Source organism: Schistocerca piceifrons, chromosome 4 (assembly GCF_021461385.2).
Source record: "Schistocerca piceifrons isolate TAMUIC-IGC-003096 chromosome 4, iqSchPice1.1, whole genome shotgun sequence".
In the NCBI taxonomy this organism is placed as follows: Eukaryota; Metazoa; Arthropoda; class Insecta; order Orthoptera; family Acrididae; genus Schistocerca; species Schistocerca piceifrons.
In genome coordinates, this window is record NC_060141.1 from 26,090,298 (window position 1) to 26,378,655 (window position 288,358).

Here is a 288,358-nt window from a genome sequence, read left to right on the forward strand (position 1 = left end):
CCACTTGTCTCAACCTTCCCCTCTCCAAACCCTTCAAAAGTGGATCTTCATGCCAATATGACAGCTTCAACATTGGGCCTGGAGATGCATCCACATGTCACACTGTCACACACATTGCTGATGGTGATCCTCCCCACCCCCGTGCTATCGCAAACCCATCCCCTGTTTTCCCCCTTCCTCCCAGTCATTTCTATTAGACTATGTATGTGAGTGGACTGTCATCCCATCTGCTGGCAGTGCTCCATACTACAAGGGGTGTGGGGATGGGGGGGGGGGGGGAAGAGGGGGGGGGGGGAGGGGTGACTGTGGCAATGTAGATCGGTCAGGATTGACTCTGCCTATCATATCAACTGCAGAAACTGTGAACATGTTTTATCTGTAATCAAAAAATCATGATCTTTGTTCATCAGTTCCTACTTGTCTCTTGAGTAGGTAATGCATCTTGTATCTGTTTGGTACATAACACTGGCAATAAAGCATGGAAGTCTTCACCAAGGTGTCTGTAAACCTTTCTACTCAAATATTTATGTTTGGTACATTCATAGAAGGCATAGGAAATGGGGTAGTGTTCCACCATGCATTAAGTACATCCATTATCTTTCTCCAAGAATAATGTTTTGCACTAATGAGGACAAATTTCACTGTTTATATTTTCAAACTCTACAGAATTACTAATCTTCTTCTGGTGCTGGCACAACATCAAAAGAAAATGTATGAAATGGCACGCAGAAAACAGTTGGAAATATTATCATTGACAAGAGCATCACAAACAGAGAACTAAGGACATGTATGAACAAAATCAATAACAAATCACTAATGAACATCAAGAGGAAACCAACCTACACCACTGAATACTGACCATTCTTGACACAAGTATACACATCTCAACAAGTATTTGATTTCAGACATATGTTTACAGGACATTTTCTCTAGTTTGGATCAATACTCTCTCTTTCATGAAGATGGTCACTTTCAGGATGCTGTAGCTCAATCAGTAAAAATGAAACCCTTATAGAATCACTTTGCTGGACATCTGTCTGTCTGCCTGTCTGTCGGTCCATCTGTTAAAAACCAATTTCCTTGCAAACAGGTTGATGAATCAAGTTAAAATTTATAACACATTATAGTGTTTTCAGTCTCTCATCCAAAGAACATTCCCCTTCCCCCAAATTATCTGTATTATCCTTGGGTCTCACTTTCAGCCACAAACCTGCATTTAACAATGCTGCTTTGGTGAAGGACCTACTTTCCTTTACACATAATGTCAAAAGGAAATATCATTTTGCAGCTCAATCCCAAAACCATGCCAATAGCAAACCTGACATTGAACCCTATCTTGAACAGTTCTGACTATGATCCCAACTTGATCCACCACCACTACCTCAGAATCATCCTTTACAAGTCTTCCGAGAATTTCTCACATCCAGCACTGCTTCATAACCTTTCCTCATGTCCATGCATGACACTTACCTGTCCTGTACAGAACTCCAGGCTTTATATTCCCTAAAATCTGATGACTCCATCATTATCCTCCCAGCAGCAAAAGGATCTACTACAGTGGTACTTGTCCAACAGGAGTACATTAGTGAAGGTCTGCATCAGCTGTCTAACACCTCTACATACAGTATCTGCCTTCAAGATCCCATCCCTGTGATTCAAACTGACATGAAATCCCTCCTACGAATCTCAGGCCTCTGATGAGTACTTACACCTCAATCCATAGAACTTCTTACCCCATCCAAACCACACACCCCACCTTTTACCTTCTTTCTAGAATCCACAAACCCAGTCATCTTGGCCATTCTATAGCTGCTGGCTTTAAAGCATCTACCACATGTATATCTGCCTTAGTTGATCAACACCTGCAATCCATAGTACAAAGACCTCCCTCCTATTTTAAAGATACCAACCATTTCCTAGATCATCTGAAATCTGTGCCCGTACCACTCTCACCACACATCTTGGTTGTCACCACTGATGCCATCTCCCTCTATACCAACATCCCCCATGTACATGGTCTGTCTGCTGCTGAACATTTCCTCAGTCAATGCCCACCTGATTCCAAAACTATGACATCCTTCTTGCTCACCTTAATCAACTTCATACTTACCAACAATTACTTCACCTTTGAGGGGCTGGTATACAAACAGAACAGGCCATGGAAACCAGGATGGCTCCTTCCTATGCCAACCTTTTCATGAGTTGCATGGAGGGGTTTTCCATAAGCCTTCAGCCCTGGTTTGGTTTAGATACATTGATGACATCATTTCCATGTGAACTCACAGTGAGGCTGACCTGTTCAAATTCCTGGAATCTCTAAATACCTTTCCCAATTAAATTTCATATGGTCCTATTCCGAATCCCATGCCATTTTTCTTGACATTGATATCCTCACTGAAGGCCAGCTACACACTTCTGTCCACATCAAAGCGACTAACAAACAACAGTACTTAATTCTGGCAGTTGCCATCCTTTCGAAGTCAAACATTCCCTCCCATACAGCCTTGGCATTCAAGGCAAACATATTTGTTCACATGCAGACTCCTTACAGCAATACACCACCACTCTCACTTCAGCCTTCACTGGACATAATTATCCCAACAGCCTAGTTCAAAAGCAGATTTACTGGGCCATCACATCCAATCCTGGTACTGCTAATCACTCCAAAAAACAACTTCAGAGCACACCACATCACCCAGTACTATACTGGTCTTGAATGTATCAATCAGCTACATCGTCAAGGCCATGATTTCTTAAAATCATGCACTGGAATGAGATCCATTCTGTCTGAGATTTTGCCAATCACACCTTGAATGGACATTTGTTGCCCTCCCAATCTCTTCAATATCCTTGTCAGACCCTATGCTTATTCGCCATCCATCTCCCCACCCTTTGGCTCCTACCCCTGTGACTATCACTGCTGCAAGGCTTGCCCTATGCACCCCTCCTACCACCACCTATTACAGCCCTGTAACTGGCAAAATATATACTATCAAAGAGAGAGCCACATGTGAAATGACACATGTCATATACCAGCTGTTATGTAAACACTGCTCGGCATTTTACATCGGCATGACTATCACCCAGTTATCAGTCAGGATGAATGGGCATAGACAGAGGGTGTATACAGGCAATACACAATATTCTGTTGCAGAGCCTGCTGTCCAACATGCCAGTCATGATCTTAGTGCCTTTTTCACAACATGGGCCATCTGTATTCTTCCCGCAGTCACCAGTTTCTCATAACTCCACAGGTGGGAATTAGCACTGCACCATGTCCTTGGTTCTCGCCACCCATCTTACATTAGTTCCTCTGTCTCAGCATTTCTTTACAATAACTACTCCTTTCTACACTCCATTTTAGTTTTCTAAGTCTTTCATTTTCTGGCTTGTCTGTTTTTTACCATCCCCTCCTCCCATCTCTGTTACATGAAATGCGCTTAGCTTTTCACTTTCATCAACTCATTCAAGTTTTTTTTAGTAGCAATCTTTGTTTTGCATATTACCCTGCCTTCCACCTTTAAGCTCTCAGACTTTCAAGTCTCATCCGATGCAGTCCCCAACAATCAGTCTTTCCGTCTCATCCTGTCCAATAAGTCTCCCCTGACCCAGGATTCTGGGTGACTTTTCTGAACTGTACCTCTTTCCCTAAACCTCTTCAGACCTTTTCCTTCACCCCTCTTCTTTCCCTTTCAACACTTATGCCCTAATAAGGAGCCACTGGCTCAAAAGCTTGTAAAATTCAAAACCTTTTGTGTGTGTGTTACCCTGCTGCTGCTTGGTGAGTAGATTTTTTATCTATCCATTTATGTTAAGTCAAAATTTATGTCATATACTGAGATCTATGGTCAATGGTGTGAAAATTTGAAGCATGTAGGTCAATGCAATCAAAAGCCATTTATGTCACATATTTTGATATTTGCAAACTCAGTTGTTGCAGCCTTCCTGTTGACCTAGAATCAAGAAATTAGGCAAGAGGAAATATTTCACAATACAAGAAAAGAAAAAATCTGAAAATTGTTAATTCTTAATTATGTTACATAAAAAATATTTCTTTTGTCATTTCTTATCCAAGTTCAAAATAAAAATTAAGAGTCTTGGAATTCCCAGGACCGATATCTTGCCAGCATGAATGTCAATAACAGACAAAAATCATCGAGATTCTTGATTTTTGCATGGATGAACTGTCTATATACATAATTAAGTTTGTACAGAACCCTCAGTGCATGAGTCCTACTCACATCTGGCCATATTTTAGATACCCTGTACATGATTGGATCATGATCTGTTTGGACAATTTTTATGATTCTGTCATGAAATTACCTGGTTTCCTCTGGACAGTGCTCATCAGGGAAGTAATGTAACTCAATAAAGTGTTCCTGGAATAAAAACAAATATGGAGTAAGCTGCTGAAATGTATTAATATAATAAGTATATTAATATAAGATACTTGATCAAAGCTACAGCTTATATTCCTTTGAAATACATGCAGATTCACATAAGCACCTTATACTGAGATTACCATTATAACAATATAGCAAAGAAGCAGCATATCTACACATACTTTACATACAGTGAAAGCCATTTGATAAATTTTATGGCAGTTTGCTATGAAGGCTGACCACAGAATCAGTCATGAAAGACAGATTAATGAGTTACTTGAACAGACATAAATTTCTGAATGAAGCACAATTTGATTTATGAGGTGGTAGAAGCACAATATCTGCCATACAGATTTTACAAAAGTGGTAATTGAAGCTCTTGGTGGGGATGACTGGGTTACAGACTTATTTATACACCTGCCCAAGATTTTTGACACTGTTTACCTTAAATTATTACTAAACATACTAGAGTCACAGGTATAAGAGGAGCAGCTGATGACTGGCTCCTTTTTTACTTCGAAAAGAGGGTGCAAAAGATAGAGATTTTTAGAGAAACAATTATCAGACCCCAAAAATATTAACACATGTGTTTTTCAGGGTAGTATTCTGGGAAGGGTTTCATTATCCAAATTTCATCTAACCCCTACAAGCCTGCAATAGGAACTGTGAAATGTCCTATATATCAATGACTTTCTAAACAGCAAAATACATGGAGAAACAATTCCTTTTGCTGATGACAGCAATGAAACAGCCACTAATAAAACACCAGAAGTTCTAACTCTGATGAGAAATGAAACCTTCATAGATATATGCAACTTGGTAGTTTGTAATAAATTAACCCTCTAGTGGGCATGCCTGTGTACAAAGTGTAACACTCATAAATAACACTATTTTGTACCATTTCTTTGTTGTTTTACAACTGAAAGCCCATACCTATTCCTTCATTATTGCTTCAGCTAACACAGTAATAAATTTTGTTGTCATACGTCCAATTGCGCAGCAGTAATATAAAATAAACAGCAAACAGGTGAGAAAAATTTACGATCATGCAAGAAAATTACCTAGATTCTGAGCTAGCAGCAAAATCCCACAATGAAGCAGTTAACTACAAGATAATTAGTAATCAAATAAGTGGTCGGCAGGGATCCGACAGAACCGTGCTCTATAATGCTTCAAGATGGTCATTTCTGTGAGGTAATACCTTTGTATGGCAACAGAGTAATGCAATGAAAGGTATATTTTATTATTGTTTAGTTAAACAACAGTGATTTAGCTCATATAATGTTAGTTTATTTTATTATTGTTTAATTAAACTATGAGTGAACCATAATTTTGTTCATACATGTTTATTTTGGTAATGTAAAGACAGCTATTCTTTACATGTGCGGTGTGCAAAGTGTGCCACGTGCCTGCTTATGTTGATGGTTAATACTGAACACAGAGAAAATAAATATCATGACTCATAGATTGAAGAGGGAAAATAACTCTGTCATTTTGTACACAGACTGCATAGCAAAGTTTTTAGGGAGGGATATTCATTGGCAGTTGACAATGAATGAACGCATGAAAATACTGACAAAGGGAGTGGCATCAGGATGTTATGACTTTAAGATCATATCATCATTATCTAAAACACAGTGCCTGGTTGTGCTGTACTATTCCTCTGTTCACTCATTCCTTGCTTACAGGATTCTGTTCTGGGCATAAAATGCACAAAACAAGGACGCAGTTTTTACATTGCAGGAAATGACTTTGTCGGGTACAGCTAAACTGGTGGCTGTCCGACCTTTGCTTAACGTGATTCGGAAGAATGAAGACCTTCAGTTGAGTAACAATAACTTTATTGCGAGCGCTTATCTGGCGACGCCCGGCATGCATGGACAGATTGGAGCTATAAAATTTGCTTCCGGCCTATACATAGTATCCTTAATCCTCAGAAAACTTCCGTAATTAGGAGAGGAAACAGTACTCGTCCACACAAGTCAGGAGGCACGGAACTACTCACTAACTCAAAAAGCAAGGAATAATAACAATAAACAGAACATATATAAAAGATAGAAAACACAGCGCCTCTAGAGGCTGGGCGCGGAACTACACCAACGACGCGTAAAGTAATTGCGACCGCACACCACTGCACTGACACACGCGCACAGCACACACACACACACACACACCGGCGAGCTAGAATTAGCGCGCAGCAGCGTCGCTACATCAACCCCCCAGGCGGAAGCGGAGCGTCGGCGTCGAGATACCGCGCCGGAAAGTGCACCCGACGTCCAGAACAGGTCGTACTCGTCAGAGGAGGAGGAACAACGTCAGGAGGTGGATGTTGTGCTGCGTTGGGCGGCGGATGTTGAAGAGCCGGCGCCGGAGATGTGGCGTCAGTGTCTGGAACAGCGGTAGGTGGATGCCTACGACGAGGTGCCGCTAGTGGGGTGTCAGGAAAAACATACGCAGGTTTAACCTGATTCAACGCGACAGTCGTGGTTTTGCCGTTCACTAGGATATCCATGGTGTGGGCACTGCGCCGTAGCACTTCATATGGACCAGAATAAGGAGCTTGTAGAGGCGGTTTAACGCCCTCAGTGCGGAGCATGACGTGACGACATTGTTCCAGGTCCTGGTGCACGAAAGTGGGCGGCTTGCCATGACGTGTGGCTTTCAGAGAGCGAATCTTTGATACATGGTCCCTCAATCGTCGCAAGAAATCCGGCTGGCCAGTAGCAACTGTCTCTGTGGCATCATCGTCTACAAAGTCACCAGGAAGGCGCAGTGTTTCTCCATAAACCAGTTCTGCCGCTGACGACCCCAGGTCTGGTTTGAAAGTCGTCCGTAAGCCTAACAAGACAACTGGTAGTGCGGTTGTCCAGGTTTCTTCGTGGCACATCAGCGCGGCCTTCAAACAATGGTGCCAGCGTTCGATCATTCCATTGCTTGCTGGGTGATAGCTTGTGGTCTTATGGTGGGTGTAACCACAAAACTTGGCCAGCTGTGAGAACAGGTCTGATTCAAATTGCCGTCCGCGGTCAGTGGTAATATGTAATGGGCATCCAAATCTTGCCAACCAAGTCATTGCAAAAGCGGAAGCTAATGTGTCTGCTGTGATATTATCCACCAGCACTGCCTCCGGCCAACGCGTAAAACGGTCGATCATTGTAAACAGATATCTTTGCCCGTTCGAAGGTGGAAGTGGTCCGACTACATCTAAATGAACGTGGGCAAAGCGGGCGGTGGTATCCGGAAAATCGCCGATCGGTGCGTGTACATGGCGGTTAATCTTGCAGCGTTGGCACTGAAGAGAAGATTGGACCCACTCGCGGCAGTCTTTTTGCATGCCTGGCCACACGAAACGTTGCGATACTAGGCGGAATGTCGGGCGTACACCGGTATGGCACAATTCATGTACTATATCAAAGGCTTGTCTTCTAAAAGCCGGCGTCAGAAAGGGACGAGGTCGGCCGCGAGAAACGTCGCAGTATAGCTGTGTATCTTCCCCCGGAACGTCAACGAGTTTCAGTTGCAATGCGGAAGCCGTGTCTGTAACATAGGCAAGGAGTTCTTCGTCATCTCTCTGTGCCTGTGCCAGTGCAGGAAAGTCTATGGTACTAGAAACACTGCTGATCCGTGAAAGGCAATCCGCAACAATGTTGTCAATCCCAGAAATATGTCTAATGTCTGTAGTAAACTGGGCCACGAACTCAAGGTGATGAAATTGACGGGGAGAGCAGTTGACACTATTCCGACGGAAGGCGAACGTGAGTGGCTTGTGGTCTGTATATATCGTGAAAGTTCGCGCTTCCACTTGGGGGCGAAAATATTTCACTGCCTGGTATACTGCCAGGAGCTCACGGTCATATGTGCTCCATTTTCTCTGTGCAGACGAAAGCTTGTGGGAATAATACGCCAGTGGCTGCCATGCGTTGTCGGACCATTGTTGTAATGCAGCACCGATCGCCGTCTGGCTCGCGTCTACGACAGTTGCTAATGGCGCGTCGAGCCGTGGGTGTGCGAGAAGCGCCGCGTCGGCCATGCTCCTCTTTGTTGCCTCGAGCGCAGAACACATGTCCTCTGTCCACTGTATCAGAGACTTGCTATTTACTTTAGGGCCTGATAATGCCGCCGTCAAAGGTTCCTGCAGCTCTGCAGCGTGAGGAAGGTGTCGTCGATAAAAATTGAGCATCCCCAAAAAACGACGTAATTCTTTGATCGTAGTTGGTCGGGGTAGCTGCAAGATAGCGTCCACCTTCTCGGACAGAGGAAGAGAGCCTTCAGCAGAAATCTTATGGCCAAGAAATGTCACCTCTGACTGCCCAAAAACACACTTGTCCACGTTCAAGACGACACCGTAACGCTCCAATCGCTCGAAAATCTCTCGCAGATGTTGTCGGTGTTGATCATGGTCAGCAGAGAACACTAACACATCGTCCAGGTAGGCGAAACAGAACGGCAGCCCCTGGAGAACCGAGTCTATAAACCTTTGCCAGGTCTGAGCGGCATTGCGTAAACCGAAAGTCATAAATTTGCTTTCAAATAAACCGAAAGGCGTTATTATTGCAGTCTTTGGAATGTCGTCATTGGCCACCGGAATCTGTGTATACGCTTTAGCACAGTCCAGAACTGTGAACACCGTGGCACCATGTAAAGCGTGATTATAATCCCTCAGTAACGGAACGGGATATCCGTCCGGCACTGTTCGCGCGTTAAGCGCACGGTAGTCACCGCATGGGCGCCAAGCTCCACCCTTCTTCGGAACAAGATGTAATGCGGAGGACCACGGGCTCTTAGATGGCTGCATTATGCCCTCGCGAATCATGGCGTCAAATTCTGCCTTCGCTATCTTCAATCGGTCTGGAGCGAGACGCCTAGGTCGGCATGCTACTGGGGGACCATCAGCCATTTGAATGTGATGCACCGTGTCATGTGGTATGAACCTGGGAGCGCCGGGCGGCCTGGTCAAGTTCGAATAGTTAAGCAGTAATTCAGTGTACTCACCCTCCGTAGCATGGACCAACTTGGCACTGTGCGTTGCGGTGTTGCGACGGAAACCCATGACTGCTAAGCCAGTGACGCTGTCTACCAAGCGTGCGTTCGCGACATCCGGCAGCAGGTGGTAGTGCGCGAGGAGATCAGCACCGACGATCACCTCCGTGACGTCAGCCACTGTAAAATTCCACTCGTACACACGACGTAGGCCGAGATTAAGCTCCCTCCTCTGTGTGCCATATGTTGCGATGGAAGAATTGTTGGCAGCCATCAGACGGAAGGCAGTTGGCGGCCGGCAACGATGTATGGCTGTTCGTGGTATGATACTCAGGTCCGACCCAGTGTCAATTAAAAACTTAACGCCGGAACTCCTATCGGTAATGAACAGGCGCTTGGAGGATAACTGGCAGTCGGTTGCGCCTATTGTCGACCGCCGGTGGCGTTTGGGTGCGAGCATGGCAATGTGCACTTCCTTGCCTGATCGCCGAATCGTCGGTGGTACCAGCACAACGGTACCTCGCCTTGCGGAGTGGTAGTACCGCCGGAAGATCTGCTTCTCGAACGCCGCCATCTGTATCGGCTTCTTCTATTATTGTCATCGTCACGTGCCAGCAGCGCACTGACCTGGGCGCACGAAAGCTCAACCTTGGCAGCGAGAGAATCATGGTCGGCTCGTGCTACAGACGCGGTACTGTTTGCACTGTTGTCCAATGCCGCGACTGCGCTGACCGGAGCCGGTGTGATCGCGTCCTGAATCCGGTCTGCTAGCTGCGCCACGTCATCCAGCGGCATGTCGTTTGTGAGGCGATTATGGCTTTTATTTGCGGCGGCAACCTACTGCTCCACAGCGTTCTGAGCAGACTGTCTGGCACAGCAACGGTGTTAACTTTACTGCGTAGATGTCGCAGGTATTGAGAAGGCTTCCCGCCGCCAATTTCTTCCTGTGTCAGAACCTGACGTATCCGGTCCTCTTGCGACGCGGCCACCCGTCGAATCAACTCTGATTTTAGCCTGGCATAAGCTCCAGCCTCGGGCGGTGCTGTGATTATGTCCTGCACCTCGGCTACATAACGTTGGTTGAGTTGGCTCACAATCAGCGCAAATTTAGTTGCTTCGACCGTTATTCCAGCGCAGCTAAAACTTGCCTTTGCCTGCGCGAACCAGAGTACCGGGTTGTCGGGCCAGAACGGCGGCAAACGGACTGCAATCCTGGAGATGGCCTGCTGTTCGGTCATTATGTGCTCGTTACTTACGTAGCTCACGGCTGCTTCTTCTTAATCACGTCGGTCTCTGCTTGGATCACGTCGGGGTCACCACTTGTCGGGTGCAGCTAAACTGGTGGCTGTCCGACCTTTGCTTAACGTGATTCGGAAGAATGAAGACCTTCAGTTGAGCAACAGTAACTTTATTGCAAGCGCGTATCTGGCGACGCCCGGCATGCATGGACAGATCGGAGCTATAAAATTTGCTTCCGGCCTATACAGAGTATCCTTAATCCTCGGAAAACTTCCGTAATTAGGAGAGGAAACAGTACTCGTCCACACAAGTCAGGAGGCACGGAACTACTCACTAACTCAAAAAGCAAGGAATAATAACAATAAACAGAACATATATAAAAGATAGAAAACACAGCGCCTCTAGAGGCTGGGCGCGGAACTACACCAACGTCGCGTAAAGTAATTGCGACCGCACACCACTGCACTGACACACGCGCACAGCACACACACACACCGGAGAGCTTGAATTAGCGCGCAGCAGCGTCGCTACAACTTCAAGGACAAGAATTACATCATTTTAATTGAATCAGCTATGTGTTCTTGGTGAAACATTGTAAATTAACTAAACAAACACTGTTTTTTGCCTTTTTTGTGAAACAAGGCAGAAACAGTGTTTGCCTTGTTTCACAAAAAGAAGCAAAAAAAGTGTTTGTTTAGTTAATAACAGTTAAAAGTAATAATCAGTTCTTTGTATGGAAATATTTTAAAAATTGTTTATCCTTTTTCATACATGGTGCAGTCATCTATAATGAAGTACTATTTGAAAAATTTGCAAAAATATCCATTTAGATACAGATAACATTTTATTGTGTTGCAAAATGATGTCCACTTTCTTTAAAGTTCAGAAATTTAAAACTGTACACTTCATAAAACACAAAAACATAGGGCACTGTGGTTACAATATCAATGATTAACATGAAAGGTGTCCACATTCCATGGCAGTATCTACTGAACCTGACAGTCCCATATTTTCAGTCATGTGTGTGTGAGTTTCGTTTGCCTGTGTGTGTGTGTGTGTGTGTGTGTGTGTGTGTTTTGTCTATTTTTTGACTGATATACTTTCCTTTTTGTCTTACAGGATACCTTTATTCCTTGAGTAGTTAATGGCTTTTTATAGACTTTGGTCTAATCTGGGTTTGTTTTGGAGGAAAACGGTTTGAAAATAAATTAAAGGAATTATTAATAAAAGTGTTGAACTTCTCATTCATGCTAGGAGCCTTGTACATGTCACTCCAGTTCATATCTTTGAGGAGTTTTCTAAAACAAACAATTTTTTACTTACTGACTACCTTCTTGAGCTCCGGTTTAGTAGATTTTATACCCTGATCATTACTAATATTTAGCAAAAGGAACTGCATGTCATGTTCTGAGAAAGTACTTATTATTGATTTTATAATATAATTTTCTTCATTAGACATTTCTATACAAATATTATCAATGGCCATCTTTGAGCCCTTAGCTATTCTAGTTGGAAAGTTAACAGTATGAATTAAGTTGAATGGCAATGCTACTGATGCAATAAGTTCTTAATGGAAGAGTTTTCATGAAAATCTACATTAAAATCATCAGCAACAACTAATTCTTTCTTTTTTGTTGTTAAATAGGGCAACAGAGTTTCAAAGTGGTTTATCAACAGATTAAAATTACCTGCTGGTAGTCACTATATATTTACTATTAGGAATGATTTATTATGAAATTCTATTTCTGTTGCAAATGCTTCCATATGCAGTTCTAGGCAAAACTTCTGAATGTCTATGTTATTAAATTATAATGAGCACATACAGCTGCTTTCTATCCATCTGTTCTGCAATGCAAGGTAATGTGTTTCTTTATTTTACAATGTACTGAGCTATATTGGAACACTAAGACTGCTTAGGCAATGTTGTCAAATGAGTAGGATTGAAAGGTGTGAAACTGTGGTTCAAATGGCTATGAGCACTATGGGACTTAACATCTGAGGTCATCAGTCCCCTAGAACTGAGAACTACTTGAACCTAACTAATCTAAGGACATCACACACATCCATTCCCGAGGCAGGATTCGAACCTGCGACCGTAGCAATCACGCAGTTCTGGACTGAAGCATCTAGAACCACTCTGCCACACGGGCCGGCTGTGAAACTGTGGTTACAATCAATGTGGTGCAGTTCTTGTTCTGTTTACGTGTTGTTTCTGATTTGTCATAGGTTTAGCAAGCAGTATCTCATTCACCAAAATATTTTGCATTTTTTAAATCCACTTTATGAAGCAGGTCACTGAATTATTGTGCTGAGAGTACAACGTAAATCATGTAACTTTAATCTTATTCTGATTGTTCTGTGTAAAATCCTTGTGCTTTAGGTGATGAACTAACAACACTGAAGTTAAAAAGAAAACTTCATGTCTTTATTGCTATTTCATTCCCTTCATCAGTTTAAATAAAAATCATTAAACTACTTTTGCAAGACAGTAGCACTGATGCCTTATGCACAAGTAATTACAGACCTATTATCATGTTTTAATTTGATAAGTAATTTGATCACAACCACTTCTGTTCAAGGCAATTTACTGAAATATTAAGCATTTCATAGCATTAGTAAATTATTTTCAGATCCCAGATGGTAAGTTTGTACTAAAGAGTTACAGGGCAACATGTGTTTTGACATCTCAGTATTACGATCTGTGACAAGGCTACATTAATAGTCACCATAATCAATAGTAGATCATTTCAGGTGACAAAAGAATTTCAATTCTGCTATGTATGTAGGCCTGAGATGAATTATGCCTGAGGATTGCCAGATTGCATAATAACTTTGTTTCCTTTGGCTTTATTCACTTCTAAAGAGGGCATCTTTCATAAGGACAAATTCATGTCTAACTTTAATGTCCACACGTATTATTGATGTCTCATCACTTTAACAGACACTATACACCTGTTGACTTTCCTGCCAGGATTAAAATAAAGGAGGTCTATGATTTTCTATAAACTATATCTAAAAACAAAGATGATGTGACTTACCAAACGAAAGTGCTGGCACGTCGATAGACACACAAACAAACACAAATATACACACAATTCTAGCTTTCACAACCAACAGTTGCTTCGTCAGGAAAGAGGGAAGGAGAGGGAAAGACGAAAGGATGTGGGTTTTAAAGGAGAGGGTAAGGAGTCATTCCAATCCCGGGAGCGGAAAGACTTACCTTAGGGGGAAAAAAGGACGGGTATACACTCGCACACACACACATATCCATCCGCACATATACAGACACAAGCAGACATATTAAAAGGCAAAGAGTTTCTATAAACTGTTTGATTAAAAGAACAGGATTTTTAGGTTTTCTGTAGACTCCTTAAATAAAAGAGCAGAGGTTTTGTTTTCTGTGAATTGCTTAATACAAATCCAGGATGGAGTGTAACAATATTATGAGAAGGAAAGTGGCTACTCACCATATAGCAGAGATGCTGAGTCACAGATAGGCACAACAAAAAGATTTTCACACTTAAAGGTTTTGGCCAATGTCCTTTGTCAACAATAAACACACATATGCTAATGCAAATGCAACTCACACGACTGCAGTCTCAGGCAACAGAAACTACACTACCAGTGTCCACAGTTCAGATAAATAGTCTGGGAAATGTTATCACAATATGAAAAACATTTACATTCCACCATATCATCCACTGTCCAGTCCCTCTGAATGTGTGTTAAAAGAGCTTGAAAAATTGTTCAGACTCCACTGTTGAACATGCCGTAAGTTACAGGCTTCCTATATTCAACAATTTGAGGAACTCTTTAATGAATCACCTAATGACTTGACATCCTTACCACCAGTTGAGGTTCTGAAGATTGTTTCCATGGGATAAGACAGAGTGATTTGCAGCTAGCTTTAAGGAATATCAGAAGGGTTGCTGAGGTACACCAGAGGAGTGATAAGCACAGGAGAGCTTTGTCAATAGTTGTGGAATAAAAATTCTTGATAAAACCACATAAATTACCCAGCAAATGATATTCATTAATACACATGTTTTTCCCACTATATTTAGGACCACACAGAGTGAGACATTTTATACATCAAAGTACAACAAAGGTGAAGATTGTCAGGAGCAGGAGAAGCTGGAGAGTTCATCATGTCTGCAATGTGAAAATATTTAATCAGTAGGGAGTGGAGAGCAGTTTCAAGTCCTGTTGAATTGTGATGAAGTATTTATGTCTGTTTGTCTAATATGTTATATATTTTAAGAGGGTTGAGATTTCATAAGTAATTGTTACAGATTTTGTTCCATGTGATCCAGCCAAGATTAAAGCCACATTGGACTTACTGTGAACAGTTAAAGAGGCATTGGTGGGGCATGGAGTGTATCCATCACAGGAATAATTGGACATCTGTCTAGAGATTAAGAATATTAAGTTATTGCAACTAGGACTATGCCTGTCTGAACATCATATGGTCACAGGTATGGAAATGGTAAATGTTGGCAGATATAAACTTTCAGCACATGTAAGTAGAGACACTATGGAGAGAGAAGTTGCCATGTATGTTAAAATCTGTCATAGTGTGAAAATTTGGAAACTAAAAAATTTTGCACAGAGCAACAAATAGAAGTATGTGCATGTGAGATTACACTAAATAATTTCACTTTTATAATTGTAGCCGTGTATAGGTCCCCATTGGGAAATTTTCAACTATTTTTGAAAAACTTGGATTCTGTGTTGTGCCATCTGTCAGACAGAGGAAAGCAAAGGAAACTATTGTTTGTAGGGATTCCAATGTAGATTTTCTGAAAGAGTCAGATAGAAGGCTTGACCCTGAAGTATTGGTTCTTTCAATTTGATGTCAGTTATTGATTTTCCTACTCGGGTGCTACATGGAAGCAGCACACTGATAAATAATGTTTTCATAGACCAAGATAAATTTAATCAAATAATAACTTTTCCTGTTAAGAATGGTCTGTCTGATCATGATGCATAGCTAGTTACAGTATATGATATAGCTCCATACAGTAATGCAAAACAGCCCTCCAAAATAGTGCATTCAGTTAACGATTTAACAATTCAAAATTTTAGGGAAAGCATACAACAATTCGACTGGGATGAGGTGTACAGGCAATGTGATGCTAATTTAAAATTTAACCTATTTCATGATACCTTTGTGAGTATATTTGAAAAAAGGTTCCCTAAGAAAACCGTGAAATATAATTGTAAGAAACAATGTAAAAAGCCATAGCTTACTATGTTGTTGTTGTTGTTGTGGTCTTCAGTCCTGAGACTGGTTTGATGCAGCTCTCCATGCTAATCTATCCTGTGCAAGCTCCTTCATCTCCCAGTACCTACTGCAACCTACATCCTTCTGAATCTGCTTAGTGTATTCATCTCTTGGTCTCCCTCTACGATTTTTAGCCTCCATACTGCCCTCCAATGCTAAATTTGTGATCCCTTGATGCCTCAGGACATGTCCTACCAACCAATCCCTTCTTCTAGTCAAATTGTGCCACAAACTTCTCTTCTCCCCAATCCTATTCAATACCTCCTCATTAGTTATGTGATCTACCCACCTAATCTTCATACTAAAGGGATAAAAATATCTTGTAAACAGAAGAGGAAAATGTATCTTATAGCTAGGAGGAGTAATGACCCTGAAACAGAGAAACATTAAGAAAACTACTGCACTGTATTAAGAAATGTTATTCACTTAGGATATTTGTCATTAATAACCCATCCCAATTCAAAAATAACAGTGAAGTGCATAGCTACAACACCAGAAGAAAGGATGATCTTCACTATTATGGATTAAATCTGGATTGTGAGTCCACCATTTCATTTTGCCATGATGGTGGACAAAGGACGGTTGACCATTGCACAAAAGATGAAGACTGTGTTACTGTTTGCGGCAACGAACAGCATTACATTGACACAGGGAAGGTTTTGTGCTCATTTCAGCACACAGTGGGCTCCCAGCCCGCAGACAATATGCAGATTACATCAGAAATTAGAAGGTACTGGATCTGTTTTGGAGTGTCAGCAGCCACATGCACATACCATACGTTTGCTGCAAAACATTGAAGCAGTTTGAGTCACTGTGACTCATAGTCCGAGTAAATCAACAAGAAGTGCCAGTGCCAAGTTAGGAATTTCACACTGATCTGTACAAACAGTTATTCAATCCACACTTCACTTGTATCCATATAAGATGTCTGTGGTGCATAAGCTTACTGTGAGAATAAGGAGTGGAGATTGCAGTCCGTGAGGAGGGCAATTGAGCAAGACCAAGAGGCAGTACTATACAACTCATGGTTTTCTAATGAAGCTTGTTTTTATGTGAATGGTGTTGTGAACAAACACAACATTTAATTCTGGGCACGTAAACCTCCACGTATAACCCACATGAAAGACACCTACTGGGGGAAAGTTAACATGTGGGTCATGATGTCAAGCTATGGAATCATCGATCCGTTCTTCTTCGATGCTGCAAAATCAGTTCTTTCCTCAACTCATGACCTCATATCTTCCATTGCAGACGCAATGGTTCATGCAGGATGGTGCATACCCCCATACTGCCAATGTTGTGCTTGATTTCCTACACGAAAGACTTGGCCTTAGGGCATTGTCAAACAGATTTCCAGAACGTTATGCAGGACGAGGAATGTGGCCACCCCACAGCCCAGACGTTAACCCATGTGACTTTTTCCTTTGGGGGTTCCTTAAAGGGATGATGTACCACAGAAAACCTAAAAATACAGTGCAACTTAGGGCCATCATTGTGGAGTTATGCTGTGCCATTCGAGAAGATTTGTGTCAGTCATCACAAATGCACGTGTGTGACTTGAAGAAGTTGTAAACCAAAATGGCAGTAATATTGAACATGTGACTCATTAGGTTGTATTTCCAAGCTGTATTCTTTACTTCTGCATCAATAAATTACAAATCTCGTCAACAACAAATGTGTTATTCATGAAACATATCAGGTGACATCGTGCGCCACCCTGTATATTGGAGCAGCATGGTTGCTTAGACAATGTTGTCAAATGAGTAGCAGACTGAAAGTCACAGTTATGATTAATGTGATGGAGATCCTGTTCTGTTTATGTGTTGTTTCTGGTTCATGATTGGATTTAGCAAGCCAATATCTTACTCCCCAAAACTTTTTACATTTTATGTCTTTTCTTTACTCCAAATCCAAATTATGGAGCACGTCTTTGTACGACTGTGCTGAGAGCACAGCATAAATCAAGTAAAATTAATCTGATTGTTCTGTGTGGAGTTGTGTACTTTTTGGAATCAAGTAACCACCATAAAGTTGAAAAGAAATTTCTTGTCTTTATTCCTACTTCACTCCTTTCATCAATCTAATTAAAATAATTAAACTACTTTTTCAAGAGGATATCACTGATATCTTTTGCAGAGGTAATTATAGAACTATTATTGTGTTCTAATATTGTCCATGTTAATGACTGGAGGTAGTAGTTGTTAAGATAACTGTCAGTATACAACCACAAATATTAAGATGGTAATCCTCAGCAACATGTTTTGGGAGTCAAACTCCCATTAACTGGCTGTCTAAGTTAATCCTACATAAACATGCACTTCAAAAGTACACAAGTTCAAAATTTAAAAATAAATAAAGTCCTCATGTTATTTTAAGAATAGCAACAGCAGATTCTCTGCTTGATTTACTAATGTAACTGCCCATCAACGAAATCCACAGATGTTAGAAAGAACGTGAACAGACACCATACTAATTGTTATCTATGCAAAATCATTCACATTTAATCATACTATCACTTACCTCAAAAAGATCCAAAAAACCATTGAAGAAGGCATTTCCATTCTTGCCAGTTTGTACATTAAGATTTAGCCTGGTGGTTTGCTATTTCAAGTTCCTCAAGCAGGTCAAGTTTCTTTCCTTTCTTATGTACTTGTATCACCTCTGAGTCCCCTTCTACACTGGAGGCGAAGTATGAGAAAAGGCGAACCTAATCCATCTGCAATAACAGCCCCCCCCCCCCCCCCCCCCCCTGAAATGAAATTCTAGGAACTGGTTGAAGCTTTCTTCCAATACTCCCTGCTCCTCCATCTAATTATGCTGAAGAAAAAGTTAAAAGATCATATCTAAACATGTACTGCCCACAGAATTCTATGAAAAATTCCAGGTGATTATATTGGACATGTTATACTGTTTTATATATCAAACATTTAAAATAATGCTTATACTCAGTGTATGTTTCTGATTAATTTATCACTTTATGTTGCAAGCGTACATAATTTCAGTAAACAAAAACTGCATTTAACATAAAGACAGGTAGAACCAAATTGGTGTTCATCTGAGCAATCAGTTGCTCAACAGTTCCACACCTATTCACCTGTACACAACTCCGTGGTCCTCATTCCCCCCCTGTCATGTATGGCCCGTGGTGCACCGTAGTTGCCTTGGTGCTAGTTTTGGATAAGACCATTACAAAATTAACCATTTTGGAAATGCTTCCACCCTTGGCCTAGAAGCTGGTGATTATACCCTATTGGCTGTCAAGACATATCGCTTTGTTTCCACATTACAACAATGAATGTACTGTTTTCTGTATCCCTGTATGCTTTGTATACTCTCCACTGCTAGTACTGCCAAATAATGTCTGTGGACGGTTATTGCACATTGATGCCGAACACAGATGACAGTCATATTAATGTGACTGGACCATGTATTTCCAAATATGATCCTCAGTCCAATACATCCGAAAGAGTAATGAAAGAGACGAAAGGCTTTGTCATACACACTGTTCAAATAAATATATCACTTGATCTCAGATGATACCAGAATTTCAAATTATATTAAATGGACTATCCCATTTATATGCTGCACATTCTGCAATGTATGTATTAAGGGAAGTTTACAGGTGCAGAAAAAATGACATTTTACAAAACAAGTCCTTCAATATTCTTCACTCTTTCCTCCACAAAATGGTGAATAACTTGAAACTTCCTGGCAGATTAAAATGATGTGCCGGACTGAGACTCGAACTCAGGACCTTTGCCTTTCGCGGGCAAGTGCTCTACCACCTGAGCTACCCAAGCATGACTCACGCTCTGTCCTCACAGCTTTACTTCTGCCAGTACCTCGTCTCCTTCCTTCCAAACTTAACAGAAGCTCTCCTGCAAACCCTGCAGAACTAGCACTCCTGAAAGAAAGGATATTGCGGAGACATGGCTTAGCCACAGCCTTGGTATAGTACTTGCCCGCGAAAGGCAAAGGTCCCGAGTTCGAGTCTCGGTCCGGCACACCGTTTTAACCTGTCAGGAAGTTTCATATTAGTGCTCACTCCACTGCAGAGTGAAAATCTCATTCTGGTGAATAACTTATCTCTGTATGACATTTAGAAATATTTTATTTTTAATTTTACTATACTGCCTCTTTATATGCAATTATAAAGGCTAAAAGTGTGTAGTTGAATCAAGTCCATGCAAAATATGGAGCTGAAGAAACTAGAATGCATTGGACATGCACAATAGAGGATGGGCACACACCTCAGAAAATTAAATAAAACTATTCATACCACTACACTTGGTTCAAGAATCATGAAAGAAGGTTGCATACATGGAAGAAGCCTGGAGATACTGGAAGGTTTCAGATAGATTATATAATGGTAAGACAGAGATTTAGGAACCAGGTTTTAAATTGTAAGACATTTCCAGGGGCAGACATGGACTCTGATCACAATCTATTGGTTATGAACTGTGGATTAAAACCGAAGAAACTGCAAAAAGGTGGGAATTTGAGGAGATGGGATCTGGTTAAACTGACAGAACCAGAGGTTGTAGAGAGTTTCAGGGAGAGCAATAGGGAATGATTGACAAGAATGGGGGGAAAGAAATACGGTAGAAGAAGAATAGACAGCTTTGAGAGATGAAATACTCAAGGCAGCAGAGGATCAAGTAGGTAAAAAGATCAGAGCTAATAAGAATCCTTGGGTAACAGAAGAGATGAATTTAATTGATGACAGGAGAAAATACAAAAATGCAGTAAATGAAGCAGGCAAAAAGGAATACAAACGTCTCAAAAATTAGATTTACAAGAAGTGCAAAATGGCTAAGCAGGGATGGCTAGAGGACAAATGTAAGGATGTAGAGGCATATATCACTAGGGGTAAGATAGATACTGCCTACAGGAAAATTAAAGAGACTTTTGGAGAAAAGAGAACCACTTGTATGAATATCAAGAGCTCAGATGGAAACCCAGTTCTAAGCAAAGAAGGGAAAGCAGAAAGGTGGAAGGAGTATATAGTGGGTCTATACAAGGGCAATGTTCTTGAGGACAATATTATAGAAATGGAAGAGAACGTAGATGAAGATGAAATAGGAGATATGATACTGCATGAAGAGTTTGACAGAGCGCTGAAAGACCTAAGTCGAAACAAGGCCCCGGGAGTAAACAACATCCCATTAGAACTACTGACAGCCTCGGAAAGGCCAGGCCTAACAAAACTCTACCACCTAGTGAGCAAGATGAACGAGATAGGTGAAATACCCTCAGTTTCAAGAAGAATACAATAATTCCAATCCCAAAGAAAGCAGGTGTTGACAGATGTGAAAAATACTGAACTATCAGCTTAATCACCATGACAGCAAAATACTAACACAAAGGAAAGGCAAACATACATTTCTAGCATTTGTGGACTTAGAGAAAGCTTTTGACACCATTGACTAGAATATTCTCTTTCAAATTCTGAAGGTGGCAGGGGTAAAATACAGGGAGTGAAAGGCTATTTACAATTTGTACAGAAACCAGATGGCAGTTATAAGAGTCAAGGGGCATGAAAGGGGAGGAGTGCTTGAGAAGGGAGTGAAACAGGGTTGTAGCCTCTCCCCGATGCTATTCAATCTGTATATTGAGCAAGCAGTAAAGGAAACAAATGAAAAGTTCGGAGTAGGTATTAAAATCCAAGGAGAAGAAATAAAAACTTTGAGGTTTGCTGATGACTTGTAATTCTGTCAGAGACAGCAAAGGACTTGGAAGAGCAGTTGAACGGAATGGACAGTGTCTTGAAAGGAGGGTATAAGATGAACATTAACAAAAGCAAAACAAGGATAATGGAATGTAGTCGAATTAAGTCGGGTGATGCTGAGGGAATTAGATTAGGAAATGAGACACTTAAAGTTGTAAATGAGTTTTGCTATTTGGGGACCAAAATAACTGATGATGGTCGAAATAGAGAGGATATAAAATGTAAACTGGCAATGGCAAGGAAAGCGTTTCTGAAGAAGAGAAATTTGTTAACATCGAGTATAGATTTAAGTGTCAGGAAGTCATCTGAAAGTATTTGTATGGAGTGTAGCTTTGTATGGAAGTGAAACGTGGACGATAAATAGTTTGGACAAGAAGAGAATAGAAGCTTTCAAAATGTGGTGCTACAGAAAAATGCTGAAGATTAGATGGGTAGATCACGTAACTAATGAGGAGGTATTGAATAGAATTGGGGAGAAGAGAAATTTGTGGCACAACTTGACTAGAAGAAGGGATCAGTTGGTAGGACATATTCTGAGGCATCAAGGAATTACCAATTTAGTATTGGAGGGCAGCGTGGTGGGTAAAAATCATAGAGGGAGACCACGAGATGAAGAGACTAAACAGAGTCAGAAGGATGTAGATTGCAGTAGGTACTGGGAGATGAAGAAGCTTGCACAGGATAGAGTATCATGGAGAGCTGCATCAAACCAGTCTCTGGACTGAAGACCACAACAACAACACCACTGCACTGTCAGATGGTAAACCACTGAGGGGTCGACTGACTGATAAAACCATAGATCAGTCTCAGAGGTATTATGGAATGAACATCAGGTATAGCAGACATGATTTTGAAAGTATGAAGAAAGCAGTATTGGCTTCAAACTTCCAAAAATCTCTCAAATGACAGAAAACCAATACATTCACATTGCCCATCTAGACCTGAACCATGGCATAAACTTCAGAAGGCTGTAGTTTCAGGAGTGTGTTTCGTAAACAAGAACTCTATTCCTGAAGCTTTTGTGGAAGCCATCAAGGGACATTATAGGAACCTAGCTCACACACACCTCTCCCAAAAGTGTCTACATGGGTGGACTCAGAATCCCAATGAGTCTGAGTAGGAAGTTCGGGTCAGTTTCGCCAACCAACACTCCCATTTTATAGTAGTTCATTTATTCACCTCTCTACACAAGCAAGGCTTACACAGAACTAACATGGCGGCACTGCCCAAAGATAATGTTTAGCTTAGTTCAAAGATGATACTCACATCTCAGATTGATTCTGGTGTCGACATCATCGGCACCACATAGCCCCCCCCCCCCCCCCCTAAAATTTAATATTTTATTCTGACTATTCCTGGTTAGTATCTTTTGTTATAGGGTGAAATCAGTAATTGTTTTGTAACTTAAATTCTGTTTATTTTGACTATTCCTAGTTAGTATCTTTTGCTATAGGCTGAAATCAGTAATTGTTTTGTAACTTGAATTCTATTGTTGATGTGTAAACAAATATAAATTCTGTACTAATTATACACATTTGGAGGAACAACAAATAGTATTCTTAAAGGATCTATTTGGCTCTATTGGAACACATGTTAGCAAAGCCAGCCCCTAATTAATTTCCAAGTAATTTTCAATTTTGTCAGAAGTATTGTTTGCGTAACTATATGTGCTAATTTCATTATATAAACAAATAATTTGGCATAACTCTTGTAGATAGTTTTTATCAACCATGAAACTTAATATATGTTAACCCTAAGTGCTCTGTCAAGCCTCCATCTTTACTTTACTTTAGTCAGTTCAGCTATGACATATATGGGAATTAAGTTTTCTATACCCCAATTACTGATCCTGTTTCTATGGATGGCTCAATCCACTTAAGGGCCACACATGCCTCCACCATGCTGTTGACTGCCCAGCCCGCTTACTCCCAGGCAGGCCGCTGTCTCATTCGGCCATGGTGGCTGACTGACTACGAAGTGGATGTGCCTCTTGCTGCTCCACCTGCACAACTCATCTTGTTCGAGATGGAAGTACCTGTGGTACGCCTGCCTACGCACACGATTTCCACTGACGTTGATGCCTGCATCACCCTTGGACATCTGTAGTACTTCATACTGCAGGGAGAGGGCCAGGGGGGGGGGGGGGGGGAAGGCTGTATGGCGTAGATAGTTCATATCAACCACAAGACTTAATATCTGTGAACTCTTAAGTGCTCTGTCGAGCCTCCAGCTTAACATTACTTTAGTCAGTTCTTTATTATATTTCATTCTGTATGGACACAGTGTCAAGAGTAAATACATACGAGCTATGAAATATATGGGAATTAAGTTTTCTATATCCCGATTACCAATCCCATTCCCATACTGTTAAAAAGAACCAATTTTTCAATGCATTCAATTAATCGAATGACTTAAGTTTTAATTGTAAATTTAACTTTGAACAATGTGTAATTTCAGTACCTATTATTGTGAGGTTATAAAGGGCCCGATTTTTGGTTCTGAGACAGTCAGTCCACGGCCGAGTTTCAGACAAGAAACCTTTATTGGTTAGAACAACAACAATGCATCCCTGAAATAAGTGTAACACAATTAGGCCATATGTTAAAACAATGACAGTGTCTGTTCAATATGTACCGCAATATTCTGCAAGACTTGTGAACTGTGTGGTTAGGTTTTTACTGCTAGTAGATGTTCAACAGTAAACTACTGTAGCAGTATGTGAATCTTTGCCTGCAACCTATTAATGAGGCTTACTGAAAGTTAAACAGTAGTGCACTGACCATATTAAATGTGTATATGGTGGGGGGGTTGTGAACAGTGAAAGTAAACAATTGTGGAACACAACTGTGCACCTGTTGGCTACATCATTTAAAGTAGTCAGTTTGTACTTGTACACCACATATTTCAGCCAGTATCACATCGCAGCACATTGACACCAAGGACAACAAATGAAGAAGCAAAGCAGGCAAACCATCACATTTTTTGCCCCGGTGTGAGGACTATTGTATGTGTGTACAATGAATTAGGTTGCATGAAATTTGACAGTGAAGTGTGAACTAAAGTGGTTTGCAGTACAGTTTTAAATGGAGGAGATGCAACAGCCAATTGGTGCTGGGGTTTCATAGCTACAGTAGGACAGCAGCCAATCAGTGAGTGGGTTCTATGGTAGTAGCCATTGAGTACAGGAGCAGCTGAGCAGCATGCAGGTGGCCACAGCTGACTCAGATAAACATGATGCCTTGCCGAGAGAATTACAACTCACTGCAGATGAAAAAATCGAGATGACACCTACAGCAGCAGCAGCAGCAGTAAGCAGCAGACAAGTGATTAAAAAACAAGGTAATTTCATAGCAAAAGTTGTTTCATACTAAGTGATATCTAACGAGTGGTCTTAATGAACAAGACAGTGTGATCGGAGACAAGGCACAACAGGGGCCTGGTTCAGCAGAAGATAGTGCTTATAAATCAGACATGAATGTAATTTCGAATGATGGGGATGAAAGTCCTCCTGTAGATGAAATGATAAAACCATCATCTACAGTGTATGGTGAGGTTAGCGAAATGGATGAAAACGGTACTGAAGTGCATGAAATCATTAAGGTTCAGGAGGAGGAACCTACTAGCAAAAATCAGCAAGGGCAGAAATTTATGGTAAATGGAAAAGTGGAAGTGATGTTAATGCAAATTATGTGTAGTTTGAGTAATATATGTGTGAAAGAAGACATTAGTAGTATGGAAGAAGACATTAGTAGTATGAAAAAAGACATTAATAGGGTGGAAAAGAAAACTGATAGCTTTAGAACTGGCATGGTTAACTTAAAGGATGAACTGAAGATAGAAATTAAAAAAGAGATTAAGGCAGTCAGCTCTAATCTTTTAGAATTAAATAAAAAGGTTGCAGTGGTAGCTAAAGATTGTGATGAAAAGATAAAGACAGTAGTACATAACACCAATGGGAAATTAACATTGATGAGTAGTAAATGTGTAGAAGAGAGAAAGAAGCTTTATGATGACTATGGTAGGAGGGTGGAGGCTTCTGAAAAACAGTGTAAAGATGAAATCAAAGCTGCCATGATATTTTGTGATGAAAACAGGTTTAAACTTGAGAACCAAATCAATCAGATTAAAAATGGTTTAGAAACAGAAGTAGAAACCAAGTGTGCAGTAGTGGTAGATGAAAAACTGGTAAATGTAAATGAAAATGTAGATTCCAAATTGACTGAAATGGAGAAAAATATGGAAGAGGTACAAAATCAAAAGCATAGAGTATGTAGTGACCCAAACAGTCCTTCACTTGTTAGTTGTAAGAAATTTAATGATTTTGAGCCGTATGGGGAAGTGCATCCACTGGATTTCATTAGAGAACTTATTGATCTGCCTGAAACATGGAATGACAAAGAGATGGGCAATTCAGATAGCTGATTCTTGATGGCAAAGCTTTCTCAAAAGCATTTGTAGATCAATATTTGTCCAAAGAGAAGCAGCAGAGAATTTTAAGTGAATTTTGGGGAGGAGAGAGATCTGACCCTAGGAAGGGTAGTGTGAGAGGTTTCTGTCAGCTTTGGTTAAACAAATTGAAATATTTGGACAAAGAGCTATGTTGTGAATCAATAATAATCGGTTTAGAAACTAAGTTGCCTCAAGAAGTTAGAGAAATGCTTCTACCTGCCCCTATGGGTAATATTAGTGATTTCTTGAATTATGTTGGTAAAGTGAAGAGGGTGAAGCACTAAGTGGAAGATTTAAGGAGGATTTTTGATGACAATACTCCGTCAGGAAGAGAATTTCAGGTAAATAGGATGAACAGGACTAATTACTTGAAGAAATGGTTGGGTGGAGGATAGCCAGAAAGAGCTCAGAAATGGAAAGAGAAATTCAAGTGACAGAAATGCAGAAGATGATTTTAATTATGTATCAAACCATTTAAACTAGATTGGCTCACACTAGGGCAGGTAGTGATGAAGAGCCACTTGTATATACATGTGCTGTAATCACAGGTAAGGGTAATGTAAATGATAGGAGAAAGATGAGTGTAATTTCTAATTCTAGTGAGATGTTGAATGATGGAGGGGGTAGGTAGCAATGTTTATCCTGTAAAAAGAGAGGAGGAACTTACTATAATGTGCATTTAACCAGAAGTAAGACCTACAAGCAAGCAGGGGGTTCGACAATCTATGTTGGATTCATTATGTGGTGATAACGCTTACCCCAGCTGTCTGCCTCATTTTTCATGTTTCCTGAGGCAGTCAAACTCTTCTACTATCCTATCTGTAGTTTATAAGTGAATTACAAACAGTCTATCTTTGACTTTCATGTGATTTTGTACAGAAGGATACTTTAGTATAGTATATTTTATGTGGTGTTAGTTATAAGAAATGGAATCACAAGAGAATGGAATAAAGTAAATTGGTACCATTGTCAAACAAAGAGGTAAAGTAAACTGAAAATAAAGGTGTCAGCATATGTGGAGGAAAAAGTGCAGATTATCTCAAAAATATAATTAACATCTGAACTAATCAGCTCATTGGTGCAGCAGCAGAGGTAATATGCAGCAAAAATCATCTCAGATACCAGGTGTTAACATTAATTGTGGTATAATAGAAGCATCTGTGTGCAGTGTAGTCAGTATATTGAGATAACTATCTACCTATAGAAGTGTGTTATGATGCAGTCTTAACTAACATTAAGAAATTACAACTTTAGATATAGTTGCCTGGAGTAATGTGTGGAAAGAATAAGCAAGATTTGTATGTTATCACCATTCAGCCTAGAATCTTAAGCAATTTTATGGAATACATGGAACAATAGTTTTTCTAAGTGATAATATTGTCTGATCAGTAATGAGATTTAAGTTTGACTTAGCATAACGATCTGTTACTGTGGAGTGTTTTGCAGTAGAATCAGTTGTGCATTAGATAAGCAGTGTGGGTGTTTATTTATTAGTTAATGAAGCAATAATAAAATAATGAATAATATTAGGGTATTAATGGTTAGGGAACCTGTCTCTGGAATAGGGATATTTTTTGGGAATGCAATAGACTGGTTGACTAAGTGAGAAGGGTAAGTAAAATAATGGAGCTGACAGACATGCTTGAGCAATGAAAAATATAACTGTATGCAAACAAATGTAGTGTAACTGTATTGATGATCTAATTGTGAACTAGACAATATTGGGTACTGTGTATATTGTGCAATTCATGACACTGGCACTGAGAATGAGAGATTAACAGGAACAGCAATATTTTAGTGAGATACAAGTCATGTACCGGTACTGGTAATGCTCCATCATTGAATCTATAGGTTATCTGAAAACTTATATTTGTGTTCTGAGGAATTATGAGCTTAAAGTTGTAATACTGGAATGAAGAACAGTAATTTTTTCTGATTCACTGATAACTGTCATGCTAAACTGGTGTGAATATACTGACAGGTCAACTATTTGGTAACATTTTGTGATTTTATGAGGATTTAATTTTCTGATTGAATGAGATTAGTGCTCAGAGTGGAATAGAGAAGTGGGACAATGATTTGGCACAACTTCCATCCCCTTAATTTTGATTTCAATAGTAATTAAGCTATGTAATGGTGATTCTATTCGTTTTTTGTAACATAATGATTAGTAAATTTATGCTACTGCACATCTTGAGTTTTTACTATTTTGCAAATGGAAAAGAAACCCAAATCTTTCAAGTTTAGCCAGTTTCAGACGGTTATGACTTGGAGTATGTTTTGCAGTGTAATGAGCACTTGATTTAAAAGTTTTCTAGTACCTTTTGTACTACAGTCAAATTTAGTGTTAATTATTGTAATGTTATAAGAACTAAGTAATGTATCTATTTATGATGTAATGACTATCATCTGCCATTAGTGAAAAACATTTTTTTTTTTGCATAGACTTAGTTAGAAGTAAAAGTAAGTGTACTAAAGTAGGGTATTTAGTTTGATTTTGTCATGTACTATGGTGGAGGAGAACCACATCTGAGGGAACTGATAGCAGTGCATTTCCTTGCTAACTGACACTTGGATCTGTTGAAGGCATGGACAGCTTGGTGAGAAAGTGTGTTAAAAATCATTAAAAGTGTGAAAGTGCTTGTGAAAATATTAAACATTGACCAAGTGAAATTTTCTGTGCAATATTTGAAGCAAGACAGAACTTGTACCAAGTGATATGTATCTCAGAATGTAACCTTTGTTTACCCAAAAAGGACATCACTTATGATGCAGATGACTAAATTTTATTAAAAGTATAGCTTGTAGATATTTTGTGCAATTTTACAACACACTGTATGTAAATATTTTGTTTGGGGATTTTCATATGGCCAGTTCATATAAATAGGAATTTGAAAAACATATGTACTATAGTTTTGATAAGATTTCTTATGTAATATTTTTTTATGTGCAGATTTTTAGTCCACTGTCTGGAGTCATTTGTGGTCACTGAATTGCCCAGTTAGCTATTTGCAATATCTATCTGGTCAATCCAATGAGGGGGTGATGTGATGAAGCAAGCTGGGATAGTTTTACTTACCCTCTTGTTTTGCCATCTACCTCCTTAGAATTCAAGTTTAATTTTTGAATAAATTACCGTTAACATACATGAGTATAATCTGCATCTTCATAAAAGAAAAAGGTTCATCCTCAGTTTTAAAGAATATAACACCAGATCTAGTTTTGTGCTTAGTTTTATGTATGTAATTGATTTTTTAATTTATTCTGACTATTCCTAGTTAGTATCTTTTGTTATAGGGTGAAATCAGTAATTTTTTAGTAACTTAAATTCTATTTATTCTGACTATTCCTAGTTGGTATCTTTTGTTATAGGGTGAAATCAGTAATTGTTTTGTACCTTAAATTCTATTGTTGACATAATAACAAATGTAATTTCTGTACTAATTATACAAGTTTGGAGAAACAACTAGTAGTATTCTTAAAGGATCTATTTGGCTCTATTCAAAAACATGTTAGCAAAGCCAGCTCTTAATTAATTCCCAAGTAATTTTCAGTTTTGTCAAAGTATTCTTTGCATAACTGTATTTGTTAATTTCAGGATTTAAACAAATAATTCATCCTAACTCTTGTAGTAGAAGAAACTGTTAAAAATAACCAATTTTTTTAATGTATTCAGATAATCGAATGAGTTAAACTTTTTTTGTAAATTCTGTAAATTTAACTTTGAACACTGTATACTTTCGGTACCTATTATTGTGAGGATATATAAGGGCCCAATTTTTGGTCCTGAGACAGTCAGTCCACAGCTGAGTTTCGGACAAGAAACCTGTATCTGTTAGAACAACAACAATGTATCTGTGAAACAAGTGTAACACAATTAGGCCATGTGTAAAAACAATGACAGTGCCTGTTCAATATGTGCCTCAATATTCTGCAAGACTTGTGAACTGTTTGGTTAGGTTTTTACTGCTCGCAGATGTTCAGCAGTAAACTATTGTAGCAGTATGTGTACATTCACCTGCAACCTATTACTGAGGCTTATCGAAAGTTAAACAATAGTGCACTGGCCATATTAAATGTGTATATGGGGGGTTGTGAACAGTGAAAGTAAGCAATTGTGAAACACAGCTGTGCAACTGTCACCTACATCATTTAAAGTAGTCAGTGTTCTACTTCCACATCCCTTTTTTCAGCCAGTATCATAATGCAGTACGTCAACACCAAGGACAACAAATGAAGAAATAAAGCGAGTGAACCATCACACACTCTTGCTTTTAATTTAATTGAAGATGGTTTTGAGTTTTTTGTATGCTGAGTCAGTCCTTCCAACAGTCATTTCTTTTTCGATTTCTCACATTTTTCATGCAGCCGTTTCATATTAGCTTTCCTTCACTTCTTATTTATTTCATTCCTCAGTTACTTGTATTTCTGTATTCCTGAAATTCCTGTACCGATGGTTTTCATTTGAACTTCTGTGACTGCAATTTTTAGACATGTCCATTCCTTTTCAACTGTACTGCCTTCTGAGCCATTCCATATTCCGATATCTCTTCATTCCTTAGTACTTCCATATGGCACTTCTTTGCATATTCATCCTTGTTGTATAATCTCTTAAACTTCAGCCTACTCTTCATCACTACTACATTGAAATCTGAGTCTATATTGGCTCCTGGGTATGCATTACAAGCACTCATACAATTATAGTTGGTGGTGACTTCAATCTGCCCTCGATATGCTGGAAAAATTATATACAGGGTGATTCAAAAAGAGTACCACAACTTTAAAAATGTGTATTTAATAAAAGAAACATAATATAACCTTCTGTTATACATCATTACAAAGAGTATTTAAAAAGGTTTTTTTTCACTCAAAAACAAGTTCAGAGATGTTCAATATGGCCCCCTCCAGACACTCGAGCAATATCAACCCGATACTCCAACTCGTTCCACACTCTCTGTAGCATATCAGGCGTAACAGTTTGGATAGCTGCTGTTATTTCTCATTTCAAATCGTCAATGGTGGCTGGGAGAGGTGGCCGAAACACCATATCCTTAACATACCCCCATAAGAAAAAATCGCAGGGGGTAAGATCAGAGCTTCTTGGAGGCCAGTGATAAAGTGCTCTGTCACGGGCTGCCTGGCGGCCGATCCATCGCCTTGGGTAGTTGACGTTCAGGTTTCATAACTAACCTTTTTCATAGGACTCTCCATACAGTTGATTGTGGAATTTGCAGCTCTCTGCTAGCTCTGTGAGTCGATTTTCCTGGGCTGCGAACAAATGCTTGCTGGATGCGTGCTACATTTTCATCACTCGTTCTCGGCCGTCCAGAACTTTTCCCTTTGCACAAACACCCATTCTCTGTAAACTGTTTATACCAACGTTTAATACACCACCTATCAGGAGGTTTAACACCATACTTCGTTCGAAATGCACGCTGAACAACTGTCATCGATTCACTTCTGCCGTACTCAATAACACAAAAAGCTTTCTGTTGAGTGGTCGCCATCTTAGCATCAACTGACGCTGACGCCTAGTCAACAGCGCCTCAAGCGAACAAATGTACAACTAAATGAAACTTTATAGCTCCCTTAATTTGCCGACAGATAGTGCTTAGCTCTGCCTTTTGTCGTTGCAGAGTTTTAAATTCCTAAAGTTGTGGTATTCTTTTTGAATCACCCTGTATTTAAAGCCGATGGAAGGCATAACACGTCATCCGAAATTGCACTGAATGTTTTCTCAGAAAATTATTTTGAACAATTAGTTCATGAGCCCACTCAATGCATAAATGGATGCAAAAGCATACTTGACCTCTTAGCAACAAATAAACCTGGACAAATAGGGAGTATCATGATGGATACAGGTATTAATGACCACAAGGCAGTTGCTGCTAGGCTGAATACTGTAACATGCACAACCTTCAAAAAGAAACACCAAGTACATCTATTTAAAAAGCTGGTAAAGTTGCTCTTAATGCCTTTTTAAGAGACAGTCTACACTCCTGATCTGGTCATGTAAGTGTAGAAAAGATGTGGAATTATTTCAAACAGATAGTATTGACAGCAATTGAGAAATATATACCAAATAAATTAATAAATGATGGTACTCATCCCCCATGGTACACAAAATGAGTCAGATTGCTGTTGCAGAAGCAATGAAAAAAGCATGCCAAATATAAAAGAATGCAAAATCCCAAAAATTGGCAAAGTTTTGCAGAAGTTTGAAATATAGTGGGTGCTCCAATGCGAGATGCTTTTAATAATTTCCACAATGAAACTCTGTCACAGAATCTGGCAGAAAACCCAAGAAGATTCTGGTCATACATAAAGCACACCAGTGGCAAGATGCAATCAATACCTTCACTGTGTGATAACAACAGTAATGTAACTGGTGACAGTGACACTAAAGCAGAGTTATTAAACACAGGTTTCCGAAACTCCTTCAGCAAAGAAGATGAAGTAAATATTTCTGAATTCCAATGGAGAACAACTGCCAAGATGAGAAACACAGAAGTAGATATGATCAGTGTAGCAAAGAAGCTTAAATCACTTAATAAAGGCCTTTGGTCTAGACTGTATACCAGTCAGGTTCCTTTCAGACTATGCTGATACAATAGCTCCATATTTAGCAATTATATACAACTGCACACTCATAGAATAATCTGTACCTAAAGACTCAAAAATCGCTCAAGTCACTCCAATACCCAAAAAGGGAACTAGGAGTAATCCAAAGAATTACAGGCCCATATCACTAACATCAATTTGCAGCAGTGTTTTGGAACATTATAAATTACCTCAAAGAAAATGTTTTATTGACACATAGTCAGCACAGATTCAAAAAATATCATTCTTGTGAAGTGCAACTAGTTCTTTATACTCATGAAGTAAGTGCTATCGACAAGGTATGTCAAATTGATTACATATTTTTGGATTTCCATAAGGCTTTCGACACCTCTCCTGACAAGTGCCTTCTAATCAAACTGCATGCCTATGGAATATCACATCAGTTGTGTGACTGGATTCATGATTTCCTGTCAGAAAGGTCACTGTTCATAGTAATAGATGGAAAGTCATTGAGTAAAACAGAAGTAATGTCTGGCATTCCCCAAGAAGTGTTATAAGCCATCTATTGTTCCTGACACATATTAATGACATAGTAGACAAATTGAGTAGCCCTCATACATTGTTTGCAGGTGATGCTGTCATTTACCATCTTGTAAATCATCAGATGATCAAAACGAATTGCAAAATGATTTAGATCAGATATCTGTATGGTGCAAAAAGTGGCAATTGACCCTGAATAGAGAAAAGTGTGAAGTTATTCATATGAGTACTAAAAGAAATCTACAAAATTTTGATTATGCAATAAGTCAAACAAATCTGAAAGCTGTAAATTCAACTAAATACTTAGGGATAACAATGATGAATAACCTAAACTGGAACTACCACATAGATAATGTTGTGGGTAGAGTAAACCAAAGACTCTGATACATTGGCAGAACACTTAGAAGGTGCAACAGGTCTACTAAAGAGACTGCTTACAATACGCTTGTCCATACTATTCTGGAGTATTGCTGTGCAGAGTAGGATCTGCTTCATGTGGGACTGACGGTGACATCAAAAAAGTTCAAAGGAGGGAAGCTCGTTTTGTATTATAGTGAATTAGGGGAGATAGTGCCACAGACATTATACGTGAATTGGAGTGGCAGTCATTAAAACAAAGGCATTTTTCATTGTGATGGGGTCTTCTCATGACATTTCAATCACCAATTTTCTTGTCCAATTGCAAAAACATTTTGTTGGCACCCACCTTCATAGGGAGAAATGATCATCACAATAAAATAAGAGAAATCAGAGCTTGCACAGACACATTGAAGTGCTCGTTTCTCCGCGTGCCATTCGAGAGTGGGACCGTAGAGAGACAGCTTGAAGGTGGTTCATTGAACCCTCTGCCAGGCACTTTATTGTGAATAGCAGAGTAATCATGTAGATGTAGATGTACAATGTAGTATCTGATTTCAGAATCTCTGTCTGACCATGATGTAATCTAACTGAAATTTTCTCTTATCTCCCAGCCTTTTCCAAGTATGCCTCCTCCTCTTGTGATTATTGAATAGATATTCACTGTTACTAGCTGAAATTTACTACAGATTTTAATTAGCCTTTCTCTTCTCTCATTCATGGTACCAAGCCCATATTCTCTCATAACCCTTTCTTCTACTCTTTCCCCTACAACTGCATTCAAGTCCCCCATGACTTAGATTTTCGTCTCCCTTTATGTACTGAATTACCCATTCAATATCCTCAAATACTTTCTCTGTCTCTTCATCTTCAGCTTGCAATGTTGGCATATATATCTGAACTGCCATTGTCGGTATTGGTTTGCCCTGCATTCCTAATCATAATGAATCCTTCTCCCGTTATACAACTTTCTACTGCTGGTGATATTAACATGTACTCATCTGACTAGAATCCTTGTCTTCCTCCCATTTCCCTTCAATGACCCTCCACCATATTTAGATTGAGCCTTTGCATCTCCCTTTTCAAATTTTCCACTTTCCCTACCACCTTCAAGCTTCTGAGATTCCTTGCCCCAACTCGTAGAATGTAATCCTTTCATTAGTTATTTAATCTTTTTCTCGTGGTCCCTTTCCCCTTGGAATTCCCTCTCCACAGATTGGAATGGGGCACTAGTCCAGAATCTTTTGCCAAAGGAGGGATCATAATGACACCTTTTTAGTTATAGGACACCTGTCCTGCAGATACACATTATGTGTCTTTAATGTAGTGGTTTCCATTGCTTTCTGCATCATGACGGTACTGATCATTATTGATTCTTCTGCCTTTAGGAGCAGTTTACCACCCAAAGGGCAAGAGAGTGCCCTAAACTAATGTCTGCATCTGCATCATCTTTGACAAGGCCATTGACAAAATGAGGATGATTTCTTACACCAAAGACTTTGGCCGCCAATGCTCATTTTTGTTATGAATTTAAGTAGTTGTGGGGTTTGAACCTGGGACAAGGATGTTTTGATTACTAACCAACAATGCTACCATTAGACTACATGTGGAACTTTATATTGTTGTCTCCATTAGTTCCAGAGATAACGGTACATAAACTTTGCTTATTTTACAGTGACTGCATAGGCCCTGCAAACTCCCCTTAAATAGAAGATTTATTGAAGAACTGTTATTATGATTGTTTAAGGGGCCGGTTGGAATAATTTACTATGGTAATAATGTTCAAGAAAATATAAGGATAGAGTTAATTGAAGGGTAGAATAAAGGACAAAGGAACATAACATAAATGCAATAATGCCAGAGTTTGAGTTAGGTGATACTGTGTTGGTGAAAGTTCAAAGGGGGTTCAAAATCTTTGTGAGTTTTGGAGAGTGGTACTTATGAGGCTTACATGTTGATTTCTGTATAGTGATTCTTCCTCTTTTACTATTCTATCTGGTTTAAATTACATCTACTTCTACACACATCAAAAAAAGTTTTGCATCACACCGGTTTCCAGAACTCCTGAAGACAGACGTTGACTGTGGATGTTGTATCACAGACACAGTCCCTTTGACTGTTCAGAGATGTCACTAAACCCATCCAATGATGTAAACAATCATGCATGAGCAGCACCTATTATATGGAGGGGTCCAACAGCCGATGACTTCCAGTCATTCTACCAGGATGGAGGTACATGACTCATGTTGTCTGTAGTTCAACCACGTCTAGACGGTCAATACCACAGTTCAATCATGTCCACATTGTTACTTTGTGCCCGAAAGTGCTCTCAACAAGGGAAGTGTCCAGGTGTCTCAGAGTGAATCAAAGCAATGTTGTTTGTACATGGAGGAGAGACAGGAACTGTCAATGACATGCCTCATTCAGGCTGCCCAAGGGCTACTACTGCAGTGGATGACTGCCACATACAGATTATGGCTTGCAGGAACCGTGACAGCAATGCCACCATGTTGAACAATGCTTTTTGTGCAGCCACAGGACGTCTTGTTATGACTCAAACTGTGAGTAATAGGCTGCATGATACACAACATCACTCCCGACATACATGGCGAGGTCCATCTTTGCAACCACGACACCATGCAGCACAGTAAAGATGGGCGCAGTACACATGGTCCCAATAACATAACGAATGGACCACTAAGGATGGGCATCACATTCTCTTCACTGATGAGTGTCGCATATGACTTCAACCAGACAATCGTTGGAAATGTTTTTGGAGGCAACCCGGCCAGGCTGAACACCTTAGACCTACTGTCCAATGAGTGCAGCAAGGTGGAGGTTCCCTGATGTTTTGTTGTGGCTTTATGTGGGGCTGATGTACAAAGCTTATGGTTATGGAAGGAACTGTAACAGCTGTACGATACGTGAATGCCATCCTCTGACTGATGCTGCAACCATATCGGCAGCATATTAGTGAGGCATTCATCTTCATGGATGACAATTCGCTCCCCCATCATGCACATCTTGTGAATGACTTCCTTCAGGATAATGACATTGCCTGACTAGACTGGCCAGCATGTTCTCCAGACATGACCCTATCGAATATGCCTGGTAAAGATTGAAAACTGCTGTTTATGGATGACGTGACCCACCAACCACTCTGAGGGATCTAGGCCGAATCGCTGTTGAGGAGTGGGACAATCTGAACCAACAGTGCATTGATGAACTTGTGGATAGCATGCCATGATGAATATAGGCATGCATCATTGTAAGAGGACATGCTGCTGGGTATTAGAGGTACCAGTGTGTACAGCAATCTGGACCACCACCTCTGACGATCTCACAGTATGGTGGTACTACATGCAATGTGTGGTTTTCATGAGCAATAAAAAGGATGGAAATGATTTTTGTGTTTATCTCTATTCCAATTTTCTGTACAGATTGTAGAACTCTCAGAACTGAAGTGCTGCAAAACTTTTTTTGTTGTGTGTACTATCCCTATCTATCAGACTGGAAAAGTGAGATACTAGGGGACATTGCTTACTCACTATCTCACACTTCAAATAATTAATGCCAAACACCAGTAATTTTGTATTTTATTTCAAGGATTGTATGATTATTAGATTTACTCATTGTCCAAGTGAACTGTGAAAGGAAGGTAGTGTAACACAAATTCACAAAGAGAAATGTTTACAGAAACATGGGATTAAGAAGAGTGAGCTATGTTCACCTTATTTTTGAAGATACAGTGTGTGGACAAAAATATGTACACAGCAAAAGGAAACACACTATCATGCCTAATATGGCATAGAAAAACCATTTGCATTCTGAACAGCTTCCATTTATCTTGGAATGGATAAATATGGGTCCTGTATGGTTTCCAGGAGAATCTTATAGCATTCCTCCTGCAAAAAAGTGGCAATATGAGGTAACATTGATTGAAGTGGATAGCATTCAACAACAAATACTCCAAAGTAGACTACAATGTTTCAATAACATTGAGATCTGGTGACTGCTGGCTAGGTGAGAGCAACCATTGATCCACATGCTTACAAAACCAGTCCTGCATGATGTGAGCTATATGGACATAGGCCCCATTGGTTTGGAACACAGCACTACCACTGGAGACAAAACACTGTACCACGGGATGTACATGATCAGCCAAAATAGTCACATAATCCTTGGCAGTAATGCAGCCTTGCATGGAATACCATGACACAACTGCCTAAATCCTTGTCATGTTTCACTCTTGGGATGTAAACTCGGCCAGAAGTAGAAAACAGTGTGAAACAAGAGGGCGCTGAGTGTAAATTGTGGTTGTGTTAATTACCAGAATAAACTCAACATAAACGTTAAAAATTCTTTAATATGTAAAAACTTTGATGTATATCATGATGATATGTGTATCGCATGTTTTGTTATTAAAAAAGTTTTGGAAGGAAGACATGAGGTGGTCCAAAATCACGAAACTGAAATCGCACATGGAGCTAGTACCTCATCTTATGAATCGCAAGAGCCAATACAAAGACTTTGCTACTGCAAATCATGCACTGTGAACATGCATAAACATCATAAACTGTAAAACTGTATACCATTTCGCGTGTGTAAAGGCAGATCCAAGACAAAAACTATGGTGTTGCAGAAGGTGTAATGAATATGACCTAGACAAAGCACTACTGAAGAGCAATTGCAAAGTCGAAATTATTGCTATGTTGTTAGAAGAGGTACATGCCTTGAAATACAAATATACCAATAACAATCAATGTGAGTGTAAAACAAACAGTGATCTTGTAATTGATTATGATACTAGAAACAGCAGTAACAAATATGTTACCAACTGTAAAAAATGCGGGAAAACCGCCAAAAGTGGTATAGCATGTGTAAAATGTGAAACAAAATTTCACTTTCGATGTGCAAAGGTGGACTGCTCATTGAAAGGAAATGAGAAATTTACGAAAATATGGAAGTGTAATACATGTAGGCCTACCGATATACTAAGAAGGGCCGCAAATATCCCGCTAACAAACAGATTTGAAGTGCTCGATGTAGACAGTAACGATGATGTTCTTGGAGCTCATACAGAACATTCTCAATCATCGAATGCTACAGTAACTCTTCCTGAAAGCACTACTGCATCTGAACTTCAACAAGGAGATCTACAAATTCCATGTGATGCTGCTGTTCCTGTTCCGAAAACCACTAAACAAATTTCCCAAGAAGAGGTTAGCATCCTGTACACAGAACCAAGCAATCATTGTAGGCCAGTAGACCACCTACAAAGACAATGGCAGGTTGTTTCTGTTGCAAAACACGCTAGAGACTGTGCAAACTTTCCACCCTTGGAAAACAGATTTAGTGTCCTTGAGCATGTTGATGCTACAGGAAAAAACATTAAAGTAGACTCACAAGTCAAGGTGCTTAACACAAGTAAGGTTAATGAAAGTGAAGTGAGTAATAGGTGTAGCAACAATATTACATCAACTGTCAATAGAAGTGTAGTGAATAGAAGTGGTGCAGTAAAAATAATATGTCAACTGTCAATAGAAGTAATGAAACCGAAAACCCCAAGAAATAAAGCCGCAGTTGCAGACCTAGGCCTGTGAAAATACATTTATAAGCAGATAGTCAAGGAAGGAAATAAAGGGATATAGATGAAAACAATTCAAGCCACAATAAAACCTAGCACAAAATTTAAAGATGTTGTAGCAGGTTCTTCATCAGCAGAAGCTATGGAACTGGCAGTTTTTCTGGCTGGATCAAATAACGTAGCGAGAAAAGAAGAAAGTGCAGGAACTACAAAATACGAAAATCCTCATCTTTTCAATACCATGTCAGCATGATATTCCATCCTGGTCTTGTATGAATGTTGAAGTGAGAAGAGTAAATGGAGAAATTAAGAAAATTTGTAAAAACTTTTAAAATGTCTGTTTTGTAAACATAACTAACTTAGGTACATGATTCCACACTGCTCATGGTCTCTGTCTGAATCAACTCAGAAAGAAGTATGTGAGTAATGAAATCACAAAAGTAGCCAATGAATTAGGCATAGCAAAAATCGATAGCTCTGAGTCAATACCACCTAGATTTAGGGAAAACTCTTTTTTAGAGGTAGCAAAGAAGGGCCGAGACTAACAGGTTTGCCTAGATTCACACTGGACGACCAGATTAAAGATAAGAATAATATAATAAATGTCGGTAACACTAGAGAGATATATAGCAATAATGACAATTGCCCCAATAAAAAAAATTACTCACCAACTTTGTCTCTCAAGATAGGTCATCTCAATATTGAAAGTATAAGTGGAAAACACGTAATTTTAAACGAATTTGCAAATGAGAACTTATTTGATGCATTATGCTTAAGTGAGCACTGTGTAAAGGAAACAAAATATCTTCTCATGTACCAGATGATTTCCACTTCGCAAACAGTTTCAGCAGAGAGCAGCACATTCATGGGGGTGTATCAATTTACATTAAGAAAGAATTAATAAATTGTAGTAATGAACGAGATCTAGGATTTCTGTGCAGTGAGATACATTTTGAAGCCACAGGTGTATATCTGGATCATTTAAAAATTACTATTGTATCTCTTTATAGATCACCAGATGGAAGTCCACTAATATTTTTAGAAAAACTTGAGACTTTACTAAATTTCTTTCTTAGTCCTCAGTGGAAGAAATATAGTATAGTGATTGGTGGTGACATCAATGCCGCATTTGATGTAAACAAAGACGTGCACACTCTAAATGAATTTAAAAACCTGTTACGACAATTTTTACAAACTGCAAATCCACAAGACAACATACTTACAAATGTCAGTAGAGAGTTACTGTCTTCAGATGTAGCTGTCTTCAATATCTCGGACCATGACTTCGTTTGGATAAAAATAGGTGCAGATAGGTCTAATATGGACAATAAGTTTAAAGAGCCTAAAATAGTCATCACAAGACCAATAACACAAGAAAAATTGTCTAATTTCATGGTCTCACTCAGTAATTATGACTGCTCACATATGTTTAACAATAATGCCCAGGGCTCTGCCAGTACATTGTTCGACAGATTTTTTTCATTCTTTCATAAATATATTCGAGACCAACTGCCCTCAACACAAATGTAAAGTTAGCCCTAAAAGTAACAATAATAGACATAGGGATAAGAATCCATGGTATACCGCTCAGCTAGCCAATACGAAAGTAGGTTGTTGTTGTATAGAGATTCTTACAGACTTCAGAAAACTGATATGGCTAAACAAAGGTACTCAAGAGCACAAAAGGAATACAAGCATGCTTTAAATGACGACAAGAAACAACATAACCTAGTCAGCATTGAGTCATCAAAAAAAAATGCAAAAAAGCATGGACTATAATAAATTCATTGGCCAAAAGCAAGCAAAAAGCTGAGGTAGAAATTTCAGCAGTTGAATTTAATAACTACTGTATAAAATCTGTTAACCAAAATAGGGAAAGCAATGGGAGGCAACAAGAAACTGTAGCTGATCTCATTAGATATCATAATGTAGACTGCACTCTGAAAGATAAATTCCTTTTAACAGAGGTCACACCAGATATTGTTTTAGCTACTGTAAATAATTTTAGGCCCTCTGATAGTGAAGATATATATGATATTTCTTGTAATATGTTAAAAAAGATAATTGGGCATTCGGTATATCCTCTTACTAAATGTATAAACAGATGTCTAATTGAAAGAGTATTCCCAGATGTATTAAAATTATCCAGGGTAGTGCCCATTTACAAGAAAGGAGACAAAAATTACCCATCTAGCTATTGTCCAATATCTCTGACACCTACTTTATCTAAAGTTTTGGAATCCATCATCAGCTCCCAGTTGTGTGATTATCTGACATGTAATAACATTATTACTGCGGTGCAATTTGGCTTTAGGAAGGGCAAATCCACAATCCATGCCATTGATTCCTTGATTAACGAAGTGCTTAATGCTTATGAAGGAAAAAATTTTTCTCAGGCTACATTTTGTGATCTTAGTAAAGCCTTCGATTGTGTGGAACATATTTCACTCCTCAACAAACTAGTTTATTGTGGAATCACAAACAGTGAAGTTGACATTTTCGAATCTCTCCTCGGCAACTGTAAACAAATTGTTTGTATTGGTATACAGAGATCACAGCTAGCTAAAGTTAAGTGCAATGTGCACATGGCTCAGTATTAGGACCTCTGCTATTTATCCTAATGACAAATGATTTACCATCTTACATAAATACTCACTCCATTCTCTATGCAGATGATATCACTTTTTTCAATATCAGCTCAGACATGGATATGCTCCAAACTGTGGCAGATGACACTATATCACAAGCATCAGTCTGGTTTCGAGCTAATGGGTTCCTGCTTAATGAGAGTAAAACTCAAAAGATTGTATTTAGTTTAAGAGACTTCATAGATACTGTTAAGTTCTTAGGTATTGTTATAGATAGTAAATTTGTCTTTGGAGCCACATATTAAATACATTAGTGCAAGGCTGTCTAGAGTGATGTATTTGTTAAGGAATTTAAAAAAAAAAACATGTATCTGCAGCCTATGTAAGATCGACCCACTTTGCTTTTTTTTAAAGCATTATATCTTATGGGCTTTTAATATGGGGCAACAGCTCATACCTTCAGAAGAAAGAAATTCGAATTATCACAAACAGTGATAAACTGGCCCACTGGAAACCACTGTTTATCAACTTAAAAATATTAACTGTTATAGACATGTACATTTACACTGCCCTACTGCATATAAAGAGCAACTTATCAGGATACCAGTGTAGAAGAGATGTACACTCTCATGGAACCAGAAATAGTAGCCATCCTGACATACCTTACTATAGATTATCCAAGTCACTGAACAGCTAGGAAGTGGTGGGTATGAAGATGTTTAACAAACTGCCAGTAGAATGGGTAGAAGCTCCATTTGATTTATTGAAAGACAAATTATTCAGTTGGTGAGCTGCAAATCCTTGCTACTCACTTCAGGAATTTTATGACTGTAAAATATCATAGTGGTATCGGTTTGGAGAGTAGAGCATAATTTCTTCAACTGAGTAATTTATGATGCAATGTTTTCATATTATTTGATTTTAAATATTGTATTTTATGAGAAACCAATAGTGACATGTTGATCTTCAACCCCCGTATATATGCTGTATAACTTGTATATATGTAACTTGACTTTGTCAATTGCTGTAATAGCTAAACGACAATAAAATTTCATTCAATTCAATTCAATTCAAGGCTCATCTGAGCAAATGACTTTCTTCCATTGCACCATAGTCCAGTTTTAATCGGCTCCATCCATCCAGCACTTCCTATTCCTGTCCTGTTACAGGCTTATCCTATTCTATCAGAGTCTGATCCAGCTGTGAAAGCAGCCACATCATATACCAGCTTTGCTGTGGTCATTCCAGTTTTTTATGCTGGTATGACTACCGACCATCTGTCAACCAGGACGAATGGCCACCATCAAACTGTGACCAAGAACAAAGTGGTTCACCCTGCAGGACAAAATGAAGCTGAACATGACATGCTTGATTTCAGTGACTGCTTCAAGAAATTTGGATCTTCCCCTCCACTGCCAGCTTTTCTGAATTATGCAAATGGTAGTTATGTTTACAACACATTCTCCATGCCTCAAATTATCCTGGTCTCAACCTACAATAACCTACTACCCCACACCCTCTACCCAGCAGTTTCCACCTCTTATCCTGTCACCTATTCCCAATTCACACACCCTTATCCTCCTAATACGCCACTCTCTGTAAATGCACCAACCAGCATTTACCACTCTCTGCTCCTCTCCTTTTCCATCATCCACTATCCATTCTTCCCCTCCCCACAGCCTTCTGACACTTCACCTGGCAGCCTTGACCTGTTGCCTTGTAGTCCCAGCATGCTCTTCTCTCTTCCCATCTGCACCCTGCTACTATAAATCCCCTTTCCCTGCCCCACTCCAGATTGTTGCTTTTGTTCAATGGAACACTTGCACCCTGACCAGAGTGGCCAGAGAGAGAAGTTATGTATGCATTAAGTGTGCCTGCTTGTGTGAATGTGTGTGTTTTCTTTTTGAAAGCAGGCTTTGGAGAAATACTTAGTGGGTAACAGTCTTTCCATAGTGCCTGTCTGCAACTCAGCGTGTCATATTTATGATGAGTGACAACCTATCCTTTTCATAATTGTTGCTATTACCAGTAATTGTTTGTCACTCATTCCAAAGCTGACTGGACTTGCTCAGTGTGTAATAGTCTTTTCATAGTGCATGTCTGCAACTCAGAATGTCATCATTATGAAGAGTAGCACTCTATCCTTTTCATAATTGTTGCTACTACCAGTATTTGTTTGTTCTATTATCCCAAAGGAGACAGGACAACTGAAGACAGTAATTAATGTATCCAATCATACTGTAACATGTAGACTTCTTTATGTTATTTTATGTTAAACAATTAACTTACAAGAATGAGCATATTTTTAGAATTACAGAGGTTCATTCCATACCTTAGTATTGTATCTCTTTGATTCCAAATTGTTTCTTAAATTTTGCATCTCTATTTCCAGCTTGCACTTAGAGACATGTTCAACTTCCCAGTCTTGTCTCATCTTATTTAGCTTTTGTTCATACTCAACACGCAACTTTTCTTTCTCTTCTTCAATTTGTTCATCTGCTTCAAAATCAAAATAATTTATAATTTGAAAATTGACTTTATAAGGTACAAAAATCAAAATACAGGAGTCCAAAACTACATTCACGCTATGACTGTTAACATCTGGGAACAAAATGAGTAGTTATTTGCATCCTTGTATTATAGTGGGTGAACGAAATGACATTCTTCAGGAACTAAATAATAGTGATGTTACTAAAATTATGGCTATGAATTATTTTGTGTGATGCTTGCATACAAGACCTTCTACACTTTCTTCTAGCACATGAAGAGTAGCAGGAATAGGTCCTTTAAGTTAGTCCTTCAACACTCACTATATGTAGTAGTGTATGAAAGATTTCAGGATCTGAGATCAACACCACTTTCTTGACCTACATATAATCCAGGGAAAATTTTGTTCAAATGTGTCCCAATATGTTCATTAGAAAATACAAGGCTATATATGAAAGAAAATTGAAATTCTACCCACCTCTCCTTTTGAAATTAGGAAAATAATAAACTCAGTTAAATGTGAAAACTCATAAGGAATTGATGGTATTTCCATCAGACAACTAAAAGCTTTTTCTCAGTGGATAAATAGGACTCTAAGCCACAAATGTAGTAGCGCACTGAGACAGGGCACTTCTGCTTATAGACTGAAATAGGCTATTTTTAAATCATTGCATAAAAATTTGGGCAGGCGTGATGCCAACAACTACTGCTCAGTCTCACTTCTGATAGCTTTATCCAAAATTCCTGAAAAAGTAATGTATTCAAGAGTAGCTTCACATACTTGTAAAAATGAAGTACTAACAAAATATCAGTTTGGTTTTGAGAAAGATGTTTCAACATAAAATGTAGTATATTTTTCACTAATCAAATATTAAATACTCTGAACAACTGAACATCACCTACAGGGATTTTTTTTTTTTTTTTTTTGTGATCTCTCAAAGGCTTTTAATTGAGTAAATCATGGAATCTTCTAGATAAGTATGATGATATGCATGGAACAGTGCACAAATGGTTTAATTCATATTTAACTGGAAGAGTGCAGAGCTTTCAAATAAACAGTTCACATAATGCACAAAAAATTAGCAGGTTCCTCAAACTGGGGAAGTATCAAGAATGAGGTCCCACAGGATTCAGTCTTAGGTCACTTATTGTTCTTATATATATATTATTGTATTGTATTGATCCAGGCAATCATAGTATTGTACAGTTGTACATATGATACTGGACAGGTCAAGAGAGCATATTTACAAGTAATTTTTACAAATTGATTTTTACATTACTTTGTAGTGAGGAAATTATCTATCTTAAACAAAACAGTCAATACAAATCATAGCATGACTTGCAACACTATATCCATGAAGATGCAAAGCCAGTTATTTTTGGTGATCATACAAGTGTAGTAGTCACATCCAACAAACAAGAATTAGTTGAGGAAACTGCAAATAATTCAAAATTATTAAGTGGTTTTCTGCCAGTTAACCCAATTAAAATTTGACATACAGATCTAACAGTAAATGGCATAACATCATTAATAACTATAGAGTTTGAACAGAAGTCTCTAGTTAAGGCAGAATATTTAAAATTTTTGGTTATATGGATTGATAAGAAATTGCATTGGAGGAAATATATTGATGATCTGCTGAAACATTTGAGTTCAGCTACTTACGCTATTAGGGTTATTGCAAATTTTGGAAATAAACATAGCAATAAATTAGCCCACTATGGTCATTTTCATTCACTGGCATAATATTTTGGGTGATTCATCTTTATGGAAAAATTACTCATTGCACAAACATGTTTAATCAGAATAATAGCTGGAGCCCCTCCAAGATGATTTCTCTCTCTCTCTCTCTCTCTCTCTCTCTCTCTCTCTCTCTCTCTCTCTCTCTCTCTCTCTCTTCACTTACGAAATTTGTTATTAATAACACATCCCATTCAAAAGCAACAGCAATGTACATAGCTACAACACTAGGAGAAAGGCTGATCTGGTCTGCATTATTATTATTTAAACCTACCATTGGCACAGAAAAGAGGTGAATTATGCTGCCACTAAAGTCTTTACCAAATAGCATCAAAAGTCTGATAGATAGCCATTCAGCATTTAAAACAAATTAAAAGAATTTCTGAGTGACAACTTTTTCTACTCAATAGATGAATTTTTACATATAAATTACTAATTTAACAATTATTAAAACAAACTGAATTATGTATGTAAAGAAACCTTTAGTAAAACTAACAGATCGTGCATCATTACAAAGTGTTGTATTGTATTGTATTGTATTTTTTTTGGTCCAGGCAATCATAGTATTGTACAGCTGTACATATGATATTGGACAGGTCAAGAGAGCTATTTACAAGTAATTTTTACAAATTGATTTTTACATTATTTTGTATCTTAAACAAAACAGTTAATACAAATCATAGAATTGTAAGGTTGTACATACGATATTGGACAGGTCAAGAGAACATATTTGCAAGTAATTTTTAATAAATTAATTTTATATTATTTTGTAAAGAGGAAGTTAGCTATCTTTAACAAAACAGTAAATACAAATGTTGTATGGTAAAATACAAACAGCCAATACAAATGTAATAGTAAAGTAGTCCAGTGTATTTCATGGATATGCACAGTATATAATAATCCAGTATATTTCATACACATGCACAGTATATAATTTTCAGACCTAATTGAACATTTATCATAAAATTGTTTACAATTTTAACCCCTTTCAAAAAAATGATCAACTGCATAAAAGCAATGGTCCAAGAGATATTTTTTTAACTTATGTGTGAAGGCTCTTGGGTTCTTTGTTGCTTTGATTTCATTTGGTAAATTATTATACATTTGTATCACAACATTTAAAACACTTTTTTGGTAGCAGGTAGTTCTAGACTGAATCATATGTAGGTCAGATTGTTGCCTTGTTGCATAGTTATGAATATCCCCATTGAATTTTAGTGTGCAGTCATTGTTTAACAGGTATGACTTGACAAATGAGACGATATTATAAATGTAAGCAGAGGGCAGTGTCATAATGCCATTTGTTTTGAAATGTTGTCTGCATGATTCATTATGTCTTAGATTGCATATTATGCGTATTGCCTATTTTTGCATTTTGAAAATATATCTACCTCCAGGTGAGTTCCCCCAAAATATGATTCCATACTGTAATGTAGAATGGAAGTAAGCATAATATACATGAATGAGAACAGATTTTGTGACAGATTTTTTGAGTATCCATAAAATGGAACACACAGTTGATAGCTTTTTTGAGATATAATTTGTGTGCGTCTCTCATTTAAGATTTTCTTCAAGCCATATGCCAAGAAACTTGACAGAGTCCACACACATAAGCTCTTGGTTATTCAGAATCACATCAGGCATTTCTTGTTTTTGGGATGAGAGTCTGAAGTTGATGTACGTTGTTTTATGTATATTTATAATCAGTTTGTTCTCGTTGAACCATCTGCTGGGTGACAACATAAGCGGTTTAATTTTTTGGTTGTGGTCCTCTGTATCAGTACCTGTTATTAGTATGCTCGTGTCATCGGCAAATAGTTTGGTATTCGTGACTTATGAAACAAATATTAATCTAATCTAATCTTGAAGACACTGTTATCACAAAATTATCAACAAGATGAGTCCCAATTGTCAGTCTAGGATGCTCAATTAAACAGTGAAGCTTTTGTCAATTGCAAAAAGCTACACAGGCTCACAAAAGAAATCTACATGCCAGTGACAATCATACGTATTACAGGTCATCAAGGAGAACTTGGATCACTAATTGTCATTAGCAGCCACAACTCATCCGAACAGTATGTGTATAGGGACAGCTGAACTGGTCCAGGAATGTCAGCTTAATACCACTAATGAAAAATCATATTCTGCTGTCACTACAAACCGTCAATAGGATCTCACCTGCCTGAGGAACAGCATGGTGAGTGCTAGCTGTTCTCTGCCAATTTTTGGATGCTTTCAAACAGAGAGGACTAAGGAGCTCCTGATAAAGACACCATATCAACTCTGGGGATCATCCACCTATTAGCTAATGTTCATATTGTTTTGGTTGGCAGGAGAGCCAACACCGTGTTACTAGAAGGAGGCCGAAAGGTACGCGTTTTAGCTCACGCAGGCTGGCGTGAGGTCTGGAACAGGACAAGGAAATTAGAATTTAGAAAAACAAACGTAGCTGGTGGAATACTTAACTTTAATCTGTTAATGAAGAATGTTGGTCTTGAAGGTAAATGATTCATAATATCAATAGTAACTGATAATGGCGCCTTGCTAGGTCGTAGCAAATGACGTAGCTGAAGGCTATGTTAAACTATCGTCTCGCCAAATGAGAGCGTATTTTGTCAGTGAACCATCTCTAGCAAAGTCGGTTGTACAACTGGGGCGAGTGCTAGGAAGTCTCTCTAGACCAGCCATGTGGTGGCGCTCGGTCTGCAATCACTGATAGTGGCGACACGCGGGTCCGACGTATACTAACGGACCGCGGCTGATTTAAAGGCTACCACCTAGCAAGTGTGGTGTCTGGCTGTGGCACCACACATATTGCATATTGCTGTCTGAATGATGGACAGCCTTGGAAGAAGTCAAGAAAATGCTGCAGTATGACATCAGTGAACCTTTAAAAAGTCCTTGATCCTCTACTGTCATTCTTGTGAAGAAGGAACTGTGGCATATCACTCTTCTGTGCTGACAACTGTTGACTGAGAATGAAATCACAGAAAAAGATTTCTCCCATTGCCAGGCATTGATGACACGCTAGACTGCTGGAAATGAGCACAATATTTCTCAACTATGTACATGCAGACAGGTTGCAGGGAAATCAACACTGACAAGGCTGACCACCAGGAAAAGGCTGCCTTCAAGCTCATTAAGGCCTCCATGAGTTCAAAGATGTGCTTTTTGGCTATGTAACACTCCAGCTACGTCTGAGCTTATGTGTTCAAGTAAGTTCACACTGCAGGCACTTCCTGGATCTGAAATGTGCCTCTTTGCTGCCTAAGAAATAAAAGTTTTGGAGTTTCTGTTGAATGGCAATGGAGTCTGTCCCAATCCAAAGACAATAAAAGCCTTCACAGATTTTCTGACTTTTTGGCACATTCATATTGTGACAAGTTTTCTTAGAATGTGCTAGTATAGGACTTCTGTGCAAAAGCAAGTCCCTTGCAAGAACTACTGTAGGGAGACAATAAGTTTTCCTGGAAGGGTACAAGAAAGATTTTTCCTTGTCCTTAAAGAGAATCTAACATCTTCTGCTGTCATAGCATTGTACGATGAGGATGCTGAGACAGAAATTCACACTGACACTAGCGGTTATGGGATAGATGAAGTTCTAGTGCAAATCAAGGCAGGTATTGAATATGTTATAGCTTAAGCTTCCAGAGTATTATCCAAGTCTGGTATGAACTACTCTACAATCAACCATATTTATTTGGCAAACAATTCACTGCTGTGATGGACTATAATTCTCTATGCTGGCTCATTAACCTGAAGGATCTGTAGGCTCAACTGGCAAGATGGATACTGAGGCTTCAAGAGTATGACATCATGGTTGTATACAAAAATGGATGCAGACACACAAAATGCTTTTCAAGAAATCTTGTCATTTAACTCAGCAGTGTGGACAAAACCTCAGTCATCACAGCATTAAATGGTGCTGCTGCTGAACAGAGGGAAGATCCAATGTTGTTGAAAACCATAGAAACCTTGAGTATGAGAAATTGAAGAAAGCATAATATATCAATTAAGAACTGGAACACTGTATAAGACAAACTGATGGGGTGGAAATGATTGCATGGCATCCCAGCTCATCTGCAGCTAGCTATCCTGAAGTTTTTCCATTACACTCCAACATCTGGTCAGATGAGATTTGTGTAGAATCTGGACAGAATCAGGCTCACTATCCAGGTCTCCACCATTTCATTATACACTATGTGAACCACTGCAAGAAATGTCAACAATGGAAGGATTTGCCACAATTACCTCTGGGACATCTGGTACCAAGTCCGCCTGCAGTATTACCATTCCACTGAATTGAAATCACCTTCTTAGGGAGGTTCCCAGTTTTGACAAACAGAAATTGATGGGCAAACAGTCTGCATTGATTACCTCATCCACTATGTAGTCAGCAAAGTTGTGCTGACTGCCAAAGCTCTGGAAACTGCAATTGCAGATCACATAATTTTGAAGCGTAGATTGCTCAGAGTGACAACCTCTGACCAGGGAAATCTTTCCATCCGAGAAGAGCCCTTCTTCTTCTTCTTCTTCTTCTACTTAAAAGTTTCTGCTAGTGTATGTCATTCAGATAGCCTGTTACGATTTTTTCCCCACAGTCTACCATTCACTGTTTCCTCCCATTGTAGACCTCTTTGATTCACATCATCGTTCGCTTGGTCTCTTTATTTTGTTCATGGTCTTTCAATTGATCTTCCTCCAGATTCTGTCCAAGGCAGTGCTCTTCTTGGTAATCTTTCTTTTCCTGCTAGTTTAACATATTCAAACCATTTTAGCTGATTTCTCTCTATAGTTACATTTATGGGACTGATCTGAAGCATGTTTCATATTGTTTCATTTCTTATCATGTCCCTTTTACACACAATGCACAATCTGTCACTTTTATTCCACTCAGATATTTCCCTGTCCAGGTCCAAAATTCTGACCTATAAGTCACTGCTGGTAGATAATATGATTTGTGTGTAACATGACCTTTGCTCTGACTGGTATTCTCTAATTCCTAATTATGTCTTATACACAATAATAGAATTCTGAGCAATTTTATCTCCTTTCTTAAAGTTATTCCTTTATGTTTCCTTTCCTAGTTAGATTACTTGTTGGATATTTAAAGGCATCTGCTTCTTTAATACTTTTTCCAATACATCTTAACTCCATTTTTTTTCGTTTTCCCCACTGATTTTCAGTACCTCACTGTTTATTAAGCTTATTTTTATGTCTGCTTCATCAATTACCCTCTGTCAGGTATTTAGTTACTCTTCCAGTTTCTGCTCATTGTCTTCCCTTATCATAACAGCATTTACATATGCACGGTTTTCGTGTAATCTACAGTTGACCCTTGGTGAACTTTCCTTGTTGTGTCCATGACTATACTAAAAGAGCACTGTTGTGATCACACTTTCTTGTCAAGCCCATTTATCTCGTTCTAGGCCTTCCTGACTTATTTCCATTTGTTATAACATAATTCAGGCATCTGTTTTATATGTTCCTGACTCTGAGTTGCACTCATTTTTGACAGTTCAAGCCTGTTCAGATCAGTTCCAGTCTATTCGGAGCTTGCTGTATCTCTTCACTTCATACAGTGTCATAAGCCTTTTTTATACCTATGAATGTAACTAGGATGTCTTTCCTGAATTCCCATTTCTCTTCTACTATCTGTCTAGCTGTAAATATGGCACCTATACCTAATCTGTCAGGCAAAAATCCTTGTAGTTCTAGTCTTAACTGTGGTTCTTTCTTGTTCCTGACTTTCTGCAAAAAGTAACAATGTTGGAAAAGACAGATTGCTACTTGCCGTAAAGAAGACACATCAAGTTACAGACAGGCACAATTAAAAGACACTTACATTGTGTCTGTCTACAGTTTGATGTGTCTTCTTTACAGTGAGTAGCAATCTGTCTTTGCCTACATTGTTGATATTCTTATCTGGAGTTTCCTTGTTTGATTTCTGTAAAATTATATTTTTGTAAACATTCATGCAATAGCACTAGTAGCTGCAATAGGATTAAAGGATTCATCCAAAAGCTAAAGAAGTTTTCATTCTTTTTTTGTGTGCCTTCCAATGACTCAGTGTTTCTAGTAGCTGCGGAGTTACCACATATATTTATTATGTCAGAACATGGGCTGAAAGGAAATGAAATTAATGTTTACAACATACATGAATATAAAAGAGTTGCAAATGTATGCAGATCTGACTGAGCAGAAATGCTATTTGAAGCTGCAGTAATACAGACAACATATTATGGGGAGAAATGTGTGATAATAGGTATCTACAGATCACCAAACAGCCAGATAAATGGAGTTCTAAAAGAGTTAGAAGTGCTGTTGGATAAGGCTAGCAGGGAATTCTCCTATATTATTGTAGCTGGTGACCTAAATATTAACACACTAAAAGACAACTGTTATACAAGGAGTTTTCAAGATCTGATTGAAACTTATGGACTTTATTTAGCAGTAGACAGTCCCACGAGATGCTGTAAAAATACAGAAACATTAATAGATCACATGATCACTAATGTACAACAGAGCAGGCAGACAGTACAGGTCATAAACACAACCATTGCAGACCACTATGGGGTAGTAGTTGAATTAGTAGGCAACATAGGGAAGCCAGATAAAATATTTAAAGAGTTTAGACAAACAAAGTAAACAAACATATCTAGGCTACAAAGGCTATTGGAAAGCGAAGACTTTAGTGAAGTATACTTAACAGAAAATGTAGATAAAGGATGCGAATCATTCTGCAAAACATTAGGCCATTACATAGATGTGGCATGTCCATTAATACATAGAGAAATAAATAAGAAGAAAAATAAAAATTTGGTCACAGTAGAGGTAAAAAGGGAGAGGAAAGAGGTGAAAAGCATGTATGAAAAATGTCACTTAAGGCCAACCCAAGAAAACAGGGATGCATATAGGGAAGAGAAGAAAACATACAACAAACTTATAAAAGACACTAAATCGACATATTATGAAAACAAGACAGAAACTTCAACAAATATCACAAAGACCATATGGTATCTCACAAATGAAAATGAAAAGAGGAAAGGTGCAGGTGTGGAAAACACAGATAACATAACACTTCAGGTAAAGGTGTGTGTGTGTGTGTGTGTGTGTGTGTGTGTGTGTGTGTGTGTGTGTGTTGGGCCGGAGGGGGGGGGGGGGGGGGTAAAAATTCCATGTGAGACAAAATACTTATTCCTGACCCCAACTAATGAGTCAGAAATTGTAAAAGTAATACAAGCCTAAAAACAAAAAACACTGAGGGACTTGATGGTATATCCACTAAACTAATTAAATGCTGCTCACAGTGCGTAGTAAAGGCATTAACCTGTCTGACAAGCTTATCTACAGAAAAAGGAATATTTCCAATGTGCTTGAAAAAGAGTAAAGTAATCCCTATACATAAAGGAGGCTGCAAAAAAGACCCAGGAAACTAGAGACCTATAACCATTACATCTGTACTCTCTAAAATAATAGAAACCATAATAAAAGACACAATATTAAATTTTATACAAATATGAAATATTCTAAATGATGAACAACATGGATTCAGAAAGGGCAAATCTACCACAACAGCAATAGCTGAATTCATAACACTGGTAACTAAAGCACTTGATGAACAGAAGAAAGTCTGTCGTATGTTCCTGGACCTATCTAAAGCATTTGATTGTGTACGTCATGACATCCTATTTGAAAAGCTTTAGCTTTATGGCGTAAGTGGGAAAGCAGCAGACATCATTAAATAGTTTTTGGAAAATAGAAAGCAGTGCGTAGAAATAAAGCAAAAAGTGAAAAATAATATTACAAGTGTCTTTTCAAATCATGAAATTGTTAAATATGGAGTTCCCCAAGGATCCGTCCTTGGTCCACTACTTTTCATTTTGTATGTAAATGATATGACCAAATCAGTATCCGATAGAGTAGTCATGTATGCAGATGACACTTCAATTGTTGTTACCAGTTCTACAAAAGATGACCTGCAAGAGAAGACTTTGCTAAGTATGAAAAGTGGAAACAACTACTTCAGGGAAAACAATCTCTTTATAAATGGAACCAAAACAAAATATATACAGATACATGCAAACAAACAACACACTTTGGACAACAACATAGTCAGGCTTGGAGACCTACAACTAAAGGAGACAGACAGCTAAAAATTTCTAGGTGTAACAGTGCATAGGTATATGACATGGGAGAATCACATAAATAACATGTGCAGCAAAATAGGTTCAAGCATATTCCTCATGAGAAAACTGTCAAAGTTAGTAAACAGACACACTCTACAAACAATGTACTATGGACTAGTCCATTCAAACCTCACATATGGCATCCTGGCATGGGGAAATGCTGCAAATGTGCACACACAAAGGGTATTAAAATTACAAAAGAGAGCCGTACGATGCATCGCAAAAGTATCACCAAGATAACCATGCAGAAATAAATTCAGGGAGCTAAAAATTTTAACAGTAGCAAGGATGATGTAACTTACCAAACGAAAGTGTTGGTATGTTGACAGAGACACAAACACACACACAAAATTCAAGCTTTCGCAACCCACAGTTGCTTCATCAGAAAAGATGGAAGGAGAGGGAAAGATGAAGGGATGTGGGTTTTAAGGGAGAGGGTAAGGAGTCATTCCAATCCCAGGAGCGGAAAGACTTACCTTAGGGGGAAAAAAGGACAGGTATACACTCGCACACACACACATATCCATCCACACATATACAGACACAAGCAGACATATTTAAAGGCAAAGAATTTGGGCAGAGATGTCAGTCGAGGCGGACGTGCAGAGGCAAAGATGTTGTTGAATGACAGGTGAGGTATGAGTGGCAGCAACTTGAAATTAGCGGAGATTTAGGCCTGGTGGATAACGGGAAGAGAGGATATATTGAAGAGCAAGTTCCCATCTCCGGAGTTCGGATAGGTTGGTGTTAGTGGGAAGTATCCAGATAACCCAGACGGTGTAACACTGTGCCAAGATGTGCTGGCCGTGCACCAAGGCATGTTTAGCCACAGGGTGATCCTCATTACCAACAAACACTGTCTGCCTGTGTCCTTTCAGGCGAATGGACAGTTTGTTGCTGGTCATTCCCACATAGAAAGCGTCACAGTGTAGGCAGGTCAGTTGGTAAATCACGTGGGTGCTTTCACACGTGGCTCTGCCTTTGATCGTGTACACCTTCCGGGTTACCGGACTGGAATAGGTGGTGGTGGGAGGGTGCATGGGACAGGTTTTACACCGGGGGGGCGGTTACAAGGGTAGGAGCCAGAGGGTAGGGAAGGCGGTTTGGGGATTTCATAGGGATGAACCAAGAGGTTACGAAGGTTAGGTGGACCGCGGAAAGACACTCTTGGTAGAGTGGGGAGAATTTCATGAAAGATGGATCTCAGTTTAGGGCAGGATCTGAGGAACTCGTATCCCTGCTGGAGAGCCACATTCAGAGTCTGATCCAGTCCCGGAAAGTATCCTGTCACAAGTGGGGCACTTTTGGGGTTCTTCTGTGAGAGGTTCTGGGTTTGAGGGGATGAGGAAATGGCTCTGGTTATTTGCTTCTGTACCAGGTCGGGAGGGTAGTTGTGGGATGCGAAAGCTGTTTTCAGGCTGTTGGTGTAATGGTTCAGGGATTCAGGAATGGAGCAGATTCGTTTGCCACGAAGGCCTAGGCTGTAGGGAAGGGACCGTTTGATATGGAATGGGTGGCAGCTGTCAGAATGGAGGTACTGTTGCTTGTTGTTGGGTTTGATGTGGACGGATGTGTGAAGCTGGCCATTGGACAGATGGAGGTCAAGTTCAAGGAAAGTGGCATGGGATTTGGAGTAGGACCAGGTGAATCTGATGGAGCCAAAGGAGTTGAGGTTGGAGAGGAAATTCTGGAGTTCTTCTTCACTGTGAGTCCAGATCATGAAGATGTCATCAATAAATCTGTACCAAACTTTGGGTTGGCAGGCATGGGTAACCAAGAAGGCTTCCTCTAAGCGACCCATAAATAGGTTGGCATACGTGGGGGCCATCCTGGAACCCATGGCTGTTCCCTTTAATTGTTGGTATGTCTGGCCTTCAAAAGTGAAGAAGTTGTGAGTCAGGATGAAGCTGGCTAAGGTGATGAGGAAAGAGGTTTTAGGTAGGGTGGCAGGTGATCGGCGTGAAAGGAAATGCTCCATTGCAGTGAGGCCCTGGACCTGCGGGATATTTGTGTGTAGGGAAGTGGCATCAATGGTTACAAGGATGGTTTCTGGGGGGTAACAGACTGGGTAAGGATTCCAAGCATTCGAGAAAGTGGTTGGTGTCTTTGATGAAAGATGGGAGACTGCATGTAATGGGTTGAAGGTGTTGATCTACATATCTCTGCCTGTGTATGATCTACGTATGTCTGCTTGTGTCTGTATATGTGTGGATGGATATGTGTGTGTGTGTGTGTGTGTGTGTGTGTGTGTGTGTGTGTGTGTGTGTGTGTGTGTGCGAGCGCGAGTGTATACCTGTCCTTTTTTCCCCCTAAGGTAAGTCTTTCTGCTCCCGGGATTGGAATGACTCCTTACCCTCTCCCTTAAAACCCACATCCTTTCATCTTTCCCTCTCCTTCCCTCTTTCCTGACGAAGCAACCGTGGGTTGTGAAAGCTTGAAATTTTGTGTGTGTTTTTGGGTGTGTTTTTTTATTGTGCCTATCTACCAGCACTTTCCCGTTTGGTAAGTCATGGAATCTTTGTTTTTAATTATCTACTTAAAAACTAGCTATGCTACATTGCTAAACGGTGAATATCATGAACATAATACAAGAATAAAGAATGACTATCATATAGAAGGAAGCAGGCTAAAATTAACAGACAAAGAACCTGTAAATGCTGGGTGCATACTGTACAACAGTTTACCACAATGTATAAAGATGGTGGAAGGTGTGTCTCTTTTTAAAAGAAAATTAAAAAGACATCTGATCAATATCTGCCCCTACAGTGTAAAAGAATATCTTGAAATAAAAAATTAAATATTGTGTATATATATATTTTTTGCAATTGTACTTTAATGACATTTTCTGTGAATATTCTATAAAATATATGTATACGTACTACTTTTTTGTAACTAGCTACGTATATGCAAGAATTATGTAAAAATGAAGTGTCCAATATCATTATAAGAAATGATTCATGGACAAATAAATAAATAAAAATTTTAAATTATTCAGAGTGTTGTCTCCTTTACTCCTAAACTATTTACATTCTGCCATAACTCTTCTTATCATAAACTAAGAAATTTATTTAGTATGATAAATAGTATTAGCTCTGTAACCTTTCAGTAAAAGTTATTCCCAAGGATAAAATACACTGCATTTCAAATGCCACTGACACAATTTCTTCTGTTTTAATGTGCAATACATAACCAAAAAATTATGCTCGAAGTCCACATATGTTTTTTTGAGATTTTTAGTTTAAGATCTGGTGTCTAATCTCTGTCTTGCCACTGCACAAAGTATCCAAAATCTTCTAGTGTCACTAGATCTCTTCCATGCAAACAACCTTCTTCCACATTAGTAACAATTATATTGTACTCTTGCAAAATTATCACCAGACAGCTAATTCTGACACTACTTACTTTCAGTTCATGTTATTTTCTCTCATAATACATTATTTCAATTTCTTCATCTTCTGTGGAACTAGCTGGTATATACACTTATACTATAGTGATGAGTCTTGGTATTGTGTCCGTCTTGGCTATGGTGATGTACACACTATCTTGCTCATAGTAGTTTACACACATTCCTATTTTCCTGATCATTATTAGACCTACTCCAGCATTACCCATACTTGATTCTGTGTTGATGACCATGTATTCATCTTACCATAAATGCTGTTCATGCTACTAAAACACTTCACGAAGTCCTACTGTATGCAAGTTCACATGAAACCTATTTTAATTTTGACCCTCATTTTGTTTCCAGTTTTCACTCTATGATTGTCTCACATATGTTCTTCTAAGTTCTTCATCTTAAGATTTCTAACATAACATTCTCCTTCCATGAAATTTACTCAAGAGACTTCCATTTTCCTATTTCTCCCCATAACATCTACTAGTTTTAAATAATTCACCAAGCATTTAATTTACTCCATCTCTAAAAAAAAAAAAAAAAAAAAAAAAAAAAAAAAAAATTGTTGTTGTTGTGAGCTGGCAACTAATTTATCAAATTTATCAACATGACAATTAACAGTCGCAACCAAATATTTTCTTGATTCAAGATCTTTCCAAAATATTATATGTAACTAACTAAACCCTGTAGGATTTTGTAATTCTCGCATCATCTTCCAATGCCTTTCATACAGCCAGAGATTTTGTTTTGAAGCTACCTCAAATACTATACAGATTTCACATTATGAATCATACCCTATTATGCTGTGTCACTCTCTATGGGCCTGAATACAAGTCTCACTCACTTTATTCTGAATCTTGGAATTCTTGACCCTTTCAGGCCTGAATTTTTTCTGGAGGAAGAAAAATTTTTCTTTCTGATCTAATGCTCATAGGCAATTTTTTAATGATTTTAGGTGTATGGTTTATACAAATATATGCACCCATTTTCAAGTCATACTTTGAACATTTGTCTTCTTTTTATGGACTAAAATAAATAATTTTTTAATATTCACTGTTGTAATAAATAAACTGATAATTCAATAATTACAATGCAAAATAATAATAACAATATTCAACAATAATAATATTCAAATATGCAGTGGAGTATAACTAACCAACACCTTCTGTGAATCCTGGCTGTGCACTGCTACATTCACTTGTTGATATTTTTTACAGTAATGCTAAACAGGTGGTAGCAGTTGTGCATGATGAAAAGACTGAACATTCACAGATGTGTACTGAGGTTTTCATTGTGGTAAACATGATGTGTCTGTTGCAGCTAATACACACTAAATATTAATGTATACAATTGTAGCCAGAGGATCTGAAATGGTTAAAAATATTATAGGCTGAATTTCCCTATTGTGTGCTTTTCATCTCCCATTTTCTCCAATGAAGACCCATGATTTTACATTTCTTTTCTTACAAATGGAGATTCAATCTTTCGTCCACCTCACCACCTTACATTCTATATTTTGATTCCACTCATTTTGACTTCCTTGCAGAATTCCCACTTAATATGGGTACTTCACTCATGTTAGCTCTCTGTGTTAACAGTCCAATGGGGCAACAAATTATGTGTTTGTTGACCCAAAGGCATCTTCTTTACTGATATTAGAGACATTCCTAAATGCATTTATTAGCATGGTGAATGCATCTTTATTACTTTCTACAGTTTGTGTCATCGGAAGTTTCTCATTCTGATTGTCTCACGATGGGTAAGCTAAATGAGAACAACATTTTCCATTGTTATGTTAATTTTCTGATATTTAAGAGTCTCAGTGATTTACCATAGACATGAATTCCTTCTGAAATGATTCTGGTTTCTCACTAAGTTTTTTGGAACCAATCGTATGAAACCTGAACCCCTCTATTACTTTTCACAGATTAGAAGAGGTCAACATAGTCTCATTCTGCAAATCTTTCAAACTTTGCTTTACTTAAGCTTTTAGTATTTACATCTTATTTCTAAATGGCCATGTAGCAGATATGCTGAATCGCAGATAGGCAGAACAAAAAGACTGTCACAAATAAAACTTTTGGCCAGTAATGACTTCATCAAAAATAGATCACACACACACGCACACAAATGCAACTCACATGCACGACTGTAGTCTAGGCAACTGAAACCACACTGGGCACTGGGCAGTGTGGTTTCAGTTCTCTGAGACTGCAGTCCTGTGTGTGAGTTGCATTTTTGTGAGTTTGTGTGTGTGTGTGTGTGTGTGTGTGTGTGTGTGTGTGGTGTGTGTGTGGGTGGTCTATTTTTGACAAAGGCCTTACTGGCCAAAAGCTTTATTTTTGGCTGTCTTTTTGTTGTGTCTATCTGCGACTCACCATCTCTGCTATATAGTGAGTAGCAACTTTCCTTTTCATAATACTGTTACATTCCATCCTGGAGTTTTCATTGTTTCATTTTTTGCAAATACGCTGAAGAACCAAAGAAACTGGTACATCTGCCTTACATTACATAGGATCCACCAAAATATGCAAAAGTGCTGCAACATGATGGGGCATGGACTCAACTAATGTATGAAGTAGTGCTGGAGGGAATTGCCACCATGAATCCTGCAGGGCTGTCCATAAATCTGTAAGCGTACGAGGTGGTGGAGATTGCTTCTGAACAGCATATTGCAAGGCATCCCAGATATGTTCAATAATGTTCATGTCTGCAGACCTTCATGGCCAGTGGAACTGCTTAAAACTCAGAAGAGTGTTCCTGGAGCCACTCTGTAGAAATTCTGCACTTGCTGGAATTGCCCAAGTCCATTGGAATGCACAATGGACATGAATGGATGGAGGTGATCAAACAGGATGCTTAGGTACATGTCACCTGTCAGAGTTGTATCTAGATTTATCAGGAGTCCCATACCACTCCAACTGCACATTCTCCACACATTTACAGAGCCTCCACCAGCTTGAACAGTCTGCTGCTGATATGCAGAGTCCATGGATTCATGAGGTTGTCTCCATACCCGTACATGTCCATCCACTCGACACAATTTGAAACAAGACTTGCCCAACCAGGCAACATGTTTCCAGCCATCAACAGTCCAATTTCAGTGTCAACAGGCCCAGGCAAGGTGTAAAGCTTTCTGTTGTGCATTCATCAAGGGTATACGAGGGGGCCTTCAACTCAGAGATATGATGTGTTACCAGATTCCTAGTACACTCTTGAAATTGTCATATGGGAAAATCCCCACTTCATTGCTACCTCAGAGATGCTGTACCCAATTGCTCATGTGCCGACTATAGCACCACATTCGAAATCAATTAAATCTTGATAACCTGCCATTGTAGCAGCAGTAGCTATCAATCTTCTGGTTGGGTTGACATGGCCTGCAATGTCTTCCTCCCCAGTACCAACCATTTTTTCATCTAAGGAGCACCCCGCTCAATGTCCCCCACTATTTCTTGATTTCTTGAATATATTCCATTTCCTGTCTTCACCTACATTTTTCCCCTCTAGAGCTAGCCCTACTTCCATGCCGCTATTCTCTGATGATTTAATACATTTTCTACCATCCTGTCCCTTGTTCTTCTCCATGTTCTCCTATCCTAAAAAATTCTGTACAGATCATCTTCCTTTCTTATTTTATCAGTTTGTCAGTTTTCAAATCCTTCTATAGTATCACATCTGAAACTCTTCCAATTCTCATCTCTTCCAGATTTCCCATGGTCCATTATTCACTTCCATACAATGGTTTAATGCAAATGTACATTTCTCAGATATTTCTTCCTCAAATTAATTGGATTATACCATAATATCACTTACATTATTGAAACTTTCTATCAGGACCATCTTCATTCATAGCATATAATATTCTTGGCATGTACATCTTCCACTTTTTCAGTCTTCGACATCTGATTTCATTTTGACTGGCCTACCTCATTTTTGTACGTGCACTGATGTAACTGCTTTGATTGTGCAAAGTATTCCAATCAACAGCATTAGCAGATGTACTTGCTCCTTTCCACAGTTGCCAATATCTCTGTTATCCATGCCTTGAACCATATCACTGACTTTAGCAATTATTTGATTTGTTGGTCCCAGAATTTCTACCTCACTTTGTAAATGTTCTGCTTATTGTTCTCATTTGTCATCAAATCACCCTTGTTTTGCTTCACCTTGTTAGAACTTAAAGTTTAACACATATATTTCGGAACGACACAACACATATGTCACAGAGTAAGTTCACAAGTAAGACATGTGTACACGTTAGCATTCGAATGAGCACTGAGTCCCAGTCTAGTGGCCGCTGCTCGGGTGGCCGCTTAGGTGGCATAGCTGCTGCATGGCTGGCAGACAGCGCCGCACGTAGAGGACACGAGTAATTGCGCAGCGGCACTTTGAATGATCGGCGAGTCACAACACTTTTCCCCCCTTTGCAATTGTTGCACTGGTCTTGATGGAGGTGACCTGGAGATGGCTAACGTCCATAAGCGTTGTTTGACTCGCCGCAAAGTCTCAAGGAGGAGGCTTCCCGTACGGACGGAAGTGTCCCCGATGATAACGGGTCGAGATGACAGGAGACGTAGGGGTCGAATCTGTTGGGGCCCCATGCACCAATCTGCCCGTTGTGGCAAGTCCAGTTGATATGACAGGAGACATGGGCGACGTGTCAGCGTCCGTTGGAGGAGGAGGCGAGTAGATTTGCTCTGACAGAGGATGGTCCTCCGGTTCCTGCATGAGCACGTCTCCTGGTGGCGTCCGTTCTGGTGCTGGCATCGCGATGACGGTGAGAGGGCTGCATTGTGAGTATTGAGAGATGCCAAGATCCCGAGCATCAGGTAGAGCCAAAGGTGGTGTGGCGGCATTCGGAACAGGCGTTGCTGGCACACGAGGCCGAAGCTGGTCCGAATGACGCACTGCAACACCCATGTACATCTGGATTTCATACAGGTGTCTGCCACGGTGTCTTAAGATGTGGCCCGGGCTCCATTTTGGCTGCCTGCCATATCCTTGTACCCAGACAAGGTCGTCAGCGGTGAATCGGCCAAGTGAAGGCACCCGCGGCCGGGAGGTGGAAGGCCGCAGAAGATGAAGTAGCGTGCGGGGCTGTTCGCCATGTAAGAGCTCAGCCGGGCTGTGGTCGCCCATGGGGGTGAAACGGTAAGACACCAGAAACTGGAGAAGCGCATCATCAGCAGCAGAAGAAGTCAGAAGTTTCCACATCTGAGCCTTAAATGTGCGGACCAGTCATTCAGCCTCACCGTTGGATTGTGGATGGAACGGCGGGGCCATGACATGAGTAACGCCGTGACAAGCACAAAAATCCGCAAATTCGGAAGAGGCAAATTGTGGACCATTATCAGTAACAAGAGTAGAGGGGAGGCCTTCCAAAGTAAAAATGCGGGCGAGAGCACTGGTGGTTGCCGCGGTGGTAGGCGACGTGCAACGGACAATGAAAGGAAAGTTAGAGTAGGCGTCAATTACGAGGAGCCAATAAGTACCTAAAAAGGGTCCCGCAAAGTCAGCATGAATGCGCTCCCAGGGCTTCTCAGGCGAAGGCCACAGTGACAAAGGTGACTTCGGGGCAGCGGCCTGTGACGCACAAGGGCCGCAGGAGGCGACCATGTGTGCTATTTCAGAGTCAATGCCAGGCCAGTACACATGACGGCACGTCAGAGATTTAGTGCGAGACACACCCCAGTGCCCTTGGTGAAGGAGGCACAAGACCGAAGCACGCAAAGACGCAGGTACCACAACACGCGTCAAAGCATTGTCAGTGGAGAGGAGGATAACACCATCCCTAGCCGTGAGGCGGTAGCGCAAAGTGTAGTAGTTCCGCAACGGATCAGAAGTCTTAGCGGACAGGCGATCTGGCCAACCCTTCTGAATACAGCGTAGAACCCGGGAGAGGGTAGGGTCAGAACCCGGAGCAGCCGCCAGCCTGTCCCCAGTCATGGGGAACCCGTCCACAACCCGCTGCTTGGCAACATCCAGGTGGAAACACAGAAGTTCATCCCTATCAAATGCATGATCAGGACCCATGGGAAGCCGAGACAGAGCATCAGCATTTGCATGTTGAGCCGTTGGCCGGAAATGAATCTCGTAATTGAAACGAGACAAGTAAAGAGCCCAACGCTGGAGGCGGTGTGCAGCCTTGTCGGGAAGTGACGTTGATGGATGAAACAAGGAAACAAGTGGTTGTGATCCGTAACAAGATGAAATTTTGAGCCATAGAGAAAAACACCAAACTTATGAAGAGCATAAATGATGGCCAAAGCTTCTTTCTCAATTAGAGAATACTTTTGTTGGGCATCCGTGATCGTTTTGGAGGCATAAGCAATGGGTTGTTCTGAACCATCAGAAAAATGGTGCGCAAGGACTGCACCGACCCCGTATTGAGAGGCGTCTGTGGCAAGAACAAGATGTTGGCCAGGTCGATAAGTAGCCAGGCACGGGGCCTGTTTCAGCATAGTCTTCAATTTCTGGAAAGCCGCTTCGCATGACGCGGACCAGTGAAAAGGCACGTTTTTATGCAACAGGCGATGCAACGGCTGAGCCACCGAAGCCGTAGACGGTAAAAACTTGTGATAGTATGCTATTTTCCCCAAGAAGGCCTGCAGTTCCTTAACAGATGTAGGGCGAGGAAGGGCATCAATCGCAGCGACAGTTTGTTGAAGCGGACAAATACCATCCCGAGAGAGTTGAAACCCGAAGTACGTGATAGATGCCTGAAAAAATTGAGATTTCTGAAGATTACACTTAAGACTGGCAGTCTGTAAGACATTAAAAAGTGTGCGGAGATTTTGAAGATGTTCTTCAGTGGTGGAGCCAGTGACAACAATGTCGTCCATGTAATTGATACACCCAGGGACAGGGAGCAATAATTGTTCCAAGAATCGCTGAAAGACAGCAGGGGCGCTAGCAACCCGAATGGCAAGCATTGGTATTGATAGAGGCCGAAAGGCGTGTTAAGGACAAGAAACTGCCGGGAAGCAGCGTTGAGAGGAAGTTGATGATAAGCTTCTGACAGGTCAATTTTAGAAAAATACTGGCCTCCAGCAAGTTTAGTGAACAGTTCTTCAGGATGGGCCATAGGTTAAGTGTCGATGAGGCATTGAGCAGTGGCTTTGAAATCGCCACAGAGACAAATATCACCATTAGGCTTAGCAACGACAATGACAGGAGAGGACCACTCACTGGAAGTGACAGGAAGCAAGACCCCTGAAGTAGTGAGACGATCCAACTCCCGTTTTACCCGATCACGAAGGGCCACAGGAATGGGCCGAGCCCGAAAAAACTTAGGCCAAGCAGTGGGTTTGAGTGTGATATGAGCTTCAAAGGTGTTTGCACGGCCTAACCCAGGAGAAAAAAGGGACGAAAATGTCATCGACAAGGAATCCAGTTGAGCATAAGGAATAGCATCAGAGACAATATTGACAGAGTCATCTATGGAGAACTCAAAAATGCGGAAGGCATCGAAACCAAAAAGATTTTCTGCATTGCTCTGGTCAACCACAAATATGGGAACAGTGCGAATGACGGATTTGTAAGATACCTCAGCATTAAACTGTCCCAAGAGAGAAATCTACTGTTTATTGTACGTCCGTAATTGCTGAGTGACAGGTGACAGGAGTGGAGAACCCAACTGAAGATATGTCTGAGAATTAATTATAGTGGCAGCAGAACCAGTATCCACTTGCATGCGAACATCTCGACCAAGGATTTGGACAGTGAGGAATAACTTCCCTGAAAGGGAAGAAGTGCAATTGACAGACAACACAAAATCAGAATCAGCGTCATGTTCATGAACATCATGTATGCGGTCGGATTTGTAAACGGAAGACACATGACTGTTCTTTTTGCAATTGCGACACACAGCCCAATGTTGGGGATAATCCTCACGTGAATGTTTCGTAAAACACCGCGGACATGAAGGAAGTTGCCGGGGATTTTGCTGCAGTTTCTTAGCGGGTTGTTTACGGCTAGGCTGATGCTGTGCGTGGGAGCGCACTGCGGCCACGTCATCCGGCGGGGATGCGCCGCACACGTCGTCAACAGCACACAGAGGTTATATTTCCCCGACATCACCCCACGCCTCTATTTGTGCCCCAGTGGCGTGAGAAATTTAAAAAGACTGCGCAATGGAGAGAACTTCATCTAGAGTCAGATTCGCCAACTGAAGGGCACGTTGCCAAACTTCTTTGTTGGACGCCGACCAGATAATTGCATCCCGTACCATTGAATCGGCATAGGATTCTTTGTGAAGGTCAGTAACAAATTGACACTTTCGACTGAGGCCGTGAAGTTCAGCAGCCCAAGCACGATAGGATTGATGTGGTTATTTTTGACAACGATAAAAGGCAACACGAGAGGCTACCACATGCGTTTGCTTTTGAAAATAGACAGACAGAAGTGAGCACATTTCAGCAAAGGACAAAGACGCAGGATCCTTCAAAGGAGCCAATTGCGACAACAACCGATACATTTGAGGTGAAATCCAGGAAAGGAACAGAGACTTACATGGTTGTTCATCCGTGACATGAAATGCCAAGAAGTGCTGTCAAAGACGTTTTTCATAATCAGACCAGTCTTCCGCCGTCTCGTCGTAAGGAGGAAAAGGAGGTATAGCCAAGGACGAGAAACGCCCCGCATTTGATGCCGCGACAAAATCGTGAATTGCCGCTGTTAGAAGCGTTTGCTGTTCAAGGAGATATTGCAATAGTTGCTAGACAGTAGCCATGGAACCCTGTGAGTCAACGGTGAAAAGGAAAAATCCACTACCTCGTCGCCAATTGTTAGAACTTCAAGTTTAACACATATATTTCGGAACGACACAACACATATAAGTCACAGAGTAAGTTGGCAAGTAAGACATGTGTACAAGTTAGCATTTGAATGAGCACTGAGTCCCAGTCTAGCGGCCACTGCTCGGCTGGCCGCTTAAGTGGCACAGCTGCTGCATGGCTGGCAGACAGTGCCACACATAGAGGACGTGTGTAATTGTGTGGCAGCACTTTGAATGATCGGCGAGTCACAACACACCTCATCCTAGCTTTGCACAGATTTACAGAGTAGCAAAATAATGAAAATGCAACATTCATTTGCAGCAGAATATGTGCAAATGATTGATTTTTCTCTCAAAAATACACACTGACAGTAGCACACTAAATTGTAGGATCATCATCTCTTAATAGCACAAAGTGAATCCAAACAATATGGGATTGATTAATGAAGAGGATGAAAGGCTCTGAAAAAATAATGAATCTATGTGTTTCAAAGGGTGGGTACAGATCTCGGCATGCACATAAAAATTCTTGAAAATGAAAAATATTTCTCCAATGTGTTCCATGAACTACTCTGTTCTATTCATACTGTTCATGTTTAGCAGATGTAGTGGTCAGGCCATTTTCTGAAGTTCTCTACAATGTCCATCCAACCACTATCAAATATTACTTGCTCTGAGAACAAGTGTCTTACCCTGTTGTAAAATCCCACACATCTGGTAGGTATGGAAATGAAGGGCATCCAGGAAGCTTTTATGCAATCACCTTCAGTTGTGTACAAATACCAACGAACTTTACTAATTTCAATATAACACACTTCTGTGTATTTCTTTGAGACATAAAACTAGTAAGAAAGACAAAGCTAGAAAACTATTAAGAGTGAAGTACCTGATAACCAAGCACGAGTAGTGCAAGATGTTTCTACAAGGTTTTTCAATCTTTGTATTTCTTGTTCATACTCTCTCAGAAGTGCATCTTTTGCATCTTCATTGATATGGGGCTTATTCTTGATATTTTTTGCTCTGTTAGCATAACGCAGTGTGCTCAAACTTTCTTCATAGTTACTATCAGCTGGTGAAAGACATGCAATCATAAGTGTCTTTGTGTTGCCACCTAGTGAATCCTGAAAAATGATCAATAACAAATTTACAGTAGCAAATTACAAATATATTTACATTACATTTTTACAAATAGAGGATTAACAGTTCTCTGAGAAGTACTGCTGAATAAAGAACACATTCATGTATATGCATAGACACAAGTGTTACTCCATACACTAGGGAGAGAGGAATGCCCAAATTGTCAGAAAATGTTCTTCACATATTGGAGGAGAAAATATGGTCTATAGATATGGGTCTAGAAACAATTTATTTCCATGTATGAAATCACCTTCAACAACTTTCCTACTATGTTAATTATGGGAAGCACACAACACTATAATGTTAGAATGCAAAGTATGAAACTCTTTCTTACATGAAGTTTTCAGTATGCCGCCATGGTAATGTCTGGTTAAGTTGTAAATCTTGGATTTACCTAAATGTAGCATAAACTGTTTAAAGTAATATTAGGGACACAGCAAGCACATAATGGTTTCCTATTGTCCATCATGGATTTGGTTCCCAAACAGTTTATTGTAAAAGAAAGCAAATGCTCACGTGACGAGCCAATTAGCACATGATCATGGCTGTGCCACTCATTATGCATATCACACAAGATAATAGAATAAAGGTGTCCCAACAATAGAAAAGTTGAAGAACCACTCATCATCTTGGGTAGTATGGGATGCTGACATCTGCTACTTGCAACTGAAAGACACACAGAAGGATGAAAACCCCTTCACCTTCTAATATGCCCACCCATTTTCTGTTTTTAACTTCATTAGTTACAGTAGTACTGCAGAATCATGCCAAAATTAAATGTGACCTCTATCTGTCTGTTTAGTTTTTAGAAGAAACAATACACTGTTGATGATAACAGGATCACTCATCTACTGCAAATGTGTGTTAGTAATGTGTATTTGCATACAGGTACACTGAGCTCTGTGTGAAACTAGCTGTAATTATGTGAATGTATAAATTGCCACAGGATCACTCATCTACTGCAAATGTGTGTTAGTAATGTGTATTTGCATACAGGTACACTGAGCTCTGTGTGAAACTAGCTGTAATTATGTGAATGTATAAATTGCCACTAGCAGCAGCTGTTGGATCAAGAAAAACAGCCATAACTAAATAACTGATCTGAATTCCCTAATCATAAATTGTTTTTTTTTTTTAAATCAGAGGTCAGTTTCATACAATAATTCTTACCAGAGCCATCATTTAACTGCTGCTCTCTCTCAACCAAACAATTTATGTGGTGTTCCATCCTCATACAATGATTGGAACACATTAAAATAAACTGATTTTTCCTTAGTACTAATTTTGCTTTGTTCCCTCATAGAGCAGTAACCAGAACTGCAAGAAAAGGTTATTTGTTCATAAGTGATCTGTTATATCTCAGTGTTCTGGGTACTGATTTCATCTCTGGCTTAGTTCTGTACATCACAGAGGTTAGTTGCATGATTTGCAGATTGAAGTGGGTTATCAATGCAGGTTTTTTGTCAGTGTTTGGGGCAGCATTGTTGGTGACTTTCTGTTAGGGCCTCATCTTCTTCCACCCACAGATGAACGTATATTGCTTTCTTAAAGAACATGCTACTTGATGTTCTGGATGATGTGCCTTCACCTGTGATGTCAAAAAAAGTATTTTAGGAACAATAGAGTATAATCCTCATTTCAGTGTTAATGTATATAGGCTCCCACGTAACATATTCCATGAACCCACTAGACTTAAATTTGTTAGAGCATCTGAAACTTTTGTTTCTTGAATTCTGGTACAAAATGAAGAGAGACTTTTTGCCTACATCATGGAAGGCTGTGAAAACATGCAAAAATACTACACCAGTGCATCTGAGATTATGGAAAATATTTTAACATTTTGTGATATGGTGACACATTCTGTTTCTTTGTGTTTCCCATTATTAATGCACTATGAAGAATTGTAGAAAATGAGTTTTAATGTGGAAATTAAATGTTTCCATGACATGTTCTTATAACATATTTTCTTCTTCCGTGTGTGAGTAATGTCTTCAGAAAATTTGGCTGCACCTTTTTGCTACATCTGAAAATCAGTTAACATTAAAAAATGACAGAACAGGGAAGTGATTAAGACAGTATAAAACATAACAGCCCACCAAACATCTCCAATAATTGATTAGTCTTTCAAAAATGAACACTCATTTGATTTAATCAGGGACACAAAACAACAGTGATCTTAGCTCCCTATTGCCCACACTGAAATTAAGTTCAGTGTCATTCTAATCAAGCTAGGCAGTGTTCTTGAAGAGTAGTAGCAGATCTTTTACTATAATTTTGTTAGATACAACCTCTTCACATATTAATGACCCAAATGTCTTGTGTCTTTCGGTCTCCAGTGCTTCACATTGGAAGAATAAATATGGCGCAGTTTCATCTCCCACACCACACAGTTTGCACTTAGTGGCTTCTTTTTTTCCATTCATACTGTGCAGGTGTTTCCTGAAGTTCCCATGTTAAGACATTGGACCTACAATGACTTTACTCTGCCCTTTGTTGAGTCCAGGATTGAAGAACTTCTTTTAAAAAATGTTTTCTGCATCATTATTTTACCATGATTTGTTTTTGAATCTTAATTCAATATCCTAAGTGCTGCCTCATGATCCAGCTACGTAGTTTAGAGTTTACTATCACCTTTGTGGTGATTATGGCAGGTTCTAGTCCAACAATGAAGTCATCACTCCTCCGCAGCTATCTCTCATTACCAATAATATCCGAGTGACAGGAACCATAACAGAATTGCCCTATTGCTTTCCTCCACCCTCACAAGGGATTCACAGTATCCTGTAATGATCTTTCTTCTTGTTGCAGGGGCTTATGGAGATTTCAGAGCTGCTTGGCTGTCTAGATGAATAACCATTGTATCACTATGTAGATCCTCTTCTGTGGACACTCTGATAGAAAACATCTTCTCCTGGGAAATTGTAGCCAGGATCTGTAGAAAAATTTCACTCTCTAATCTAGGCTGTACCCACCCCCAGCACCTCCTGAACAGTATTGCGGTTCATTCTACCACTGCTACCTACTTCCAGTTGTTACACTGAAATATTGTTGAAGCACCTGGAATCTGTTGTATAGTTGGCTGGCATTTTCCAGGCCATTTCTATATTCACCACATTCATTATCGTAAAGGTTTCCAGTATTTTCCAATTCAAATGGATATAAACAAGTTGGATTAAAGTATGCAGAAGAAAATCATTGTTCAGGAGAGGATCAGGAGTTACACTTCTTTACCATCCTGTCTCGAATCTTAATAGTTCTGTCAAGATTATGTAAGGAAGTAGTTATTAATAAGATTCAGTATAACACTGTAAAATATTGTATTATTGTAAAAAGTCATTTTGAATATCAAGAAAGAGATCATCATAAGCAAATCTGTTACAAAGATTAGTATGCCAGCAGATTCATGTTGGAGGTGTAATACACAAAGTCATATCCGTGTAGTAGGATTCTGTTTGAGTGCAGTATTTAAGTCATGTGCATGCAGTGAACACGGGCAGAGTTCACACCACCAGTCGACCAGCAGTGGTGCCGAGGCTTGGTGGTGGTGCACAGTGCACGTGGCCTGGCTCCATGTGGGCTGTTCAAGGGCTGAGCATGGTGTCAGCATCTGGTAGCTGTTGAAACTTCCAAACTTCTTTGTACTTATTTGTGCACGAGCAGCATGAACTGTGCTGATTATGGGTGAGCACAAGGTAAGAAAGGAAACATAATTTGATTACGAATCCAATGGTACACAGATATGACTGGAAATGTTATATGAGAGGAGATACAGATACAAATAGGGTTGAATACAAATAATACACTAAATAATTTATAAATGATATACTGTTCAACCCACAAAAGAGATCCAGCACTCAGTTTGTAGCTCTTGATAAGACACATCTACGTAGGTATGTAGTTGCATGTTCAATAATTTTAATAATTAAATTGCAAAATTAATTGAAATCAGCATATCACTGACAGCATGACAGTACATGTGGACAGTGATAACACTCCCCACCCCCCATTTGGATTTTAAGATTTATTATTTTTAGTGTCAATTTTTATTGTTTTATGTTAAATTTGCATAATTTTGCCCACAATTTAAATTTCATTGATGATATACAAATTCTAATAATATCCTACAGAAATGCATCATTTATAGTTGTACCATAGAATAAACAATTCTCACCATTGCAAGCACAAAACTTTGATATAAGGGCAAACTATGGTACCCAAAAATTATTATTTTATATGTGTATAAGGTAGAATTTTAGCACACAGCTAATAGCAATTGTGCAAAAAGGACTGGTCATCACATGACATCCTTATGAGATATTAATGTGCATACTTTATGTGGGTGGGGATGCTGAGAGCTGGAAAATGGTGACAGTTTTCTGGAGGGGGTGACCAAATCTTTAGAAACTCAGTGGCCACATTCCTCATGGTCATTCAGTATGGAAAGGTGGCAGACTCAGTTTGGATTGAGTTGAAGGAGGTAGCATGCACATGGATATGAGTCGTGATAAAGCCACATTTGTTAGGTGTTTGAAATATTTCGCATTGCGTGGGACTTAGAAATATTTTAGCATAGACTCATATTATTTTGTAGTGTTTGACTTAGTCTCTCACAGATTCGCGGGAACTTCATTTAAATTTCTTCACTTAAAGGCATTTAGGACTGTGAACCATTGTGTTTTCAAAGTAATTAATTAATTTATATAGTGAAGTAACAATCCATTCTTGGGGGCTTGAACAATTTATCATTTCAACATAATAACTCATGTTGTTCGGCAGTCAGCAGTTTTGTGGGAGATCAATGGGTCAATAAACTATTTTATTAAAACTTAGTCACCAATAGTTGGCATGTCATTTTGAAGCGGCATCTATGTTGAGCCTAGTAGACTTTAGAATTCCAACTAGATGTCAGCAACTACTTTTTATAAAATTTGAGGTGACTGAACCTTATGAAGAAGTCTACCCCTAGACTAACAGAGAGAGCCAGTGATTTACGCATGGGTTAATTGCTGGTAGGATTGTGTGGTGATAGGACGCTCCAAAATCAATTGAAAATAAATGGTTCTTCGTGCAGAAGGTGTAAAAAATGTGTAGTCAAAGGAATTCGGTGCATTAAGTGCAACTTTTGGTTACACGAGAAGTGCGCAAATGTGTGTCTGAAATTTATGAATGATGTTATTCAGTGGACATGCCTCAACTGTATAAATGACGAAAATGCACAATTAACATCCGCCCCAAGTTCTAAGGACAAAATTATTCGTCTTCTTCAAAGTGACACTGATGCTCTGAAAGCAGAACTGATGATGCTAAAGCAAGAAAATATTGCATTGAAACATGAAGTGTTGTGTACGTGAAAAAACTCCAGTATCAGATGGACCTACTTCAGCAAATACGCGGAGCGATACAACTGACAAACCACAAAAAAATGCAGCTGCCATTACGAAAGAAAAAGAAACTGATTAGATTAGATTAGTATCTGTTCCATAGATCATGAATACGACACTTCGTAATGATGTGGAACATTTCAGGTTAATAAAAGGTGTCTATACAAGATATTGCATTACACAAAATATTACGTGACACTTAATTTTTTTTTCTTTTTTCGGGGGGAGGGGGGTTGGGGGGGGGGGGGTATATTACCCACTTACTATATCCAAAAATTTGTCTAATAGGTAGAAGGAGTTGCCATTCAGAAATTCTTTTAATTTCCTTTTAAATGCTATATGGAAGGTATGGAAGAACCAAACAAATATAAGTAGACCAGTGTAATGTACAAAAAAGACTGAAAGAAGCATTATAATAAGAACTGAATAAGTGAATTCTTTATTATAGGTGACTCATTGTTGAAAAACATGGTTGTTCCAAACTCCGAAATCAACATTCGAACTGGAATCAGGACACATCAATTGCATACACACCTTAACAATGTCTTAAGCTCATGATAAAATGCAGCAAATGAGCATAGCAGAAATCCAGAAGGTATTTTTATTCCCATGTGAACAAATTCACTTCGAAACAACAGTGAGGAAGAAATTGGAAACCACACAATGGAACTCATCTGAATAGCCAGAAGACTGTACTCAAATTCCAGAATAATAATAAGTGGGACTGTGTACAAGCGATCGGTGAGTGACAGCTATGTGCAGATAATAAATGGCAATATTAAAGAACAGTGCAATAAACTAGGAGTCATTTTCATTGATCCCAACAAATTCTAAGTGCAAAGTGTCTTGCCAAAGCTGGTCTACATCTGAATAGGTTGAGCTCAAAAATATTCATTAAGATGTTCATAGATACTTGTCAGGTCAAAAAAAAAATAAAGCAAATTGTAAGTGGTGATGGGGGTGAAAAAACTTGTGTAGCATTAAGAAAGACAGAGCCAGACCATTATCATCTGGCAAGAAATGTGCTAAAGCCCATAACTAATAGTCAAAGCAGGTATGTTATCCACTGAAATATAAATGGTTTAAACACTGATGCTTCAAACAATAAAAACTCCAAAGTAGATGAACTGGAAATCATTCTGTCAGAATGTGCAAATATTAGAGTTGTTTGTTTAAATGAGCACTGGTTTACTGAGGACACAATTAAAATTCTAAACAAGATAGGGAACTTCAGATTAGCAAGTAGCTTTCGCAGAAGAAACAAGTCACGTGGAGGCTCATGTATACTTCTACATAGTGATACAAGTTATGAGACCAGAAACTGTTTTAATTACTTAAATGATGAATGTGTGTTTGAGAGCTGTTGTGTAGAAATAGTGGACTCACAAGCAAATGTTATAATAATCTCAAAATAAAGAATTCCAGGGACATCAACATCAGTCCTATTTTTATCTAAGCATCAAATTATGCTAGAAGACCTTTGTAGAGAAAAAAAGAAAAAAAAAACTAGTAATAGCTGCTGATTTTAATATTGACCTCACCTGTGATAGTAGCCATGCTTCAAGATTCAGTAACTTAGTAAAGAAATATGGATTCAAATGGAATTTCCTTGAATCTATCAGAGACAATGGGCAATCAACAACATGTATTGACAATGTTCTAACTAATTATGTATATGAAGATGTGTATAAATTTTGTCTAGATCTAGGTATTTCAGATCATTGTGCATTTTTCATTTAGCTGCCACAGACAGACACGAACATTTCATGTATGAGAACCCATACGAGCAGGAACTTTAGCAAAGAAAACTTGCTAACATTTAGTGTGAAACTAAAAGAGAAAACATGGCTTTTGATCATTGCAACTCAAGTGACGAAAACTTTGAGAAATTGATAAATAGTTTTCTTGGTGACTTTAATGAAACATTTCCACCTAGACTGTGCAGCAACAAAATAAAAAATAAAGTGGTTTACCCAAGGCATAAAAATTTCCAGTGTAAGGAAAAGGCAAGTGCATAGAGTACTAAAATATAATAAAGATATTGATTTCATTAAATATGTTAGACGCTATACAACCATATTTAAAAGAGTTGTCAGAGCATCAAAACAACTGGTAAATAACAGGCTAGTTTTAAATCATAAAAATAAGACAAAGGCTGTGTGGTCAGTAATTAAATCTGAGTTAGGTGTTAAAGCCTGTAACCAAGAAATTTCAAAAATTGACATTGAATAATAGAATAGAATAAAATATAGAATAGAATAGAATATTTTTATTAGCCTTTCAGTATTTTTCATACAATTGGCTTTGCCAAAGTTAGCAGAGGGTTTTAGTTTCAGTACGATATTCAAATATGTACAGAAAGGGGAGAAAAGGAACTAAAGACCTTTTCTTCAGCATTATGTAAAACAATGCTTTATACAATAATTAAACACACACATAAGGAAAGAATCACAGCAAATAACTATCTTATATAATATCACAACATTTTCTTAATAGCTTAGGTAAAACATATATTTTGATGATCAGTTTCTAAGAATTATTCAGTTGTATAGAATTCGTTGTTTTTTAGCCAGGTTTGCAATGTATTCTTATATTTATTTAGTGGTACTGTATGAGCTGAGCATGGTAACTTATTGAAAAATTTTATGCTTAAGCACTTATAGTTATTATGGACTACAGCAAATCTTGTGGAAGGCAAGTCCAGCAGGTGACTGTTTCTTGTACTGTGTGCATGCACATCACATCTCTTGTTCAATTTTTTCAGATTTTCTCTGGCATATTTTAAACAGTTATATATGTACATTCTTGGCACTGTCGTTGCGCCAAGAGATTTAAAATAATTTCTGCAGGACTCTCTGGGTGCTAACCCTTCCATGCACCTGATGGCTTTCTTCTGCCATCTGAAAATACATTCAGCCCCTGGTAAGTTACCCCAAAGCAATATTCCATATTGCAGTTTGGAATGAAAAAAAGCATAGTATCAGTGGAGTAGCAATTGCTTGCTCACACTGTTTCTTAATTTATACAATAAGAAAAGTACTCGTGCTAGTTTACTACATAGATAATTGGTGTGTCCTTCCCATGAGAGGTTTTGGTCTATGATTAGTCCAAGTAATTTCACTGTTTTGTTTTCATTTTCAGTTACTTGAGATTAAATACTATTTCTCCTGTTTTTGTTTGATTTGTGCGCAGCTGGTTAGCCTGGCACTAGTAATTAGCCATTTTCATCATTTCTCTATTTTTGTCCAGTACACTCTGTAAGTTATCTCCTGTACTTATTAATGTCATATCATCAGCATATAGTATGTTCTTACACAGTATGTAATTTGAGAAGTCATTAACATAGACAATGAACAGGAAAGGTCCAAGAACAGAGCCTTGGGGTATTCCTCTTTCTATAGGGAGTATTTCTGACCTCTGCTTATTTGCATATACAAGTTCTAACCTATTGCTTAGATAAGATTTGAATAGATGGATTGTATCATCTTCAATGCCATAGTATTTTAACTTTTTGATGAGTATGTCATGTGACACCAAGCCAAATGCTTTACTTAGGTCATTAAGTGTTCCAGACATTGATACCCTTTTTTCATACCCTTCATAAACATTGCTCACCAAAGCTTCTACTGCTTTCACAGTTGATAGGTGTGATCTGAAGCCAAACTGTTGTTCATTTAAAATTTTGTTGGTTTCAAAATACCTGTATATCTGCTTATGCACACAATTTTCTACTAACTTGGAAAATACCTGTATATCTGCTTATGCACACAATTTTCTACTAACTTGGATATGATTGGTACTATTGAAATGGGTCTGTAGTTATTTGGGAGATTTCTTTCACCTTTTTTATACACAAGCAATGTAATTGTGAGCTTCAGACAGTCGGGGAATATTCCTTCATCAAGTACTGTGTGATAGTGAGAGAAGTGGCATTTTAATTTCTTTTGCTATATGTTTTATGATGAAATTACTGAGTCCATAATAGTCTTCTGTTTTGGAATTACTTAATTTGTTTATTGACTTATGAATATCATTTAATGTGATTCGGCTCCAAGTGAACTTCTCACTTCTTGTTGTTTTGCGCAAGTGAGCAATGCTTCAGCATCAGAGGCAGAATTGATGGGTGGGGGTGGTGATGTTATTTACAAAATATTCATTGAGAATATTGCAGTCAATAGGGATATTCCTTTCTTTATTGGTATTATTAATTTCCCTTTTAATGACAGTCCAAGCAGCTTTACATTTATTTTTAGAATTTAAAATATATTCATCATTTGCACAGCACTTAGCATTTTTTATTTCTAATCTGTAAAGGTTTCTCCTTGTCCCTATCACTGTTATGAGATTTGTCTTTCATAATCATCGGTAGTATTCTGAGATTGTTAAGTTGTGGGGTGTACCTCTTGTTAGTATTTTGTTGCTTATGAGTAATATTACTCTGGTACATTTTGGTTACCAAGGGGCATGTCATTTCTACTAAATGCTTAATCTCTGTCAGGAAAATGGAAAAACATTTATTAATCGTTTTCTTGTTATCCATTACATGAATCCAATCCATTTCTTTTAACTGATTTATCATTTTGTTTACATTGGATTCACCTAGAATTCTATATGTCACTTCTCTCTCTGTAGAACTGAAGGCTGGATTTTCTATTTGAAGCCATAGCCCTGCGCGATCTGATATCCTAATTCTATTACATCACATTGTATGGAGTCTCTTTGTACATTGCTACTTATGTTATCAAGGCATGTGTTCAGTCTAGTGGGTTTTTCATTGAGACAGTAATAGTTTAATGACTTCAGAGTGTTAATCATATGAATTACATTTTTTCTCTTTGCCCTAATATCTATGTTAATATCACCTACAATTACAATTCTATGCTGTTTATATTTTGACAACAGCTATATTAAAGTATTAATTTTTCTATAAATACTATCTCATCAGAGCCTGGGATCCGATAGATTGAGAGAATTACAGTTTTCTGTTCGTGCATTACCACACCAGCTACTTCTATTGTAGCTTCAAGGAATATTCTACTAAGGTCTATAACTGAGTAATGCAATTCAAGGTTACTTTTGACATATATTGAGATCCCACCATGTGTAATACTTTTTTCTGCAGTAGCTTGTAACTAACTAATATCCAAGAGGAACACACAAATCTATTTCAGTGTCTTTCATCCAGTGTTCATTGATGCATAGAACACTGCAGTTGATTTTATCAAGCCAGTACTGTAATTCATTGATTTTACACCTAAGAGATTGTAAATTTACATGAAGGAGGAGGAAACTGTCACTGCTACATAATGATATTCTACTTTCACAGAACCTTTTTTTTTTTTTGAGTCATCAGTCTTCTGACTGGTTTGATGCGGTCTGCCACAAATTCCTCTGCTGAGCCAACCTCTTCATCTCAGAACAGCACTTGCTACCTTAAGTCCTCAATTATTTGCTGGATGTATTTGAATGTCTGTCACCTTCTTCAACAGTTTTTGCCATATACAGTTCCCTTTAGTACTATGGAGGTCATTCCCTCATGTCTTTACAGATGTCCTATCATCCTGTCCCTTCTCCTTGTCAGTGTCTTCCATATATTCCTTTCCTCTCCAGTTCTGTGCAGAACCTTCTACCTAATTTTCAACATTCGTCTGTAACACCACATTGCAAATGCTTCAATTCGCTTCTGTTCTGGTTTTCCCACAGCCCATGTTTCACTACCACACAATGCTGTGCTCCAGACATGCATTCTCAGAAATTTCTTCCTCAAATTGAGGCCAATATGTGATATTAGTAGACATCTCTTGGCCAGGAATGCCCTTTTTGGCATTGCTAGTCTGCTTTTGATGTCCTCCTTGCTCCGTACGTCATTGGTTATTTTACTGCCTAGGTAGCACAATTCCTTAACTTCATCTACTTAATGATCATCAGTCCTGATGTTGAGTTTCTCACCTCATGAGGTAACCTTACAGGACATGGACAAAAGGAAATAAAGTAAAAGAGGCATAACAAGAAATAAAACTAATATTTTATGAGAAATGGGAAGATGTATGTCATTGCCTAGGGTGACTGGAGTAAATAAGCTATCAACAACTGTATCATACACATATACACTGTAATGGTAGAATGACAGCAACATTATTCAAACCAAAGGGACTGTAACTTTAATTAAATTCAAACAATTTAGATGACCATGATCTTTAACAAAATGAATACCAGTTGGCCATAGCAACCAGGTCAACAATGAATATTATTCATGTGTTGGAGTATGTTCTTGGCACATAAATCATGAGAAGATAAGCCAACTACATAGAAGATTTTTGGAGAGCGATTTCAACAGCAATGGGTGCTGGGACAGCTTCCAACGACAACACTTCATCGCTTCACAGTCGGCGGCAGTGCAGCTGTGTACAGCAACAGCTATATAGCAGCAGTCTGAGACTGTGCCACACATAAGACAACATCAGCAGGGCTCTACAGCAGCTGGTACGTCAAATTAGGTGATCTGTACAGTGTACTGCCTCCAGAATCTGTGTGTAATTACTTAATTTGCAATAATTGACTGTGATTGACACTGACAAACATTGGGTGATGGTGAAAATATGTTAATAAATAACCAAAGTTTTTAGTGTGATACACACTTTAAGTTGTACAGTAATTTAAAAATATGTATATCATGGCTTTAGCAGAAATTCTAGATAAACTAAAAGCATCAGAAAAACTGGAGGAACTATCTCAAAACAGTTAAAGTCATGCAGATAAACCTCATGAACTATCTCAAATTAACAAAAATGTTAGATGATTTAGCCACAAAAAAAAGATAAAATTTCCAAATTAGAGGAAACCTTAGGCTAATTTACGTAAAGAGTTTGAAATGAAAATAGTCAAGCATTGTGATATAGTTAGACAAGAAGTGAAAATACAGTTTAATGATGTAAATGATAAGATGACACAGTTAGAGAGACCATATGCAATCAAATCTCAGAGATGCAAATTAGGGTAGAAATATTATAAGTGAATAAAAAACTTATTGAAATTACTAGTGATCCATATACTTTAACTAATTTGGAGAAGCATGGAGAAGAAATGGAACTGCAAAAAGTACACAAAAAAGTAGACACTACTAGCTGACTGCGATATTAATTATAAGAGTGAGTTACAGAAATCATGGAAGGAATTAGAAAACACTAAACAGCAATGTAGAAGAAAAATAGCTAAATCTAACATGGGATTATCTCCAGAATTATTAGAATAATTACAAACACAAAAAGAAATATTATATAGTGGGTAGAACAATCTGTAGAAGGTTTGGTTAACCTGAATAAAGAAAGAGGCCATTTCAATCATACAGAAAATTAGAATACAGGAAATGGAAATACAGGACTTGAGGGAGAATGCTATGCATTTAAATTTTCCAGGAAAAAAGAGAGTAATTTTTGTTGGATAGATATGAGACCAAATAAAGATCAGAATAGAAAGTGAAATAACAGCAAAATGAATAATTCACAGGTTTTTGTAGTCATGACCCAAGCATCATTGACACTGCAGTAAAACAGAATGCATCTAAGGTCAAACAAAGCACAGATGCAAATAATTATCCAACAACAGTATCGAAAATGGGCAACATCCTGAGACATGAGCGAAAATTCAGGATGTAACAAAACTATCATAGGACCATAAACTGAAAACTTAATTGCATTCACTCATAAACACATACAAGAGAATGGTTACTACAAGAAGATAATATAGAAGAGGAGGTGTAATTAAAACCCATAATTAGGGAAAAGGCATTACATATAGATGTAGATACTTACATAGACTCAGGGAGCAAAATTCCATTAATTTCTCAAGAATACCTGCACACTCTCACAAAGAAAATTAAATGCCCTATATTATACCACTGACAGGAGTCTATACCACAGGAATAGTTGGTAGTAAAGGAAAGCAAATCAGAGAAGAAACTCGGCTCTCATTAGAGATCAGTGATGCTGAATTTAATTAGTAGTATCCAAGGTGAATCTACATATATTGTTAGGCCTAGATCGGCTATTAAAATATAAGTAAAACTTGACTTCGATGACAATGTATTATATTGGGCCAAGGAAGGCTCTAATCACATTACACTGTTTAGAAAAAATAAGTTGTTAACTAACAGGGATTTATTTCTAGTTGCCACTGCTCAGTTTGTGAATGATGAAGAAGAAACAGAAAATCTGTTAGGAACAAATAAAGATTAAATCTCAGGAATCCAACATATTAACTGAAGAACAACAACATAATTCATATATGATCTTAAAGAAATACAAGAATGTATTTTCTGAAAAACCAGGAGTGATTAGCAATAATGTTTGTTAGTTTAAGATAAAAAAAATAAGGAAATCCTTACCCAGCTCCCATAACTTTAATACCAGCAGTGTATGAGGAAAAATAGAAAATGGTAGAAAATAGGGTAAGTGCTTATAACAAACCTTTACTTGTAGTAAATTCGGCAGCCGAACACCCAACATGGGGTCTCCCGGCCAACAATGCCGTACGATCATTTCATTTACTTGTAGTAAAGAAAGCAGTGGGAGGAGTGCAATTAGTGTTAGATGAACAGGTTTTAAACGAACATATAGAGACAGAAAGAGACAGAACTGTACCTACTGGTGATTTGTTAATGAAATTTGAACAAGGAAGGTATTTTAGTTTAGTTGATTTGACTGCCAATTATTTGCAGGTTAAATTACATGAAAATTCACAAAAGTATGCTGTGTTCCTTTTTGATGGAAATACTTATAAATTTAAAGTGTTACTCTCTGTGTTAAATATTTCAGTATCAGTGTTCATAAGAGCACTAGTTGAGGAACATGGTAAATAATTGCTACAAGAATTAATTATTTATGTAGATGATGTGTTAATAGTATCAACGATGTGGGAAGAACATTGTGAATTCTTAACTAAAATGTTAGAAAAGTTTCAGAAAAAGGGTATCACAATGAAGTTAGCAAAATCGCATTTCGGAAAGGAAGAACTGAAATTTATAGGACATTTAGTAGAGAGAAGGGAATAAGACCAGATCCCAAAAGAATAGAGGCTGTCAAAGACAGTCTGGAACCATGAAATTTGAAACAGTTATGATCATTTCTGGGATTAGTTGGATTCTATCATCACTACATACAAGGCCAACCCATGAACGATCCCAGGTTATTATCATTTCTGAAACAAACAACAAAGTAGATAGGGACGTAGGAGCATCAAAAGCATTCAGTAATATTAAGCAGGCATTGGTAAATGTACCAGTTTTATCAAATCCTGTAGTGCTTCTGAATATGGTATTGTGTGTGAACTGTTCCAGGGTGAATGGAATTCTGAGTTAGGAGATCACAGAACAACAGCATTCTCTAGCAGATGTCTTGGTGAACATGAACTAAATTATACAGTGACAGAAAAGGAATTGTTAGCTATTGTAAGGGGTGCAAGAAAAGTCTGATACACTCATTTGGGAGTCCAAGATCATAATATATTCAGATCATCAGGCATTATCTTTTCATATGGAAAATTGGTTATTGCATGACAAATTAATGTGATGGGGATTATTCTTACAAGGAGGCCAGATAGAAATTAAATACATAAATGGTTCAGAAAATACAGAACTGGATGCATCATCATGACTATCTTAGGGTGTGAATGACATAACAAGAACTGAAGGACTGGGAGTAATATTCAGTATTAACTTCTTGACAATTAAGTTATATAAATGATGGAGTAAGACAGTAAGCATTAAAAATAAAACAAGATAGAAGAACAGGCGTTTATTGTAAGAAAAAGTTACAAAAATGTGAAGAAATGCCAATGTTGGTAGAAGATAAATCTATTTGGATGATGAGGGAAGAAGCATTATTTTGAAAGTTATGTACCATTAATGCACAGTGGAAGCTAAGTATTCCACAAACCCCAGAAAATGAATAGACACAATTCTTACATAAGTGATACAGACAGTTTTGCATGTGCAAATGTATTAAGTGTATGAGTAAGTCTTATTATTTCAAGAACATAAGTCGAAAAATAAGAACTATAAGTTAAAGATGTTAGCAACCAAGTATCATACAAGATGTATCCTACAAAACCAAAGGCTCTGTATGATCTTACATCAGCAGATGTTTTTGGACAATTACCAACAGGAAGAGCAGGAGTAACATATATTTTTGTCTTAGTGGAATGTTGGTCAAACAATGGAAAATTATTTCCTACAAAGAAGGCAACCACAAACACTGTCACAACCTGATTAAAAAGTATTTTGTAAATATAGGAAAACCAAAAAGATTATTGACCGACAATGGATCACAGGTTACGAGTAACAATTTTAAAGAATTTTTAGGTTGGAAAGGAGTTAAACATGTACACATACATCTAAATACGACCCATAATCAAATCTGTGTGAGAGATCTACAAAGGAAATTTGTCATTTATGTAGAACATATTGCTCTGATGAACATACAACTTGGATTCAGATGATTCCAGAGTTCTATGAAATACTGAACAAACTACCTCATATGTCAATAAGATTGTCCCCTGTTGAACTATTAAATAAGAATTTTATCAGAGAACCTTTGCTATAGCTATTTAAAAGGCCGTTATCAAAAAACATAGATCCTGAGGAAGTTTACTAAGATAGTAAATGACAATTTGAATAGGCAGGCAGTATTAAGAGTACACAAATACAATTAAAGAGCACAAATACCATAATTTAATGTAAATGATTTGGTACTAATAAGAGAATATTGTCAGAGTTCAAATATAAAGAAATAAAAAAATAAGTTTTTCCCAAAATATGCTGGGCCTTTCAAAACAATAGGGATACCACATCCCAAAGCAGTATTTCTGATCAATCCCAGAATGGGATGCAAAAAAGTACTTTATAACATTGATAGAGTAAATATGTTAAAGTCTCCATGATAATATGCCCTCTTGCAGATTAGATGGGGTGATGGCAACCGGGTTCTGAGTTAATTACTTCATTTCTTTCCATTTTAGTTTTGTATGAGATAATTTCTTCCTCTTAAACTATTCTGAGATCTGTCAACCTTCTCTTACTATTTTAGAGAGATTTAGGCAACATGAAGGGTATTTATTAAAACTTTACGGAGATATCTGTACTTTGTAAACATAGATATAGCATAATCTTTGTTATTCGTTGCAGGAAGATAAAGATTTACTATAAAAATTGAAGAAAATGCTAGAGTACAATAAAATTAGGTATTTATTTCTATAATCTTAATAAAAATGACCCCAATACTTTTATATATTTGATATAGAGGAATTCGTATTTTTTACCATCCATATAAGTAATAGGTTGGATTTTATATATGTTTTATATGGTAGGTTGTCTACTGGAATGAATAACATATTTCTAAGTACAGAAGTACCAGTCACATGTGGGATATACAGGGTGAGTCAGGAGGCAAGGTACATGCTTTGAGGGGTGGTAGTATTGGTGATTCTGAACAAAAAAATTCATATGGATGTATGCTCTGTTCCAAATGGTTTCCAAGATAGTTATTCAAGAAAAACTTACAAAAATGATATAAAATGTGTTCCATCTTGCAAACCATTTGGAATAGGGCATATGTCCATATGAAGATTTTTGTTCATAATTACTAATACTATCACCCCTCAAATCATGTACCTTTCCTCCAAAAATGACAAAGTACTCATACAATTGTTAAGATCCACAAAGGTAATTGACAAAGACATTAAGACAAATGACAACAATTAAATGATGACTAATGTATGACTGTCAGATCTCTACCGCTTATCCATAGGGGTGAAGTGTGACAGTCTGTTCTGTAGGGAATGCCAACCATCTTCTCTCTTCAGCATCACAGTCTAGAACCCTAGCAGAAGGGGAACCTTGGGTGGGGGGGGGGAACAAAATCTGTATTTGGGGTCTATTGTCTTTTTCTTCTCGATCCTACACTTTCTTTTCTTTCTTCTTCATTAAGAGTACCAGTTCTATCCTCTCTCTTACCATGTACATATATTGCTATCACTGTAACCCTTATCTTATCTGCACTGTATAGTGGAAATGACACCCTAGTTCCACAGGTAAAGTCGAGAGATCACAACAAAAATGACACAGAAACACAGACTAATTATTTTTTTCGTTAACATGTCAGTTTCCTCCAGTAAGCTGAATGGTTGGAGCTGAAGTTAGTGATGTCATCTGAACTGGACAGGATGGTCAGGGGGTGGGGGGTGGGGGGATAGGAGAAGAAGTGACAAAAGGAGGTACAAGTGATGAAGAAATTACAAAGTGACATACTAATATAAGCTAAGGTATTAGAGAAACTTATGTAATGCATAGACATTAAAAGGTTGAGAAGTAGGATTGATGAGAGAAAAGAAGTAAGAAACTAAAATTTTATATAGATTTTGGGTAAGATCACTTTGCAGAGGAGATATCTTCAACATTAGAAATGGTAAAATCCCTACAGTCAGAGACTAGGTATAAGATTGTAAGCATGAAGGTGGAGTGTATCCAGATTTGTAGAGAGGTAGGAGGATGAGAGGGTAGGTTTACCTATGAAAGAGGGAACCAATACCTAAGGACACACAGATCTAAGGAAGGAAGGACCTAAACGACTTTCTTTAATTACATATCTATGTATATGGATATATATACACAATGAAGGAGCACTTACCTTGTGAAAGCAATGCAGCATATTCAGTGTATCTGACCAGACACTTAGATGAGAATGCAGCAAAAATTGAAATATAAAACTAAGAAAGTACACTAAATGAAAGCAGGGAAGTGATCTCCAAAGTAGTTTAGGCATATGGACTTAGCAGGACTTGGTTCTGTAGACTTTCCCTTCTCTAATGCATGTTAAACAAGAACAATTCTGAGATTTGTAAACATGGAAAGCAAGATAAGATGAATTTTTTCCAGAGGCGCATGTGTAACACATAAGTAATAACAGGTTGAGAAATAGGGGTGATCAGAGAAAAGAGGGCAGTAAGAAATTAATATTTTACACAGATTTTGGATAAGGTCACTGTGTGGAGAAGAAATCTTCAATATTAGAAATTATAAAAGCCATATCCTCAGAGATTAGGCACATGGTTGTAAGCATGAAGGTGAGGTGTATCGAGATATCTGGATTTGTAGAGAGATAGGGGGATAAGAGTGTAGGTTTACCTAGGAAAAAGGGAACCTATACATGAGGTTAGGTGAATCTACAGACGAAAGAGAAACTGCCTCTGGTTTAATTAAGTTTAATTGTATGATACTGTCTTTCTGAAGTAAAAAGACAGAAATCTTTACACGGTCAGAAACCAAATGGGTTTACGCTCTGGTGACTAATGTAAGAAAATTGATGATGACTGTGTGTATCAATCTGATGTTGAAAGAAATGCACTGAATTTAGGTAACATGAGACCTCAATATAAAAGTGAAATTAATCTATGGCTTGCTTATAAAATAAGTGACTCTGTCTCTAGCTGTATAAGTTATTCCACACAACATCTTTCACCTCAATGGGTGAATCTGTAGGGGTGCACGTTGCTATAAATCATGGCCTCACTCTCACTTTCCTTTTACTAGACCAAAAATGCTTTACATGTTTGTTGGAATTTATGTGCAGCTGTTAGAAAGAAAAATGCAGGCACACTGTAGAAAGTGACAATGGCATAATTTGGACTGGCCAATGAAGTGTCACTTGCACTTTGTTGTTATGCATTGGGCTTGCTGTGGACTCCAAAGAAAAAAGGGGCCTGACAACAATGGTAAAGCACTAAAGAAAAATTAATGCTGTTATATAGACTCTATGCCGTGCTATCTGGAGTTAAGAATGAACATATGGTTTCAGTAAAGCACTGAAGCATCATGTATAAACATATTATCTGAAAAACTTTGTTAATTATCAATTGTTGTGAGTTGATTACTTATTTGAATATAAAGAATTGTGGAAACAATGTTTTGTGATTTCATAGTGAGTTATTTAAATGTAGAAGCTCTCTTATAGCCCTCATCCCCCTGCAATTGGAAATGAAGTCAGTGGTTACATACGTGGCAATGCATAGAAGGACCACAAAATCAAGAGAAAATAAGATAGTGGCTGGAAAATTCAGAAAAGAAGGTAACTGTTATTACATGGAAATGATTAAGGACTAGGCATCTTGCAATATATAAAACATTTTAAGTCAACCTACAATAAGAAGAACACCTCAAAGTGAAATACTCTGAAGGGGAGGAGGAAACAAAATGACACTTCACGAGTTGATGGAGTATGTGATGTCACTGCAGCCATTACAAAAATGAGTCAAATTTTCAAATAACTTGGCAATAAGTTCGAATTTATCAGTATGATTTTGCTTCATGCATTATGGGCTGGATGTATGAACTAATTCAGTTGGCTACGGTGTCCTCTACTGAGGCAAGCTGGCCCACAACTGTTGCAAGTGGTCCTTCATATCCTTAAACTGCCACTGGAATGGAAATGCCACCCAAGATGGTCACACACACATTTCATCAGAGACAGATTTGAGGATCTTACTGGCTACAGGAGAACCTCAGCCTCACACAGACAGTTCATAGAGACATGTGCCATGTGTGAATGAGCATTGTCTCATTGAAAATTGAACCACACTACACATGAGAATGCAGTACATCCATGGGATACTGTTGTGCCATCAGTGTGCCCTCAACCAGCACCACTTATTATCTGAAGTCACACCCAATAGCTCCCCACTCTGTAGCACCAAGAGTATCCTCACTGTACCTCTCCAAAGAATTAGGATCTCTCCGTAGGTCACTGCCATACTTGCCAATAATGGTCATCTGGGGCAGGGCAGATCAATGATTTGCGCCACCCACAATGAGATGCCATTCAGCAGCACTCTATGGATCCAAGTCACAGCATTGTTCCAGCACAGCCACTGTGTTGTGTGCTATGATGGTATCACTAGTACACAAATAGGATAGTAACTCTAGTCCAGCTGCTGCCAGTCTCTAACCAATAATATGGGATGGTATAAAATGTTTCAGAGATTCTAATACTTGTTCTCACAGGCAGATGCAGATGAGATGGGATTATTATGTGCTTGGTGCACAATATGGTGATCATCCATTGCAACGGTCAGATGTCACTGACAGAACTTTGACAACTATGCTTACTTCATATTCCCATGTGGTCCAGCATTGGGCCACTGTCACATCCAAATGTCCCACAAATCTGGATATTGCACAAACTAGCAGTGAACTATATGAAGACCCTTAATGAAGTCTGTTTCCCTTAATGAAGTCTGTTTCAAACTTGTCGCACATGAGTATGCAGCATCTTCATGTCCATCACATACGACATTGTCTGTGCCTCTCATGTGCCCTATCATGCCTACAACAACACTTAACATGAACAACACTAAGGCACTCTAATGGCCATTCTACCTGCCACAGAGAATAGCAATTCTCATCATTTACATACCAGCTGATGGGGTGTATGTGTACACAGTGACATTGATGTTCAATCATGTCTTCTGGGTGTTTTACGTTTTTTGCCAGACATTGTGTGGTGTAATTTTATATAATGACTCATAAAGGCCACAAGTCCCTTACAATTTCCTTAGGTTGTACTGTAGTGAGTTGTTTCAGCTAACTTTTTTTGAAAGAAAGTGTAGACTGTATTGGACTATTTGTATCTGAAATAGTATGGATAGATATATACTTATCTCAAAATATCTTGAAATAATTTTCTGATGAAAGTTCAGAAGTCAAACAGTGAAAAGCCTTCTTATTTGTCAGATATGTACTGTAACCATGGAATTTTATCTACACCACTATGCTGCTGCTGCCAACGATAGTATAACAAATTTATATTCAGGATCAAATGTTAAATTTTTCATTTATGGCCTCCTACTATAATACTAAAACATGTCATATTGTCTGCATGATAAGCTGAATTTCCTTACTTGCAATAACCTCGTTAATTTTGAATCGCGATATGGTATATACTTTGATTTTCCATCTACCAATGATGATATCACATTTCCTAGAGCTGACAATGAAAGATTTATTTTTGTAGCTTCCTTCAGTCTGTCACCTGTTGTTCCTGCAACAAAGAAAAGTAGTTGTATTAATGTACTTAAGCAAAGTGTAATATAAGAAACTATATAGTGACATAACAGAAAATGAATATATCCAGTGCAAAGAACATGAAACTTGCACTAATGCAAAGTGTGTGTGCTCCTGCATCCACCCTCCCATCATATCAATGTTTAAATAGAAATTCATCAATAGAATAAAAGGAGTTGTCAAGAAGAAAAAATTTTAAGTTAGATTTAATACATGCTGTGGCACTTGTCACACTTTTTAAGATGTTAGGCGCATGATCAAAAATTTTTATTGCTGCACACTGAACTCCTTTCTGGGGCACTGACAGCTTAAATAATGGGATAAAAGGTAATTTTTCCTCTAGAGTTGTGTATAAAGATGTCACTCTTCTTCTCCGATGTGGTTAAAAGCAAAGACTTTTCCACACCACCTATTTTTTAACAAGCATTCCAGTATGAGCTGCCAAAGATGGTGATTATGTGTGTGTGAGGTGTGCTTGCTTGTGTGAATGAATGTGTGTGTTTCCTTAATTCATTAGATAATAAATTACAGGCTACTGGCATTTTCTGTGACCCGTCAAAAGCCTTTGACTGTGTGAACCACAACATTCTCCTAAGTAAATTAGAGTATTATGGTGTCACCGGCAATGCTGCAAAATGGTTTGAGTCTTATCTAACAGAAAACAAAGGGTGTCGTTGCGAAATACCTGTGCAGTAAGCAGTCAGTCTTCATCTGACTGGGAATTAATTACATGTGATGTTCCTCAAGGTTTCATTTTGGGTCCATTGCTTTTTCTTGTGTATATTAATGATCTCTCATCTTTTAGATTAGATTAGATTAATTATTCATTCCATAGACCCATAAAAGAGGGAATGCTCCTAGGTGTGGAACATGTCAGACAAACACATTACAAAAATGTAATTAGAAAAACTTGAGTTTCATTAATTTTAATGATCCTCAGCCGATAAACAGTAAAATTATGTACATGAATTAAATTTAAACTTCTAATATTTACAGGTTTAATACTTACATCTGCTTTCATTAAATCCATCATTCAGACATTTGCTAGTTTCTTGGCTATTACAACCAAGAATTGTCAAAAATTAAAGTTATTCATTTCAGTGATCCTCAGTTAAGAACAGTCAGATTATGTACAAGATTTAAAATTAAACTTCCACTATTTACAGACTTAAGACTTACATTTGCTTTCCATACATCCATCATTCACACAGTAGGTAGTTACTTGGCTGTTACAACCAAGTATTGTCAAAAATTAAAGTATAATAAATTTTCATTAAAATGGTCTACTGCACTTGTTGAGAAACTCATGGATAGAACAGAAAGAGTTGGTCACCAAAAATTCTTTTAAATTATGTTTAAATTGTGCCTTGTCTGAAACTAAACTCTTAATGATTGCTGGTAACTTATTGAAAATATGCGTTGCTGAATACTGGACTCCTTTCTGGGCAAGAGTAACTGATTTTAAATCTTTATGTATATTTTTCTTATTCCTAGTATTGATACTGTGTACTGTGTACTAAGCAATTAGTTAGAAAAAGATATGTATTATTTACAACAAACTTCATTAAGGAATAAATATACTGAGAAGCTGTGGTTAATATGCCCAATTCTTTGAATAGGTTTTGACATGATGTTCATGGATTTACACTACTCATTACTCTTATTATACGCTTCTGTACTCTAAATACACTCCTGGAAATTGAAATAAGAACACCGTGAATTCATTGTCCCAGGAAGGGGAAGCTTTATTGACACATTCCTGGGGTCAGATACATCACATGATCACACTGACAGAACCACAGGCACATAGACACAGGCAACAGAGCATGCACAATGTCAGCACTAGTACAGTGTATATCCACCTTTCGCAGCAATGCAGGCTGCTATTCTCCCATGGAGACGATCGTAGAGATGCTGGATGTAGTCCTGTGGAACGGCTTGCCATGCCATTTCCACCTGGCGCCTCAGTTGGACCAGCGTTCGTGCTGGACGTGCAGACCGCGTGAGACGACGCTTCATCCAGTCCCAAACATGCTCAATGGGGGACAGATCCGGAGATCTTGCTGGCCAGGGTAGTTGACTTACACCTTCTAGAGCACGTTGGGTGGCACGGGATACATGCGGACGTGCATTGTCCTGTTGGAACAGCAAGTTCCCTTGCCGGTCTAGGAATGGTAGAACGATGGGTTCGATGACAGTTTGGATGTACCGTGCACTATTCAGTGTCCCCTCGACGATCACCAGTGGTGTACGGCCAGTGTAGGAGATCGCTCCCCACACCATGATGCCGGGTGTTGGCCCTGTGTGCCTCGGTCGTATGCAGTCCTGATTGTGGCGCTCACCTGCACGGCGCCAAACACGCATACGACCATCATTGGCACCAAGGCAGAAGCGACTCTCATCGCTGAAGACGACACGTCTCCATTCGTCCCTCCATTCACGCCTGTCGCGACAACACTGGAGGCAGGCTGCACGATGTTGGGGCGTGAGCGGAAGATAGCCTAACGGTGTGTGGGACCGTAGCCCAGCTTCATGGAGACGGTTGCGAATGGTCCTCGCCGATACCCCAGGAGCAACAGTGTCCCTAATTTGCTGGGAAGTGGCGGTGCGGTCCCCTACGGCACTGCGTAGGATCCTACGGTCTTGGCGTGCATCCGTGCGTCGCTGTGGTCCGGTCCCAGGTCGACGGGCACGTGCACCTTCCGCCGACCACTGGCGACAACATCGATGTACTGTGGAGACCTCACGCCCCACGTGTTGAGCAATTCGGCGGTACGTCCACCCGGCCTCCCGCATGCCCACTATACGCCCTCGCTCAAAGGCCGTCAACTGCACATACGGTTCATGTCCACGCTGTCGCGGCATGCTACCAGTGTTAAAGACTGCGATGGAGCTCCATATGCCACGGCAAACTGGCTGACACTGACGACGGCGGTGCACAAATGCTGCGCAGCTAGCGCCATTCGACGGCCAACACCGCGGTTCCTGGTGTGTCTGCTGTGCCATGCATGTGATCATTGCTTGTACAGCCCTCTCGCAGTGTCCGGAGCAAGTATGGTGGGTCTGACACACCGGTGTCAATGTGTTCTTTTTTCCATTTCCAGGAGTGTATTTTTTCTCTGTTTGTGGAGTTGCCTCATAATATGATACCATATGACATAATGGAGTGAAAATAAGCAAAATATGCCTGTTTTTTTATATTTATATCTCCTATATCTGACATCATTTGCATTGAAAAACACAGACTTGTTTAGGCGCTTTAGCAGTTCGTTAGTATGTTGCTCCCAACTGAATTTATTATGAAGTTGTAATCCCAAGAATTTTACACTCTCAACTTCTCCTATTTCGATGTCATCATATTTTATACACACACCAGAAGGAAATCTCTTGGAAGTTCTGAACTGCATATAGTGGGTCTTTTCAAAGTTTAATGTCAGTGAATTGGCTATGAACCACTTATTAATGTCAGTAAAAATATGATTAGCTGCCCTTTCTAAATTTATATTTCATTTACTATTTATTGCAATGTTTGTATCATCTGCAAATAAGACAAACTTGGCATCTGGTAATGTAACAGATGACAGGTCACTAATATATACAAGAAACAGTAGTGGACCTAGTATGGAATCTTGGGGAACACCACATGTAATTTCTTCCCAGTCAGATGATGTCTGATTGCCTACTGCTGGAGTGTTACATAATGACACCCTTTGTTTTCTATTAGTAAGATATGACTGAAACCACTTTGCAGCACTACCAGTGACACCATAATATTTTAATTTACTGAAAAGAATGCTGTGATTCACACAGTCAAACGCCTTTGACAGGTCACAGAATATGCCAGTTCCTCTAATTTGTCGTCCAATGAATGAAGAACATTTTTGCTGTAATGTTAGTTTCACTAAGGTTCTTAAGTAGACACTTGAACATAACCTTTTCAAAGATTTTTGAAAAAGCTGGTAAAACTGAGATCGGTCGGTAATTTGATGGCATTTCTTTGTATAACTTCGACATATTTATGCCAGTCCAGGAATGTTCCTGTGACAAGTGATTGATTACACAAATAACTTAAGATATGACTAAGCTCACATGAACACTCTTTTATTAACTTTGTTGATGTGTTATCATAACCACTAGAATGCTTTGATTTCAACGACTTTTCTGGTGGATTCTATTTCTTTGGGTGAAGTAAGTGTCAATTCCATTTTACTGAGATTGCTTGTGTGCACTGGTCTCAGATATTCCATTGCATTATTTACTGAACCTCACAACCCAATGCTATCAGTAACAGAGACAAAATACTTGTTTAAATGGTTTGCAATACAACATGCATTTGTTACCAGGGTTTCATTTATTTTTAGAGCTATTTGTTCCTCCTCATTTCTGGTCCTAACTATATCCCATATTGTTTTTATTTTATTGCTGGATGGATTTATCTTCTTCTCATAATGGCAGGTGTTTAGATTTCTGGATAACCTTCTTCAATACTTTTCAGTAATTTTTGTAATGAGCTATAACGCTAGTATCAAAAGTGTCCCTACATATCAGATAGAGTTTCCTTTTTGTCTCACATGATATCTTTATCCCTTGTGTGATCCATGGTTTCTTATTAGACTTCTGCTTAGTTTGAGTGACCTTCAGGGAAAACAATTTTCAAATAAGGTGCTAACTTTATTAATGAATGTTTTGTATTTTCCATTTGTGTCTTGGATGCTGTAAACATCCATCCAATTTATTTCTTTGAGCAGTCTCCTAAATTTCTCAGTTTTTGATTGTTTTATTGGCCTTCAGTACTCAGTTCTGATAGATGTTTTACCCTGACAATTTTCAAAATTTAATGTTAGGTGTTGCATGTCATGGTCAAATAGCCCATTGCCAGATGCTAAGTTTGTTTTGTTTGCAGATGATACAAACATTGCAATAAGTAGCAAGTCAAGTACAGATTTAGAAATAGCTGCTAATCAAGTTTTCACTGACATTAATAAGTGGTTTAAAGTCAATTCTTCACCATTATACTTTGAGAAGACCCACTATATGTAGTTCAGAACCTGTAAGAGATTTCCTTCCAGCATGAGTATAACATATGAAGACAAGCAGATCGAAGAGGTTGACAGTGTTAAATTTCTGGGATTATAACTCAATAATAAATTCAGTTGGAAAGGGCATGCCACAGAATTGCTTAAGAACCTAAACAAGTTTGTATTTGCTGTGAGAATAAAGTCAGATGTAGGAGACATAAATATAAAAAAACTTGTGTGCTTTGCTTACTTTCATTCTATCTACTTTCATCTTAAGAAGGTACATCAAAGACCCCAGGAATATTAGAATGTTTAAAAATCTACTCATTCTGGTTCAAAGACAATGGCTTCTTGCTAAATAAAAGCAAAACCCAGACACTTTACTTTAGCCTCAAAGAGATTCCTAACTACCAGGAATTAGAAACTGTTAAATTTTTAGGTGTTACTATTGCCAATAAATTGATATGGGAACCACACATTAAAAATATATTGGCTAGGCTTTCAAGAGTTATTTATCTATTTTGAAATTTAAAAAGACATATTCCCAATGACTATGTGAGATCAGCATATTTTGCCTTCTTCCAAAGCATCATCTCTTATGGAATTTTACTGTGGGGTAGTAGCTGTCATGTCAATGACATTTTACTTTTACAGAAGAAAGTAATAAGAATAATAATGGATTCTGATAAAACAGAACATTGTAAACCTCTGTTTATTAAATTGCAGTGTCTTACAGTAGTAAACTTATCCATCTACAATGTTTCAATGTACATTAGAAACAATGACATAAGATGGCGGCGCATGTAGACGTACTAATAAACCGATCCGCGGAAAATTACGAGTTTTTAAATCCTGTGTGTGTAAAATGCTGTAAGAAGGTGAAATATGGTGTTAAATTATGTTCGTGGTCACAGAAATGGATCCATCGTCAATTTTTAAATGTCTTAGAGGAAAAAAACATGACCTGTGACTGTGGAAATGTGCACTGTAACTATCGTCATATCGTGTGTTTACAAATGGAATGCGAAGAAGAATGCACGACTTCTTCATTAAAATATGATCTTATGTTAGCTAAACTATATGTAGAGAAGCTTGAATCAGTGACAGATAGTGTACAGAAGCTGGAAGAAGTGATAGACCATTCAAAGGGTAGTGAAACGGTTGTAAACGAACAAAACAGTAACTTTATTAGGCCTAAAAAGTTTTGTCGTGTTAATCGTAACGGAAACAACTTTCGTCTCCCACAAGCAAATAAGTTTGAATTTTTAACGTGTGATGAATATGAAATATGTGAAAAGAGCCAAAGAAAGGAAGTACTTTCATCAAATGCAGCGACCACAAATCATTTCAGTAGGCCTACGAAGTCCTGTAATAACAAGAAAGGAAATACCAGAAAATACATGGAACATACTTATCGTGCAAACAAGATATCTACCAATACAGGTAAGAAGAAAAAACAAGATATTTTCATACTTTCAGACAGTCATGGAAAGGGCTTAGCCGACATTTTGTGTAACATGCAAACTATATTCAAGGTTAGTGGAATAACGAAACCGGGGGCCCCTTTGCGCGAAGTTTTAAAAGACTGTGAACATTCTTTGAAGCTTGGAAGCAACTGTCTAATAATAGGAGGTGCTAATGATGTTTATAGGAACGAGGGCAAACTCGCCACAAGAGCTCTAAGAAGTACATTACAGAAAATTACAGATGTTAACTTCTTTATTGCCAGTATCCCACAAAGACATGATCTTATAGAAGAGTCCTGTGTCAACAAAGAAATCACAGTTACTAATAGGAAATTTGAGAAAATCTGCCGAAGCCTCCCAAATGCCACATATGTGGACGAAGCATCCACAGAGAGAAGTCATTTTACAAGGCATGGGCTTCACAGAAATAAACTCGGAAAATCATTCATTAGTCGAGAAATCCTTAATGCAGTGAAGGCAGTTAAGGACAAGAATAGCACGACCATACCACTTCCACCACCAAACACAGCAACTGAAAATTTCCAACAAGAAAATGAAACTGAATCACTGACAACAGGTCCAGCACTAGAATCTCCCCTTTGTCAAAAACAGCTGAGATAAATGATTCAACTAGGACAGAAGTTTCCAAAGCAGCTTCACCAGAAGCAGCTACATACTACGCAACTGCATCATTAACAAGAAAAAAATGCCTGATGTGCCAACAGACTCACCTCACCTTTCATCAGTATTGGCTGCTCCTCAGTCTTCAACAGTGAAAGACTTTTCACCAGCTTCACCATCATCATCAGTAACAGAAGCAAACAGAAGAAGCACAAGAACCAGGAAACTTTCAACTCTGCAGGATTTTTGGTACCCGGCCTCAGTTACAAGACTAACATAAGGCAGATACCCTCAGATACACCAACTTCCAAGTCAAACCGGCAACAGACTCACCTCCACTGTAATCAACAGAAGAATAACAATGCCACCAGCTCTTCTGAAAGAATTTTTAACATCAGGTCTAAAGGAAAAGGTGCCACCAAGATAAGTGAAAACAAATGCCTAACAGTGTATCACCAAAACATTCAAGCCATAAAGAACAAAGCACAACTGCTAGAAGTAGAATTGGAAAAATTTGATAGCCAAATTTTGTGTATCACTGAACACTGGTGCAAAGGGAAGCAAATTGAACACATTGCATTAGCCTCATTTGACCTTGCATGTTACTATAGCAGAATCTCAATGAATGGTGGAGGTTCATGTATCTATGTAAAAAAAGGTATGTCATTTAAAGTAAGATATGATCTTTTAGATCTAGGTGAGGACAAACATTTCGAACTTTCCGCTGTTGAAATAATAGGACCTGGCATAGCAAAAAAATTAGTCATATTTTGTGTGTACCGCTCTCCTAGTGGAGACATTGATATATTTTTCTCAAAACTGAATCAAAGCTTAGACAAGGTTTCTGGACCAAAAGCAAATGTAATTATCTGTGGTGATTAAACATTAATATGATGAAGCCTGATAAGGCTAGCAACATATATGTGAATATTCTAAGCTGTTACGGAATATCCTCCCTTGTTAATTGTCCAACTAGAATAACGAAAGAATCCTCCTCATCTATAGATCATGTAGCTACAGATATTGATAGTAAAAAATGTCATATTGTTGTCCAAAACCTGGGCCTATCAGACCACCTCTGCCAGATCTTAAAAACTAACATTCATGTAGAAACTCCTCCTAAACTTTGTACATACAAAAGAATGTTTTACAAATCAGCCCTGCATCAGTTTAAATCCCAGCTAGAATATGAAGATTGGAGGGAAGTCTATGCAGAAACCAATGCAAATCAGAAATTTATCAAGTTCATGTCAATTTTTAAACTCAGATTTGAAGAGATGTTTCCCAAAACTCTTTATCAAATTAAAACTACAAAGAGAAATCAGTGGGTGACTACAGGTATCAAAAAATCCTCAGAAACTCCTAGATATCTCAACTCCATAAAAAATAATCAATCTAACCCAGAAGTTCTGCAATCCTACAAAAAGTACAGGAAAATTTACAGAAAGGTGTTGCTAGCTGCAAAAAAACTTTCAAACAACAAAATATTACTTGAAGCTGAAAACAAGAGCAAAGCAGCCTGGAACATCGTCAATCAGGAAACATCTAACTCTGCTAAAAAGGACCTCAATTCACATATTAAAAACAAAGATGTACCAGTAGGTAACCCTAAAAAATTAGCTGATTTTGTAAACTCATATTTCAGTAGTATTGCAAAAAAATTACAGCAGAAATTTCCAGATACGTATGATTTACCTACTCAGAACCAGCCAACAAACTCAATGGTGCTCTTGCCAACTACAGAAAGGGAAGTGGCACTAGTAGTACACCAACTAAAAAATAAAACTTCAGTAGGACTTGATGAAATCCCAGTCTGCGTAATTAAAGAATGTATAGACTCCATAAAGGGCCCATTAACAGACATAATTAATGAATCTTTCGAATCTGAATACTTTCCGGAGTACCTAAAATAAGCAAAAGTTATACCTATCCTTAAAAACAGAGATGTGGAAAATGTAGAGAACTACAGGCCGATCTCTATACTGTCTATCATTTCTAAAATAATAGAAATACTAGTCAAAAAGAGACTGCTAAATTACCTGAATAAATATAAGCTTCTTTCCAATGACCAATTTGGTTTTAGGCCCGGAAAAGGCACACAATATGCTATAGCACAGTTCACTAAAGTAATTTTAGAAGCACTGGACAAAGGTGAAAATGTAAGTGGTATCTTTTTAGACTTGTCCAAGGCCTTTGATACAGTTGACCACAAAATCTTACTTCATAAATTAGGGCAAATAGGAATAAGAGGTGTGACAAAGAAGTGGTTCAAATCATACTTGGAAAACAGAGTTCAACGAGTTGAGATATCACAAGTTTAAAACAATTCCCTTATAAAACACCTGTCTGACCCAGAAAATGTGAATATAGGCGTCCCACAGGGAAGTGTATTAGGCCCAATATTGTTTCTTATATACATTAACGACTTCCCACAAAGTATCAGACATGGCAAAAAAATACTTTTTGCTGATGATAGCAACATAGTAATAACAGGTGAAAATCCAACATAACTCTCAGAAAGAGCAAACGAGGCTCTCAATGATGTCCACAACTGGTAATTAAAAAATAAAGTAACCCTAAATGTAAAGAAAACTAACTATATTAACTTCCAATTGGACAAAAAACACAATGCCACTAGAATAAAAGTTAATAATAATAATTAGAATGTGTAACAAGTACCAAATTCTTAGGGATGAATGTAGACAGCCATTGAAATGGACAAACCATCTCAACATTTTGGCAAAGAAATTATCCACAGCATGCTATGCTCTTAGAATCCTTGCACCGGTATGCAATAATACCTGTCTTAAAATAACATTTTATGGATATCTACACTCAGTCCTCAGCTATGGGATCATGTTTTGGGGAACAAGTGCCAGTAACATACAAACTGTGTTCAAAGTACAAAAAAGAGCCATAAGGATAATAACAAATAGCAACAACAGGGCCCACTGTCTAGAATTATTTAGAAAGCTAGGAATTCTAACTGTTTCTTGTGAGTATATCTTTCAGAACATAATGTTCATTAAGAAAAATCTTAACATGTACAACACAAACAGCCTAATACATGACCATGAAACAAGAGCTTGTCACCACATCCATCTAGATAGAAAGAACAAGGCAAAGACGCAAAAAAGTATATTTTACAATGGGATAAAACTGTACAACAAATTACCACAAGAAATTAAAGAAATAAATGAGCCCCTCACTTTCAGACAAAAGCTTAAAACCTTTTTAGTAAGTAAAAGTTGTTATACTGTAAACGAATATTTAACATAGATGTAGATTATTAGCAACATATGACATTATCACCAAAATATTATGTAATTATAATTATGTGTATGACTAGTTATAAAAACTACACAAAATATGAGAAACCTGTTTAATTGTAAATGTAAATGTGTGCTCATGTGTTGTAATCTGACGACATCCATACAATATTTATTGTTCCACGGATGAATAAATAAATAAATAAATGTGTCTAATTTTGTGTTGAGAAGTGATATTCATAGCCATAATACTAGAAACAGAACATCTGTAGACATACCACATCATAGATTATCAAAATCACATAACTCTTACCTAGTTCTTGGACTAAGGATGTTTAATAGACTAAGTGCTGACTTTAAAGAACTGCCTGTAAATATATTTAAAGCTAAATTATACAAGCTACTAGTGAACAATCCGTTTTACACCACTGATGAATTCTTTGAAGATGAAAATACTGTAATCTAATGTGTACCTATTTTATGTAAACCAATTTACATCGATATAGTAGTTAATGTAGAAATATATGCTCTTGACTTTGTCTATTGCTGTAATCAGCTGAACAACAGTAAAATTATTATTATTTCCTTCACTTTCTCAGACGTTAAGTCCGGTTAAAAATGGAGTGACGCGGACCTTGATCAAGCGTCACTTCCTTTTAACTGTACGGTATGTGTTATATTGCATTTAGGAACTTTCGGGTAATTGAACATGTATCAATAATTACGGATTTCTGTAGTTGTATATATATGTTTGGATGTAGCTGTATTGCATTGATGTACTGGTGGATATTGTGTGGTATGACTCCTGTAGTTGATAGTATAATTGGTATGATGTCAACTTTATCCTGATGCCACATGTCTTTGACTTCCTCAGCCAGTTGGATGTATTTTTCAATTTTTTCTCCCGTTTTCTTTTGTGTATTTGTTGTATTGGGTATGGATATTTCGACTAGTTGTGTTAATTTCTTCTTTTTATTGGTGAGTATGATGTCAGGTTTGTTATGTGGCGTTGTTTTATCTGTTATAATGGTTCTGTTCCAGTATAACTTGCATTCATCATTCTCCAGTACATTTTGTGGTGTATACTTGTATGTAGGAACCTGTTGTTTTAAAAGTTTATGTTGTAAGGCAAGCTGTTGATGTATTATTTTTGCGACATTGTCATGTCTTCTGGGGTATTCTGTATTTGCTAGTATTGTACATCCGCTTGTGATGTGATCTACTGTTTCTATTTGTTGTTTACAAAGTCTGCATTTATCCGTTGTGGTATTGGGATCTTTAATAATATGCTTGCTGTAATACCTGGTGTTTATTGTTTGATCCTGTATTGCAATCATGAATCCTTCTGTCTCACTGTATATATTGCCTTTTCTTGGCCATGTGTTGGATGCGTCTTGATCGATGTGTGGCTGTGTTAGATGATACGGGTGCTTGCCATGAAGTGTTTTCTTTTTCCAATTTACTTTCTTCGTATCTGTTGATGTTATGTGATCTAAAGGGTTGTAGAAGTGGTTATGAAATTGCAGTGGTGTAGCCGATGTATTTATATGAGTGATTGCCTTGTGTATTTTGCTAGTTTCTCCTCGTTCTAAAAAGAATTTTCTTAAATTGTCTACCTGTCCATAATGTAGGTTTTTTATGTCGATAAATCCCCTTCCTCCTTCCTTTCTGCTTAATGTGAATCTTTCTGTTGCTGAATGTATGTGATGTATTCTATATTTGTGGTATTGTGACCGTGTAAGTGTATTGAGTGCTTCTAGGTCTGTGTTACTCCATTTCACTACTCCAAATGAGTAGGTCAATATTGGTATGGCATAAGTATTTATAGCTTTTGTCTTGTTTCTTGCTGTCAATTCTGTTTTCAGTATTTTTGTTAGTCTTATTATTATTATTATTATTATTATTAGTCTCAATCATGGGACATTGTTTACAAGGAGGATAATGTAGATAAGAAAACTTCAGTATTCCTTGACATACTGGGTCATCATTTCGATATGGCCTTTCCATTAAAACAAATCAAAGTACAACATTCAGCCAGAAAAACTGATAACAGGTGGATCACGAAGGGTATAAGAATGTCATTTAAGACTAAGAGATCACTCTATGAGCAGAGCATTAAAACAGATGATACAAATTTCCACAGTTATTTCAAATATTACAAGAAGATACTTCATAAAGTAATATCTGAAGCTAAATGACTAGCAAATAAAGCATTACATAAATGAGTCTGATAACAAATTTAAAGAAATGTGGGATATTGTCAGAAAAACTTTACAAACTGACATCAAATAAAAAACACCGGAATATCTTCAGCACAATGGCCAACAAATAACGGACATCAAACATATCTGTGATACATTTAACAAACACTTTTCAGGAATAGGTAACAGCCTATCATTTGGTTGCTCTTCACCAACAAAATCCTATGCTCCAAAATGTATAAGACCTGACAAGTCAATTTTTCTAATACCTGCAACTTTGAAAGAGGTTCTGCTAACTATTAGGAATATGAAAAGTTCCCTCTCATCTGGCCTTGATGGTCTACCTGCCTATGTAATAAAACAGATTGCCAATGAAATAATACAACCACTCTGCATCATAATCAACTGCTCAATGAATACTGGAATTTTCCCTCAAGCTCTCAAAACCTCCAAGATAGTTCCGTTACACAAAAAAGGGGACAAACATGGAGTCAACAACTACTGCCCCATATCCCTTCTCCCAACTGTGTCCAAAATAATTGAAAAAATTGTATATACCCGTATAATGTCCTTTCTTGTAAACAACTCCTTACTAACAGCACAGAAGTTTGGTTTTCGTAAAAATAAATCAATCAATGAGGCTCTCTTTTCATTTACTGATGAGATAATGGAAGCATTTAATGAAAAACATTATGCTTCTGGACTTTTTATTGATCTGACAAAACTATTTGATCCAGTCAACTACACACTACTACTCCACAAACTGAATGCATATGGTATAAGAGGAGTCTGTAATGACTGGTTCCAGTCATATCTATCAAACAGAGGGCAGCTGGTAGAAATAGCAACAAATGACGGAAGAACAGCCCATTCAGATATAATACCAGTCACATCAGGAGTCCCACGGGGTTCAACCTTAGGCCCCCTCCTCTTCCTTATCTTCATTAATGACCTCCCAGAACACCTACCCTCAACAGTACCTGTGTTATTCGCTGATGATACAAACCTCCTCTCTTGCAACATTTCTCCACACCAGGTGAGAGCTGACCTAGTTGACAGCAGTGAAAGGCTCCTTTACTGGCGCTATGAGGACAAACTCCTACTTAATATGGAAAAAACGACTCATATGGTCTTCTGCCCATCAAACAACCATACATCACATATGGAACCACTAATTTTGGGCAAGAAAGTTATTGAACAAGTCAGTCAGACTAAATTCTTAGGTCTCTGGATAGATAACACACTGCAGTGGAATATCCACAGAGAGAAACTACTGTGTAAATTGAGTAGCCTATGCTATAACTTCAGAATTCTTAGCCAAACCTGTGACCTGATCACCATTAAAACTGTATACTTTGCACTAGTGAACTCAGTCCTCTCATATGGCACTCCGTTCTGGGGGGCAATAAATAGGAAAATATTCGTTATGCAAAAGTGAATTGTTAAGGTCATGTTAAGATTGCCACTGCACACACCTACCAAACGAATCTTTAAAGAACTCAGAATATTACCTGTACCATTTATATACATCCTAGAGACTGTTTCATTTGTCAGTAAGAATCTTCATCTCTTCAAAACAAATATAGACATTCATGATCATGACACCCACGGTGTAAGCAACATTCATCTAGATAATCAGAGACTCAGTAAATGCCATGATGTTGTGAGGCACATAGGCAGCATACTTTATAATAAATTACCTAGCTCAGTCAAAAATAATAAAAACTCTTTCAGGAAGAAAGTTAACAATATATTGTTCCAGCATTGTTTTTATTCTGTTGCTGAATTTATGGAGACCAATTTATGTCACGTGTAGCTTTAATTTAGTCTAATATGTCAATCTCGAATGACTGCAATGTAGATATGTGTGTTATGTATTCTGTCATATAGTCAATGTAAGAAAAAGTATTATGCTTCAATGATTCATTGCTGTAACTGTATCCCATGCCATGAACATGATTTCGTGGATAAATAAAATAAAATAAAATAAATAAAATTATGTCAAATGGGATCATATTCTGGAGCAGCTCATCAACTCATCAAACCGAGCAAAAATTTTTAGGGTGCAAAAGCATGTGATAAGAATCATTTGTGATGTAAATTCAAGAACATCTATGTAGGAACCTGTTCAAGAAACTTTGTGTTCTAACCACTGCTTCTCAGTATATTTATTCCTTAATGAAATTTGTTGCAAGTAATACATGGCGATTTCCAACCAGTAGCTCAGTCCACAGTATCAGTACTAGGAATAAGAAGAATCTACATAAAGGCCTAAAGTCACTTACCTTGGTCCATAAAAAGGGGCCAATATTCAGGAACACACATTTTTAATAAATTGACAGCAACCATTAAAAATTTGGTTTCAAATAAAGCACTGTTTAAACAGAGTTTGAAAGACTTTTTGATAGGCAACTCCTTCTACTCCATAGATGAATATCTTAACAGAGACTGTTAAGTCAGCTTAAGTAAAAATATATGTTAGATTTCAGTTTTGACAACACTTCATCACAACAGTCAAGATTAGGTATTTTGTGTATTATAAATTTATTAATAGTGGATAACAGTGTTTCATTCTGACAGTGTGTTAATTCTGTAAATATTAGCTGTCCCAGTTTACTGCATTGTATTAGCTTATTTTCGACTATCTCCTGACAAATGATCGGGGTAGTAAGTATTATATTCAAATGTTTTATGTTTTTATGTCATACTTTCTGGCATGTACCATACCCATGACAATCATCTCATTTTTTGGGTCTATGGAACGAAAACTGAATCTAATCTAATCACAACCTTTTGACAGGATAGAGAAGCCATTGTCTCACGTGTGTAACTTTGCTGACAACAATGTACATATTTAGTTGTTATAATTAAAGTGCAGCTACTCATTAAGTTCCAATGTGGACTGTAATTATCGTATTGCAACAAAACGAGGAAGATGTGTTGATGAGTTACTGTGGAACCAATATACACAGGAAAAACCTTAGTTCTAGCTGTGGCCACCAGATGCAAATCTGGCATTGTACACTGATTGTATTGTATGATGGTAAGACATCCACACTGTCATTTGACAAGCCAAAACATAAGTGAGCAGTATGTATATTGAGCAGACAGACAGTGTGCTGTTAGTAAAACTGATTTATGTGAGTGGCAGCAATTACAGTGCTGTATTGATAAAGTATTGCTCACTGAAAGGTCGGAGAAGAGGTCAGATGTGATTAAATGGTTTAAAGAAGATGACAATGAAATTTGAAAACACGGGTGAGTCAGTGTGGCACCTGGAAGAGGAAGATTTCCTAGCCCAATGGAGGTTGTTGATACGGTTGCTATTGCTATAACTGGCAGTGCACCATGTGCCCCAGGCAGTGCTAGAGTCACGAGATTGTGTGTGCCATGGTTAACAACAAAGAAAGTTGGTATCCGTAAAAAACCCAGATTCTGCAGCATCTGGAATCTCATGATCCACAGCAACATTCTGAATTTGCTCTTCAGTTTCTGTCATAGATTGAAGCTGATATGTGGTCAAACAATATTCTACTGACTGACAAGGCACATTTTACACTACAGGGTGCAGTAAATACATAGAACTGCTGATACTGAATACTGTTAAATTGTGTGTTGTTCACAAAGAAACATTGTACTAACCATATGTAAATGTGTGGTGTGGATTCACAAGTACCTTTATTTTCATCGATTCTTCTTTGAAGAGAATACACCAACAGGGCCTGTTAAGCATACTGTGACATCTGCATGTTATCAAGACCTCCTTGTACATGGAAGACAGCAGCTGTACGGAAAGCACTGTTTTCATGCAAGATGTCACTCGCTCAGTGAAAGATCGCAAGGCAACTTTCCGCAAACGTGTTATCTCCAGAGATTTTCTAGATGCGTGGCCTGCAAGATCACCTCATCTGAATCCATGTAGATTCTCTGAAAGAGGGTAATAGGAAAAATGACCTTGAAGTATTACTCGGTTCTTTCAATTTGACACCCGTTATTGATTTTCCTACTCGGGTGGTAAAGGATAGCAACTCACTGATAGATAACTTCTTTATAGACCAAGATAAGTTTAACCAGATAAATGGTCAGCCTGTTGAGAATGGTCTTTCTGATAATGGTGCACAGCTAGTTACAATATATGACATAGCTCCATTCAGCAATACTAAACAGTTCTTCAAAGTAGTACGTTCAGTCAACGATTTAACAATTGCAAATTTCAGGGAAAGCCTACAGCAGTTAGACTGGGATGAGGTGTACCGTGAATCTGATGCCAATTTAAAATATAATTTATTTCATGACATTTTTGTAAATGCATTTGAAAACTGCTTCCCTAAGAAAATAGTTAAATACACTCGTAAGAAACCTTGTAACAAACCATGGCTTACTAAGGGTATAAAAATATCTTGTAACCAGAAAAGGGAAATGTATCTGACAGCAAGAAAGAGTAGTGACCCAGAAACTATCAAACATTATAAAAACTATTGTGTTATATTAAGAAAAGTTATTAAAAAATCCAGAAGTATGTGTATCATGTCTGAAATCAGCATCTCTGACGATAAAATTAAAACAATTTGGAATATTATTAAAAGAGAAACAGGTCAACCAAGAGCACAGGAAGACAGTATTACCATCAAATTGAATGAAAACTTTACGAACAAAAAGTCAGAAGTTGAAAATATTTTTAATAATCATTTTCTAAATGTTGTGGATATAGTAGGATCCAGGTGTTCATTAGAAGATGCTAGGCTGTTAATGGAAGAGGCCATACCTATGCAATTTGATACAATTGAAATCTCACCCACTTCTCCCTCTGAAATTAGGAAAATAATAAACTTGCTTAAAAGCAAAAACTCACATGGAATTGATGGCATTTCCAGCAAAATACTAAAAGCTTGTTCTCAACAGATAAGTAAGATTCTCAGCCACCTGTGTAATAGCTCTCTGGAACAGGGCATTTTCCCTGATAGACTGAAATATGCTATTGTTATACATTTGCATAAAAAGCGGGATAGATCTGATGTCAACAATTACCGTCCCATCTCCCTTCTAACAGCTTTATCCAAAATTTTTGAGAAAGTAATGTACTCAAGAGTAGCTTCACATATCTGTAAAAATGAAGTACTAACAAAATGTCAGTTTGGTTTCCAGAAAGGTTTTTCAACAGAAAATGCCATATATGCTTTCACCAATCAAATTTTGAATGATCTGAATAACTGAACACCACCCATTGGGATTTTTTGTGATCTCTCAAAGGCTTTTGATTGTGTAAATCATGAAATTCTGCTAGACAAGCTCAAATATTGTGGCATGAATGGGACAGTGTACCTAACTGGACGAGTGCAGAAAGTTGAAATAAGCAGTTCTCATAATATGCAAAGAACAGCACATTCCTCAGACTGGGGAACTATCAAGAATGGGGTTGCACAAGGGTCAGTCTTGGATCCTTTGTTGTTCTTAATACATATTAATGACTTGCCATTCTATATTCATGAAGAGGCAAAGTTAGTTCTCTTTGCTGATGATACAAGTATAGTAATCACACCTGACAAACAAGAATTAACTGATGAAATTGTCAATACTGTCTTTCAGAAAATTGCTAAGTGGTTCCTTGTAAACGGACTCTCACTGAATTTTGATAAGACACAGTACATACAGTTCCGTACAGTGAATGGTATGACGCCATTAATAAATGTAGACCTTAATCAGAAGCATATAGCTAAGGTAGAATATTCCAAATTTTTAGGTGTGCCCATTGATGAGAGATTAAATTGGAAGAAACACATTGATGATCTGCTGAAACGTTTGAGCTCAGCTACTTATGCAATAAGGGTCATTGCAAATTTTGGTGATAAACATCTTAGTAAATTAGCTTACTACGCCTATTTTCACTGATTGCTTTCATATGGCATCATATTTTGGGGTAATTCATCACTGAGAATAAAGTATTTATTGCACAACAGCGTGTAATCAGAATAATAGCTGGAGTCCACCCAAGATCATCCTGCAGACATTTATTTAAGGATCTAGGGATATTCACAGTAACTTCTCAGTATATATACTCTCTTATGAAATTTGTTATTAACAACCAAACCCAATTCAAAAGTAATAGCAGTGTGCATAACTACAATACTAGGAGAAAGGATGATCTTTACTATTCAAGATTAAATCTAACTTTGACACAGAAAGGGGTGAATTATACTGCCACTAAAGTCTTTGGTCACTTACCAAATAGTATCAAAAGTCTGGCAGATAACCAACAAGTATTTAAGAAGAAATTAAAAGAATTTCTGAATGACAACTCCTTCTACTCCATAGAGGAATTTTTAGATATAAATTAAGAAAAAGAAAAAAAAATTATAAAAAAAAAACACAAAAAAAGGTTGTTATATTAAGTAAAGTATGTTGTTAAATTAACTTAATTATGTCATGTATTGGAAAATTTGACTCGTTCCACATCATTAACGAAATATCGTATTCATGATCCATGGAACTAGTATTAATCTAATCTAATCGAATGTAATCTAATCATGTGACTTTTGGCTCTGGGGATATCTACAAAGAAGCATTTACCAGGGATGTGTTCAGTCTCTACCTGATCTGAAGCCCAGTACACATGAATATGTTGCTCATATTCCACTGGAACTGCTGCAAGCAACTGTTGATCACCTCATTTTATGGATGCGTCATCTTGTCGACATCTCTTTGACAACTTGTGAAAGTGGTGGTTAATAATAAAATAAAAATTATGTCTTTCTCACTAGTTTGACCATTTCTGCACATGTCCTGTTCCAAATCCATTGTATACAGAAACATTTTTATGAGCCTTTCATGCATTTATAGTGCCAGATTTGCAACTAATGGCCTAAACTGAAACTATTTTCTTTCTCCATTGTAAATCAGTTCTGCATTAATGAACTAGAATATCCACCAAAATTTGCAGTCATACAATAATTGCAGCCTACACTGGAACTCTGTCACAATGGACAGTAGCTGCTCTTTAATTGTATTCACCTAACACACTGTCATCAACGTGTGAACTCCACCATACGATGTTCATTGTGTGAAAAAAGTTAAACTTGACAGATGAATCTAACAAGGAAAACTCCCATTACACCCCTCTCAGATTTGGTGGTAAGAGGGCGCAGTGGACAGCCCGTCAAAATCTGAACACAGATCAAGCATGGAAATAGGAAGAAGATGCACTGAACTGTGAAAAAAAAAGCAAAATAGAGACAGTGAATGGTCCTAGAACAAGAAGTGCAATATAGAGCAGTCTGGAAGAGGAGTTGTGTAGTGCTCACTTTATTCAAATTTATGTCTGTGTCTTGGAGTAATGTCTATTTGCCGCCATGAGGTGTAGCAAAGGAACCTATAATGCAGTTGATTCTGCACAACTACTCTATTAGCAGCAGGAAGGAAGTGGCTTTTGAATGGGAACTACACATGTTTGATGGCAAGGTGACAAGTCAACTGAACCCTCTGCTGGAAAACACATCTGGTGTGTCATACATGGCATTAGTGGCAGTACATGTTTTATGTATTTATTTATTTCTTGTTCCAGTGATCCATGTTGTGACAGTATCACAGGATATGGAACGTGTCAGAAATCTATGGTAGACTATAAAAACAAAACAAAATGATTTCATATTACAGTAAACAGTAACTTAAGTTCTACTACAGAAAATCAATTTTGAGAGATAAATAAGTATTACAAAATGATAAGTATTACAGAAAATAAATATTGCAAAATAAGTGTTTACAATAAACAAAAGTCAGGATTATAAATGTATATTTTGGCACATATTTGCATTTAACAATACAAGAAAAGTTAAACACTGTAGTTCAGGAACTCTTCTATTGTATAAAATGATCCTTGTAATAGGAACTGCCTTAAAGTTTTTTTAAACAAGAACGCATCTCCTACCAAACACTTAATTCTTGAAGGGAGGGTGTTAAAAATCTTACAGCCAGTGAAATGGACTTCTTTCTGTCCCATATGTGTCATATGATTGGAATATCTTACCAACGCTCCTAATTTGTACGCCTAGTAAAGTGAGCCAGATACACCTACTTGCCCAATTTAGTTGTTCATATGAATGTGAATGTGACCACTCCCATGGAAAAGATGAAAACATGACAGTTTGCCGCATTAGCTGCAACAAATGAATGCAATAGATTCTCAATCACACACTTTCTCTGCACTCTGTCAAAACATATGTTCTTAACATTTTTTAAGTTATATTATGTTTTGGAAATTGACTCTTGAATTTCATTGTTGTAAATAGTTCCCACCTGTTTTTTGTTTTCATTTCTGTGAGACTTCTATGTGGTATCTTGCCTGCCCTAACTATACAACACATTTATTTTTGACAGTAACATCCTTACTGCATGATTCTTATTCTACAACCAATGTATAATATGACAACTGTGAACATTATAGAAGGAGAACAAAAATTACAATGACTGGACAAACAGTTCATAAAGTAATGAAAAAATAAATAAAAGTAATTCTCATGAGGGAGTTTCGAACATGGCTCGTCCACATTACAGTCCAACACTATGACGACATAACCACGAACGTAACCACGATGCCACTGCTGTTTGTCTGCCCCAAATATTGCACTTCTTGAATTTGGAAAATTCACTGTTACTATTTTCCTTTTTTTTCACAGTTCAATACACCTTCTTCCTGTTTTCATGCCTGATCTGTTTTCAGTTTTTGACGGGCTGTCCACTGGGCCATTTTACCAATAAATCTGATGGGGGTGTGGTGGGGAGTTTCTCATGTAAGAACATGATGGTACACACTGATGACAGGATACAAGTAGATCAAACACTACGTGAGACAACGCACCCACTTGTCAACAGCAATGTTGTTTGGACATGGAGGAGATAAAGAGAGACAGGGACATGCATCGCTCAGGCCGCCCAAGGGCAGTGTAGTGGATGACCAATACCTACAGATTATGGCTCGGAGGAACCCTGACAGTAATGCCACAATGTTGAATAATGCTTTTCATGTAGACACCAGACATCTTGTTAGGACTCAGACTGTGCACAATAGGTTGCACGATGCGAAACTCAACTCCCAATGTCCATGGCGAGGTACATCTTTGCAACCACGACACCATGCAGTGCAGTACAGATGGGTCCAACAACATGGTGAATGGACCACTCAGGATTGGCATCACATTCTCTTCAGTGATGAGTGTCACAAGTGCCTTCAACCAGACAGTCGTCGGAGACGTGTTTGGAGGCAACCCGGTCAGGCTGAATGCCTTACACACACTGTCCAGTGAGTGCAGCAAGGTGGAGGTTCCCTGCTGCTTTGGGGTGGCATTATGTGGGGCTGACATCCGCCACTGTTGGTCATGAAAGGTGCCACAACAGCTGTACAATATGTGAATGCCATCTTCTGACCAATAGTACAACCATATCGGCAGCATATTGGCGAGGCATTTGTCTTCATGGATGACAATTTGCGCCCCCATTGTGCACATGTTGTGAATGACTTCCTTCAAGATAATGACATCACCCGACTGGAGTGGCCAGCATGTTCTCCAGACATGAGCCCTATTGAACATGCCTGGGATAGACTGAAAAGGGCTATTTATGGACATCGTAACCCACCAACCACTCTGAGGGATCCACACCGAATCGCCATTGACAAGAGGGACAATCTGGACCAACAGTGCCTTAATGAACCTGTAGATAGTATGCCATGACAAATACAGGCTTACACCAATGCAAGAAAACATGGTACTGGGTATTAGAGGTATCAGTGTGTGCATCAATCTGGACACCACCTCTGAAGGTCTTGTTGTATGGTGGGACAACACACAATGTGTGGTTTTCATGAGCAATAAAAATGGCTGAAATGATGTTTATGTTGATCTTTATTCCAAAATTCTGTACAGGTTACAGAACTCTTGGAAGCAAGGTGACAAAAAACTTTTTTTATGTGTGTAGTTAAACTATGCATTGGTGCATTTGCTAAACCTTTTATCTTTCTAATTTGTCCATAACATAATAATAGCTTCATATATTTCTGTGAGTTGATGTTGTGCTGTAATTGTTCACAAAATTTACGTGCCCACTAAATGCAATTTTTTATTGTATTTCAAAAACATGCTTACCTTATCATAAATACACTCATGTGGTAGAAAGAGCTAATTATCTATTTATAATAAATACGGAATATTTCAAAATTTCAAAAGTTACTTTTTGTAATTATCTACTATAAAACGGGAGTGTGAGGTCGCGTGCAATTTTGACATGTAAGGGACTGCCCGATGGCAGGACCTCGGTATCTCTCAAAAGAATGAGCACATGGTCATCGAACGTCACTATAGAAATGTCGTTCACTCATTGCGGAGGCACGCTGAAGGACAAACTGGTAGTAGGTGTGTATGTGTCTCCAATGTTGGAGGTGAGGGCGTGAAACCTGTGCAGGGTGAAACAGGGGCGAGGTCGGGAAACCAGCGAACAGTGGCAAACATTTTTCGTTGGAAGAGGTGTGAGGTGAGGTTGATGGGAGCATGTGTTCATTCTTGAACAAGGATGGATCGTCTGCAGAGTCCGACTGCGGTGGTGTGAGACCATCAGGGTTGATGAAAGGTGGTTTCAGGCAATGCAGAGAAGCTTTCTGTGTGTGGTCTTTAATCATGATATCAAAAGTTATGTCTCCCCACCACAGGACCTTGTAGGGGCCAAGATAAGGAGGTTGAAGAAGCTGCCTAACCGCATCATCACACAGTATGACGTAGGAGCAGTCGGACGTGGGCGGTGGGAACATAAGTCTCGGGCAGTGAGTGACTGATGGGTGGATGCACATGAGCATCAGGCTAATGAAATTTGGCAAGGGTGCAAGATCCTCGCTAACCTGGGAAAGAATAAGTTCCTCCAGTAGGACTGGATTCTTACCGAAAACAGGTTTATAGGTCGAGCGTAGACCAAGTAGCACCCATGGGAGAGCTTCCAACCAGAGACAATCATGGCATCGAAGGGCCATCTTGAGGGTGCGGTGCCATCTCTCCACCAACCCATTGCTTTGTGGGTGACAGGCAGAGGGTGATGAAAAGGGAGGATTTGAACTGTCGACCCTGATTGGTGGTGATAGTTGTCAGGCATCTAAAACAAGCGCTCCATGAGCCAATGAAAGCCTTGACTACCATCTCGGCAGTAATGTTAGGGAGAGGGACAGCCTTGGCCCAGCGAGAAAAACAGTCGATAGTTGATAAGATATATCTATGGCCCTCAGAAGGAGATAGACGCCCGATCAGATCAATATGTACATGATGGAATCGTCCTGTGGGAATGTCGAAATTGCCAAGAGGCGGGGAGGTGTGGCGGCTGATCTTCTTGCGCTGGCAAGCAATGCAGCTGCGTCCCCAGGTTTGACAGTCCCATTTGGTATTCTGCCAAATAAAACATTCTGACATAAGATGTGTGCTGACTCGAACAATTGGGTGGGCTAGGTTATGCATGGCATCAAAAACCTGTTGGCGCAGCCCGGGTGGGAGCAAAGGGCATAGGGTGCTGGTCAAACAATCACACCACACCTCATCGGAAATGCCAGGCAATTTAGCCTTTGTGAAAACAAGTGATGTTTGTGGGTCTCATATTAGAGCCTGAGAATCTTTGTCCGAAGCTTGGAGGGAGGCCAGATCGGAAAGATCAATGATGCGGGAAACAGCATTGATCCGTGAGATGAAATCCACTGCGACATTATCTGCACACTTGATGTAATGGACGTCTGTTGTGAATTGAGAAACCACATCAAAGGGGCGGTAACATTGAGGGGGTGGGTCCTCAGGTGGGCTGCAGAACGCTTCTGCCAGTGGTTTGTGATCGGTGAGGACGAAAAACGAACGTCCCTCTGCATCATGGCGGAAATGTTTGATTGCCTCGTAAACAGCAAGGAGCTCTCTATCAAATGCAGAATATTTTCTCTGAGCCATAGACAGTTTCTTGGAGAAGAAATGAAGGGGAGAAACCATGTTGTCCTTGCGTAGTTGCAACACTGCCCCCACTGCGATGTCGCTGGCCAAGGGGTAGGGGTGGGCGAGTGTCACAGTGTGAGCTAAAGAAGTCTTCAGAACCTTGAAGGCCTCTATCATCGTAGCAGTCCAAGAGATGGGTTTCATACCAGAAGTTTGTTTGCCTGATAGCGTGTCCATCAGGGATGCCTGAACAGTGGCAGCAGAAGGCAGATGGCAATGATAGTACTCAATGGTGCCAAGGAAATGGCTTAGCTCTTTGTAAGTAGCTGGGGGCGGCAGAGATGTGATAGCCTGCACACGAGATTTGGGAGGCTGTATTCCATCAGCAGGGATGGTGTAACCTGGGAAGGAATTTGTCGCCCGGTGAAACTGAAACTTGTCTTTGTTGACCTCGACACCATTGGAGTTCAAGGTCTGGAGGACCGTAGACAGATGATTATCACGTTCCTCCGCTGAGCTGCTGAAAACTCGAACTGTTGAAGATAGAGTCAATGAAATGTTGCCTCATTTGCGCCGCATTCTTTAGGCCATACAGCATGAAGTGGTATTGGAATAAACCAAGCGGCATGATAATAGCCGTCTTAGGAATGTCTTCGGGCGCCACAGGAATCTGGTGGTAGGAGCGTTTACAGTGAATAACAGTGAAAACTGTGGTGCCAGATATTAGTGAAGTCATTGATGTTCAGCACTGGTTAATTGTCCATCATGGTATGAGCATTTAAGCATCTGTAATCGCTGCACATTCGTAAAGATCTATTGTGTTTGGAGACGAGGTGGATTGGTGAAGACCAGTTGCTGTCTCAAAGTTGCAGAATACCTGCCGCCAAAAGTTCATTAACCTGCTGCTGTGTTGCACGCAACTTGATAGGGTTGAGGAGCTGGACCTTATGCCTAATAGGAGGGCCGGCAGTGGTAACTATCTTGTGTGTTGTTCCATCAGTGGCGGAAGAAACTGAGAACTGCACATGATATTGGTTAACCTGGTGCTGAGTCCTCAGATGAGTACGGCATGATGAGGCATAGCCGTTAGCGTAAGTGGGGAAAGGTAGCATGAAAGTCACATGTCTCTTATGGGAGTGTGGCATGTGCTTGTGTGGAGGGGATGGGTGCACGCGCAGTGCTGAGTGAAGGGCAACGGGCAGCCACTCTCCGTTGTTAACCTTGCACTGGACAACCGACAATGGCGAGAGGAGCACTGGCGATGCATGTGGGGAAACAATGGCTGCTGGGTATGTGGCCAGTGAGCGGGAGAGGGGGAATGTTTATCAACACGTGCGGTAGCTGACCGAAAGGTGGGGGTGGTCGCAACACATGCGCGACTGTCATTAGCAGCACTGTTTCAAACACACGGCACTGGATGAGACGAGCGCGATGGGGGGGGTTGGAACGTCACACGCAAGTAAAGTTTGTGGTCTAACCTGGTGAGAGTTCGAGCTAGGCTCGGCCAAGCAATATTGTTTAGGTGGCGGCACCAGGGACTTAAGTTGCAGAAGCGAGGTACGCCCCGCGACAAGCTTGCTGTAAGTGGATGTGATGCATTGTTTCAGCATCTCGTTGTCTTGGCGGAGTTGCATCGCCGAGTCATATTCTGACAGTAGGTCAGTAATGGAGGTCACAATGTCTTGCGTGAGGGCAGAGCTTTCTTGTATGATATCGTATGTTGCAGTGGAAACAGAGTGTTAGACATAGGTGTAGGTGCACAGTATGTGAGTGTTTGTAGGATGGTGCAGAACTGAACCCTGTACGACGTTTGGAGATAGTTCGTAATGAGACAAAAAATCCATACTGAGGATCGGTTCATCAATGTCAGCAATGTAGAACGTCCACGGAAAACGTAGAGAAGGAGATGGGGTCACCGTAATCTTTACTAAGTCTGAGGTAGGTTAACGTCGACGCGTTGTCAGCTTGTAGAAGTGACTTCATCTGTGAAGAAGTGGGTGGAGCCATCGAAGTAGGTATGATTGACACATCAGCACCAGTGTAGACCAGAAAAGCTAGACCTGATTCAGTGTCAGTCACATAGAGATGACCACTCGACCGGGCGGATGAGTGAATGGAGTGTAATGTAAGAGGACGCCTGTCAGGTTCCCTGCAGGACTCGGCATCTCTTAGCTCCTGCGGTCGGCGTTTGAGTGTTGGCATGGCAACCTGCACTTCTTGGTGTCATCGCAGAACACTTTGGGGTACCAGCAGAAAGGGTGAGGCGGGAGCCGATGGACTCAAACAAATGTGGTAACAGATGGATCTGTAGATTGTTAGGTAGTTTGGCAGACCACACAGCCCATAGCATGGCATCAGGCATGCTTGTTCATGAGCAATTGAAGGCCGTGCCAAAGTTGTGAGGACATGCGTTCCCCCAGGTGCTCCTCGTAGAGAATCTTGATTATTAACTCTTGTGGTGAGCAGGCAAGTCATTCCATTATAGTCTTCTTTGCAAACTTGTATTTAGGTGCAGGTGGCGGCGAAAGGAGCAGGTCACAAATCAAATCTAAGTGGTTGTGTAGGTGTGTGATGAGGCAGAGAAACTTTGAGTTGTCATCAGACACATGATGTAACTCGAAAACATGCTCGACAAGTGTGAACCATAATGCTGGGTTGTCCTCGTATAAGGGCGGTAGATTTGGCAGGCATCGAGGAGGGGATGATGATGGCAGCTTCGGTGTCTCCTGGTGTAGCACCTGAACTGAGATTAAGTCAGAGGCCGGCGCAGTGGGCCCGGTTTCAAACCAGGCGAACAAATCCGTAGTAGCAGCAGCTGGCATAGTTGACTGTGTGTCACAAAAACACGGTGCGGCAGGCACAGACTGTACCGTGGAAACAGGCAGATGGACAGCACGAGGGGGCCTGGAAACTGGACCGTGAGTGATGAGTGCTGGATGGAAATGACCCACTTCCAGATCAGGGTGAGAGACCAGCGCGGTAGACACAGGCAGTTCTGTGGGAGCGGCAGGCAGTTGAGCGACCGGAAACAAGGGCCCCCGCAAGTGAAGGGGAGGGGGGCATTGTGTGTGTGTGTTTGGGGGGGGGGGAGGGGTTGGGAATGCTACCCGCATGGAAACTATCTGATGCATAACATGCCTGTAGAGCATGTGGCGGGCCACTGAGGTGAAGTAAGGGGTCCATGTTATGCGAAACACTGAATTGTGCATGTAAATTAGACACTACTGGAAAACCATGTGCATGGAACAGATCCAGCATGGTTTGTAGTAATGGTGATGTTGCATATGGACCAACAGTAACTGATGTAGCATGCTGGTGGGTGGCTAAACAAGTGTTCAAATGGAGATCACTTTGTTCTAGAAACAATTGATTTGAAGAAAAACAATTTGAAGTATTGTTCAGTTCAAGTTTCAGTATCAGGTGGGCATAATCCAGTGACGTGAAGCCTGAGTCCATTGTTCACTCTAACTGCGTAGTTGTCGACTGTTGTAAACTAATGAGGTTAGCACACGCGTTGAATGAGAACATGAATCACTGTGCGTAAATGATGAATACGGCGTTGACAAAGAAATGATGAAACTCGGTGAGCAGAGTTGCGCTTCCACATCTTCGAACAAGGCATTGTTTGGTATGGTCATTGCCCAGTGCACATAACCTGTTGCATAAATACTGGCACAGAAGTCGTGAAACACGAATGAACTGCGGGGTCACCACTATGGGAACAGGATCGGTAATCAGGATCTAGAAAACTTAATTCCCATATATGTTGTAGTTCGTATATATTTACATTTGACACTGCATTCATACTGAATGAAGTATAACAAAGAACTGACTAAAGTAAAGTTAACTTAGAGTTGACAGATATTATGTTACATGGTCAATATGAACTATCGACGCCACACAAGTAACACCCAGCAACGAATTTCCAAAATCTGAACAGTTCATCTGATTTTGTCGATCAACATGTCTTTAGCAAGCTATTAAGTGTAAACCTAAATTGGTATGAATTACAGGCATGTAACTTGAATAGTACATGAGTTATTGGAGGTCAAAGTGGCCGATTACTATTAACCGCGTCAGGGCATAAGTACTCCACAGTTACATGAAAAAATGTTAGCAGCATGCTTACAAATATATTTATTCATCTATGTCTTTGTTTATATCTGATATGTACTATTTACGAAGAAGTTGGTTAAATATTTACTGTGTTTTAGAAAGTACAGAGACATTAGGCTACTGGCCTACCTTTTGTTTCCATTCCTTTGATATACGTTTATTTGATTTGTTTATGTTTTTAATAATGTGTGTTAGAGCATGTTTATGATCCAGCCATAGGAATATTTATTTAATTTCAAGTTATTTAAATGTAAATCCATTATTTTATATGTATTTAAATATGTCTGTGAGTGTGTGTTGGCTTGAAGACATGGCAGGAGTGCTCTAGCCAATCACAGCACTCATTAATGGGGAGACTGAATGGAAGTGCTGGTCAGGGGAGTGCTGGACAGGAAGCAGTGATGGGCAGTTGTAGGAAAGGCTTGGAGAGTGGAGCAGTTTGCACATAGTCACGGGAGATATAAATATTTCATTGTGCCGACTTGTGCACTTGTGAGACATAGTATGCGTTTAGAAGTGAATATCTCATGAGCCTATGTTGTTGCTCATAACTAATTACGTGAAGTAGGAATCTATTGTCCCCCTGTTATTTAACTTATATTTTATTTAATTGCTGGACCATTGACACTAATAAGTGTTTTGCAGTAATAAATTGCATTCTGAAAGGTACTTCTACTATTGTACTGATCATTTAAAGCTGTTAAAAATAGTACCTGCAGATTTTATGTAATTGGAATCTCTCATTTATAAATATCTGTGTTACATTCAAACTTCACAACTGCCGAGTGATAGGAACCTTCAACCATTTGATTCATGTGTATATTCATACTGTATACTGTAGACTCAGCAGTATTTGGCTTGTAATGCAGCAACTACGTATCCCACCTCTAGACAATGAAACCAGCCAAAAGTTTTAATATTGTCACAGAAAAAGCTGAATAGCGCAGTTGCTGTAGTGTGGTGGTTATGACACGAGGTTGTTGCATGGAGGGTAGTGAGTTCAAAAATCACCTCAACCATAAAATTTTAATTTCTATATTCAGTTCGAGTACATTCTAGAAGTATCCACAAATGGCAAGAATCATTGTACTGGAATGTTCTGTAGCTGTTTATATACTGTATGTGTTCTGGCCGGAGGCAATTCACTCTGCACTCTTGTATGTGCAAGTGCTGAATAAACCTTCATTAAGTGAAGTTAGTGTTCATCATTCATCTTCTTCCACCTTCTTCTACATGACAATACTTCACCTCTGAGTCTGAGGGTACATAGTTGAGGGCCATCACACCACATCATTTTAATTTTTGAAATCCCACAGTCTCCAACAATAAAGGCCACTCTGCTAAAGCTTTCTATACACCATTTACCTCAAGACAACATGTCCAGGGGATGCTATGAGGTCAGATGCCAGTTGCAGTGCAGTAATAAGGCGGTACTGTCATGCCCTTACAGCCAAAAAATGGTCCACTCTTTCTGATGTCACACGTGGTCAGCCCTGTCCTGGTCTCCACGGTACAGTTTTGGTCTCTATAAACTGTCACTTCATCCGAGAAACCACAGAAAGACTCACATTAAGCCATTAGGCCATGTCAGTTTGTGACTCTCCTGCTTCCATTCTTCCCTCCACAACAGAGAGTCTGTAGGCATCTCCTCTTTGTCATACTTCACCATCGGTGTCTCTGTACAGAGTGATTTTGGATGTCTGACCACCTTGAAAACACTACCCTGCTTGATAGGTGCCCTGACATCAGTGGTGGCGTGGTTGTCCATGGATCAGAATGCCATCTTCCATGCAGTACATGATCATAATGACATCTGTTGAGTGTTTGTATGATTATATTGTGAATTACACATAGGATGGGGATAAGTGATGATCATTGATATCAATGCAGTTCTGAAATTTCTTATCATGGATTGAGTGCTATTCCTGATCACACTGGCACTTATCAAGGCACATACTCTGATAATTCTCTCACATATCTTCAGGTGTAGTTGGAATGTCTTTATAAACAATGTCTTTTACAAATACCCACGAGAAAAAATCTAGAGGCATCAAGTCTGCTGAATGAGCCTGCCATGACACATCTTCTCTGTGTCCAATCCAATGATTTGGGAATTGTCTCTGCAACTCATTTCTAGTCATCAGCAAAAAATGTGCTGGACACCCATCATGTTGATACCACATTCTGTTCCTTGCTCCTAATGGCATTTCTTCCAATAACCGACCTAATGTTTCTTGCAGGAATGTGGTGTACTTCCTACCATTCAGATTTCCTTCGATGAAATAGCAGCCTATAATACTGTCCTCCAGAGTCCCACACTATATATTCACTGACCACAGTTTTAGTGAGCAACTTACCACAGCCAACACGAATTTTCAGTTGCCCAATAATCCATGTTATGGAAATTAACATTTCCATGGTTTGTGAAAGTAGCCTCATCAGTAAATAAAATCAAATTAATAAATGTGTCGCCTGTCTGCATCTCTAGTTGAGCCCATCAGCAGAATTCAAAGCAATGCATACAATCCGTAACAGTTAATTCTTGGTGGAGACTGATATGGTAAGGATGATATTTATGGAGATGCAGAACACGAACAACATTACTCTGACTCATGCCAGCTTCCTTTACAATTTGACGCGAACTAACATAAAGATCTTGAACCACAGTGGCAAAACTACCAATTTCCATTTCCTCACTAGAAACTTTCCTTTGCCAGATATGTTTCTGATGCGTTAAAGATCCAGTTGTTCTCAGTTTATCATCCACATATTTAAATGTACAATGTGTTGGGTGAGTATGTTGAGGATATCTTTCAGCGTATAAGTTTCTAGCTCTCACTGAATTTAATTGGCATTCTCTGTAAATGAGGAGCATATCAGCTTGTTCTTCGAAGGAGTACATCATTCAAATTCGCTTGACTCGATGATACTAGTCTTACTGTTCCTATTAGTGTTGACCGAGCAAGGTGACACAGTGGTTAGCACACTGGACTCGCATTCGAGAGGACGACGGTTCAATACCATATCCAGCCATCCTGATTTAGGTTTTCTGTGATTTCCCTAAATCGCTCCAGGCAAATGCCACAATGGTTCCTTTGAAAGGGTATGGCCGACTTCCTTCCCTGTCCTTCCCTAATCCAATGAGACTGAAGACCTAGCTGTTTGGTTTCTTCCCCCAAACAACCCAACCCTATTAGTGTTGTATTCTCAAACTGTTGTATGGTGTTTACATGTTAATAGCACGTTAGATGGATATATCATATTCGGCGAATATTTAATATTTGCACAATATACGAGAGAGAATTGTCAGAGCATCTGCTTCGATAAGTGCCAATGTGATAAGGAATACCACACAATCCATGATAAGAAGATTGCACCACTGCACTGATACTTTGAACACCTTCTGTAAATGGACATTCATTCCACCTTTGTGACCATTGACCTTCAAAGACCTTACTGTTACACATCATTGGATTCGTCTCAATAGCTGCTATCAGAAAACAAGCACCAAACTATAGCATCCCATTTAAAAAAACAAAGTTGATCTTCATATCTCTGATGCGACCCCAACTAGAAACAAAAAACCAACGTCATATTATGGCCCCCACTGTCTTATGCAGCGTTTGTCCCACAAACTTTTCAGCTACTATCAAACTTTCAGAGTTATTCTAAGTTGGCAATAGTTAGTAACTCACCCTGTATAATGAAGTACTATCTGAAAAAAGCAGCACAAATACCCATTTAGAAATTGATAAGATTTCAAATTGGAGCAAATATTGTTAAATTTTGTACAGAAATGTAAAATCTAGCACTTTACAAATGCAGACAGGTTTTACCCTAAGATTATAATATCAATGGGCCATAAGTGGAATTGGTTCCTATCTTATAGTTTAGATTAGATTTACTTTCATTCCAATTGATCAATAGTTTGTGTCAGATACATACCAAATCAGACTAACAGGGGAAACCATCAAAGCAAATGGAAACTTGACAAACAACAAGCCGGAAGTCAAAAACATTTTGTATAATGATTTTTTAAATGTTGTAGAGAAAATAGGATTTAAATGTTCATTAGAAGCAGCAAGGCAGTTAATGAAAGAGGCCTTACCCACACAATTTGGTACAACTGAAATTCCATCCACCTCTCTTTCTGAAATTAGGAAGATAATAAACTCTCTCAAGAATAAAAGCTCACATGGAATTGATAGCATTTCCAGCAGGATAACAAAAGCTTGTTCCCAAGAGATAAGTGAGATTCTTAGCCACATATGTAATAGCTCTCTGAAGCATGTTATTTTCCCAGATAGACTGAAGTATGCCATTGTTAAACCACTGCATAAAAAAGGGGATATGTCTGATGTCAAAAACTACCACCCAATCTCTCCTCTGACTGCCTTATCCAAAATTCTTGAAAAAGTAATGTATTGTACGGTAGCTTCACACCTTTGTAAAAATAAAGTCTTAAAAAAATGTCAGTTTGGTTTCCAGACAGGTTTTACAACAGAAAATGCTGTATATACTTTCACTAATGAAATATTACATGCTCTGAGTAATCGGTAGTCACCCGTTGCGATTTTTTGTGATCTCTCAAAGACTTTTGATTGTGTAAATCATGGAATACTTCTAGATAAGTTCAAGTACTGAATGGAACTGTCCTCAAATGGTTTAAATCACACCTAATTGGAAGAGTGCAGAAAGTTGAAATAAGCAGTTCACATAATATGCAAAAAAACTGGTGATTTCTCAAATTGGGGAACAATAGAGAAGGGGGTGCCGCAAGGTTTGGTCTTGGGTCCTCTACTGTTCCTAATATACATTAATGACTTGTGCCAATAGGAAAGTGTGATGATGCTTCTCTCTCGTTAAAAAGGCAAAAAAATGAACAGTTTTTCATGTAGAGAATGTGAAAAGTGTGTGATGAAGGGTATTCTGTGTAACAAATGCAACTACTGGTTACACGAAAAGTGTAACAAGTAATAAGTAAATCTAAAATTTGTCAGTGACGATTTTCCGTGGACATTTCATGGTTGTTTACATGACGAAACAAATGATCTTGTAAGTGCAGTTGATAAGTGACATTGAGGCAATAAAAACCAAACTTTTAATCATCAAGAAAGAAAACGATACATTAATACAAGAAAAAAAAGTACTGTGAGTGTAAAAACCATCAAACAGAAAAGCAAGAAGATCATGAAAATATGAATGAATGATCGAACATTAAAAACAACAACATTTCAAGTGTTCCCATTGATGTCTCGGTAAACTCAGTAAGCCAAAAACCGGAAGATAAATATAAATGGAAGGTGGTGACATACAGCAAAAGGAAAAACAAAGTGACAGATACGGAAAGGAAAATGACTTTTTAATAATTAGCAATTCACCACTGCAGAATATCGCAGTCCCCAATTGCAAGATCGACGTACGACCTTGAATCAGAAACATTTTTAAAATATGGTAAATGCAAGACAAGCTACTACAGAACCAGATTCTAAAACCAGAGATAATTATAAAGGGGTGTTTATAGATGTTGGAATGAATTCGTTAAAGAGCAGCAGTGAGGAAGAAATGGCAAAAGAAACAAAAAACATGATTTGTTCTGCAAGAAATATGTATGCAGGATCTCAACTGATACATAGTAGAATCATAAACAGAAGGTCAGTGAGTGTAAAATATATTGCCAAAATAAGCTGTCCTCTTAAAGAACAATGTCATTGTTTTGGGGCAGTTTTTAAAGACCCAAACAAATTCCTATGTGAAAACTCACTAGCTAAGCATGGTTTGAATTTAAATAGACTGGGGTCTGTAACATTCAGCAGAATGTTTGCAGATGTCTGCAAAATAATTAGAAGCAAGGGAAACTAATATGGCCTGAAGGGGGTGAAAAATCATACACACTAGCTGGGAAAGAAAAAGATAAGCACCATACAAAAAAAGATGATGCTAAAGAATTTGCCTCAGAATACAGCTCACAACACATAAACCAACAAAAGAAAAATTACATAGAAGTACTTAATCAAAATATTCAATACTTTGCTAACAAACAATTAGAAGCAGAATTACTCCTGAGTGAAGTAAGACCAGACATAAAATGCATCAGTGAACATGGACTAACTGAAAGTAAAATACGTAATGTTGCAATAAAGCACTACAAACTAGCTAATTACTTCTTCAGATCTAAATATTAGGGTGGTGGCGTTTGTATCTACATTAAAACAGGTACTCTCCTAAAGAATGTAAACATTGAAGCTGCTACATTGCCCATAGCTAGAGAAAAAGACTTTGAAGTTACTGGTATAATGACAGAGGATGTTAAGAGTGTTTTGTGTGTACAGATCACCATGTGGCAATATTAGCATCTTTCTGAAAAAAATTGGTAGTTTATTGAGAATGAATATGAAGAGAAACCTTATTATATGTGGAGACTTCAACATTGACATGGGAAAAGACACAAAAATAAGAGAGGATTTTGAAGAATTGTTAATACAGCATAACATGAAAGTAATAATAACTGCACCAACAAGAGTGACTTACAAAGTGAGACAGTTACTGACAACATAATTACTAATATGTGTAACTATGAGTCACATGTAGTTCAGACAGGAATATCTGATCATCAGGGACAACTAATCAGCTTTTGCAGAAGTAATGACACAGTATCAAAACCAAAACAAACAACCAAAGAAATTAGGATCATCAGTGAACAAAATATCAACATCTTTACAGCAATGTTAAGTAAGGAAACCTGGAATGAAACTCTATAGGCCCAGAGTGTAAATGAAAAATATGATGCATTTATTTCAACAACTAAATACCATTTTAATGTAGCATTTCCCAAAGTAAAGAGACAAGAAAGGCAGCAAGATCAAACACAGTGGATTACCAGTGAAATACAAGAACAACGAAGGAAGCTGCAGGATCTGAGAAAAATGGGCAAAGCTGAAAACTATAAAATGCTAAAAAGAAGTATAGAAAAACAATAAAAGAAGCAAAAGCAAGAGCAATTGGCACCAGCATAACAAATTCAATAAAACAAGGCAAAGGCAGCTTGGAATGTGATTAATGCTGAAAGAAAGGAAAAAGATGGGTCAAACAAAGAAGAAAGTATTAGGTCAATTAAAACAGACAGCACAGTGGTCACAGATGGTATGGAAATAGCGAACATACTGAAAAATAACTATATCAGTGTAGTAGAAAACTTAAAATTGGAAAGAAATAGTCAAAAACAGAAGAGTATTAAGGTACCAAAAAGATCATGCAGCACTATGTTCTTAAGACCAGTCACGGAAGATGAACTGCGGAAAACTATACAGAAACTGAAGTCCAAGAAATCAGCTGGTGATGATGAAATATCAAATCATGTGATAAAGCTGGTAAGTGAGCAGATAATAACACCACTGCTGAACATAGCAAACTGTTCTTTCAGAGATGGAATTTTTCCAGAAAAACTGAAGATAACGAAGGTGGTGCCAATGTACAAGGAAGGGGATAAGGACAACCCCAACAACTACAGACCAGTTTCACTTATGCCAGGTTTCTCAAAAAACCTAGAAATGCTTATGTATATCAGATTAGTTAATTATTTGAACAAACATAACATTCTCATACCCTCACAACATGGTTTCAGAAAGGGTAAATCTACAGAATCAGCAATTGCCAGTCTAACAGAATACATTTTACAGTCCTTAGATGAAAAAAAGGTTGTTAATTATTTGAACAAACATAACATTCTCATACCCTCACAACATGGTTTCAGAAAGGGTAAATCTACAGAATCAGCAATTGCCAGTCTAACAGAATACATTTTACAGTCCTTAGATGAAAAAAAGGTTGTCTGTGCAATGTTTCTGAATCTTTCAAAAGCATTTGACCCCATTGACCATGAAATGCTGATACAAAAATTAGGCAACTATGGCATTCGAGGGCAAACAGGTGAATGGATAAAACCATACTTGTGCAACTGCAAGCAGTATGTATCATTAGGAAACTCGTACCAATTGGAAACCAAACCCATCCAATATAGAATGCCTCAGGGTTCAGTAATGGGGCCATTGTTATTCAGGTGTGAGAGAGAAAAGCTAGAATCATGTTATTTGCTGGTGATATTAGTTTAATAGTTAGTGATATGAAGCAGTCATTGCACAGTACTGTGGACCATGTCCTACAAGATATACAAAAATGGTTTAGTGCTAACAAGCTAACGCTGAATGCAAAAAATACTAATTATGTGCAATATGGAAAAATAAGTGAACATGATTACCTAAATCCCATCATAGAGGGCAAACAACTTGAAAGAGTACAGTGTGCAAAATTCCTGGGTATGCACATTGATGAGAAGATTAACTGGAAGAACCATGTGGTGAGATTAGCACTAAAACTAAATTCAGCATGTTTTGTACTTAGAATAATTTCAAGAGTTTGTAGTAATGACTGTACCAGATTAGTATATTTTAGCTATTTTCAGTCCATTGCATCCTATGGGATAGTATTCTGGGGAAAAACAAATTGTCATCTAAATGAGATTTTCAAATTACAAAAACGTGCTATTCGGATAATTACCCACAGCCCACCTCAAACACATTGTAGGCCCCTTTTTAAAGCATTGAAAATTTTAACAATTCCATCATTATACATTCTGAAATGTCTGTTGGTGATCAAAAGAAATCAGGACAAAATGAAAACCAATACAGACTTCCATAATTACGATACACGGCAATGTAAATATCTCCACATTCAAGCTGTAACAAGGACCCAAAGTCAGAAACATGTATGAAATAAAGGCATCAAACGTTTTAATGCACTACCAAAACATATCAAAGAGCTGGAAAATGAGGATAAATTTAAAACTGTTATAAAGAACCACATGCTTGGCAAATGTTATTACAGCATAAGTGAATATCTCTGCGCAACTGTATAACAGTATATGTTTAAGTTAATGTGACAAATGAAATTACATCAGTGCATAAGCAATTATGTTATAAAAACACTTATTAGTTGTATATTGTATTAAACATAAGATAGATTAATAGGAATTCAGCACAGATAAAAATTTTGTAAAGATATTATATAGTTGTTAAAATGTACTCTGACAAATCCTATATCACAAATGTGATCATTGGAATGATACTAAATAAATAAATGATATAGGTGTTGAGGAGGAAGAAAAGAAAATATTGTATGCTGATGACATGACAATACCAAATAGTGACCAAAATATGGAACAGCTTGAAAGAAGGGCATACATATCTGCAAATTTCACAGCTCAAGGGCAGTTGGAAAATGAACTGGTTATAAATCTAAAAAAGTCTATGTATGCAGTGTTTAAAAACAAGGAGAAGGCTATAGACATGTATTTAGAGGTCGATGGAACAAGGCTGGAAAAAGTAGAGTATGCTAGATTCTTAGATATTCTTGTGGATAATGAACTGAAATTGAAGGAAAAAAAAACATATTAATAATGTCTGTAAGAAACTGAGCTCTCTCATATTCTTAATGATGCAGCTGTCACAGTATTCAGACAAGAACCTTCTGTGTACAGTGTATCATGGATTTTTCAAACAATACTTACAGTGCGGAGTGACTGTGTGGGGAAACTCAAACAAACAAGAGATAAAACGAGTGTTCACATTACAAAAAAAAAACAAAAAAAAAAAAAAAGCAATTAGGACCATTTTAAGAAGAAAGACCTCTGAAATGTGCAGAAACTGTTTCAAGTAGTTAGGTATTTTAACTTTTTCTTCATTGTATATATACAAAACAATAATGTTATCAATATAATGGAAGGAAACATTCCACGTGGGAAAAATTATATATAAATACAAAGATGAGGTGACTTACCGAACAAAAACGCTGGCAGGTCGATAGACACACAAACAAACACAAACATACACACAAAATTCAAGCTTTCGCAACAAATTGTTGCCTCATCAGGAAAGAGGGAAGGAGAGGGGAAGACGAAAGGAAGTGGGTTTTAAAGGAGAGGGTAAGGAGTCATTCCAATCCCGGGAGCGGAAAGACTTACCTTAGGGGGAAAAAAGGACAGGTATACACTCGCACACACGCACATATCCACCCACACATACAGACACAAGCAGACATATTTAAATATGTCTGCTTGTGTCTGTATGTGTGGGTGGATATGTGCGTGTGTGCGAGTGTATACCTGTCCTTTTTTCCCCCTAAGGTAAGTCTTTCCGCTCCCGGGATTGGAATGACTCCTTACCCTCTCCTTTAAAACCCACTTCCTTTCGTCTTCCCCTCTCCTTCCCTCTTTCCTGATGAGGCAACAATTTGTTGCGAAAGCTTGAATTTTGTGTGTATGTTTGTGTTTGTTTGTGTGTCTATCGACCTGCCAGCGTTTTTGTTCGGTAAGTCACCTCATCTTTGTATTTATATATAACAAAACAATAATGTACATCACAAAAGGTAGTGAGGACTGGATTACAAACGCTAGTGTACACACCCACAATACAAGAAGGAAGAATGGAGTACAGAGCATACCCCATCGACTGGCAATGCTAGAAAAAGGACCCCAGTACTCTGGTATCAGACTACTAAGAAGTCTGCCTAAAAACCTGCAAGACAGTGTACTTGACAATGACTTTCCAAAGAAACTTAAAGACTATCTCATTGAAAAAGAGTTTCACAGTGTTGCAGAATACTTATGACATTAAATTTGTATATATTGTTATTCATTATCAATTATGTAAAAATTTAAGCTAAATGATAATGAATGTTACTACTTTGACATGTCCTATATTACATGCGCATTTACTGTACACAATGTAATCTTACAGGATCAAATAAAATTCAATTCAATTCTATAGTCACGAAGATGCAAAGCTGGTACTTTTTGACGATGATACAAGTATAGTTACCACACCCAACAGACAAGAATTAACTGATGAAATTGTAAACGATGTTTTTCAAAAAATCATTAAGTAGTTCTCTGCAAATAGGCTCTCATTAAACTTTGACAAAACACAGTATATACAGTTCCACACAGCAAATGGAATGACGCCATTAATAAATATAGATTTCGATCAGAAATCAGTAGCTAAGGTAGAATATTCAAAATTTCTAGGTGTATGCATTGATAAGGGGTTGAACTGGAAAAAACACACTGAAAATCTGCTGAAACGTTTGAGTTCAGCTACTTATGCTATTAGGGTCATTGCAAATTTTGGCAATATACATCTCAGTAAATTAGCTTACCACACCTATTTTCATTCTCTGCTTTCGTATGGCATCATATTCTGGGGTAACTCATCACTGAGTAAAAGAGTGTTCATTGCACAAAAGTGTGTAATCAGAATAATTGCTGGAGCTCTTCCAAGATAATCCTGCAGACACTTATTTAAAGACCTAGGGATCTTCACTGTAGCCTCACAATATATATATTCACTTATGAAATTTGTCATTAACAATCCAAACGAATTCAAAAGTAATAGCAGTGTACATGGCTACAACACTAGGAGAAAGGATGATCTTCACTACTCAAGGTTAAACCTAACTTTGGCTCAGAGAGGGGTAAATTATGGTGCCACAAAAGTCTTAGGTCACTTACCTAACAGCATCAAAAGTCTGACAGATAGCCATATAGCATTTAAAAGGAAATTAAAACAATTTCTGAATGGAAACTCCTTCTACTCATTATATGAATTTTTGGATAAAGGAAGTGGGTAATTTCCCCATCCCCCACCCAAAAAAGAAAATATAAAAATTATTAAGTGTCATGTAATATTTTGTGCAATGTAATATCTTGTATAGACACCTTTTATTAACCTGACACATTCCACGTCACTACGAAGTGTCATACTCATGATCTAAGGAACAAGTACTAATCTAATCTAATCTATAGAAAGAAGGTTAACACAACTGGCCAAAAATAAGAATGACTCATGAAAGAGCAGCACAGAAATTCCGAAATATTTGAATCGGCAGACACTCATGCCAACTCTCTTGAGAAAACATACCTGCAAAATTTCGGACGTATGCATTAAGTGAAGATTCTAGAAATATTCTTCAGCCCATATGTATCCACTCCAGTGGGTACCACAAAGATATGATTAAACTAATTACATCTACAGCTACATCTGCAGCTACACCTGTGCTCTGCAAAGCACTACAGAGTGCATGGCAGATGGTATGTGCTGTGGTAACAGTTATTAGAGTTTTAATGTTTCATTCATGTATGAAGAGTGGGAAGAATGATTACCTCTGCGTATGTTGTAATTACTCTAATCTTGTCCTCATGATCTCTGTGGAAGCAATACATAGTGGTTGTAGTATATTCCTGAGTCATCATTTAAAGCCAGTTCTTGAAACTTTGTAAGTAGGCTTTCTCATGCTAGTTTACATCTATCGTTTCATTTTCTTCAGCATCTCTGTGATACACATACACACTCAAACAAATCTGTGACTGTTCAATATCCCCTGTTAGTCCTATTTGGTATGTGTCCCCCACACCTATTCTAGAATAAGTTTCACAGGTGATTTGTAAGAAATCTCCTTTGTAGGCTGATTGCATTTCCCCAGTATTCTATCAATAAACCAAAGGCTACCACCTGCTTTACCCACAACCAGGACTATGTTCTGATCCCATTTCATATTCCCATGAAGCACTGCACCCAGGTATTTGTATGAGTTATCCAATTCCTGCTGTGACTCCTTGATATTATAGTCATAGAATACAATATTCACACTTCTGAACATTTAAAGTAAGTTGCCAATCTTTGCACCAGTTTTAATTCTTACCAAGATCTGATTGAATATTTATATAGCTTCTCTCAGACAGCGCTTCATGCAGATAACTGTATCATCTTCAAAACTATCCATATTGTCCACAAGATCATTGATATACAACATCAACAGCAAGCATCCCTACTCACGTCCCTGGTGCACACCTGATGTTACTTTATCTGACCATGACTCTTCATCCGAGATAACATGCTGCATTTTTCCTACCGAGAAATTCTCAACCAGTCACAATTTTGCTTGATACCACATATGACTGTACTTTTGATAATAAGTACAGTTGTGGTACTGAGTAAAATACTTTTCACAAATCAAGCAATACTGTGTCTACCTGACTGTGTTGATCCAAAGTTTTCGGTATGTCATGTGAGAAAAGTGTGAGTTGGATTTCACGTGATCAGTGTTTCTGGAATTTGTTCTGGTTGGTGTGGAGGAAGCCATTTTGTTCAAGATATCTCATTCTGTGTCAGCTCAGGATATGTTCTAAGGTGCTATAAGAAATCAGTGCCAAGGATACTGAATGGTAGTTCTTTTAATAACTTCTACTATCTTCCTTGTGTATTAGTGTGACCTGTGCTTTCTTCCAACTACTGGGCACAGCTTTTGTTTGAGGGACTGATGACAGGCTATAGTCAAAAGTGGGGCTAACTCCACTGCAAATTCATTATAAAATCTGACAGCAAGAGAATATATATTTAAAATCTCATTTGACAAAACTCTAAGCAACTGGAAGTAACACCAACATCATTTATGGAAATTAATACAATAACAAAAATTTAGAAATGTAGTAGGACACTATCCAGCTTATAGTGGGATTATGAATGTGAAAGTAGTAAGGAATGGTGAATTTGATTCTGATCATTACCTCTCTAAAATTAACGTCAAACTCCTACCTAATAAAGAACAAATGAAGTCACAAAAGTTAATATAATATAATACAGGCAGGCTAACTACAACAAAAGAATCAATTAAAAACTATCAAGATGAAATTAAAGCGGCTAAACATGGAAACTGGCAAGAAATATCCAAAGCAATTAATAATACTACAGAGAAAACATTTCAGTCAATAAAAAATAAAAGAGAAATATGGCGGAATGAAATAGGCAAAGAAGCCATAGCAGAGAGGACTAAAAATTGGGAAAAATGGAAATGCTTAAAGAAAATTGAAGATTATGATCAATTTAAACAACAAAGAAAGGAAACAGCCAGTCAAAAATACAAAACAAGCCTTTGAAAAGAAGAACCTTTTGGAAATTAATAAAAATTTTGTAAAAAATAATACTCATGACTTTTATCAAACTTTTATGAGCAAATTAAAGAGGTACCAAAGCCCAAATGTCTGTTTCAAAAATGAAAATGGAAAAATTGTGTTAAGCAATAATGAGAATCATGAAATACTACCAAGATATTTTCATCAGCTTCTAAACTGTCCTGAACCAAGCCATAAATGGGGTCGATTTTGGGTTGATTCCTATTCTTTATATATGTGAATGACCTTCCACTTAACATTCAACAAGCAAAATTCATATGTTTTGCAAACTTTACTAGTGTTATAAGAAATTGCATTAGAGAAAAAGCAACAGCAAAGTTATAAATGACGTTTTCTGAAGAATTAGTAAGTATTTTTCTGAAAATAGACTCTCTAAATTTTGAAAAATGCACAACATTCAGTTCTGAACAACAAATAGAGCCATATCAATAATTGATGTAGCACTTAAGCAGGAGTCAGTAAGTGGGGTAGAATGCTCCAAATTTTTGGGTGCACTTGTTGATGACTACTGTAACTGGAAGAAGCATGTTAGTGGCCTTCTAAAACAATTAAGTACAGCTACTTCTGCTCTTCATATAACGGCTAATCTCAGAAACAAACTTATCAACCTCCTGACATATTTTTGATATTTCCTCTATGTAATGTTATACAGGATAATTTTCTGGGGTAACTCATCACTTAGAAAGAAAGTTCCGACCGTGTAAAAGTGAGCAGTAAGAATAATATGTGGTGGTCACCTTCAGGTGTCATGTAGGTACCTGTTCAAGGAGCTAGGCATTTTAAATGTGCTGTCACAATACACTCTTTTGCTGATGAAATTCATCATAAATAATCCATCACAATTTGAGAACAGTGATGCACATACCTACAACACTAGAAGAAAAAAGAAAAAAGAAGAAGAAAAGAAAAAAGAAAGAAATATTGTTTTCAAGTGTAGTTGAATGATTAGGAGTAAAATTATAATTTGCTCATTAACAGTTACACTACTGGCCATTAAAATTGCTACACCAAGAAAAAATGCAGATGATAAATAGGTGTTCATTGGACAAATATATAATACTAGAACTGACATGTGATTACATTTTCACACAATTTAGGTGCATAGATCCTGAGAAATCAGTACCCAGAACAACCACCGCTGGCCGTAATAACGGCCTTGATATGCCTGGGCATTGAGTCAAACAGAGCTTGGATGGCATGTACAGGTACAGCTGCCCATGCAGCTTCAACACAATACTACAGTTCATCAAGAGTATGACATCAATTGGTCACTAGTTTAGTATTGGAAGGAAGTGTGGGTGTCAAAATCATAGAGGGACATCAAGAGATGAATAAAATACGAGGTTTGTTCAAGAAGTTCACGAACATTCACAATTACACGCCAGTGGTGTGTTGGAGCAAAATACAATTAGCACCCTTACACATGCCTGTGTTTAACATATAACTGCTGGAAGTTTCATTGTTGTATGTCTGTTAGTTATTGTTCAGTGCTGTATTGACTAGAATGTTGTGTTGCACAGTTTGCAAATTTCTAATTGGCAAAGTTAGAGGAGCAACATGTCTTCATTAAATTTTGCATGAGACTCAAGAAAACCTTTACAGACATACAATAAGTGATGCAGGAAGCCTACTGTGACATGTTCTTAAGCTGTACTCGGTGTATTAATGGTTCACATGGCTTAAAAATGGTCACCCATTAAGTTAAAGATGACTCTCATTCAGGACACTTTCGACGTCTACCAACAATGCTCATGCCAGGAATGTCAATGAAATTGCATGTGCCAATTGAAGACTGACTGTCTGAGAGATTGCAGAAGAATTAAATATTTCAGTTGGATCAAATCATGAAATCCTGACACAGCATCTTGAAATGCATTGTGTTGCTGCCCAGTTAGTTCCACGTCTCATGAATCTTCTGCAGTGTAGTCGAAACGACCTTGGCAACATTTGAGGAGGCAACCTTGGCAATAAGCAGCCCTCCTGTTCTCTCCCCATGTGATTTCCATGTAAACATCCTCAGCATTATCACTGAAATATAAACATTGTATCCAGTATTCATTCAGCCTTTAAACTGTGAATCAAGAAAAACAGTGTGTAACCTAAAGTGTCTTGCTTTGCTGTGATATGTGAATGGCACAACAGGCATTATTGTATTTCAGTTGCTTTATTAGATGTTAGCTTATATCAAGAACATATCTGCCAAAATCTCTTTAAAATGTTCCATGACGCCATTCGTGTGTGGTTGGTACGCAACTGCCATCCTGCAGATGATGTTCCATTGCAAAATTAGTTCTGAACCAAGTCTTGACTGAAAGACATTTTCCCCTATTAGAGATTGCTACACTTGGTGCTCCATGCTTTCAAGTTAAAGTCTTTTACAAGAAACCAGCATTTTCCAGAGTTTAGGCAGTCAGTACAGCCTCTGTCACAGTGTATCAGCTGAGCGAGCCAGTGTGCACTATTTCCCATTTGTTGTTGGGAATTGTGGACAACAGTCTAGACCAACCATTGTTGCATGAGTAGGTGTGTCTATCTGCAGCCTGTGCCTGCTTGCGTCACTTGCAAGAAATCCAGTCCAACAATATAGTATGGTTTCTTTCTGGTGAAACAACATATCTGAAGGCTGTGTCAGTGACAGTTATTCTCACAACACAGGTCCCTGTTAATTGGATTTCTTTTCCATCCATAAGCTTCAACACATGGCCCTTGAATCTGAGAACGTAAGTTCCGCATGGTAATAATGATTAGCACCTAATATCACAGAAAATGATGACACAGGACTGACTAGTGTCGGGACACGATGATTGTTCTTCTTCTTCCTGAAATGTTACTGCTTATGCAGGTCATTCACAGGGACTGTTCCAAGTTTCTCTTTTCTCCCACAGTCTGTCACTTAGCATATCCTCCCACTGCAGTCCTCTTTGGTTCACATCATCCTTCACCTGACCTCTCCACATTGATTGTGGTCTTCCAATTGGTCTTTGTCCAAAGTCTATCCATCATAGGTCTCTTCTTCGAAGTCTTGCTGGTCCCATTCTTTTAATGTGGCTGAATCATTTAACCTTGTTACTCTCCATAGTTACTTTTTGGGGCTTGATCTTTTGGGTGTCTTGCATTATTTCATTCCTTCTGCCATATCAAGTGTGGTGAAGCAAGCTGGGATAATTTTAATTCGCCTCTTGTTTTGCCATCTGCCTCCTTAAATTCGTTTTTTCACTTTTTATAGTTTACCATTACCATACATGAATATAATCTGTATTTTCATAACAGAGAAAGGTTGGCCCTCAGTTCTAAAGGATTTAACACCAGATCTCATTTTGTGCTTAGTTTTATGTATGTACACTCCTGGAAATTGAAATAAGAACACCGTGAATTCATTGTCCCAGGAAGGGGAAACTTTATTGACACATTCCTGGGGTCAGATACATCGCATGATCACACTGACAGAACCACAGGCACATAGACACAGGCAACAGAGCATGCACAATGTCGGCACTAGTACAGTGTATATCCACCTTTCGCAGCAATGCAGGCTGCTATTCTCCCATGGAGACGATCGTAGAGATGCTGGATGTAGTCCTGTGGAACGGCTTGCCATGCCATTTCCACCTGGCGCCTCAGTTGGACCAGCGTTCGTGCTGGACGTGCAGACCGCGTGAGACGACGCTTCATCCAGTCGCAAACATGCTCAATGGGGGACAGATCCGGAGATCTTGCTGGCCAGGGTAGTTGACTTACACCTTCTAGAGCACGTTGGGTGGCACGGGATACATGCGGACGTGCATTGTCCTGTTGGAACAGCAAGTTCCCTTGCCGGTCTAGGAATGGTAGAACGATGGGTTCGATGACGGTTTGGATGTACCATGCACTATTCAGTGTCCCCTCGACGATCACCAGTGGTGTACGGCCAGTGTAGGAGATCGCTCCCCACACCATGATGCCGGGTGTTGGCCCTGTGTGTCTCGGTCGTATGCAGTCCTGATTGTGGCGCTCACCTGCACGGCGCCAAACACGCATACGACCATCATTGGCACCAAGGCAGAAGCGACTCTCATCGCTGAAGACGACACGTCTCCATTCGTCCCTCCATTCACGCCTGTCACGACACCACTGGAGGCGGGCTGCACGATGTTGGGGCGTGAGCGGAAGACGGCCTAACGGTGTGCGGGACCGTAGCCCAGCTTCATGGAGACGCTTGCGAATGGTCCTCGCCGATACCCCAGGAGCAACAGTGTCCCTAATTTGCTGGGAAGTGGCGGTGCGGTCCCCTACGGCACTGCGTAGGATCCTACGGTCTTGGCGTGCATCCGTGCATCGCTGCGGTCCGGTCCCAGGTCGACGGGCACGTGCACCTTCCGCCGACAACTGGCGACAACATCGATGTACTGTGGAGACCTCACGCCCCACGTGTTGAGCAATTCGGCGGTACGTCCACCCGGCCTCCCGCATGCCCACTATACGCCCTCGCTCAAAGTCCGTCAACTGCACATACGGTTCACGTCCACGCTGTCGCGGCACGCTATCAGTGTTAAAGACTGCGATGGAGCTCCGTATGCCATGGCAAACTGGCTGACACTGACGGCGGCGGTGCACAAATGCTGCGCAGCTAGCGCCATTCGACGGCCAACACCGCGGTTCCTGGTGTGTCCGCTGTGCCGTGCGTGTGATCATTGCTTGTACAGCCCTCTCGCAGTGTCCGGAGCAAGTATGGTGGGTCTGACACACCGGTGTCAATGTGTTCTTTTTTCCATTTCCAGGAGTGTATTTGATTTTCTAATTTATTTTGGTTATTCCTAGTTGGTAACTTTCATTGTAGGGTGAAATCAGTAATTGTTTTGTAACTTAAATTCTGTTGTTGACACATAAATAAACTAACTGTAAACATTTGGAAGATGAAATGCTAGTAATCCGAAAGTATCTATTTAGCTCTATTCAAAATCATGTTAGCAGAATCAGCTCTTAATTAATTCCAAAAAAAATTAACAGTTTTGTCAAAAGTATTGTTTGTGTAACTATATTTGTTAATTTCATGATTTAAATAAATAATTCGGTCTAACTTTTGTAGTAGAAGGAACTGTTAAAGAGACGCAATTTTTTGATGTAGTCAGTTAATTTAATGAGTTAAATTTTAATTGTAATTTCTGTAAATTAAACTTCAAACAACGTGTAGTTTCAGCACCTATTATTGTGATGATATATAAGGGTCCGATTTTGGTCATGAGACAGTCAGTCCATGGCCAAGTTTCAGACGAGTAACTTGTGCTGGTTAGAACAACAACAATGCTTCAAATTAACTGTGAAATAAGTGTTAAACAATCAGACTGTGTGTAAAACCAGTGACAGTGTCTGCTCCATATGTACCTGACTATTCTTCAAGAACTGTGAACTTTGTGGTTAGGTTTTTCTGCTTGTAGCTGTTCAACAGTAAACTATCGTAGCAGTATGTGGAGTTTCGCCTGCAAACTACTAATAAGGCTATTGGGAAGTTTAAAAAATAGTGCACTGCCCATATAACTGTGTATTGTGGTGTGCAAGAGGAGGGGGGGGGGGAGGGGGATAAAGTGCTGTGACACACAACAGTGCACCTGTTGGCTACATAGTTTACAGTAGTCAGTGTCAGAATCCACAACCCATGTTTTTCAGCGAGTGTAGCAACGCAGTACATTGACACCGAGGACAACAAACGAAGAAATAAAGCAGGTGGAACCACTACACAAGGGTACCTTGTAGAGAGAGTGCATCTCTGTTGCATATTCTGCTCTGATCTTTCTTTGTCCAAGTCCAACATTCTGATCCTTGGCTGGTAATATAACTTGTATATCACGATTTTTGCTCTGGCTAGTATTTTCCAGTTTTTAATTATGACCCATATACAACAATAAAATTTTGAACAATTTTCTATTCTCTCCAAAATTCCATCCTTGATTTTTCCCTTTCTTGGTTAATTTACTTGCTAGATACTTGAAGGTATCTACTTCTTTAATCATTTTTCCATTGCAAGTTACAGCCTTCATTTTTTTTTCATTTTTTCTGCTAATTTGCTTACTTCACTTTTTGTTAAGCTCATTTCTACGCCTGCTTCTTTAACTAACTTTTCTTCTAATTTCTGTTCATTTTCTTCCCTAATCATCATATCATCTGCATAAGCTATGATTTTCATATCACCTGCTGCTGATGATTTTCGTATCATCTGCTGCTGACCCTTGACGAACTTCCCTTAGGATTTTGTCTGTGGCCACATTGAAAAGCACTGGTGTGAGCACACTTCTCTGAGAAACCCTTCTGTTTGTTATAAACCATCCTGATTTTTTGCTGTCAATTATAGCACCCTTCAGGCGTTTTCTGTACATGTTTCTGATTCACAGTTGCATTCCTTTTGACAGCTCCAGTCTATTCAGACCTTGCCATAAGTCTTCTCTTCTAACAGTGGCATAAGTCTTTTCTATATCTATGAATGCAACTACAATGTCTTTTCCAAATTCCCATTTTTTTTCTGCAACCTGTCTGACTGTAAATACGGCTCCTATAGTTGATCTTCCAGGTCTAAATCCTTGTTGTTCCTCTCTTAATTGTGGTTCTATCTTATTCAAAATTTTATGTAAAATTATCTCTTTGGAAATCTATATGCAGCGTCACAAAAGTGCTATTCCTCTGTAGTTCACATAGAGTGCTTTATCCAATCTCCACGAATCTTTCCATATGTGCATACTGTTCTCATTATTCTATACAGCCATGGAATTTTGATAGGTCCAGTGGCTTTGATCATATCCACTGTGATGTCATTTACTGCAGGAGCTGTGCCATTTTTCATGTCTATACAGCTTTCTCTACAGAAAAGATCTGCAGATCTTCTGTTTCTATTTCCTCTTTGCTGGTGATATCTCCTTCATCTCCCTCTAAATCACCAGTGCATTTGTTTCATTCCATCCTTCACATGGTTTCTGGAATTATTCTTTCTATGGGAAAGTGATTGTTCATGATGTCAATATGATTTCCTGACATTTTGGCAACTGTCATTCATGAAGGATTTTCATCTCTGATGGTCTCACCTCCATAGATGATTGCCTATTTAGTTTTCCTGATACTGACAGCTGGATCTGTAGTCAGAACCTACGCAAGGTGAGGGAGAATAACTACAGTTTAGTGGAGAGTTACATCATCTAGGACAGGGTGATAGGCTTTGACCTAAAATTGGCTGTAGTAATCAGCAGTTACCTGTTTTGGACAGAACTGCCCTGTTATTTGACATCTTGTAGTGTCATTGAACACTCTTCTTTTTTCACTATAGTGAATAATGTATTCAGCCTGTTCACAATGGAAGCATATTAGCATGTTATCCTCTCTTCTACACATGTACTGTTTTGTATGTGCTGACAAACTTGATACAGGAGTCCGTTTTTTATAGTCTAGCAATTGATGTTCCAAACAGCCACTTTTGGAACAAAATTGCAGAAGTTTTTTCCTCAATGGTCCTACATGTTTTTTGAAGTGCTGAATCTGAATTTCATGTCTGCTGCCTTGTAGGAGGTTGGGCTCACAACAAAAACCCATAAACCCTCAATATTTTTCCACCTTTTTTCAGTTTTCTCTTATACCTCAAGTACTATAAGTTTTTCAAAGATGAACTCTCTTCACAAAGTTGAAATAGATGAACTTTCCTACAAAATTCACAAGTCAGGCTTTATTTTCTGATGAGCAGTATCTGTGCTACAGAATGCTGAGAAAGCAGCAAATTTTTGGTCCTCCTGCAAAAAAGTCAGAAACGTTCACTCCCACCCTCTGAAACTTGTAAAATATACATGTTATCAACAAAAACCACTACATCATGTGAAAATACATTTATTTCTACAAGAGACCTGTGTAACATTTAATTTTTGTCATAAAGGGAGAAGAAGCAAAGGAAAAATTACAACAAACGCCTTCTACATCCTGTAGCCACCTGTTGGTGCTGAACTTTCAGTACATTACACTTAAAAGAGGTTCTTTTGAACGAATTAATGAGTAAATATATTTGAAGAAAACATTAACACTATATTTTCAACATATTAGGTACATGCCACTGATCAGAAAGAAGAATATGAAATCTTTGTGTAGTAATGTAATTGTGTCTTGAAATGAGAGTATGTCTAGCATAGGACTGGGTCATCACTTCAAGTAGGATATCTGTCTGGAAAATAAAGAAAGCATTTAGTGATTGAATATGAATATAAAAGACAGATAAGTTGAATAGTAAACTGTCAATGTGTGTAGAAATACCTATGCTGATGTCATGGGTTCTGTTTCTTTACTCATCTCCATTTGGCAGGCACTGTTTCTTCAGCACTAAAAGATCCGTGAGTAGAGTCTTGTACAATGGAAGATCCAATGACAGGAGCTGTGGAAGGTCCAGGCTGAACAGTGAGTTGTTGCTGCTCTTCAGCTGGAAAGAAAAGTAACTGAATGGTTAATGCTATCATAGAGAAAAATTGATTAGTAAAGTTTCTGAAAAATAGTACATGAATTAATACCCTTGGTCACCTCAGCTGCTTCAAGACAGTGATACTGCATGCTTCAGACAGTGGTACTGCAAGTTGCTTGTCCAGTTTGTCTTTGTCTTCCATATAAAAATTGTCATCAATGTTGGAGCACGATCCTTCACATTGCTAGCACAATTTTGTGCAGAATAGTCCTGCTCGCGTACACCCATACCAACCTTGACAATCTGTCTTGCATTTGCAAGATATAAGCTTAAGAAGTCTTTCAGGACGTAGGGGTTTCAGTTTGGTAATGACAGCCAACCCATATTTCCCACTTTCCTCCCCCACTACTCTGGATCAAAGAGTTTCTCATCCACTGCTGCACCTGATGGGCAACTCTGATGTGTTGTTGAGCTGCAGTTTCAGTGGGAGATATGGAAGACATTTTTCATAGTGCCTTGTAGAATGATGTCATGTATTGCTCATATCTCAGCTTGATGATTGTTGTGGTTGGTTGGTTACCACTGTAGAGGACAGTTATAAATACATCACCACCAGCTATTGTTTCCTTTGAATTGGCTGAGGGATCAGTGAATTTAGTAATGCATCATTTGAAATCTGGATTTCTGCAGAGGGTCTTGGGTAATTTAAACCTTGCCTTGATTGCCTAACATGGACACAGAGTCATAATCACTCACTGTGAGGAGGCAGAGTGTGTGGTTGGCAGCACTCTTCTCCACTGCACTTCCCAAATGGGAGAGGAGCTGAAGGGCTGTACCTCTCTCTGGACTGAGGGAATATACAATTGGGGTGATATGAGGACTTTAGAGAACCATCATTATGGCAAGAAGATCATCTTCCCCTGTAAGTCTTGTGGGCTGAAGCCACAAATTCTGCCATCTGCACTATCACTGTGTCTCCATCATCAGCTGCCCATCATTATCAAGATAGTTAGTCCATCCTTGTTTTTGTGCATTCAATAGAAAATTTACTTTTGAAACTGTTGTCAATCTTATCTCCACAAATGGTTTTTTGGTCAAGCTCCTCAAGCCCTCCACGGACTTGATAGTCTTCTGCCCATTCATTTACCCATCAAACACAATTGTCGCTTTTTGATTGTTCTTACTTCATACATCATGTATATATGAAATCACAAATTTGTTTGAAGGTATGCTCACTTGGCCATACAAGTGCAACAGAAGGCCCCCATTCATCACATATACTTTACTACTTGGACATAGAGCAATTAGGATGAAGATTGAAAAGAAATGGTTTGGCTCCCATAATCTCACTGAAACCCCTTGCTCCTGAAAAGCTTCTTCAGCTTATATCTTGCAAATGCAAGACATTTTGCCAAGGTGTTGATGAGCAGAATTGTTGTGTATGAAAGTGTGCCAGCAATGTAAAGGATCTTACTCCAGCACTGATGATATACGAGGGCAGTTCAATAAGTAATGCAACACATTTTTTTTCTCGGCCAATTTTGGTTGAAAAAACCGGAAATTTCTTGTGGAATATTTTCAAACATTCCCGCTTCGTCTCGTATAGTTTCATTGACTTCCGACAGGTGGCAGCGCTGTACAGAGCTGTTAAAATGGCGTCTGTAACGGATGTGCGTTGCAAACAATGGGCAGTCATTGAGTTTCTTTTGGCGGAAAACCAGGGCATCTCAGATATTCATAGGCGCTTGCAGAATGTCTACGGTGATCTGGCAGTGGACAAGAGCATGGTGAGTCGTTGGGCAAAGCGTGTGTCATCATCGCCGCAAGGTCAAGCAAGACTGTCTGATCTCCCGCGTGCGGGCCGGCCGTGCACAGCTGTGACTCCTGCAATGGCGGAGCGTGCAAACACACTCATTTGAGATGATCGACAGATCACCATCAAACAACTCAGTGCTCAACTTGACATCTCTGTTGGTAGTGCTGTCACAATTGTTCACCAGTTGGGATATTCAAAGGTTTGTTCCCGCTGGGTCCCTCGTTGTCTAACCGAACACCATAAAGAGCAAAGGAGAACCATCTGTGCGAAATTACTTGCTTGTCATGTGGCTGAGGGTGACAATTTCTTGTCAAAGATTGTTACAGGCGATGAAACATGGGTTCATCACTTCGAACCTGAAACAAAACGGCAATCAATGGAGTGGCGCCACACCCACTCCCCTACCAAGAAAAAGTTTAGAGCCATACCCTCAGCCGGTAAAGTCATGGTTACAGTCTTCTGGGACGTTGAAGGGGTTATTCTGTTCGATGTCCTTCCTCATGGTCAAACGATCAACTCTGAAGTGCATTGTGCTACTCTTCAGAAATTGAAGAAACGACTTCAGCGTGTTCGTAGGCACAAACATCTGAACGAACTTCTCCTTCTTCATGACAACACAAGACCTCACACAAGTCTTCGCACCTGAGAGGAGCTCACAAAACTTCAGTGGACTGTTCTTCCTCATGCACCCTACAGCCCCGATCTCGCACCGTCGGATTTCCATATGTTTGGCCCAATGAAGGACGCAATCCGTGGGAGGCACTACGCGGATGATGAAGAAGTTATTGATGCAGTACGACGTTGGCTCCGACATCGACCAGTGGAATGGTACCGTGCAGGCATACAGGCCCTCATTTCAAGGTGGCGTAAGGCTGTAGCAATGAATGGAGAGTATGTTGAAAAATAGTGTTGTGTAGCTAAAAGATTGGGGAATAACCTGGTGTATTTCAATGCTGAATAAAACAACCTCTGTTTCAGAAAAAAATGTGTTGCATTACTTATTGAACTGCCCTCGTATTTGATGTAGAAGATGAAGACAAATTGGATGAACACTTTGCAGTACCACTGCTGAGGCAACCAAAGGAACTACTTCATGTAATATTTTATAGCATTACACATCTTTACTAATCAATTTTTCCCACAACAGTGATCATTCAATTACAGTTTTTTTCGGTTGAAAAACAGTAACAACACACTGTTCAGCCTGGACCTTCCAGAGCCACTGACACTTTGCATTGACATTCTGTTGTCCAAGACCCTTCACATGGACATTCTTGTGTTCAAGACACTGCCATCAGAAAGTAGATGAGTAAATGGACACCAGTAGAGATACTTCTTCATAAATCTATAGTCCAATATATAACTTACCTGTCTTCTGTTTCCACGTTCTGTCACTAATTGCCTTCTTTTTTCTACAGATGGAGAACCTACTCAAAGTGCTAACCCAGTCCTGGGATTCACTCATTTCATGACACATGTACATTACTACATACAGATTTCATATTCATCTTTCTGCTCAGTAGCTTATAGCAAATATGTTGTAAATGTAATATGTTAACACTTTTATCAAACATGCTTTCCATAAATTCATTCAAAATGACCTCTTTAAGCTAAGGCACTGAAAGTATAGCGCTGATGAGAGCTAGACAGGTGGAGTGGTCATTTGGCTGTAGGGTACATAAGTGATCTGTCGTCATTTTTGGTTTGCTCCGTCTTCCCTTTTGAGAAAACTGGACATTACAAAGGTCTTTTTGTAGGAAATTTTATGTACTTTCATGTGTTGTAGGGGTGTTTGTTGATAACATGTGTATTTTACAAGCTGTAGATGGCAGGAGTGGACGTTTTTGACTTTTTCACCCAAGGGCCAAATATTCGCTGCTTTTCAGCACTCTCTAGAGCTGATACCGCTCGTCAGGAAATCAAACCTGACAAGTGAATTTTGTAGGAAAGTTTGTCTACTTAATTTTTAATAGAATGGTCATCTTCTATAAGCCCACAGTATTCAAGAAGCAAAAAATTTAAAAAAGTGCAAAAATTTTGTGATTTCATGCATTTTTGTTTGTGAACCTGGCCTCCTAAAAGGCAGAAAACAAGTTTGGATTCAGCATCCCAAAAAATATATAGACCCTTTGAGAAAAAAACTTTTGCAATTTTGTTACAGAAAAACCATCACTTGACTGGGCTAATATGTGTCATTGAGAATCTAGGATGTTATGTAATAGTTACACCATAAGTTCAAGGTTTCTGACTCCATTAAACAATGTTGGTTTGTCATGTAGGTAGTCAAAACCTTGGTGGAGAACATAATTCAGTTGCTCCAGTCCTGAGTGGTACTGAGTTAAGAGGGGTCTGCTCCTCTGTGGCAGACAGTGTGACTTTGGGAGAAGGTGGGAGGCTGGAAAGATAAGGCACACGGGAGATTTGTTTTTGTACAAGGTTGGGAGGATAATTACGGTCTGTGAAGGCTTCAGTGAGACCCTCGGTATATTTCGAGAGGGACCGCTTGTCACTGCAGATGTGATGGCCACAGGTGGCTAGGCTTTATGGAAGGGACTTTTTGGTATGGAATATGTGCAGCTGCCGAAGTGGAGGTATTGTTGGTGGTTAGTAGGTTTGATATGGAGAGAGGTCCTGATGCAGCCATCTTTGAGGTGCGGGTCAACATCTAGGAAGGTGGCTTGTTGGGTTGAGTAGAACCAGGTGAAGCAAATGGGTGAGAAGTTGTTGAGGTTCTGGAGGAATGTGGATAGGATGCCCTCACCCTTGATCCAGATTGCAAACATGTCGTCAGTGAATCTGAACACCAGGTGAGGGGTTAGGATTCTAGCTGTTTAGGAAGGATTCCTCTAGATGGGGCCAAGAATAGTTTGGCATAGGATGGTGTCACGCAGTTGGCCATGGCCATACACTGAATTTGTTTGTAGGTAATGCATTCAAAGGAGAAGTAATTGTGGATGAGGATATAGTTGGTCATGGCAACTAGGAAGGAGGTTGTTGCTTTGGAATCTGTTGGGCGTTGGAAAAGGTAGTGTTCACTAGTGGTGAGGCCATGGGCATTAGGGATGTTAGTATAGTGGGAGGTGGCATCAATACTGACAGGCAGGGTACCGTCTGGTAAAGGGACAGGAACTGTGAAGAATCGGCAGAGGAAATGGTTGGTCTCTTTTATATAGGAGGGTAGGTTTTGGGTAATAGGTTGAAGGTGTTGGTCTACAAGAGCACAGATTCTCTCAGTGGGGGCACAGTAACCAGACATAATGGGGTGTCCTAGGTGGTTGGGTTTAAGCCTTTAGGAAGCATGTAGAAGGTAGAAGTGCGGGGAGTGGTAGGGGTGAGCAGAGAGATAAACTCAGGCGAGAAGTTCTGGGATGGTCCTAAGGATTTGAGGAGTGACTGGAGATCCTGCTGGATTTCTGGAGTGAGGTCATTGTGGCAGGAGTTGTAAGTGGATGAATGTCTGACAGGTGGTGGAGTCCCTCTGCCAGGTAATCCTTGCAGTTTATAGCAACAGTTGAGCTTTGACAGCAGGTAGCATTATAAGGTCAGGATCAGTTTTCAGATGGTGGACTGTGGTTCTTTCTGTGGATGTAAGATTAATTTGCATGTTGTGGGATTTTGGGAATGATAGTAGGCAGATTTCAAGATTAAGAAATTCTGGAAAGTTAACAGGGGGTGGTTTGGAGGCAGTGGGTGTGGATCACAATCTGATGGTGGAGTGAACTGAGTTAGGCAGGATTCAACATTGGTCTTTGGTTAGATCTGATTAGTAGGGTTGGTGGCTAAAAAGTGTTTCCACTGAAGGGCCTGGGAGGAGGAGAGAAGGTGTTTAGCAAGTATATATCTGTTTGAACATGCTGATCTCTTTCATGTGAATTTCACAGTTAACTTGAGCATAGCTTGGAGCATTTAATGTATCATACAATGCAATGAAAAAGATACATCACTATTCACCATAGTAGAGGATTGTTAAGTCTCACACAGGTGCAAAAGACCTTGTAATGTAGAAAACGCACACACATTCATGCAAGCACAACTCAGACATACATAATCACTGTCTCTGGCCACTGAGGATGGACTGCAAGCAAGTGTTTTCACCTCGATTCCAGTTTGATTTCGCCATTTACTATCAACCCTGCTTCGTCAGGTTTCTCTTTTTTCCCCATACTTAATCTGTTCTGTCCTTTTTGTGCTTTTTCCCATCTATTTTTATATAATTTACATATTTTATGCCTTTTTAACCTCCACCAAGGATCCTTACTCCTTGCATCGGCACCAATACAGAAAATTTTCCTTATCCCACATATTATTCCAGCATTGCTGTTTGGTTCATGGCAGGGCTGGTCATAAAATATATTGAAATATTAATACTTTTTCCAAAAAATATCAATATTTATTGGTGATATTTTTTTCCTGATAATACTGATATATCAACATCAGAATGACAATATTGAATGCCAACATTTTAATGTTACAATTTTTGGTAAATATTTGAAATTGTTCTTTTGAAATTGTAGTGGGACATAGTTTTACTTTCACTCAGTGAAGGAGTCTTACTACTTTCTGAGCTTTTATCATTTCTAGCCTTTCTGTTTGTTTGTGTAAAGCAAGTGTATGAGGCATAAAAAAAGATGTCCTATTGCACTGTGGGCTGGCAGTTTGAATGCAATAACAAGATTTCCGATGTGGAGAAATAGCACACCAGATATATTTAAAAAATAAAATAAAAAATAAAAAAATTAATACAACTAGTGTGCTATTTCTTCAATCAGCAGTCTTCAAAAACAGTTACTGAAAATGATGAACAAAAATGTAAATGTTAAGATGTCTTTACAGTGCATGTAGATGTGTGAGGGGAAATGCTGATGTAGTCAGCACTTGGGACCACCAACAGAAACTGCAACGTTTAGCTTCACCACGCAATTTTGACATTACAGCAACTAGGTCTCTGGCACTGGCAGAAATGAAAAACAGGGAAGTCGATATGATGTGTTGTGGACAAGTCTGATATGTGATGAAACCAAACATGCAGTTACCATTCTTTAGCAAAGCAGTTATTGACAAGTGTGATCATGCACCATTTTCCTTTCAATTCTTGCTCTAAGGGGGCAGGCAGGCTGCTAGCTTGTTGATTTACAAAATACTTAATAATAAATCAATACTTAAATATACAGCTCTAAAATCAGCAGTGTTTTTACAATGTGCAGCTAATATTTTTATAGGCATGTAAGTCAATATTTTTTCCATCTATATATCAATACTTAATTCAATATATTGAAAGCTGATAATGGCATTTTTTAAAAATATTGAGATTTTTAAAAATATCAACCGTCCTATTTCATGGAGTGACTCAGATGGCCTTACCATTAAATTACTTATCTCCAGATGCAACCTCCCCTGCCACAATGACCTCCATCTCTTCAAATTCTGCCAATCCATAGGCCTTCCAACCTAATCATGCAAAATAAAGTAAATCAGGCCCAAACCCTCAAGCAATACCTCATCTCCATTTGTAAAATTTTCTTGCTCTGTAGTCCCAAATTCCTGTAGCCCACCTCACAAACTGTAATCTTTGGCTGCCAGGAACTAGAGCAGCATGCGAAACACAACCTCAAAAAATTCTCCAACCTGTTCACCTTCTACTCCCTCCTTGGATTACCATTATCCACCACCCTTACAAAAGTCTCTAATCCTCCCCCACAGCTGACAAATCCTGTCTTCAGACCTACTACATTTACCACACCCTCACCAGTTCCCTCCCATCACCATACAGAATCCAGAACCTAAATACACCCAAAACACAGTGATGAACCTTACCTCCAAAAGCCCTTTCCAAAAGGCTCACCTTTTGCCCCACTCACAAATTCAATTATGCAGGACTTGTAAAAGACCTTCCCTCCTTCTCCCAGTCCCTACAGTGGAAACACTTTCTTACCACCAACCCTACCAATCACACTCCACCAAAAGCCACTGTTGAACCATGCCTGACTCAGTTCACTTCTCCATCCAACTGTGATCCACACCCACTGGCCCCAATTCACCCTCTTTTAACATTCCAGAATTTCTTAACCTCAAACTTCCTCATCATCATTCCCCAAATCCCTCAACATGAAAACTTATAATCCTACTTGCCAATAAATGCTCCACCACCGTGATTTTGAACTGCTGGGATTACCTGGTGGAAGGACTCTGCCAGCTGTCAGATCAGTCCACCTACAGACGTGCTACAGTGACCCCATAGCAGAAATACAACAGGATCTCCAGTCTCCCCTCAAATCCTTAAGCCCATCCCAGAACTTCTCCCCTAAGTCTGTCTCTCTCCGCACCCCTACCAATTCCTCCATTCATACTTTCTACATGCTTCCTTAAGTCCATAGACTTAAGCACCTAGGATGCCCCATTGTGGCTGGTCGTAGTACCCCCACTGAGAGAATTTCTTCTCTCATGGACCAACACCATCAGCCTATTACTCATAACCTACCCTCCTACATCAAAGTTACCAAACATCCAAACATTTTCTCCACTGATTCACCACAGTTGCTGTTCACTTACTATAAGGTGCACTACTTGTCATTATTGATGACACCTCCATCTACACTATCATCCCTAATGCCCATGGCCTCGCTACTACTGAAGACTACCTTCACAATACTTGACAGATTCCAGACCAACAACCTCCTTCGTGATCACTATCATCAACTACATCCCCTCTCACAATTACTTCACCTATGAAGGTATCACCTACAAATAAATCCATGGTATAGCAATGGGCACCTATCCTATGCCAACCTATAGAGGAATACTTCCTAACTACCCAGAATCCCAACCCCCTCACCTGGTTCAGATTCACTGACAATATCTTTGTAACCTGGGCCAAAGATGAGAACCCCCTAACCACGTGGCATGTTCCTCCAGTAGAGTGATGAATGGTGCTGGTTTCAGCCTGTCCAGCCCATGTTTCGTGGCCTGGCCCATATGGGCCCTCCTAGTCCACTAGGCTGGTGAGTACGAAGATGGCGTCGAGTGAACATTTTTCATGTAGTGATGTCCCAGTTTCTTTAAAAAGTGATACTGAGTTTTGTAAAATTTGCATGAAGAAGGTCAAAAGAGGTATCCTGTGTGCCGACTGCAAGTACTGGTACCACGATAAATGTGTCCAAGTCAATTTGAAATATATAAAAGATGAACATGACTGGACATGCCGACAGTGCTTTGTAAGTGCCACGGAAAACGAAATAACAAACATGCTAAAGACAAAGAAAAAATAATAAGTGTGGTAACATATGATTTAGTATCAATCAATACAAAATATCAAGAAGTTCTAAGAAAATATCAAGAGCTGGAAACTAAATATAAAGCAGTGGATTGGAATTATCACCTAACTCAAGACAACGCCGTTGTTAATAGTCATTCCGCGCAGAAAATGTGGCGTGTGTCAAAAAAAACAAACAAGCAAGAACTACACGTAAGTACAGCCCCAGTGATACCATTATCAAACAAATTCTCAGCACTAGTAGCGGATTGTGGTAACACAATAGACATAAACAAACCAGAAAGTAATCACAAAACTCCTGCCAAAGAACCAAAAAAGAACTTGCCAACCTTAAGATGCACCGAAGGGATCCTTCTGTATGCCAACAGTCATGGAAAAGATCTATCCAAATGTTTTCGAGAAAGTATGCCTTCGAAGCATTCAGTTTTCGTGAAAATCAAGCCTGGTGCAATGTTAAATGCAGTGGTGAAGAATATTACAACAGAAACAAGTCAATTGGACAAAGACGCTCATGTTGTGATTATTGGCGGCGGAAACGATGTGTACAAAAACAAAAACAAGACAGCTCCGCGAGGCTTCTGTAACATATTACCAAAACTATTTCAAAAGAGCATTTTCATCACAAACGTGCCAGTGCGACATGATTTACCACTGTGGTCGTGTGCAAACAAAGAGATTTGACACTACAATTCCAAGCTAAAGAAACTGTGTGATAAATTTAGCCATGTACATTTGATAGAATTAAGTAAGATGAGTCGTGATGAACATACAAAACACGGATTCCACTTAAACAAGAAAGCAAAGGCCAAGCTAGTTTCCCACATAAGCAAACTAAGAGAGAAAGGCAGTGTGGAGAAAGCTCCAATTGCTCTGGGCTTCAACAGCGAGACTTTTTTAGAATAAAGGACCATAATAATAGTTTTCAGGGATGTATTTCGGGTATGACTGAGTCCCATGCGCTCAAAGAAAAGCCAGGTTGTGAAGTAAGTGCTCAGTCATTGCAGATCAGTTCCAAAAAACCAGTGTATGCAAAATGTCGTAAAAAGTGTAACTCAAACAATTTTGATTCGTCCAAGAAGGGATAACACCCTTAAAGTTAATGCTCTGAAATGTGCAATATCTCAGAAACAAACTAGACATTCTACAAATATTCATAGAGGAACACTTGCCACATGTACTAGTAATAATGGAACATGGGCTAAAATGCAGTGAAATAATATACTATAGATTAGAAGGTCACATACTAGCAAGTAGTTATTGTAGGCAAAACCATAAAGGTGGTGGTGTGGCAATTTATGTTAATAAGGATGTAGAAGCTAAAAAATTTCCTTTCTTGAACACCACACCAAAGAAGAATCAATTGAAATGACAGGTATTGTACTCCACAGTAATGATCTTAAGTTACCAAAACATAAAGTGATTGGAGTGTATAGGCCACCAAATGCTGATGTAATGCTGTTTATGGATAAACTTAGAAGTGTTGCTGGTCAGGCTGGTTCTAATGACCTTACTCTATTAGGTGGCTTTAATATAGATGCAAACTCAAATAGTATAGTAACTTGAAACTCAGTGATGTACTGACCACATACAATCATGTAAATATAGTGAACTCTTTACACCAGAGTGACGGACATATGTTCCACTAGAATAGATTATGCTATAATCAACAAAGATGTTTTAGATAAGGTAAATTACAGTAACTTAAATTTACTTTATTCTGACCACTTCTGTCGGGTGATAGAATACAAAAATTCAGTTGTGCCTAAAATAACAAAAATTGTGCTACAGAAACGAATGCTGAATACCCCAAATATTAATGCTCTCAAAGACAAACTAGCGAATGAGAAATGGGATTCTGTGTACCAGGTAAAAGGTTTGGATGAGAAATGGACAGAATTCTACTCAACCCTATTGCATCATTATGAATATAGTTGTCCAGTCAGAGAAATCCAGAAAGTAGTTAAACACTGTCAAAATGGAAGTAATCCTAGACTAAAACTCCCACCAAATCTGATTAGGCTCAGGCAGCAAGTACATGATCTAAACCGGCTTTATAAAGCTACTACTATGCAGGTTTTCAAGGCAAAATACAATAGGGCCAAGCAAACTTTTAAAACTGAAATTGTTAATCTACGGAAGCAGATTAACAGCAAAACAATAGAACAGTCTGACAACATAAGCAAAGCATCATGGAAGCTGATTGACAAACACTGAAAAGGTCCCAACAAGATGAACATGGAACCACTCAGCATAAGATATGACAGTAACATTATAAAAAACCCAGATACTATATGTAATATTTTTAATAACTACTACATTTCTGGTGAACAATCAATGCATATTACAGATTCATAGGTAGAGATCTGATGCCATCTCACACAGTGTACCGAATTTGAATTTGTGGAAGTGAATGAGCAAGAGGTCCGCAGGGCAATATACATGCTAAAGAAAAATTTTTGATCTGGATTGGATGGTGTATCCAGTGCTATTACTAAAGCGTGCTTAAAAGAAATCTCTAAACCTCTTACTCACCTGATGAATTGCAGCATTAGAGAAAACATGTATCCAACGGTTCTAAAAATGAGTGTAGTGAAACCAGTTTATAAAAAGGAAAGTAAGGAAGAAGTCTCCAACTATAGACCAATATCATTAATTCCCACTTTTAGTAAGATATTCGAAAGCATTATCCTTTCTCAGCTAAGTGCCGTTTTCACAAAACATAAACTGCTTATAGATTCGCAGCATGGATTCAGAAAAGAGCTAAGTACAACCACAGCAGTTACACAGTTCATTCATGAAGTTTACTGTCTGTTCGATCGGAAGATGCAGACTGCAGGTATATTTTTGGACCTGACAAGAGCATTTGATATGGTAAACCATAGGCTACTTCTTAAAAAGCTAAAATCTTATAGTATTGGGGATCAAGCCATGAATCTTCTAACCACATACCTGTTGAATTGTAAGCAAAGCACTAAATTTTCATACAAACTAGATAATAAAATCATGAACTCCCAGTCCACCAGTGAACCTGTATTACAATGTGTACCACAGGGCTCAATCCTTGAACCCTTTCTCTTCCTTATATATATTAATGACATTGCACAACCCATTAACTCCCATATTGTAAGCTATGCAGATGACACGTCAATCTTATTCTATGGTAGCGAATCTAAAGAGCTAGAATCTCTTGCTACTAGTGGTGTAACAGAAGTAACAAAATACTTCAATGATCAGGGACTCAAGGTGAATGTCACCAAATCTCAACTACTGATATTTAAAACAGGCAGTTCTCATCGCAACAATATGAATAGTGTGTGTAATATCTCTGCAACAGAAAATGAAAATTTGTGGTGGACATACCACATTTATTTCGCATCTGGAAAAGTCAGTAGTGCCATATATCTCCTCAGCCAGCTCACAAAGATAGTTCCTAGCCAAGCACTGAAATTAGTATATTATGGAACACTTTACCCCTTTCTCAATTACAGAATTGAACTATGGGGCTGTGCAGCTGATGTACATTTAAAAAGAATACTACTACTACAGAAAAGAGCAATAAGACTTATACATGGGATGAGACATAGAGATTCCTGTCGTGAAGTGTTTCTGCAGCATGAATATCTGACAATATATTCTCTGTACATCTTCAAAATAGTTGTATTTTTTATAAGTCAACCAACAGAAGCTATCAAGGGCAGTGAGGTACATGATCACAATACTAGAACAAAGTGTAACTATTTCCGTAACAGAACAATGTTAAAAATGACTGATAGAAGTCCATATATCAGTGGTTTGATTTGGTATAACAAGTTACCAAACTCTCTAAGAAAGTACACGGGAAATGTTTTTAAAACAAAATTAAAATCTTTTCTAATAGAAAAATGTTTATATTCTTTCAATGAATTTTAAGATAGTGATTGTAACATGAGGCATTAGCATATCAGTTGTAATGTGATAAATGTAAAAAATAGACATAAGAAGCAACAGCTACAGAATATAGTGTATTTTATAAGTATAAATATAACCATAGTATTAAGTCTGACGTTTGCAAAAGCCATCGTTATGATGGCTCCACGCAAAGAAAATGTAAATAAATAAATAAATACCAAAGGGCCAGAGCCAATGAGCTTATGCGGCCTGGTGGCCTGCCACTTCCCCTGCCCACTGGAGTGTGCATTGTGGTTACTTGTGGTGCAGCCTGTTCCTTAACAGCCCTGCTGTGTTACGTTCTAAGGCACCCCGCCCACCAACATGAAGCATTATTTCGACTGAATTCAGTCTGTCACAGCAACTCAATGAAACCATCAACACAGTCCATTTTCATTTTACATGTTGACTGAATTATTCACTACTTCTTTTCAAGTGAAATCAGTGTACAGTTTTTCTGTTGTTTCAATCATGTTTTCATTCTTTCAACTGAAACTGTTTCATTTGACTGAGCATTAATTTTTCTGAGTAAAACCAGCCTTTACTACTTTCATTAGAGATGTGTACAGATTGTTCCATGATGATATTTGTATCTGATGATGGTAGTAAGCCAAAACTGGTAATGAGAGATTCATGACATCTGTGATCAAGGCAGAAAATTATAAATAATGTTCCCACCATGATCATGGAGTCATATACAGACTTGTCTTCAATGAGCACTTTTATGAGTTGAGTTTTGGCAGAAGTATACATCCAGGGTGTAGACATACCGCTAGAAGGCAGCCCTACTTCCTGGGAGTACATGGGGTATGCCAAAGTAAGATCAAGTATAATACATGTTCAGTTAATCATGTACTAAATAGCCTAATTTGTCTTTTCATCATTCACAGTTAACTAATATATTACTCTAGATTAAACTGTTACAGATACAGTTAAGGTGATGTATTGATATGGGTACAAAATTGAGCCTAAAAGTTCTCTTAGGGGAATGTGAAGAAAAGAAAGGAACCTTTCCAAATTTTAGAGACTGTCTGCATGCGTTTTACTGGTGTGGGATTTCGGTTTGGTTGTAGCCCAAGGAAACACACTCATTCCTGGAAGACTCAGTATATTTCATACAGACATCCACATTAGAACAAATCATACAGAGAACTGAACAAGCAAGATGCTGCGGGCTGTAAGGTTGCCAAGTCAAAGAACTTGTGATGGCAGAGATATGTTGTTCATACTTGTCGACACCAAACAGCCCCCCCCCCCTCCCTCCCTGCAGTGTAGAGCATGGTTTGAGCGCAGTGGAAGGGTGGCCTATCTGGTGGTGAAGGCAGTGAGGGAGACGGCAGTGATGAGATGGGTTGTCCATCTGCGGAGGCTGTTCCGGCAGGGACCACACTGGGAGGTCGACGTGGAACTCCTGTAGGTCGTGTGGGTGGTCAAGGTGTCAGCCCATGCATGAGGATGGAGTGGTATGGTGAGGGAATGTGTCCCCCACATGATCAGCTCACAGCATTTGAGCTGTAACCCTCCCTAAAGGGACAAGGAAATATATGCAAAAATGCATTCAGATGTCGGGAAGGGGGGTGGGATTGTAGGGGAGGTAGGCTGTAACAGCTCCCCAGGGAGGACAGGGTTTTCACCATAGATGATCTCACTCACGGTGCCCAATATCTGGTTTGTACAATGACCGTAGGCCAAGGAGAATCCACGGAAGGGCCTTGGTCCAAGACTGTCATGACACCACAGTGCTGTCTTGAAAGTGCGACGCCACCGTTCTACCAGTCCTTTTGCTTGGGGTGGTAGGCACTCATGTGACATTTATTGATACCACACAACTGGCAGAGTTGGGCGAAGAGTGCTGATTCAAAATGCTGTCCCTGATCACTGGTGATGGTAGTGGGGCAGCCGAAGAGGGAAATCCAGGAAGAAACAAAAGCCTTAGCCACGATTTCGGTGGTTATGTTGGTGAGAGGTACAGTCACTACCCACCGAGATAAGCGATCAATGCAAGAAAGAACACAACAGAAGCCCTCTGAGGGTGGGAAGGAGGCCAATGAGGTCCAGGTGTATGTGGCTAAAGCAGCCAGATGGAATGTCAAATTTGCAGAGAGGTGGAACAGTGTGCCCGGTGACTTTGTTGTGCTGGCAGGTGATGCAATTCCGGGCCCAGGTCTGACAATCGCACTTTATGTCTCGCCACACGAATCATTCAGACATGAGGCATGTTGATGACTTAATACTGGGATGTGCTAGAGAATGTAGTGTGTTGAACACTGTACGGCAGAGTGGGTGGTAATGAGGGGTCAGAGGGTGCTGGTGGAGGAGTCGCACCAGACTTCCTCTCGGACACCGGCGAATTTTGCTTTGGTGAAAGACAGCAAACTGGAGGTACTGTTGAAAAGTTGCTGTGTATCCTCATCCTGGTTCTGTAGGGACACAAGGTCGGAAAGGTTGATGACCGTTGAGATGATGCTAATGCGGTAAAGGAAATCTGCAATGACATTGTTGGTATCTTTGATATGGTGGACGTCAGTAGAGAACTGAGAGATGAAATTGAAATGCTGAAAACAACAGGGGGGGGGGGGGAGGGTCGAGAGGGGGGTTGCATATGGCATCTGCTACTGGTTTATGGTCAGTCAGGATGTGGAAAGGTCAGCCCTTGACACTGGGGCAGAAGTGTTTCACCGCCTCATGAATTGTTAAAAGTTCGCAATCAAAGGCTGAATATTTTTGTTGGGTGCATGAAAGTTTCTTCGAAAAGAACTGAAGTGGCGTGACCACGTCATTGTGGCATTGTTGTAGGACTGTGCCTACTGTGGAGTTACTGGCATCTGTGGTGATGAAGAATTCAGTGTCCAGGATTGGATGAGTGAGGGTGACAGCTCGTGCAAGAGAGTCTTTCGGGGCCTGGCGGGCTGCGCACGTTAGTTCCATCCACAGAAGACGGTGCATCCCTGAAGTTTGCTTGCCAGTGAGGGTGTTAGTGAGGGCGGCCTGAGTGTCAACTGCTGCAGGCAAAGGTTGATGGTAATAGTTTATCGTTCCCAGGAACCAACGGAGCTCTTTGCATGTAGTAGGGAATGGCATGCACAAGATTGATTGCACCATCAATTCAGGGGATGGGGTGGAGAGGGGGTATACCGGCTGCCGAGACTGTGTACCACAAGAATTGGACAGATTGTTGGTGCAGTTGCAGTTTGTCAGTGTTGATCTCGACTCCGTTTGATGAGAGAGTGTCATTTACTATCATGATGTGGCATTCGTGATCTTGCACAGATTTCCTGAACATCAGGATATCATCAAGAAATACAAAACAGAAGTTGAACTGGAGTAAGAGGGAATCAATAAAGCATTGCGACGTCTGGGTGGCATTTCAACCCAAATGACATGAAATGGTACTCGCACAACTGACAGGAATGATAATCGGCATTTCCGGAATGTCCTCAGGTGCGACTGGGACTTGGTGATAAGTGCATTTGCAATCCAGTATGCTGAAAATTGTAGCACCCACGAGAAGGTGAGTGAAGTCATAAATGTTCAGTATAGGATAACTGTCCATCTCAGTTTAGCGTTCAAGTGTCTGTAATCACCACACATACTAAAGAAGTTGTACTCTTTAGGGGTGAGGTGTATAGGTGATGACCAGTTACTACCAGAGGGCTGTAAAATTCCCAACTCAAGAAGTTCCTGTGTTTGCTGGCGAGCTGAGCATAGCTTGAGTGGGTTAAGGGGTCAAGCCTTGTGGTGAATAGGTGGGCCCTCAGACGTGATGATGCGCTGAACAGTTCCATTCATGACAATTGAAACTGAATGTTCAATGACTGTGAATGGGCGAGGTGTGGTATCAGTTGATTTATTAGGATTACATGCCTTGGAAGCAGCATAGTTTGCTCAAGAGGGAAATGGCAGCGAAAAAGTCACATTTTTGTTATGCTTTCACCTGCGTGGATGGCAGTCTGTGAGTTCCAAGTGTCAAGACGGGCATGAGCAGTGTGCGTAGAGGCTGTCTATTGTCCATAGTGTGCAAGAGAGGTGAGCTCGGTGGTGGTGGTGCTTCTGGCACGTGTGGAGCTATGGAGTGAGCCATGCAAGGAGGTGTGAGAGGGGGGGAATGTTTATCAACACACTGAGCGTGTGCATGCATGGCAGCAAGGGAAGGGTCAGAGCCCGGATGGCTGGATTGTCATAAGGCTTGTGAGTGTCAGTTTGTGAAACAGGTGAAAGAGACATTGAGCAGAACATACTTGATGGGGACGTGGGAGGAGGGGGTAAAACTGCATGGTTGAGACTGGAGTCACACAAGATAGGTGTGGTGTTGCTAACCAGTGTGCTGTTGTTGGTGGAGCTGTCAGGGGCGGCAGATGGAGGCTCAGGTGTTGGCACTGCTGAATGGTATGAATTGATGTGGGCAGTGATCGCAGCAAGCTCATCCTTGGTGTGTGCAATGCTATATTTCAGAATGGAGTTCTCACAGCGGAGGGCAGATGTCTTGTCACTTTCCACCAGGACATGATTCACAGTTGCACAAGTCCTGCTCGTGAGAGCCGTGCACTGATGCATTAAACAGTCAATGGCATTTCCAGTTAGAGCAGCTGGCAGAACACAGTCACCCAGGATGTGAGGGTTATAGGTGTGGTGAAACAGAGAATCTCGAATGACATTTGGAGACAGGTGGTGGTGTGATAACAAGTCAATTCCCAGGATCAGTTATGTGATGTCTGCCACATGGAAGACCCAGGGGAGGGAGATGCCATTAGTGAGGTGGAGTTGAAGCTTGATGGAGCTGCAGGTCTGGAGTGTAGATGAGTCCACGGCTCACAGGAGAGAGCATGTGCACGAGAGGGGGCATGTGACCATCGAGTTAGGTACGATTGAGACGTCACCGCCTGTGTCCACGAGAAAGTTGTGACTCAAAGAATAGTCTTTGACGTAAAGGCGGCCATTTGTCATGACAGAGGTGTGGATGGAATGTAGCATAGGTTGGCGCTTATCAGATGATTGGCTTTTTGGATGCTTGCAAGGGGGGCAGCACTTTTTTGCGTCATTTCCGAATATGGTGTGGTACCAGCAGTAAGGGTACGTTGGGAGAGGAGGCAACTGATTGCCCTCTATGTGTTCAGGTTGGTACAACGGGGTGGTCGGCGCAGGCACGATATGCAGCGGCTCGGTGGGCAGAGAGTGCATGTGCTGGATGCTAGGTGGCACAGCAGCCTGGGGAGCAAAGCACGGCCTGCCCCTGCCTGTAACCGGATGAGCTACTGGTGCAGGAGTGCCAACCTGTTGCGTGAGCTAGTGCTGGTGGCACTGTTGTGGGAGTGAATAGACCTGATCAGCCATCCGCAGACACAAACTGATGGATTCCAGGGCATGGGGGAGGAGATGAACCTGGAGATATGCAGGTAGTTTTGATAACTGTAATGACCAGTGTTTTGTCCGGCAACATCTGTGTGCTGACCAGGAGGCATAGCCGGCGCCAAAGCTGGGACATGGTGCGGTCACCAAGATGTTCCTCATACAGTATTCACAGCATGCAAGAGGCGCTCAATGGTAGTCTGTTTCGCGTACTTCAAAGTTAGCAGCGGTGTCAGAAGTAGGTCACAGATCAGGTCTGTGTGCCTGTGCAGTTGAGTCATGAGGCACAGGAATTTTGAAATGTCATTGGTGACACGGTACAGTTCAAACAAGTTCTCCACCACTGCAAACCACTTTGCTGGGTTGCCCTCGGATAGTGGAGGCACGGTCAGTAAGAGTCCTGGTGGCGGCGACAAAGGCACAGTTAATCCTGTATCTGAGTCCCTCGTATCACTTGTATGACTGGACCGCCATGGTCAATGCAGATGGCACTGCGTAGGGTGCGAGCGAGCAGTCTGTGAGAGTGGATGAGAATGGCACCGAAGCACTAGGAAATGATGCTGTAGAACTGTCTGATGAAATGTTCAGGACACGGAAGTCCGATACAGATGGTATGGCAAGGGCCATGTGAAAAGTGAGCGGGTTAATGGCTGTAGCCGAAACCCCCTGCAAGTTTACTTGCGGTGGTGGTGTGTGTGTGGGAAGGGGGGGGGGGGGGGGGGGTGGAAGAGTGGACATGCGTGGAGCAGCACAGTAAAATTTTCCCACCAGGCTGCCGACATGACAAGCTGGGGCATATTCAGAGGAGCGAGAACCACAAGTAGCATCACTATGCGGCACATTGTTCACATCAGGTGGGGGTGGTGGTGGTGGTTGTTGGGATGTTTAAGGGGGACTAAACAGCTAAGGTCATCAGTCCCCCATTCCAAAAACTATAAGGTGCACTGAGGGGCCAAACAGTTACTGGGAGCAGAAACTGGCCTGGAAATGTTCATGATATACACTGGGCATTGTCCACTTTGTAAACTGATGCAGTAGTAAAGCACCGCAGGAGCATGTTCGGTACACGTGGTCTATCCTAATAAAGGTGAGGTTGCACACAGCACTGTTGTAATGGCAACGCAGGTGGCCAGCATCTGGCACATAGTTTGTACCTGAAATGCAGAATCCATGTCAGCATGATGAACTGCAGGAACTTTGCTCTCCTCATTATCATTCTCAAAATGCAAGTGTCGATGCATACTCGGTGGAGAGGCAAATCCTAAGTCTGCTGTCACATGTTGGGCTGTTGTGTGGCGAAAGTCTTGAGGTGACAAAACTGCAGGAAATGTGTTGTAGAATCCAGGTGGTGGTGAAGCGATGAAATGTCCTGCTGTAGGTGCAGGAGATTTGATATTCATGTGCTGCATGGCAGGATACATGGCCAAGCAGAACAAATGAAGGTGTAAACTTAATCGAGGTCATCACTGTGGGGTTTTGGTTGGGTTGTAGCCCAAGGAAATGCATTCATTTCTGCAAGACTCAGTGTATTTCATACAGACATTCACATTATGACAAATCATACAGAGAACTGAACAAGCAAGATGGCATAGGCCGTTAGGTTACCCAGTCAAAGAACTTGCGATGGCGGAGATATGTCGACACCACACTGGAGAAGTTTGGTGATGTGCATCAACTAAATATCACTTGAATCTATCTCTTAAACACTTATTGAGCTCTTTATCTGTGTGCATAAATTACATCACGGACTATGTATGTGCAAAACATAAGCATGCACACAAGCCTGTTCACATTTTTGACTTCTGGAAAGTAATATTTACCAATGGCTGTATTTATTGCCCAATATATGTTCATGGAAATGTGGTTCTGCATTGAGCAAACACAAATCATTATTGTTTAACACCAAAAGATTTTTTGGTGAAGTTTCACCATCATCAATGGATTCATTTATTATGTTAGTATTGTATCAGTGGTGCCACAAGTTTCCCCAAGTGAAATTCCCTGATATTTCCCTGATTTTCAGACAAGTTTTAGCAATTTACCTGACAAATTTTGAGATCTCAAGGGTAAGTTAAGATGTAAGCTGACAATCTGTCTTTGCAGCTACTGTACAAGAAACAATAGTACAAACAAGGAAACATCTAAAAAAAAATTGCAAGCAGATGGCGTTTCCTGATGGGAGCAAAAATCTTAAGTACTAACATCAACATCTTTTGTAATGAACTGTTTTTTGATTGAAAAAGCAATCTGTAAATGTTTTTCATTAAGATCAATGACGTTATTTTATTTCAGTAACATGAAACACATTTGGTGATAAAAATATGTATTTCCTTGGAGTTGCAAGACAGATTTAAAATAACTTCACTGATTTCAGAAATAACCTCAGAAAAAGGTAAGCCTCTTGAAAAAGTGTATAAGGTGGGGAAGAATTGTGTAAACCAACACTGTAGGTGACCGCCAACAAAATTTTGGTTCTGTTATGTTTGTTATTGTCGGTTATTTTACAGGTATTTTGTGATTTTTCTTCTTCATATTGTCCATACTTTCTAACATATAAACAACTTCTGAAGTTCCAAAATGTATTAGAACAAATAAAATGCCTATAAATGCCACACTGTACAACATACTTGCGGTGAAACAGTCACAATTCTGAAATCCGTCACCCATAGCCTCTGGCCTGCTGTGGAGCACTGCAGTCCTGGGTCCATGGATAAACCATGAAAATCCACTGTATTACGCCTCACACAAACAGACCTGGCCTAGATAACACTTACAGGGCCTGCACATTAGTGGGAACCGAATGGCTTCAGATTGGCAGGCCCGATATCCACAAATACAGCCTGCGGTTTCGGCCCATCGCGTAAATCCACTCTTGTGGCCAGCTATACATGACCCACAGACAGCATGTTTATGAAACGAGACCATGGTGATCAATCCATGCAATTGATAACATGATCAAATACTGTGAAGATCAATATGAATGAGGACAGGCAGCAACTTCACTGTAAAGATGATTGCTGAGCTGCAGCCAGGCACATAGAAAACACAATTACACTCTCACTCCTAAATTTTTAGCCATAGCTTTTGTCAGAAAACAAGAGTACACACACATTCACACAATCACTCAGACACAACTCAAGCACACATGACCGTTGTCTCTGGCCACTGTGTCTACAGTCTTGCAAATCAGATACAAACAAACCATTCCTCATGGCTCCCTGCCACTCGTTGGCAACTGCTAGGCTAGTGGCAAGAACTGGTGACAACACTGACTGTGAGCTAACGGGAGTGGTAGGAAGGAGAGAAGCAGCAGTAATGTGGGAGTAGGTAAGTGGCACATGTACTCAGCTGTATCCAGCCAGCAACGATTCGTTTCAGATCACTAAACAAACCATTTCATATACTGAGACAAAAATGAGATTTTTTTCAGTGTTTTTTTTTCAAATTTCTTTGATATTTCCCTGATGTGTTTGAAATTCCCTGATATTCCCTGATTTCCAGAACCTGTAGTAACCCTGTGTATACTGTTGTTTAAATGGCTTCCTGACAGTGCAGCTCATACCTTTCTCAAGTTTGTCTTCCTTTTTTTTCTGCTTTTTCATACCTCTGGAGGTTGTGTAAACTCTACTTCTTAACATGCACTGTGTCACTGTTTATCAGACATTCACATGTTCCAAAGCATATTTGCATGCTAAACAAGAATAATTTGTGTTTGGTGTAGGCACTATCATGTTTCCATAATTATAGAGACCACCAGATTGCGAACTCATGTTAATATCCAGGAAACCAAAAGAGACACACAGATGATGCTGTTGGGCTGAGAAATTGGGTCTTTAGTTTCTTTCTGAACCTGACTGGAGCATTGTCTTAGCAGACAAAAGTATGTAAGCAACCATATATCGAAAGGATCTAATATTACATTGTGCTACCCAGTAAAAATATTTGCAGATGTGCTTCATAGGTAACTGCATTACATGTTTCTGTTTAGTTCTACATTTATTTTTTTTCCACAAATTCATTGAATTCTACTTGCAATCCTTCTGCTCTGTCCTATCTTCAGTGTTTCTGTTGTTCTATTCTGCATTGCTACATCATAAATACGTGAATATTTAACTTGTAAAATTCTTGGGCATCTGGCTGGATCAAGTCATAAATTCTCCACGATATTTCAATAAACGGACTCACTGCCATCTGCAAGTGATCCCTGATGACTGCTGCAGGGACCACCTGCAGATGGGAACAAGTCAGTTTATTGAAATATTGTGGAGATATTATGACGTGACCCAGGCAGACACCCATGAAACCAATGTGTTAGAAATACGCTCAGAAAACATCAGATCATGTAACATGGATATTTCTCCACTAGACTGACAAAATGAATACTACATTCAAGATCATTTATCATTCCTGCATACCAAGAGAATCACAAAATGAAAGTACAGGCTTTTATAAAATGTCATTAATATATGTGTGGTGTCTGCCAAAAGTGAAGCACACTGCTGTCATCTGGCGGAGACGTGGCATACCACACAACAACAATTACAGTGCATCAGACTGGTAGGTGTTGCCCGTATAGAATATGTTCGTTCCATCTGAAGTTGAAAGCAGGATGCAACTCTCGTGCTGAGCATGCGCTGCAGCACTTGCCACATCACTCCAAAGGGTGTCCTGCCTAACACCTCAGTGTAAATTAACTTGCAACCCATCTTTGCAACATGAAGTTCTTGGAAACGTATGTAAGGGATCAACAGCAGTTATCAACCTTACATCAACATTGTAGCAAAGTCATCAGCGCCACTAAGGGTTCTTAACATTGAAACAGCGAAGGAAAAGTTACTTAAAAGAGAATTTATTCTTCATTCAAGGCAGAATGAGTTGTCAACAGTATGGAAATATTTTTTGGGTGTACATTGTCCACAATCAAGTGAATATGATGGTTTTGTGCAGCACAAATCACGTACTTTTGTTTATTGCTTCAAAAAAGAGTCATCAACATCAATGTTAATCAATTACAAATGAGTTAAAAAGAGAGGAACTCTTGAGACATGGAAACACTGCATCAATGTCTACAAGAATAAAATCTACTGTTATTAGTAGTTATGTATGACGTAAATTACTATAATATTGTTAAAGATGAAGGGTTAAGGAACTTATTTAAAGATCTTTTAGATATGGGCGTACAGTGTGCAAAATCTGGATGTGTAAATGTTAACAATATCCTTACTCATCTGTCAACAATTTCATGGAATATTTCTGAGGCAGCTGAAAAAAATCGAAGCAGATGTCCAAAAGGAAATCAAACGTTGCTTAGCAACCAAAGCATGTGCCTTTGAAGTGGTTTTGTGGCGTGATAAATACACTAAAACTGAATAGATTGCCATTATATGACTCCCAAAATGCAGATTAAATCACTTGTTTTTATGCACAGTGGAATTACTGGCTAAAGATGCTACATCTTGTCTTAATATTCAAAGAGAAATTTTGTCTGAATTAGCAAAAAGTTGATAAGACATTTCTGCTGCAGATTTAGAAGATGCAACATTTTCAACATACCTGGTGGTTAATATCAAATCAACCCTTTTGCCATTTCAACCGCTCCCGTGTATAAGCACACTGCACTGCGAACATGCTAAGACATGTGTTAGATGAAGAGAGATTTTTCAGAGAATTTGCACCACAAACACTTATATTAGTAACAACTTCAACAAGCATTGTAAATTACTTCAAAAAATTGTTTGAGTAAGCCCCTCACCAAAATGGTAAAGTCCATGACAGATATCCACTGGAATACCATCGTGAATATGATGAGAGTCTGTGACAAATGCCATTGACAAGATCACAGTCATTTTATCAGAACAGAGTCAAATGCATCTGTAGCATCGCTAGTTGCTCCGACCGAAGGTTTGTTTTAGGATAGTTTGCTGTATGTAACTTTTGGGGCTGACATCTAGCGGCCTACCTGGGAGACACACGTGCATCTGTCACTGCCTGCCATGGGAAGGCTATTCAATGTCTCTTACTGAACATGTACATTCACCACCTATAAGAATCTAAATAAAGGATAGTAGTTTTTGTGTACTCGCTTTCAAAATTTGTATACTGCACTTTGTTATTAATAGAAAGGTGGTGTGAAAATCTCACCTTTCTAACGGGCATATTTTCAGAGATAGAAAAATTTACTTTAAAGTTAAGAAACACTACACTTAAGAAAGGAAATTTATGTGGTAATATTTATGACTTGTTTTTGGTTGTCAATTGAAATACTCACCTGAGGTATCAGGGCACAGAATTATTTAATTGAAATTTAATTTAAAAATTTCAAATACCTTACAATTTTCATAGTGTGAAATCTAGAATAACTTCAGAACGAACTATTAAAATGAGTATTTATTTTATTATGTGTTATGTGAGCCTGTGAGTATATGAGAGTGTGTATGTGGGACATTCATCAAATTTCGATATTGCATTATATACCATTTTAAGTAACATGCAAGAGTTGCACAAGACTGTCATGGGAAAATGATCCTGGGATTTACCTCCTTTGCTGAAGACGTATGTCTAGGTGTGATTGCTATTGTAACAGAGCAGCCAGAAAGCCAGCTCGAGCAAAATCTGTATCTAAGGAATACTTTCAGAAGATATTGTCGTTTCATTTTTGTTTATTAAACATTACTATAATATTTGTATGACAGATTGATGAAAATGTGTCTGTGTATAAGGGTTGGTGCACACCAGTTTTGGTGTGAGTATGATCATGAGCGAATATTCTGATTGGCAGTCACTATGGTCAGCCAATCAGAATTGAAACGGTTCCCACTTGTTACCTGATAGTTATACTGGGAGTGAAGCTGGAAGAAGGGAGTTGCTCGCTAGCTTTGAACATGGATGGTCATGTTACTAGTGCCAGTAAAGATAATGTGTAAGATGAAGAATTACTTAGTGTTTGAGTTATTGGTGAGGTAAGTCGATAGCAGTTGTTGTTTGAGGAATGTTTGGCGAAATTTCAGAGGTTTTGACTAAATCTGTTGGACAGATATACACATGTGAAATATTGGCCTTCATAGAATCTGCATGGCTCATTTCAGTATTCAACTGCTGAGCATTTTTGGCAAGTAGTTTCTTTTTTAGAAATCCACAAGAAGGACCGAATGTAATAACTCATATTAGTGGTGAAATTAATGACTGTGAAAATGTTGTATAATTTGAGTCCGGTTTGGACGGATTTCCGGCTGCTGTGCATGTGAAATGTGTGTATGAACTGGAAGAAAATAGCCAATAGTTTAAATGTGGACTGAATAGTACCTTTTCTTTGGTTATCAAGGACAAAATAAACATTACTATGTGGAAATTTCAGACATTATTTTCCATAAGCCACTCCATTTTCTTACTGCCCAATAAAATTGGATGACAGTATTTCTACAGAAATTTCTTTCATAACTAGAGTTGTGTGGCCTTAGTAATTGTAGATATTAGGTGGTGTTTTTTTATCAAAGCTGCTTTTACATCATCTTGTGAGTATCTACATTGCCGAGTGAAGGGAGATTGAGCAGATGCCGTTCTGAGGTAGGTGAATTTTAATTTGTAGCCTGCAAAGTGACAACAACAAGTATACATGTGAGAAATTAAACCCTGACCCCACGCACAACAATTAGAAGGCTGGAATAGAGAACTTTGATTTATTTCCTCTCAAAGTTTCAAGACATCACTTAAAAGCTTCAAACAAATAAGCATAAAATATTCCATTTTGTTTTGGTAAGGTATTATGATATGCTTGCTCACTGCTTCATTCCAGAAACTACACCATCAAGATCAATGGAACTAGAGTTGTTGGTATGTATTCCTTCTGCTTACTTGTTAACAAGCATTTATTGCTGCTAAAGGAGATTGCTGTTTGGGTCTTATTTTATACCACACACAGAAATCACAGCAGTTAACCATAGGACAGAATCTTTTCTGAAAGAGAAGAGATTCATAACAAATATCTTGTCACAGCATTTTTGTATCCAAATATCCAAAACCTGAAGAATCTGAAGCCAGGGGAGAGACAGGAAATGTATAGTATTGTGTGTAGAATGTCTGATGCATTAAAGGATGGTAAATTGGAGTTGTGCTACCAGTGTGATGTACTAGCATTTGTTTAAGTAACTATATGCTTTTCTGAGCCCTTTGCCCTATTTTTCCCATTTTTCCTTATGTTGAAAAATTGATACTCTGGTTGTTGCAAACAACCACAACACAAAAAGAGTGCACACCCTTTTGTACATTACTTGTCTGCTTTTTTTAGATTCAGTCAAAGATGGTTTGTCCCCTATGGAACAAAAGAAAAGTCAATTTGGTAGTTTGATAAGTGACACTTGCAAGAGAAGCAGCGGTATAGAAGATGAAATTTCACATTACTTAGCAACTGCTTACTCGCAAAATGAGGATCCATCTGAGTTACTGCCATACAGGAGAGTAAATAAAAAAGTTTTCAGAGCTCTTCAAGTTAGCTCAAACTATACCACTAACCCCTGAAATAAGTGTATCTGCAGAAAGAAATTTTATCTGAGAAGGGCCACTTGTCAATGAGAAAAGATAATTACTGATCAGTCCACAAAATGTTAATGACCTACTGATTCTGCATAACTTATAATTGGTAAGTTTTATTCTGTAGAAACTGTGTAATTTCAAAGAGTGTTTTATTTGTATGGTGCAGTTCTTGTTTTCCCTTAGAAATTTGTGGTGCCTAATGCTTTATTCTGTTTCTTCAGTTCTAGGAATAGAGGACTGAGTCTAACAGTGAGGCAGTTCCACTCAGCAAACATTGATATTTATTTTACAGTGCAGCAAACTGCTCTTCAAAAATTGGTTTGGGAGTATATTACTTTCTGTAATCCAATTTCAATACATTTGGAGTTCAAAATGTTGCAGTTTTATTTTTCCAAAGATCTGCATGTAAACCCTATCCTTTATCTCAGGAGAAAGAATCCAACCAGCTGAACGTGAAGTTCTTAATTTTCAGTTCTTATTACAGTACTGAATACCAATATTGGATTTTCATTGTTGTCCATTTAACTGACCGACATCTTAGATTACAGTATTTTATGTATTCATTTTATGAGGAAAATCATGAAAGAAAGAGCTTTGACTATAAGGCCTACCTACAATGAAAAAAATGTGGAAACAAGGGGAACTGCAGGTTTCTTTATAATCCCAGCTTTTATTTAGTTCAAGTCTGTTACTGTATCTTTACATATTATAAAAGTGTTTGTGACACTAGTAACAACTACAGAATATATTTACTGTGGATACATTCTTGTAATTATGTGTCCCAATTCTCAAACAGTGCAAATCAAACGTACATTGTGAGAATTAAAAGCGCTGCATTCTCACAGAGAGGAGTCCCTGATAATCACAGTTATTTTAATACTGGATTAACTCATAGTAGGAATCACAGAGCACAAAATGTGAATATGTTTTCTCTCCCCATATATCTTAAGTCATTACAAACAGATGCAAGATCAGCACATGCAGCAGTACCACAAAAAGAGCACATGGTGCAGCAGAGTGGTAAGTCAACAGGCTGGCAAGATGGTCTGTCAGCTCACTGCTCTCTCCTGGTGGTCTGTGTTCAGCTTGCCAGCCCAGTGAGCCAGGTTGACCGGTCCATGGCCTGTACAGGCTAGGCCACAAAACACAGGCTTGGCAGGCTGAAACCAGAGCCATGCATGACTCTACTCAACACATTCCCCCCATTTGGTTCACCTGGTCCTACTCAACCCAAAAATCCACCTTCCTTTATGTTGACTTCCACATCAAAGATGACTGTATCGATAACTCCATCCATATCCAACCTATCAATCACCAGCTTGCCAGCTGCCACCCACTCGACACTAAGGAATCCCTTCCATATTGCCTAGCCACCCATGACCATCACACCTGTACTGATGATCAGCTCTTTCCACTCACTGAGTTCTTCACAAACCAAAATTACCCTCCAAAACTTGTACAGAAACAGGTCTCCTGTGCCCTGTCTCCTGCTTCCCACCATCTGGCCACAAAGGAGTGACGCAGTACTACCCAGGATTGGAGAAACTGAATCACATGGTCCACCATGGTTTTGACTACACTTTGTTGTACTCTCAACTATCCTTCCAACCCCTCCCACAGAGGTACTTGGCAATCCATCCTGATCCATTCCTACTCCATCTCTTCTCCCAATCCCCTGCCTCAAGGCTTATATCCCTGTAATAGACCTAGATTCAAGACCTGCCTCAAATATCCTTCCATCACCTCCTGCTCCATTTCAGCTGCAACTGTCACGTATCTCACCAAAGGCAGAGCTAATGTGAATGCAGTCATTTGATCTACCAACTAAGCTGCAACCACTGTGCTGCCTTCTACATGGGGATGATAACAAACAAGGAAACTTCACAGCAAACATAAACATAGCCAAAGCCTTGCAGAAAAACAAAAATTTCCCGAAGCAAAATGTTGTGTGAGGAGGGCTATGTGAGAGGCGTTCAATGAATTACAAAGTAAAGTTCTATGTACTGACTTGGCAGAAAATCCTAAGAAATTTTGGTCTTATGTCAAAGTGGTAGGTGGATCAAAATTAAATGTCCAGACACTCTGTGGCCAAAATGGTACTGAAACAGAGGATGACAGACCAAAGGCCGAAATACTAAATGTCTTTTTCCAAAGCTGTTTCACAGAGGACGACCGCACAGTAGTTCCTTCTCTAGATTGTCGCACAGATGACAAAATGGTAGATATCGAAGTAGATGACAGAGGGATAGAGAAACAATTAAATTTGCTCAAAAGAGGAAAGGCCGCTGGACCTGATGGGATACCAGTTCAATTTTACACAGAGTACGCAAAGGAACTTGCCCCCCTCTTGCAATGCTGTACCGTAGGTCTCTAGAAGAGCGTAGCGTTCCAAAGGATTGGAAAAGGGCACAGGTCATCCCCGTTTTCAAGAAGGTACATCGAACATATGTGCAGAACTATAGACCTATATCTCTAACGTCGATCAGTTGTATAATTTTGGAACATGTATAATAACTTTTCTGGAGACTAGAAATCTACTCTGTAGGAATCAGTATGGGTTTCGAAAAAAATGATCGTGTGTAACCCAGCTTGCGCTATTTGTACACGAGACTCAGAGGGCCATAGACACGGGTTCCCAAGTAGATACCGTGTTTCTTGACTTCCGCAAGGCATTCGATACAGTTCCCCACAGTCGTTTAATGAACAAAGTAAGAGCATATGGACTATCAGACCAATTGTGTGATTGGATTGAAGAGTTCCTAGATAACAGAACGCAGCATGTCATTCTCAATGGAGAGAAGTCTTCCGAAGTAAGAGTGATTTCAGGTGTGCCGCAGGGGAGTGTCGTAGGACCGTTGCTATTCACAATATACATAAATGACCTTGTGGATGACATCGGAAGTTCACTGAGGCTTTTTGCGGATGATGCTGTGGTATATCGAGAGGTTGTAACAATGGAAAATTGTACTGAAATGCAGGAGGATCTGCAGCGAATTGACGCATGGTGCAGGGAGTGGCAATTGAATCTCAATGTAGACAAGTGTAATGTGCTGTGAATACATAGAAAGAAAGATCCCTTATCATTTAGCTACAATATAGCAGGTCAGCAACTGGAAGCAGTTAATTCCATAAATTATCTAGGAGTATGCATTAGGAGTGATTTAAAATGGAATGATCACATAAAGTTGATCATCGGTAAAGCAGATGCCAGACTGAGATTCATTGGGAGAATCCTAAGGAAATGCAATCCAAAAACAAAGGAAGTAGGTTGCAGTACACTTGTTTGCCCACTGCTTGAATACTGCTCAGCAGTGTGGGATCCGTACCAGATAGGGTTGATAGAAGAGATAAAGAAGATCCAATGGAGAGCAGCGCGCTTCGTTACAGGATCATTTAGTAATCACGAAAGCATTAAGGAGATGATAGATAAACTCCAGTGGAAGACTCTGCAGGAGAGACACTCAGTAGCTTGGTATGGGCTTTTGTTGAAGTTTCGAGAACATACTTTCACCGAGGAGTCAAGCAGTATATTTCTCCCTCCTACGTATATCTCGCGAAGAGACCATGAGGATAAAATCAGAGAGGTTAGAGCCCACACAGAGGCATACCGACAATCCTCCTTTCTGCGAACAATACGAGACTGGAATAGAAGGGAGAACCGATAGAGGTACTCAAGGTACCCTCCGCCACACACCGTCAGGTGACTTGCGGAGTATGGATGTAGATGTAGATGTAGAAGATGTCTGTCCTTATGAATGTCCTCCAACAAACTGTGTTCATGAGGCAGCTGGATCACCACGCTGCTGAACATGCTGCTCAACACAGTGTGCTTCACTGTAATGAGTGCTTTGCTGCAAGTACTACCTGGATTCTCCCAACCAACACAATCTATTCTGAACTGCACAGATGAGAACTCACCCTGCAATATATCCGATGTTCCCATAAACCCCCAGATCTCAACCTTCAGTAGCCCTTGTCCTCCACCTACCTATCCGATTCCCTGCTCCCACTCCAACCTACACAGCCTTCTATTCCACCAATGCACCCACTAGTCTTTCTCCTCTCCTCTACTTCTCACATTTTCTGCCCCCCACCCTCCCACCCTCAAAAGCACTTGACTACTCCTAACAGCCTTGCCAAGCTCCCACCACATTCCTGAAAGCTCCAATAAGCAGCATTACACCCTCCCCCACTCCTACCCTGCTATTCATCCCTCTCCCTGTCGCAGGCTCCACCTTACCTCTACTACCCAGACTGCATCTCCAATTAGACACAGTTGCTCGCAGTCTGGCCTCCATGGCCAGAGACAGTGGTCGTGTGTGTGTGTGTGTGTGTGTGTGTGTGTGTGTGTGTGTGTGTGTGTGTTTTCTACATTACTGGCCATTAAAATTGCTACACCAAGAAGAAATGCAGATGATAAACGGGTATTCATTGGACAAATATATTATACTAGAACTGACATGTGATTACATTTTCACACAATTTGGGTGCAAAGATCCTGAGAAATCAGTACCCAGAACAACCACCTCAGGCCGTAATAACGGCCTTGATACGCCTGGGCATTGAGTCAAACAGAGCTTGGATGGCGTGTACAGGTACAGCCGCCCATGCAGCTTCAACACGATACCACAGTTCATCAAGAGTTGTGACTGGCGTATTGTGATGAGCCAGTTGCTCAGCTACCATTGACCAGACGTTTGCAATTGGTGAGAGACCTGGAGAATGTGCTGGCCAGGGCATCAGTTGAACATTTTCTGTATCCAGAAAGGCCCGTACAGGACCTGCAACATGTGGTTGTGCATTATCCTGTTGAAATGTACGGTTTCACAGGGATCGAATGAAGGGTAGAGCCATGGGTCGTAACACATCTGAAATGTAACGTGCATTGTTCAAAGTGTCATCAATGCAAACAAGAGGTGACCAAGACGTGTAACCAATGGCGCCCCATACCATCACGCTGGGTGATACGCCAGTATGGTGATGATGAATACACGCTTCCAATGTGTGTTCTCGAGCATTTCGCCAAACACGGATGCAACCATCATGATGCTGTAAACAGAACCTGGATTAACCCAAAAAAAGACGTTTTGCCATTCATGCACCCAGGCTCGTTGTTGAGTACACCATCACAGGATTTCCTGTCTGTGATGCAGCATCAAGGGTAACCGCAGCCATGGTCTCCAAGCTGATAGTCCATGCTGCTGCAAACGTCATTGAACTGTTCATGCAGATGGTTGTTGTCTTGCGAACATCCCCATCTGTTGATTCAGGGATTGAGACGTGGCTGCACGATCTGTTACAGCCATGCGGATAAGATGCCTGTCACCTTGACTACTAGTGATACGAGGCCGTTGGGATCCAGAAAGGTGTTCCGTATTACCCTCCTGAACCCACTGATTCCATATTCTGCTAACAGTCATTGGATCTCGAGCAACGTGAGCAGCAACGTCGTGATACGATAAACCGCAATTGCGATAGGCTAAAATCCAACCTTTATCAAAGTTGGAAACATGATGGTACGCATTTCTCCTTCTTACAATGTTTCACCAGGCAACAACGGTCAACTGCTGTTTGTGTATGAGAAATTGGTTGGAAACTTTCCTCATATCAGAAAATTGTAGGTGTCGCCACCAGCACCAACCTTGTGTGAATGCTCTGAAAAGCTAATCATCTGCATATGCATCTTCTTTCTGTCGGTTAAATTTCACATCTGCAGCATGTCATCTTCATTGTGTAGCAATTTTAATGGCCAGTAGTGTACATTAGAAGAAGACCCTTTGGCCAAAAACACACATGTTTAGCAGTCTTTTTCTTGTGCCTGTCTCTGATTCAACATCTCCTCTATATGGTGAGTAGCAATCTATCCTTTTCAAATCTTGTCACTATTCCATTTCTCATTGTTTGATATGGTATCATGAGATTAAATTTTGTTGCCATTCATTCAAGGAGTTATTTTCACTTCTGTATGAGAAACAACTGTAACATTTTTATATAAATAGGTATTTGCTGAAAATATTCTACAAGTGTAATCGGTACAGTTGCGTGGAGCTCAGTGCTCTTTGGATCACAGTGTTACTCCATGAACAGACCAGTTTTTGCATTATTAATGTAATGTAGATTCACTTATGTCTGAGGACTCATATGAGTAAGTTGATGTAACACTCATAAACTTTTGTATAATAGGTGATTATTGGCAGCTGCCATGACTGAATTTTAAATTCAAGTAAATTTATATGAAATATAATGACTCAATGAGCAATAGAATTAAGTCAATTTTTACTGGAAAGTGTCCTGCTCATTCCGCAATATATTCTGATTAACGTTTAAAAGGTGTGTAGTGGTTTTATTTCAAGTAATACAGATTCATCATTATAGCAATGAAAATAATCAGTTTCAATTATTGACAATGTAATGTAACTGGATGGATAAAAAAATCTACTCATCAAGTGGCGGCAGGAGAACGCACTCATATAAAAGAAGGTTACACTTATGCAAGCTCTCCAAGGCAGTGACTCCTTCTTCCAGCAGAAGAGTTAAGGAGAAGAGAGAGGGGCTGAAGGAAAAGGACTGGAGAGGTTTAAGAAAAGGGGTAGATGTGAGAAAAGTCACCCAGCACCATAGGTAGGAGGAGAGTTACTGGATGTCGACTGATTGTTCCACTGTCCCCAACTAATTGTTGGGGACTGTATCAGATGAGATTTAAAAATGATGTTTTCAAATCTCATGCAATACATCAATAGTAAAATCCGGCATTTTTCAGATGATGCAGTTATCTATAATGAAGTACTATCTGAGAGAAGCTGCATAAATATTCCGTCAGACATTGATAAGATTTCAACAATAAGATTTCAACTTCATGCAGAGATTGACAACTCACTGTAAGTACTCAGAAATGTAAAACTGTCCACTTCACAAAGTGAAAAAAACATAGTATCCTATGACTATAATATCTATGAGTCACTGTTGGAATCGGCCAATTCATACAAATACCTGTGTGTAACACTTTGTAGGGATATGAAATGGAATGATCACATAGTTTCAGTCATGGGTAAAGCAGGTAGTAGACTTTGGTTTATTGGTAGAATACTGGTGAACTGCAATCAGTCCACTAAAGAGACTGCTTACAAATCACTCATGTGACCCATCCTAGAATATTGATCAAGGATCAAGTGTGTGGGACCAGGACCAGATAGGACTGACAGGTGATACTGAACATATACAGAGAAGGGCAGCCCAAATGGTCACAGGTTTGTTTAATCCATGGGAGAGTGTCACAGAGGTACTGAAGGAACTGATCTGGCAGACTCTTGGAGACAGACATAAACTATCCCGAGAAAGTCTAGTGACAAAGTTTCAAGATATGGCTTTAAATGATTACTCTAGGGATATACTACAACCCCCTACATAGGCTCACACATGGATCGTGAGGATAAGATTAGAATACTTAATGCATGCACAGAGGCATTCAAACAATCAATCTTCCACTTGTAATGGATCTGGAAGATGTGTTATTTTCTACCGGATTTGTTGATACCAAATCTAATGAGGGAGGTTGTAAATGTTTTCTTATATTTTTGTCAGAATATTTTTTTGTGAATTGTAATTTGCCTTATTTTATGCTAATTTGCTTATATGTTTGAGAGTGACAGCGTATTGATTACTATTAGTAGATGTGACGAAGAATATCAAAGAGACTGGTTACAAGTGGAAGCTTGTGTGTTGTGTGAAATGTCTTTGATGCTAGAGTCGTCTTTGACCGTAGTCAGTCAGCAGTGAATTCTCAGTGTGTGTGACAGTGGAACAATGTGGAGGTCGCCGTTATAATAATTTGCTAGTGAACAGGAAAAATTATGTTACTACTTTTTTTATATAAGCATCAAGAAGGAACTACATCGAAGAAATGGTATTTGAAGCAGCAAAAATGAGGCAAACGCATTGAACCAGGTCATTTCTGCAGCCAACGAAACTGCATTGTGGAATGATACTTTCACTAGATGACTGAAGCCAACACAAAAAAGACAAATATCATCTTGCAAACATTTCACGGAAAAGTGAGTACTGTCACGAAATATGCTAAATTCAAGCATATAAAAATAATGAGCATATTTCACACTCCATATGTGGAAGAATCAGAAAGAAACCCTAATAACTGGTACAGTGGGACATACTCTCTGCCAAGCACCTCGCAGTGGTCTGCAGTCTATAGATGTGGATGCAGATGGCCAGAAGAGACTTGGACCATTGCTTTTCTGAATTCCTCAGATGAAAACTCTTCCTACAATATATCCTATGTTCCTGCAAACCCCCTGCCCTCAAGCTGTGCTAGTGCCTGTCCTCCACCTACCTACCCTCTTCCCAGGACCCATTCCAGCCTACACTGCCTTCTATTCCAACAACACACCAGCTAGTCTTTCTACCCTCCTCTACTCATCTACTTTTCCACTCCCCTTCCCCTCCCACCTAAACTTACCTCCTGCATCTATCAGCTCTATCCTGTCACCACTACAATCCTGCATGCTCCCACAAGGGCCACTACACTGTGCCCCACCCCTACCCTGCTATGCCTCCCCACCAAGCCTCCTCCTTACCCACATCAGCAACAGACTGCTTCTCAAGTCAAGCACAACTGCTGTCATGTATGTGGGAGATGTGCTTATGTGTGTTTTTTTACTTTAGAAGAAGACCTTTTGGCCAAAAGCTCAAATGTCTTTTTGTTGTGCCTAACATCAATGTTTTAAATTTTTTTACTTATTCTACAGTCATTAGACCCATTTCTCTGGATAGTACACTAGCACATCTGTTTGGAGGATCTCCTCATTATGTATATATTGGAATGAAAAGCTACCTACATCTAACCAAATCCAGTCCTCCATAACAAGTTCAAAAAATGGTTCAAATGGCTCTAAGCACTATGGGACTCAACTGCTGTGGTCATAAGTCCCCCTAGAACTTAGAACTACTTAAACCTAACTAATCTAAGGACATCACACACATCCATGCCCGAGGCAGGATTCGAACCTGCGACCGTAGCGGTCGTGCGGTTCCAGACTGTAGCGCCTTTAACCGCTCGGCCACTCCGGCCGGCCCCATAACAAGTGCTGCAGTGGAAGGTTTAATTGAATCCCACAACAACCCAGTGCATGTTTATTTTTCACGGACTGTTTTAACAAATATAGTAGATAACATAAATATCAATCAACTCTTGTTTCTGATTTTTTTAGTTAATGTTTTACTTTTAGCATGGGTGACCAGATACTCACTGTCACTACAATAACATTGTTCAGAATTTAACACAATGTTAGCATTAGGCTGGATCAACTAAACAACCATTAAAAAAAAAACATTGCTACTAACCAAAAGGATGTCAAAGTGAAATCAAATTTGAAGGGCATATTCATGCATGTTGGGACAAACTGTTCAACATAGCAGTGAGGCCGAAATCATTAGTGAATGTCAAAACTTGATTCGTACTGACAAATCTTTTTATATTAAATAACGACTGGTAATAAATGGTATTTTGCACAGGAGATCATTGAGTGACTCTTACATAGATGAGATAAATGATGGAATTAGTGATCAGTGTGATAAGCCTGGTGTGGTATTTATAAACCCAAACAAATTTATAAATAACAAATGCCTGAGTATAGATGGTGTACATCTAAATAGGCTAGGCTCAGTGACTCCGAGTAAAATGTTTTTGGACGTTTGCAAAATCACCAAAAATCAGGAAACTGACAAAGTGTGGTGGAAGGGATGTTAAAACTAAAGAATCAACTGAAAATTTTAAAAAAAATATATAGATATATTCCAACAACTGATTTACTTAAAAGCATTCAAAACAGCAATAAACATTTTCTAATGCATTGGAATAAAATGGAACAGCCTCAGATTTTTGTAACCAAAGTTATTCTAAAATTGTTGAACTTCAAGTTTTACTTTCAGAATGTTCAAAGTTAAAAAATTGTATGTTTAAATGAGCATTGGCTGACAAAAGACAGTATAGGGATTCCAAACAAAATTGAACATTTTACATTTGCCAGTAGTTTGTGTAGGTAACAGATCTCGTGAGGTTGCTGCATCCTTCAAATGACTCAATAAATTTTAAAGAGAGAACTGAGTTCAACTGTTTGAATGAGGAAGGTGATTTTGAAAGTTGTGCTGTGGAGATAATTGATTTAAATACTGTAATTGTATCTCTGTGCAGAATTGTCCTGGAAGTGCTGTAACAAAATTCTTTTTATCCAAATTTCAATGTTTATTAGAAAGGCTTCAGAAAGACAGAAAGAAAAAAATTGTAATAGCGGCAGACTTCAATATAAATGTATTAAATAATAATCATGACACTGTAAATTTTTGTGACTCAGAAATATGTTTTTCATTTAAATTTCACTCAATGTACTAGAAGAAATAGCCACTCTGAAACATGTATTGACAATATTCTGACAAATTATAAGTTTGAGGATGGAAGTAAATTCTGTTTAGATTTAGGGATATCAGATCATTCAGCACTGCTGATAGAGTTCCCAAAAATAGGGAAATCAAAATATGTGAAAACATGTTTTAAAAGGAACTTTAGAAAAGAGAATGGAACTATATTTTCCAACAAACTAAGAACTATAAACTGGCCTGTAGATAACTGTGTGTCAAGTGAAACGAAAATTTCAAAACATTCATAAACTGTTTCCTAGATATTTTCAATGAAACTTCCCCCCTCAAGCCTAGCGACAAAGAGTGGCCAATAAAATAAACTAGATTAAACCAGGAATAAAAGTTTCTAGTGCCAAGAAAAGACTGCTTCACAATGAGTAAAACATAACAAGAATACTGACTTTGTGGAGTGTGTAAAGAGATATAAGAATAAATTCAAAAAAGTCGTACAGGCACAAAAAAAACCTGGCTAACAACATGTGTATTAGTAAACACGAAAATAAATCAAAGGCAGTTTGTGGTATCATTAAATCTGAGTTGGGAGTAAAGAACAAGTGCCAAGAAATTGTTCAAATTAAAATTAAAAATTATATAATTGTAGATCCTTTTCAAATGTCAAAATATTTCAATGATTTTTTCTTAAGTGTGGCAAAACCAGAAGTAGATATCACAGCCCATGAGAACAAGTTAGATGTCAACTTTGTAAATACAAAACAAAATGCAGGTCTGAAAATATTCAAAAGAATTATCCCAAAAGATGTAGAAGATGCTATAGTGTCTTTGAGAAACAAGAAATTAGGTGGGTGGGATGAAGTTCCAACCACTGTAGTCAAGACTCTTTATAACATCATTTCTCATCCATAATTTAAAATTATTAATTAGCCATTTGAGGAAGGATATTTCCCAGATGTGTTCAAAAATGCTGAAATAAGACAATTGTTCAAGAAGGCTCACCAGATGACATGGGAAATTACTGCCCTATCTCCCTGCTGCCAGTTTTTGCTAAGGTGATAGAAAGGACTGAAAACTTTCTTATAGAAACAATATTACAGTTAAAAATCAATTTCGATTTCAAAAGGGGAAAAATACAATAAATGCTATCAGGGAATTCACTGAAAAGATAAGCTCTGCTTTACACAAGGGTGAAAAGGTCACAGGTATTTTTTGTGATTTGACCAAAGCTTTTCGCTATGTCAATCACTTACTACTTCTGCACAAGTTAGAAAGATATAGGGCTGTGGAAGGGCAGTGCAGTGGTTCAAATCTTATTTGTCAGAAAGAAAACAGAGAGTTATTCTAAATTCAAATGGAAAAAAGTCATTCTTGGACTGAAAAAAGACTTCTACAGGGGTCCCACAGGGCACAATTTTAAGACCTTATCTTTTTCTACTGTACACAAATGATCTACCTTTAAGCAAAGATGCTCACTCTGTTTTATTCACTGATGACACCTCAGTTCTAATTGAAAATGACAATTTAGAACAAATTCATGATACTGTGGGAAATATAACGGGAAACCTGGAATTATGGTTTCAGCACAATGGATTAAAACTCAGTGTTACAAAAACACAATTTGTGCACTTCTGTGCTAAAACATCATCAGCATCTCTCATAAAAATAGTGCATGGTGATCAGGAATTGGCTGAAGCAAGTTATGTAAAATTTCTAGGTCTAAATAATGACAAAAATTTAAATTGGAAGGCACATGCTGACATGTTGACTTCTTAAGAAACAAACTAAACAGCCTAGCTTATACAATGAATGTCTTGTCTGGTTCCATACACTTGGACGCCAGGAAGATAGTCTACCACAGCTACCACAGCTACTTTGAGACTATAATTTGATACAGAATAATTTTCTGGGAAAACTCTATGAACAGCCCAAGATTACTTGCACATAAAAAGACAATCATAAGAAACATGTGTTTAGTCTGAAGAAAAACATCATGTTGCCCATTATTTAAAAAATTAAAAATACTAACTGTGGCACAATCGACCACCAGTAACTTCACAGGCGAAGTGCAGAGTAAATGGTCTTTGGAGACTGGAGTTCTTTGATTAGTCCCGTCTACTACTTGACTGAGTGATATACGTGTCGTGAATTTCTGCAATGTTTTCCTTGTGTTCTCTGTAATCATACGAACCTTAATAAAAGCGTCTTATCACAATAAGTTGGAGTTTTTGGTGTGTGGCCCATCGCTGCAGCCAAAAAACCCACACTAACCATTCGATCTCTGTACATCTACGAAATTTTTATTTTCATATGTAAAAATCAAAACTCACTTGACAATTTTCATTTCAACCACAATTGCAGTACTTTTTGCAGACCCAGTTTCAAATTTCCCTCTCATAATTTAAAACTTAATGCTCAAACACCATTGTAGATGGGATTAAAAATTTACAATAAATTAAATAACACAAATCTGTTAAATATGGCGTTCGACCCACTAAAAATATTGTTATTTAATACACTAGAGGAAAAGAGTTTGACCCACTAAAAAGATTGATATTTAATACACTACAGGAAAAATGTTATTATTCAATTGAAGAATTCTTGCAAGACAGTTTGGCAATGTGAAAAGAAAAGAAACAACAAATGTTATGTATTGTATAATAAATTGTTAATATATTGTGTAAATTGTATTGCAAGCTGCAAAATGACCATAAGTGTTATATATGTTCTTGTTAAATTGTTCATGTCTAAAAATTCAGAAATGCCTGCTTGAATATGTTAATTATTGTAACATTATTTTTTAAAAAGTAATTTGACATGTCTCCAGTACAAAAATCTTTGATTTGTAACTGTACATTATGGATGAATAAACAACATTCTACACACATTCTACATATAGTTCCACTCATTTTGCACTTACCTGCTTTTCCTTGACGCTCACTTCCAGCTAAGTCTACCAAATTTAACTTTCCCTTTCGTATGTTTTGAAATTTCATTTGCATTGCATCAACTTCTGATGTATTAACAGGGACGATTTCTACATGTATAGTAAAGACTGAATGCGAGCGTGAAGAATCATAATTCATTTGTGTTTCTGCTGTTATCCTATTGTTGATACCTTTTTGCATGAGTTTCTCACAATCATGTACACCTTGAACTGAATGAAGAGATATACCTGAAATATAAAGAGAACAAGACAGAGAATGCCATAAAACAATCTCATTGCCTCCACGTATATAAGTATCCCATACTCGCTCTGTTGTCAGATCAGCTGTTGATCATTATCCCATATCCAACAGAGACATGATTATTTGTTCATGAAGGAACTGCATAAAGAGTCAAGCTTGCATCATTCTATAATGGTTTCCTAAAAGTAATCAAACACTCAAATGACCAGAACAATTTACACAGAAAGAAGCTCTGATTTGAGTTATTTATAATCTAGCTAATGTAAGAATATATGGAGGTATTGGGTAAAATAGCAGCAGTGGTAAAAAACTGTCTCTGCCAGATTCAAATTGAATGAATGGTTTCTGGAAAGAGTGTTGTCATATTTGCAGATTAAACTACTACTGCCAAGGTTAACATTTTTACATTGTTTAATAAGATATAGGGCTCAGCTTACATTTTTTGATAAAGCTTTGATTATTGAGGTCACATGCAGATATATTTTGAAGAATTTGGAAGGGCAGGACTGGTCAAATGGTACTCACCTTTGAAAAGATTCAAGAATTCCTAGTATGCTGAAGCACTTGATACAGTATGGCCATTGCTTGAAGAATCACATGACATTTGACTCTCATGGTATTAACGCAAGGGATACACAAGAAACTATGAAGTAACCACTACAACAGTCTATTGCTCTGCTTAAAAATTTGACAGTTTTGTGAAACACAGGAGGAAATAGCACCAAAATCTGTCATCTGACAACTTCTTGTTGTATTTGAACAGCTTTACAATAAAAGTCCTCATAAATGTATGGATAATCATGTTCAAATATAAGGCTGCTTTTTAAGTACAGGTAACATTCAAAAGTGGAGAAGTTGTCCTTCAAAATCGTTATTTAATTCCAAATCCAGATCAATATTTTATTTGATTATGAGAGACTGTAATGATTTACTAACTGGGTTGCAAATCAGAAATTCGATTGCTATTCACTTATTACAATACCGGGTAAAAATGTTACCAGCTGTTAATAAGCTTTAGAACATGATGCTGACATTCATATGAAACAAGAAGGATACGTTATCAAGAATGTAAAGTTCAACTAATGAAATAAATCATATTAAGCTATCAATTACTGATAAAATTATTTAATTGGATAGATAAAAAATCTACTCACCAAGCAGCAACAGAACACACACACATAAAAGACTTGTGATCGGCAACCTTTTGGAACCAGTGGCTCCTTCATCAGGCAGAAGAGTTGAAGGGGAAGGAAGAAGGGTGAAAGAAAAGGCCTGGAGAGGTCTAGGAAAAAGGGATAGATTTTAGGAAAGTCACCCAGAACTGCGGGTCAGAGGAGACTTACCGTACAAGATGAAAAGGAAAGACTGATTGTTGGAGACTGCATCAGGCGAGGTTTGGAAACCTGACAGCTTAAAGGTGGAAGACAGGGTAAGATGCAAGGCAGAGATTACTACTAAAACATTGTGCATGAATTAATAAGATTGAGAAGCTAAGTGCATTGTACATAACAGAGGTGGGAGGGGGTGGTGAAAAATAGACGAGAAAGACAATGAAAGATGTGGTAAATCAAAACAGAGTGAAGCAAAGAGTAGTTACAGTGAAGAAAAGCTGAGACAGAAGAAATTAACGTAAATTAAGACCAGGTGGGAGGCGAGAACCTAGGAGATGTTGCAGTGCTAGTTTCCACCTGCATAGTTCTGAGAAACTGGTGTCTGGGGGGAAGAATTCAGATGGTGCGTCTGGTGAAACAGGTGCCGAGGTCACAAATGTCATGTTGTAGAGCATGCTCTGCAACAGGATATTGTGAGTTGCCAGTATATACGCTTTGCCTATGCCCATTCATTGATAATTTGGTAGTAGTCATGCTGATGTAGAAAGCTGAACAGTGTTTACATATTAGCTGGTATATGACGTGTATTTTGCAGGTGGCTCTCCCTTTGATAGTATATGTTTTGCCATTTACAGGGCTCATATAAGTGGTGGTAGGAGGGTGCATAGGGCAAGTCTTGTAGTGGGGACAGTCACAGATTTTGCCCACCACACCTAGAATAGCTTTTCGTCATCCTCCCAATCTCTGCAATATTCCTTCTGCACCCCTCTCCCTACGCTTTGGCTCCTACCCCTGTGACCATCCCCACTGCAAGACTTGCCCTATGCACCCTCCTACTACCACCTACAATAGCCCTGTAACTGGCAAAACATGTACTATCAAAGGGAGAGCCACCTGAGAAGTGGCACATGCCATATACCAGCTATTATGTAAACACTGTTCAGCCTTCTACAGTGGCATGTCTACCATCAAATTATCAGTTAGGATGAATGGGCACAAGCAGAGGGTATATACTTGCATCTTGCAATATCTTGTTGCAGAACATGCTCTACAACATGACATTCATGATGACCTCAGCTCCTGTTTCGCCACATGTGCCATCTGGATTCTTCCCCCAGACATCAGTTTCTCAGAATTCTGCAGGTGGGAACTAACACTACACCATGTCCTTAGTTCTCGCCACCCACCTGGCCTTAATTTACGTTAACTTGTTCTGTCTCAGCTTTTCTTCATTGTAACTACGTTTTGCTTCACTCCGTTTTAATTTACCACATCTTTCATTGTCTTTCCCGTCTATTTTTCACCACCCCTTCCCACCTCTGATACTTACAATACACTTAGCTTCTCATTCTTATTAACTCATGTACGATGTTTTAGTAGTAATCTCTGTCTTGCATATTACCCTGTCTTCCACCTTTAAGCTGTCAGGTTTTCAAATCTCACCTCATCTCATATGGTAAGTCTCCCCTGACATGCAGTTCTGGATAACTTTCCCAAAATCTATCCCTTTTCCTAGACCTCTCCAGTCCTTTTCCTTCACCCTTCTTCCTCCCCCTTCAACCCATCAGCCTGATGAAAGAGCCACTGGCTCCTAAAGCTTGCCACTCACAACGGTCTCTTATGTGTGTGTGTGTTATGCTGCCACTTGGTGAGTAGATCTTTCATCTATCCAGCTATATAATATTAAGTTGAGAGTAATTGTTGTCACGAGAATAAATTACAGCAGCAAGACTCATCATGGAGACAGTAAAAACAGACATCAGTAGATGATGGGACAAGCTCAAATTTGAGAATTGTACTGAATCATGATTGTGATATTTTATTTGTGTATTAGTTGTTATTAAGACTTGCACTCTAGTAGATATTGCAGTCCAAGTTTTGCAGTTGCTCAAGCACAGCACTACAGAAGGTCAGAGAGGGAACTAATATACCAGCTTGGCTGAGAAGTAGCTGAATGCGGGAAGGGGAGTAGTGAGCAGGCAGAAAATTAGATGCCAACCATGGCAATGTACAGTACGTACTTTGGCTCTTTTGGTACAGCTACCACATTTAAACTGGAGTTTGACTGAATCCAACTGTAGTAGGAACTGGATTGACTTTAAAATTGGACATATACTTAAGAAGACTATTCATTTTTGAAGGATATGGTAAAAGCCTAGATTGAGGCCAGTGGCATACTTCTCTGTTTTTTGCTGCAATGTCGTTGGTACTCTTTGTGGGTTATGATGGAAAAGAAAGGGTGTGTGTCAGCTAGAGGATCTACAAAGTCTATGAGAGAGCAGCAGACAAATGATATGTTTGAGAGCAAGATACATTCTAACCTTCTCAAATCAGTATAGAAGTGAAATTCAATATGTATTCAGATATAAACAACTGCGTTCTCAGGCCCCACTGTAACCACAACCTCAGAAATCACAACATATTTGGAATAAACAGCAAAGACATAAATTTCACATCTGTGTATGAGGATAATGATGATTAAAAATAGTGATACCACAGATGACAGGGTTAGTGAGTGAAAAATTTAGAACATCATCTGACACAGTTTTCCACTCTGAGTAGTAATCTGTTCCATCATTACCCTTTGTTTCCTCTCCATAAGATATGATTCAAACCATTTCAAAGCAATACCCAACATTCCATACCTGCTGAGTTTGAAAAGCACCAGGGCATGGTTTACAGAGTCAAATGCTTTTGTAAGATCACAGAATATTCCTGCAGTTTTAGCTTTCCTATCTAATGATCAAGTAATTTTTTCAATAAACCTTTTTATTGTATCTGTTGTTTTTTTACCTTATTCAAAGGAAAACTGGTCACTTGAAATATCATACTGTGTGATGAAGCTTTGTATTCATAAAGCAGCAATTTTTTCAAATGTTTGATATGACTGGGAGCATAGAAATGGGGTGATAACTTCCCATATCAGCTTCTGAAGCTTTTTAAACAATGGTTTCCCTTCTGCATATTTCAAGAGATCAGGGAAGTAACCTTTCTCAAATGATTTGTTTATTATGACCTATTATGTTGTCAAATTTTTTAATTACTTTGGTGGATATCTATCCCTACCTGCAAAGTCTTTATCTTTTAAAGAGAGTATGACATTGTCAACAAATTTTGTTGAGATTATGCTGAATTATTTAAGATGTTCTCTAATACTGTCTTTCAATCCAAAACTATTTACTTTCTGCTCATAATTTGTTACATTTAAATCAGATTTTGCTACATTTATGAAGTACTTATTGAAGCAGTCGCTCAGGTATTTGAGCTGGATTTACAACAGATTTTTCTTTAAGTTTGATTTTTGAAATGTTTTGCTTGTAATTTTTAACACCTAATTCAGACTTAACTACAGACCACAATGTGTGATGTTCATCTGCTTTATTATCTCATTGATGGTCCTCTGTGTTGTACTGTATTGTTATACTGGCTGAAAACTGGGGGTGGAAGTTCAACACTGATTACTGTAAATGACATAGCTGACAGCTGCACAGTTGTTTCACAGTTCTTTATTTTCACTATTCTAATCCCCCCCCCCCCCTAATATTACACAGTTCAGTTACATGGCCAGTTAACTATTGGCAAATTCTGATAAGCCTCATTAATGGGTTGCAGGCAAACATCAGCATGCTGCTACAATAGTTTACTGTTGAATGTCTAGGAACAGTAAAAACCTAACCACACTGTTCACAGTTCTTGCAGAATAATACAGTATGTATTGAACAGACACTGTCATTGTTTCAACACATGACCTATTTGTGTTACACCTATTTCTCAGTTAAGTTGATGTATTATTGTTGACCTAACCAGCACAGGTTTCTCATCTGATAATCAGCCATGGACTGACTGTCTGGGGACCAAAACTTGGGCTTTTATATAACTGCAGGATATTGTTGATACACTTGTTGACTATTTTTTCACATAATCACCATCCTGTTCAATGTATGTGGTGAGCTTTGGCACAAGCTTCTTTAGGCCCTTCTCGAAGAACTCTCCCATCAATTCCTTCCACCCACATCAGAACCTCTTTCTCCATCTGCTCAGCAGTTGATAGTTTAATTCCACTCATGTATGCCTTCAGGAAGCTGCAAAGATGATGATTTGAATGTGTAAAGTGAGGAGAATATGCGGGTTGGGGGCAAGGGGGGGAGGGGGGGGGGGATCCAATAGTACCTTGGTGCTTAGTGCTGTGTGAGGACGGACAATGTCATGCAACACACTTCTCTTGTCAGCATTCACCTGCTTTGTTCTGAATATTCCTTTTGAGATTTTTGAAGGTCTCACAATATCATCATGTGTTGTGGGTCTCCCCATGAGACAGAAATTTGGCCTAAACGAAGCTGTTTTGGCCCCAAAACATTGAGGCCATAATTTTTTTGCCCAAAATTGTGGATTTAAATTTTTTGGCAGATGGGGAATTGGTGTGATGCCAGTGTGATGTCACTCTTTTTGTCTCAGGCGTGTAATGAGCCACACGAGTTTCATCTCCATCACAACAGAGCTCAGAAAATTCTCATCTTCCAACTCAAATAGCTCAAGAAACATGCAGGCACTACTGACCCTATTTTTCTTGTGCTGCTCTGTCAGCTGTTTTGTGCCCCATCTTGCACACGGTTTCCATTATCCTAGTGTTTCTGTGAGTGTTTCATACAAGAGAATTCTGTATAGTTGCGGAAACATCACAAAAATTTCATCCACTGTCAATCGTGGTGGTCTTCACCAACAGTTTACGCAATTTTTTGCACCAACTCCTCAGTCAAAATGGAAGGCCTTCCACTCCTCTGTTCGTTATGAATATTTGTTTTGCTTCAACCAAACTCTCTACACTACTTAAACAAATTTGTTCTGTTCATAACACCCTCACTGTAAACTATTTGATTCATGAAAAAATTCCAGCACCTGTTATTCCTACCATGAATAGGAAGCGGATCACAACGGATGGCTCACACTTGGAGGGATCTCTTACCAACATCTTTCACTCAACTGGATACTACAACATGAGTTCACATATTACCATATTTCTGTAACACTTACTCAGGTCAGGGGATTCCCCTCTACCACACAGTGTTGCAAACCCTCAAGAACAAAGAAACACAGCCTGTTATAGTCACAGTACACTTACTTTCTCAAATGCCTTATAGACCTGAGTAAGTCGATACTCCAGCAGAAATGGTAATGGAGGGGTATTAACCACAAAATGACTATTCATATACTTGAAAGACATTAATAATGAAACAATCAAGCAGACACAATGTCATAAGCTGCTATACACTGGTTTCAATGTATAGTTGCAGTATGAGAAAGGTGTGTAGTGGTGGTAAGAGAAAGAAACTTGTACAAATTACAACAAATACATTGGCTGTTATCTAATATCAATATACTTAAGAAAATAAATATTCTTTATTTTAATTTTGAACAAATGTGTCAATAACTGATGTGATTCTGAACGTTAACATACAGATAGTACAAAGGGTGGTCAAAAAGTTTTGCACAGTCATCTCTAATTTTTTTATTTTTTGCAGGAGGAGAACAAAATTTTTTGTGAACATACTTGAAACATTTAGCTATACATTTAGCCTACTCAATGTAGCCTCCATCAGCTGTGACACATCTGGCCCAACGTTCTTTCCATGATATAAATGCACTTTGGTAAAATTCTGGGGGTTGACTTTTACACTGTCACTTGACACGGGAAATAAGGTTTTTCTCAATATCAAATGTTTTACCATGCAGGTGGGCCTTCAGACGATAAAAGAGGTACAAATCAGACAGAGCTAAGTCCGGATTGCAGGGAGGATGAGGAACAATTTTCCAACCCATTTTCTTGATTTTCTCTTGCGTCATAAGGGCTGTATGGGGTTTGGCATCGTCATGGTGTAGTCTGATGAGCTGACCCTGAAGTTGTGGTCTGCAGGCCTTGATGGTACATCACAGCTTGTCCAATGACAAACAGTAATGATACTGGTTAATTGTGGAGCCAGGTTCCAAAAAGTCAATGAAAATTACACCACACTGATCCCAGAAGGAGGAGACCATCTCCTTTCAGCCTGGTGCTCGTGAAAGCCTTGTTTTTTTCTTCCAAGGGGAACCCAGATGATGCCACTCCATGTATTGCGTTTTGCTCTCAGGTTCGGACAAAAACAACCATGTTTCATCCTGGGTAATGACGCCTTCAAAACACTTTTTCCACTCTTCAGTAAAGGTCTTTGTGAGATCCTCGCACTCATTCTTCCTCATTATTTTCATTTCTCTTATCAATAATCTAGGCACCCAATGTGCACAGATTTTTCTGTACCCTAGTGACTGTACCAGTGATACCACACTACTCAATGATAAATGAGTCATTTCAGCAAGCTGTCATGTCGTCACACATCTGTCATTTTGGATTATTTGATCAATGGTCTCCCTATTCACATCACTTACTGTCATCGATGGTCTACCACATCATGGATTGTCCAGTGGAGAGAAATCACCTTCTTTAAACCTCTGCAACCACTGCTGGATACTGCTGCAATCCACTGTGTCCTCCTCATAAACAGGGAGCAACTTCCTGTGAATCGTTGTGGCAGAGTCATCATCGGTCTTGAAGAGGAACTCCATCACTGACCGTTGTTGCAACCTGACATCCACTTCACAGTCCATTATGGCTCACCTGTAAATGAAAGAAAATACTTTTATACACCAACTTATAGCTAAGTGTTCCAAGCATGTTCACAAAAGATTTCATTCTGCTCCTGCAAAAAAATAAAAAAATTAGAGATGACTGTGCAAAACTTTTTGAATGCTCTTTCTATAATGTCCAACACTAATAGTTAGTATTTCCTTTGTACCTTGAACAAATACTCCATGCTCTGGATGTTCTTTGAGCTCAAGCTTATTTCTTCTGCCACTTCCAAGCAAATCTCTTATTTCATCATTATAAATCTCTAAGTGAGAGACAAGAACAAGATATTTTGTATTCTCAGCAAGAGCTATTTCTTCAAAAATATGCTCTATGGCCCGTGGTGTGACACCACGTTCAGAATAGTTATCGTAGGATCCTTGCATAGTGAAACTTTTTCCACATCCAGTCTGACCATAAGCAAATATTGTGCTGTTGTATCCATTTAACACATCCTGTGAAAACAGACAAAATGGATTACATTCAAAACAGTAAACACACATCATTCTGCTGTGTTATCATGAGGAGAGAACCATTCATAATTATGTAAAAACAGCTAAAGCAATTTGCATTTTTTAAACAAAATCCAACCCTGAGTTATCAAGTGTGTTATGTATCTGTGTCTCAGATAAACCTGACAGTTTCATAATCAAATCCATGACTACCTCCATCCACCACCTCTAGAATACCCTCAAAATCTCTGGAAAGGGATCACTGTGGCAGGGATTTTATGTGGATGCATCTGACAGCTGGTGAAGTCCTTTTGCAAGGCAATCCCCATGGTTCACAACCAAAGCACTGGAGCCTTTGTCAGCTGACAAACTCTGCCTCACAGACCTACTACCTTTACTACACACTCAGAAACTCTCCCCCCAACTATACAGAATCCAGAACCTAAACAGACCTGAAACACAGACATGAACCTTTCCTCTAAAAGCCGATGTCCCACAGAAGCATCAGTCCATTCCAAAGACCTTACCTTTTGCCTCACTCCCAAATTCAGATATGTTGGACTTGTTAAAGACCTTCTCTCCCTTTTCTGGTCCACACAACAGAGCACATTTTCACCATCAACCCTACCAATCAGACTCAACCCCCCAAGCCTATTTAACCCTACCTGACTCAGACCACTTCTCCATCTAACTGTAATCTATCCCCACCACCCCCAAATCACCTCTGTTAACATTCCCAGATTTCTTAACCTCAAATCTTACCTGACTATTGTTCCCCAAATCCGTTAACAGGGAAGCTAGCTAACCTTACACCTGCACAAAGAACCACAATCTACCACATAAAAATTGATCCTGACTTTATAATGCTACCTGCTGACAAAGGCTCCACTGCTGTGGTTGTGAACCATGGGGATTGCCTTGCAAAAGGATTTCACCAGCTGTCAGATGCATCCACATAAAATCCCTGCCACAGTGATCCCATTCCATAAATACAGCAGGCTCTCCAGGCTCTCCTCAAATCCTTAGGCCCATCCCAGAACCTCTCCCCTCAGTCTCTCTCTCTCCTCACCACTACCACTCCCCATACTCCTATCTTCTACACACTTCTTAAAATCCATAAACCCAACCACCCAGAACATCCCATTGTGGCCAGTTACTGTGCTTCCACTGAGAGAATCTCTGCTATTAGACCAGCACCTTCAGCATACCACCCACTCTCTTACTTAAAAGGCAGCTAACATTTCCTCCATTGAAGCTCCACTGTTCCTGCTCCTTTACCACACCACAACTGCTCAGCACTGTTGATGCCACCTCTCTCTATGCTAATATCCTTAATTGCTATTGAATGCTAGCTTTCCCAACATCCAACTGATTCCAGACCTACAACCCCATTCCCATCACCATGAGCAATTGCATCACTCTTGAAGGTATCACTTACAAACAAATCCATGGGATACATATGGGTAAAAGCATGGCACCATCCTATTCATGGGCTGTCTAGAGGAATCCTTCCTAGCCACCCAGAATCTTGAATCCCTCACCTTGTTCAGATTATACTTGTTTTGTAAATAAAACCACCTTTTCAGGATGACCACACAAACAAACTTGTTGTTCAGATTAATTGATGATATCTTCGTGATCTGGATTGAGGGTGAGGGTACCGTATCCATATTCTTCCAGAACCTGAACACCTTCTCTCCCATTCACTCCACCTAATCCCAACAAGCCACCTTCCTCCTCTGTGTTGACCTGAACCTCAAAGATGGCTACATCAGTAACTTCATCTATATTAAACCTACCAACCACCAGCAATACCTCCACTTCAAAAGTTGCCACCCATTCCATACCAACAAGTTCATTTCACACAATTTAGCCACCCATTGCCATCACATCTGTAGTGGCAAACAATCCCTCTCCAAATATACCAAGAGTCTCATTGAGGTCTTCACATACTGAAATTATCCTCCCAGACTTGTACATAAAAAGATCTCCCGCGCCTTATCTCTACAGTCACCTATCACCTCCTAATGTACCACCATACAGTCAGAGCACTCCCCTCATGAGTCAGAACCACCAAGAAATGGAGCAACTGAATCACGTTCTTCGGAAGGGTTTTGACTACCTCTTGTTGTGCCCTGAAATAAGGAATATCCTACCCACTATCTTTCCCACCTTCCACACATTGGTACTCTGCAGCACACCAAACCTTCACAATATCCTCATCCATCCCTACTTCACCCCTCCACCCCAACCCCTTGCCTCATGACTCATATCCCAGTAAGAGAGTTAGGTGCAAGAGGCCATCCTCCCATTAACGGCCGGGGTACCTGTGAAAGCAGTCATGTGATCTAAAAACTAAGCTGCTGCCACTGTGCTGTGTTAAACTAAGCTGCAGCCACTGTACTGTGTTCTATGTGGGCATGACAAACAACAAGCTGACTGTCAGCATGAATGTTCACTGACAAACTGTGGCCAAGAGACAGCTGGACCACCTTGCTGCTGAGCACACTGACCAACACAACATTCTTGTGACAATGATTGCTTCACAACCTGTGCCACCTGGATCCTTTCTACCAAAACTAGCTTTCCTGAATTGTGCAGGTGGGAACTCTCCCTGCAACATATCCTATGTTCCCTTAACCCCCTGATCGCAACCTCTGTTAGTCTCCACGCTTCACACACCTATGCCCTTCCCTATTCCCACTCAAAGCTAAACAGCTTTCTATTCGACCAAGACACCCACTAATCTTTTTTTTTCCCTCCTCTGCTTCTCTGTTTCCCCTTCAAACCCCCATTCCTCCCTCAAACCTCATGACTCCCCCTAGTTGCATTACACTATCCTCACCATGTCTCTACATCCTCCAATAAGCAGCATTTTACCTTCCCCCACCCCTATCCTGTTGTCCCCCACCCTTCTCTTAATAGTAACCAACCTGATTACTTCTCCCATCAGGTCAAAGTCTCCCATCAATGGCCAGAGACAGTAGTTGTCTGTGTGAGAATTGTGGTAGTGTGATGGCATGTGTGTTTTCTACTTCAGATGAATGCCTTTTGGCTAAAAGCTAAAATGTGTATGAGTCTTTTCATGGTGCCTGCCTGCAACTCAGTGTCTCCTCTGTATGGTGAGTAGCAATCTGTCCTTTTCATTATATTGTTGTTACTCCATCATGGACCTTTCAGCGTTTGAAGATCAATTTTTTGCACAAACTTAGCACAAAGCATAGATGGAGCTGAATTGCTTGCTGAGAGAGGAGTGCTTGTATTTATGCACAGCACATGAATATTCTGAAATCACAGCAATATTAAATTAAAAAGAAGATCTCAGAATATTCCACAACAGTTAAATATCAAATTACAAACATTTTCAGAAAATATATATCACAAATCAGTGCCTCTAATTGCTGCCCTACATTGAGCAACGGGGAGGGTGCAGTACTGTTTCTTCTCCCAACAACAACAAAACACCAAACTGCTATTTCAGAACTTTTTATAGGCTCCATTATAGTATATTCAGCCCAAATTTTTTTGTACACCCTCACTATGCAAGCATAGTCATGTTTCAGTCATACTGTTACTCTCCCCCCACCACTGCTATATTTACAGCTAACCCCTCCTGTTGAGGTAAACACTCAAGCTGGTCTTCAGGATCTTTATATGGTATGTCTCATTACTGAAGTACACATAAAGACTATAACAGGTCTTTTATGTGAAGAATATGGATAACACCTCTGTACTACTGTATTCTTACTGTAAAATCACAACCCTGAAATTCATACGATTTCTGACAATCAGTGTAACGTTTTAGGCACACTAAAACAGTAATTTAGAATTTCTCTGCATTTTGCACTGATGGAAAAGCTCGTATGAAGGTACATAAGCTGTAACTACTGGGTGGTGTTTGGGTTTATTGTATTCCCAGTCATTATGCTGGGTGCAAAGTTCTATACATGGGTCTGCTGCATTGGTTTTCTAGTTGTCACAATAAACTGTTTGACTTACCCCTCCTGAGTATTATTAGGTTGAAATAAAAGCTGTCATTTCAGCCTCATGACTGCAGGAAAGGAAGAATTCCACAAAATTGTAGCGTCAAGGCAGTAACGTATCTGGCTATCCCCCCCCCCCCCCCTCTCTCACTCTCTCTCTCTCTCCCTCACTTCCTCAATCTCTCTCTCTCTCTCTCTCTCTCTCTCTCTCTCTCTCTCTCATTCTCTCTCTCTCTCCAACATCAATGTAATGTACACAACCTGACAAAAAAGGTTAAGAATCGGAGTGGAAGGAGGAAATCAAATGAAACCTCAAGGGCAGAGAGTGAATCGGAGTGGAAGGAGGAAATCAAATGAAACCTCAAGGGCAGAGAGTGAATGTGATGATTAGAGACCGGATTATATGCATCATAAAAACCTTAAACTACTCATGCAAATATGCATGGAAAATGCTTAAATAAAGTTTGAAAATGGTGCAAGATCAAATAATAAAAAAACATGGTAGTTATTGTGTGCATTATATCTCAAAGTTGAACCTGTGCATATTAATTATGAGGAAGTGCACCAGCAACGTGAAAAATCGGTACATTTAGGATGCTGATATTTTCTGAATACTTTCTGGTAGTGATTAGGAAGGGGGGGCTTTTCTGGGATTGTTTTTTAAAAATCTGCAAAATGGGGACACACACCATGTTTCAAAAATTGTTCCTTCTTTTCTATTGTTGTCAGCAACAAGTGGATGCGATGTGAGTGAGTCACAGCAAAAAAATCTATATGTACAGGACCAACTTCAAGATATAATGCATGCAAAGGGGTACACTCACAAACTCTATAATGTTTTATTTAAAAAACAGCCTACAACCATGAACTTTTTTGAACAGCATTAACTTTTAATTAATACAACTGGACCAAAGCCTCATTTATGATTTATTTTACCTTTTCCTGCTATTGTAAACATAAACGACCAAGTATGGTTCCAAATGTTCGGTAGTAGATTGTGTCTTCGATGACTCAAAACAACTTTATAATCAGAAAAGGGCCGTTCTACATCAACTGAGGTAACTGGTCAGTATTTGAATATGGGTGCTATGTCGTCACTTACTGTTTCTGGTAAAAGTTCACCTGTCCCACTAATATAGCTGTTAATTTGGCACAAGTGTTCAAAGTCTGGGTAATTGTTTCAAATGTTTTCAAACTTTTCTTTAAGTTTTCTTGGAAATACCTCCAGCAATGAGGAGTTCACTAGAATAATTTTATTTATTAACTGAATAGATTCATTCAACACCAAACCTTGAGTTTCAAGCTTTTTAACACTTGCAGGTATATGGGAAAAACGAGTGCTAATCACAGCAATGTCTTTTTCAATACTGGAATCATTTAAAGCTTCCTTGCACTGGCAAACTGCCAAAGCCTCTGCACTATCAAAGTCGTTTACTACCCCTCTAATGGCCTTGAAATGTTCATTGTAAAACAATACAGCTTCGACACATGTACCGCAATGAGTTACCACTGGTTAAGGAAGTAAAGGCACATTTAGTAGTTTTTCTTTTTAGGTCTTGCTGCAAGCAGGAGCCTTTAGAAACACTTTCTTTGTGGATGGAATCAGTTTATTTATATTCACAAATGTGGAACGAGCTTCTTCAGCAAGGCGATGTACTCCATGAGCAAAGCACATCACATGAATCAAATTGGGATAAAATACTCAGATGGCTTTTCCTGCTTTGGTCATATATGGAGCAGTATCTGAAATAAACACAAACACCCTTTCGTCTGTAGAAGAGTCTGGAAAATTTTTTCTAATACCCTCATTCACAAATCTAGCAATTGTACAATGATTTACTTTTTCAAATTCTTTGCAGGCTTCTAAGTTAAGAAGAAGAAGCTTCTTCTTTTAAAGTAACAACAATTACACTTGCAATGTACCCCCACAAGTGTCTGTAGTTTTGTCAACTGCAATCCAGATAATGCTGTCCTTGAGTTCATTGTTTATCTCTCCCAGAACATTTACGTAAATTTTCAGTAAGTAATTTTTACACAATGGCGATTCATCTGGTATACTTTGATTTATGTAATATTTGGGCACGAGGCCTTTGAGGATAGGGTTTGTAAGTTTGTGAAGAGGAATATTGTTTGCAATGAATGCTTCACATAGACCCATGTTAAACCACCTTTTTTGGTTACCTTTAAACAAATTCCAGCTACTTCAACTTGCTGTCATCAGAAGTTGTTGTGATCCTTTCTTCTGCATTCCTGCAATAGGAACACTTGTCTTGACATACTGTTGTTTTTGGTACAAACAATTTTCTCACAAACTTGACAATATAAAACGGTTCCATCATATGTAAATATTCCAGGATGGTCAGCTATCCATCAAACAATGTTTCTTTTTTTGGGCGGCATGGCACACAACACATTACACACTAAATGTCGTAAACATGTTCAACTATAAACAAGTAAAACACACATCAAAAAAAGTTTTCCATCACCCCAGTTCCCAGAACTCCTGAAGACAGATGTTGACTGTGGATATTGTATCACAGACGCAGTCCCTTTGACTGTTTGGAGATGTCACTAAATCCACCCAAAGATGTAAAAAACTATGCATGAGCAGCGCCTATTAGATGGAGGTGGCTCGACATCCGATCAGTTCCAGTCATTCCACCAGGAAGGAGGTACACAGCTCGTGTTGCCTGCATTCACATTGTTACTTGGTGCCAGGAAGGGGCTCTCAACAAGGAAAGTGTCCAGGCGTCTCGGAGTGAACCAAAGCCATGTTGTTTGGACATGGAGGAGATACAGAGAAACAGGAACTGTCGATGACATGCCTTGCTCAGGCCACCCAAAGGCAACTACTGCAGTGAATGACCACTAACTATGGATTGTGGCTCGAAGGAATCCTGACAGTAACATCACCATTTTGAATAATGCTTTTCGGCAGTCACACAGTGTCATGTTATGATTCAAACTGTGCACGATAGGCTGTATGATGCCCAACTTCACTCCCAACATCCATGGCAAGGTCCATCTTTACAACCACGACACCATGCAGCGTGGTACAGATGGGCCCAACAACATGCCAAACGGATTGCTCAGAATTGGCATCATGTTCTCTTCAACAATGTGTGTTGCATATGCCTTCAACCATACAGTCGTCGGAGACATGTTTGGAGGCAACACAGTCAGGCTGAACGCCTTAGACACACTGTCCAGCAAGTGCAGCAAGGTAGAGGTTCCCTGCTGTTTTGGGGTGGCATTATGTGTGGCCGACATGCTCCCCTGGTGGTCATGGAAGGCACCGTAACGACTGTACAATATGTTAGTGCCATCCTCTGACCGATAGTGCAACCATATCAGCAGCGTATTGCTGAGGCATTAATCTTCATGGATGACAATTCGCACCTCCATCATGCAGATCTTGTGAAAGGCTTCCGTCACAATAACGACATTGCTCAACTAGAGTGGCCAGCATGTTCTCCACCCATGAACCCTCTCAAACATGCCTGGGATAGATTGAAAATGACTGTTTATGGATGACGTGACCCACTGACCACTCTGAGAGATCTACGCCAAATTGCCATTGATGAGTAGGACAATCTGGACCAACAGTGCCCCAATGAACTTGTGGACAGTATGCCACGACAAATACAAGCAAGCATCAATGCAAGAGGACATGCTACTGAGTATTAGAGATACTGGTGTGTACAGCAATCTGGACCACCACCTCTGAAGTTCTCGCTGTATGGTGATACAACATGCAACGCGTGGTTTTCATGAGAAATAAAAAGGACGGGAATGATGTTTATGTTGATCTCTATTCCAATTTTCTGTACAGGTTCTGGAACTCACGGAACTGAGGTGATGCAAAACTTTTTTTGATGTGTGTAGGAAGCTAAACTGAAACAAAGGAGGTGTGACTAAATCCTTGCATAGTTTAATTTGTGTTGCTGATGCATTCAGTGCGACAGGAGAGGGGATTAACCACGGGTGTGGGTGCAGGAGCATTGACTGCCTGCCTGTTCCTGTTCCTCTTCCGTAATGATTTTGCTCCACAGTGGCCTCTCCATTAGTGACTGCACACAGTTCTAGGTCGTGGTCAATATGTGAGATATCAAAATTAGGTTGAGCTAGAGACCGCCCACCTAAATTTTTAAAATACTGTAAACACAGAGCGAAAATATGCATTGTCACTAGTTTTTAGTTAAAATATGCAATAACCAATGGAAAGGGGCCAAATATGCAAATGCATATGCAACATGTAAATCCGTATAATCCGATTTCTAATTATGGTACTTCAGTGATATCAAAATTGAGTCAAATTTACAAAGAACTCAGCAGTACAAGCACAGTTATCACATCCTCTGACCTGGATTCATGCAATGACTGGCCCACAACTACTGTAACAGGTTCTTGATATCCTCGATATTGGCACTGGGACAGAGTTGGCATCTGAGCTGGTCCCACATGTGTTCTGACCTGGGGGTTCTTCCTGGCCTCGGAAGTATTTCAACATCATGCAGATAGTTTATACAGTCATGTGCCATGTATGAACGAGCATTGTCCTGTTGAAAAATGGCACCATAATGCTGTTGCATGATTAATACATGGGGATGCAGGATGTCCATGGCATGTTGTTGTGGCATCAAGGCTCCATCAGTCGCCTTCCATGACCTGAAGTCACACCTGATGCTTCCTCATACCATGACATCAGGAGTAATACCAAGTATTGTAAGAAAGGAAGCTCTCCCATGGCTGCCGTCATACTTGCCAATAATGTTGCATGCAACCTACACATGGGTAGTAGTTCCTTAACCTGGATGCTGCTGTAAGTCCATTAGATGTTATTGGAAGTAAGGAGCATATGTGAAGGGGTTACAATGAGCTAAGTGCACAATTCGGTGACTCTCCCTTGTTTTGGTCAGACATGGTCGATCAGAATCTTGATGATGAGTGTACCTGTCCTCACATTCCCATGTTGGAAATGTCAGGCCACTGTCACATCTGGATATTGCACAATTCGACCAGCTGGGGAAACTATGACCTACAGTGAGAATTCCACCAAGCTTTGTCAAGTGCTGACAACACTATCTCAAATACGTATATGGCACCTCTGTGTCCTTCACAATGATCACTTAGTATCTGACATTGTTCATGTATCTTATGTGGGTTATTAACTAATATGTGGAAAAACTTTGGGGAATTGGTACACAACTTAGATATAAGCAAAAAAATTCATATATACATATGGTCAATTTTGTTTCTTAGTTACAGACACTTTTTTGACGTTATATGTTTGCTTTGTTTCTATCTTTTCATTTTTTAAATTTCAGCTTTATTCTATTTCAAAGAATACATTATCTCCTTGTGGAGACAGGCTCTGTTGAGGAAAGGTCATTTCTTTGTGGGAGACCAAATGGTGTTAGAACATATGTTTTAGGAGATCAGCTACTTCATCATGTTAAGGACAATAATCACGTCAGTACCAGAGAAATAGCAGAAACTGAGAATCTGAGTTATGTGACAGCGTGGAAAATGTTATAAGAGCAACTCCTTTATCCATACCATCTTGCCTGGGTCATATTCTCAGCAACTTTCTAAAACTGTTCCCATTTCCTGAGTCTCACTAGTCCTTTTCCTTCATCCCTTTTCCTTTCCCTTCAACCTTTCTGCCAGAAGAAGGAGCCACTGGTTCAAAAAGTTTGTGCATTTGCATATCTTTTATGCATTTTCATCTGCTGTCATATGGTCAGTAGATTTTTTTAAATATGCATGTGATATTTCCTTACCCATATGTTTACACTACATAGATACTGAACATTCCTCTTAAACAAAACCTTGCTTCAATCCCATCATTTCAATATGCTTGTCTCCTTACATCCTATATTGTACTGGCAATCAACAATCCCAGATGTACTGCCACAGACAGAAACCTATTGCCATCTCTATCTTCAACTTCATTTATATAATAAAGTGAGCTAATATTTCATGTGTTGTAGTCTGGTATGCCATCCCACCAAGCAATGAAAGAACCCACAGTTGTGGCCAAATGATTGTGGTTATGTCTAGTCACAACAAATGGCAACGATGATCTGTGTGTAATCAGCTCATATTCCATGACAGCTGCCTGTCTGTTGCACAGGTCTTTTTTCTAAATTTAATTGCACTGCTTCTAGTCAGTTCCATTAGTGCACATCCTACTATATTTCAACATGTCTGAGCTGTCACAGGAGATGTTGCTAACTGAATTTGCCTAGTCTCAGGTGCACAGATAGAATGCCTGCTGCTCACTGGTGGATTATTGATATTCCTACTCAAGAAACAAGCTGCACCACAACCTATAGCTGCTCCATAATTTCGCCCATACCAGTCAGGCTGAAGAATGGTTGTACTACAAGGCGCAATTAGAGGCATACTTCACTGCCCATAAAATAACAAGTACGAAGCCCAATGGTTACTTTTTGTTCACCGTTGGTCCCAGGGAATACCACCTCTGTGTGAAACTCTGTGTCAAAACTGTTCCTTAGAAAGTCCCATATGATGAGTATGTGAAATTGCTAGATGAATATTTTTTCAGTCATATCCATGTAGCAGGTGTACAATTTAAATTTTTTATCTTGGGTGGCAGCCTGCTCAGACAGTAAAATAGTGGACAGCAGCACTCAAAGGTCTCACCAAGCATTGCAAGTCTAAATGTTCATGTGGATTTAACTATAGCTGCATAATGTTACACGATGCTGTTATGCAGAATGTCTTAGGCCCACAAGTCTATGGTGTAATTCTGAAACTGCCTGACCCTGATTTAAAAACAGTTCTGTCTATTGTGGAATCTCAAATAACTGAGGACCCAACAGAGGTTGATTTTGAGGCTCCATGCATTTCTTTTGTTTGTAGTGAACCAGACGCTCAGTCTCAAGTATGGCATAGTGTTCAAGTAATTAAGAATAGGGCTCTGACAAACAGTAAGAACAGGAAAAGTAAGAACTTTCAGTTTCATTGCACACAGCATGTGTAACAAACTTCTGGGAGAAACTTGTGTCCTCACTGTTTTAAGAGGTATGATCAGGAGGATTGTCCATGCTAACTGCTTTCAATGTGGTAGTGAAGGTCACATTCAGACTGTATGTTTACAGGGGAGGCAGGGCAAATGTGACAGCCACCATGAGTGCTAGCATATGGCAGCCACAACAACACTGTCAACAAGTGTACACAAGTACAGGTTGTGCCACTCACTCAAATGTGAGCTTAACCAAGTACTTCCACATCACAGAATTCTTTCACTGTTATACTCAGGAAGGTGCACAAACTTTTTGTTCATTTAAAAGTGTAAAATAGATCAATTAAGCTGCAGTTGGTCACTGGAGCTTCCATTTTCCTGATAAATAATGACACACATGACAGAATCGGTAGTCCACCACTACAGCAGCCTACTTCTATATTGTCTGCCTACAATGGACAAGAAATTCCAGTCCTTGGCATGTGTAGTTTGTCAGCAACTCTCCTGGTAGTGACAAAGTGTGTTTCTTTTCATGTACTCAAATCTAAAAACAGTGCAAATATTTTTGGGTTCAATTTCTTTCTTTTGTTCAGTTCATGCATTCAGAACAATATGCTTGAATTAATGTTTCTGTGCCTCACACTAAGTTTTTTGGTTTGTATAGTAAGTACAAGGAACTACTTGACCCAGGAACAGGGAAGGATAAAGACTTTGAAGTGCACAGAACTGTGAAGGACAGTATGCAGTCGCAATTTATTCATGCATGACATGCCTCCCCTGCATTACATGAGGAAGCTGCTCAGGAATTGCAAAGATGGCAAGACAACAGGGTTGTCCACCCCTTTTCTGCAAGCCAGTGGGCATCACCCTTGGTAATTCTGAAGAAGCCTTCAGATGGTTTACATCTGTGTGCGATCTTTAAGGCAACAGTAAACCCACAAACAGCAGTGGATTCTTTTCCTCTTCCATGACCAGAGGAACTGATAGACAGGGCAGATACTTCTCGAAAATAGATTTGCATGAGGCATATGTACAGTTACCGCTGGATGAACAGTCTAAGCAATACTTTATGATAAACAATCAGTTAGGTTTGTTAAAGTTTCAAAGATTATCATTTGGAAGTGCTTCAGCTCCTACAATTTGGTTCCTGGAACAGTTAACAGTGAAAGTCCCTTCCTGTACAAACTATTTAGACGAGACTGTCATCACAGTTTGGGCATTTAGACTGTTTGTTTCAAGTTCTTTCTGCTGCTGGCTTAACATCCAACAGGAGAGGTGCTATTTCTTTCAGACAGAAGTAAACTATTTAAGTCACTAATAAATGCACAGGGTATACATCCAACTACATTGCACTTGGCTGTGATTAGTGATCTGCTGGCGACCCATAACATCAAGGAGCTACAATCAGTCATGGGGAAGCATGCCTATTATATAAAATTTATTCCAAACTCTGTGCATATTGCTGCTTTGGTGGTGGTGTGTGGTCCAAAGAATGCCATAACACATGTCAGTAACTGAAAGAGGCATTGTTAAGTCATAGATTCACTTTGACTCAGCTAAGCCTATCGCATTAGCTGTTGTTATATCATCTTATGGGATTGGAGTGATGCTCACCCATAAAATTCAGCACCTTGCACTGAGGTCAATATAGTGTTGAGTAGGCAAGAGCTGGCCCTCAGTTCAAGACATCAGCTACAGCAGTCAACATCACTGTGAAGGGCAGTGACATTAAAGTTTCAGATGAACTTGTACTATTGTAAATGTTGAATTTTGAACCTTCTCAAAAGAACAGGTTGTTGCTTAGTGCATCATGTGATGCTTTATTAGTCCATGATGGTTGTAAATTATCCAGTATTACTGTGGCAAAGGTCTGTGTCATTCATTTACGTAATGGAGAGAATTAGTATTTCATGTGTTCTAGTTTAATGTGCCACCTCTCCGAGCAATTGGAGAACCCTCAGTTGTGGCCAGACAATTCTAGTTTTGTTTAGTCACAACAAAAGTGGTGGTTATAATTTTTGTTTCTTACTATATCATTTAAAAGTATTTTAATAACTGATTGAGAATTTGAGATGTACAAGGCATGCGAGTAAAGTAATGAGACTGATAACACTGTGACTGATCTGTCAATGCCATGTTGTTCAGCTTATACAGATAGGTGTGTTCAAATCTTCCAGATGCTCAGTCCAAATTTCAGCTCTGTACAGCCATCACATGATATTTAAGAGCGCCGTCAGTGAGGTTGTGTTTCTCTTGTGTGTTACGAAAATTGAACAGGTTTCTTTTCTGTGTTACGAAAATGGAACAGTGGAATTTAGAAGAATGTAAATAATAAATTTCAGCTATCAGTCTTCCTTCTGAAATTTTATTGGCAGATCTAGATTTCAGCTAGAAACTAGCCATTCTCAATGCACTATCATGCACATCAAAACATTAGCATTCAATGAACTGTGGATGAAGCCCGACCAACAGGCATTAAATGCATTGATCAAAAATGATAGTGCATTGAGAATGGCTAGCTTCTAGCTGAAATCTAGATCTGCTTATAAAATTTCAAAAGGACGACTGACAGCTGAAATCTATTATTTACAAGTCAATATAACAGTTGCTGCGTGCAACAGCCTTCTGAATGGAAGGTAACCTGATTTAGAGGAATGTTATGCAATTCACTTTTTCTGTTAAACTTGGGGAATCTGAAAGTGTGACCTTTGAAAAGTTGAAACTGGTCTCTTGGGAACATTCCTTATCAAGAGCATAGATTTTTCGCTGGCACAAACCATTTTAGGAAGCCCTAGAAAAGTTGAAGATGAACCTCACTCAGGGAGACAACTACTTATGATCAAAGTTACCTTCCTAAAAATATTTTCAAGAAGCATGTTACAGAGATTGATTCTAACATTAAACCTAAAGCATGCCTGGTGAAGACAACTATCAGTGGAAGTTTACACAAAAGAGCTCAAATAGAAGTGCTGATGGCACGTAGAGCTAGTTGCCACCTGTATACACCTGCATCGTTGACACAGCAAGTAACTGCCTACACTGTTGATTCAAATGAATATGCTCTCCTAAGCTATATTATGATGATGAATGTTAAGCATATCTTTCTTTGCCCTACTAACTTCACCGAGCGAGGCGGCACTGTGGTTAGCACATTGGGCTCGATTCGGGATGATGATGGTTCAAATCCGTGTTCAGCCATCCTGATTTAGGTTTTCCATGATTTCCCTAGATTGCTTCAGCCAAATGCCAGGATGGTTCCTTCCCTAATCTGATGGGACCAATGACCTGCTGTTTGGCAGTAAGAAAAGTGCAGAAGTAGAGGACAGATGAATGGTGAATCATTCTAGCAATAATACAGGCCACAAATGAGGATATCCACTGGCATAAGTGATTTCAACAAAGAGCAGATTGTTATTGTCCAGCATGTGGGAACGAAAATCTCAGAAACAGCAAAGCTGGTTGGTTGTTCATGTGCAATTCTTGTGAGCATATACTGAAAGTGGTTGAAATACAAAAAAATCACAAGTATGTGACAACGTGTTGGATCTCTAAGGAACATCACATAATGTGGAGGTTGAAGGCTTGCCCACTTCATAAAGGAGTGCAGGTGGTGCTCTATGGCAGCTGTAATGACAGAGTACAGTGCTCATGCAAGCATAAGTGTTTCAGAGGCACCATTCAGCGCATATTGTTGAATATTGGGCTTAGCAGTAGATGACCCCCTTGCATTCCCACATCAACCCAGTGGCATCATCAGTTATGATTGCAGTGGGCATGTTATCACAGAAATTTTGCCTTTGAGTAATGGAAACACGTCACCTGGACAGATAAGTAATGCTGTTCCAGGTTGATGGTCATGTCCGGATTCACCATTGTCCAGCTGTATGGCTGCTTGAAACATGCACCATCCCCTGACAAAGGCTGATGGTGGTAATGTTCTACTATGGGGGATGTTCATCTGGGCTTTCATGGAACCAGTAGTCATAATCAAAGGCACTATAATAGTTGTTGAGTACATGGACATTATTGCAGACCATCTGCATCCTTTCATGCTTGATGCCCTAAATGACAGCAATGGTATCTTCTGGAAGAGTAGATACCCATATAAAAATGTTATAATCATGCTACAGTGATTTAAGGAGTATGATGGTGAACTCATGTTGATATCTAGGTCACTAGTTTACTCTGAATCTAATGAAATATATCTGAGGTGTCAGTTCCATACCCACTAAAAACTAGCCCATCATTTACAGGAATTGCAGCGCCTGTCAAAAGACATCTGGTGCCAGAAACCTCTGAAAGTCTACCAAAGACTTACTAAATCCATGTCATGCAGAATCACTGCTGTGTTGCTTTCCAAAGGTTGATGAACATGATATTAAACAGATAGTCATAATATTTTGGTTTGTCAGTGTGTGTCCTCTACATACCAGAATTTCTCTACCAACATTCTACATACATTGCGGCAATTAGTCATTCACTATGAAACAACAGTTTGAAGTTTATTAAACTTTCTGGATGTGTACATCACATAACATATTAAGTGATTAAACCTTCATTCAGTTTGGAACTGAGGCCTCATCATGAACACCAGTATACCAGTATAATGTGTGACCCCCATGGGCACAAATACATTCTTGTACTCATTGTAACAGGGAAGCAAACAACCTGTAAACATTATTTGGGAGAGTTTCTTCACATACCTGAAACACATATTTGTCCAGATCATGATGAATGCTGTGTACACCCACTTGAGGGTTTAGTTACAATAGGAAAGCAGTGTGGGCTTGTAATTAATATAACGTACTCATGTCCAGAAAAGGAAATGGGATTGCATGGTGAGGACTGCCAAGGGGATAAGAGAAGGTAGCTCCAGAAGCCCCAGACCAATCTTGGAGGAGAGGGGAAATGCCATTTAGTGTCTGCTCTAAGTGGTTGGCTCCGAACAGAAGAGACATTTTCAGTAGCAGCTCCAGGAGTCTTCAGTCTCATAAGGAAGGTCATCCTGTGGTGTGATCTGACTGGCAGGGTGTCTTTGTTGATGAAGATTCAGCCTATTCCTGCGTAAAACCATCAGTTGTTATCATATCAGCTGAAAGGCATTGGACAAAACTCCTAGCCTCTTTGTAAAATTTTTATAACAAAGATTTCTCACTTTTTACAAGTGGACAGAGTTTGGTATGCAGGTATAAATCTTCCCATGACAATGTTCTGTAATCTGTTCCCACCAGCTCATGGTGGCACCCTGCCCATAACCTGTACTCACAACAGTCTCCATTGATAGGAAGTCTTTTTTTTTCGGTACTGGAAACAAGCTTGCATAGGGATGAAATTTTAAGCAACATCTCCCACAGACATGGAAATACTGATATGTCAGTATGGTAGTATTCAGCCAAGGTGGTCACAGTTTAAGACTTTCTGTTTCCTTCACAGTATACCACAGTCAACCGCGTCTTCCCCCACTTCTTTCACACTACTGCTTAGCTTAGATTAGATCACATTCAGTTTTCGATCCACAGACCCAAAAATGAGATGACTCTCATGGTATAGAACATGTCAGAAAGTATAACATAAAAAAAACATGGAACAGTTGAGTACAATACTCACTTCCCAGAAAGTCTGTCAGAAGATTGTCAAGATATATGAATACATTACAGTAAACTGGAACTGCAAATATTTACAGAATTGATACACTATCAGAATGAAATATTTCTACGAACATTAAATAAATTTATTATACAAAAAATACCTAATCTTAATTGTTGTGACCAAGTGCTGCCAAAACTGAAATCTAACAGTCATTTTTACTGGAACTGGGCTAACAGTATCTGTTAAGATTTTCTTCTATAGAGTAGAAGGAGTTGCCTACTAAAAAGTCTTTCAAACTCTGTTTACACTGTGCTTTACCTGAAACCTAGTTTTTAATGTTTGCTGGCAATTTATTGAATATGTGTGTTCCTGAATATTGGACCCTTTTTTGGACCAAGGTAAGTGTTTTTTAGGTCTTTATGTAGATTGCTCTTATTCCTAGTAGTGATACTATGAATTGATCTATTGGTCGAACATACAGACGTATTATTTGCAACAAATTTCATTTAGGAATAAATGTACTGAGAAGTAGTAGTTAGAATATACAGTTCCTTGAACAGTTTTCCACATGATGTTCTTGAATTTACACCACAGATGAGTCTTATTACACACTTTTGCACTTGAAAACATTTGCTCAGTTTAATAGGGTACCCCAGACTATGATCCCATATGACATAATAGAATGAAAATAAGTGCTTTTTTTTATATTTACATCACCTACATCTGACATCATTATGGTGGAAATACAGACTTGTTTAGGCACTTCACCAATTGTGTGACATGCTCTTCCCAACTGCATTAATTATAAAGTTGTAGTCCTAGAAATTCAACACTGTTAACCTATTCTATCTGCATGTCTTCATATGTTTTACACATGCTTGAAGGAAATCTGCTACAGATTCTGAACTGAATATAGTGAGTCTTTTCAAAGTTTAATGACAGTCAATTAGCTTTAAACCATTCATTAATGTCAGTGAAAATTTGATTAGCAGCCATGTCTAAATCTGTACTTGACTTGCTGTTTATTACAGTGTTTGTATCATCTGCAAACAAAATCAATATAGCATCTGGTGATGTAGCAGACTAGAGGTCATTAATGTACAAAAGAAAATGCAACACACACAAGATGGACCCTTGAGCAACACCACATGTAAATCATTCCCAACCAGATGAAGACTGATTGCTTACTTCACAGGTATTTTGCAATGACACCATCTGTTTCCTGTTTCCTTGAATCATTTTGAAGCACAGCCAGTGACACTATAACATTCTAATTTACTTACAGGAATGCTGTGCTTCACACAGTCAAAGGTCTTTTACAGGTCACAGTAAATGCCAGTAGCCTCTAATTTGTTATCGAACAAATTACGTACATCCTCACTGTACGTGTAAATACCCAGCTCTATATCATAACCCTTAAGGAACCAAAACTGTGACTTGGACAATATATTATTTCCAGTCAGATATTTAAGAAGATGCTTGAACACAACATTTTCAAATATTTTTGAAAAAGTCAGTAAAAGTGAAACTGGTTGATAGTTTGATGGTATCTCTTTATCCCCCTTCTTGTAATAAGCTAGTGTGCATCAAAGCTCTCTCCTGCATTAGTTGGTCAGGTGGTGAATGCTGTGATGCATTGGTGAACTAAGTGTTTGTGCTATGGATATAAAGTTGGAAACCATAAATTACAGAATGAAAGGCAACTGTGGCATTCTAAACACTGGCCAAAAAGTTGTATTGGTGAAAATCTAAATGCATTATGCAAGTTGATGATGGCTGTAAGCCCAAAACACATTCTTACATAAAACAAAGCTATATGAAAAATTGGCTGGTTGCTGTATTTCTTCAAGAAATATTCATCTTTGCTTCCCCTCATCTTCACAACAGGTGGGTCATCTCATCCTGCTGTCTCAGTGACCTATACCTTCTTTCTAACCTTCTTCACCTTATATCTCTTTCCTCCTTGAAGAATGTGCTAACAGTCTGAAAAGCTAAAAATAATTTTATTCAGCTTTAATGGCAATTTTGAAACTTCACATCATAAAGGTATGTACTGGCATGCCATTCTGTTTCTGTCATTTTTCATAAATAATTTAGAAGATAAATAGCTTGTGGCACTAAATTCATATATTTTTCCCATAAATAATTTATCTTATAAGTAGCTTGTCGTATTAAATTCATATAGATGTATAACACTTACCTGTACAAGTGGAAATGCTGCTTCATTGTATATTTGTTCTGTTGTTGAAGAGAAGTTGTATGTTCCATCAAAAGTGAATGTCTTTGGAGGAGTAATATCACTAGGATTCCGTATAGAACATGAATGATAACTGGAATCCATAGATATAATGGGCTGTAAATATACACAATAAATTTTAACATCCAAGTAACATATTTACAATGTAAGTTTCAAATCATTAAGGCACAGGTGAAGTAATGACTCTTCATTTAAACAAAAGCTGAGGTAACACCTGCTCCCCCCCCCCCCCCCCCAAACATGCACACACACACACACACACACACACACACACACACACACACACACAAACATTGGGGTGAGGAGGTTCACACATTTTCAAATCACCAATTTTCAAACTACTGGATTCACTGTACTGAACACTGTAGACATACTGCACACCTTAGCCACAGTGGTGTACCCTTTCTTCTGTTGATTATGTCCACCCCTATAGCTGAGAGGTCAGCATGACAGATTGCCGTCCTACAGGCCCGGGTTTGATTCCCAGCTGGGTTGGAGATTTTCTCCACTCAGGGACTGGGTGTTGTGTTGTCTTCCTCATCATTTCATCCCCATCCAGCCCACAGGTCGCCGGATGTGGTGTCAAATGTAATAAGACCTGCACCAAGGCAGACGGACCTGCCTCGCAAGGGGCCTCCTGGCCAATGACGCCAAACTCTCATTTCCATTTTCTGTTGATTATTCTCTTTGAACTGTGTCAGAGGTAATATGGATGATAGACATTGTTAGAATGAAATGTAAGAAGTCTGTCAAGTCTTGAGTCAGAGTATGGATGCATGATGTGTGGTTGTGTTGAAGAAATGAAAGTGAATACAACACAGTTAGTTAATAGGAGTGATATGAAGAGATATTGCAAGTCATTTACACAGAACATATGTTACACTGATTATTTAAAATAACTGGAAGAATTATTGTTGATAATGGACTTATTTGTATGAAAGGTAAAATTGTGATTTTTACAGTGTGCATGTTAGAGCTAGAAATCAGAGCGTCTGATATTTGATAAAAAATTCCAAAAGTGTTGAGAGACTTGACTTGAATAGCTATTCACTCTTTCCAAATCATTAATAATACATACTTAAACTGTGATCATATTGGTTAGGACATGTAGTCATTGTTAGAAGCAAATATGAACATGGATGCATGTTCTGCTACTGATTAAATAGTCTCATTGTCAGAAAATTAATTAAACTGTGATACCCACTTACTAGTAGAGAGCTTACAACATGAGAACACTGTGTTCCGTTCTTGACCAATCCCATGGATTTCTTTCTATTTCTTATGAAGTTACATGAAAGACTTCATGTATATGTTTGTAGGAAGGGGCAGCCACAGTATGGTAGGAACTACTTCCAATCATATAAGGTGTAGTTTACATTACATAACTTTATTCGTGAGAGCAACTTTACACACATCTGACTCATACATTATAACCAAGGACTCACTGTCTTTCCTTTCACTCTGTCCAAATATTGTCCACTCTGCATCAATCAGAGGTGTTTGAGTCTTGTGTAGAGGTCAATATCCCTACAGAATGGAATACTGTGGGAAGTCAATATCCCCACAGTACAGATTACGGGGAGGGGGAAGTGTGAGTCCACAGACATAAGCATGCATGTGAGTAGTCATGCCATGACAGGTTTGTGAGCAAGACATTTCTCGGTGAAGTAGTACATAGATGCACATGACCTATCGTGCTGTGGCAGGTGTGTGTGCAAGACCCAATCAGGCCATTTCTCATACTGTTGTATGATGTGATGATGCTGTAGAAGTGGTACCATGTCAGGTGTTGTGGGGGCAGCTCACATGGTGCTACAAAAATCTGGGGTTGACAATGGAAGCTCAGTGAGGTCCTGTCCATCTCTGGTCAAATTTGATGATGGGGTTGACATGGGCAATGAGTATTGGTCATCATTCCCACTGACCAGCACGCTGTAATCTGGTTGTGTTGAGATACAGGTGTCCTGTAGCACCCACGCAAGTTTAAGTTGGATGAGTGAGACAGTAATAGGCTGGCCACGCTCTAGAATGTCGAATGTCTGTGGACCATGTTTGACCATCCTGTATGGGCCTGGATAAGGGGGCTTCGCAGACGACACTTGGCAGTCTGCATGAGTGACCCCACAGATGGAACACAGGGCACTGAAGAAGGCTGACTCCAATTGACAGCCCTGTTCAGCAGCATTTAGTGTGCCGAAGCAGGCAACCCACATCTTGATGAACGCATTAGCAGCTATCTTGGTTGTGATGTCACAGATAGGTACAGCTTCAATCCACAGTGACATCCTGTTAAGCACTGATACGAGGTAACGAAATCCTTCTGACTCTGGCAGGGGTCCAACAATGTCACGGTGTATATGCCAGAATTGAGTCTTCAGGATGGGGAAGCATCTAAGGTGTTAGTTTTGTCAAGTGGCCAATTTGACAGCATTGATAGAAAAGCCCTGTTAGGTCTTCCACTTCAAATTTCAGGGAAGTTGCTCAATAATTATTTCATCCAAACAGATGTCCTGCTGTTATATGTAATATCACATGAAACAGTGCAGTCTGATAATTTTTTCAGACAGTTCTTGTTAGTTTTGCTGTCATAAACAAGTTAAAGTAATCAAATATGGCTGTAATACTGATGACAGTGGATGGCATCCTATCTGTGTAATATTTGTGCTTGTATTTAGGCTGTATCCAATGCTCTATTGAGCCACCCATATTTTAATCCAGCACTGTTTTCCAACCCTTTTTATGTGGATCTCAAGACAGCATTACCAACTTATAGTATATATCCTTGTCAATCATAGTCAACTAAGTTAGGGCCTTTCTTGTAATGGCCCCAATGACAGATCAGTCTTAAACTTAAGCCTTTATATTGTTTTACTGGCATTCACAAAACAACATGGATTGAAAGACATATACATTTTGGGACAGCACTTCATGTCAGTTGTGCATCCTTTACAAGTTTCTGCTAAAATCGACAATGAGCTGCTTTCTTGCAAGCAGCTGTGTCTTTCTTCGCTATATGTAAATAAATAACAGAGACAGACTGAAGCAGCATATTACTGACACTACCCAATGGCTTCTGTTCCAATAATAAGTATTCACTTTCGTTCTAGTATGTTTACCTTGCATCCTTCTTCATTCTCCTTCCTACTGAGTGGTCGACATCGAACAATGACTTTCACCCTTTCAGACATCCTTCTGCACTCTTCACTTCACTGGCGATTATTTCAGCAGGTTGTCAACTTACTGATAGAGACACCAGTATTTGGTTTATTTGTGAGAAGACCCTGTGAAATATACAGCAATTAAGATATTGTTGCCTGGCGAAACTGTGTTTTAGATATCACATACAACCTCAGTATTATGAATGATAAATAGTTTTGTAATATCATTTGACATTTCTTCATAATTGCAACAGTAAGACAATGAGACCTGTAAATATAGTAGCCTAATGTTTTAAATACTGTTACTTAATTTCAAGTATAGAAAAAAGCTTGAGTTGTTTAAGCTGTTTTAGTAAGTAGCACCCACAAACGCAGTTCAAGGTATACATGTAAGTCCAGATTTCTTCTGACATGCATGCAACCCAATTTTAAAAAAGGACTATGAACTGTGCTCATTAAGGAATTTTCCCTGGTTGTTGGGAGATGACATTAACATTTTCAAATGCAAATGTATGTTGTATTTGAAGCTGACATGCTACATTTACTTTATTCTGTTTACATAATCTGAACCACAGAAGGAAGGTTATGGGATGTGGAAAGAAGTTAATTACATACATTTTACTTCAGTGCAGTACAACAGAATGATTTAAAGTTACCAAATATCATATTGTTACAGCACTAATGTAAATTACATAATCATGAATCACATGAACAGAGTATTTATTAATAGAGAAATTCTTATTTATCTCATTATTTTACACCTACCACATGCCCCCAGTTACCACAACCTCAAAAAACCATCTATCACAACAGCTGCAGAGCAATGCAGGACTAACTTTCCTCATCTACATCTACACCTACATGGATACTCTGCAAATCACATTTAAGTGCCTGGCAAAGAGTTCATCGAAACACATTCACAATTCTCTATATTCCAAACTCATATAGCACGTGGAAAGAACGAACACCTATATCTTTCTGTATGAGCTCTGATTTTCCTTATATTATCATGGTGATCATTTCTCCCTATGTAGGTCGGCATCAACAAAATATTTTTCAGAAGAGAAATTGGAATTTTGTGAGAAGATTCCTCCACAACGAAAAATGCTTTTGTTTTAATGATGTCCAACCTAAATCCTGTATCATTTCAGTGACACTCTCTCCCCTATTTCGTGATAATACAAAATGTGCTGCCCTTTTTTGAACTCAAACAGGTCTATTCCAGATACAGCAGTGTACACATAGTGCTTATGTGCACTATAGCGCCTATTGATGGAGAATTTAGGTTTGCATTAAGTGTCTTTTATGGAGATACCTAGTTATTGTAACTACAGCAAGTGTTTCCTTTTCACAGGAGATTACAATATGACTTAACTCTGAAAGGAGTAGTGCATATTCAGTTTCGTTATTCTTTTGGACCTGGCTCATAAATGAAATAAAATGTAGTTATGAGGGATATTAAGGTCTTAAAATTAATTTATTTATGCTTTGCCCATGGACTATAGCTGATAAATTTCAACTGAGAGTAGGCCTCTTGGGTACACCATACAATTTTGTAGACGATAGAGTAAGGCAGATATAATGTATCTGTTCTAACTGCATTTACCATCTTAAATTAAATCAAACTTAAGTAAAGAGTATGTGCAATAAATGTACATTAAAGGAAATAAGATTACACTTTACTGACGCATAAACGGTTATTACATATTTTCTGTTACAATATAACATCAGTATTCTTTTCAATACTCACACAGCTTGTTTATATACACTGATCAGACAGACCATTATGACCACCTATGTAATAGCTAGCGCGTCCACCTCTGGCACGGATAACAGCGGCAATGCATCATGGCATGGAAACAATGATACCTTGGTAGATCACTGGAGGGAGCTAGTACAACATCTGTACACATAAGTCACCAAATTCCTGTAAATTCCAGGGAGGGGGGTGATACGCTCTGATGCCATGTTAAACCACATCCCAGATGTGTATAATCGGATTCACATCTGGCAAGTTGTGGAGCCAGCACATCAATTGGAACTTGTCACTGTGTTCCTTCAAACACCCCATCACACTCTTGATCTCATGATATGGTGCACTTGTTCACTTGTTCATTGCACGTAAGGAGCATCAAGATTTAGATTCGAGAAATTAGGGCTCATGCAGAAACATATAGGTGGTTGTTTTTCCCTCACTCTATTTGTGAGTGGAACAAGAAAGGAAATGGCTAGTGGTGGTACAGGCTAATCCTCATCACGCACCATACACTGGCTTGCGGAGAATCTATGTAGATGTAGCTGTAGATTATTTTGTTAGAAAATGCCACTGCCATCAGGGAACATAATTGTCACAAAGGAGTGTACGTGATCTGCAACCTGTGTACATAGCTCCTTGGCCATCATGATGCCTTGCACAAGCTCCACTAGACCCATGGATGCCCATGTGAATGTTTCACAGAAGATAACGGAGCTGCCACCGGCTTGTCTCTTTCCCACATTACAGATGTCAAGAAGCAGTTCCCCTGGAAGACGACAGATTTGCACCCTCTCATCGGCACGATGAAGAAAGTATTGTGTATTGATCAGACCATCCAAAGCTCTGCCATTGCGCCAATTATACTGCCAATGGTCACATGCCGATTTCAGTTGTAGTTGCCAATGTTGTGGTGTTAACATTGGCACATGCACGAGTCTCCAGCTGCGGACGCTCATCGTTAAAGAGTGTTTGGCGCACTGTGTGTTCAGATATACCTGTACTCAGCCCAGCATTAAGTCTGATGTTATTTCCGCCATAGTTCATGAACTGTCCATTTGACCAGTCTACTCAGCCTATTGCATCTGACATCTGTAATGAGGGGTGGCTGTGCAATCCGATGACTTCTGGATGTGGTTTCATCTTGGTTTCGCCATATTTTGAAGACACTCACCACATCACTCCTCAAATACCCAACGAGTCACGCAGTTTTTGAAATGCTCATCCCCAGCCTCTGGGCCATTGCAATTTGCCCTTGATCAAACTCAGATAGATCATGCATCTTCCCAATTCTACAGACAGACAGCACGCCCACCAAAATTACATGCACTGTGTGTGTGTCTAACTAGCAGTCATTCATCACCAGGTGATGCTGCTTTCCCTTGGATGGGTTTATATTGATAGTAGGTCAGTGGTCATAATGCTCTGGCTGATTTGTGTACACTTCTCTGCAAGATACAACTTTAAACAATTCAAAAAAATTAATTCCTTTTCTTCCTCAATTGAGTTCACTAACTTGTTAAAAAACGTTTTGCCCACTTGGTTTGAACTTTCATTGTCTTGTGTAATAATTTTCCTTTCCTCTTGTTGCACGGTCATGTAAGTCTGTATTTAGGAGGTATTTATCATCTGCTCTTGTTGCCATAGTATTCCATATATATAGTGAGTACATTGTCATAACATTATAGTGTACTAAAGCACAATCTGGGTTGTATTTTTTGTATACACTTCACTTCTCTTTTCTAAATTCTAATATTCTTTTTAAGCTGCCAGCTTGTATCTTACCCTATACAGAGTGATAAAAAAAAGTGTCAAATATTTCGAGAGGTGATATTGCCCACCAAAAGAAGAAAAAAGCAATAAACAATAATTCTAAAATACATACCTTCAGATATATGAGCACTTCTTCATCTTCGACACTGTGAAACCCATCTCTCCTACTGCAAGCTCTTTGCTTTCCATATTTTGGGAGGAGGTAATATGGATCAAAGCAAGAAAAAAAGTCAAGTAAACATTTGCTCTAAAATGAATATGTGTTTCACAGAAGTGACACTGGAGGTGCTCATAGCTCTAAAGGTATGCACTTTTGAGCCCATGTTGACTAGACAGTTCGACACAAGATGCCAGTCAATCAGCCTCATCAACCCTAAATCAAGTAGGAGACACTCAAGCACCTGCCCTATAGTCCTGATCTCTCCTCATGTAATTATCACACCTTCAGTTCCTTAAAAGGGTTTACGATTCCTGTTGAATAAGGATGGTGTAGCAAATAGACTCCTTCATGTAGCAGGACTCAGTGTTTCACCAAGCAGGTAACTTCAACATGGTGCATTGGTGGAATGACTGCCTAAATGCTCACAGAAATTTTGCCCAATTAGCATACTGATTCTGCACTGTACGGTCTTTGAACACAAAACTTTCTGGTCTCTCCTTACACATTATATCACACAAAAAATTACATAGCCTTTCCACATATTTAATAACGTGCACAAAATATTAATAGTGTGGGAGTACGTGCCTAAAGAATGTAAAAAGTACATATTTATCATTTTCAAGTGTTAGTCATCTTATCTCGAATTGATTCTAATTGTATTTCACTGATCTTTTGGCACTTGTTAGTAATTGATTATCGCTCTTTGCAAATTTAAAAAATCTAAACAGGCCATGTTTTCATAGTTCACCATCACCTGAGTGCCATCCTGATTACATCTGTTGAATATCTGTTTCTTGTGCCACATCACTTACTGTTCACTCCAAGAAGGCATTGGAGTCAGAGATCCTGAACAAAAATGCTACCACTTTGGAAATATTTGGTACATCTAACTCAGGTACTGAAAAAAAGAACTTAAGCCAGTTTGCAACATAATCATTATGTTTGTTCACACTGCTGCTAAGGTAATCTCTATGACTGTGTATTGGGACTTATGCTGGTTTACCTATATGGGTATATGTTTTATTTTTCTCTGTTTATTTTTATCCACTAATTCACCTAAGTAATTTATGGCAAAGATTAAAATGCAGTATGCCCACAGCAATCAAGCCTGTGCAGATACTGAGAAATAAATGAAGAACATTAATTTTCTTATGTTTTGTAAAAAAATGCTATCAGATGTTTCATCAATCTTGTACTGTCTGTCTTTTCCCACCCATGATAAAGAGAGGATGTGAATTTCTGTTTAGTTCACTAATAGTGTGAAATACATTAGTTCTTATAGTAATAAGCCAATGTCATTATTAGTTCGTTATTTCATCTGGTCTATGTATCTGTATCACCAGTACCTTTAATGCTTTGGACAAGCAAGAAACTTAAGCAGAGCAAGCTGGACATCATGACATTCTCTTCAAAGAAGAGGAGGAGGTAAATAACTTCAAGGCTAGAAGAAATATCATCTAATAATCTAACACTATATGTTACAGATTTTTTGTTTACCAGAAATTGCTGTACCAGAAAATTCCCATTGCTATTATTATTCTCAAAATTATTACTTAATCAATAGAACTGCTGAACCGTTTATATAGGTCATCTAAGCAAATATTTTCTCTTAGGTAAAACAGTTCTACAGCCTTTTCCTAATCTTTGAACTTAGCCCCTTCCTGCAGAGAAAGTGTTGCAAGGGACATATCGGGAACTGTCATCTTTCATATCATACCTTTTTGCTCATTTTTTTTCTCTCTCTCCAGATATTGAAGCATATTTCTACAAATGTTGTTGCCATCTTCAGTTAGCTTTTTATGTAATGGCAGTTTTATGAAAAGGATATATTGCTATTCACCATATAGTGCAGATGTTGAGTTGCAGACAGGCTCAACAGAAAGACCGCTAAACAAGTAAGCTTCTGGCCAAAAGGTCTCTTCTGAAAGACAATCTCTCTCTCTCTGTCTCTCTCTCTCTCTCTCTCTCTCTCTCAGGCGAACACAAGTCATACGTACATGATCACTGTCACTGGGTGCTGAGGCCAGACTGCAAGCAAACAGAGTATGATGGGAAAAGCAATCTGGGTAGTGGGAATAAGGAGGAAGTTGGGGCAGGGAGGGAGACAGATAGCAGGGTAGGGGTGAGGGATGGTAAAGTGCTGTTTGTGGGAGAAAACAAGAACATGGTGGAGAGAGGGTAGGGCAGCTAAGTGCAGTCAGAAGGTTAGAGGGAGGGCAGGAGCTGGAGAGGGGAGCAGAAAAGGAGATAAATAAAAAAAAGGTCGAACAGAAGGCAGTGTAGTGCTGTATTTCCTTCTCTGTTGAATTTTAGAATTAAGAAGTCTCATTTGTTTGTGTGTCTCTAATACATTTAAGGCATACCTATCTACCTGCCTTAGCTAGCATTTCCAGCTGACTCCCAAATTAAACAAACGAAAGTAGAGTTCATGTAATGCTGCTTCTCTTGAGTCATCTTTCATAAAATCATTAAACAGTAATTTTGGACAGTAAGGAATACTATTGAAGTAAGTTTCAATTGCTTCCCAATCCTGAAGGAGTCCAGAAATGGCTGGTGTTAATGAAAGTCACCTACTCAGCACAGCACATGACTCAAACTTTCGGTCCACTTGTATCCTCCCGCTTCCTAATCAGCCTACTAGATTGTGATATAACTGATCGTGATCACATTATGCCTAATCAAATTTGACAATGGGTAAGGCTGTCGTTACCACAGGAAAGTAACGCCAGTTAGTTGGAGGACAGTGTAAAACTGACTCCTCTGAAGGAAGAATCTATTCTAAACTTAAGCTAAATACTGATGATAATTTTGAAATGGGTGGAGAATAGTGCAATTGCTCACGAACTGCACAGGGGGAAAAAGGGTACCATGTAATGTTTACTACAAAAATTACCGATAAGACAAAGAAAACACTGATTATCTAAAAAGCGGATAATTAATTGGTCACCAGCCATTAGGGCAATGAATCTCCAGAATCTTGAGATAGGTAACGGGAAAGAAACTTAAGCAAATAATCATTGGAGTGGAAACACACTTTTCCACAGCACAACAGTTCAGTTCACAAGAAAATAAATGAATCAGAAAGCATTGAGTCTGCAGTAACTTATTCTCAAATATTAAATTTTGAAAGTAAAATTAAACAGAGTTACTGGTAAAATGAATGACTGGCTTAACTTAAACTTTGTTACATAAAAAAAGGACTTTCAGTAACCTCAGTGTAACGTAAAGCAAAATTTAGAAATAGGCAAGCAATTTACTTTAGATTATCGAAAGATTGAATTGAATTTACTTTAAACAAATGAGCAACTAGAATGAGATTTTCACTCTGCAGCGGAGTGTGCGCTGATATGAAACTTCCTGGCAGATTAAAACTGTGTGCCCGACCGAGACTCGAACTCGGGACCTTTGCCTTTCGCGGGCAAGCGCTCTACCATCTGAGCTACCGAAGCACGACTCACGCCCGGTACTCACAGCTTTACTTCTGCCAGTACCTCGTCTCCTACCTTCCAAACTTTACAGAAGCTCTTCTGCGAACCTTGCAGAACTAGCACTCCTGAAAGAAAGGATATTGCGGAGACATGGCTTAGCCACAGCCTGGGGGATGTTTCCAGAATGAGATTTTCACTCTGCAGCGGAGTGTGCGCTGATATGAACTTCCTGGCAGATTAAAACTGTGTGCCCGACCGAGACTCGAACTCGGGACCTTTGCCTTTCGCGGGCAAGCGCTCTACCATCTGAGCTACCGAAGCACGACTCACGCCCGGTACTCACAGCTTTACTTCTGCCAGTACCTCGTCTCCTACCTTCCAAACTTTACAGAAGCTCTTCTGCGAACCTTGCAGAACTAGCACTCCTGAAAGAAAGGATATTGCGGAGACATGGCTTAGCCACAGCCTGGGGGATGTTTCCAGAATGAGATTTTCACTCTGCAGCGGAGTGTGCGCTGATATGAAACTTCCTGGCAGATTAAAACTGTGTGCCCGACCGAGACTCGAACTCGGGACCTTTGCCTTTCGCGGGCAAGCGCTCTACCACCTGAGCTACCGAAGCACGACTCACGCCCGGTACTCACAGCTTTACTTCTGCCAGTACCTCGTCTCCTACCTTCCAAACTTTACAGAAGCTCTTCTGCGAACCTTGCAGAACTAGCACTCCTGAAAGAAAGGATATTGCGGAGACATGGCTTAGCCACAGCTTGGGGGATGTTTCCAGAATGAGATTTTCACTCTGCAGCGGAGTGTGCGCTGATATGAAACTTCCTGGCAGATTAAAACTGTGTGCCCGACCGAGACTCGAACTCGGGACCTTTGCCTTTCGCGGGCAAGCGCTCTACCATCTGAGCTACCGAAGCACGACTCACGCCCGGTACTCACAGCTTTACTTCTGCCAGTACCTCGTCTCCTACCTTCCAAACTTTACAGAAGCTCTTCTGTGAACCTTGCAGAACTAGCACTCCTGAAAGAAAGGATATTGCGGAGACATGGCTTAGCCACAGCCTGGGGGATGTTTCCAGAATGAGATTTTCACTCTGCAGCGGAGTGTGCGCTGATATGAAACTTCCTGGCAGATTAAAACTGTGTGCCCGACCGAGACTCGAACTCGGGACCTTTGCCTTTCGCGGGCAAGCGCTCTACCATCTGAGCTACCGAAGCACGACTCACGCCCGGTACTCACAGCTTTACTTCTGCCAGTACCTTGTCTCCTACCTTCCAAACTTTACAGAAGCTCTTCTGCGAACCTTGCAGAACTAGCACTCCTGAAAGAAAGGATATTGCGGAGACATGGCTTAGCCACAGCCTGGGGGAAGTTTCCAGAATGAGATTTTCACTCTGCAGCGGAGTGTGCGCTGATATGAAACTTCCTGGCAGATTAAAACTGTGTGCCTGACCGAGACTCGAACTCGGGACCTTTGCCTTTCGCGGGCAAGCGCTCTACCATCTGAGCTACCGAAGCACGACTCACGCCCGGTACTCACAGCTTTACTTCTGCCAGTACCTCGTCTCCTACCTTCCAAACTTTACAGAAGCTCTTCTGCGAACCTTGCAGAACTAGCACTCCTGAAAGAAAGGATATTGCGGAGACATGGCTTAGCCACAGCCTGGGGGATGTTTCCAGAATGAGATTTTCACTCTGCAGCGGAGTGTGCGCTGATATGAACTTCCTGGCAGATTAAAACTGTGTGCCCGACCGAGACTCGAACTCGGGACCTTTGCCTTTCGCGGGCAAGCGCTCTACCATCTGAGCTACCGAAGCACGACTCACGCCCGGTACTCACAGCTTTACTTCTGCCAGTACCTCGTCTCCTACCTTCCAAACTTTACAGAAGCTCTTCTGCGAACCTTGCAGAACTAGCACTCCTGAAAGAAAGGATATTGCGGAGACATGGCTTAGCCACAGCCTGGGGGATGTTTCCAGAATGAGATTTTCACTCTGCAGCGGAGTGTGCGCTGATATGAAACTTCCTGGCAGATTAAAACTGTGTGCCCGACCGAGACTCGAACTCGGGACCTTTGCCTTTCGCGGGCAAGCGCTCTACCACCTGAGCTACCGAAGCACGACTCACGCCCGGTACTCACAGCTTTACTTCTGCCAGTACCTCGTCTCCTACCTTCCAAACTTTACAGAAGCTCTTCTGCGAACCTTGCAGAACTAGCACTCCTGAAAGAAAGGATATTGCGGAGACATGGCTTAGCCACAGCTTGGGGGATGTTTCCAGAATGAGATTTTCACTCTGCAGCGGAGTGTGCGCTGATATGAAACTTCCTGGCAGATTAAAACTGTGTGCCCGACCGAGACTCGAACTCGGGACCTTTGCCTTTCGCGGGCAAGTGCTCTACCATCTGAGCTACCGAAGCACGACTCACGCCCGGTACTCACAGCTTTACTTCTGCCAGTACCTCGTCTCCTACCTTCCAAACTTTACAGAAGCTCTTCTGCGAATCTTGCAGAACTAGCACTCCTGAAAGAAAGGATATTGCGGAGACATGGCTTAGCCACAGCCTGGGGGATGTTTCCAGAATGAGATTTTCACTCTGCAGCGGAGTGTGCGCTGATATGAAACTTCCTGGCAGATTAAAACTGTGTGCCCGACCGAGACTCGAACTCGGGACCTTTGCCTTTCGCGGGCAAGCGCTCTACCATCTGAGCTACCGAAGCACGACTCACGCCCGGTACTCACAGCTTTACTTCTGCCAGTACCTCGTCTCCTACCTTCCAAACTTTACAGAAGCTCTTCTGCGAACCTTGCAGAACTAGCACTCCTGAAAGAAAGGATATTGCGGAGACATGGCTTAGCCACAGCCTGGGGGATGTTTCCAGAATGAGATTTTCACTCTGCAGCGGAGTGTGCGCTGATATGAAACTTCCTGGCAGATTAAAACTGTGTGCCCGACCGAGACTCGAACTCGGGACCTTTGCCTTTCGCGGGCAAGCGCTCTACCATCTGAGCTACCGAAGCACGACTCACGCCCGGTACTCACAGCTTTACTTCTGCCAGTACCTCGTCTCCTACCTTCCAAACTTTACAGAAGCTCTTCTGTGAACCTTGCAGAACTAGCACTCCTGAAAGAAAGGATATTGCGGAGACATGGCTTAGCCACAGCCTGGGGGATGTTTCCAGAATGAGATTTTCACTCTGCAGCGGAGTGTGCGCTGATATGAAACTTCCTGGCAGATTAAAACTGTGTGCCCGACCGAGACTCGAACTCGGGACCTTTGCCTTTCGCGGGCAAGCGCTCTACCATCTGAGCTACCGAAGCACGACTCACGCCCGGTACTCACAGCTTTACTTCTGCCAGTACCTTGTCTCCTACCTTCCAAACTTTACAGAAGCTCTTCTGCGAACCTTGCAGAACTAGCACTCCTGAAAGAAAGGATATTGCGGAGACATGGCTTAGCCACAGCCTGGGGGAAGTTTCCAGAATGAGATTTTCACTCTGCAGCGGAGTGTGCGCTGATATGAAACTTCCTGGCAGATTAAAACTGTGTGCCTGACCGAGACTCGAACTCGGGACCTTTGCCTTTCGCGGGCAAGCGCTCTACCATCTGAGCTACCGAAGCACGACTCACGCCCGGTACTCACAGCTTTACTTCTGCCAGTACCTCGTCTCCTACCTTCCAAACTTTACAGAAGCTCTTCTGCGAACCTTGCAGAACTAGCACTCCTGAAAGAAAGGATATTGCGGAGACATGGCTTAGCCACAGCCTGGGGGATGTTTCCAGAATGAGATTTTCACTCTGCAGCGTAGTGTGCGCTGATATGAAACTTCCTGGCAGATTAAAACTGTGTGCCCGACCGAGACTCGAACTCGGGACCTTTGCCTTTCGCGGGCAAGCGCTCTACCATCTGAGCTACCGAAGCACGACTCACGCCCGGTACTCACAGCTTTACTTCTGCCAGTACCTTGTCTCCTACCTTCCAAACTTTACAGAAGCTCTTCTGCGAACCTTGCAGAACTAGCACTCCTGAAAGAAAGGATATTGCGGAGACATGGCTTAGCCACAGCCTGGGGGATGTTTCCAGAATGAGATTTTCACTCTGCAGCGGAGTGTGCGCTGATATGAAACTTCCTGGCAGATTAAAACTGTGTGCCCGACCGAGACTCGAACTCGGGACCTTTGCCTTTCGCGGGCAAGCGCTCTACCATCTGAGCTACCGAAGCACGACTCACGCCCGGTACTCACAGCTTTACTTCTGCCAGTACCTCGTCTCCTACCTTCCAAACTTTACAGAAGCTCTTCTGCGAACCTTGCAGAACTAGCACTCCTGAAAGAAAGGATATTGCGGAGACATGGCTTAGCCACAGCCTGGGGGATGTTTCCAGAATGAGATTTTCACTCTGCAGCGGAGTGTGCGCTGATATAAACTTCCTGGCAGATTAAAACTGTGTGCCCGACCGAGACTGCAAGGTTCGCAGAAGAGCTTCTGTAAAGTTTGGAAGGTAGGAGACGAGGTACTGGCAGAAGTAAAGCTGTGAGTACCGGGCGTGAGTCGTGCTTCGGTAGCTCAGATGGTAGAGCGCTTGCCCGCGAAAGGCAAAGGTCCCGAGTTCGAGTCTCGGTCGGGCACACAGTTTTAATCTGCCAGGAAGTTTCAAATGAGCAACTGATTTTACTTTGAAAATAACAACACAATACATAACAAGCCAACAGATGTCACTCGCTAAGCGAAATACATAATAAATGAAATTGCAAACTCTTAATTTGTGCTGTATCTTTAGTTATAAGTTTCGCCAGTGAAATTTTATGTTACTTTAAGTAGCCTCTGTTTTGCAATACCAGAATAAACAGTTACTGAAGCAGAAAATTTAGACTGAAACTGGTCATTTGGAAACACACAAAACTGGCAGTGAATATTTGATCAATTTTCATATTCTTACAACACTCGGTGATTGCATGGAAAGGGCCCTGCCTGGTAATAACATCTGAAGACAATGACAACACAGGTGACCTACAAATTGTAACTATTACAAGTGATTATTCAAGTCAGTCATACTTTGTGAAAGAAAATCGACTGCATTACTATATCTGTCACTTGACAGTCATATGATATTGTAGCTGTGCAGTCGATGAAGAATGTAGCCGACGACAATGCTGAGCTGTCGCTGTTGCTGCTGCTGCTGTCTGCGAACCCTGAGTCACTTACAGAGCCACGGATAATTGTAGGACAGACAACAGTTAGAACTGCAGCTTCCTCCGCCTGTCCACTCTACTGTGCTCTCAATACTTGTGGGTTAACGAATCAGACATGCCTCCACTGTCATTGCTATTGATACATTAAATAAAGTTCCCTTGGCTATTACCCAGCAATTTACAATATTTTCATTATAATTACAATCAATTATATACAGTCAGAAATAAATACACTATTACATCAATTTATTATTAAACAGAGTTTCTATAATGTAGCTCACAGCTTCAGAATCATAAGTACAGTATAAGTTATCAATGGATTTTAAACAGAAAAAATTTTGGATGGTGCAGAAAGTATTTTATATGCATTTTCAGTGTTACACACTCCAGATTCACAAATTCAAAGAATGATTTTAATTCTCTCTTGTTTTGGCTGAGATAGAGAAGTAATTACATACCTTTAAGACTAGATTGTAAACATCAATATCTAATCTGTCAATTGAAAACTTAATTGTGCTATGTACAGCATAATTAGAATAATTAGCTTACAATAAATTACAGATTTTATTTCTTAGCAATTAATACGTGGAATGTGTTTTTCCAAATTTCACATTGGCATTCTCCACAAATAAGAAGAACACATAATTCACATCCAAATTGTGGTTTCCTAAGCTATGTCGTACCAAATCAGTAATTGTCATTGATGTTTCCTCGGCATTTTCTACCAAATCTAGAAGTTTATTCTGCACTCCCTTTGCATCGAAGTACCTGACACAAACTGGGAACATTTTTTGATGGCTTTTATTTGAGGCATCGACTACCAATGAAAATTGTTGAAGTCTTTTCTAGGCACCTTAAAATATACACAAACTTGTTAACACTTTGAGGAGCAAGAACATCATTTCAGCTTTGGTGGGTCCATATGAAAGTTTGAAAGCAATTGCAGAATATTAAAAATATGGGAAACAAGTTTTGTTTCCACAGCCCAGACATGAATAATTTAATCAAAATATCCACGGGTGTGCTGCCGGTCTATAGTGTCCAACGGGCACAATATTTCGGCGATCATACATGTCGCCATCATCAGGTGAACTGACGGACTGAGCTCCTGTGAACGTGCCGGCATGGAGATCCGTACGCTATGGCTGCTCAGAGGGAACTGGGTTCGGTCGCGGCGGCGGCCGATTTAAATACCCTCCGCCCGCGACGCGCTCCCTCCGCCATCCGCGCCCCGCGCCACGGTCGCGCGGTGGAACAGATTGCGACGGCATCTGAGATGACGTCGGAGTGATGGCTCTGTCCGCCGTGGTCGTCACAACTATACGTTTGCTCGATTTACTCTTGATTAACCCGATCGCTGGTTCCCAAGCCTTGCTAAGATTATAGCCACAGTCACGGTTTATGAGGTCGTCATTGGTGCAAATTTCGATGGCCTCTCTAACAACGCTGTCCCAGTATCTCGACGTCTGTACCAGAATCCTCGTGCGGTCATACTCCATGGCGTGATTTTCCGACAAACAATGTTCAGCGACCGCCGACTTGCTTGTATACATCAGTCGAGTGTGCCTCTGGTGTTCACGGCATCGATCCTCGACTGTACACATCGTCTGACCAATATACGACTTGCCACATTGACACGGAATCTGGTACACGCCGGCCTTCCTCAAACCAAGGTCATCTTTGGCGCTCCCCACCAGTGCACGAGTTTTATTTGGAGGACAAAACAGAGTTCCGACCCGGTGTTTCTTCAGAATGCGGGCGATTTTCCCCGAGAGTGCGCCTGTGTATGGAATAAATGCAGTGCCTACCTCCTCCCTCGTGACTTCAACCATCTCAACAGGTTGTGCTGCAGTGGTTGGGTGGAGAGCACGTTGAATCTGCCACTCTGAGTACCCATTTTTTCGAAATACAGTTCTCAGATGTTCCAATTCCTGGGGTGGACTCTCTGCATCAGAGATAGTGCGCGCCCTATGTACTAGAGTTTTAAGTACCCCATTCCTCTGTGAAGGGTGGTGGCAGCTGTCTGCGTGCAAATACAGATCAGTGTGCGTAGTCTTCCGATACACCCCATGACCTAGGGTGCCGTCAGCCCTTCTCTTGACCAAGATGTCAAGGAAAGGTAATTTACCCTCCGTTTCAGTCTCCATAGTGAATTTGATGTTAGGGTGTATGGAGTTTAGATGTGTAAGGAAGTCAAGGAGTTTATCCATACCATGTGGCCAGATGACGAACGTGTCATCCACGTAACGGAAAAAGCATGTAGGTTTCCATACGGATGACGACAGGGCTTCCTCCTCGAAGTTCTCCATGTACAAATTCACTACCACCGGTGAGAGTGGGCTATCCATGGCGACTCCTTCCGTTTGTTCGTAATATTCTCCATTAAAAAGAAAATACGTGGAAGTCAAGACATGCCTAAAAAGTTCAGTGGTCTTCTCGTCAAACTTCTGACTAATCAGTTCTAGTGACTCTCGCAGGGGTACCCTCGTAAACAAGGAAACGACGTTAAAACTCACCATGATGTCTGACTCATCCAACCTGAAGCTATCAAGGCATTTAACAAAATCCACGGAATTACGGATGTGATGAGGGCATTTACCCACATAAGGACTTAATATTCCCGTCAGGTATTTGGCCAACAAATATGTAGGGGCCCTGATGTTGCTGACAATGGGGCATAATGGTACCCCCTCTTTGTGAACCTTCGGGAGTCCATATAGTCTAGGCGGTACCGGACCTTGGGGTAACAATGTCTTAGCGTCACCCTCCGATAAATCTGCGTCCTTGAGAAGCGCCCCCGTCTTGTTCTCCACGTTCTTTGTAGGGTCAACGCTGATCTTCCGGTAGGAATCGTCATTTAGCAGGCTCTGCATCTTATCAGTGTACTCCTTATTGGAGACAACAACTGTAGCATTGCCTTTGTCAGCCAGTAAGACAACAATTTCAGAGTGCTCCCTCAGATCACGAATGGCTGCCCTCTCTTTACTGCTGATATTTGACTTCATCGGCTTGGATTTCGTCAAAGCACGTATTTCCTCGGCTGATTCTGGTGGAAGTCGAGTTGCAACCTGTTCAACAGCACTAACAATTTCTGCGACCGGAGTGAACTGGGACAGTGTTGTTAGAGAGGCCATTGAAATTCGCACCAATGACGACCTCATAAACCGTGACTGTGGCTATAATCTTAGCATGGCTTGGGAACCAGCGATGGGGTTAATCAAGAGTAAATCGAGCAAACATATAGTTGTGACGACCACGGCGGACAGAGCCATCACACCGACGTCATCTCAGACGCCGCCGCAATCTGTTCCACCGCATGACCTTGGCGCGGGGCGCGGACGGCGGAGGGAGCGCGCCGCGGGCGGAGGGTATTTAAATCGGCCGCCGCCGCGACCGAACCCAGTTCCCTCTGAGCAGCCATAGCGTACGGATCTCCGTGCCGGCACGTTCACAGGAGCTCAGTCCGTCAGTTCACCTGATGATGGCGACACGTATGATCGCCGAGATATTGTGCCCGTTGGACACCATAGACTGGCAGCACACCCGTGGATATTTTGATTATCAAATACGCCGGGAGAAACTCAAGAATCACATGAATAATTTAGGTTATGTTTCACTGCGTGATACACTAAACCAAGCTCAGTCTTTACTGATTAAGTTAACATAATAGCTCAGTAGCTTATTTGAGTTTGGATGTCTTTTGTACTGTGCAAGTTGCCTCAGGTCACATTTTCCACTGTGTGAAATACTATCATGTGTACTACACAAAGTACAAAATCCTTGGCTCTAGTCTGGGCCTGACGTTACCCATGAAAACATATCTTCCCATTTTTAAGATAATTTGGTTATGTTTGGACTGAGAGTCAAAATTTTTTTCATGGAGGAGTCTTTGCAGGATCTTCTTCACCCTCAAACATATTTAACTTCAAAACTAATTTTGTTGCTAAGACATGGATTAAGAATAAGACTTTGAACCACACTTGAATCAAACTGGAGACGCTGGAGAAAATAATGTAAATTAGTATCAATGGTTGTTGCTTCCGTTTGGAAGCTCAAGCATTGCCAATATTCAGGAAATTCAACAACATAGCAAAAGAAAGTTAACAATATCATTTTTTGAGTGGATAAGTCGTAAGATTACATTTATTCCATAAAATGTAATATGTAACAGAATTATTCACTCCATAAAAAAATAAACAGAGGAAGAAATTTTGAGATACTCCATCCTGTCTGTTTATCTGTGGTTACAAAAGATCAATAGCTGTTTTTATGTTAGTAAAGTAAACAAGTATGAGCAAGAACACAATTTAACCTCATTTCAATTAAGCGACAATAATGTAATCTTATATTATATGAGCTAAAGTGCTGTTTCATTAAACAATAATAAAACAAACTTTCATTGTGTCACTTTGTAGAAACTTATAAGTGTTACCCAAGATAATGACTGACTCAGAAAATTAAACAGCGCATTTGCATCAGATGCTTATTGAATAATTAATTATCTTGTACATAGCTGCCTCACTGTAGGATTGTGCTAACACAATAATAAAGGAAAAGCTATGAGCTCAAAATTGCAAAATATCAATGGAATGGTAGAAGACAATGTTATTTGTGGTTGGCGCACTTTATACATAGACATGCCCAAATGAGAGTAAAAAGAATAGTGTGAGCACAGAAGACCAATGCAACTTCCTCTTGATAAGAGACAATAGTAGTTCAGTACACTGTCATTATTTTGTCAAGCCAAAATGGAACAACGTGATAACCTAGTTAAGATGATGTAGAAGAACAGACTCAGCAAAACTTAAACAAAAGTTAATGAACTGGGAATAGCAGTTACACTGGTGCCTGGTTTTCCAAAATGGATGACAATATAGAACAACGTAGTAAAGAAAATGGAAATAAATAGAGCGACAAAATTAAGCTCTGAGAAGATAATATACTGAAGATATTCTGGAACTAGAAATGATAGGATGACCTTATCAGGAAAAATATGTGCTTTTAATCATTAGGACAACAAGGATGGAAAAGACAGAAAGCATGTAAGAGAAACAAATGAATACCAAGCCAATAATTTTTTACAAAACTGAAGCAAAAAAGATTGCATGAAAATTCACTCTGAGGACTTTGTATTAGTGGCTGATGACACTGGAAACAACATCAAATAACCAAAAAAATCTGTATCAGATGCCAGTAGCAAACATTTAACAGCTCCACCACAAAGATAAGGAAAGCATATGAAAATGGCTACTGATACCATGAACACCATGAAATAAAGACTGAAAATAAAGGTAATGAAAATGTGGGAGTGACAAGTCGATAGTCGACAAGACACTGAGAGATTCTCTTTACGAGCGGGGTTCTTTGGAGGACACGGGATTGTTCGTTTTCCCCTCGTTAACGTATGTATCAAGTGTGTTTTGTGCGGTACAATATGGGTGATCGTTCACAGTATTAATTCCACACAAGTGTTTTCCTTTATGTAGTGAAATTACCCCTACATAAATGGTGACCCCGTAACTAAGCAGTGTGACAGTAGGCAAGTTTCTTGAGATATTTTCCGCAACATCTCGTATCGACATGTCGTCTGCACAGAACCTCTTCCGCGACATCGACGGCATCATCCAAAATATCAAGAAGGAGCTCGACACGATGCAGCAAAACCCTCAGTTCACAGTGCCACGGACGCCTACATCTCAAACCGACTTCGCCCACGACGTTACGTTTCCAACCACGCCGCGTGTGCCGGCGGGTCCCGCGCCGCCGCCACAGGACATTGCCTCGCACAACCAGTGCGCAGGACACGCCGATATCAGACCCAAAGTGCTCCTGTTTTCATCACCCACGTCGGTACCGCTCCCACGAGTTTCGCACTTTCCGTTCGCAAGTGATCGTGGGCCATCCGCGTCGCGGTTACAAATTCGACCCCCACCTTTCATTCCCGAGCGTCTGGAAATTTGGTTCGCTATTATGGAGAACATTTTCGTGCAGCAACAAATAGTCAACGATTTTGAACAGTTCACGCTAGTGATATGCAACCTGGACCAACGTGCGTCGTCAGTGGTATCGGATATAATTATGCAACCCCCACCACAACAAGCCTACGCCACTCTCAAGACGGCTTTAATTTCGCGTTGTACAAAACCTGTGGATCAGCGGATATCACAGCTCCTGTACCACGAGAAACGCGGTGACAGGTCGCCTTCAGACTTTTACCGGCATTTACGTGCTATGGTGGATCCTTCCGTGTTCTCAGACACATTACTTTTGCACATATGGCAACAGCAGTTACCTCCGCAGGTGGGCTTAACCTTAATTGCTTACGAGGGCCGGCCATTATGAGAGTTGCTGCAAGTAGCCGATAGAGCGCACTCCCTGTTCAACTCGCGTGCCACAGTGGCCGCCGCCGCAACCACCTCGGTCAACGACACCAGCCGAGCACGGCCGGAGCCGGTCAACGCGGCGGCTCCAGCTTGTGCTGCCACAACAGCACGACGAGCGCCAGACGCGACCGAAGATTTCCGATCTCTCCGCGCTGCCATCGATCAGCTGACCACCCAGCTGCAGCGGCTAGAGCCACGCGACGTTGCGGCGGCTGACACACACACGCGTCGTCGCCAGCCGACGCGACCGCCGCGTCACGCAAACAATGGCACCGGTTATTGCTGGTTCCACCAGCGCTTCGGCGCGCAAGTTACGAAGTGTAAGACGCCATGCTCGCACCCAAACGCATCCCACGGCCTGCTTTAGGCGCAGCCGACCGTGACAACAAGCAACTGCGCCTAAACTCACAGACGCATGGAAGGGGAACGCCCCCATTTCAGCACGAGCCTACGTTATGTGGATCGACTTCTCCCACAGCTGTAAGGTACGCTGCTTCACAAAGACTTTTCGTTCCTGATCTCTCTACAGGATGGATGTTCTTGGTCGACACCGGCTCAGATGTCAGCACTCTGCCTGTAAATTTCTTTCCTTCAGACAAACGCACTGAAGAGACCACTTTGAAAGCAGTCAACGACTCAGTCATCCACACATATGGACAGAAAACACTGCCAGTGGACATTGGGCTACCAGAAGAATGCAACTGGACCTTTGTTATGGCCGATATCGACCAACCTATACTAGGTGCTGATTTCCTGGCAAAACGTGCATTGTCCGTGGATTTACACAAGTCACAACTCGTCCATTCTGTCAATGGATTTGTTATTCTGGGAATACAAGGACGTCCGACTTCTCATGCATGCCAAAGGGTAGATAACCTCAGTGCACCCACCTGGGAGGACACCATAGCAACGTAGGAAGCTGACCGGCACATGGCTCAAATGACATCAAAACAGTTAACGACACAACATCAGGCTCCAGCTGTTTCAACCACAAAGGCGACACCCAAACCACAACAGGGAACAAGAAAGAGCAGGGCGAAGCATGAGACGGTGCACCACATCCGTACAACTCCAGGCCAACCAGTCTCCTCACGTGTTCGCAGGCTTGCACCTGATCACTTGCGGGAAACCAAGGCCATTTTCAACGAGATGCTACAGGAAGGAACTATACAGCCATCCAACAGTCCGTGGTCCTCTCCTCTGCATCTCGCCTGTAAAAAGAATGGGTCATGGTGCCCGTGCGGTGATTATCGAGCTTTGAACGCCCAAACTGTTCCAGACAGATACCCTGTGCCACATATACAGGATTTCACCCATTCACTGGCCGTGGCATCCATATTCAGTGTTTTGGATTGCCGTAAGGCTTATAATCAGATCCCAATGGCAGAGCAGGACATACCAAAGACTGCAGTGACAACCCCATTCGGGCTGTTTGAATTTTTGGTGATGCCATTTGGGCTGAAAAATGCGGCCCAGACATGGCAACGGTTCCTAGACAGCATACTAAGAGGACTACCATATTGTTTTGCCTATTTAGACGATATTCTGGTGTTTTCGGAGAATGTTTCTGACCATCAGAAACACGTAAGCGAGGTGCAAAGTAGGCTTAGTGCTCATGGAATTACACTTAACAAGGACAAGTGCGTGTTTGAGGAACCCGTTGTAACCTTCCTGGGTTATAAAGTGTCAGCTCAGGGCATTTTCCCACTGCCAGAGAAGCTGGAGTTGTTGCGTACCCTACCACGGCCTCAAACCTACCACGATCTCCGACGGTTCCTAGGGATGATAAATTTCTATCGTCGCCACCTCCTCGGAACAGCAGCAATCCAGACGCCACTGAACAATGCCTTGGCCGGACACAACAAAATTGGCAAGCGCCCACTCCCATGGACACCCGAGATGGACTCGGCTTTCAAGGCACTGCAAAACAGCCTTCACAACGCAGTGGGGCTTGCACACCCTGCGCCAGGAGCTCAGCTAGCCATAGTAGTGGACGCAAGCCAAGTCGCAATCGGGGCAGCATTGCACCAGAGAGTGAAGGGTCACTGGCAGCCACTAAGTTTCTTCTCGCAAAAACTACAGATGAGTCAAACTCGTTGGAGTGCATATGACGGGGAACTCCTTGCAATGTATGAAAGCGTCAGGCACTTCCCCCCCTTAGTTGAGGGCAGGCAATTCACCATATACACCTACCACAAACCTCTCGTGGCAGCTTTCTACAAAGTCAGCGATTCATGTTCCCCCCCGCCAGGCCCGCCATATAGAGTTTATATGCCAGTTTTCAACAGACGTGCGTCACATCCATGGTGCCGAAAACATTGTGGCAGACTATTTCTCACGTATTAATGGGATAAGTCCAATGTTAGATTATTCCGAATTGGCAAGGGCTCAGGCTTCAGATACGCAGCTGCATCCTTGTTGGTGGATCCGTCCACTGGCCTACGTTTACAACGTGTGGACGTCCCCTGCAGCCCATGTAAGGTATGGTGCGACACCTCCACGGTTAGACCACGCCCATAGATCACCCCCCAGTTCCGACGAAAGGTATTCGACAGCATTCACAACCTGGCACACCCGGGAACCACGGCCTCAGTGAAATTAGCGATGGACCGTTTTGTGTGGCCTTCAATCAAGAAAGATACATGGGAGTGGGCCCGCAGCTGCTATCAGTGCCAACGTAGCAAAGTGGGACGCCATGATCACGCTCCAGTAGGACAATTCCCAAACCCAACGGCACGTTTTGGGCACGTACACATTGACTTGGTTGGACCCCTCCCCCCTTCAGAAGGTTACAGGTACTTGTTTACGGCAGTGGATCGTTGCATGCGGTGGGCAGAGGCTACACCAATCAGGGACATTTCTGCAGAGACTACTGCACGCGCATTCTTGGAAACTTGGATGGCTCGTTTTGGGTGCCCATTTTTCGTTACCACCGACCAAGGACGCCAGTTCGAGTCAACACTGTTCCAACAACTGTCAAAACTCTGCGGTTTCCAACGAAACCGTACTACTAGCTACCACTCGGCCAGCAACAGTTTGGTGGAAAGGTGGCACCGGACCTTAAAGGCTGCCCTGATGTGCCACGAGGACTCATGGACTCAAGCGTTGCCATTGGTTTTGTTGGGGTTACGAACCGCATTAAAAACAGACATCAATTGTTCCTCGGCAGAGTTGGTATACGGAGAACCACTCTGAGTTCCAGCAGAATTCCTTGCTCCAGTTCCTCTCCCAGATGACACACAACTACCCCACCTCTTGTAACAAATGAGGAAGCAGGCAGAGACACTACGTGCAGCCCCGACGTCTCAGCACAGCACGCATCCAGTGTTCATACACAAGTCCCTCGATACTTGTTCCCACATCATGCTCCACACAGACCTGGTACGTCATTCGTTACAGCCACCGTACACTGGACCGTACCAAGTGCTAGGACGGGACACACACACAATGGACATCCTCCTCCAGGGAAAGTCGACCAAAGTTTCCACTGAGCGAGTAAAACCCGCTTGGACAATGACAGCAACGACAGTCTCACAGACGACTTCAGACACAACTTGCAACGAACCCACACCTTCCGCAGAACCAGACAGCTGTGTCCCACATGAGCCCCACACCAGGGGACCTAATCCAGCAACAGAATCAGCAAGCAGCACCCACACCCACACTATCCGCACTCGGGCAGGCCGAGAGGTAAAGTTTAAGTACCCCACCATACCGGGTGTTCCGCACTTCAGGGGGAGGCTGTGTGGGAGTGACAAGTCGATAGTCGACAAGACACTGAGAGATTCTCTTTACGAGCGGGGTTCTTTGGAGGACACGAGAGTGTTCATTTTCCCGCGTTAACGTATGTATCAAGTGTGTTTGTGCGGTACAATAAAGGTGGTCGTTCACAGTATAAATTCCACACAAGTGTTTTCCTTTATGTAGTGAAATTACCCCTACAAAAATATATTAGTTGAAGGTCCTGCATGCATGAGAATATCAGGAAGTGAAACAGGTTAATGACATTCAGAATATGAATCCTCAGCTGAGGCATCACTGATAAACTAGAATAATTTTTAATTTTGATCCTCAAATACATCAGGGTATGCAATGGAGCAAACCCAGAACATTGCAAACAATAAACGTAAACAGACTCTTGATTAAAGTAAAAATTTCAGATTTTCTATACTGTTACATTGCTAACACAGCTATTTTATGGGAAGTCCATACAGAAGAAATACAGGTAGCAGGCAATAAACTGTACTGAATGTTGCCATGACTGGCTGTAGTGGGATGGACACACTAGTGAGAGGGAAATCTGTTATTTTGAGCAGTTCACTTGGAATATGGTGAAATATCTGGACTTCTTTCTGGCAGAATAACAACAAATATACAGAGTGAGTCAAAAAGGACTTTACACTTTGGAATGAATTAATTAAGATAACTTACAGAAGCAGAAGATGTATCATTTTGTGGCAAACAACCTCAAGTTTCGCATAAAACTGTCAAGTTCATTCTGGTTCCATGTGACTATCATTTGTGATGTAGCACACCTCCTATCAGTCAATTTCTTCCCACAATCATTGCAGCAAATCTGGCAAAAATTCTACAACTGCGGTGTAGATTCGATTTTTCAGGTCTGCTAAATTGTTTAGTATGGAGGAACATACTCGTACATACAGTCTTTAACGAAATCCCAGACAAATCTACATTCAACAGCTATTGAAGAGTTTGTTTCATGAAATCAAAACACAAAGCGAGCACAAAGCCACCAGCACATTATAACTGTGCACTTGGCTGGTGCTCCAGGTAGCGGAATGGGGTAAACTGATGCACAGGTTCTTTGTTGTAAAATGACGCACCTACAGGTAAAATCCTCCCCCCACCCCATGAACCACGGACCTTGCCATTGCTGGGGAGGCTTACATGACTCAGCGATACAGACAGCCATACCGTAGGTAAAACCACGACAGAGGGGTACCTGTTGAGAGGCCAGACAAATGTGTGGTTCCTGAAGAGGGCAGCAGCCTTTTCAGTAGTTGCACGGGCAACAGTCTGGATGACTGACTGATCTGGCCTTGTAACATTAACCAAAACGGCCTTGCTGTGCTGGTACTACGAATGGCTAAAAGCAAGTGGAAACTACAGCTGTAATTTTTCCCAATGGCATGTAACTTTGCTGTATGGATAAATGATGATGGCGTCCTCTTGGGTAAAATATTCCCGAGGTAAAATAGTCCCCCATTCGGATCTCCGGGTGGGTGACTACTCAGGAGGATGTCATCAGGAGAAATAAAACTGGCATTCTATGGATCGGAGCGTGGAATGTTAGATACCTTAATCGGGCAGGTGGGTTAGAAAATTTAAAACGGGATATGGATAGGTTAAAGTTAGATATAGTGGGAATTAGTAAAGTTTGGTGGCAGGAGGAACAAGCCTTCTGGTCAAATGAATACAGGATTATAAATACAAAATCAGATATTGGTAACACAGGAGTAGGTTTAAGAATGAATAAAAAAAATAGGAGCATGGGTCAGCTACTAAGAACAGCATAGTAAACACATTACTGTAGCCAAGATAGACAAGAAGCCCATGCCTACAACAGTAGTGCAAGTTTATATGCTAACTAGTTCTGCAGATGCTGAAGGGATTGAAGAAATCTACAATGTGATAAAAGAAATCATTCAGATACTTAACGGAGACAAAAATTTAATAAACATGGGGGACTGGAATTCGATAGTACAAAAAGGAAGAGAAAGAATAGTAGTAGCTGAATATGGAATGGGGTTAAGGAATGAAAGAGGAAGCCACCTGGTAGAATTTTGCAGAGAGCATATCTTAATCATAGCTAACACTTGGTTTAAGAATCTCAAAGGAAGGTTGTATATGTGGAAGAGGCCTGGAGACACTGGAAGGTTTCAGATAGATTATATAATGGTAAGACAGAGATGTAGGAACCAGGTTTGAAATTGTAAGACATTTCCAGGGGCAGATGTGGACTCTGCTCTGAACTGTAGATTAAAACTGAAAAAACTGCAGAAAGCTGGGAATTTAAGGAGATGGGACCTGGATAAACTGAAAGAACCAGTGGTTGTAGAGTGTTGCAGAGAGAGCATTAGGGAATGACTGACAGGAACAGGAAAAAAGAAATACAGTAGAAGAAGAATGGGTAGCTTTAAGAGATGAAATAGTGAAGGCAGCAGAGGATCACGTACATAAAAAGACGAGGGCTAGCAGAAGTTCTTGGGTAACAGAAGAGATATTGAATTTAATTGATGACAGGAGAAAATACAAAAATGCAGTAAATGAAACAGGCAATAAGGAATACAAATGCCTCAAAAGTGAAATTGACACGAAGTGCAAAATGGCTAAGCAGGGATGACTAGCAGACAAATGTAAGGATGTAGGGGGCATATATCACAAGGGTAAGATAGATACTGCCTACAGGAACATTAGGGAGACGTTTGGAGAGAAGAGAAACACTTGTATTAATATCAAGAGCTCAGATGGAAAACCAGTTCTAGGTAAAGAAGGAAAAACAGAAAGGTAGATGGAGTATATATAGGGTCATACAAGGGCATGTACTTGAGGACAATATTATGGAAATCGAAGAGGACATATGTGAAGATGAAATGGAAGAAATGATATTGCGTGAAGAATTTGACAGAGCACTGAAAGACATAAGTCAAAAAAAGACCCTGGGAGTAGACGATGTTCCATTACAACTACTGATAGTCTCAGGAGAGCCAGTCCTGACATAACTCTACCATCTGGTGAGCAAAGATGTAAGAGAGAGGCGAAATATCCTCAGACTTCAAGAAGAATATAATAATTCCAAACCCAAATGAAGCACGTTTTGACAGGTGTGAAAATTACTGAACTATTAGCTTAATAAGTCACAGCTGCAAAATACTGGCATGAATTCTTTACAGACAATGGAAAAACTGGTAGAAGCCGACCTTGGTGAAGATCAGTTCGGATTTCGTACAAATGATGGAACACGTGAGACAATACTGACCCTAAGACTTACTTAGAAGATAGATTAAGGAAACGCAAAGCTACATTTCTAGCATTTGTAGACCTAGAGAAAGCTTTCGACAGTGTTGACTGGCATATTCTCTTTCAGATTCTGAAGGTGACAGGGGTAAAATACAGGGAACGAAAGGCTATTTATAATATGTACAGAAACCAGATGGCAGTTATAAGAGTCTAGGAGCAAGAAAGGGAAGCAGTGATTGGGAAGGGAGTGAAACAGGGTTGTTGCCTATCCCCAATGTTATTCAGTCTGTATATTGAGAAGGCAGTGAAGGAAACAATAGAAAAATTTGGAGTAAGGATTAAAATCCAAGGAGGAGAAATAAAAACTTTGAGGTTTGGTGATGACACTGTAATTCTTTCGGAGACAGCAAAGGACTGAAAGAGCAGTTGAACGGAGTGAACAGGAGGATATAAGATGAACATCAACAAGAGCAAAACAATGATAATGGACTGTAGTCTAATGAAATCAGGTGATGCTGAGGGAATTAGGTTAGGAAATGAGACACTTAAAGTAGTAGATGACTTTTGGTATCTGTGGAGAGAAATAACTGATGATGGTCGAAGTACGTCTACATCTACATCCATACTCTGCTAGCCACGTGACGGTGTGTGGCAGATATAAAATGTAGGCTGGCAATTGTAAGAAAAGCGTTTCTGAAGAAGAGGAATTTGTTAATGTTGAATACAGATTTGTCAGGAAGTATTTGTATGGAGTGTAGCCATGTACGGATGTGGAACATGGACAATAAATAGTTTAGACAAGAAGAGAATAGAAGCTTTCGAAATGTGGTGCTACAGAAGAATGCTGAAGATTAGATGAGTAGATCATGTAACTAATGAGGAGGTACTGGATAGAATTGGGGAGAAGAGGAATTTGTGGCACAACTTGACTAGAAGAAGGGATCGCTTGGTAGGTCATGTTCTGAGGCATTAAGGGATCACCAATTTAGTATTGGAGGGCAGCGTGGAGGGTAAAAATCGTAGAGGGAGCCCAAGAGATGAATACACTAAGCAGATTCAGAAGAATGTAGGGTGCATTAGTTACTTGGAGATGAAGAAGATTGCACAGGACAGAGTAGCATGGAGAGCTGCATCAAACCAGTCTCTGGACTGAAGACCACTACAACAACAACAACAACCACAACCGGTAAAATGTGCCTGCAGCTCTCATTGTCGCTATAAACTGAAGTTACTGGATCAATGTGACTTGAACAGATGTGCAGGATGTCTTGCAGACATATGTGCATATTGTGCCGTCAAATCAGTGAGTCTGAAAGAGGACACATTATAGGCATGAGAGAATGTGATGCATTCATCTGGGAAATTGCTGCTTGTTTGGGACTAAGCGTTTTGGCAATGCGACAGGTATGTGCAGAATGGTTCATGAAGGTCGTAGAACAAGACGAGATAGGTCAGGTCGCATGAACCAGGTAATCCCCCCACCATCCCAAGAAGATCGAAACCTCATCTGAATGTCTTTTCAGGACAGATCTGTGTCCTCCTCAGCTCTGGCGCAGCAGTGTAACACATTGTACACTATCAGAGGCGACAATATGTAGTTGTTTATTTAGGCATGGATAACGTGTGTGATGTCCACTACTCCACCTACCACTGACGAATGTGCAGAAACATGCTAGATGGCAATGGAGTATGGAACGACATCATTGGGGCCAGGGATGGCATGAGATATTTCCAGACAAATCCAGGTTCTGTTTGTTCGAAAATGATGGACACATTTTGGTTCACTGTACACAGGGGGGGGGGGGGGAGCTGCATCATAGCGACTGCATTCACAGAAGACATACAGTGCCAACTTAATTGTTCTGGTGTGGGTTGCTATTGGGTACAACCATAAATCACAGTTGGTGCCTGTCCAGGACACTGTGTGCTGTGTGACCTACGTGAATGACACCCTGCAACCCATAGCCATACCTTTGCTGCACAACACCCCAGACCATATTTTTCAGCAAGACAATGCACAGCCACTTGTTACTGCACGAACATGTGCGTTCTTGGTGTAATAGGATGTTAGCCTTTTGATCTGGCTCGCCCGATCATCAGACTTGACACCATCCTAAAATGTGTGGGATATGGAGAAATGACAGGTGCAGCGCTATGACGCATTTCCAACCATCACAGATGAACTTTGCAACCAGTGAATGCAGCATGGATAATGCCATTTGCGCCTCATACGCACCGATGCCATCACGCATGGAACAAGTTATCAGAGCTCATACTAATCATGGTGACTGAAATGCTAATCATTTCTGCAGAAAATTCTAATGTACATGTCCTGTGAATACGAACGTCATCTCTCTAGTCATTCAACGTGTTCTGTCTTTTTCTAAACATGAGTGTATTAAATTTGGTTTGGTATGGCGATACAGTCTTTGGAGAAAACGTTCTCAGTGAACTTGCCGTGACAAATTCGGGTAAAATCCCAAGCTCTGGATGACTACATTTGTCATCGTCGTCAGAGCTCTGTCTGACAAGTGAAACTGGCGTGGCTCCTACTTATATACACCCAGAGAACGACGTATGAGTGGCTGTATTACATTTTTGTATGTTTTTGAGTGGTAACTAGTCTATCCAACAAGTAAGTGTTCAGACTTTAATTATCTGCTGCTTACATTATAAAAATATTATTGATAGTATCCACAATTTTGAGACTATGTTTGATTAGTTCATTATTAGCCTTAAAAATGTCCTCAGTTTCTTGATTCCACTTTACTGACAAAGTCTTTACGACAGAAATAACGTTTATGTTGTTTCTGAAATAGGGTATTTTTTTCAGAATGAAATTTTCAGTCTGCTGCGTAATTTTAATCTGCCAGGATGGTTCAATGTATTTTTTGCTCCAGAATGCATGTAATGGTTAGATGTTAATCATATCCCGTAGAATGGCTGTTCAAAGTCCCATCTCACAAACTAGATTTAGGTTTTCCGCAATTACCACAAATCGCTAAGGCCAAAGGTGAGAGATGGTTTCTTTGAAAGACCACGCCCGACATATTACCCTTTCCATGGCCGGCGCAAGCTCAAGTGCCGCCTTGTGCGAGCTGCTAAATTGCCGCCGCCCCCCCCCCCCCCCAACGCTGTTTTAAACGTTTGTGAAACTTTATGTAAACAAATCTGTAGGAAATGTCAGCAATCAATCGCAATTTTTGATTTTACTTTTCAGATCTACCTAGGTTTCGGCCACTGAATGGTCAGTCTCAAAGCTTTCAGTATGTGCTTACATCTAAACCATCATGTTGACAGTTACGTTGTGCATGACGGTATAGATGTAAACACAAGTCAAAGCATTGAGAATAGCCACACTGTGCCCGAAATCTATGTAGATCTGGAAAACAAAAACAAAAATTGCGACTGATTGGTGACATTCTATACAGATTTGAAAAAAAAAAAAAAAAAAAAAAAAAACTGTCACAGGGCAGCAGCTCAAAAATGAAGTCAAACCTGATTGAAGAAATCTAGCTAATTTTAATAAGCCTTGTGAATTTATAAAAATGTTCAAATGCGTGTGAAATCTTATGGGACTTAACTGCTAAGGCCATCAGTCCCTAAGCTTACACACTACTAATCTAAATTATCCTAAGGACGAACACACACACCCATGCCCGAGGGAGGACTCGAACTTCTGCCGGGACCAGCCACACAGTCCATCAGCACCTCAGACCGCCTGGCTAATCCCGCGCGGCATGAACTTACAGTTAAGGTAAATAAACATTTTTCTATGGTTGTGAACGACAATGTATTCAAGGGGAAACAAAGTATATTTACAATTAACGATAATTTGGTTTGAACAATAATATTTACAATAACTATTTGATGTTGAACAAAATAAGAAACAACACAGTAAATAACCAAGACACTGATCATAATATAAAAATTTTAAAAAAATTGAACCTTCCTGGCTTTTGCTTGTGCAAACTCTTTCACACGATCTGTGTAATTTAAGTCCTCTGCAAGCTCGTGCTCTATCGATATTGTTGCAAGATCATTCAAACGAGTTTGGCTCATCGTTGATCGGAGGTATGTCTTTATCAATTTCAGTTTTGAGAAATTCTTCTCTTCACCCGCAACTGTCACTGGGAGTGTTAGGAGAATCCTCAGAGCAATGTTAACATTAGGGCAAGAATTATGTCTTCCTATAAACTTCAGAGTCTCTTTTGGACCTATTCCATGTTTCAACAATGTTGAAAGCACTTTTAGTTATTCCCTCAACTCCAGTGCATCAATGTTGCTTGACTCATGATCTTGCAAAATCGCTGCAAGGTTGCTACACCTTGTGTCCAGGTTGTCAGGACGTGCATTCTTTAGCTCACCGATGTCATAGAGAAAATCAAAATAAGATTTCAGTTGATTGAATTTTTCATCCAAAGATGTGGTTACTATATTTAAAAAATAATAGAAGAATAATAGTAGACCCCCTCGGCCAACTACCGAATCGAATTCTGTAGTTTTCGTTGTAGAGAACGCAACAATACCTATTGCCTGGAAAGGCGAAGTGACGCGGCAGTGTCAGGAACTAGGTCACGTGACGAGGTACAGCGAGGCTCCTGTTAAACCAGCACCCAAGTAGAAGAATCAAGAAGCGCACAATAAGTATGTGACCGATGATATGGATAAATGTAATATCAGGCAGCAATTTATATGGCATTACGAACAATACAAAGAAATACGAACTTTGCGAAAGCTGCGCAACTTTTGTCAAACAGAAATGAGCTTCAAAGCTAGCATGGAAACCCTTAGATTAGAAGCAATGTTCTGTCTATGGATTTTCGTTTTAGAAGGTGTCAGAATAAAAGTTTTGTTTTGTGCAGACGAGAGGGCATTGTTGCTGAAAGATCATACTTTCTCAGGTTTTCATCAGAATCAAAGCTACCAGTATTTTACTAAGATGAAACATGGATTCACACGCATTATACAGTAAATAAATGTTGCCAAAGTCAGTGTGCGAGTAGTATTGTCAAACAAAAGTGCCGGTCAGAGTTTAATTGTTCTTCATGCAGGCGGAGACAGGTGTTTCATGGCTCAAAAACCAAAACGTCCGACTATCACTAAGAAACGGATAGCAAAAATTTTCAAAAATACGTCGAAGCCCAACTTATGCCAGGCTTATTCGCAATGTCTTTATCCCTCGTAATTACTCGCAGCGTATTTACCCATTCTGAATACTTCTAGCCACTGTAGGTGTTGGACATGTTTGACTGTAGTAATGGTCAACCATTTTCTTTCCATAATGGGGGAAGAATAAAACACTCGGAAACTGACATTGAAGGGCTCAGCAAAATTGCTTCAGGCTTAACATGTTACCGCAGTATCGAACATTGCATTCGAATTTCCAAATTAGATTTCGTCTTCTGCAAAATTAGTTGTGAGTAAACGCACGGCGTGTAACAGGCTGGCAGCGCTCCACTCATAAGAATACTGGCGTGTACGCCAGACTGCTCCCCCTCCCTGTTCCTCCGGCATAAACACGACGGTGCTGCCACAGTGGCATCCCCTTGTTCAATAGGGGCGGCCGGCAGGTAGTCGTGGTGCCATGCCACAGTTCCCGAAGCCGCTCCCTCCGAGGTTTGGTTTCGAATCCCCTCCTGGGCATGAATGTCTAAGGGGCGGGGCGGCAGATTTGCCACCCCTCGGAAAGTGCGGCCGCACGTTTCGCACATGCCTTTCGCCGGTCCTGACCCTTTCCTTCCCCAATTTCAGCTTCTACTCCAACTGTAATTACATTGTTGTAGACGGGAAAATGCCTGAATTATAAATCGATGACGAATTTCCTTAGAATTTTACAGTTCAGTTTGTAATATGATTTAACCCTGTAACCCTCCATGTCCACTGATGCTTATTCTGAATAATTTAGTGATTCTTTTCGTAGCGCAGAATTTAGAAGCATTAACCCCCCCATGAACCATGGACCTTGCCGTTGGTGGGGAGGCTTGCGTGCCTCAGTGATACAGATGGCCGTACCGTAGGTGCAACCACAACGGAGGGGTATCTGTTGAGAGGCCAGACAAACATGTGGTTCCTGAAGAGGGGCAGCAGCCTTTTCAGTAGTTGCAGGGGCAACAGTCTGGATGATGGACTGATCTGGCCTTGTAACATTAACCAAAACGGCCTTGCTGTGCTGGTACTGCGAACGGCTGAAAGCAAGGGGAAACTACAGCCGTAATTTTTCCCGAGGAAATGCAGCTTTACTGTATGATTAAATGATGATGGCGTCCTCTTGGGTAAAATATTCCGGAGGTAAAATAGTCCCCCATTCGGATCTCCAGGTGGGTGACTACTCAGGAGGATGTCATCAGGAGAAATAAAACTGGCATTCTATGGATCGGAGCGTGGAATGTTAGATACCTTAATCGGGCAGGTAGGTTAGAAAATTTAAAAAGGGAAATGGATAGGTTAAAGTTAGATATAGTGGGAATTAGTGAAGTTCGGTGACAGGAGGAACAAGACTTCTTGTCAGGTGACTACAGGGTTATAAACACAAAATCAAATAGGGGTAATGCAGGAGTAGGTTTAATAATGAATAGGAAAATAGGAATGCGGGTAAGCTACTACAAACAGCATAGTGAACGCATTATTGTCGCCAAGATAGATACGAAGCCCATGCCTACTACAGTAGTACAAGTTTATATGCCAACTAGCTCTGCAGATGATGAAGAAATAGATGAAATGTATGACGAGATAAAAGAAAATATTCAGGTAGTGAAGGGAGACGAAAATTTAATAGTCATGGGTGACTGGAATTCGTCAGTAGGAAAAGGGAGAGAAGGAAACATAGAAGGAGAATATGGATTGGGGGGAAGAAATGAAAGAGGAAGCCGCCTTGTAGAATTTTGCACAGAGCATGACTTAATCATAGCTAACACTTGGTTCAAGAATCATAAAAGAAGGTTGTATACCTGGAAGAATCCTGGAGATACTAAAAGGTATCAGATAGATTATATAATGGTAAGACAGAGATTTAGGAACCAGGTTTTAAATTGTAAGACATTTCCTGGGGCAGATGTGGATTCTGACCACAATCTATTGGTTATGAACTGCAGATTGAAACTGAAGAAACTGCAAAAAGGTGGGAATTTAAGGAGTTGGGACCTGGATAAACTGAAAGAACCAGAGGTTGTAGAGAGTTTCAGGGAGAGCATAAGGGAACAATTGACAGGAATGGGGGAAAGAAATACAGTAGAAGAAGAATGGGTAGCTCTGAGGGATGAAGTAGTGAAGGCAGCAGACGATCAAGTAGGCAAAAAGACGAGGGCTAATAGAAATCCTTGGGTAACAGAAGAAATATTGAATTCAATTGATGAAAGGAGAAAATATAAAAATGCAGTAAATGAAGCAGGCAAAAAGGAATACAAACGTCTCAAAAATGACATCGACAGGAAGTGCAAAATGGCTAAGCAGGGATGGCTAGAGGACAAATGTAAGGATGTAGAGGCTTGTCTCACTAGGGGTAAGATAGATACTGCCTACAGGAAAATTAAAGAGACCTTTGGAGATAAGAGAACGACTTGTATGAATATCAAGAGCTCAGATGGAAACCCAGTTCTAAGCAAAGAAGGGAAAGCAGAAAGGTGGAAGGAGTATATAGAGGGCCTATACAAGGGCGATGTACTTGAGGACAATATTATGGAAATGGAAGAGGATGTAGATGAAGACGAAATGGGAGATACGATACTGCGTGAAGAGTTTGACAGAGCACTGAAAGACCTGAGTCGAAACAAGGCCCCGGGAGTAGACAACATTCCATTAGAACTACTGATGGCCTTGGGAGAACCAGTCATGACAAAACTCTACCATCTGGTGAGCAAGATGTATGAGACAGGCGAAATACCCTCAGACTTCAAGAAGAATATAATAATTCCAATCCCAAAGAAAGCAGGTGTTGACAGATGTGAAAATTACCGTACTATCAGTTTAATAAGTCACAGCTGCAAAATACTAACGCGAATTCTTTACAGACGAATGGAAAAACTGGTAGAAGCCGACCTCGGAGAAGATCAGTTTGGATTCCGTGGAAATATTGGAACACGTGAGGCAATACTGACCCTACGACTTATCTTAGAAGAAATATTAAGGAAAGGCAAACCTACGTTTCTAGCATTCGTAGACTTAGAGAAAGCTTTTGACAATGTTGACTGGAATACTCTCTTTCAATTTCTAAAGGTGGCAGGGGTAAAATACAGGGAGCGAAAGGCTATTTACAATTTGTACAGAAACCAGATGGCAGTTATAAGAGTCGAGGGGCATGAAAGGGAAGCAGTGGTTGGGAAGGGAGTGAGACAGGGTTGTAGCCTCTCCCCGATGTTGTTCAATCTGTATATCGAGCAAGCAGTAAAGGAAACAAAAGAAAAATTCGGAGTAGATATTAAAATCCATGGAGAAGAAATAAAAACTTTGAGGTTCGCCGATGACATTGTAATTCGATCAGAGACAGCAACGGACTTCGAAGAGCAGTTGAACGGAATGGACAGTGTCTTGAAAGGAGGATATAAGATGAACATCAACAAAAACAAAACGAGGATAATGGAATGTAGTCGAATGAATTCCGGTGATGCTCAGGGAATTAGATTAGGAAATGAGACACTTAAAGTAGTAAAGGAGTTTTGCTATTTGGGGAGCAAAATAACTGATGATGCTCGAAGTAGAGGAAATATAAAATGTAGACTGGCAATGGCAAGGAAAGCGTTTCTGAAGAAAAGAAATTTGTTAACATCGAGTATAGATTTAAGTGTCAGGAAGTCGTTTCTGAAAGTATTTGTATGGAGTGTAGCCATGTATGGAAGTGAAACATGGACGATAAATAGTTTAGACAAGAAGAGAATAGAAGCTTTCGAAATGTGGTGCTACAGAAGAATGCTGAAGATTAGATGGGTAGATCACATAACTAATGATGAAGTATTGAATAGAATTGGGGAGAAGAGGAGTATGTGGCACAACTTGACAAAAAGAAGGGACCGGTTAGTAGGACATGTTCTGAGCCATCAAGAGATCACAAATTTAGCATTGGAGGGCAGCGTGGAGGGTAAAAATCGTAGAGGGAGACCAAGAGATGAATACACTAAGCAGATTCAGAAGGATGTAGGCTGCAGTAGGTACTGGGAGATGAAGAAGCTTGCACAGGATAGAGTAGCATGGAGAGCTGCATCAAACCAGTCTCAGGACTGAAGACCACAACAACAACAACAACCACATAAATGCATTAACTTTTTGGAATTTTTTTCGAAGCTTATAACCTATGCCGATGTTACAGAATATATTTCATTTTTCATTTACGCCAAGTGTGTTGTGTAGATCATCCTTTGAATCTAAATTTCACAAATATATGTTGAAGTCGCCAATTCTGTCAAGTCCCTGGGCGCCACATTTGCTAACGTCTAGTCCCTGTCGTTCTACGGATCTAATTAATTAATGTACGAGTTGTAATGCAAATTCGTCTTTGACCTGAGTAAAGGATGTCAAAGATTCGCATATCTCTATCTCTAAAAGATTTCCGGAACCGGTTTTGATTATTTTAACACAGAAAAACATGTCACTTGGCTGATCCGATTTTTCTGACTCATCCATTTTTCTTTCAGTTTTAATCATTTCTTGTTATTTCCGTGTCTTCCTTTCGGGCGCCAGGGGTCTCCTATTATCGGACCCCAGGGCACTGAACAGGGTCCTACAGCCCGGTTACACTGCTCGCTATAATTTGCCTGTCTTGCCCTCGCGGTTTTACGGGACTGGTGCTTAGGGGTCTGCCGTCTGTTTCTCGCATAATAAAAGGTCATAGAAACTTTGCTACGTAGGTTTTCGAGGGATAATTGGCGCCTGTCTTTAGCGATTTGCCAGTTTACGGTTTTTTGTACTCCTTTGACGTTCTTGCGTGAGTCAAACAAACCCTTGATCATTACTACGAGTATATCTGAGCAACTCGTAATCGTTGGTCGTAACCAATCAGATGATAGTATATGGGAGAACAACTCACTCTTATAATATTGGTTATCACAAATCTCTGACCTTTTTTTTTCGAATACGACATGATTTCCGAGTTTGTGGTAAGGTTGTGACGTAATAACAGAGCTTAAATTGTTGTGACTGAAGCGAGCAGAAATTACATTTATAGTCTTGCTTATCACGAATTTGTGGCTGTTTTATCCAAATATCTCACGATTTCCGAGGTTGTGGTTAGATAGGAACCACTGTGAACAGCTTAAATTTCTGCAAGTGAAACAAAACATCAGCTGGTTAAATTGCTGCGAGTGAAATAGAATATGAGTAAACTTCATTTACGAAGCAAAGGAAATTATGAACGAGATTCTCGTATGCTTCATCCTACTGATAATTCATACCGTTTACTATCCATCATTCATCGTGCGAACCGTCACCAACAACATAATTCAACGGAAAAATCCGCCAACACCATAAGTGCACTTTTACTGGTACGGAACTATTATAATACTACTACTTCCGTGGGTGTGGGGATCGAGGGGGAGGGGGTCCTGCCCCACCATTTGTGCTGTCCATCTATATATACATACAAACTCCGCAAGTCATTGTAAAGTGTGCAACGGAGCGCGCTTTGTGTCAGTATTATTGATTTTCCGTCCTGCTTCACTTACGTCTTGAGCGATGGAAAAACGACTATCCAAATGTAACCGGACGCGCTACAGTCTCTTTTATCTTATTGCCATGACCCCCACACGAAAGCTACTATGGTAGCAGCACAATGTCTTTCTCGAACTCTGATTCTCTAAATTTACCTAGAAGGGTTTCGTAAGAAGTGCATCGCTTTTTTTTCACAAAGAATCCCGTTTACATTCCCTGAACATACCTGTTACACTTTCGTATGGTCTACAATCATACCTGTCACGATCCTAGCACTGCCACTCTGATGTTACCCCTGCTTGATAAGCACTACGAACACAGAAGCAATACTCCAGAATTGGCCGCACTATCGTCTCGTATACGAGTTTGTTTTCAGATACATTGCATCATCCCAAAATCGTTCCAGGAAATCTAAGTCTCTGATTCGTATCCCGTAATACTGCACTGATTTTATGTGATCGTCCTATATCATTGTAGCTTCTTAATATTAGCCTAAATACTTACGATATGTTCGAGGTGTTCAACACTAATGTTTCTATTGTGTTCTTTCTATTTGTTATAGGCATTATCTCGCATTAACTACATTTAAAAAGAACTGCCAATCATTACACCCATTGGCAATTTCGTCGAAGTAGAAGGCGCTTTCTTGCGATCGTTCAACGATGATACCTTCGTGTATCGCCAGCCAACCATCTGGTAGTGCTACTGATTTTATCTGCTAAGTCTTACGGCCTATACATACACTGACAATATCAAACGTCCTGCGAGGCTCACCGAATGTACATCAGTAAACACTTCCGGGCTAAAGCCCGGAAGTGTTTACTGATGAAGACGCCGGCCGTGAAAGCCTACATGGAATGATTCACCGAATGTAGTCCTCTATAATGTACTGGGTTTTATTTCTCAATTATTACTCGAGACAGTCACATGTTTGCGAAGATTTTCCATGTGATAGCAGCTTAGTTAGGAGTTGAATATGCGGTACCTTCCGGAAATCTAGGAAGACGACATCTGGCTGTCCATCACTATCTACTGTCTGCAAGGCATCGTGCACAAAGAAGCAACACGTTTTGCTCACGAGAGGTTTTTCCAGAATTCATTGAGAGGAGCTTGTTTCCCTCCCCAGAAATGTCGTAATGCTTGAGCGTAGTATATGCTCTAGGAGCCTGCAACGGGCGGGCATCAGCGATGTTGGTTTGTAATTATTTGCTCTCGAGCTTTTACCTTCTTTGTGAACGGCAATGATCGAAGCCTTTTTCTGGTCATGTAAGACTGTGCACTGTGTATGTTCCGCGTTTCCTGAGTTACTGGACCGATTTCAAACACATTTGGTACACATACCCCCTTATTGTCACACAACAATATCTGTTGTGGTAAGGACCACCTACCTGTCTTAAACAATCACATATGTGAAAGTCTGCAGTATCATGCAAGACGTTTAAATTTATTACTTGTGTGCTACCAACTCTATTCGTAATGAATTTCTCAGACAGTGTCCACATATGCCGCTAAATGCACCTACAAAATAATACCATGGTACAACACATAGTTCAGGAGATGTAACGTCATAAACACCGAGATACGTGAAAAAATGCCGCATCATACAAGTAGCTTTGGTCATTCCCTCATTAATTTTCAAGCCCATCTTCTCTACACTCAGTTTTAGAGCTGAGAATGTACTTCGTAGATCTCTAAATGTTCTACTCATTAGGTCCAAATCATCTGCATATCCCAGCAGTTGTACAGACTTATAGTAGATAGTACCTCTTGTGTGGATACCCGATTCACGTACCACATTTTCAAGTGCCAGATTGAGGAGCAGGCAGGAAAGCCCATCCCCTTGTCCTAGACCAGTGCATGTGGAAAACTGCATTGATAGCCTAGACTGCACTCACACAGTACACTGTTGGCGCCGTGCGGTGATCGCTGCCAAAAGCGCCAACTTCCTAGGCACCCGAAATTTCCGCAGTGCCTCATAAAGTTTAGCCCAATTTATTGTCTCATATGCAGATTTGAAATCAATGAAAAGATGGTACACACCAACAATAAATTCGTTGGTCTTTTCTACTATTTGCCAGAGAGGTATCTTACAAACAATTTCTGTATCCACGTTTTAAGAACATTTTGTTATTGATAACACGTAAGGAAATATTGGTATTTCAATGTACAGTGCTTTTGGAAGCTCAGGTCAACTGAAGAATGGGATACAACCCATTAGCTTTGAGCGATAACGTCATAGTTAATACATAGATATTAATGTATTTATTTTCGAGCTGTAGATAAAAATTATTGTCTATGGCGAGGTGTCATCACTGTAAATTAATATAAATGAATGTGTTTTTAAAAGATAACGCTAGACATTGTGTACGATTTTCGTCGCTTGTATTAATTTAACCTCTTCAGGGCTATTGGTTCATATGTGGCCATTGACCTTATGCTGAATATATTGAAGAAAATGAGGTCCTGTAATGGGCAGTGGTTACATTTGTGGCCATCGTGTTCCCATAAGTTGGCTAGCCTGTCCCTAGTTCATTATCTTTGACTGTTATGGTGAGAAATGTTTTTATATCTGTGGATAGTCAGCGGCTGCCTGTTGTTCAGTACATGCATTTGAAATCATAATTTACACTTTTTTGCAGTAGAATTTTTCGTCTACAATATTTTATTGTGTGCTTTGAACATTTATTATTATAATGTGACTGTTGAAACAGTGAGATCTGGTAACTATTTTGTATAAATCGACTGTTTACAAACGTGGACACAGTGCAATAGGTGACAATACAACGTAACCACCAGTGTATCAATCATAAAATACCATTTTTGTCACTTTGTTACTTTCATTTATTTTATAGTTTCTCTTCCAACATTATTAGAAATGACTCGTAGGAAAACATTGAGCCCAGACGAATTTTAGATTCTGTTGATGATAGTTCTGATTTGGATGTAATTACAAGTCATGAAGGCAGTGAGATTCCTGATGACAATTCTGATGATGATATTGTTGGTGGTGATGACATCGTAGCTAATGGCGATTTAGCTGTTGATAGCGCATTTCAGTCGATAACAGTGTTGACCAATACTACAACTGCAAGTTCCACAGTTTCGAATTCTCTAACATCTTCCCGTATTATATTGTACCCAAACAAGAACAATGACTTTGTTGGTAACATTCCTGCATTTTGTGGCGTTTACAAAAGTAATAGTAATTCTTCAGTAGAAAAGACACCATATTTTTACTACTGCAACATGTTCACTCCTGAAGCACTGGATGTGATAGAGAGGCAACACAGTATGCTTTTTCAAATGGTGAATGCAATTTCTCTGTCTCAGTAAGTGAAATTCATTGCTTCTTAGATATTAATTTTATTATGACATATATAAAGTACCCAAACTATTGTAGGTACTGGTCAAGTAGCTCAGCTTTGAGAATGGATCTTACTGCTGACATCATGTCACTAAAGAGATTTGAGAAAATAAAAATGTATTTACATTTTGTGGACAAAGACGAAATCCCTGAAAACAACACTGACATGCTTTGTGAAGGTGAAAGCCATTTTGGACATACTGAAAGAGACATTTTCATGGACAGTAACTCGTACTGAATATCAATCTATAGATGAAATGATTATCTCCTTCAAGAGCAGAAGCAGGGCAAAACAGTAATTAAGTCTAAACCCAAAAAGCGGGGATTTAAAGCATGGGTGTGCTCTAGCTCAGATGGATACGTGACATTTTTTGAGATTTACCAGGGAAAAGGCAGGAACAGAATAACACACTGACTCCTAACGTTGGTCCTATTGCGAACACTGTTGTAAAATTGTGCCAGGGGTTAGCAGGAAAGAATCACAAGATCATTCTTGACAATTTATTCACAACAATCCCATTGCTTCTGTATCCGAAGCAAAAGAAAACTCATGTATTGGAAACCATAAGGTCGAACAGACGGTAGGGCGCAGAGAGTAAATTGGCCAACAGCAAAGCTCTAATGAAATCAGGTCAAGGTTCAATGTCTATTGCTACTTCTAATGACAATATTACAGTTGTGCGATGGGTGGATAGGAACATTGTCCACATGGTATCTACTTTTGCTGTAGGGACACCAACTGATTCTGTCAAAAGATAGGATGTGAAGAACCATGCTCACATGATATAGAGAGGCCATATGCTGTAGCATCTACAACAAATTCATGGGCGGAGTAGACATGACTGACCAGATGGTTGCACACTACCATCATACAACGAAGTGCAAGAAGTTTTATTTGAGAATATTTTTCCACTTTTATAATGTGGCACTAGTAAATGCGTGGATTCTTTACAAAAGAGACAATGAAGGGAATATTTCTTTTGTGGAGTTCAAGGCATCAGTTGCTACAACACTTATAGAGCTTGGAAACCTGCAAAGGAAGTGTGGCAGATCATCAAACACCCCTGCCATGCTCACATGAAGGAAAGGCAACGCACAGGATGTTCTGCAGATATAAGACTGGATAGAATAGCCCATTACCCTGAAAAAAAAAAGGAATGTAAGAACCCTCCTCGGTGCAGGGATAAAAACTGCAAAAGAAGAACAAGCTACATTTGCAAAAAATTCAAGGTTCCTGTTTGTCCAGAATGTATAGAGTTCTTCCACAACACATGATGTGAACAATTTCTTGTTACTTGAATTTTGCAATTATTTATCACATTTTTTGGTTTCTTTATGTTTTCACCATGTTTGCTCTCGTGTAACCTGTTATGCACCATGTACACAAATGTGGCAATTTCCTATTGTCATTGTTGTACAGTAAATTGAAGCATTTGTGGAAAAAATATATTTGTAATGACTTCCTTACATCTCAAATATAGTATTAAAAATAATTGTCAAAATGGAAATTATTTAAAAAATTCGTCCTTCAAGAGGTTAAATCATTTGTTCATTCCAATTGATTCGGTATTTATTTTCATACTTAGCGAGACTGAGATATTTTGGAAGAACTGTCTTTCATTCTGGATTTTCGTTTGTAGGTATGACTTTATCTTTTCCTATGAATATGGAAGACTTGAAGCAGGATTCGTCAACAGTACGAAATACAAATTTTACAGTTGTGGCTTTTTTTTCGCTTTCACTAGCACTAGTATTACTACGATATTTTTCCGTCCATACTAGCACTATGGAAGGCAAAAGGACTGTCATATAAAAACTTTGTATCCTGTACTTCAGTTCACCTATATAGGTCAACTGAAGTACAGGATACTAGTACTAGCAAAGACGAAAGAAGCGACATACTTAACAGCGGCATCTTGTACTTCAGTTGAAATATGAAGGTAGCAGCAACATACGTAAGATTTCACCTATACATAGGATGACCAGATGTCTGGATTAATCCGGACATGTCCTCCTTTTTAGCTCTTTGTCCGGGGTCCGGGCGGATTTTTACAGTGTCCGGCTTTTTCGGAAAGTTGAGCGTAACACAGTTAAATTTACAAATCGTCGTGCTCTATTGCTGTTTTCTTAAATACTTTAACTATTGGCACAGCCTTCGTGATAAACACGCACAATGTTAGTAGGTGGCACAAGGATCGTCGATGTTATTGTTGATTTACTTATAAGCGAATGCAAATATCGATTATTTAAAATTTTCGTTTCTTAAAGGCCTGTCCACACGCAACGATCTGTCTGCGCAAATGTCTGCGCACATCACATCTGCGCAGACAGATCGTTGCGTGTGGACAGAAGATTTGCACCAACCTGAGGTGTGTGCAAACCTGAAAGTTGGAGTTGGAGGTTTGAGCGAAACCTCTCAAATCTGCGCATACAAGTTGGAGCGTGTGGACAGGAGATCGCCGCAAATCTGGCGCGAAACAGCTGTTTGCTCAGTCTAGTGTTTTTGTGCGCACAGGGCATTAAAATGGCTGATACTCGTCAGTGTTCTCGAGAGTTTGTAAGTGAATCCATTGAAATATATAGAAACCACCCATGTTTGTGGTAGATTAAAAGTAAAGAATATAATGACCGAGACAAAAAGACAGCAGCATACAATGCTCTAATTGAAAAATTGCGGGCAGTTGACGCCTTGGCAAACAGAGAAACAGTAATAAAAAAATTAATTCGTTGCGAACTGTTTACTGAAAAGAGTTACCCAAAGTTCATAAATCTAGAAGATCTGGTGTAGGAGTAGATCAAGTATACCAGCCAACGTTACGGTATTTAGATCTGCTTGGCTTTCTTAGTGATCAAGAAACGCCAAGACCAAGCAGGAGTACAATTGAAGATGAAATTGGAGTGTCAATGTTACCGCCAGCCGTTCATGAGGAGAAATTGCCCTTCTCATACAAGTATTTTTTCTCATAGTATGAGGGGTTACAAGCTTTAAGAGATAATTATAAGTTTCGGCATCCATCCGCAAATAATTTCGCCAGTCGTTAGGCTCGCCCTGCAACTCTCGCAGTAAATTTACGTGAGAAAACTGCTTTCGCTTTAGGAGCCACTGTCTACACCATTTTGACCGCTTTCTGTTTCCTGCGGTTGGTCTGAATGTTTTTTACAATACAAGTTGCGAACACAGGCCACAACAGAAGTTCCTCCATTTCTATATTTCAAAATAACAGAATTAAATTTTTGACGTTTACGGGGAGCGTAGTCGCTTGCCACTGATATTTCTTTTCTACACCGACAGATGGCGGGCGAGGAGTAGATTGGGGTTTGTGTCGTGTGAACACACCACATTTGCAGCGATCTTTTGCATGTACAGACATCTGCGCCGATGTCTGCGCAGACAGATCGTTGCGTGTAGACCGGGCTTTATCTTCGCTTGACTTCCCTTTAGTGCAAGTGTGATTTGTGAGTGTAATTTTTAACCAAGTGAGTTACGTTAAATATTTGGCTATGCCTAAACGAAAGTGTACATTTTCTTATGTCCTTTCCTGCAAATATCCAGCTTTCAAGAAAGGGAGAAATGAATTTGAAGCGGAATGTAAGATATGTGAAGCTGGAACGTACGTCTCAGTGGCCAATAAAGGTAAGAAATAACTCGACAGATTAACTGTCATGGTTTTATTTCATTGTTTCATAGTCATTCAATTTGTTTGTATTCGGAAGGTTAAAGTGCAGTTTACATGTCGTCAGCTGCTGCTTGAATTGTGGATGTTGGTAGCGGTGCGTCGAATGAAGGGAGATGAATGGTCTTACGTTTTTCGATTTGTAAACAATTATGTGTTGTTGACATAACAAAACAATTGGCGCCGCACTGTCACCACAAAATGGTTCAAATGGCTCTGAGCACTATGGGACTTAACATCTATGGTCATCAGTCCCCTAGAACTTAGAACTACTTAAACCTAACTAACCTAAGGACATCACGCACATCCATGCCCGAGGCAGGATTCGAACCTGCGACCGTAGCAGTCGCGCGGTTCCGGACTGAGCGCCTAGAACCGCGAGACCACCGCGGCCGGCACTGTCACCACAATCAATGTTTTTAATTTTTTTTGTATTGCTCAGTTAACCACCACCTGACCATCAGTAACAATTAACTTCTAGTTTTACCGGTAATTCCCGGCAGTCACGTGACTTGTCCAAAGCAAACGAGTGGTATCCTCATCTGCAGTTGACCCGTTTGACGTGTCCTCTTTTTTCTTCCTCTGCCCTCCTTTTTGAAGCTCTTTGTCCTCCTTTTTAAACAATTGCATCTGGTCACCCTACCTATACAGGTCAACTGAAGTACGGGATACAAATCTTATTGCCGGCCGCGGTGGTCTCGCGGTTCTAGGCGCGCAGTCCGGAACCGCGCGACTGCTGCGGTCGCAGGTTCGAATCCTACCTCGGGCATGGATGTGTGTGATGTCCTTAGGTTAGTTAGGTTTAAGTAGTTCTAAGTTCTAGGGGACTTATGACCACAGCTGTTAAGTCCCATAGTGCTCAGAGCCATTTGAACCATTTTTGAACAAATCTTATTAATGTTGCTATTTTTCGCCGGCACTAATACTAGTATGCTATTCTTCAGTCGACCTATATAGTTCAACTGATAGTAGGGATACAAATTTTACGTATGTCGAGTTTTTCGCCTTCGCTAACACTAGTATCCTATTTCAACGCCACAGGTCAACTGAACAACGGCTGCAGTTGTTAGAATGGTTGATGCTGCTACAATGGCAGGTTATCGAGATGTGAGTGAGTTTGAACCTAGTGTTATAGTCGAAGCATGAGTGATGGGACATGGCATCTCCGAGGTAGCAATGAAACGGAATTTTCCTATATGGGCATTTCACAAGTGTACTGTGAATATTAGGAATCTTGTAAAACATCAAATCTCCAACACTGCTGCACCGAAAAAAGATTCTGCGAGAACGGGACCAACGACGACTGAAGAGAATTGTACAACATGACAGAAGTGCAACCCTTCCGCAAATTGCTGCAGATTTCAATGCTGGGCCATCAACAAGTATCAGCATGCGAAGCATTCAATGAAACATCATCAAAATGGGCTTTCAGAGCTGAAGGCTTACTCATGTACCCTTCATGACTTCCTCCCCCTCTCCACCCCCTTTATGAGATCAGGCCCAATGGACCACACACTGCTTTGAGAGATTGCATACACTTCAGCCTGTCTTTAGCTCCTTTCTGCCATTCTTCCAGCAGTCCCACTTTCTGAAGGTCTTTGGATACGCAGTCACTCCATTGAGTTCCTTCATGACTGCACGACAAAAAGCTTTACGCCTCACCCTGCGCCTGTCAACACCAGCATTGGACTGTTGATGACTGGAAACATGTTGCCTGGTCAGACGATTTAAAATTGTATTGAGCAGATGAATGTGTGCGGGTATGGAGACATCCTCATGAACCCCATGGACCCTTGATATCAGCAGGGGATTATTCAAGCTAGTGGAGGCTATGTAATGGTGTGGGGTGTGTGCAGCTGGAGCAATATGGGACCTCTGACACGTCTAGATACGAATCTGAGAGGTGACACATACGTAAGCATCCTGTCTGATCACCTGCTTCCATTCGTGTCCATTGTGCATTCCGACGGACTTGGGCAATTCCAGCAGGACAATGCAACACCCCACACGTCCAAAATTACTAGAGAGTGGCTCCAGGAACACTCTTCTGAGTTTAAACACTTCCGCTGGCCACCAGACTCGCCAAACATATCTGGGATGCCTTACAAAGTGCTGTTAAGAAGAAATCTCCACCCTCTCGTTCTTTTACAGATTTATGTACACCCCTGCAGGAATCATGGTATCAGTTCCCTCCAGCACTACTTCAGACATTAGTCGAGTCCATACCACGTCGTGTTGTGGCACTTCTGCGCGCTCATGGGGGCCCTACACAGTATTAGGCAGATGTACCAGTTTCTTTGGCTCTTCAGTGTATGGATATGCGCAATCTATGTCTACTTTCAGTTTCCTCTGTCCTGCAATCCTTTGTTTCTCAACATTCGGCTTTACTGTTAAATCTGTGCGATACATCATCTCTGGTAACTTGTGACATTATTGGTCAAAGCCGAAAGGTTGTATGCCATTTTTCAGTAATCCTGGAAGGCCTTACAATGAGCCATATTGCATTTTCAGTTGCAACGACAATAGTGGCAGACGGCAAATAGTTTAGAGATTTCACAGCAAATGGCTCTGGGATCACTTACTACTAATCAAAACTCACTGCATGTTCTGGCTTCCTACAAACTGATAATGAACTGATGCTGATGTCGAGTCGAGGCGGCATGTTAGGATGTGAATTTAGTATGTAAAAATCATAATGATCTTTCTTGTAGCCCTTCCACCTCAACCAGACCATATTTGTTATAGTCATCTTCCCATATACCTAAAAAAACCTTAACTCTGTCTCATAGCTAATACAACAATTATAATGCATAAAAATTGGGTATAATAACATCATGCAAAAATAGTTGAGCAATAACGAATTAACAAATGGTTAACATCTGGGAAGTCAAGTAACAAAAATACAAATGTTGAATAACCTCCAGCTACCACGTGAAAGTACAATGATCAGTTTCCACGCTTGTACCGACTGCTAACGGTTCAGCGCTAAATCAAGTTTTAATTAGGGCAATGAGTGGTTGAAACAATAGTCCTCGGTTCATTTAGAGGATGTACTTTGTATTACACGGCGTGTAATAAGAGTTTTGAGTGTGAATAGAAAATAGAAAAAGAGGAGAACAGTTACTGACGTCAAACAGATTAGAAACCGTGAACGTAGGTATGAGAGACTGACACCCTGACCACTAATCCACCGGCAACAATAATCAACAATCATGTATGTAATTGCTAAGTAAGCTTTAACGAAATCAGGGTTAAGTAATGGAAGTAAACACATTTTGATATCGAATTTAAGGAACACTTAGGAATGCAAAAAATGAAATTTATTTTTTTATTTACATGAAAGGTTTTGGACATGGATGCTATATTTTTATGTCCTACATATCAGCAAATTTAGTCGCTGTTGAATGACGCTTGCGTGGTCAAAAGACTTGTCTTTTTGATTATGATGGAAAGGAAGCTGCATAAGCTAATAAACTCCTGCATTTCCGCCCAATTTTTTTTCTGGTATCAATTCTTCGGCGCCCTTGACAGCTGTATAGTGGACCTGCAGCAAAGCAGGGCTTACTTTTCATGTATTTCGTATCTGATGTGTCGCGTGAATATCGTGACCCACAGTTTAAAGGAATCACTAGAGAAACTGATACTCGTTGAAATTTTCCATGCTCTGGGTGCAGAACCGACAACTCACGCGTTTTCAGTGGCAGGTGCTTGTTTCTAGTTGCCTTGGGCAAGTGCTGTGAATTTGGCCATTGTTGATTAACATCTTTTCGTTCATGTTTGTAAAGTGGTTTGTCCTTGGACAGATACAAATCAACTTGGGTGCAATACCCAGTTATCCAGAAGATAGTTGGTGGAACACCCTGATTGTTTCACAACACTAACTCATTAGAAGATGCATGAACAAGATTGCAGATTTAAGCTAGTAAAACCTGAGGTAATACATGCTTTTCGTTTTGTATGAATGTTGTACGAAATTTGTGAGGATTTAGACCTGAAGAATATCATGTGCTTCATGGATGCACAACAATCTCAAATCTCTCCTTTAGGTGTCCCTAGAGCGATATAATAGTTTCTTTAATTTAGCGCATTTACCATTAGGAGCACCATCAAATTAACTTTCACAGTTACCACTGTAATAAGCTCTATGCAGGCCTTTAGAAAGGGCTTGCATCCAAACAGGCTCGAGATTTCTCGATAAGCCCGGTCCACACACAACGATCTGTCTGCGCAGACATCGGCGCAGACGTCTGAACATGCAAAAGATCGCTGGAAATGTGTGTTCACAGGACACAAACCCCAATCTACTACTCGCCCGCCATCTGTCGGTGTAGAAAAGAAGTATCAGTGGCAAGTGACTACGCTCCCCGTAAACGTCAAAAATTTAATTCAGTTATTTTGAAATATAGAAATGGAGGAAGTTCTCTTGTGTTGCAAAAAAACATTTAGACCAACCGCAGGAAACAGAGAAAGCGGTCAAAATGGTGTAGACAGTGGCTGCTAAGGCGAAAGCAGTTTTCTCACGTAAATTTACTGCGAGATTTCCGGTGCGAACCTTAAGAAAGCCAAGCAGATCAAAATACCATAATGTTTGCTGGTATACTTGATCCACTCCTACACCAGATCTTCTAGATTACAGAACTTTGGATAACTCTTTTCGGTAAACAGTTCGCTACGAATTTATTTTTTTAATTACCGTTTCTCTGTTTGTCGAGGCGTCAACTGCCCGCAATTTTTCAATTAGAGCATTGTATGGTGCTGTCTTTTTGTCTCGGTCACCATATTCTTTACTTTTAATCTTCCACAAACATGGTGTTTTCTATATATTTCAATGAATTCACTGACAAACTCTCGAGAACACTGACGAGTATCAGCCATTTTAATGCCCTGTGCGCACAAATACAAACACTAGACTGAGCAAACAGCTGTTTCGCGTCAGATTTGCGGCGATCTGCTGTCCGCACGCTCCAACTTGTCTGCGCAGATGTGGTTTGAACCCACAGATTTGAGAGGTTTCGCTCAAACCTCCAACTTCCAGGTTTGCACACACCTCAGGTTGGTGCAAATCTTCTGTCCACACGCAACGATCTGTCTGCGCAGATGTGATGTGCGCAGACAGATTGTTGCGTGTGGACGGGCCTATATGCCGCAGCGTTCGATACATTATCGAGCACAGTGTAGACTGTGTTATCGAGCTTGTTCGAACAACTCTAAGACGGTTGATTCCTTGGAACAATCACGCGACATTTGCAAGGGATACGCAAGAAACTATGAACTAGCTCTTCAATGAACTAGAGTTGGGCAACACGATTCTTTTTCCCGATTCGATTCCTACGATTCAATCTCACATTGCGAATCGATTACTACGATTCGTTCACGATTCTTCCACGATTCATTCTAGTCTTCGATGGCACGATTCTTACGGAATGCAAAAAATTCTACATCTTACTCACAGATGGCAGGACATGTCTAAAATTGTCAATGGGGTTAGAATCGAACTGTGTGATGATGAGATATGCCACAAATAGTTTATTTATGAGTAAACATGCAAATGACGTTGCAAGTGTGATTCTCGATTTATACGTGTAATGCCTTAATTGTTGAAAGGTCACGTTTGATTTGATTGCATCTATTGTTTTATTTCAGTATGCCAGAAAAGAGGCGTCGATTTGTGCGGAAGATGGTGCAAAATTACGTGGTATGCCAGTTTGGTTGTGTGGCTTGAACGTATTTAACTACAGACCTCTGTCTTATAGTAACAAAATCTAGCAGTGAGGCAGACGTGGTTTGCCTCATATCATCCTAAGTTTTCCTCTGCTAAATGTCTTTCCAAGTCCACATCACCCTTGTAATTCATAACGCAGCTAACAGCCCTCCCACACAGCAAATTTAGCTTAACTTTCATTTCTTCTAAATACAAAGTATAGGTATTTTGCTTTTAATTTGTCTGAGAACTTGCCGCTGTCACTGCTATTTACGTAAGAAGACGACATACTTCTAAACAATAGGATTCAATCGTATACCGCGACGTTACTTCACTAACATTTAACATGAATCTGAACACGGTAACATTCGAAAACTAGAATTTTAAAGACGGTATTACACGGCGATCCGTCAAGAAAGGTATTGGTTAGAGAGCTTACATTCGCTCTGTAATATTGGTCTAGTGCGACAGCCATTTAGTGGCGGCGCTTGTGGAACTAACAGAATTAGCAAATTAGCAGTGAAGTAATGTCGCTGTATACGATTGTATCCTACACTTTAGAAGTATGTCGTCTTCTCACATAAATAGTAGTGGCAGAAGCAAGTTCTCAGACAAATTAAAAGCAAAATACCTATGCTTTGTATTTCGACGAAACAAAAAGTTAAGCTACATTTGCAGTGTGTGAGGGCTGACAGTTGCTTTATTGTGAAATATAAGGTGCTGTGGAATTGGAAAGAGCACAGAAAAACGTAGGATGATATGAATCCGCCCATGTGCACTATATACGGGTAGTAAATGGGAAATGCCTTTACGCTCGTTCCCGTCAGCCACCGCCAAATGTCACCTTGGTTTTCACGAGTAATATTACGGCCCACGAACTTCGTTTGTTCGTTCCGAGCTTCCTTTGTTCACACGCATCCTCCACTTGACTGCCACCTGGCGGTCGTAATCATTCGGCACGATTCGGAAGTTGCCTTCGAAGCATAGCGTACTAAGAATCGATGAATCGTTGGAACTTGGAATCGTCACGACTCGGAAACACGCAATCGTTCTTACGATTCTTTTGAACGACGATTCGTCCGTATCACGATTCGATTCTTACGACTCTTTGTTTAGAGTCGTTCAAATGAACGACTCATTCACGAATCGCCACAACTCTACAATGAACGCAAGAACTACAGCCCTACAACAAGCTACGGCTCTGGTTAAGATTCGACAATTTCGTGGGTAATTTCCAAGAATTCTTGGAAATTACCATTTCGTGAAACACCGGAGGAAAGAACACTAAATCCTACCACTACACAAACTATTGTGTTTCAACAAATTTACGATTTCTTATACAGTATCAATATGTATGGTTATGTAAACAAATATCTATGCAGATTTTTAAGTAAAGGTAGCACACAGAGACGAAAATTGTTCTCTAAAAAATATGACTTGACTGAACCCAGTATAATATTTTATTTGTTTCTGAGAGAGGGCAATCATTTACCCAGTAGCTTACAGACGAGCAATTCAATCCCTGTTCACATATTAAAAACCAGGTAAAATCTTAACCAGATCAGTTTGAAAACAAGACGGCAACATTCAAACTAAACAGTCAAGAAAATTAATCAAGAATTAAATATCGAACAAACGAAATATATCGTAATAAACTGACTAACTTTTATCACGAGAATGAATTGTAACATCAAAACCTGTCTTAAAGATAGTATCATCAGATGTCAGTAGATCGCGCGACGAGCGAAACATAATTTTAGTCTTTTATATATTTATTAGTTGTTGTTATGCGTGACCTGCAACCTAGAGAATATTTCAGTTCGCGTTTCACAGTTATTCTGATTATTAAAATCCGAAGTGCATTAAAAACGTTAACACAGGTCGTTGTCATAGTACCGACAAAGGTCACTAGATTGCAGCTCGATCGAAAGATTGAACAGAATCAGATTTCCCTTGATGTGACATAAACTGTTCGAAGAGTCCGAGTTGCGTATAGACACGTACCTTTAAATACACTGCAGCAAGAAAATTTGCAAAGCAAATCGAAATGCAATAGTAACGGTACAACAATGAAGAGAAAATCAAAGAAACGTAAGCTACATATGGGAGGTCTGGGCTAACAAACAAAATAATGGAAGATTGTCATTGCTGTATTTCAGATTTCAAGCGTAGTAGTGCAACTCAGTCTCATGTCGATAGCAAAAATAAAAGTTTGGCTGATTACAGGCGAAACAATTTAAATTGAGAAAAACTGAAGATGCAAAATATTTTAATTAGATAACACTCTAGTGCGCAAACTGTGCACTATGAATTACGTTGTTTACTACGGCTTAAGATGATAAAAAACGGAAAACACTTAGGGCTTAGGTTTACAACATAACCGAGAAATAATATTGCATTTCTCTCCCAGTTATTCCCTGAAGGATCAAAAGATGAAAATTACTGTTACAGCTGTACTTACCATAATGCTGTTACGAGCGTTGTGTAAGGAACAACTGACATCAGTAATAACCAAGGAGTACCTTCAAACGACCACAGAGCAATGTCACAGAGTAACAAAATCTCTGGTGTGAGCAATGTGTACTGTGCATGGCTTAAACATCAAACTGGGATTGTTACGTGCGGTGTTTCGAACGCAGTATCATGTCCGTTTACATTTTGCCCTAAGACTGAAGCTTTAATATTACGCGCATCTGCCCTGTTTTTACACGTTTATTCATTAGTTACAGCAATGGCGAATAATTATTATTACTATGGATGGAAATCGAAATACATCTGAGAAACGACGTTATTTCTGGTGGGTAAGTACCATAAATTATGGCTATCGTGATAGTTTTGTGTTGAAAAACATAGTGTGATAAAAAAAGCAGTTATATGGCCACATGCTTACATGATAAATGCGCGAGAAATTAGGTTGTGTGCTTCCACTTAATCTGTGACATGTCTCGAGCAATTTTCATTCACAGAGTAGTTTTTTTATAGATGGCCATTTTCCGTATTTTAGATGGATTAAGACGCATCTTCTATTAAGAGTCGAAACAGTTGAATAAGTAATAGTGAGAAAAAGACATTTAGTGCCAGTAACTATATTTGCACTTCCAGGTAAAATACATCGAACACAACAACCAACGAACATTATATTACACACATAAAACTCAGAGCGTACAGTAGCACCAGAGAGGTCTATTATATTTCATATGATGCACTCTGCCGCCGTCTCACGCGAAATATATTTTTCACACAATTCCAGCATCTTCGATATGAGTCGCAGGCCTTGGCGAGCGACGTAAAAACCATGCGACAGACGTCGTAAATATTAAGTCCAATATGACATCATATCAACGTGGATTTCTGAAACGTAGTAGACAGAAACAGTGAGTTAAAAAACAATTGACAATGTCACAAAACAGATACTTGAGATTACGCATATTGTAATGAAAGAAGCAGATTTCGGAACGAAAAAAAAAATCGAGTAGGCGCTAAATATGAAGTGGAAAGAAATGAAAAGATCATTTCATTACGAGTTAACAAATACTGTAGACGGAGTGTTGGACACTAAATCGATTGATAACCGAGAACTGTTGAAATGGTTCAAATGGCTCTGAGCACTATGAGACTTAACTTCTGAGGTCACCAGTCCCCTAGAACTTAGAACTACTTAAACCTAACTGACCTAAGGACATCACACACATCCATGCCCGAGGTAGGATTCGAACCTGCGACCGTAGCGGTCGCGCGGTTCCAGACTGTAGCGCCTAGAACCGCTCAGCCACCCAGGTCGGCTAACCGAGAACTGTAGCTGCCGGTATCTTAAAATGCCAGAAACTACCAAAATAAAAAATACACATTAATTTTCACAAAATACAGCCCAAGTTATTGAAAAAATGCAATCAAACGAAGGAGCCAAAATTATCATATAAAAAGTAAACTAGATAAACACTTACAAGCTCAGCCAACCTATCCGAAGTCTGGTACTGTTGACAATGGCTCTCAAGATTCTCGGACAAAACATTCGCTTCCCAAATAACCGAAGCTCACATTATACTTGGAAACAGCGAAATATTTCTAATAAATAGTTACACGTAAATCGAATAATGTTGGGAACTAAGCCAAACAAGTATCACAACGGACAAACGGATGATCTTAAATCTTTAGTATGTTGTCAGCCAATGACAATAGCACTCATTCGTAAATCATATCAGCTGCAGTTTTCCAAAAATAACTCATAATTGAACCACATAGTCCAAATATTCGGCAAAGTCGTAAATACACTCATGCTCATAAATTGAGGATAATGCTGATACATGGTGAAACAACGCACTGGCGGGAGGTTTGCCGGTTTAAATCACCTCGGGGTATGACCATGCGGTGCATTTGACCTGCAGTCATCGATCAGTTCCCGCAGACAGACACGGCGTACTGCAGGTAGCCTTGCTCGGGACCTTACTGCAGCCATTGGAACAGTTGTCTCCAGACACACAGTCTACAGACGACTGAACAGACATGGTTTATTCGCCCGGAGACCTGCAAGGTGCATTCCACTGACCCCTGGTTACAGGAGAGCCCGTAAAGCCTGGTGTCAAGAACACAGTACATGGTCATTGGAACAGTGGTCCCAGGTTAGGTTCACGGACGAGTCGAGGTATAGTCTGAACAGTGATTCTCGCCGGGTTTCCATCCGGCGTGAACCAGGAACCAGATACGAATCCCTTAATGTCCTTGAAAGGGACCTGTATGGACATCGTGGTTTGATGGTGTGGGGTGGGATTATGATTGGTGCACGTACACACCTGCATGTGTTTGACAGAGGAACTGTAACAGGTCACGTGTATCGGGACGTCATTTTTCACCAGCATGTCCGCCTTTTCAGAGGTGCAGTGGGTCCCACCATCGTGGAGGAGTAACTTGAGACGGAAGATATGAGGTGAATGGAGTGGCCTGCCTGTTCTCCAGACCTAAACCCCATTGAGCACCTCTGGGATGCTCTCGGTCGACGAATCGCTGCACGTCTTCAAACCCCTATGACACTTCAGGAGCTCCGACAGGCACTGGTGAAAGAATGGGAGGCTATACCCCAGCAGCTGCTCGACCACCTGATCCAGAGTATGCCAACCCGTTGTGAGGCCTGTGTACGTGTGCATGGTGATCATACCCCATATTGATGTCGGGTTACATGCGCAGGAAACAGTGGCGTTTTGTAGCACATGGCCGGCCAATGTGGCCGAGCGGTTCTAGGCGCTTCAGTCTGGAACCGCGCGACCGGTATGGTCGCAGGTTCGAATCCTGCCTCGGGCATGGATGTGTCTGATGTCCTTAGGTTAGTTAGGTTTAAGTAGTTCTAAGTTCTAGGGGACTGATGACCACAGATGTTAAGTCCCATAGTGCTCAGAGCCATTTGAACCATTTTTGTAGCACATGTGTTTTGGGACGGTTTTCTCAACTTATCACCAATACCGTGGACTTACAGATCTTTTCGTGTGTGTTCCCTATGGGCCTATGCTATTAGCGCCAGTTTTGTGTGGTGCCACGTTGTGTGGCACCACGTTCTACTATTATCCTTACTTTATGAGCATGAGTGTAGAATTAGGATATTGCGAAGAGCATCATACATCACGATATACGATACAGATCAATCAAGCACCTTACATTCGTGTTGACATTCGTTTCCTTCAACACCTCAACGAAATTTACACGTTACACCTAACAAAAAAATGGTTCAAATGGCTCTGAGCACTATGGGACTTAACATCTGAGGTCATCAGTCCCCCAGAACTTAGAACTACTTAAACCTAACTAACCTAAGGACATCACACACTTCCATGCCCGAGGCAGGATTCGAACCTGCGACCGTAGCAGTCGCGCGGTTCCGGACTGAAGCGCCTAGAACCGCTCGGCCACCGCGGCCGGCTACACCTAACAGCGATCTCTTGCTACACTACAGATGAGTCTCTTACGACATCTAGTTTTCTTGGCTTTAACGAGAAAACTGTTGAATTATAACCTAACACAGACCTCAGGCTACGCTACAGATCAGCTTTTCGCCACAGAAATCTTTTCCGCTGTCAGATTCGTTGGTTTCGCCGACTCACAACCAAACTGTTGCATTCCAACCTAACCTAGACCTCGGGCTGCGCTACAGATCATTGTATCACCACAGAAATATTTTCGCTGTCAGATTAGTTGGCTTCGCCAATTTAAAACCAAACTGTTGCATTACAATCTAACCTCGACCTCAGATTACGTTACAGGTCAGTGTGTCATCACATACATCTTTTCCGCTGTAAGATTCGTTGACTTTGCCAAATCACGTCAAAATTGTTACATTCAATCATAATCCATACATCCCACTGAACCAGTCCATTATCATAACATTAAGCTGTTCTATCACGAGGTAACCATTCTCTCGCAAATTGCGATTCTTCAATTTCCACGGCCCACCAATTTTGCCCCTTTTCATAACCAAATCTGAACAAACTTCCCGGCAAAACGAATGCCAGTCTGTAACAGTTTTACGGTCCGTTTCTGTCTCACGAGCAACAAGCCAAATAGGAGATCTTAAACGAAAAAAGTAAGGAAGTAATAAAATACTCTTCATGGGAAGCCTTGATTTCTCAAACCACGTCCCCCTAACGAACAGACTGCCACACACGATCTTTTGCACACCGCCACATAAACAAATCGCTCGTGTGTTTCTTGGAAACCTTGGAAAATGTCATGCCGTTACCACAAGCACTACACTTACGAGGGTAAGTCAATTAGGATCCGCAAAGTAGTTATAAAATTTTATTGTAATCAAATAGTAAACTTACAAGAACATCATTTTTCGACATAGTCTCCTTGCGTTTCGGACATGTCTGAAAGAACAGACACCATATCCATATAAGCATGTAGTTCTGGCAGTAACGGCCATGACCTTCCTCTTCTGTACGGATGCAAACATATTGACCCGATCTCTTACGGGACTTGGTAAGAATGTCTTGCACGAGTAATGAGCGTGTTGGGCAGGGACACTACGAATGTAGTGTGTCGACATATAAAGTGAGAATGTGGGTCTCGCGGGAGGCGTGCGCTAGATAGTCCCTGCAGGCACGCTATACTCTGTGCGCTCGGTGGCTCAGGTGGATAGAGCTTCTGCCATGTAAGCAGGAGATCTCGGGTTCGAGTCCCGGTCGGGGCACACATTTTCACCTGTCTCCGTTGATATATATCACCACCCGTCAGCACCTGAAGGTATTAATATATAATTCTAATTTCGTTCTAGACGGCTGCAGGCCATGTCCGAAAGAACAGGCACCATATCCATATAAGCAAACAAGTGATGGCCAGAATGGCCAAGATCGGGACTGTATGGAGGATGCTTCAAATTTGAGTTTCTGGAACGTTTCAACAGTGTGGACAGCAGTATGCGGACGGGCATTGTCGTGCAACAATACAACACCTTTTGACAGCAATCCTCGGCGTTTTCCTCGAACTGCATGCTTTAGCCTGACAGTAAGCATCTCACTGCAACGCACACTGCTTATTGTTGTACCCCTTTCGCCATAACGTTCCGGTACTGGACATTGTGCGTCCCAAAAAACCGTAAGCATCAGTTTTCCTGCGGACGGCTGGGTCTTGAACTTTTTCTTGCACGGCGAATTTGGATGTTTCCATTCCATACTCTGCCGTTATACTCTCCGGCTCGTAATGGTGGATCCATGTTTCGTCACCAGTAATGATCCTGTCTAAGAAGTTGTCCCCTTCGTTACTATAGCGATCCAAATGTTTTTTCGCAGATGTCCAAGCGCGTTTGTTTATGAAACTGAGTGAGTTGTTTTAGGAGCCATCCTGCACAAACTTTATGAAACCCAAGTCTGTTGTGGATGATTTCGTATGCAGAAACGTGACTAATTTGCAGACGATGTACCACTTCGTCAATAGTTTATCGTCTACATCTACATGGATACTCTGAAAATCACATCTACATGGATACTCTGAAAATCACATTCAAATGCCTGGCAGAGGGTTCATCGAACCACCTTCACAGTTCTCTATTGTTCCAATCTGGTATAGAGCGCGGAAAGAATGAACACCTATATCTTTCCGTACGAGCTCTGATTTCCCTCAGTTTATCGTGGTGATCGGTGTCAACAAAATATTTTCGCATTCGGAGGAGAAAGTTGGTGATTGGAATTTCGTGAGAAGATTCCGTCGCGACGAAAAACACCTTTCTTTTAATGATTTCCAGACCAAATCCTGTATCATTTCTGTGACACTCTCTCCCATATTTCGCGATAATACAAAACCTGCTGCCTTTCTTTGAACTTCTTCGATGTACTCCGTCAGTCCTATCTGGTAAGGATCCCACACGGCGCAGCAGTATTCTAAGAGAGGACGGACAAGCGTAGTGTAGACAGTCTTCTTAGTAGGTCTGTTACATTTTGTAAGTGTCCTGGCAATAAAACGCAGTCTTTGGTTAGCCTTCGCCACAACATTTTCTATGTGTTCCTTCCGATTTAAGTTGTTCGTAATTGTAATAACTAGGTATTTAGTTGAATTTACGGCTTTTAAATTAGACTGATTTATCGTGTAACCGAAGTTTAACGAGTTACTATTAGCACTCACGTGGATGACCTCACACTTTTCGTTATTTAGGGTCAACTGCCACTTTTCGCACCATTCAGATATCTTTTCTAAATCGTTTTGCAGTTTGTTTTGATCTTCTGATGACTTTATTAATCGATAAACGACAGCGTCATCTGCAAAGAACCGAAGACGGCTGCTCAGATTGTCTCCAAGATCGTTTATATAGAAAAGGAACAGCAAAGGGCCTATAACACTACCTTAGGGAACGCCAGAAATCACTTCTGTTTTACTCCATGACTCTCCGTCAATTACTACGAACTGTGACCTCTCTGACAGAGCCGGCCAGTGTGGCCGTGCGGTCCTAGGCGCTGCAGTCTGGAACCACGTGACCGCTACGGTCGCAGGTTCGAATCCTGCCTCGGGCATGGATGTGTGTGATGTCCCTAGGTTAGTTAGGTCCAAGTAGTTCTAAGTTCTAGGGGACTGATGACCTCAGCAGTTAAGTCCCATAGTGCTCAGAGCCATTTGAACTTTCTGACAGGAAATCACAAATCCAGTCACATAACTGAGACGATATCCCATAAGCACGCAATTTCACTACGAGCCGCTTGTGTGGTACAGTGTCAAAAGCCTTCCGGAAATCCAGAAATACGGAATCAATCTGAAATCCCTTGTCAATAGCACTCAACACTTCATGTGAATAAAGAGCAAGTTGTGTTTCACGGGAACGATGTTCTCTAGACCCATGTTGACTGTGTGTCAACAGACCGTTTTCTTCGAGGTAATTCATAATGTTCGAACACAATAAATGTTCCAAAATCCTGCTGAATATCGACGTTAACGATATGGGCCTGTAATTTAGTGGATTATTCCTACTACCTTTCTTGAATATGGGTCTGTCTAAGAGAATCATTTCACGTGAACGCTCAATGGTTTCTTCATTTGTGGCGGTAACCGGTCGTCGGGCGCCTTCATCGTGCGTAGCACTTGTGCGACCATTTCGGAATTTTTCAATTCATTCGTAGACACTCCGTTGTGGCAAAACACTGTTCCCGTACTGTACCGAAAGTCTTCGATGCATTTCGGCCCCTGATACGCCTTCCGACCACAAAAAACGGATCCCTGAACGTTGCTCTTCTTTGGTGCAAAAAGACAGCGGGGCAGCCATGATTAAGAGCACGGCAGCGATAACGAAACTAACCTAGCACTTTGAAAATTGCAAAGATAAAACAACAAATAAACAAAGCATGCGTCATCAACGTAAAACGACAGTACTACCAAAATAAACAAAAATGTAACTAAATTGTGTTACCCTCGCATAATAGCATGAAATTAAATTGTACTGTGTCTGGCAAAACTGATGCCATTCATTGGCTCCCTCAGTTCATCAGCTAATTTCACAATAGTGAAACGAACATGAAGAATATGTTGTTCCCCATTACCACTACTTTCCACATCTTCAATATCTGGAGCAGTACTTTCACGATGCTACTAATTCTTGACAAGCAATTTCAAATCCCGCACAAAAACTAACAAATTACTTTCTGTATTAACCAATGAGATTGCGATCGATAGAATGTGAGGATACACAGAAATTCAGTTAAAAACACACCAAAACATGAAGTAGTAGCACCATTGCGTCACAGGTCAAAGCTTTAGTTATGGTAGGAAATTTTAGCACTATATAATGTGGATAATGATTATATGCGATTGCCATTTTATTTTTCCTAAGGAGGAATGCAGACTTAAAAAATCGTACCAAAAAATAGAACGGAAGAATTTCACCCTTGCAAGATATTTCAGATTGTGATAAATCGCAAATTTGTTGCCTCTTATAGGTCCAAATTCGATGTTTTTCGGGAAACTTGTACTTTGAAGTATTAGGAAATCATTTCGCAATGCCACAACAACATAATTTATTGAAACCATCCAATCTGGGCTTTCAGATAGCGTCATGAATCAAATACTTGATATTTGTTAAAAGACATAGCCCATTTCTCTAAGTAGTCAAATGCTATGATGTAGAAATCCATTGTCTCTCCATTAGATTTCGATATCAAATTAATTATTTCTTTGTAAGGGTTCTCATTATTTAATTTGTTCAAATTCACCTTGGTTCGCATGCCAATAAAATGAGCAGTCTTCCTTTCATTCAGACAGCTTGTAGTGTCCCTTAACATATTTCTTATTTCCACTATCAAGACTTTATTCTTCTCCATGCTTTTTCTATTTTATTTTCAAACAGAGCCAAGTTTGACTGCAGAAACATGAAGTAAATTTCACTGATCCGACTTACTGAAAAAATCTGAAGTTATTATAGGTGGCTGTCTTAGGCGTAAAAAATTGTTTTAACAGAATTCAGAGCTGAAGAATTTTCTCAACTGCCGGCATTAACGACAGCCGTCTAGTTTTTGAATGAGGTAGAAGAGTCTGATAACTGGCATCAGCGTATAAGCAGAAATCTTTCAGCTTCTCTGTCCTTACCACGTATTTTGAAAAATAATTTTATTACTTTATCCATCTTCAGCAACTGTAGTCGTATATAATGAAATAATAAGCAACCAGTTGCATACAAGACATTTAATTTCTTTACTGGTTTCTGTAAAATAATTAAATATTTTTATGACGATTATTTGAGTGTTAAAACTTAAGACTTCAGCAGTGCGTGATATAGTACAGTGGAGAATATGGGCAGGGCATCCAGTTCCTTCTACATTACTTCTAGTTATTCTTTAATTTGGTGAAACACGTGTCGCTGGCCCCTTCGACGAAGCCCTCCGAAGTTGGTATTGGTCTTGTCTCCAGAAAAAAGCGATTACTTTATGTAAGGGAATTTGCAATTGTCTTAAAGTGTCTAGACAAAACTTTGCAATTGTCACCAATGTTTAGTAATTTAGTGAATCAAACTTCAACAGCTTCTGTTGGATTCCGTCAGTTTCAGTTAAGTATTGAACAACTAAAGGAAGCATCTTCTCAGACTTGTGGTTAGATGCATCGGTCCTATGCCTTAAAATGAAACTTCTTGCAATTGTTTTATGCATTCGGATACGGAGGGTGGTGCGAGAATATTTTTAAAAATCGCTGTAGGTTTGGTCCTGGCTGTAGACTGCTTTGGGCGCCTTTGGAGTCAGGAAACATGGTGGCATTCAGTTTTACGACACAGTTGCTCTGCAACAGCAACGAACAGTTCTTCCTGGGTGTTTTCTCAATCGGGAATACAAAAAATACGCTTTGGTGTCGAGACTACCGTGAATCTATTTGTATGATTCTTCGTAGATATGTGACGCCTCACATTTGCCTTACCTCCATGAGTTACTGAGGTGAAACAGTTACAAATCTCACACAACGCTTCGCGATCCGTGCGCCCTTTGTTGACAAAAGGCCACTCTCCTGTGTACCATCCGCAAAGTGATACTTTCTCTTTCCAACCCGCGGTAAACACTTAACAAACCGACACTCGTTGTTCATATTATGTTTAGAAGGAAACGTCTTATCAGATCGCTATTAAAATGTGAACTGGCCGATTCTTCCAGCCCCGTGCTATTGGAGAAGTCTGACATTTTTTCCAATGATGGCGCTAGATCTAGAAGGTGCTTGAATCGACGATACGTGATACGCAACGCCATCTCTGAGATGGCCTTGTCAACATAAACTTGTTGACATAAATAAAACAAAATGAGGGTGCACTTACATGTTGTCTTATAGATGGCGTTACTTCAGTATCTGAGCCAAACTTCTAACAGTATTTTGCAATATCGGGACAAAATTGTGTCCTCTCGGGACAAGAAGGTTCACAACGGTGACGGTCCCAATACGAATGGCAACCCTAATCCTGTGACTAAATTATCAATGAGTAACAATTGGAATCAGTCAACAGATTATACCAGGGCATAACAGTTTGTAGGGGTATAGAACACAACGATGACATAAGCTTGTTTGTAGTTAAAGCAGCTGGCAGACTTCGGTTCATTGGAAAATGCAATGAGTCTACAAAGGAGATTTCTTACAAAGCTCCTTTGTGACCTATTCTAGAACAGCGCTCAAGCGTATGGAACCTATCCCAAATAGGACTAACATGGTATATTGAACGTACTCAGAGAAGGACAGCACCAACTATCACAGGTTTGTTTGGCATGTGGGAGACACTGAACAAACTGAATATAGACGAAAACTATTCCGAGGAAGCCTACTTACAAAGTTTCAAGAACATGCTTTAAATTATCAGTATAGGAATATACTACAACCGCACATATCCGGGTTGCGAAGACGATAATAATTACAGTGCGTATAGAGGCTTTTAACCAGTCATTTTCCCAGCGCTTCAGATATGAATGGAAAGTGAAGAAGCTGTAACAACTGGTACGGTGGGAAGTACACTCTGCCATGCTCTTCACATTGGTTGGTAGAATATAGATGTAGAACGGCCACTTCTACTCTATACACAATATAATGAAACACATATCGACAAAGTATATACATGTCGCTCGTGTTCGTTATTACACGCCTTATTCATTGGTCATGACTAGAACCCGGATTTAATATAATTAGATATTCCGTTCCTTTATAGTATGTAGTTATAAGAAAAACTGAAGTGTCAACGAATTACAGAGAAAGGAATTTTATTTCAAAGTTTTAAATTAGATATTTTTACATATTTTGACGTATAATACGTATTTCACGCAAATAGTACACAATACAGCATTTTTTAATATTATTCTAAATTATTATACATTTTCACAAGTCCCAGATAATTTCCTTACATTACATGAACGGAATAAAATAAGTTTTATTATTGTGTTTCTCATACTGTCGTCAGTCCCCTTATACTCAAAACTAAACTGCAGTAGTTCAATACCGACAACAATGAGTCTTTTCTAACGTTTTCCTTTCTTGTTCTCAAGCACTTCACACTGTGTAACAGTCAGCTGCATTTAAGTTAACCATGGCGCCGGTTGCGTCTTGGTTTTGATCAAAGCCGAAACCATGGCTTTCTATTGACAGTGTTTCAACGACTGATGGCAAAATAGTCCTCTGCCAAACTTGTGATAAATGTATAGGATGTACGATGAAATCTCAAACTAAACTACATTTTTGAAGCAATCTACATATTAGCAGTAAACATCGGATTTCTTCAGAGAAACAGGTTCGACTTGCAAGGACAGCCGCATCATCTAATAGTGAATTATAGAAAAAAATAAAAAAAGACAACAAAAACGGTTTTGCATTGGTTGCAAGGAAAATACCGCTAGTTGACATATTAGAAAAAAATCGGGACTGACGTTGACAAACCATCTACATAGATTTCTGCTGATGAGACGACGGAGGCTACAGGCCATCTCATTACTAATCTGAGGGCAAGTTGCACTCTGAGGCTTCATCTAAACCCTATTTAATTTATTGTAAACCTTTGGAGACAACAAATAGTTGAACAATTGCCATAGATGGACTATGGTCCATTGCCTAAAAGAAGAGAGGGTTCTATTGATGTACACAGATACATATCCATACATGTTGAAAGTGGGGAAATCGATTGATGTATTTTATCCAAGTCTAATACATGTTACATGTACGGCTCATGCATTGCAAACTCCATACTTGTTGAAAGCGAGGAAGTCACTGGACGTATTTTATCCAAACTTAGAACATGTTACATGTACGGCTCATGCATAGCAACGAGTAGCAGATGCCAATTCCCAAAAGTAAATACACTGGTATCAGTAACGAAGATGATTTCCTTTACCTGTCCTTAGCGTCTAGGCTGTCTCTGAAGCCAACGGGAACGAGGTGGGCAACATGGACTGAAATCTGATTTTCTACAGTAAGCACTGAAGCTGTGAAGTCAGTGATTGAGAACTTTTCTTCTGATCCTGCAGTGTGAGTGAGTGAATGCTTGTCGGCATTCAACATTTCTGAAGTGCTCAGCTCGGTTTCATACATAGCAAATCACTTCAGATGGATTCCCAACAGTCTTACGAAGCTGAACATTTCAGTTATGGCTGTAGCCGGCTTGGTGACAAAGGGGGGGGGGGGGGGGGGGGAAGGAGGAGCGAACGTGCCACCGCCCAGCCCAGGTCGGCAGGTTTTTCTGGCGGCAAAATCTTAAATTTAAATATGACTCCAAAACAATGAAATAAACAAAACGAAAGTTCGCAAGAAGTCTGAGAATAAGTGCCATATGTACTGAAGTGCCAAAGAAACTCATATAGGCATGCGTATTCGAATACAGGGATGTGTAAACAGGTAGAATACGGCGCTGCGGTCGGCAACCCCTCTATAAGAGAACAAGTGTCTGGCGCAGTTGTTAGATCGGTTACTGCTGCTACAATGACAGGTAATCAAGATTTAAGTGTTTGAAAGTGGTGTTATAGTCGAAACACGAGCAATGGGACACAGCATCTCTGAGGTACCGATGAAATGGGAATTTTCCGGTATGACAATTTCACGAGTGTTCCGTGAATATCAGAAAGCCGGCAAAACATCAGATCCCCGACATCGCTGCGGCTGAAAAAAGATCCTGCAAGAACGGGGCCAACGACAACTGAAAAGAATTGTTCAACATGACAGAAGTGCAACCCTTCCGCAAATTGCTCCAGATTTCAATGCTGGCCCATCAATAAGTTGGTTGTTGGTTGTTTTTGGGGAAGGAGACCAGACAGCGAGGTCATCGGTCTCATCGGATTAGAGAAGGACGGGGAAGGAAGTCGGCCGTGCCCTTTGAAAGGAACCATCCCGGCATTTGCCTGGAGCGATTTAGGGAAATCACGGAAACCCTAAATCAGGATGGCCGGACGCGGGATTGAACCATCGTCCTCCCGAATGCGAGTCCAGTGTCTAACCACCATCAATAAGTGTCAGCGTGCGAACCACTCAAAGAAATATCATTGATATAGGCTTTCGGAGCCGAAGGCCCACTCGTGTACCCTTGATGGCTGCACGAAACAAAGCTTTTCTTCTTACCTGGGCCCGTCAACACCGACATCGGACTGTGGCTGGAAACATTTTCCTGGTCGGACGTGTCTCATTTCCAAATTGTATCGAGCGGATGGATGAGTACTATGAAGACAACCTCATGAATCCATGGACCCTGCATGCCAGCAAGGGAGAATTCAAGCTGATGGAGGCTCTGTAATCGTGTGGGGAGTGTACAGTTGGAGTGATATGGGACTCTTGACAGTCTAGAAAATGGCTCTGAGCACTATGGGACTTAACATCTGAGGTCATCAGTCCCCTAGAACTTAGAACTACTTAAACCTAACCAACCTAAGGACATCACGCACATCCATGCCCGAGGCAGGATTCGAACCTGCGACCGTAGCGGTCACGCGGTTCCGGACTGAAGCGCCTAGAACCGCTTGGCCACACCGGCCGGCGATAGTCTGGATACGACTCTGACAGGTGACACGTGCGTAAGCATCCTGTCTGATCATCTGCATCCAGTCAAGTCCCTTGTGCATTCTGGGCAATTCCAGCAGGACAATGCGATACCCCACATGTCCAAAATTGCTACGGAGTGGCTCCAGGAACACTCTTCTGAGTTTAAACACTTCCGCTGGCCACCAAACTCGTCAGACATGAACACCATTGAGCACATCTGGGATGCCTTGCAACGTGCTGTTCAGAAGAGATCTCTAGCCCCTCGTACTCTTACGGACTTATGGACAGCCCTGTCGAATTCATGGTGTCAGTTCCCTCCAGCACTACTTCAGACATTAGTCGAGTCCAAGTCACGTCGTGTTGCGGCACTTATGCGTGCTCCCAGAGGTCCTACACGATTTTGGCAAGTGTACCAGTTTCTTTGGCTCTTCAATGTAGAAATGATCATAAAATCTAGTGTATTACTGGGAATTACCTGCGGTGTCTTGAAACGGATGACAAATTAAACGCTGGAGTTCGTCATGTTGGGTGCGTCTTTCAAAATAGCAAATCTTATTACTGGTAGTATACCCAGCTTAATTTCTACTATCCGTCTACACAATACACGAAATATACCTACGGCAGCTTGAAAGCCCCTACATAAGCGTAAAACTTCATAATAAAGATAAATTTCAACATTTAACAGCCTAATAGGTCCTATATAGCAACTTTTTTAAAACTACACACACTTAAAGAAGTTTTGCATCACCACGGTTCCCAGAACTCCTGAAGATAGACGTCCATGGCGAGGTCAATCATTGTAACCACGACACCATGCAGCGCAGTACAGATGGGCTCAACAACATGCCGAATGCACCGGTCAGGACTGGCATCACGTTCTCTTCACCGATGAGTGTCGCATATGCCTTCAACCAGACAATCGTCGGAGACGTGTTTGGAGGCAACCCGGTCAGGCTGAACGCCTTAGACACACTGTCCAGCAAGTGCAGCGTGGTGGAGGTTCCCTGCTGCTTTGGGGTAGCATTAGGTGGGGCCGACGTACGCCGCTGTGGTCATGGAAGGCGCCGTAGCGGCTGTACGATACGTGAATGCCATCCTACGATCGATAGTGCAATCATATCGGCAGCATATTGGTTAGGCATTCGTCTTCATGGACGACAATTCGCGCCCCCATAGTGCACATTTTGTGAATGACTTCCTTCAGGATAACGACATCGCTCGACTAGAGTGGCCAGCATGTTCTCCAGCATGAACCCCACCGAACATGCCTAGGATAGATTGGAAATGGCTGTTTACGGACGACGTGACGCACCAACCACTCTGAGGGATCTACGCCGAGTCGCCGTTGAGGAGTGGGACAATCTGGACCAACAGTGCCTTGATGAACTTGTGGATAGTGTGCCGCGACGAATACAGGCATGCATCAATGCAAGAGGACGTGCTACTGGGTATTAGAGGCACCGCTGTGTACAGCAATCTGGACCACCACCTCTCAAGGTCTCGCTGTATGGTAGTACAGCATGCAATGTGTGGTTTTCATGAGCAATGAAAAGGGAGGAAATGATGTTTATGTTGATCTCTATTCCAATTTTCTGTACATGTTCCGGAACTATCGGAACCGAGGTGATGCAAAACTTTTTTTGATGTGTATTTAACTGGCAAATGAGGTATTTAGCTGGGGTCTGGAAGTATGGCTTTTTTTACTATCACTTGACTTTTTTTGGCTTCTTTTTCCTTGACTATAGGAAAGCATTAAAATCCATGTTGATCACCGAGGGCGGTGGCGCAGTGGTGAGCACACTGGACTAGCATGCGTGAGGAGAACGGTTCAAACCCGCGTTCGGCTATCCTGATTTAGCTTTTCTGTGATTTCTCTAAATCACTTCAGGCAAATGCCGGGATGTTCCTTTGAAAGGGCACAGCCGACTTCCTTCCCTATCCTTCCCTGATCCGATGACTTCGGTGTTTGGTTCCTTGCCCCAAATCAACCAACCAACCAACCATGTTGATTAAAGAAACATTACTTGCACTGAACTAAGATTTCAAAACATGCTGTAATATTCCATGAAAATATGTAATTAGATTGAATTAAAAAGCTCAGCAAAACAAACTAAACGTGTGTTGGAGTACGTTGCAGCCTCGTCAGATTCGACGTGTGACTGTAAAATAATGGGACTGATGATGTCTCACAGTAAGAACGCATCCATCAATGAAGAACTACTAATAGCTGTAAAGCATAAAACCTTCACAATACAATGCAGCATCTCTGGTGTCTGTAGACGAATCAGTCTGGCCGTGGCCTTCGTTTGTGCGAAAGCTGTCCTTTCTGCTGGTACGTAAACGTAATAATAGAGCAACGAATTTTTATGAGTTTTTACGCGAAACTTGGGAAATCTGCTATTGAAACCTATTTTTTACTTAAAGAAGTGTATGGCGACGACTGCTTATCGCATACGCGAGTTTTTCAGTGGTTCAAGCGTTTCCAAGATGGCCGAGAAGAAGTTGAAGATGACTTACGCCTAAGACGCACTTCAGCATCAAAAACGGATCAAAATACCCAAAAAGTTGCATAAAGCAAATTTTACTTAACCAATTTAACATCAGAAAAGTGTGTGCAAAAATGGTGCAGGGAATTCTCATGATCAAACAAAAACAAGCTCGGGAAAATGTCTGTACTGAACACTATGGATACCATTGAAAATGATCCTAATTTCTTGGAAAGAGTGATATAATTTGACGAATCTTGGATTTTAACTTCTTATCCAGAAACAAAATTTGACGAATCTTGGTTTTTCACTTATTAACCAGAAACTAAGTGCCAATCCATGTATTGGAAGGGCCTAACTTCACTGAGAGCGAAAAAAATTAGAATGAACAAATAAAGATATAAGTTTTTTTTTCGGCATCTACTTCTACATCATGAAGTGCTTGGCAAAGGGTACGTTCCATTGTATCAATTATTATGATTTCTTCCCGTTCCATTAATGTATGGAGTGTGGGAAGAATGATTGTTTGAATTCCTCTGTGTGTTCTGTAATTATTCTAATCTTATCCTCACGATCCCTGTGTAAGCGATACGTAGGGAGCTGCAGTATATTCCTAGAGTCGTCATTTCAAGCTGGCTCTAGAAACTTACATCTGTCTTCAAGAGTCTGCCAATTCAGTTTCTTCACTATCTCTGCGACACTGTAACATGGATCAAACAAATCTGGAACCCAGAAGAAATTTTCGCTCTGCAGCGGAGTATGCGTTGATATGAAACTTCCTAGCAGATTAAAACTGTGTGGCGGAACGAGACTCGAACTCGGTACTTTTGCCTATCGCGGATAAGTGCTCTAACGACTGAGCTACCCAATCACGATTCAGGACCCATCCTCACTGCTTTACTTCTGCCATTACCTGTCTCCTACCAAATTTCATTCTGGAAACATTCCCTAGGCTGTGGCTAAGCCACGTCTCCGCAGTATCCTTTCTTCCATGAGTGCTAGTCTTGCAAGGTTCGCAGGAGAACTTCTGTGAAGTTTGGAAGGTAAGAGACGAGGTACTGGCGAAAGTAAAGCTGTGAGGACGGGTCGTGAGTTTTGCTTGGGTAGGCCAGTCGGTAAAGCACTTGCCCAAGTTAGTCAAAGGTCCCGAGTTAGAGTTTCGGTCCGGCACACAGTTTTAATCTGCCAGGAAGTTTCAAACCAGTGATACGTGTGCTCTCTTCTCTGCATACTTTCAATATCCGCTGTTAGTCCTATTTGGTGTGGGTCCCACACACTTGAGCAATATTGTAGAACCAGCCACACGAGCGATTCGTGAACAGCATCCTTTGTAGAGTGATTGCTCTTCCCCAGAGATCTATCAATAAACCGAAGTCTACCACCTGCTTACCCACAACTGAGCCTATGTTATCATTCCATTTAACATGCCTACAAGTGTTGCACCTAGGTACATGAATAAGTTGGCTGATGACCGATTACAACAGCGACTCATTGATATTACAGCCATAGAATACTGTTGATATTATAGTCATAGGATACTACGTTTTTTCGTTTTGTGAAGTGCACAATTTTAATTTCTGGACATTTATAGCAAGTTGCCAATCTTTGCAACACTTTGAAATTTTATTAAGATCTGACAGGATATTTATGCAGCTTCTTTCAGACAGTACTTTATCATAGAAAACTGCAACGTCTGCAAAAGGTCTGAGGTTACTATTAATATTGCCTGCAAGGTCATTAATACACATCATGAACAGCATGGTTCGCAACGTACTTCCCTGGGACACCTGAAGTTACTTCTACATCTTACGAAGACTCTCCATCCAAGATAACATGCTACATCCTCCCTACCAAAAAGTTCTCAATAGAATCACAAATTTCGCTTGGTGCCCCATATGTTCATACTTTTGACAAGCATAGGTGTGGTACTGGCTCAAACCTTTTGGGAACTCAAGAAGTTCTGCATCTACCAGACTGCATTGGTCCAAAGCTTTCAATATGTAATGTGAGAAAAGTGTGAGTTGGGTTTCACATAATAAACGTTTATGAAATCCCTCGCATGGAGCTGTTCAAGATACCTCATTATGTTTGAACTCAGAATATGTTCTAAGAATCTACAACAAATCGATCTCAGGCATATGACCCTTCTCAAACATGGAAACTCCAGGCAGGAATACCCACAATGTACCCCTTCACTTACCTTAAAGAAGACGTATTAAATTCCAGACAGTCACAACTAAAAGATACATAAAGCTTTCGGCCACAGACTTTGACAGCAAGAGAGAAAAACACACCGTTCACACACACAAGCATTCAGACCTTGCACACACATGATCACCAGCTCCAGCATCTCGGACTGGAACTCAGCTATCTACATCTACACCTGCAAACCACGTTCAGGTGCGTGGCAAAGGGTACGTCCCATTGTGCCGTTATTAGGGTTTCTTCCCGTAACATTCACATATTGAGCGCAGGAAGACTGATTGTTTCAATGCCTCTGTGCGTGCATTGATTATTCGAATTATTATCCTCAGGATCCCTATGTGAGCTTTATGTAGGGGACTGTAGTATATTCCTACAGTCATCATTAAAAGCCGGGTAATATTATTCGCATGACGTAGCACCATGTGATTTTTATCTATTCCCCGAAGTCAAATCTGCATCAAAAAGAACAAGATATTTTAGTCCGTGGAAGCAGTGAAAGAAAAAGCAGCATGCGTCCTCAAGGAGTGTCTAGAGGAATACTTCCAGCCCTGTTTCCATCAATGGAAAATTCACATGTAGTCTTGTAAGGATAGAGGAGGGGAATATATTGAGGCTGACAATAACTAAATATGTGCGTTTTTGAAATACAATGTTTTACAACAATAGTACTGTTATTTTATAGCCTCACTTTATACACATACACAAGAACAAAAACGTAACTACGGAAGAGAAACAGTTGAAAGCATTACTGGAGACGCTGTTGTGGCGTTGTGGACATCGGCAAAGTATCTCAACTTCGTAATAATGAAGGAAGCTGTTCTAAGCAAAGCAGACTTTGATTTATACAGGATGAATCAGAAGTTGTCCGCTTAACAGTTGCAGCGAACAATGCCGGAGCGACTGACCTGACGAGTTGTTATTGTTGTTGTTGTTGTGGTCTTCAGTCCAGAGACTGGTTTGATGCATCTCTCCATGCTACTCCATCCTGTGCAAGCTTCTTCATCTCCCAGTAACTACTGCAACCTACATCCTTCTGAATCTGCTTAGTGCATTCATCTCTTGGTCTCCCTCTACGATTTTTACCTCCAAGCTGCCCTCCAATACTAAATTGGTGATCCCTTGATGCCTCAGAACAAGTCCTACCAACCGATCCCTTCTTCTAGTCAAGTTGTGTCACAAATTTCTCTTCTCTCCAATTCTATTCAATACCTCCTCAGTAGTTATGTGATCTATCCATCTAATCTTCAGCATTCTTCTGTAGCACCACATTTCGAAAGTTTATATTCTCTTCTTGTCTAAACTATTTATCGTCCACGTTTCACTTCCACACATGACTACATTCCGTACAAATACTTTCAGAAACGACTTTCTGACACTTAAATCTATACTCGACGTTAACAAATTTTTCTTCTTCAGAAACGCTTTCCTTGCCATTGCCAGCCTACATTTTATATCCTCTCTACATCGACCATCATCAGTTATTTTGCTCCCCAAATAGCAAAACTCCTTTACTATTTTAAGTGTCTCATTTCCTAATCTAATTCCCTCAGCATCACCCGACTTAATTCGACTACATTCCATTATCCTCGTTTTGCTTTTGTTGATGTTCACCTTATATCCTCCTTTCAAGACACTATCCATTCCGTTCAACTGCTCTTGCAAATCCTTTGCTGTCTCTGACAGAATTACAATGTCATCGGCGAATCTCAAAGTTTTTATTTCTTCTCCATGGATTTTAATACCTACTCCAAATTTTTCTTTTGTTTCCTTCACTGCTTGCTCAATATACAGATTGAATAACATCGGGGAGAGGCTTTAACCCTGTCTCACTCCCTTCCCAACCACTGCTTCCCTTTCGTGTCCCTCGACTCTTATAACTGCCTCTGGTTTCTGTACAAATTGTAAATAGCCTTTCGCTCCCTGTATTTTACCCCTGCCACCTTCAGAATTTGAAAGAGAATATGCCAGTCAACATTGTCAAAAGCTTTCTCTAAGTCTACAAATGCTAGAAACGTAGGTTTGCCTTTCCTTAATCTAGCTTCTAAGATAAGTCGTAGGGTCAGTATTGCCTCACGTGTTCCAATGTTTCTACGGAATCCAAACTGATCTTCCCCGAAGTCGGCTTCTACCAGTTTCTCCACTCGTGTGTAAAGAATTCGCGTTAGTACTTTGCAGCTGTGACTTATTAAACTGATAGTTCGGTAATTTTCACATCTGTCAACACCTGCTTTCTTTGGGATTGGAATTATTATATTATTCTTGAGGTCTGAGGGGATTTCGCCTGTCTCATACATCTTGCTAACCAGATGGTAGAGTTTTGTCAAAACTGGCTCTCCCAAGGCTGTCAGTAGTTCTAATGGAATGTTGTCTACTCCTGGGGACTTGTTTCGACTTAGGTCTTTCAGTGATCTGTCAAACTCTTCACGCAGTATCATATCTCCCATTTCATCTTCATCTACCTCTTCTTCCATTTCCATAATATTGTCCTCAAGAACATCACCCCTGTATAGACCCTCTATATACTCTTTCCACCTTTGTGCTTTCCCTTCTTCGTTTAGAACTGGGTTTCCATCTGAGATCTTGATATTCATGCAAGTGGTTCTCTTTTCTTCCAAAGGTCTCTGTAATTTTCCTGGAGGCAGTATCTATCTTACCCCTCGTGAGATAAGCCTCTACATCCATACATTTGTCCTCTAGCCTGCTTAGCCATTTTGCACTTCCTGTCGATCTCATTTTTGAGACGTTTGTATTCCTTTTTGCCTGCTTCACTTATTGCATTTTTGTATTTTCTCCGTTCATCGTTTAGATTCAGTATCTCTTCTGTCACCCAAGGATTTCTACTAGCCCTCGTCTTTTTACCTACTTGAACCTCTGCTGCCTTCACTATTTCGTTCCTCAAAGCTACCCATTCTTCTTCTACTGTATTTCTTTCCCCCATTCCTGTCAACTGTTCCCTTACGCTCTCCCTGAAACTCTGTACAACCTCTGGTTCTTTCAGTTTATCCAGGTCCCATCTCCTTAAATTGCCACCTTTTTGCAGTTTCTTCAGTTTTAATCTACAGTTCATAACCAATAGATTGTGGTCAGAGTCCACATCTGCCCCTGTAAATGTCTTACAATTTAAAATCTGGTTCCTAAATCTCTGTCTTAACCATTACATAATCTATCTGAAACCTTCTAGTATCTCCAGGGTTGTTCCACGTATACAACCTTCTTTCTTGATTCTTGAACCAAGTGTTAGCTATGATTAGGTTATGCTATGTGCAAAATTCTACCAGGCGGCTTCCTCTTGTATTTCTTAGCCCCAATCCATATTCACCTACGTTTCCTTCTCTTCCTTTTCCTACTGTTGAATTCCAGTCACCCATGACTATTAAATTTTCGTCTCCCTTCACTAGCTGAATAATTTCTTTTATCTCATCATACATTTCATCTATTTCTTCATCATCTGCAGAGCTAGTTGGCATATAAACTTGTACTACTGTAGTAGGTGTGGGCTTCGTGTCTATCATGGCCACAATAGTGCGTTCACTATGTTGTTTGTAGTAGCTTACCCGCACACCTATTTTTTTATTCATTATTAAACCTACTCCTGCATTACCCATATTTGATTTTGTATTTATAACTCTGTATTCACCTGACCAAAAGTCTTGTTCTTCCTGCCACCGAACTTCACTAATTCCCACTTTATCTAATTTTAACCTATCCATTTCCCTTTTTAAATTTTCTAACCTACCTGCCCGATTAAGGGATCTGACATTCCACGCTCCGATCCGTAGAACGCCAGTTTTCTTTCTCCTGATAATGACGTCCTCTTGAGTAGTCCCCGCCCGGAGATCCGAATGGGGGACTATTTTACCTCCGGAATTTTACCCAAGAGGACGCCATCATCATTTTATCATACAGTAAAGCTGCATGCCCTCGGGAAAAATTACGGCCGTAGTTTCCCCTTGCTTTCAGCCGTTCGCAGTACCAGCACAGCAAGGCCGTTTTGGTTAGTGTTACAAGGCCAGATCAGTCAATCATCCAGACTGTTGCCCCTGCAACTACTGAAAAGGCTGTTGCCCCACTTCAGGAACCACACCTGACGAGAGGAACAGCTAAATTCTGTTCAGTGCAGCAGCTTGCTAAGATGTCAACCTCACTACAGTGCCAGTTGATTTGGATAAAGCAATATTAAATATAGATTCCATGGTTGCAAATTAAAGCTCGGAGTGTGGGCTGCCTGCGCGACGAGAACGCGCTGTTGACACCGCACTCGGTGGGTTGGTTGATTTGGGGTGGGAGGGGACCAAACAACCAGGTCATCGGTACCATAGGATTAGGGAAGGATTGGGAAGGAAGTCCTCCATGCCCTTTCAGAGCACCCATCTCGGCATTTGCATGAAGTGATTTAGGTAAATCACTAAAAACCTGAATCAGGATGACCTGGCGCGAGTTTGAACCGTCGTCCTCCCGAATGCGAGTCCAGTGCGCTAACCACTGCACCACCTCGCTTGGTACAGCACTCGGGGCAGGACGCAGCGATTCTGCTGTCGAATGGCTCTCGTTGCGTCAGCTGCTGAGTACTAACAAGGGAACCTCCCCATCGCACCCCCCTCAGATTTTGTTATAAGTTGGCACAGTGGATAGGCCTTGAAAAACTGAACACACATCAATCGAGAACACAGGAAGAAGTTGTGTGGAACTACGAAAAAAATAAGCAAAATATACGAACTGTGTAGTCCATGAGCAACATAAGCAACATTAAGGATATTGTGAGCTCAGGAGCGCCGTGCATCTCCGGAGTGAGAGGTCATTGGTTGGTTCAAGTCTTCCATCGAGTGAAAATTTTACTTTCTTTATTCTCGCAAAGTTATGATCCGTCCGTTCGTTCATTGACGCCTCTGTTCACTGTAATAAGTTTAGTGTCTGTGTTTTGCCACCGCACCGCAAAACCGTGCGATTAGTAGACGAAATGACGTGCCTCTTTTGCTCGCAAAGTCATAGGTCAACCGATTCCTCCACAAGACAACACGTCTGATATATTCTATACGACACTGGTGACGGCATGTGCGTCACCTGACAGGAATATGTTGTCGACCCATCTAACTTGTACATTTGGCGAACGGGTAAAAAGATTCTTCTACCCTGCCGATTTAGGTTTTCTTGTGGATGTGATAATCACTCCCAAAAAAGTGATGAAAACATAAGAGTTTGTCACAAGAACTGCAACAAATGAATGCAACAGCTTCACAGTCGCACAGTTATCTCTGTGCTCTGTCAAAACGTATGTTTTTAACGTTTTCAAATTTTTCCGTGTGTAGACCGTCAAATCCTGCATGTGTCCAAGCAAATCTGAACATGTCCTGGAATTTTGGAGAGCGAAGTTGATTATGTTTGAGTGCCTTAACTTTGATAATAGTCTGAAAATAAAAAAACTTTTCACTCGAGGGAGGCTTGAACCGAAGACCTTTCGAGTTGCAGCTGCTCACGCAAACCACGGGACCACGACGCTTCAGTTTCCAGTGCCCTTGATACTGCCTATGTTTCACATGGACTACTCAGTTTGTATATTTTGCTTATTTTTTTCATAGTTCCACACAACTTCTTCCTGTTTTCTCGATTGATCTGTGTTCAGTTTTTCAAGGCCTATCCACTGTGCCAACTTGTAATTAAATCTGAGGGGGGTGCGATGGGGAGGTTCCCTTGTAAGTACGACGTGCAGCTCTCACGGCGAACTGCATCACTTTTTACAACCTCTACCTTTACCTCAACCAACATAGGAAAAACGGAAGAAAATTGAGACAGGCTTCATGGAAATTTCCTAACTACATTGGGGGAGTACATGGGAAGCATGTTGAGAATGAAGTATCCTAAATCGAGTGAATCAAATTCTTTTTGTTACAAAAACTTTTTTTAATTGCCCTGCTTGCAGTTGTTTATCCCGGTCAACTCTGACAACATAATTTTTGAAAACTGCATTTTTTCACTAATTCATGCAAGGTAAATGTATTCTGCCTCCGAAGCCACTGCCATGAACAAACACTCCCTTTCCTAATGTGCTGATTGGTCATTAAGGATTTTAATTTAAAACGTGTCTGATGCTTCCTTAACCCTTTCGGTCACGAATTATTTTTTCCTGGAAAAAATCATGGCTTTGCCATCCAGTTCTTCGAGTTAAATTATGGTTTTGCAGATGTATGAAATATTCCGAGGTGCCCCCCCCCCCCCCCCCCCAAGAGGGGATACAGCGCGTCCCCAAATGAGGACATTGTGTTCAAGTGGATGCCGTATAAGTGTATTTTATTTGATTTTATTTCATCAAAATTCATAAATTAACTTATTTAATGATTATATACATAAATTATGGTTTTACCCTTGTGAAGAATAATAATCAAAGAAACAAGTTTTTTCGATCCAGACATACGTGAATGTTACATTTTGCACAATAAAATTTGGTTTTGCCTTTGCAACCCGGTTTCTTGCACTTGTCAAATGATTTTTTGTCACAGGATCATCGGATGAATTAAAGGAGCTCTATAACTTCTTCTTCTGTAAGTAGCCTTCGTCTATCTTAGATTTGGGGCACTGTGAAATCACCATAAGATGACTAAAAAGACAGCGAAATAATGTCGCAAATGTCTATGTTATTACAACCTTTCAATCACAATGTCCTCATTTGGAGACATGTATAAAGTTATAAATATGTCACATACCTTTCTGAAAGAAACCTTTAGTTTTCACCTTCAAGAATGCACCTTTGTACGTACAAGTAAATTTTTTTACCTAATCTCAGAAGATATTAACCGGGCTGATGGAAGGTACAAGATTACTGGGAAGGGTCCATGTGACTGCGCGTATTCAGTTTTGTTTTGTGGTACCACAGATTGCAAGAAACCACATCTACTGTTGATCTCCATACCAAACTCCAGATGTCGCATATCATGTGTCGCCAGGTCACTTGTTTGTTTATCTTAGCAAAGGTTTTAATGACACTTAAATGCTCCCACACAAGGAGTCATGAAAGTAAGCACACACGACTAGAATAAAGAGTAAAGAAATCTTCTTTTTTTCATCCTTCCTTGTCCTATAACAGAGGATTTCTCTTTCCATTGAACAGTGGTTAACATAACTCCCTCTTTCTACCTTTGGTTGAAGCCTGCACAAATCCGGCTCTTTCTCTTGCTCTGATTCTAGGTCACAGATGAGCCTTGGAATCTGTCAGTACCGCGCCTTCCCCTTGTCGCCAGATAACGACGTCACGGGCTCTCCTCTGCCTTCTCACTCGTCCAACTCAAACATCTGACTGAGTACATTGGCTACCTTGTTTCGCCACCCTTGATGTCCGACACTTCGGAGTGAAAGACAGATATCCTAATGGCCCGCCATGCTACACGTCCAGTTTCGCAAGCCCATGCCAAGACCCAACTTAGTGCCTGGTTATCAGTTTCCAGACGAAATTTTTTATGTTCAAGATAAAATTCGAACTTTTCTAAGGCAAACAGTAATGCGAAGGCCTATTGCTCGTACACAAAGAAGTATAATTCACGTCCAACCAGAGCCCTTGATGCATACGCCAATGACCTCACCCTCCCTCTTTCAACAGCACCGCTGTGCCCCCCCCCCCCCCCCCCCCACGCAATGCATCAGTCTGTACAATGTAAGGTAGATTGAAATTGGGCATTCCCAACACCGGCGCATTACTCAGGGTCACTTTCAAGGCCTGAAAGGCAACTCCTAGGCTCTCCCCCCCACAAACGTTTCGTCTTTGCATCTCAACTGGTTTAAGGGTGCTATTACCCTGGAAAAATTGGGCACAAACTTTCGAAACAAATGCCATTCCTATAAAAC

At 40.0% G+C, this 288,358-nt stretch overlaps 1 protein-coding gene across 1 annotated transcript; it reads right to left on the bottom strand.

The window, feature by feature from the left end:
* Positions 1-44,006: 44,006 nt before the first annotated feature.
* On the bottom strand, positions 44,007-234,013 carry LOC124795564 (kinesin-like protein KIF17). Its single transcript, XM_047259637.1, has 8 exons — positions 233,969-234,013; positions 210,796-210,960; positions 207,623-207,775; positions 188,577-188,862; positions 180,151-180,405; positions 88,749-88,888; positions 67,172-67,406; positions 44,007-44,194 (listed from the first exon to the last, which is right to left on the bottom strand). The coding sequence occupies exons 2-8, from the start codon at positions 210,865-210,867 to the stop codon at positions 44,007-44,009; spliced, it is 1,329 nt and encodes a 442-aa protein (XP_047115593.1). The 5' UTR covers positions 210,868-210,960; positions 233,969-234,013.
* Between the last annotated feature and the right edge of the window lie 54,345 nt (positions 234,014-288,358).

Excerpts from the sequence above, each read along its gene's own strand:
- LOC124795564 (XM_047259637.1), bottom strand. The coding sequence starts at position 210,867 with ATGTCTGAAAGGGTGAAAGTCATTGTTCGATGTCGACCACTCAGTAGG. Across the intron at positions 207,776-210,795 it reads AGAATGAAGAAGGATGCAAG|CCCATTATATCTATGGATTC; the intron begins GTAAACATACTA and ends GTATATTTACAG. Across the intron at positions 44,195-67,171 it reads TACTCGTGCTTGGTTATCAG|CAGATGAACAAATTGAAGAA; the intron begins GTACTTCACTCT and ends TTGATTTTGAAG.